We start from the raw sequence: 270,307 nt of genomic DNA, 5'->3' as shown, positions 1-270,307 counted from the left end.
ATCATGTTAATACGAAACCTTTAATAACCATTGTTCAGTACTTACAAGCATGCTTGGTATGCGCAGTTTTACACATAACATTTCGGTAGTTAAAGAAAATGATCAGTTGATGAAACTTGGTTTGGCGATATGGCGGCAACAACTCACAAATGGATGGAATCCTGGTAATACCAACAATCGATACGAAACTTACGATTTTAAATTGGTTCACTACTTGACTGCCTATTGGTCCCAAGCAAATCGACCCATTTTAGTATAAATTCCAGTACTACACTATGTTTGTTTTGATTCGCTATGAAAGTTTGACAGATAAAATGAGGGGTTAGTGGATTTTCCTAAGTTTCGAGGGGTGAATCGATTAGCTTGGGACCGAAGATAGTACCAGAGCTGAGCCAAAAAGTTGAGCTCGTTTCTTCGGGACCTTCTGGTCTTAGAGTTACCTCTATGCCCATACTGCTATGATCCGCAACCGGAGCAACGGAAGATACAGACAACACGACGACGACCGGGTGGATTTAATATGAATCTTTGAAAACCAACGCAGGAGTACAGAAACTGCCACGGAATTGGGATGTTTATGCACTTCTGTATTGACTTCCAGATGTTTCAAGGATTTTGAAGCAAAACATTGCCTGTTGAAGAGCTTACATTTTCTGTTTTATTCGACATTGGACATGCTCATCCTCATCTTCACCATCGACATCATCCAATATCGAAAGGTTGTGCGGCGACGTAGGCAGTCCAGTCTAGCTGGAGCAGATATTTGCATTTACTACACGCAGAGAAAATTGACCTTATTGAACCAAAAAAAATATTATTGAAATATTTTGCAATGTCAAATATAACTTTTTTTGAATTCAATATTTATATTTTGTAGCTTCAAAAATGTTTTTTGTTGTTTTCATTGCAAATTCTGAAAACAAATATATTATAGATTCAATAAAATATATTTTTGTCTTCAAATATTATTTTAACTACTTTTTAAAAATATATTGTAAATTTAAAAGCAACACTTTTCCAAAACATACACAGGCTCATTTTGTCAATGTATGTGTGTGTTTTCAATGCCTGTGCATGCTCGGCTTCCCAGTCTCGTCGGAAGAAGTTCTTTTTGAACAAGTTGCTTTCTTTGTAAGGAATTCAGTATTTGCATTTTAATACGTGTTTTAACGATTTTTTTCCCCAATTCCAGCAAATCAATACACCGTGGAAACGTTGCCCGTTTCGAAACGCAAACTATTAATTTACATACCGTTAATGAGAGGTCATAATTTCGGTATTTTATGTATAATTGATAAACTTATTTAATCACTATTTGTACCGTTTGTTAATAAATAGAAAATGAAACCAAAAACAATTTTTAAATTTATTGAAAATTATTTCTCGAATAGAAAAACTGCTAAAATTAAAAATTAAAATATTTATGCCAAACCAATTTTATTTTTAAATTATTAAAAACAATTTGTTATTTGCAGCAATTTTTTTTTGAATAAAAAAAAGTTATTGTTGGTAGCAACTTTTTTTTTTTTATCAAAAAAAGATTTTGTCTGTTTGAAAATAAATATTGTAAATTCAACAAAATATATTTTTAATTGCGTTTTTGACAGATTTTGAAAACAACAATATTTTATGTCCGAACAATAAAGATTTATTGTTGAATTCAATAAAAAAAGTTATTAGCCGGGGAATGATAATTTTTGTTGTTGTTTTTAATACATAATATCATTGAAATTAAAAAACTTTTTTCTGCGTGTAGCACTTCTACGGATTGATTTCGTACGGTCAGCAGGGGACGATTTTGGGAAAATTTTAATGTGACGAATTGATTTCTTGTGTCATCCATTTCGCCCTCCAGTAGCTCCTGGGTGGTGATCCGATTTTTGGAAATCTTGTCAGCGGATTTCCTCAACGTCCACGAATGGGTTCTCGAAGAACAACAACACGAAAAGTGTCACACAGAGAGCCCACATTTCCAGTTCAGGGCAGGAGTAGCGGTTGCCTAGCAACACTTTCAGACTGCAGTACTCGGTCGTGCCGTAGAAGGTAGAAAAAAAAATTTCCCTTCCTGTACGAACGTCGCCGATCCGAAGTCAATCAGCTTGATATGGAAATAATGATCGATGATGTTCCGGTGCAGAATTTTCAATGAGTGCATTCCCAATGTTCCTCACCAGCGTGTAATGTTTGCTGTACTATAGAGGTAACTCTAAGACCACTGGGTCCCGAAGAAAATCATTATTATTTTTGGCTCACTCAGTACCAGAACAACGGTCCCAAGCAGTCCCAAGCTATTTCACTCACCCCTGCATGTTCTGCATGAATCCACACACCCCTGATGTTATCTGTCAAACTTTCATAGCGAATCAAAACAAACATAGTGTAGTAATAGAATTTCAACTAGAATAGGGTACGTTAATCGTTTGCTTGGGACCAATAGGCTACTAAAGTGGTGAGCCAATTTAAAATCGTTAGTTTCGTATTGATTGTTGGCTGTACTCTCCGTGGATCAAATCTTCATCGCACTTCGACATACGGGAGAAGGAACTGGGCTGCGCAGCAGCAGTATTCTTGATGGGCTGCCCATTCTGTTGATCTGGCGTTGACGTGACCATTCTCTTCGACTGCTCGTACGGTTTGATATACAAACAAAACATTTGAATTGTCAAAATACCGGGCTGCCAAACATAAAATTATTCACACACAAAAAATGAGTCCGATGACATGGCACTCTTGGTATAGCGCGGCACACTTGAGGCACTCTGGCGCAAAATAAGTGTGTAGAGTGACAACCCTTGGGGCAAGACAGCTTTCGAGCATGGGTATAATCAGAGTTAATTTTGAGTAACTCTGAGTAACTCGCATTGCTCAACAACATTTACACATAGCAACCTGGTTGTTGTGTTGAAATCGATGCTGTCAAGCAAAGATAATTCAGTGGCAACATTTCAAAGGGGCGTTATTGCATTTGTAAATTTGTAATACGCATTTCAACATTTTAAGCGGTGCCCTTTCAAACTAAAACTTAACCGAGAAGATATTTAGGCAATGGAAAGGCAACTGCACTTTCGTATAGCACGCTGCGAAACATTAGCAACTACATAATACGGATTCTGATGGACAATCACAAGAAGGATTCAGGACAGTCCCAGAGGGATTCTGGACAATCCCTAGAAGACTTCGGACAATCTCTGGAACGATTCCAGTCAATTGAAAAGGGGATTTATGACAGTCTCCGGAGGGACTCCGAACTAGCCTAGGGGTGATTCAAGACAGTTTTCAGAAAACATTCCATACACTCGCAGTACGGCTTCTGAAGGGAGGGTTCTGAACAATTCTAAGTAGCATGACAAAAAAGAGATCCCTTCGACGATCGCTCATGTAAGTGTTGGAATAGAATCAACTATGAAGTTGGCCAAAACTGATCTTAATATTGTGACCCGGGATGAGCAGCTACATAAAGGCCGTTCGTCAATGTTCCATTTGTGCTAACTGTGGATCATCACAACAACACCAGGCGATGAAAATTTAACCCGTTTCTGATCACAAATTTCAACTGTCTTTTTCTTAGAGCAGGAAGTTTGTTGTGACAATTGACCATTACTCTGACTTTTTCTAGCAAAATATTCTCGGAGATGTATATCGATCTTCCATTACGGAAGCTTGTAAATTTTATTTTGCTGGTCACTGTACACCTCAATTAAAAATAATTTGTAATGTTGAATTTCCTCAAGCCAGAAACTAATTCAACAGAACAAGAAGCCTCTTTCTTCGATTTTGAGAGGTTGAGTATTAATCTTCTCGTAATATTGGTACAAATTCCAACTTCTTTGGTCTTGAAATCACACCACCACATCACGAAAAACTTTGAAGATCATCAATCCCTAGAAAACAAAAGATGCCCCTGGCCTGGACAAAAGCAATGTAACTCGGATCTTTTAATAGACGAAAAGTTAATATTGAAATTTCATGGACATTATGCTTTATTAAAGCTGATAATCTGACGCCAAATGCTAAATTTTATCTTGATTGAAAATATTTAAACAAAACATTCTGTCAGACGGTGGTTGTTTTCAGAACATCTTATGATGAAAAATACAAGGCTACTTTGTTAATTTTTGAGTAAATATGAGCAACTCAAATTTACTCGCAGCAAATATATTTACTCCGAGTACAGCTGTCTTGCCCCTTGGTGACAACCCCTTGAGGTAATCTTAAAATAAAAACGAAGTTGGCTCACTATTTGACTAGCCTATTGGTCCCAAGATCGATTAACGTACCCCAATCTAGGCAAAATTCTAGTACTACACTATGTTTGTTTTGATTCGCTATGAAAGTTTGACAGATAAAATGAGGGGTTCGTGGATTTTCTTATGTTTCGATGGGTGCATCGATTAACTTGGGACCGAAGAGAGTACCAGAGCTGAGCCAAAAAGTTGAGCACGATTCTTCGGGACCTTCTAGTCTTAGAGTTACCTCTATGTTACTACTAAAGATTAAAGGTACCCTCCTCTCGACACATTTCTCCGCTCTAAGAGCGAGCATCTCCTCTCGCACAGCATCAAATCTAGGACATCCGAAGACCACGTGCTCTGGTGATGATTCCACATTCCCACACTCCGGACAGAAGGGGAACGTTGTGTGTCCGAACCTGAAGCAACCATGACCAGACAGAAACTGCGTCAATTGGAAGTTGACTTCTCCATGCTTCCTGTTCACCCAGGTCGAAAGAATCGGTATTAGCCTGTGTGTCCATCTACCTTTTTCCGCTGCATCCCACTCCTGCTTAGCCGTCCACACCGTTCTCACCATTTTTCGTACTCCTCTGGTTCCTCTCCTCGTATAGCACTCGTAGTCCTCCGCCAAGGTGATGCCGATTGGGATAACGCATACTGTATCCGTCGAAATGGTTCTGCTCAATTTCCTTTGGTTCTGCTACGTTTTCAGCGCTTCAATCCAGGTTGGACTCCGTACCTTAGTATTGATGAGGACACACTAGCCAGAAGACGCCTCTTGCTGCTGCTTGGACCAGAATTGTTCGGCATGATTCTGGCTATTGCGTTGATGACCTTCACCGCCTTCTCGCAAGCATATTCGATGTGGCTGTTAAAGTTTAGCCGGTCGTCGATCATCACTCCCAGATACTTCAGCACGCGCTTCGAAACAATGGCGTGCTCTTCAACGGAGATTTCTGCCCGCTGAACTCTTTACAGTTAGTGATCAACATCACTTCTGTTTTGTGGTGGGCTATCTGCATCATCGCTCCTTGCGTCCAGTTACCAATCGTATCTATCGCCTCAGCCGCCAGCATTTCCACTTCTTCCAGAGTCTCACCTGTTACCGTCAAGACGACATCGTCCGCAAAGCCAACGATCTCAACTCAACTCCTTTGGGCAGCTTGAGCGTCAGCATGCCATTCCGTTCCACAGCGTGAGACCTAGAATGGAGCCTTGTCGAACTCCCGCCGTGATCCTAAGCGATTTCTGCCCAGTGTCTGTCTCGTAGACCAGGACCCGGTTCTGGAAGTAACTACTTAGAATCCTGCAGCGGTAGTCTGGAACCCTCATTTTATGGAGCGCCTTGGCGATGGCCTCCCAGCTGACGCTATTGAATGCATTCTTCACATCAATCGTAATCACGGCGCAGTATCGATCTCCTCTCCACCTAGCTCTCCGCTTCTGTTTGGAAGCTTTCTCGGCTCTGTCAATCACTGTCCAAATTGCATCCACCGTCGATCTCCCTTTCCGGAATCCAAACTGCCTCTCCGACAATCCGTGTTCACCAAGAGCTTTCCGACGGTATCCAGCAAGCTTATTAGCCTATACGATTCAGGATCCCCCGGCGGTTTTCCGGTCTTCGGCAGCAGCACAAGCTTTTGTACCTTCCATCTATCAGGGAACTGATCCAGACATTTCTGCAGCACCATCCTGAACATGTCCGGGAACGTCTGGATCGCCGTCTTCAACGTCACGTTGGGAATTCCATCCGGGCCGGGAGCTTTCTTCGCCTTCAACCCTTTCGCTGCTGCTAGGAGTTCCTGGTTGGAGACTTGTTCAACGTTGTCTCCATCTTCCTCGCAATATGGTGTAGGTGGCCAGGTCGTTGGATCATGCTGTGGGAAAAGTCCCTCCACGATGACTTTCAGCTTATTGGGGCACATTTCAACTGGCATTGTTGGACGTCTGATCTTCGCCATCGCGACTCGATATGCGTTGTCCCAAGGGTTGGCATCGGCATCTCGGCACAGCTCCTTGAAACTGTTTGACTTGCTCAGGTTTATCTTACGTTTTAGTACAGCCCTGGCCGTTCGGAACACTACCTTGCGCTCCTCTCTGTCTGCTTCAGTTCTTGCTCTCTGAACGCTCTTGAATCTCTGACTACTTCTATAGTTGAGGCAAGAGCTGCCTCAGTACCAAAATGCGATTATAATAGACGACGATCTTCAGCTCTTGATCCGTTTGAAAAATGTCAGTAGGAGGCAATATCAAAGAACACGCGATCCTGGCATGAAATTTATCTGGCGGGATTTGCAAAAACAAACTAAAAAGAAATTCTCTCCCCTGATGAACAAAACTATCGAAAATAATGTTTCAAAATTAGACCAGAGATCCAAACCCTTTTGGAAGCTATCAAAAATTTTGAAAAAAAAACTTCCAAAGCTCCAGCGCGTAAAGAAGGTGGTAAAATTTTGATCACTTATTCGGAAAAAGCTTAGAAACTTTCTAAGTAGTTTGAGAGTTTCCATAATTTCAGTTTGGGTCTTACTAGTCCTATTGATAACCAGGTTGCTCGGGATTATCCGAATATTTTCTCTCGGGAAAATATGTTAGATAATTCCTGGCGGACTGATTTGGATGAAGTAAGATCTATAACTGAAATGCTTCAAAATATGAAAGCTCCAGGTGATGATGGATTTTTTATATTCTCATAAAAAAACTCCCAGAGAGTACTTTGTCGAAAACCTTAGTAAAACTATTTAACAGATGCTTCCATTAGGCATACTTTCCTGATAAATGGACAGATGCAAAGGTTGTTCCAATTTTGAAGCCGTTTAAAAAAACAGCTGAAGCGTCTAGTCCAATAAGTTTGCTGTCTTCCTTAAGTAAACTTTTTGAAAAGATAACTTTGAATAGAATGATGCTTTACATCAATATGAACTCAATTTTTGCAGATTCAACTACTTATCAACCCTTAAGAGTAACCAATTTAATTCGCTCAAACAAATCTGAAGGCTGCTCAACTGGAGTTGCTAAAATGAAAAAGTTTAATTTTTCTCTATATTTTACGAAATTAGTTCAAAATTATTTAACTGGCAGAACTCTGCAGGTAAATTATCAAAATTTCAAATCTGATCGACTACCTGTTAGAGCAGGAGTTCCTCAGGGTAGCATTCTTGGGCCTATATTGTATAACATTTTCACTTCGGACCTCCCTGATTTGCCTCAGGGTTGCCACAAATCTTTGTTCGACACAGGCTTTTCCACTAAAGGAATAAGTCTTCGTGTTATTTGCAGCAGACTATAGAAAAGTTTATATATTGTCTCTTCTTATTTACAAAAATGGAACGCTTCCAAAACTCAACTTATAATATTTTCACATACCTAAGCCTAAGTAGAGCTTCCTTTTTGAAACCTAGTAGTAGTCACATAGTCTCTATGAACGGAGTTCCAATTTCCTGGTCAAGTCAAGTGAAATATCTTGGATTAGAACTTGACCAAAAATTAACTTTTAAAAATCACATTGAGGGCACTCAAGCCAAATGTAACAAATATATAAAATGTTTGTTTCCTCTTATAAACAGGAAATCCAAACTTTGCCAGACGAATAAACTTCTAATATTTAAACAAGTTTTTAGATCGACCATACTTTACGCTGTGCCAATACGGTCTAGTTGTTACACTACCAGGAAAAAAGCACTTCAAAGGATTCAGAACAAAGTTCTGAAGATGATTTTGAAGTGGCCTCCCTGGTACTACCGAAGTACATAGAATTTCGAATGTTGAGACTTTAGAACAAATGTCCAACAAAATAATTAATAATTTCAGGCACCTAGGTTAAAATGAAATGTAATTTGCTTTGAATTTTGAACAAATAAATAGTTTTAAAAAATAAGGTTTTATCGAACACTGGCAACTCTTCCAATTCCACATACGAACGCTATGAGATAGGTACAATCACGTCATCTACCGCTCAAAGGTAAATGCTTCGACTGATTTTGTCAGTAAAGATTACATCCTCAGAAGAAAGGTTTGCTAAATTTTGTATGCGTTGCTTCCACCTTCGCTCAAGTGCAGCGCTACTGTATCTGTCGTTTGGATTCTGACAAAGTTGTCTGTCTTCTTGATATAATGTTTTCGGTTTTATACAACACTATGCATTCTGGAAAAACTTGCTTGTACGTTGCAGTCAATTGCAACTGACATTACATTTGTTTTATAAAAACTGACATTATGTTTGTTTTATAAAACATATGCAGTGGATGCAATAAATCCAACCTTACATTGGCTGTAAGAGAAATATGTTTGGCGTATACATGTAATACTCACGTCCTCAGATGTGAAAATTTTCAACTGCTGTTGTCCATACATTCCATGCTTTTTGATTTTCGGCAACAACTTATGCCTAGCCATAGCAATAGCATACCTTTAAATAGATAGACCGAACATAAAATCACATAATTAACCGTCATTAAAATGAGCTTACATATTGGCTATCGATCCACCGGGAGTGAAAACACCTTCCCCACCTTCAAATCCACAACGCTTCAAAAAGTATTCCAAAGTAATTGATTCCACCAAAGAAAACACCGGAGCAGCTTCGTACGTATATCTGAGAATTGGGAAACCCAGTAATTATTGTTGAACAGAGAAAACATCTTTTTTTTTCATAAACCAACTGGCACGCATTGAGAGCATCGGTCACCCAAGAAGCGGCGAGTCCCAGCAAGTCCGGTCCAGCGTACATTTCGTTATGATAGTTTGGGTGGGCAGTTTTTATCGAATACTTGACGATTTTTCGTAAAACTTCTTCCCGTGCCGCAGCATTCAGCGTCGATGAGTCGCTGGGTAATTCCAAACTAAGGATGCTCTGAGGGAGGGGTTGAGCGTTAATTGAACGGTAGAATTTTAAACTTAATAAAAACAATACTACCTTCAAATCTTTGGGACGTTCGAATGGGAAAATAACATCCTCGGCGGCTGGGTTGAAAACGTTTTCCGTCTGGAGAATTTGATAAACTTTTGACAACAGATCCAGCTCATCCATCGTGAAATAAAAATTGCAACAGAAAAAAAAACGCTGAGCTGAAGCTTGTCCGCTGAAAATGAGAACTGAAGTGAGCCCCAAATTTACTGCTACTAATTTTAAATTAGCCACATTATCACCCTGAAGAAGAATAACGAATCTTTAATTGATGGCGTTATCACCAAAGTGCAATAAAACAATTTGCTCGCTTCGCGAAAACGATCTGTTTCTATTAGACGGCTCATGGTGGTTCCTAAATGTGTTTATACTGAACTTCATAGTAATTCGACGGATTGCACGCGTAATTGCATGCTTTAATAAACCATTCAATTTAACGTATTATTTTCTCCATTCGATTATATCACATCCCGATAGTGAAAACAAACACGTGTTTCCGAACATGGCCTGCAGATTTCCATGCATTCATTCTGTAACTTGCATGAAAGAAAATCCGAACAACGGTTGTAAATTGGAATGAACAACAGCTTCATTCATATCCGCTTGCGCGATTAGTAAACGCAATTTAATAACAGTACTTCCCGTACTCACCACGGTCACACCCTTGCACTGAGACTGAAAGCTCAGTCTCAGTGAGAGGCGAGCGCGAGAGAGCGCCAAACAGTGGGGAAATCGTGACGCATGGTTGGTAAACAAACCAGCGAAGCATGGCGTGGTCGTCGTTCGTATGATTCAATCGTTCTCTCGCATGCTCTTGCATCGTGACGGTCTATGCTTCAACCATCACTAGCGGAACCCGCCGGAGAAGAATCACTCGATGTGGTTTCTCATTGAATTGTTAAGACTGTGCTTCACAGGATCATTTCTGTAGGCAAGTTTTCACCACAAGTTTTTTCCGAAAGGAAAAGATTTCCACCCACGATGAGGAGACGCAGTGTCCAGCCTGGAGCGTGAAACTTGGTCGAGATTTGGTCTATCTGTTTCAGATAGATCGCTCTTCCTCTGAAGATCGGCTCTTTCGCAAGGTTTGGACGCATTCTGAGTGGTGTTTTTTGATTATATTTTAAACCCATAACAAGAAAGAAACATTCAATCCGCCAATGTCAACGATCAATCGCGGCTACGTCGGGAGATGAAGATGGATTTTAATCCATCTTCGTGAAAGAAATAATTGCGTCTAACAACAACAACGACTTTAAAGATGACATAGTTTTCAGTGATGTAAATTCAGGGAAGAAATTGCACGGCGTGTATTAGGGATTTCTTTAGAAAAAAAACTAAAAAGGAGGACATTTATTTGGGTTCTGGAGAATTTTTATCACCAAAGGAGAGAAATTCAATTTAAAAATAATGTTTTGAAAATTTGTGCGCACATTTTTTTTTTTATTTAAATAGGTAATTAAATCAATGATAGAAGGTATTTTACTAAGCCTGATTTGATGAACAAATATTTAATATCAATTTGTATGTAACGGTTTTAGACAAAACAATCTTAAGTACTCAATGCCTAACATGTATTTTAAAATTGGGATAATTTAGTCAGGGCTGGTAGCGAGTCACTTTTTTCAAGCCAGTCACTAAAAAGTCTCCTTTTTAAGGCCAAGTTACTTTTTATTGTAATCAGTTACTATTTTCAACTTTTTACCTTCAACCTTCATGCACTGCTTTGTTTAGGATCTGATAGTCAAACCGATGCCTACATTTTGATCTAATTTTCGAACAATTCGAAGAAGCTTTAATTGTCTTTCTATATCTACAGGGTGGCTACTAATTTTTTAAATAAAATTACCTGAATGTTCCAGGTTTTTCCAGAACTTTTACGGATAAATTCCAGTCTTATAATAAGAAAGCTATTTTTTAAATGCTTTCAAAATAGGCTTTTTGTGTAGATCAAAAACAACAGCAATTAACCAAAACGTTTTTAAGACATGGTAATCGGTTTTAAAGGATCAGCTTTACAATAAAATCCATAATATTTACATAATTACATACATAATTTCTCTCTTTAATAAAGTTTAAAAAAAAACTTACTCAATTAAGGTAAGTCCAAGATCTAAAAATATTCAATGTTTTGAAGTTTCGTACTCCATGTACAAGTTCAAGATATTAAACATTTCCAAAGTGCCAGAATTAAGGGGAAAATCATAAATTATATTTCAAGTTCATGAGTAATTTTATGAAAAATTAATGATCTTCATTGCAGTCCCATTAACTTCACAACAATTGTAGAAACTTTGGACAAGTTCTGAGGAATGAAAGGAAACGCTGAGAATTTCAGTGAAGCTCCATAAACAAACTGCGGGAACATAAGGAAAGTTAACGCGCTAAAAATATGGGAAACTTACTGGAAGCTTTAAAAACCTCAAAGAATCGCTCTTTCGGCATTCAAAAATTTTCAGGAACTTTTATGAAATTCCTAGAATTTAAGAGAACTTCACAGGTGTCAAGCGAACTTGAGAAGTATAGAAAAGTCGAGGGGTATTGTGCAAGTTCTTAAGAAGTTCTACGCACCTCAGAAAAGCTATGTCTAGAGATCTTTGGGCAATTTCAGATCTTAAGAGCAGTTCCCGAAACTTTAGTCCAGACTTTTGGAGCAGTAAGATCTATAATCGTAAATTTATAAAAAATTCAGGATAGTTCCATGATGTGCTGAAAAAAAAAAATCTAGAAGATGTTCCGAGAATTTTCGGGAAGTACAGAAACCTTCAGAGATTTTATGAAACAGAAGTCCAGAGAATTTCAGGGTAATTTAAAGGTGTTAACGGGAAATCCATTTATTTCCGAGCAGAACCGAGATTGATAGAATTGAAAGCCTTAGGGAAGCTTTGAGAACATCAAGCCAGATCAAACAATCAAAAGGAAGTTCAAAAAATTTCAAGGAAATTGTAGAAAAACCGTAAATAAGTTTCGAGAAACTCAGGGAAATTTCGGAAACTTCCGCAAAGCTCCGAGAGAATTTCGGGAACGCGATAAAAATCCGGGAAACGTGAGAGTATTTAGATACTTTTAGATAGTGTCATGATATTCAATGAAGTTCCGAGTACTTTGACGACGATCGGATAGCTTCAGAATAATTCCGTTCACTTAAGCAAATTTGCAGCGACTTACGAGGAGTTCCGTTGAATTATGGGGTATTTTAAGATTTCTATGGTTGATCCGAAAACTTCGGAAGCGTCAGGGAATTATGAATATATATCAGAAAATTTGACGGATTCTTTAAAAAAAAACTAGAGAACTTCAGGTAAGCGTACAAAAGTTCAGGGAAAATAAGTGAGCGTTTATAATGGTTATAATAGTTAAGGAAAATTGTCGAAATTGGGGTCTTCACATAAGTTCAGAAGTTCACGGAAGCTTAAACATTTTTGGGACAGTTCAACAACAACAAGCTTCATGAGAACTGCAAAAACTTTAGAGAAGTTTTAAGAATTTCAGAAAAGAACAGAGAACCTCAGAGCAGATCCGTTAACATTAGAGAAGTCACATAAATTTTAAAGATGTTTTGCGAACTTCAGCGAACCGTTAAACCTTAAGAGGAGATCCATGATCATTAGAAAAATTGAGGAAACTTTAGGAAGCCCTATAAAGTTCAGGGAAGTTTTGATGAGAAGTATTGTAAGCATCAGGCTAGTAAACTACAAAAGAACTTCAAGGCAGTTTCATTAAGTTCAGGAAAAATTAGGGAATAATCAAGTAGTTCTGAAGACCTCAGAATAGTCCATTCCATATTAAATATATTATCAAAGTTTCGATTAAAATATCTTCCAAATTAAATTTTCTTTTAGTTTTTCTCGGAATTACAGTTGAAGTTCTCCACAATAAGAAACCCTTTGATAAGATTCTCCGAATATCCAGTGAATTCATTTCAGATTTCTTTTTGAATCTCACTCCTTGGAATTCTACTCACATTGAAAGACTCATAAGAATTCATTGGCATTTCTCCTCACAAATTTCTTAGATTTCTACTAATAATTTGTTTGCAAACTCTCCTGAATTTATTTTCCAAATTACTTTGAAGATGTTCTGGAGTTATTCTTAGATTTAATTGTAATCCTCCTTTTAGTATTTTCAAAAAAAAATCCAAGTACTTATACTCCGAATTCGTTTTCTCCCACAAACTTTATGAAATTAGCCTCAGAATGCCCTTTGAATTTTCCTCTGAAGTTCACAAAAGTTGTGCTCCTCATTGGAAGCGAACCATCCCCAGGCTGAAAGCCTCCCTAATAAAGATAAATTAATTAATTAATTGTGCTCCTCATAAATTCTTAAAAGTTTTCATTAAAATTTACTTTTAATTCAATTCAGAGTTTCTTGAAATTCTACTCATTTCTGAAAGATTTTTTCCTAGAACTCCCTTGGAATGAGGTCCTTAAAAATTATAATAAAATTCCACAAGCCGTTAAAACTGTGCATGGATTTTGACTCCAGATTCTTGAAAATTTACAATTTGTAGGAAATATGCATGTTAAAAAAAAAAAACATTTTAAGCCTCTGAATTTTTAAAATTTATTTGCTATTGAAGATTAATCCACTGTCTATAAAGTTCAAGGCTAGGTTCAAGGTATGAATGAACATATCGAGAAAAATGCTTGTATTTTAAAATTCATTATTTTTTTAAAATATCCTTTGCAAGAAATTTATTAAATTCTCTGCGACTTTCAGGTATTTTTAGGAAAAATAAAATTTCCCGAGAATTCCCGGTTTTCCACGTTTTTGCAGTTAGTAGACACCCTGATTAATACCGTACACTCTAAAAAATCTTCACACCGATTTACGTGAAATATCACCTGATCTGTATTTAGAAAATCTCAAATGTTACGTGCCGTTAATAACTTTGACCTGCATTACACGTCATGTCCACTAAAAATGTTGGTGAAATTGACCGTATATTCACGTAAACAGATTTAGTGTATTTGTGTTATGTGTTTGGGACTTCGATATTTCCGTGAAACGAGATTTACGTGATTTTCATGGACGCAAAAAAAAAATCAATATGGCGTCACCGAGCACCGAGAAGAACTCAATTCAAAATTCCTCAGCGCTTGCTGCAAATGTTGGTAATTAGATTCTTTTACATTAATTAATCAGTTTGTCAAGCTTCTGCATTCATGTTCCATCAGATGTCACTGCTGTTATTTGCAGTGACATGTATCGGAAACTGAACACAATCTGTTTTCCGTTAATTGTTCACAGAGGACACTGCAGTGCAAATCATGTCTGGTACCTCTATATATGCATTTAGATCATTAGTTTTAGTTTAAATGATCTTTATTTTAGTTTAACTTGGACGATTACCATATAAATTTTTACTAAGTGATTTAATTGCTTTCTTCATCTTTAGGTATGGGCAAAATTCAAAATTTGTTTTACAGAATTAGTCCTAGACTTAGTACACGGTCGACCACCTTGGTGGGATTGGTTTGTTTTGTTTTTAGAATTTGAAGAGAAACTACTTAATACTACTATTTACAGCTTAAAACTAACCTACTCTACTATATACACTTAACCTACTATGTACAAATTGCTTATTAAAGCATGTTCAGATAGATTGCATTTTTGAATAAATTTAGTTGTCATATCATCAATTTTGGAATCTACTTTGGGAATTTCTGCCTCTTGATGGAGGTCTGCTATTCTTGTGTCGAATGGACGATCTAGGATCATCCTCAACACTCTATTCTGTGCAACCTGGATTTTGTTCCTGTGGGTCTGAGCGCACGATTCCCACACCGGGGCGGCATAGAAGATCGCGGGGGCTATGATCTGTTTGTAAACAGCCAGTTTGTTTTGCCTTGAGAGGGCCACCCTTCTATGTGAAGGGCTTCCCTCCCGGGCTATGGGAGCAGCTGGATTTCTACATTAAGCAGGGCCTTCGCTGCACCATTCAACCAACAATCAATACGAAACTAACGATTTTAAATTGGCTCACCACTTTAGCAGCCTATTGGTCCCAAGCAAACGATTAACGTACCCTATTCTAGTTGAAATTCTATTACTACACTATGTTTGTTTTGATTCGCTATGAAAGTTTGACAGATAACATCAGGGGTGTGTGGATTCATGCAGAACATGCAGGGGTGAGTGAAATAGCTTGGGACTGCTTGGGACCGTTGTTCTGGTACTGAGTGAGCCAAAAATAATAATGATTTTCTTCGGGACCCAGTGGTCTTAGAGTTACCTCTATGATTCAACGGTGCACGGAAGGCTACAAACTGATGGTCCCGGCCGAAAAACACTTCAACGCAGTTCAGGCCCTCTTGGACAGAATGAAGCTGGAGTACTTCTCCCACGACATCGAGGCCACCAAGCCGCTGAAAGTGGTGCTGCGCGGGCTCCACGACATGGACACCACCACCTTAATGGACGAGATTAAGGCGAACGGCCTCAAGCCGGTCGAAGTCCACAAGATGACCCGCAGCAAGGCCATCAAGTATCGTGACCAGCTCTACCTGGTCCATCTGGAGAAGAACACCACAACCGTGAAGGATCTCCAGACGACACGCACACTGTTCCACATCGTAGTGAAGTGGGAGCGGTATAAACCCACCCACCGTGGCGTCACTCAGTGCTCGAACTGCCTATTGTTCGGGCACGGCACCAGGAATTGCCGCATGGCCAGCCGCTGCATCAAATGCGGCAAAAACCACAAGATCGACAACTGCGACAGCATCGAGGAAGCCACTCCCACATGCGCCAACTGCGGTGCCGCCCACAAGGCCACGAGTAAGGCCTGTCCGAAGCGGGCCGAATACGCCGAGATCCGGAAGAAGGCCTCGTCCAACAGCCAGCCCGGTCGCAAGAAGGTTCCAGAAAACAACGCGCAGAACTTTCCTCCGTTATCACCGGTCCAATCACGGCCAATTCCAGTGTTGCCGCCGCTCCCGCTCAACCAACAGTTGGCTGCCGCTGCAGTACCCGGTCAAGCCTCCGGGCCATCGACGGATCCCCCTGCTCCGGGATTGGCCGGTACAACCGGTGAAGCTACAGACGATTCTCCGCTGTCAACGGATGAGATCGTCACACTGTTGGCCCAGGCCATCATCATCAAGCGCACCTGCGCAACAAGAACACAACAGCTCCAAGCTATCATCTCCTTCGTCGCTAATTATGGACCGTGAACCCATAAAGATCGCCAACTGGAACGCTCGCTCCGTAGGGGCGAAAAACATTGAGCTTGCAGACTTCCTCCGCAAGCACGACATCGACGTGGGCCTTCTCACCGAGACTCACCTCAAGACCGGTGACAGCTTCTGGCTGCCCGACCACAGCATTGTCCGGCTTGATCGCACCAGCTCCAGGGGGGGCGGTGTCGCGGTCATCATCAAGAAAGGCATCAAGTACTGCACCCTACCCCACTACCGCACTTCCATCATCGAGGCCGTTGGCGTAGAGGTGGAAACATCGACCGGAAACGTCCGGTTCATCGCCGCCTACTGCCCCCGGCAATGTACCGTTAGCAATGGTACAGCACAGCAGTTCAAGAACGACCTTGCCATCATAACCCACACCAATGCCCGCTTTGTAATCGGAGGGGACCTGAACGCCCGGCACGAGGCCTGGCGGAACTACCAGCAGAACCAGAACGGCCGCCTGCTATTCGACCATTCCCAGCATGGTCTCTATTCCGTCTGGTTTCCGGACGAACCAACCTTCACATCACCGACGGGCAACCCATCGACGCTGGACCTGTTCTTGGCAAACACCAGATTAGCCAAGCCGGTTGCCGTCAACGACCTGAGTTCGGACCACCAACCGGTGCTGACCGAGCTGGGCTACAACGTGGCCCCTGCTCCGTGCCAGCGGAAGGACTACCATCGAGTCAACTGGGTCCAGTTTCGACGCGTGGTCGACCGCCACATCGACGACAACCCACCGCTCGACACAGTGGAGGACATCGACCGGGCCCTGGAGGGTCTCCATCAAGCCATATCCGTGGCTGACGAAGAGTGCGTTCGACGAGTTCCTGTGAGGGGTAAGTTTCAAGCAATTGATTCCCACACCAAACTTTTGATTCGGCTCAGAAATGTTCGTAGACGCCAGTTTCAGCGGACTGGGGATCTGCAGCGTAAATACGAAATGGTCGATCTGAATCGGCAGATCGCTTCCAGAATGGTCTCAATCCGGAACGAGAGTTTCGGGCGGCTCGTTCAGAACCTGGACGACCGTTCCAGACCATTCTGGAAGGTTGCCAAGGTGCTGAAGTCTCACCCCAAGCCCATTCCACCACTTAGAGTCAATGACGAACGGCTTATCACCAACGAAGAGAAGGCCAATGCAATTGGGGAGCACATTGCCCAGTCGCATTTGCTTGGCTCTACAATCCCAAGTCCACTCGAGAACCAGGTTGTGCAGTGCGTCCAGACGTTAGATGCCTCCCCTTGTGCCGTCCCTCCAGAAGAACGGATTACAGAGGAACAAATTTGCTCAGCGCTGAAACACAGTACGAACATGAAGGCTCCCGGGTTTGACGGAATATTCAACCTAGAGTTGAAAAATCTCAGCGCGAGGGTGCACTCGCTGCTGGCTGCCATCCTCAACAGATGCTTGGAGCTGCACTACTTTCCAAGCATCTGGAAGGTGGCAAAAATCATCCCGATCCGCAAACCTGGGAAAGACCCTTCACTACCGTCAAGCTACAGACCGATTAGCCTGCTCTCAGCGCTGAGCAAGCTGTTCGAAAAATTGATCCTCAGCCGACTAAACAAGTTTGTGGAGGAACATGACATTCTTCTTCCGGAACAGTTCGGGTTCCGCAAGGGGCATTCCACCAATCATCAGCTAGTGCGGGTGATGAATAACATCCGAAGTAACAAAGCTGTATCCAAGTCCACAGCCATGGCCTTGTTAGACGTCGAAAAGGCGTTTGACAATGTCTGGCACGACGGACTTATATACAAGCTTTGTAACTCCAACTTTCCAACATACCTTGTGAAAATCACCCGTAACTATCTCCAGCAAAGGTCGTTCAGGGTGTCGTTGAATAGTTCCCTTTCGGGACAATTTCCGATCCCAGCAGGTGTTCCGCAAGGGAGTCTGCTGGGACCACTGCTTTACAGCATCTACACGTCGGACATCCCTCCTCTAGGAGACGGTTGCGTGTTCTTTCTGTTTGCAGATGACACCGCGATAGCCGTCAAGGGTAGGATGCCACGTGAAATTACGAACAAGCTCCAACGATGCCTTGACACCTTTACTGATTATGCCACCACGTGGAAAATCAAAATCAACGCCTCGAAAACCCAAGCAATCATGTTCCTTCACAGACAATCGCCAAAACTTAAACCGTCTCCCTCCTGTACCGTAATAATGGATGGTACAAGGGTCGAGTGGTCCACTGATGTTACTTATCTCGGGATGTTGTTCGATGAGAAGCTCCTGTTCCGCTCGCACATAGAGAAAACCCTAGTTAAGTGCTCCGCCTTGGTTAGGTGTTTGTATCCGCTCATTTGCCGCAGATCCCGCCTCTCAAGGCAAAACAAACTGGCTGTTTACAAACAGATCATAGCCCCCGCGATCTTCTATGCCGCCCCGGTGTGGGAATCGTGCGCTCAGACCCACAGGAACAAAATCCAGGTTGCACAGAATAGAGTGTTGAGGATGATCCTAGATCGTCCATTCGACACAAGAATAGCAGACCTCCATCAAGAGGCAGAAATTCCCAAAGTAGATTCCAAAATTGATGATATGACAACTAAATTTATTCAAAAATGCAATCTTTCTGAACATGCTTTAATAAGCAATTTGTACATAGTAGGTTAAGTGTATATAGTAGAGTAGGTTAGTTTTAAGCTGTAAATAGTAGTATTAAGTAGTTTCTCTTCAAATTCTAAAAACAAAACAAACCAATCCCACCAAGGTGGTCGACCGTGTACTAAGTCTAGGACTAATTCTGTAAAACAAATTTTGAATTTTGCCCATACCTAAAGATAAAGAAAGCAATTAAATCACTTAGTAAAAATTTATATGGTAATCTTCCAAGTTAAACTAAAATAAAGATCATTTAAACTAAAAAAAAAAAAAAAAAAAAAAAAAAAAAAAAAAAAAAAAAGACAGATACTGTATTTTATAATCTGTGAAAGGGAAATCACACATCGAGTATCAACAAAATACATGGCATGTTGAGAGATTGAGGTCGTGAGAGCAAATTCTCACTCTCAAAATTTGAATTTTTTGGCTCTCTGAGATCTGGTAGTAAATCAGGTAAAACCATAGAGGTAACTCTAAGACTGGAAAGTCCCGAAGAAACGTTCTCAACTTTTTGGGCCAGCTCTGGTACTCTCTTCGGTCCCAAGCTATTCGATTCACCCCCCGAAACATAGGAAAATCCACTAACCCCTCATTTTATCTGTCAAACTTTCATAGCGAATCAAAACAATTCAGAATTTCAACTAGAATGGGGTACGTTAATCGTTTGCTTGGGACCAATAGGCTAGTCAAGTAGTGAGCCAATTTAAAATCGTTAGTTTCGTATTGATTGTTGGTAAAACTGTATGGGGAAAAATCATGTTTATTTAATTGTAGCTTGTTTAGCACTAATTTCCGGGAAAAACTGAACGACAAAGTCCCTGATTAATTTCTTTAGGTTGTCGTTCACTTTTTTTCACCTGAATATGCACCGAAAGCGAATTAGTCCCACTTCTCTCAATTTCTATATGGGGATTTTTATCACTTCCTACCAGCGGAACAGCGCCATCTCTGTGGAAAATGGTCGAACAAAATGATTAATTTATTTATGATTATGTGTAGCCTTTTTCTAGTTTTATGATTTCAGACGGTGACATCAGCATTTTGAGTCTGCAAACAGGTGTTAATATTTTGTCAGGAAAAAAACTCATACATGTGTCTACCATATAATAATCAATTAGTCAATATTTTACAATTTAATGAGTAGATATAAGTATTAATTTAAACACGTGAAATTTATATCTTCCCGATAAAATTGCATAATATTGACTGATTCTATATATATACTTCCAATTATTCTCATTAAAAATCCACGTACAAATTACATGAACAGCATTTTAAACAAAACGGAACGTAACGTAAAAGTCACCAGATGTCCAGTAGTTTTCACTCTGATTTCACGTAAGCAGTACGTGGTAATCAGGTCTTATTTACCTGACTAATCACGTAGATAATTGAAACTAAATTTTGATCGGCTACGTGCAATTCCGGTAACAGTTACGCGAAAAATAGGGTGAACGAAAACCACCTATATTTTCACGTCAATGGGACGTGAAGATTTTTCAGAGTGTAGGTTTGGTCATAAACTTTCTGTTGAATCTTTCGCTTTAAAGGTTCATATCATATATAAGTTTTATGAGAATATGTACTAATTGAATAAGTCTAAAACACCAAACATTTTTTTGGTGTGCCATCATAAGGACTACTCTTCTTCTCTTAGGTCACTTTTAGTCACTATTTTTACAACTGTAAGTCACTATTTGCTTACTTATTCCTTCAACGTGGTCACTAAAATCACTACTTTTGACAGCAGTGATGGCTACCAGCCCAGTTTATAGAAAATGTATCAAAAAGATCATTAAGAACGACTGGGGATCTCAGAACAAATTACTAAGATAACATATTTTCTTAAAGGATTAAAGCAGATTTTAATATTACTGCAGTGAATTCTGTATTTGGGGAAATGGATGCAATGTCGGCCTAAATGTCCCTAATTTGGGCCCATGCATAAATTCAGCAACCGACTAAATTTTCACTAGTGACCAAAAATATCCATTAGTACCGTCCCAATGACGCGTTCATCTAGATAACATTAATAAATATAGCAGCAGATTTTTAGCGATGGGCCCAATTTTAGATCCATAGGCCTACATTAGAGCCATTTCCCCTGCTACTTGATAATTCGTTGTCGATACTAGCATGATCTAGTGAGCTGATTTGATTGAAAAGCTACAGTTTGACAACTTAGAAACCAAATGGCATTCGGTTGATGGGATGAGGTTGCGTCCCAGCCAGCGAATAATGACGACATAACGCATGATTATAAAATATTATTGCATCCAACAACTGAATCACTCTAACTCGATCAAAGCAATGTAATAAAAAAGAGAATTTAGATTTACATTAAATAAGTCTAAATAATTAAAAAAAAATAAAACATACATTAAATAATTCTAAATAATTACTTGAACAGGCACTGCAAACACGAAATGAAAACGTTTTTTTTTTTTATTTCAAACAAGAAAATGTGAAAGGATTAGAGCGAAGGCATCATATCAAGAAGACTGGCAACTTTGCCAGAATCCAAGCGACAGATACAGTAGCGCTGCACTTGAGCGAAGGTGGAAGCAACGCATAGAAAAATGAGCAAATACACAAACCTTTCTTCTAAAGATGTATACTTTGCTATCAAAATCGTTCGAAGCATTTACCTTTGAGCGGCAGATGACGCTACTGTACCTGTCTCATAGCGTTTGGTTGAGAAAATGGAAGAGTTGCCAGTCTTCTTGATATGTTGTCTTCGATTAAAGGGAGCTCATTTTGGGGGAAAAGGAGGACATGTCCCAATGACGTTTATATTAGGTCCGGGTCAAAAGGCAGCTTGCTGGTGTTAGAAGCAATATTGTAAACATTGCTGAGCACTCAAGTGCGACTTCACTATAACATAACATTCCATACTGCGAACAGTGAGATTTACGTCACTGCCAACAGCAGTTTCGTGTAAAAGATAAACATTGCAATGAAATCCGAACACCACTAAACATTTGCACATTTCACTATTACCAATAAGCATGTTGGCCCGGACCTTATATAAATGACATTGGACATGTCCCTCGACATGTCCTCCTTAAAGAGCCTGAATTTGTAAAGAGACGACTTGTCAAAATTGGAACAATCGACTATCTGTCAAAGTCATACACTGAGACAACTGGACTATAGAAATTCATTAAAATGCCTTATGTTTTTTAGCCACAAGATATCACTAAGATTTCCATTAGATTGTCTAATGAAACGAGCCAAAATCAATCAACTGAATTCACTATGTCTTTCATACGACAGCTTTATGAAATTTTAAATTTTAAACTTTAAAAAATACATATTCAGCTATATGTATTTCAAAATGACTGATTATAAAATTGAACATTTTTAATGTCGATCTCAATTTTAATAAACTCTATACAAATTTGAATCCCCAAATAATTAGATATCTTATCGCCTGTATTTCTATACAACTTCTATTTTTTAATTCATTATATGCACCCAAATCTTGATTACATTGGTGTATTACATAAACCAAGGTCATTAACGAGGAGGCGATATACAATATCTAATCATCTTTTTTTTCCTTTATTTAACGTCGGTCTCTATTCCGCAATCTAGTGCCAATCACCGACGGACATCGATTACCATCCATTGAAGGCAATCGAATATGCAGGAAGGTAGCTTCCACACCTGCGTAGGATATCGCACCAATTCAGCACACATGGGCCGGGACCAACGGCTTTACTTCCCTTCCGAAGGAAGACGTGACCAGAGATTTTTATGCCTCAGAAAAATCCCACCAAACTCGGCTGGGCTGGAACCCAGACCCATCGGGGTGTTAGAGAGCAGTCACACTTACCACTACATCACCGGCGCCGGCAATATCTAATAATCTAAAACTATAAAAATATATTTATAAATAAACAATATTCGATTGAACTTTTTATCTGTTTGCAATACATTTATTTACATTTTTTTACTTAAAAATATAAAAATCAGAAACCTTTATTATTTCATTTTCATTTTATTTTCATTTTGCAGCGTTTGGTGGGGCAATGGGAGCGCAAGTCAATCCAAAGCCGAGGATAAAGGACGGGAAATGGCTGAATAGTCTATGCGGACCACTTGAACGCCATGGGAAAAGGAAGTGATTGAAGAGGTCGGTTATGGGGGGTTTTGAGGAAATGACACATAGTGATTTGTGACGCTAAATGTAAAGAAACCGAAAATCCATCTCCCACTGATTCATCCTTTCATATATATACCAAATTGATTAATACCAAATTTAAACAGACAATACATGAAAAGGCTAGTTGCCAGTTGCTTTAAAGGCTAGTTGCCTCCCTAAGCGGACCCTCCGCATCCTAAAAGGCTCAAGCGCAATGACAGCGGAAGCGAAACGGCAGCGACAGCGGAAAAGCCCGATCTGAGTAAGCCTACTTGTCGGATTGAAAACTAGTTAGAACCAACAACTGTCAAACTTTCAAGGTTGGCGTTGTGAAGTTGGAAGTATCAAGGTTCGCCATGCGGTCGTCTCGAGATCGATTCTAGGTTCCAGTACAGTGTAAATAATTTTGTGGTGTGCTTATAACTAATTTCGATTAATTTGATTTGCAGTAAAATAAACATGATAAATTCCTCCAACAACAAAAAAAGCGTAAACAATATTTAACCTGGTATCAAGAGAAAGTTGTGTAGTGATTATTGGATAATCGTGGATAACAGCTTTTTATAAGCGTAAGTGGAAGTGCAATAAGAGCTTATTCCAACCGTTCCAACAGCCATAAGTAGCTGACTAAGTTCGCCAGATTGGCTTATATATAGATTGAGTAAAGATTTCTTCATATCGGATAACGTTTGAATACAGCTTGAAGCTGTAGAAATGAAATGAGTAAAGCGTTTACATTGCGAAAATTGTTAGTTGGGTAGTTTCGTATTGATTGTTGGTATTAGACTTGTAGAAAAGATACAAATCGCTTAGAATCAAGATTCCTAGAATTCGAGATCTTTTAAACAGATAAACACACATATTCTTGTCTTCGTTCGAACCGTTCGAACTATACACATTTTTAACGAAAGCAAAAATATGGGTGAAATTCTTTAGAAAGCAAATTTCACTTTTCAAGATTCTAAACTTTGAATGAACTTGAACAGTTTTTTATCAGCCAGATACAGATTTAAAAAAATGTGGCGAAACTGGCTAGCGTTAGTACTGAGGAAATATGGGAAAGGGAAGCGTGTTATCCAGGTAAATTTTCAGCTGAGCTATGCTTCGATACGTACACAGGTGTACGTGGTGTTAACATGGAAGGGGGACATATTCAATGATGGTAATAAGGATAAATGCTTCCTCTGTCAGACGGAAGGGCCTCGGATGGTTTCCTGTCCTAATCGGAAGGCTCGGTAGCAGCCAGAGAAGCAACAACAGGACAAATAACAGGGCGTACGCAGGCGTAATAACTGGAGGTGCGTCATCATCGGACAACAGCGATAACCATCAGGAAAGCGAGGAGATGCTTGAGGAAAATGGACGCTTATTACGGGTGTCACTTCACAGGTAAATCGTCAATTGCTTCTCTGTGCAGTGTACATTCCTCCAGATCGAACCCGTGACTTGGAGCTTATTAACGCACATTGTCGATCCGTCTTGGCCGCTTCAGACAAAGCAGGCCCTTCCGATGAAGTTATTGTTCTTGGTGATTTTAACCTACCGGTCATTGCATGGACTCCAACTCATAGTGGTTTCTTTTGTCCTGATCACGAGCGTTCATCTTTCCACGTAGGAATCATCCAGCTCCTGGACAGTTATAGTACCGCAATTCTGTCACAAATCAATGGCCTGTTGAATGAAAACAACCGCACCCTGGATCTCTGCTTTGTAAGTGCTCGTGATACAGCTCCTTTCCTCTCCACGGCACCCGAACCTTTAGTCAAGGTAGTGCATCCTCACCCTGCTTTAGTTATCGTGATCGAAAATAATATTGTCCATGATTTCACCAGCGCTCCAAACGCTGTGTCATATGACTTCCGTAGAGCTGACCATCGCAGTATCGTCCATGTGCTGTCTAACCTAGATTGGGGGCATATTCTAGATCCTGTAGACGTCAACATTGCTGCACAAACCTTTTCTCACGTCTTGGCATATGTCATTGACAGACACGTTTCCAAAAAGATCATCCATATCGACTCTCGCGTCCCGTGGATGACGAAAGATCTTCGCTCGTTGAAAAGAACTAAGAAGGCTGCTCTCAGAAGATTTACTAAACTCCGCACACTGCCGCTGAAATGCTACTATGTCAGACTCAACCACGAGTATAAGCGGTTAAGTCGTCCCTGTTTTCAACGCTACCGAAGGAAGATTCAACGGCGGCTAAAATCACACCCGCAACGTGAAACACACTGAGCAACGCAGGGAAGTCGGCTTACCCTCTTCCATGATTTTTAATGGTGCAACTGCTGGAAATCAACAAGACATTTGCAACCTGTTCTCAGCCAAATTTGCTAGTGTGTTTGAAGCCGAGGAACTCTCCGCTAATATCATTACTTCCGCGACCAGTAATGTTCCTTTGATCAACCAAACGCTCAGCATGGTCGAAGCCACTACAGATACGATTTCTAGAGCAGCATCTAAACTTAAGACTTCAACTAAGGCTGGACCCGATGGTGTTCCATCGATTATTCTTAAAAAGAACATCACTTGTCTTTTAGATCCACTGCACCGCATATTCCAGCTCTCTCTTTCCAGCGGCATCTTTCCGTCTTGCTGGAAGACTGCGGATATGTTTCCTGTTCATAAAAAGGGAAGCAAACGCGATGTAAACAACTACGGGGAAATCACGTCGCTGAGTGCTGTATCAAAACTTTTTGAATTGGTTGTCATAGAGTCCCTAAATGCGCATTGCAAGCAATATCTAAGTACAGATCAACACGGATTCATAACTGGGCGTTCCACAACTACGAACCTGCTGTGCCTAACGTCTTACATCACAGACAGTTTGATTGCTCGTACCCAAACGGACGTTATCTACACAGATCTTACAGCAGCCTTCGATAAGCTGAACCACGAAATTGCGATCGCTAAGCTTGATAGGCTAGGGATCGGTGGAAATCTTTTGAGATGGTTTCGTTCATACCTCACGGAGCGCCAATTGACAGTAACTTTGGGTACTTGTCGCTCAGCAAGCTTCTGCGCAAAGTCCGGTATACCTCAGGGTAGCCATCTGGGACCATTGGTATTTCTCCTCTACTTCGACGACGTTCACCATGTTATCACAGAGCCACGATTATCGTTTACAGACGATCTGAAAGTTTTTCTGCGCATCCGATCACTCGCCGACTGCCGTTCTCTCCAAAATCAGATTGATATCTTTGCTGACTGGTGTAGTCTAAACCGACTGGTGGTCAACCCAGTTAAGTGTACAGTTATTACTTTCTCACGCAAGAAACAACCGATTATTTTCAACTACTAGGCACGACTATCGAACGGGTGCACTGCGTGAAAGACTTAGGCGTTTTTCTAGACTCAAAGCTGACATACTCACACCATATATCGTATGTCATCGACAAAGCGTCCATAACGCTTGGCTTTGTCTTCAAGATTACTAAGAACTTCACGGACATTTACTGCTTGAAATCGCTCTATTGCTCTCTGGTACGATCTACGTTGGAATACTGCTCTGCTGTCTGGAGCCCGAACTACAATAATGGGGCCGAGCGAATTGAATCTGTGCAACGACGTTTTCTTCGCTTCGCGCTCCGTAAGCTGCCTTGGAGATACCCACTTTGTCTTCCAAGCTACGAGAATCGCAATATCGAGCCCTTACGTATCCGAAGAGATGTTTTCAGAGCCTTAACTGTCGCCGATACTCTGCAAGGAAGAATTGACTGCGAAGCAATTCTGCAACAAGTGAACATTAATGTTCAACCTCGATCACTACGCAACAGTCTTATGCTGAGACTTCCACTTCTTCGAACTAATTATAGCATAGGGAGCGCTATTTACGGCTTGCAGCTAGTGTTCAACCGAGTAGCGTCGATGTTCGATTTCCACTAGACACGGAATATGCTTCGCCGAAGATTCTCTGCCTTTTTTGCTGATCGAAGGCGCTTGATGCCCAACAGCTAAGTGTAAAATTTAAGACTTATAAATTTTTAGTAACTTGACAATGCTTTCCTAGTTATTTTCGTTTGTAACTGTAGTAACTGTAGTATATGTATGTCGTCTGTATAATCTGTACTTTTTTTACAACACATCATTGGGACTATTTCTAGTCTGTTGATGCAACCATAACAAATAAACAAATAAATAAACAAATAAATAAACAAATAAACAGTGAAAACGAAGTGAAGTGATTCCCGGGTAAACCAAATAAGAATCACTTCACCGTAAGTGAAAAGATTCAAGGAAGAGGACAAGGTACAAATTCCCATGACGACCTCGGTGGCTGACACAAATAAAGAGAAAACTAGCCAAAACGAACCCCATAATAAGCAATTCAGTTACCGGGATGGAAAACGTCTACTACAAGATAGATTTGGAAATGCGAAAGAAGCAGGAAGAGGAGGACAAAAAAAAGAGCTGCACGAACGGGAAAAGGCAAAAGCCAGGAAGATAATTTATAAATAAATGTTACCGAGATTTTTGTATTTTCTCTTACAAAACATATGAACTATCGGCTCCGTAAAGCTAACGGGATTGAGCCTTCCAAATAAACGAACTAGATACAAATAAATTACCCTTGAAGAGCCAGTTGCCGATACACGATGGATTTAGTTCATACTTCAGAAATTTCTTTCAACGCAAAACAAAACAAATTGCTTATATTTTTAAGAAAACGTCAATACTTATATTTTTAACAAACACGACACAACCAATTCATAATTCCGTTCGATTTATTCTTTACTCACCTAATGAATAACTCCTGCCACTCGTTCAATCATCAAATTAATCCATAGTTATAATTAAAGATCAAATCATTAACTAATCAGGCTTGCGTAACTAATTTGTACCTTCTAGGTCTACACAAGTAGCTTTTCAGACTTAATCGTAAAAGAATAATCAAAATGCTATCGAATCGAATCCTGCCATTCAGTTTTGGTCGACGATGTGTCTTATTACCAGTCTAGAGTAAGATATTGGCTTTAAAACAAGCTCACTAGTTCATTTTTTCCTACACAATACTATGTACATTATCACCTGGATTAGTTTTACCATTTTCGACCACCTCCACCTCCTCGGTGGTTGTTTTGATTGCCACGATTGTTGTTCAACCACGGAGGCCGATAGTTGCTACCTCGTGGACCACCTCGATCGTGATCACGGTTGTTGTTCCAGTTGCCACCGCCTCCTCGACCACCACCCCCGCGGTTGTTGAAGTTTCCTTGGTGAGGTGGAGGGCCACGGTTGTTTCCCTCTCTACTGTTGCCACCGAACCAGGCAGGTGGCGGTGGAGGACCGTTCCGGAAGGTTTCGTCGTCCCGATCGTTCATGTGCTGCTGCATCGGGTGAGGCCCCCGAACGAAGTTATTCTGAAACATGTTCGGATGGGGTGCTCCCATGTTTGGTGGCATATTATGAGGCATATTGGAGGGCATGTTCATCTGACGCATCATAGGAGGAGCCCCGGGAGGAGGTCCATTGTTTCCACCCATCGGTGGCATTATCGGACCCATTCTACCGGGTGGGAACATTCCTGGCAGTGGACCGTTATTCGCACCGGGCAGTTCCCAGTTGCTGGTATTTCCGAACGGTGGGAAGTCGTTTGCCGATCCGGTGAAGAACGGCGAGTTGAAGCCGGCCGATTCATGCGGTGGAGTAGACTTCGGTTCCGGCCAAGGCATGCTGGTGAAATCGTTGATAGAGTCCGGATTTCCGGTCACGTCATCCATGGGAATATGCATCGGTTCGGAGATGGAGTAAACATCGACGTCCGGTTCGGCAGGCGAGTCCGGAATCATGTGTCGGTTGAAGTACAATGCCTGCAGGATGGTTCGCTCGCGATTCTGCTGGATTCGCCGCTCCTGGCTGTTGACACCTTCGGGGTGAGGCGGAACGTTATCGATGGCAATCAGTGGCAACCAGGCCGTTCGTTCCACCATCATGTCTTCGGCGTCCACCTTGCGAGCAAGCATGTACTTATTTCGTTCGTCCACCCGTTCCAAATGTTTGAGATCTGTGAACGTCCTCGTCACGTTGCATCGTTCGGTAACATCCAGTTCGAAGTATCGCACTTCTTCGAGGTCTTCTTGGGCCTTCCACTTCAATTGCTTCTTCGGTCCCTTGCGTCGATGGATAACTAATACACCCGGTGGACCATCCGGACCGCAGCCGGGACCGGGCAGTTTCTTCTCCGGCACTTCCGCTTCCATCTTCTTGGCTACATCATCGCCAACGGCATCGATCAGATCGTTCCGGTCGTCTGCGTCGTCGTCCTCGATTACCTCGGATTTTAGACGTTTCGGCTTCTTCACCACATCTTCATCTTCGTCGTCCGGTTCGGCCGGAGTATCGGGGATTTCCTCGGGTTTCGTTTCGACAGCGCTTTCGGGCTCGGCTGCCACCGGTGCATCCGCCGGTTCGCTTTTCTCCGGCTGTTCTTTTTTGTCCTCGGCAGTTTCTTCGCTATCGGCAAGCGTATCTCGGTAGAACGACATCGGTGCGGCCACTACATTCGTCGGGGAGGCAGGCCCTGATGAGACCGGGGAGCTAGGACCGACGGCTGCGGTGGTTGAAGTGGCGGGTTCTTTGTCCTCCCGCGTTGGGCTCGTCGGCGGTGAAAGTAGGATGGTCTTTTCCGGTGAGGCTGCCTTGGCAGCGACGAGCGATTTCTCCGGCGTAGGGGTAGTGGGGGTGGTAGGGGTGCTGGGTGCGGTACCAGCTTTATGATCACCCACTTTACCCGGCTCGGAACCGCTCAGTTTTCGCTTGCGCTTTTTCACATCCTTTTTCAGCGTGGCAGACAGTGCGTCCATGAACATGTCCGATTCGATGAGGGATGCTGTAATGGGAGAATCGAAATAATCGGGGGGTAAGTGATTTGTGTAATATGGAGTTTTTTTCCGAATCATGTTAGTTCAATTTTTTGAGCTATGAGTTAATTCAATCGCGGCTGGTCCGGAAGTGTGCATTTTCTGGTAGCGTCGGCAAAGTGGTGAGGGGATGAATAGCTGAAAGTAGATCTGTAGGAGAGAAAATTGATGCTGGTCTGGACGCAAATTATGGTTAGAAATAACAGATTGAGCACGTGACTCTCTCATCAGAAGTTCTTAATCTCGTGCGCGGAAGGAGAGTTACACAGTAATCTACGACTGTGACTTAACATCTAGGTTTCTTTGAGAGGAGCAACGTGGTGGCAGTGACTACATGCTCATCAAGAAATGCTCATCAAGAAATGCAGATTCATTTAAAGCCCTCTCCTTCTTAAAGACGTGAGCCAGCCAGTGGCTGAAAGCCCCTATATTAGTTTATAATAAAGAGAGAAAAATCCCTAGGAAAATGTACTAACGATAAGTGGTTTAATTTCAAATTGAACTTTAAAAAGTACGAATCACAGAAATCGTCCAGGCATAAGGTGAGTTAAAAATTGCATGCTTCTGGGAACGGGAGAACGTTGAAATGGCGTCCGGCTAGCAACTATCATTATCGACTCTTTAATAAGGAATATGAAATCGAGTACTTTAAATGTAGGTCATCCATATCATCAATTGGAGCTGCTTTAATTTTAGATCTTTGTTCGAATCTTCTACACTGAAATACCCTACATTTTCCATATTTATAGTCCTGCAGAAAATCTGTTTCGAAATCGAGACAAGCGTAAAATGCCATTTTATAGATTAATGCAAATTGACTGTTATTGGAGTTCTAAAATCAGACCAATACGGCCTAAAAAATTCAAAAAATAGAACAAACCGAAGCAATGCGACTTCAGCAAACAAGTGAACCCGTGGAATCGATAATAACCGCTTTGTCTAAGGCAGTTCCACCTCACCTAGCTCAAACCGCTTTGAAGCGTCAGGATTCCTACTCTTACCCCACCGCAGCATGTACCTACCTAGTAATGCGTGATCAAAACATGTGACTATGTGCACATATTCCGGGTCATTTTTTATCCTTTTTGGGTCAAACTGCGCCTCTATGATTGGCACAATTCGATCCGGAAGCAAACGTTTCTCGATGGCGTCTGCTTTTGTCGAACATTGTTGAATAACAAATGTATTCAGAGAACGGAAGCTTCGCTGTCCCTTCTCTTTGGTAATTAGCCATTTTGAACAAGAATGTCAGTTTAAAGATTACTGGAGGCAAAACGATCGTCATCCGCCTAGAGGAGAGTCGGAACAATGAACAGCCGTTTATAACCTCTTAAATTAAAAAAAAAATCATCTACCAATATTGGCATATCCTTCACTTGAAAATTCAAAAGCAATTCTCGTTTGGACCTATTTACTATCTTATTGATAACCATGAAAACAAATTCACCGTGTTCCGCTTGTACAGCCCAACACAGTGAATTCATCTGCATAAACGTCAGCTTGATTTTGTACGTAAAATCTGCTTTTTGAAAAATGACCCACGTGCACTGGTGCCTTAATTTAGTGAGATCATCTTACACCACGATCATAAGGCAACCGCGTACTTGAGCAAATCCGCGCCAAATAGCGAACAAATTAAGGTAATTTCAGATTTTACCGCTCAGAAAATTCCATGAAACTTCGCATAATTGTTCGGCTAGGAGCAATGGAGCAAGTTTGAGCTGGAATTCGGCCATTTTGACTATCGTCTAATTTTTCAAAATGGCGTATTTGTCATTTTTCAATAAACCATAGCACGAAAACGGCTCATTAAACGAAATAGCGTCTGAGATCAAGTTGTAGGAAACTGAAATGCCTTTTTCAGAAAAAAAAATCACGTATTTTTGTAAAATTAAAAAAAAATTAAAAAATTCAATAACAAAAAAACCGCATTTTTAATGTTTTTAAAACTTAATTTTGAAAGCTTAACAAAAATGCTAACTTTTCTGATGTTGGACAAAATGGACATTTTAAAATTGATTAAAATCGTAGTACATCAACTTTTAGTAGAATTTTTGAACGTTTTTGGCACGCAAGATTTATGTAATTTGAGCATAGGAAACGATTTTCTGGACAAAAAAAAAATGTTTTCTACAAATTATTTGCGAAAAACAAATTTCCACTAAACCTTGACGTTCTTATATGTTTAGGTCAATTTTTAATTGTCCATTGTTTCCAATATAAGAAAAGTTAGCATTTTTATGAGCTTTTTAAGAAACAGAAGTTTAGAAATCTTTAAAATTTGCTTATGTTTTTATTGAAGTTGTGATTTTTTTCTTCTGAAAGCGCAATCCAGTTTCCTACCATTTTGTTTCAGACATCATTTTGATTAGATGAGCCACTTTGCTGCTATGATGTTTTGAAAAATATAGAATACGCCATTTTGAAAAATTAGGCGATAGTCTAAATAAACGAGTGTCAGCACAAACATGGTTCATTGCCCCTAGTGAACAATTCTGCGAAGTTTCATGGAATTCGGAGAGGGTAAAATCAAATCGATTCGTCAGTTGGCGTGGATTTGCTCACTTTCTGATTTCTGAAGAAACTGTTCATAAATCACGCGAACGATTATGCCAAAAAGTGACCTACTAAATTTTACTACGCTAGGAATTTTTTTTTACTTTTGATTTGCTGACGTGATTTATGGACATATCTTCAATAAGTCTCATCCACTTATCTTTATTAGTAATTTTAATCTATTCAGACAGCCAGGCTTTTCGGACTTGGAGGAAGGAGTTAAATCTGTTCATGTATTTCTGTCAATGTAATCAGTATGTTGGTTCATCAAATTACCACTACCAAATTCTATCGTCTTATTCTTCTTATTACTTTTCGTACAATTACTTAAGTTTTTAGGCTGAAACATGAATGGTTAACAAAATTCCTCTGTATATACTAGCAGAACATTGAGATTCATTATAAGCAATGCGTACATTTTCGATTTAAGAATAAAATATTCATTAAGAAAATGACTTCCAGCAACAAAAATCATAAAATTGAACCAAAGCGGCATGGGATAATGCAATACAATCCTGATTTAACAGAGAAGTCTTGAATAGAATATATAATTACGATTTTCTCGGTACAAGTAACTTTGAAAGCAATAAATGAGCTAGTAATTACGATGATCACAACACTGTCACGTTTTCTCATCCGATGATAGTGACAGAAGTATCTCTGTAAATATAGCGTGAGATCTTTTATTGAAAATGACATTTGCTAGCCCTGACACAACATCAAATTTAGTTTTCAATTAGACTTTGCTCGAGTACCTAGGGGTAAGAGGGGCAGAGTAAACAGGTTAATGGTTTTCACACCTCAAGGCTCAAATCTAGGGGTTGGCCCATGGAAAATTAGAACTTTTATTTTTGTGGGCCAGTCTAATCCCACACTCCAGTTCCAAATCTCTAATTGTTCGAAACATATTAATTGGTAATAGGTTCACCATTGCAATGACTATTGACCAATTAATTTGATTCGAACCATAAGAAATCCAAGGCTAAAGCACAGGAAGCTCACTATGCCCCTAAATATGTACAAAAGTTTGCTTTTGCCAACATTAAAATTAACTAACAACTTGACCTAATATATTTTTATTGAAACGAATGGCTGATTCCTAATGCTTGTAATATGATCAATAATCGATACTTTTAATCAAATAAATGAGCTTCAGTTTCCAAGCCGAATGGTTGAGAGTCACGTAAATAACGATAACCAACCGAATAGCCAACTTTAGTGGCGAATATCCAATCAAATACGCAAAAAAAAAACCAATGAGTCACCATAATCGTGACAGACCAGAAGCTCACTATGCACCTCCTTCCCCTACTCCCGTCCCGGAAAATATATAAACTGTTAAAAAAATCTAAAATTAATCTTTTTTTAATTATTTTTTATTTGAAAGCATATTAAAAATGCTAAAAACTTCTATCAAAATTTGTACTAAAAGTTGATGTTCTAAGAGTTTGGTCAATTTTTAAGTGTCCATTTCGGAAAAGTCATTCCGATTAGATGAACCGTTTTCGTGCTATGATTTAATAAAAATATCGACTTCACCATTTTGAATAATAAGGTGACAGTCAAAATGGCCGAATTCCAGCACAAACCGGGTAAACAATTATGCTATGTTTCGTGGAATTCCGAGAGGTAAAATCTAAAATTTGTTTATTTATTTTGTTTGGCCTGGAGCTGCTCAATTGTAAACACAAGAATTGTAGAAAATTTTGTTCAGTTCAAATTTTTTGTAATATTTGCAATGAAAACAATCATTTAGACTTCGTTTTCAGCAATAAACCAAATTTAGAGCAAAAAGAAAAGCTCAGAAATTTGAGTAAAAGTTTATCTTCTACTATTATTGTCAATTATATGAGTACCATTTTGAAAATAAAAAATATTCGCGAGGAGTCAATGGCTAACGCAATTGTTTACAAACGCAGTTTCGCCCTTATGGCGAATTATCCATAGTTTCATGGAAACCGAAGAACTGAACGATTTGTCAGTTGGTGTGGAAATGCTCAACATCTAAGTTGCAAACGTAAACAATGGCCTTTTTACGCAAATTTCTCGAGAATGACAACACGCCCAAGCAAAGCACCCAAATGATTATGTAGGAGAGGAGTCCTTCTATCCGCTAGCATTGCTGTGGCAGTTCGCAAAACAGTCAGGTTCAATGAGTCATTTTCATATGAATATGAACTGCCATCGGCCGCATCATTCACTGCCTCGTGAGAGTCTGAAGGATTGGGAAGTAAACGAGTCACTGACAGCCGAGCACTCAGTCAGTAGCTCAGTCAGCACGTTTACTCTTCCGTGATGGTACCCAATCCTTGTTTTGAATGACTGAGCGTACATTTTCTATGGAAAAATGCCTCAATTACATATGCTGTGTGAGCGAAGGCAAGCGGTGTGATTCGCCTGTTAGTGAGTGACTGAATGTTTTTGGTGGCTCTTTCATTGCCTCGTCCTTTACCGTACCGGTACAAACGGTCTGGACAAAGCAATGAATTGAATAGTGCATTGCTTTCACACTCAGCCTAAGCAGTCAATAATTTTACGCTTTGATTGCTGGCTTACATGGATAGTGCTTAGAAATACGATAAATTTGCGAATTAGGTTTTTATTCAGCAGAGCATTAGGGTAAAAGACGGCTTCGAGCAAGCAACGCTAATCTCATTGGATGTTCTCTCCTCGTCTTTGGCTTAATTACGTCCCTACTGGAACGTTAGTGTTTTAGATCCACTTCGACAGATGTTAATTGAAAGCTTTTCAAGCCGGTACCAATTTGCATTTCAAGCTAAACATTGCATTAGGTCCTAAGTAACATTGACAGATTATCTTCGTCGACTTTCTCTTTGCATCCCCACAGCCATGTAAACATATTCCGAGGTATTTTCAGCATACATATCGATAAAAGAAGTTTTTATCTAGCATCTAATACGACAAACACATAAAGAAACGGTTCTATGCTCAAGTTATTAACGAAAGAGAAAGTCGACGAAGAGAATCGATCAATGTTACTTAGGACCTAATGCAATGTTCAGCTTGATTTGTATAACTGTGTGGCAAGCAGGCTTGCTGAAACTCCTCAAACTCACTGGAGGTTTTACAACACTCTTGTCCTGCGAGTTTAGCCAGCCCTCACCTCGAGTGAGTAGCGGCAGGAATATGGAAGAAGTAAACAAAAACTCCTCGAGAGAGAGGGAGAATGAACTTCAGCGAGAGGATGATTCGTCGTGAGGTGCGCTTTTCGAGACTCCGGATGACTTTTTGTTCGACGCAAAAGCTCAGAGTTCACTCAGAGTGAGAGTAAGAGCGTGTAATAGAAAACATGAACATAAATTGCAGCAAACCTCACTCTCATTTTATCCCCCTTCGCTCACAAGCTCTGAAGCTCAGTGGAATGATATGGCAGTAGGCATTCTACTCCTCAGAAAAATGCTACGCTCGGCTCATTTCTAACTCGCGAGCGAGCCTCCATCAAGCCTGGTGGCAAGAACAATCATGTCAACACTGAACCAAACCATCCTCCTGTTGTAGAATGAATTCGCATTCAGTTGACTACAGATTCTATGTTTCTAAATTTTAAATGACAAAACCATTTGGATGAGTTTCTGCACAAAAACGTGTGTATTACTTTCAATTGGCGAAGGAATATTAACATATGTTTCGTATGTGAACCATTTACAGTCCATATGCTAGGTGGAATGGAACTAGAAAGAATTTATTTTGCGAATGCACCATGACTAAAATCATTCGATATGTCATATAGTCGCTCGCATTCTAACATTTGGAAGAAACATGGTTAAACACGCAGTACGTGAAATTTTGATGGCAGTCGCAGAGTAAAGTGAAAATTAAATTAAGTGATCAATTGTAGACGTGTCGGTAGGCAAAAATAATAATTTGCTGTGAGAACATTTTACTAAATCATGTGTGTTGTATTTCAGATAAGGATTTCGGGCAGAAAGATCATTAGTTTTGTTCAAGTTGATAATTCCGAAGATAAGCTACTTCCAAAATCAGAAAACATGGTGTGAACATTAACTTTTTTATCTTGCTTTTTAGGATCAGTTGCATGTAATGGAATCATCTCCAGAGAAGCGAAATCAGTGAATTTCAGAGTAGTCAACAACCTCTGGAATAAAAAATAACGACGACCGTCATTCAGCACAAGATTTCACCATGCCACCCCTGCTATAATGTCATCCTGATCAGAAAGTTCATTTGTCTTTTTTTTTAACTAATCTTACTGTCGATTTTCATCTGATTTTCCGAAATACCGTTCGAGATCAATAATCATTCAAGAGAAATATAAAAAGTATTTCACTATAAAATTCTTTTTCGTTTGATTTACGTCTACGTAGGCTTTCAAAAATTTAACTAAAATCAACCAATATTAAGATGACAAGTATCCAAATTGATAGAATGACGATCGTCTCAATATCATCTGATAAGCGAATAATCATTCGAACCAAGGATGGCGTTTAGGTGAATGCCAATCCGAAAAAAATGCTAGCTCGATCCAGGAATCGAACCCATCAGCCGCCTCTCCAGCATGGTCTTGCTTTATAGCTGCGCTTTTACCGACTGACCAAAGAAGGTTTCGAAGGTCTAGGAGGATGCGAATGTCAAAATTTCGCCTATGCATAATGGATTCAACCCGTTTTACTTTGTTTTGATTATTTTTAGGAATTTATTAGGCTTTCAAATAATCAATATATTGTTGTTCAGTCATGTTCAGTACTCATTGCCTTGAATAAATATTGAAGAAAAATAAATCGAAATTTGATCGTTATATCGAGATTCCACAACTAATTAATTGATCTCAATGAGCCCTTTGCCCCATTGCAATAGTGTTGGGGTAAACCAGCATGAAAAGTGCCAAACTCAATGTGAGGTGGATGGATTTATATTTGAACGGACTCACTCAATATGCTTGTCAACTGGGAGCCAATGTGAACTGTCAAACGGGAGCCGCAAATGTAGTTACTGTTCTTATCTATCATCAAGTATTATCATCTCATATAAATGAACATCACTTTTTCGAGACAGCATATTAATTGTAAGCTGGACGGCAGAAACCAACACAGTTTGGATGACGACTCAACTGGGTTAAATTTCCTTTGGTGAAACAACAATGTAAACAATCTTTACTAAACTCATGGAGACTCGAGCACTACTGCCTCAGATTGTTTGGCGGTATTCAACTGAAGAAGCATTTTTAAGTAATTTTCCATTGGCTTGCAAAATGCAGTACCCAGGTTTGTTTATTGAATTTGACAGCCACATAATGACCTTGTTTCCATCTGATTAGATTCTTACGACTGAGCAAACGCACTTTACCAGATATTGGGGCTTATTACGGATGTCACTTCACGGTGAAAACTTGTCACTTGTCGTCACGGTGAAGTGATTCCCATTTGATTTGTACGACAATCACGGCTCTTATTATGAGTATCACTTCCTTATCACCGTGTAGTGACACCCGTGATAAGGCCCATTTTCTTGGAATGAAACATATGCAGTACTAAATGCTGCTGATTTCGGGTTGCCGATAATAGAACAGCTGTTTAACACGCAGTTCAAATGAAAAGGTGGCCGACAATAGTCACACTCCCCCCTAAGAAGTTTGGAGCGTTCAAAACAGGGGTGTCATCTGGGGAAACGAAGCGGTTTTCGTGTGATCGCTTGTATGAAACAGTCGTTTCGTCTTTGTTACGTAATGTGGCCCCAGTTTTGTACAATTCCCATTCGATGGAATGGATAGGGGCATCATGCAGCAAATGAATGTAAACAAACACTACATTATGTGTGCGTTACGCCGAGTACAAGCTCATAGAAGCGCGATCGCTGCTTAGATTGACGAGAATACGTAAATGCCGCTAGGGCGATTCAAATATGATATACACTCAAAAAAATTCACACGTTTGATCGAAGTGTTTAAACACTTGATTTTCTAAATGCACAATCACATTTACTTTGTGTAATATAGTGTATTTCACCTTGGTTCAATGTGTTATACACGTTAATTTATAGTGTTTCAAACTTTGAAATGTTGAAAATCTTTCACTATCTATTCAAGTGTATTGCACATTGAATCACGCTACTGTTCAAAACAGATGGATTTAAAGTGTTTTGCATTTCAATACGATGTGAATTGCTTGCTCAGAAAGGTAAACATCGATAACAAGAGTTGTGACTTTATCCTATCAACCTGCCTCATATATGAGAACAACCGTGGCACAGTGAGATCGAACGAAGACTTCGGCAGCAGCATACCCCAACAATCCATGATCGAATCCCAAATCAGACCCATTAAAAATATATGTGAAAGCTCTGGCCTCTGGCAGTTTTGTTTATATATTTGTCGATTCATTTTTAGAGTCGGTAAAGTAGAATTCGATAAAGTAGAATATTGTAGAATATTGAACTATGGTGTGCAAAGCTATTGATATCACCATATGAGGCACATAGAATCCAAGTGTGTCACAATTCAAATCCATAGTGTTCAGGCATGGTTCATAGCATAAGATTCACACATGAAATGGATGTGTTTCACAATATACGCAAAATTAAGTGTGAGACACATGATGATGACGTGTGGAATTTTTTGAGTGTAGGGTTTTTGATCTGATTTCCGTCCTACTAAGCACAACCCACCCTTTGTCACTCTTTCTTGAACGGGTTTTAACAATAAATGAAATGTTTATATCAAAGATTACTTCTGAAATTATTCCCCTTTCCTAAGTACCGTTGAATTTGATAAAGAGCCACATATTGTTGAGATATTATTAAAAATCTAACACTGGCTTCTTAATTCCAAATTCGTCCTACGAGTTTCAATTCCGTCCAAACGCATTGAAACGCCATTGGATTTTCTTCGTCCTACGGATGAAGGTAGAAAAAGCGAGTTCGCTGGAGCGCTTCTTTTGTTTTGAGAACAATGAGTGTAAATACTCACACAATACGCTCTAATAGCAACAATCAATACGAAACTAACGATTTTAAATTGACTCACTACTTGACTAGCCTATTGGTCCCAAACAAACGATTAACGAATCCCATTCTAGTCAAAATTCTAGTACTACGCAATGTTTGTTTTGATTCGCTATGAAAGTTTGACAGATAAAATGAAGAGTTAGCGAATTTTCCTATGTTTCGAGGGGTGAATCGATTAGCTTGGGACCGAAGAGAGTACCAGAGCTGAGCCAAAAAGTTGAGCATGTTATTTCGGGACCTTCTAGTCTTAGAGTTACCTCTATGATGGTATTGCTATGTAGCTGCGCCCTTACCAACTGAGCTAAGGGAGGCCGCCCACAATTTCTTTAAACTTTTCATGTTTTCCGCATAGTTTCGAAGTTTTGATTCTTTTTTATTTGTATGGCAACGTCTTATTCATCGATCGATGGTCTACGTGATCGAATGAAACGTGATCGTACACTGACAAACAAATCAAAATATGATACGTTTATCGAAATTAAAAAAAAATAACCCAGTTGGGAGGAGGCCTGATAATTTTACAGCCTTAAAGCTCGATCTTCCGAAACAGTTAATCTCGAGCATGAACTCTTTTATCAGAATTCAAGATCGCGAATCTATGTACCACACTTCAATTATGGATGTAATAGGGTAGATGCACCAATTTTGGCTATACGTTCCTGTTATGGTATGTTCTAATTATGGCCTGTGGGATTCCCTTAGGCCATAATAGGAACTGGTACACCAATGTAGTAAGCGTTTAAGGCAGCTGCGACGGAAAGAAACAAGCATTGAGTTGGAAAACAACACGACATCGCGAAAGAGGCATTCGTTCCGCGATGAGCTTCTTATACAGAAATAAAAACATTTGGCGAAAGCCTGTTCTGGTCCCACGGCAAGTGGATAATTTACCAGCAGTGGCGGTTTTTTACATCCATCCTACACTTAATTTTTATTGCCGAGATTTCAACAACCAACCAGTTCTGTAAATGATTGTCGAGACTCTGGTAACAAATTAGAGTTTAGCTGAAATCTCAGCTAAGAAACAATAATTTGGCTGAAATTCCAGCTAAAGTACATGCCGAGCTAATCGGCTCTTGGAGATTTTACCGAGCTAGATTGAGTGTGTATGCGCCACTGCCGTCGGGATAACGTGACTCTCCGTGCAAATTAAATGCGGGAGTTTCGTCGATGCTGTTTTAATTAAAATTAATATTGGGTAGGTACATGAAGCGAGAACACAGAGGCAAGTGCCATTCGTCTCCATGTTTGTATAATACAGTTCCGTACACTTTAACAGTGCTATTAATTTTCATATAATTCGATTGAAGATGAACCAATACAACCATTCAATCAATTCTGTGAAAAAGAATTCTCACATGACCATAATTTGAACAGCCTCATTCTCATTCGAAGCTCATCGTCACTGTCAATTGAGTCACTGACTATCATTTGCTATACGACAGTGGAGTATGGAAGAAACCCAGCAGAATGGTCCCGAACAGACAAGTCGACCCGATGTCAGATCAATGTAAGGCAAATTTAACGTCGATGTCGATCCAATGTCGTGTTGTTGTAGGGTCAACATCGGGGAGGGGGTTGGTGTCGGGTTGGCTCAGGGGGTGCGACACACCTAAATCTCAATTTTAGATGGTCGGAATATCTCACGTTAGCAAATCAATCTACGAAAAATCTTTTTTCATCTCTTGCATCTATATCCATCTACTTGCATCGCCCTCCAACTGTTTGCAGGAAATCTTCAAAATCTTCATCAATCTTCTTTTTATCTACTAAGTGTGCACGCATCTCACAACAGCAAAGCGATTTTTTTCCTGCATCGTAGATAGAGTCGCCCCCCTCGGGTTGGCTTAGCTTTTTCGCCGGAATGTCGACCAGAGCTCCGGTTATGTGTAGGTTACACTCAATTGAATGATATTAAGCGTTTCTCAAATAAGAATGATCCATGCCTTCGTCAAATGACTAAGCGAATGCGACCATGCGAAGGAAATCCCCTTTGATAGCGGATAGCTGTTTTTCTCATTTTCATCAAAAATGTTCAATTGATTTTGAGAATTTACAGCACTGCACTTTAAGCACGTGATAGAGGTAGCAATCTTCACGTTTTGATTTCTTTGTCTACATTGAACAACCGATGGCTTACCGTCTCGTCTTAGGTTGGAGACAGTCGGTAAGGTAGGTTATTCGTTGTTCATTTAACTATTTAATTGATTGTGGATTATTAAGATCTCGCTATGTAACCGATATTCAATTGATAATTGGAATTCAAGCTTATATATTATTGGATTCAATTCTTCAAAGTTCTTCTCAGAGATTCATTGAAAATCTCCTGGAATTTTTTTTTCACAATTCCTCTGGAATTATCTTCAGAATTACCATGTAATTCTATTTATAAATACCTGTAAATCATCCAAAGAATTAACCTAACCTGTCCTAATTTCTCTTCAGAATAACTTTCTAGTTTCCTTGGAATTCATCAAGAATAATTTCTAGAATTCCATTGAATTTGAAATTTGAATGATATTTGTATCTTGTAGGTTCATCCAAGTTCAACGCATATCCCAAGTTTTTTTTTTCAAGCTCAGATCTTAACTTTATTTGCAAGCAAATGATTTCCAGAAGAATTTTTTACTGCAATATTTTACTTTCCTAAATTCGACCTTGCTACCCCCCATTCAGCTCAATTACTCTTGAAAATCTTTGAGATCTCGGATTTCAAAATATGTACGAACTTAATTTTAAAGCTCAGAAAATTTTATGCAGTTTGTAAAAATATGTTTCATGCTTCAAGAACTAAAAAATTGTTTCAAGAAATTCTTTGAATTCGACCATTTAGCTTGTCACCCTTGCCCTCCCCCTCTCTACGACACTGAGTGTGGTCCGCACTTTACGCAGAAACTAACTATATGGCCTGCCATATGCCTCTGGCTGATCAATTCTGCTCTAGAACTAACTTTTTTTTATTCTTTATTAAAGTGATTTTACTAGAATCTACTGGTCCAGCTGATCAAATGTTTACAGCAAGCAGAAACTATTTCACATTAGAATTGTTTACCAACTAATTGTTTGTTCTGTAACGTAATTGAACTATCAATTGCTTTTAATTCAAAATTTATAGCTTGAGGTAGGGCCAACTAATAGAGCAAAACGATATTCAATTAAGGACAAGCTTCAGTGAAGCTTCATCTGCTCAAATACTTCACGTTTTCAGGGGTACAAATCACATAGTCTACTAATTATAGCGTGCATAGTGTCATGGAAAGGGGGCCGAATTTGCTCGAGATTACTCTTGGACTAATAGAAGTCGTGTGTCTGCGCAAGCTGTGTAGAGCTGAACATTTAACTCGATACTATTGCGAAGCATTTGTCACTTGCTGGTATGAAGTAGATCGTGAGTTGTATATGCCCGAGAAAACGAAAAGTGGGGAAACAACTGTAGTGAAAATCTGGGTACAGGGGAGCCAAAATCTGGGTCAACTGGGAGCCAAACATTTAGAAGCCACAAATGTAGTTACTGTTCTTATCTATCATCAAGTACCTATTATCATCTCATAGAAATGAACATTACTTTTTCGAGACAGATTACTAATTGTAAGCTGAACGGCAGAAGCCGGCTATCTCAGTGAAGCAAGCTTAAAACCTAGGCACAGTTTGGAAACAGTAAACAAACTTTATTGAAGTCATGGAGGCTCGAGCCCTACTGGCTCGAAGTTTTTGGCGGGATTGAACTGAAGAAGCGCATTTTGAAGCAATTTTCCATTGGCATGCAAAATAAAATCAATTGAGGCCGTTGTACCCAGGTGAAAAAAGGCGTCCGTGACCCGTGTTCTTAAATACACAAATCCTCCGAAGAGCGCGCTATTTCACAGCTGTTTTACAATCGAGAAAAAGCGGTGGGTGGACGGAACCACCCACTGTGGTCTCCGAGGGATTCCTGTGTTGTTATATTCCATATCAGCGAATGCTGGTATGATGTGGATGTCTATATGATAAAGCTAGACGTAAGAGGGGCATAGTGAACAGGTGGGGCATAATGAACATCACGCACTCCAGTCCTAAACTTCTAACCGAATCAAATTAACTGGTAAGTTCAATATCACCATTGCAAAAATTATTGACCAATTGATTTGTTTCGAACCATACGAAACCCAAGGCTAAAGCACAGGAAGCTCACTATGCCCCTCCTTTCCCTAAATATGTACAAAAGTTTGCTTTTACCCACATTAAAATTAACTAACAACTTGACCTAGTTTATTTTTATTGAAACGAATGTCTGATTCCTAATGCTTGTAATCTGATCAAAAATCGATACTTTTAAGCAAATAAATGAGCTTCAGTTTCCAAGCTGAATGGTTGAGAGTCTCGTAAATAACGATAACCAATCGACCAGCCAACTTTAGTGTCGCCTATCCTATCAACATGCCCTACCCAAAAAAAACCCAATGAGTCACCATAATCGTGTAGACAAAGAAAGCTAAACCTCGCGTCGCACAGTAAAGCCAACACAACAAGGGAGCCGCATGGCATTTTGTTCAATGTCACACACCATAAAGATGCCTTCTTCAGGCATGAGGGTGCATGAGCGAGGCGGAGCGGGATCTACATATGAGAGAGATAACTAGTGCTTTTGTCTCTCTCATACCCGCGATTCCCCCCACTGATTTCTGAATTCACCTTTAAAACGGCATGCGTCAATCGTGGTTATATTTTCTTAGTGGTAGGTACTGGGGCCCTCCCTTAGCTCGGTAAAGGCGCAGCTACAATGCAAGACCATACTGGAGGTGGCTGGGTTCGATTCCCGGTCCGCTAGAGAAATTTGTTCGGGTTGAAAAATGTCTCGACTTCTCCGGAGTATGATTGTACTTGCCACACAATTAAACTAATTCAAAAATGGTACAGACCCCTCAATTAATAACTTACTGTGAAAGTGCATCTGGTTGAGAGCACGCAATAAGCAAATATGCTATAAATAATAAGCTTGAAAAGCAAAGAAGAAGAAGAAGAAAGAAGGTACTGGAAAATCAAAGCTCTGCTAGCTTACGAGGCCAGTGCACGGTCGAACAGACCAACTCAAAATCAGGTCAAATCGACTCAATTTCGTCAAAAGTAAGATGAATTTTCCAGGAAAAACATCTCGCATATGAGGAAAATCGATAGAGGTTTCACTCACTCTATTAGAATACTCCTAGACTGAGTAAAATTTCCATGGATTTTCCTTATATTCGAGAAGTTTTTCCTGATTTTTCACGGCTTTTGCCCAGAATATTCAACTCACACGAAATTGAGTCGGTCTGATTGACCGTGTCGGGCCGATAATGAAAAATAAATTAATAGCGAAGCACCTATCAGGTGAAACGCGTTGCTTATCAATCGTTAACCTTCGGGCAAATTGTGACATGCCTGACGACCATGGCATATTGAATACTAAATGATTAATTTTATGATGGCTTTCAGATTGAACCCTAAGTACATGTCCTAAAAGTGCCCTATCGTCATATCTGCCAAAGCTTTCCACATTCATCTATTCGGACAGAGCAGAGAAAAAAATGCATTATTCATGGGCGCTTTTTCGATCGTTCCAATTCCCTACTATTTTCCGTCATGAATCATAAATGCCTTCAAACGCGGCCGCACACACTCATACACAAACACGCAACCACCACAGACAAACTACACTTTGAGAGGCGTCGTCGTATTTCACCATCATTTTGTCATCCTTGGCCCCCGACGTCGTCGCTTGGGAATCCGGGACTCACACGAGACAAGCACCCGGCAACGAATCGGATACATCGGTCTGTGCGCAGATGAGCGTGGGCGTGCGAGTGTGTGTGTGTGGGTTTAAATCTATGTACAACCCATGGAGGAGGACTCGATGTAGGGAGCTAGTTGCAATCAGGAAATGAAAAGTGCCTCATCGAAAGCCGAACCAGCAGTAGAGGGTGCGCGCGCGTGCCTGCGCCGTGGACCAAAGAAGACCGGACTGAAGGTTGATTTAGTTGTACGATGCGCAGCGGGAGTTGGGAATGATTATTTAATAGTTGCGTAACCGCAGTGCGGGCATAGTTCAGCAGGTTACCCCAATAAGCGGGTACCATATATGAACGATATCAGACATTGTTGTAACCAATCATCATATCCATATAAGAGGTTGGTAAGCACTTCTCATGGTTGTTTTCGAAGCAACTTACTGAAGCTTGAAGAAACTAGGTACTGCCCTCATTCCCGTTTTCGAACGAATCGGGTTTTGCTTACAAACCAACGTTTTGTTCTAAAACGGAAATAACGACGATTTTTAGCAACTTTAAAGCATTCAATTTGAATTGTGGCGTAAGCCTTAATGCTTATAATTAGACTGGCATTAAACCAATCGTATATTTCGATGGAATCAAATGTAATTTTAGTAAAAGGTACTAAGAGATCCTTTGGAAATTTTGTACTGGCAGACCACCTTATATCTATTTCAACGCTGGGGCGTAGTGGTTAGCTTTCATACCTTTCACGTCCCAGTCACGAGTTCGAATCTCATCCCCCGAATAAGTCTTGAATACAACCCAGGGTGTTAAAGTGACTTTAATAAAAAAAAAGACTGCTTTCCTAAACCCGTACAAATCTACTTGTATAATTTTAGGGAAGCATGAATGTTCAGATAGATCTCGATGAATATTTCAAAAGGTCTAAATTACAATAATCGATTCTTTTCATCTACTACCTATGTTAATTCAAGAATAATTTTTTTTGTTAAATAGACACCTTGATGGATGTTTCAGTACCCGATTTACTGTAAGGCCGGTACGCGGATCATAATTTACCAGAGAAGACTTGAGAGTTTTGAGTAGAGCTTGGTGAATTTAGTTTTAACTAGTTTTAAGTCATTTGGGGCCTTAGCTCAGTCGGTAATGAAGCAAGACCAGGCTGGAGGCAGTTGGGTTCGATTCCCGGTCCGGTCTAGGATTTTATCGGGTTGAAATTTGTTTCCACTTTCCAGGGCATAGAGTACATAATAATACTTGCCACACAATTCCTGATAGAGTTGGAATTAGGACGTTACAGCTTTTGTTAATAATGTTAGGCCTATTCTGTGCGTCGTGTGAGGTGAGGTGACAAGCTGTCACTTGTGAGGGACAATTATTGTCACCTCTGGTGAGGTGTCTCTCCATATAGCAGGAAAAGGAGAGTCACCTCTCCCGAGGTGACAATTGTCACTTCACCATCATTTCACTTTCACCTCACCCTACACGCCCTCGCAGAATAGGCCTAAATGACTTCTCTCGATGATTGCTAGAAGTCAAGACTCACCCACGCAAATTAACATCATCGTCGGGTAGGGGCGAAGACTTCCCTTACCCGATAGTTATGTAGGTTTGTGGGGGCGTGACTTGAATTCCTAGAAATCATCGAGAGAAGTCTCGATTACTTTTTCGAAGGGACGTATCAACATTTGTAAACAATGCATTTGATCGTCGATTTGGCGTAACTGGTAGCTCGCCCACGCATACTAACACGACTATCAGGTAGGGGAACATTTCCCCTATCTGATAGTGGTGTTAGTATGTGTGGGCGAGCTACCAGTTAAGCTTAATCGACGATCGAATGCATTGTTTACAAAAGCTGATACGTCCCTTCGAAAAACTAATCGAGAAGTCATTGTTCAAAAAGCTGTGTTGCCCTAAAAAGAATAGCGAACAAGTGGGGCATAATGAGCATCCCGCATTCCCGCCCCAAACCTCTAGTTGTTCGAAATAAATTAATCGGCAGTAAGTTCAATATCACTATTGCAATGATTATTAACCAATTAATTGCTTTCGAACCAAAAGAAATCGAAGGCTAAAGCACAGGAAGCTCACTATGCCCCTCCTTCCCCTACTAATGCAAACATTGTACAGGCTTAGTAAGCCCTAAATTAACAACTCGCGCTCAAATAACACTAAGTTGAGGGCCTCATAGTCTAGTCAGTAAAGGCACGGTATTACCAAGCCGGCGGCGGCGGGTTCGATTCCCGGTCCGGTCGAGGGAATCTTTCTGGTTGGACATTTTCTCGACTTCCCTGGGCATTGAGTATCATTGGGCTTTGCCACCCAATATACAAATTCATGCATTGGTATTTGGCATCGAAAGCTCTCAATTAATAACTGTGGAAGTGCATTTGGAACACTAAGTTTGAGAGCACGCAATATGCGAAAAATAAGAAGAAAATAAGAGCCGGCGTACAGTCTCAGTAGGGACGAACGTACTAAAGTCAAAGAAGAAGACGTGTTATCTATTATCGTCAGTGGGTCAATGAAACCTCGTACCGGCTGATGAGAGTAAATTGGGTACCTAAACATCGAGTTGGTCATAATTTTAGGCACTATTCAACGTATGGTTCTGTATGTAAAAGGCCATGTTGAATTTCTAAATCACGTATTTATTTGCGTTTTCCACCAAACTGGACTTGAGTAAGTGTGCCAATTATGGCACTAGTGCTCCAACTTTCAAATTTGAAATTAATTTTCTAGGTTTTATTTGCTTAGATATATGGCAAAATCTAAGCCCTAACCATGCATCGACATAAATTTGGTAAAGAATTAATACAATTTAAAATTAAGATAGGGCCAATTAGAGGACCACAAGGGTCAAAAAATGGCCCACTACTGCGCTTAAAATAATTCCATAGATTTTTTTCACAGAGGCCAGAATAACGAAAAATGCATTGATTGAATTGATCTCCGTTATTCCTATCTAGCAATACCTGTACTACACAAGCTTCCATCATTTTTAAGTAGGATATTTTACTTAAAGAATTTAACGTGTAAATTTTGGCTGCAAAAGCCATTATTCACCCTATGTCGATTTATCGCTTTACTGGCCTGTACGAAGAATTTATTGTCGCCTTTGATTTCTGAGATACGTCCTCAGATCATTTTAAAATGCTCAAATCGAGAGTGAATTTTCAAACAGCCGTTTCTGCTTTTGTAAGCAAAGGTTCAAACGTCAATTTATTTATCGAAATCCCAAACTTCCCCAGCATAACGGTGTTGTTAGTTAGCGTGGGCGAGCTAAGAATTTCGACAAATTGACGTTTGAATCTTTGTGTTTACAAAAGCAGATACGGTTATTTGAAAATTCACTCTTGAAAAAGAACTTGTATTTTTCGAATCAACTACATCTAGATGAACATTTCAAAAGTTCCTGTCTTCTTTGATCGATTCTTTTCATCGACTTTCTCCTTTGATAACCACGCCTACTCAAACACATTTCGTGCTATTATACACAGTTTGATGGCGGAAATTATTATCTTGCGCTTCGAACGTTGAACACAGCAGGGGATGCTTTTGAAGTTGAGACAAGAGAAAGTCGATGAATAGAATCGAGCAAGACGGATAGCACCTTCTGAAATGTTTATCAGAACTCAGCTGCAAATGCGTTCCCTGCTATGTTTAATGTTTTGTGCACTAGATAAGCACTTCATTTACCAAACCATTAGGCGAAACTACATCTAGAAATGTGTTTACATAGCCGCGATTACCAAAAGAAAATGTAGATTAATAGAACCGATCAAAAGAGATAGGACCTTTGAAATTTTCATCTGGAACTATCTGCAGAATGCAATCATTTTCATGGCTTACTTTGAAGGATTCGATCTTGAATGGTGATACTCTATGGAAGCCTTATTTTCGATAGTTCTCGATTACTTTTTCGAAAGGAACGTATCAGCTTTTGTAAACAATGCATTTGATCGTCGATTTGACGTAACTGGTAGGTCGGCGACGCATTCCAACACTACCCACAGATAGGGGATTTTTTCTCCTACCTGATAGTGATGTTAGTATGCGTGGACGAGCTACCAGTTACGTCAAATCAACGATCAAATACATTGTTTACAAAAGCTGATACGTCCCCTTCGAAAAAGTGAACGAGAGTTCTTATACTTTCAGCGCAGTAAACATTGGGTAGTAATTTCGTACACGAAGTCCCTGTAGTTTCCGAGACTTGTGCCAATTCATTTCAACCCTTATAACGCCCAACTGTGGTTTCTGTCGCGTATTACATTAATCACCATATTTTAGAGCTTCTCTAGCATAACCGGCATTATTTTTCATAAAATATAAGCCCTGACCTCTCCTAATCTATTGAGTGCTATTTTCGGTATGTTTAATATTGAATTATCCAGATCTTTATTTTTTGACTAGACGCAATTTAAGCGCGAGGGGTCAGCAATTTAAGAATGCCAAGCAGCAGTTCGTGCAATTAGTCGGATGCAATACATTGAAACGGTCAACTGGGACCATCCTTTTAGCAACCGATATAAGTCAAACGAGCAGTCGTCAGTCAATTTTTGATAGTTTAATTTAAATCCAATGATCGAGTTGTCAACTGTTGGATACTTTTTGTATTGTCCACGAACCTAACGACTCAAAAGAATCGTTATGGTTAAACGTTCTCTTGCCCATCTTGTACCATCAGACCTCTGACCCAACCCTAGAGGCCTTTGTTGCTATTACCATTCTACTAACAGTTTCTTAGCATTCTAAAAATCCGTCACGTGTTCATTGTTCAGAGAAAAACGAGACCCTCCCTCCGTCGTCTTCTAAGTAGCAGGACATCAAGAAAATCAAAACAACCATCCCTCAGCTGCGCATCGTATTCTATTTGTTCTTCTTTCCGATCTCAGACACTACTCGCAGACGCAGCAGCACGCAGAGAAGGAAATGAGGCACCCTTTTGCTAGTTCGGCCTTGGACTCGTAGGACTCCGCAGGTTACGGTTTGGTTTATTTGTAGTTGTTTTTTTTTATTTGGTTAGGACTCTTTTCTCATTTGACAGTTACAACCTCTTAGTGTTTATTTACCGGAGGAACTCATTTGCTCGCCTTGTGGCTTTCGATGGAGGCAGTGCGATTTTTCTCGTTCCTGGAATAAACGTCGTGGAAAAATTGCTCGCCCCACCGGAAGTTACAATCGGATACAAGTGCGAGAAATGGCCTGTTGCATTTCTGTAACCTGAAAGGAAAATGTTAACATCTGGGCACAACAGATCGGATCCTCAGGGGGGACAACTTATGTGACAACTCTTAAATCTAATGGCACATAAAAAAAGAGAAACTCGCTCCATTGTCCATCGTGGTCCCAAACTCCGGCGCGGGTTGATTGCGTATTTGCTTAAGATGCGCACTTTGACGCGCACTGGCAGAGCGTTCTTTGGTTCATTTGTGGTATTTGGTTTGTGGTAATTAATAGAACTATCATTAAAGAATCTTACTCATCGTCGCCCGTTGGCGTTGTTGTCCGTCCAGCGGAGGAGTCCCACGACGTCGTCCCGTTGCGCTACGTCCTAGCGGCAAACTGCTCCTTCATTATTGACATAAATCTACTAACTGCATTGTTTTCACAACATCAGTAAACATGTTTTGAAACATTTCTTCCTCGTCTTGCTGACAGACATCCAGTATGAAAGCAAAACATGGGGATAGACTTCAGAACCGCATACTGATCCAACGTTCCAAAAGTTACAACTATCAATGACAAGTTGATATCTACATGTCGCACAACAACTAACACAAATCATAATCACGATGCGGTCACACCCCTCCCCCTTCATTTCGCACCACCTTTCGCTATGCCGCCGACGATGCTACCATCGAAATTGCACACTTCCAACCGCCGTGATCTGAAACGATACTCAAAAAACTCCCATCAATAGCTAGGTGGTTCCCCAGATACTTACGCTGCCTTTTCGGTGGAATCAGCTTAATTGCACCCGGTCGCTCGGCGGGATCTTCGCGGGCTTTCTTCTCCGGGGGTCCTTCTTTGGATGAAGGCGGCGGTGATGGCCGTTTGGTGTGGACGGTTCCGGTAGCAGTTGATCCCACAACCCCCAACGTTGTCGTCGTCAATGGCTTCTTCAGACCCTTACGCGATGGCGGCGGAGGCGCTTCCTCAATCAAACCGTGCGAGCGGAATTGAGAGTTGAACGTCTTGACCGTTTTCGGACGATGCTCGGAGTTGCGCACTTCAATCGAAATCGACGCTTTCTTGTTACTATTCGCTGGTGACGGTCTGCTGTTGTCCGCCGATGAATCTGACTTCTCATCGGCTCCATCTCTAGATTTTTTAGGATTTTTGTCCAACTTACTACTACTGGCCGGGGAGGATATCTTCGGATGACCTTCTTTGTCCTTGCTTGAATGGCTAGACTTTTCCTTGTCTTTGTGCTCGCGGTGCTTGTCATTTGAACTACTGCTGCTGCTGCTCCTGCTAGATGTTTTCGACGAGGATGAGTGTTTGTGATGTTGCTTGCTGCTACTACTGTTACGATCTTTCTCCTTATCCTTGTCTTTGGAGCTAGAACTAGAACTCTTGCCAGTCGAACTCGAGCTGGTGGATTTGCTTTTGCTGCTGTTGCTACTCGTGCTGCTGTTATGCTTCGACGACGACGAAGATGACTTGGATGAGGAGGATCTATGACCGCTGCTGCTAGATTTCTTATCCCGATGCTTATCTTTATCCTTAGAAGAGATTTTTTCTTTGGACTCTTTGCTTCGATCCTTTTCAACACTTTTCCTTCGATCTTTGTCTTTTTCCTTTTCCACTTCACTTTTATCTTTTTTCTCGTCCTTATCTCCATTGTCAGACACACTTTTATTCAACTTTTCCTTCGAGTCAGTTTCTTCAACCTCCGGATCGCCCTCCTCAGTCAATGTTTGATCTTGGTCTTCCTCTTTCACTTCATCTTTAATGCCGTCTTCTTCTACATTCGGTTTCTCCTCTTCGTCATCCCCCAAAGAAGCGTCACCTTTCTTTGTCGGTGATTCGACCTTTGCCAACACTTGTTTACCATTTTTCATCGTAATTTTAAACAACAACGGAGACTTCTTGCTATTGCCATCCGCCACTGCAGCGTTGAAAGCTTTCTTTGCCTCTTCGACATCTTCTTCTCCTTCGTCGTTCTTTCCCTCTGCCGTCTCATCCATGACACCATCTTCCGTAGGTTCCGCATCGGCGGCCTCTATTGCTACGGCATCCAGAGCGTCGTCTCCGTTTTCGATCACCGTCGTCTCGTCCAGAACCTCCTCCTCCTCCTCATGCGATGACTCATCGACATCTTTATTTTCTTCCGACATGGTGTCCTCCGGGTTACGCGATTTGTCATCCGAACTGCTGCTACCGGACTGCTGGGCTGGGCTGGACTGTTGAGACGATTGTTGCGATTGCTGTTGATTGCCGGAGCGAATGTCGTTACGTGCTATCTTGAGCCACTGTTCGACGAGTTTTGTCGCAAGCAGGCGAACTCCTGGAGAAGAGACGAAATTGGAAGCTATGTTTAGAGTTGGTTGGATAATTTGGAATATGTATATAGGGAATAATTCCATTCAGGGTGTTAAGATCGGTCAAGCAAGCTGATGATGAGTATGATTCAAAATAAATCATGTAGCACTTCAATTAATCACATTGTTGAGCAGTTTTGGAATGACCTTACCAGCGATTTTAAGAATATTGAGTAATAAATTTAAGATTGTTCAAGACCATATTTTCTCATGGTTCTAGAAGAAAAAAATAATATAATGTCGGTTATATTTAGCACCCAGGACAACTCCGAGAACTATGAGTATTCGGAAAGTCGATTATTGTTGGTTGGATTCCGTGCCTAGGATAAGGCATGGTCTCTAAATATTGTCGGAAACTTGAATCACCCTTACATAGAAATGATGCAACCTCCAACAATCTAGATCTATCCTGACAACGCTGTTGCAGCTGGTGGGGATAGAAAGATTTGGTAGTTGGACAGCAAAGTACGTAAAAATACGTTTAGGTATTGACAAAGTTAAATTTGTTTTCAATTCATACTCGCTGAGTTGACACTCTAAAAAGTGATATTTGCAGATGAAAAAAAAAAGAACCCAATGACATCATTGCACACAAAATTTTCACATTGAATCTGTGAAAATCTCACTTTTCGAACGCCGTTTTGATACTCACTCTCCTTTCCCTACGCAGACAATCATCCACATAAATCGTTGAAAATTTGTATGGACTGTTAACACTCGATTATTCCAAGGCTCATTTATGCCAAATGGCAATTATACCAAACGACTCAGTATTTAATTTTGATAATTTTCGGAGATTATGCCAAATGAGTTTTAGTCAACTGACATTTGGCCAAACGACTTTATGCTAAATGGTCAAAGTATTTCATTGTGATGTTTTTCGGAGATTATGCCAAATGAGTTTACACACTAAGAAGTGATTACCGGACACTCGATACTTGTAATTTTTACCGAACTTTCAACAGCTGAACTGTTCAATAAAGAGCAGGAATTTAAATTTATTAGTTTAAAGACTTCAAAACAAGGAATACTTCACCACAATGGCCAGGCTCGATTGTTTAAACAACGCTGACAGTGTTTCGAAATTAAAATTTAATGAAACAGCTTTTGAAATGAGGGTTAAAGTTTAACCGAACGTTCAGCTGCTGAAAGTTTGGTACACATTTATAAGTGTGTATTCCAATTAAAATTATGCCGAACGTCTTTATGCTAAATGGGCTTCCCTCACAAGTCAACCCTGTTTGGCCACGCCATTATAAATTTTAAGTTTGGTATTGCCCAATTTTACCTCTATTTAACACTAGCCTTCCTTTTTTGTCTGACGTAGGCTTGTTCAGAGACGATGCTATATAAGAGACGCGCGGAGAGAATAAAAGTAAATCTGGTTGCACGGCCAACTAATTTCTTTTTCTGCAAGATTTAGCAAGCCGCAGTTTTGTGTTTACTTCAAGTGACTTTTGATTTGAGCGACTGTCGTCTGCTTCAACATAGACCTGTGCACGGGGGTGAACTTTAGTTCATCTAAAAATAAACACTTGAAAATGCTCGCGTAACATTTTAAAAGGCCCTATCTACAAAGGCCCTATGACATTGACATTATGGCACGGAACTTTGAGATGATAGCGGAAACGTACATCAGACTGAAGGCTGAAGCTAGACGGATTGGACTTGCCATCAACGCATCAAAGACAAAATACATGAAAGCAAGAGGTTCTAGGGAAGACAATGTTAGCCTCCCACCCCGAGTTCAGATTGACGGTGACGAAATCGAGGTGGTCGATGAGTTCGTGTATTTGGGCTCACTGGTGACCGCCGAAAATGATACCAGCAGAGAAATTCAAAGACGCATTATGGCAGGGAATCGTGCCAACTTTGGACTCCGGAGGACGCTCCGGTCGAATAAAATTCGCCGCCGCACGAAGTTGACTGTCTACAAGACGCTGATTAGACCGGTGGTCCTTTACGGCCACGAGACCTGGACTATGCTCGTGGAGGACCAACTACGGTGGAGTGCAGATGGATGACGGAACGTGGAGGAGGCGAATGAACCACGAATTGCACCAGCTGCTGGGAGAACCATCCATCGTCCACATTGCAAAAATTAAGCGACTACGGTGGGCTGGGCACGTCGTAAGAATGCCGCACGACGACCCAGTGAAAATGGTTCTAGAAAGCGACCCAACAGGAACAAGAAGAAGAGGCGCGCAGCGGGCAAGGTGGATCGACCAAGTAGAAGGTGACCTGCGGACCCTTCGCAGACTACGAGGCTGGCGAACTGTGGCCATGGATCGAGTAGAGTGGAGACGACTTCTTCGGACAGCAGAGGACAACAAGGCCTTAGCCTGATTGGTAAGGTAAGGTCATTTTTAGTAAACTGAGTGAGTGAACTCAAATCCATCCGTGCACTCGTCTATTACGGTCGAGATTACGGTAAAATGAAAAATTTTTACCGTATCGGTAGTATTGCAATTCAATGGAAGTATTTGAAGACTCAATTTTTGACAACTCTGAGTGAAACCAAATATACCACACATTGGGGGGTATATTCTACAGAGCGTTGCACAAAATTATTTGATCTGCAATTGTTGCTTCTTATCATGTATGAGTGACATCTCTCTTTTGAAGTCATTCACAAATTTTACTATCTTGAAAAATTACACCGATCTTTGTAACAGAGCCTATGTAGATGTATCTCGTTGTGCTGGAGCAAATATTTGGTGAGAATAAAACGAGAATACAGCTGATGAATAACAATAATATTGCCTGTCCAATTTCACTTTTCATATGCAAACTTAATTATAATTATTTAAATCTCAACAGTTAACCAGCGTCTGGCTGAAAATCTCCTTAATAAAAACAACCAACCTCAACAATTAAATTCATCACCAATCTCAATACTTCCCACGCTTTTCTTCGTGAAGCGCTCGTGTTTATTTACATTGCTCGATTGGAACCGCGTCTAAGATTTTGTGACAAGCAATGCATTAGGTACAGGAAAAACGTCACGATAGGGGGGGTAAATTTCTCCTCGATTTAGCGTGACATAATTAATGCATGGGCCCTAAAAGGAAGAAAGCTGCAACAACAATCGGAGATATTCGTCTCATCTATGATATTCCACGAAGCGCCTGAGAAGCTAGATAACGATCCCACAACCAACAAGTGTCTCGCCCCGTAACTTAGTGCCTAAAAGTTTCAATTTACTTTGACGCATTTAAAAAAAAAAACAAATGCAGTTTTTTTCGACGCATTATTTCAGATTGCAAAAAGCTCGCGTAATTCTATTTTTTTTTTCACAAACTAGGAATTTTTCGAAAATGCAATTGAACCTTGTTAAGGTCAACAACTTACTTGAAACCAGTGGCGTCGCGTAACCTCACTTTTTACCTGTTCAACAACTTTGGAAACGTTATTAGGGTAATGTTTACCTTCAAATCAGTTTCAAAAGGTGCAAGATCGTCTAGTTTCACTGATTTGTATCTATTGGAAGCAATATGTTTTTATTTGTTTACGTGCTGAGAGAGTTGTTGAACAGGTCTTGGCATACACAGTTGTACACACCAACTGCTCATTTGTTAATAACTTTTTACTCAGTTGTTGAAATTTGTTTTTCTTTGAAGTAATTGATAGATAAGGATCATAGCTTACTATAGATAGGCAAAAAGTAGATAAATCTTAACATTCAAATCAACACCAATGAATGTTTACTATTAAAGTCCGAGATGTGCAGCGAGAATTTCTCACTTCATTTTTACAACGCAAAAACAAATACAGTTTATTACTAGAATTAAAATCTACTTTAATTTATGTATCTATAACAAGCTTAAACTCTATTCTATCTACAGCTTCAAAAAGAACAATTTTTCGTCAACTATGGGTAAAGTTATTAACAAATGAGCAGTTGGTGTGTACAACTGTGTATGCCAAGCATGCAGGTAGATTGAGGTTAGGGCGACGCCACTGCATGAAACCATGCAACTTTGAACTGTTTGATTGTTTATGATCTGTTTACATAAGGGGCTGTTCAAAAACCACGTAGACACTTGAGGAGGTTGTGGGTTGGCGAGTGTCTACGGTACATACAAATTTTCAAAAAAATCCATGGACGATCGTCTACGCGGAGAAGGGAGCCTCGGTCTACGTAGTTTATGAACAGCCCCTAAGAAGCAACGATACGAAACAAATTTAAACGCGTTTTTCTCGCCGCTTGCTGATTTCTTGCGTCACCAAAGGTCTCCTTCACTGCCGCTGATGGCAAGTCAGTCTCATAGCAGAAATCTCCCGTCACCTTTCATCAAATAGACCAATCTACAATGATTGATTCTTTTCATCGACGTTCTCTTTCGTTAATAACTCGGCTCCAAAAACATGTTCAGTTGTTCTTATCGTCCAATACGCTTAATAATACTTTCTTTTAACAGACTATGTAGACAAATTAGCCCGAAATATGAATACAGCAAAATTATTAACGAAAGAGAGAGTCGATGAAGAGAATCGATCAGTGAAGGAGTCCTTATTCGCGAGAAATCAACGTTTATAGTCATTGTTTGCATTTGGCCCATAAGCCCTTTTCACATGTTGCTCTAGAATTGTACAAAATTTATCGGTATGGTTTTGAGCCATTTGGCATTTTAGTGGAACGCATCTTATTGGAGTGTTCGCTTTAAAACTTCTGTTTCGTGAAGTAAAATGAACCAAATTCGTTGAAATTTATAGTCAAAACAAACCTTAGCTCAGTCAGAAAAGACGCAGTTATAAAACAACACCATGCTGGAGGCGCCTGGGGTCAATTCACAGCTCTCAATTAACAACTGAGGAAGTGCTCAAAGAACTCCTAGATGAGAGCCGGCGTAAGGTCTCAGTAGGGACATAATAAAGCCAAAGAAGAAGAAGAATAGCCAAAACATTGATTGAACGGCTTAAATATTAGTCAAATTCGTTCATGACAAAAAAGCTACATAAGTTTGATTTGTTTCACCATCTACGAAAATGTAAGATAGAAGGTGTACAATACCATTTTGGAATGGAAGAAGATGGCTACTGGAAGTTTTAAAAATTTCTTCAAATACTGTATTTTTTAACAGATATCCAGAAATGACAAAACTACTGGCCGCAAAGTAAGGAACCAATATTGCCAAATTCAAAAATCGACAATTTTCTTAGATGATGAAAACAACTCAAACTGGTTTAACTAATTTTATTAATGTTTGATGCGTTTAAAAAATCAATGTTTCGACTATAAACGAGATTTTTTTGACTAATTTGGATCTTCAAAAAGGGCACTGAAATTAAATGTGTTTTACTAAAATTGCTCCAACATCATACGTAAGAAGAACGCTGTACCTAGAAACATACCGACCACATGCATAATATCAGCAGTCAGCACAGTACATATCTTAATTTCAACCACATAATCAGCAATAGCTAGAGCAATGACGTCAATGATAACCACTGAGCAGCAACGAATTGTTATCCAATTCAACAGCTCAGAGTGGCCACTGAATTTTACAAATTGAAATCCTGGTTTTTCCCGGTTTTCCCCTGGTTCCTATTATATTTATGCCAGTTTTATATAAAACATCTGTGTATTGTAAAAAAGGAATACCCACTGTTAGATTGATTTTAATATATTAAGCTGAACATTACATTAGGTCCTAAGTAACATTGATCGATTCTCTTCATCGACTTTCTCTTACGTTTATAACTTGAGCACATAACCGTTTCTTGATCTGGTTGACGTATTAGATGCTAGATAAAAGCTTTTTTTTTATCGATCTGTGTGCTGAAAATACCTGGGAATGTCTTTCCATGGCCGTGGCGATACAAAGAGAAAGTCGACGAGGAGAATCTGTCAATGTTACTTAGGACGTAATGCAATGTTCAGCTTGATAAATAATGATAAATTAATGATAAAGCAAGTTAAATTATAAAAAAATAATTTAGTCAATTCAAAAATTGAACATTTTTCAAGATTTTGTACAAAGAAATTCAAAATTCTGGTTGAGTTGTTCAAGATTATGGGCATGGAATTTCTGAAAAATGTGATAAAATGAGATACCGTGGAGGCACCATATTCGAAGTGGTTCCTCAATGGACGCACTCAATAATGTTCGACTATTTTCAATCTTTATTTTTGAAGTTAGGTACTTCCGCAAATATTAGTTCCAGTGCTCTAGGGATAGTGATGGCGTACCAATGTTTTTTAAACATATCTTGACGAAATCGAGATGCAATCAAATATAGACTAGTGCGTCATCATTAAGGAACGCGTCATATATGGTACTGGCACGGTAGAGCGACCGATCGTCTAAAAAGTGTAACAGTGTTCAATAAAATCAATCTAAAAAAAATGAGAAATTTTCTAGAGTCTGTGGCATGAAAATTTTCAAGACTCCAAAATTAACAAAAATATCCAAAATGACAACATCGAACATCCCATACCGGAGAGAGTTTTTTAATTTGCTAAGCTAACGAAAAAATACGCATCTTCGGCTTGGAGATTGTTTAGCATTCTCACTTGAATAATTTTGGAAAAATATTACGATCTTGAACTTGACCAATTATCGAAACTTTGGGACATAGCTAAATTTTCGAGATCACAGACTTAATGTTTGGTATCCCGTACTAAGAAAAAGTTATGAAGACCGAGTTTGAAATATTCAAGATGCTAAGAGAAATCTAGATAGAGCTGAAATTAGGCCGAATGTCGCAAAGTGTAAACAAACTGAGGTTAATACATCACGTTGTACTACTATTAAAATGCTACAAAACGATATTAAAAAATCTTGGACAAATAATGTAGGGGAGAACAGTACATAACGCACCCGCGGGGTAAGACGCACTTTTTCGTTTTATTTTGAGTTTTTCTTGGAATTTTTAATCCAATTCTAGGATTTATTGTGCAGCATTTTGAGTTCAGATGCTATACTAGTGCTGCTTGATAATACAACAAAAAAGTTACGTTAAAGCCATGAAAAACACAAATGAAAGTCAGCTGGTGCGTTCTGCCCAGGGGGTGCGTTCTATACCATTCTCCCCTACATTCTTTAAAAAACGCAAAAATCATAAGGGCGAAACCAACTTTTTTTTTATTACAAATAGAGTTGGCTCTTACGGCTGCTTCCTCCCATATACATAGATGGGGCGAAACAGACATATTTTCTCAATACAAGGCGAAAGATATAATTTGAATCTTTTCACTACTCCTTGCAATTACATTGAAAACATTGTTAATCTGATCGAAATAAGCGAAAACACCCCAACACATTAATTTATCTGGAATCCAACAAACTGCAAAAGGTCGATAGTAATAATATGATAATATTTTTATTTATCTCACCATAATGCCAACCAATAACGTAATAATTAGAAACAGTTCAGTTTTAGAAATGGGTTTATATTTTAAATTATATTTAATTATTTTTGTTCGAAACTTCAGATTCATTTTTCTCAGTTCAAGCCCATTGCGACATTGGCTCTTGTTCCAGATCTATCTAGAAATATTCAATTCGAGATATTGGACTTTTTGATTTCTGATTTTTTTGATTTTGCGAGACAGATGGAAATTCAATTCAAGATTAATTTTTGGAAATTCAAAAGCAGTTTTTTCGTTTAAAACCGAAATTCTGTAAACGAAAATGTGTTTACTGTGTAGGGTAGGCAATAAGAATGCAATGAACACATTTTCATGAACGTAATTTTGGCTTTTAACGAAAAAACGATTTTGAATTTAAAAAAATAAAAATAATGATGTTCCGGAGACGAACCAGCGTTCGGCTGAAAGTCTCCTTAAAAAGATAACTAACTAACTAACTAAAAATAATGACGACCCCTTTCATCTTACTATAGGTGTACATTTTTTAAATAAAATTGCCGGTTTTATCCTGGATTTCCATTCCCGCTTCTTCCGGATCAGTGGCCACCCTGAACAGCGCATACCCAGATGCAACACCAGCAACGTAGGCATTTTAGTAACATTCCATTCAGCCCTGTAACGTGGTTGGATCACCTTTTCGTAATACGTTGCAGAATGTAAGATCTACCACCGATTCCCAGTTTTGACTACTTCAAACTTTGGGGACACGATTTTTCAGTAATCAAAGGAACATGGACAAGACTCGGCTTTGTCCATCGAGGATGATCTTGAAGCAAGGAAAAAATGAGTTAGTCTTCATCTATGTGATTCCTAATCTTCTATTCGTTATTCCCTACACTGTTCGAAAAAGTAATGTAAATTTCTGTTCAATATGATGCACATAAATGGAGCGTCACATATCATATACGTTTACATTATATATCATGTAAAGTTCTGACACATTTCATGCAATGTAGCAAATATTGTATACAAAAGCCCATCTTTGTAAACAACATTGTTTGCAAGTTGCTCCGTTGCGTGAAATGAAATACAAGTTTACATCACAATGTTTACATCACAATTAAAATTCAGAATTTTTATCTGTGTAGTTTGAAGTGGTTAAGACTAGGATTCTGATGCATGGTCATTATCGGTGTCATTCCTTCCTTAATTTTTGTTAAGGAATCAAATTTTGACTGACAAAGGGGTGCGCCTTTGGAGGGTGTTTCAACACTCCGAAGGGTATAAATAGCGGGACCTTTCAATTTGAGTCGGATCCATGCGATAAATGCAAGAATGACAAATGTACACTAATAGAATTCCACACATTTTTTATTGATGAATTTCCATGTAAAATTCCACATGATTTTCATGTGACCACACATAAACAGAATCCACCCAGAAGCACACATGAAATTTATGAGTTAAATGAATAGTACACATGACTTATATGTGTACACATATTAAGTATGTGTCCGACACATAGATATCATTTGTTGATCACATTGCTAAAAATCATATGTGGGACACATAAAAACAATCTTTGAAATGTTATCAGTGTAAACAAATCGATTACTTTATCATTTCTCAATAGTGATGGAGTAATACCAACAATCAATACGAAACTAACGATTTTAAATTGGCTCACCACTTTAGTAGCCTATTGGTCCCAAGCAAACGATTAACGTACCCTATTCTAGTTGAAATTCTATTACTACACTATGTTTGTTTTGATTCGCTATTAAAGTTTGACAGATAACATCAGGGGTGTGTGGATTCATGCAGAACATGCAGGGGTGAGTGAAATAGCTTGGGACTGCTTGGGACCGTTGTTCTGGTACTGAGTGAGCCAAAAATAATAATGATTTTCTTCGGGACCCAGTGGTCTTAGAGTTACCTCTATGGTAATACCACATGCACTAAACTAAGGACACTACAATAGATCAAATTACTGGTCGCAGTGGTGTTAGGACCCGAACAGAGGAAAAAAAAACATTACATTCAAATTGTATGTCTTGCCAAATTGTACTTCTGTTCCGATAAGTGGCATTAATAAAATTAATTCTATTTAATTTTGACAGTGGAGGCGGTAACACAAGATAGAGTTCTTTAAAAAAAAATATTAGATAACCATGGGTTCTTAAGGACAAGGTTGATAGAATCCACAAATGACAGTTGTCATGGTTGATTTGCCTTGTAAAATCAGTCATAATAGCGGCCATTTGTGGCTTCTATCAATCTTCTCCTTAACTTACATAGTTAATTAGCCAAAACATACCGATAAAGCTTGAATTCAAGTTGGTCAACCAACAGCCAAGATTTCAAAAAACTTTGATGCACTTCCTGAAAATTTACAGCTTATTGGGCATTTTTGGAGAAAACAAATCACGATCTATATTGGCGTTGACGGTACCGTCGAAAGATTATCTCTTCTTGAAAGGATTAACAGTTTCTTATGGGATGTTTCGGTGGAGTGAAGCGTACGAAATCCGCCATGTTTCACGCACAGTCTGACGTTTGCTTATGGATTTTACCATACACCGAAAATAGTTTTCATGTAGCTTCCATTGAAAACGCAAATGATTTTCATCCATAAACAAAATTAATGGAATTCATCTGAATTTCACACATTTATGCGATCACATTAATTTTTAATGATTTTTCATATGAATTTCATCGGCCTCATAATATTCATGTGGTTTTGTGGTGGGATTTTTGGCTATCTGATTACATGAAAGCTATGTGAAATTCACATGGTTTTCATCCATTAGATATGTGATAAATTATTTGAGTGTAGGAGAGCTACAGAGTAGCTGTCAAGGCCAAAACCTACTTTTGTTGGAAGTACCCCATTTGGCATAAACGTGAAAAAATGCATTGTATTGCCTTTTTCGAACATGGCTTCATTTTCAAAATAACGGCAAATACCCATTAAATGGTTATTTCCTGCCATGAAAAAAGAAGGCTTGAAGAATTATTTATCGGTATGAGTAGCGTTTTTCCGCATGTATGCCTAACGACGTTATTCCAAAAGGCATTATTCTAAATAGAATACTCCCCTTTTGTTCGATACTTTATGATGTATCAGGAGTACGGATTTTTGTCCCGTATATGATACAATCGATACAAACACTTCTGGAAGATGCTAACCAATGCATGAAGATTGTACACTATGTAGTCAATCAAATCAAACTATTTCACAAATGGTATGGATAATACCCCGAACACGTCGTTAAGCAAAATAACCAGACTTTTTTTTTAGGGTAGGCTATATGAGCCCCCTTAACGATGTAAAAATAAATACTAATGATCATGCTTGGCATCCACAGTTGTACACACCAACTGCTCATTTGTTAATAACTTTTCAGTCAGTTTTCGAAATTTGTTTTTCTTTAAAATAAATGATAGATTAGGATCATAGTTTACAATAGATATGCAAAGAGTAGGTAAATCTTAACATTTGAACCAACACCAATGAATGTTTACACTTAAAGTCCGAGATGTGCAGCGAGCATTTCTCACTTCACATTACAACGCAAAAACAAATACAATTTATTACTAGAATTGAAATCTACTTTTTTACGTATCTATAACAAGCTTAAACTCTATTCTATCTACTGCTTCAAAAATAACTATGTTTCGTCAACTGTGTGCAGAGTTATTAGCCAATGAGCAGTTCGTGACCAAAACTGTGCATGCCAAGCATGCTAATGATTATATATTAGAACAAATCTACTAATTATGTTCATGTCATTAGGGGATTGTGGGGCAAGATGACATTTCGTGTGTTCCTGAGGTGTTTTTTGATGGTCTTGCCCCATATGACCATCTTTTCCCATTTTTCCTTACATTTTCTGATGTAGTGTATGTAAATCATGGCTTCAAAATGACCAGTTCCCCATTCAGTTTTGTATGATGTCCTATTTTGTGAGGAACAAAAATAAAATTTCAATTATTTCTCCTACACGGTATGAAAAACGTACCCAAAAGTAAGTTCTTTTCACTCAACTCGGCACTATAGTGCAGGAACCCAAAAGTAGGTAAAGCGGGTCAAAGTAGTTTTCATTTACTTGCGTGCAATTCGTATGGAATTTTCCACTAGCTTTCTACCCAAAAGTAAGTTAGTTGTTCCCAAAATTAGGTAAATATGATTATACTCAACGTTGGGTTCCAACATTTACTACCCCTGTTGGGTGGTTTTGCTCTGTGGTTCTTGACAACAATAGAAGGAGAAAAGGAGACAAACTAGTCAAAAGTAGGTAAAAGTGAACTGGCCGTTGGGTACTTTTTTCCTACCGTGTATGCCTCCCCTTTGTGGCCCATATTCGCTACACGCTATTTCAAAACTACCCAAATTTGGGTAGAATCTACCCAGATCGGTCAAAACTGAACCTACTCAAAAATGGGTAAACGCTACTGGTTTTGTTTGCGGTTTCACGGTGTGATAAAAAGAATGAACAAACAAATTGCTTTTTAGCACACTTTCTAGAGTTGGTAAGGAGCGATCCATTAAATACGTGCTGCTCAAAGGGGGAAAGGGGATTCAACAATCTGTGATAAGCAATAGGTCTATTCCCGTGCTTGCATTTCTGTAAAATTCTGTACAGCAAAAAGCAAAAGTATATTCCCCTACCATCTATATTATTTTCATACAACAGAAACAGACCACAACTTACAGAAAGCTGCAGCAACCTTCAGCAAAAGCAAAAAAAAAGCAAGTACGGGAACAGACGTAATGAAATTCGGTAAAGTAAATAATGGGCGATTTTGAATCGAAACTCGGAAGATCAATCCTTTTGGGTCGATTCAGGCTTGCTTCCACTTACTTGCTATAAAAAAATGTTTTTCGGAATTATGAAATCATTTGATGTTATAATTGGCGAACCAGCCAATGGCTGAAAGCCTTGTAAATAAAGGAAAAAAAAAAAAAAAAAAAAAAATATAATAGTTACTTGTACTAGAAGAGGTCGTGAAATATGTGTTTGACACATAAAATCTGTAAATATTGCTTTCAGTGCGTCACAATCAGCGATTTCACGAGTGAACGCTCACGAATCGTAAGATCGCTGATTGTGACGCTCTGAAACCGAAATTGACAGGTTTTATGAATCAAATACATACTTTACACCCACTTCTTGTTACTTACTAGTACAACATATCATTATAACATCTAATGATTGCATAATTCCGAAAAATATTTTTTATGGCAAGTGAGTGGAAGCAACCCCGGTTTGATTAATCGATTTTTTGAATCGATCTCAGACACACCAACAATTTACTGGATCGATCATTATCTAATGATAATAATAATCTTATAATGCAATATATTTCTAAAGTTTAGAATCAAAAGGGCCTTTCTGCATAAATCGCTTCTGTTAACCAATGTTCTCTTTTGTTGGTCACATGGCTGGATAAACGTTTCTTGGTAAGTTTGCTGCTGTATTGGAAAAATTCCAAGAAATTGGTTCACCTAATTCTGGAGCCTTTTTGAATAGGTCCACTTGTGGATCAACAAATCGATTAACTTGCAAAATTGATGCATACTAGATAAACATTTCAAGAGGTCCTATCTGCATTGATCGATTCTCTTCATCGATTTTCTCTTTCGTTAATAATTCAGCTGCAAAACCATTCTCTGTTGCATTTGACGTTTTGGGGACGCTAGATAAGAAGCTCCTTTATCAAACTATGTGGTAAAATTAGCGCAAAATCTGTTTGCATAGCAGTGGTTATCAAAAGAGAAAGTCGATGAAGAGAATCGATCAAAGCAGATAGGACCATTTGAAATGTTCATCGAGCATACAATCTAAAGTGTAAAAATTAAATTAAAGGTTGTATTTCTCGCGCAACACGAGAAAAGGGCCTCTATTCATGGATTTTCTCTTTTGCGAATAACCCGACTGCAATTGCATTTTCCATCGAGTGTGTTGTTTCAGGCTACCAAGCTAACATCGTCTTCTGTCGAACCAAGCGGCGAGCATAGCGAAAAATTCGTTTATGTTAAGGTTAGGGACGTTAGGGTTGTTAGTTTGCGTGGGAGTGTTTTGATTCTTGAGAATTTTGTGTTTAATACCATTGTTTACGTTTGGTTGTTCCGCCTATTTCAATTGTTGGTCTAGAATTGATCATGGATATCATGAATCATGGATGGATAACGATGATACAGAGTGGTACCGCTGTTTGCGGATGAAGTTTAAGCCAGTATTATTTTTCTGGATTCCTTTATTCCTGGTAATTTGGTAATGAAGATACCATTTGCGGTCAGTATTCTTGCTATCAAAGACCAGTCATCCATCCGCAAAACGATACCGCTCTGTATGTATAGTTTGGCGTCACCAGTGGGCACCTTGCCAAACGCCCTATCTGCATTGATCGATACTCTTCATCGACTTTCTCTTTCGATAACCACGTTTATGCAAATGGATTTCGTGCTATTTTTGCCCACGGGACTGACATCAAATGTTTCCACTATGGGATTTCACAAATTTGACAGTACCCTCTTTACTGGTCTATTAATGTATGGCCTATAACAAACTAGAACATTTTAGAACAACTTTGCGGCTGTATTGCACATTTTACAACTGTAGCTTACACCGCATGTGTTTGTATTGCGTTGGTTGTAAGTGTGTGGGTGAAAAATAGCACACAACATAAAAATGCTGACTTACCAGCCCCTATTTTTTCCCAAATAGTTTGAAATGGAAATGTTTATCTAGCGTTCAAAATGACGAACACAATGAGGCTGGCTGATATTCCGCCATGTTATTCAAACCACGTCACATATCAAGTGTGAACTGGATTTTGTCATTTTTATCAAATGAAATTATGGTTGACTTCGTGGTAGAAAATCCGACAAAAAATGCTTCATGAATTCTACATTTATGTTTCAGCGAAAATATTGAGGATATCTAAAATACTAGTCACGCCTTTTGTTTTGAATCTCCCATTTGTTTACAAATTATGAGCTTTCAGTGGGACCAACAGTTCAGGGGCCCGCAGCTGTGTTGGCTCTTGTCGAGGCTAGGCAAACAAGATGGGGTTGCCAACTAGCTGTTATTTAGCACCACGGATGAGGTGAAGTGACTCGCTGTCACCAGTGAGGTGCCAGCCAAGAACAAAAGTCACCTCATGTGAGGAGACTTTCCATTTGATTTGCACAGAGAATCACCTCGCATGAAGTGACTATTTTCACCTTACCTCATTCGCGGCGCAGAATAGACCTCAATGGATAATCTCCCTATTCTGCGAGTCACGTTACCTCACCGGTGATAAAGAGTCACGTGATTGGCAGAATAAAGGGAAATGTTTTTTTCAGCTGAGTTATTCCCCCTTATTCTGCGAGTCACGTGACTCTCTCTCACCGGTGAGGTGACAATTGTCACCTCGTGTGAGGTGACTCTCCATGCAAATCAAATGGAGAGTTGTCACCTATTGTCACCTCACCGGTGAGAGAGAGTCACGTGACTCGCAGAATAAGGGGGATTAATTAAAGAGAGAGTCGATTATGAGAATCGATCAATGCATATATAGGAATTATTTAATTTTTATTTATATTTATCTAGAATTTCCAAGGGGTCTCTATCCTATAGTCGCTTTATTTAGTCTGCCGGATAGAATATAGATCTATCAAAAATCGGAACCAATTCAATATTTTGTAGACCAACAATTGAAAAGGTACTAAAAATTGATAGTTTTTTTTTCTCGCCAACCGAAAGCAAATTAACAGCATAACCGATAAGGGGAAACTTTTCCCAACTCGATGATGGTGATGGTTTGCGTAGGCAAGCCTTGAGTCACGTGAAAAGGGTTTCCGAAGTTTTCTGATGTTGGTCGTGATATGTTCGATTGGCTCCGCTATTTTACAACACAATTGGTTCCCGAGATTTTATCCGCCTATAAATATAGCTACTATACCTCTATCCCTGTCAAACACATATAGATGCACCATAACTCAAGTGATTTTGACATTTTTGGGCAATCTGACAAACAAATTCTGGACAAACTGACAGAGGTATGACAGAACAAAACTACTTACTCTTTCACACTTGCATCGCAGTGCGGAATACTAGAAAGAGTATTCTATTGCAGTCATCCTCACCCACTATATTCATAAATTTCGTGATTGTTGCCCCCGTGAGAATTTTTTCAACAGAAATCTAAACGCTTCGCCAAAATATTTCGCAACACTGGCGACAAAAACTAGTTTTCAGTAGCGGGTTCCTACTTGCATACAATGAATATTCATCCGTAAATTCAGTGAACGTCGAAAAGTTCATCAAATCCACGAAAGAACTTTTTGATACCGATTTGTTGTGTGCAATGTTGTGTGCAATGTTGCATGCAATAGTGGTGAATTGTAAATGGAAAGCTTTTACAGCTGAGCGTTCTGCTATTTCAAGCTGAAATTGCATTAGGTCCTAAGTAACATTGATAGATTCTCTTCCGTTAATAACTTGAGCAGATAACCATTTCTTGTTGTGTTTATCGTAGTGGATGCTAGTTGAAGATTTTTTTTTATCGATCTGTGAGCTGAAAATACCTGGGAATGTTTTTATATGGCTGTGGTGATGCAAAGAGAAAGTCGACGAAGAGAATCTGTCAATGTCACTTAGAACCTAATGCAATGTTCAGCTTGCAAATTTTGCTTTCTTGAAAACGATTAAAAGGCCAATCTTTCAAACAATGTGAAAACAGCAGGCTTATCATATTTAACATACCAACAGTCGAACAAAAGTACAGTAAAAATTTTCAACTTACCCTCATGGCTGCTATCCTTGGACAGGGTTTTGACCAGCTTCGGAGCGGTGTTGCTCTTGAGCCGCTCCACGTCCACCGGGCAGCACAGCAGCAATTCCAACAGTTCCTGGATCAATGGCCAATTCTTGGTGGTGATCCCATCGGCCAGCCACATGTGCACCAACGACCAGCCACCGGCAGCCATAAATTGACCCAGGAGTTCCGTTTCGGTGCACTTCAGTATTTGTATATAGATACACTTGGATACAAGTTTCTTGGAGAACTTTGCCATCAAGCTGTAAGAATAGAGAAAAACAATTGTAAGGTTCTGAACTGACAGCATCGTATTTAGTGAAAGCAATACTCACTTGGCAAGTCGTTTAACTTCGTTAGCACTGCGAATCCCTCCATTTGGGGCCAGAAGAACGCTCAGGCACACCAAAAGCTTCAGAGGGTCAATCCGTGGCTGTTGAGGTAAAAGAAACAAATTATTATTATTAGAAAAAAAAGTACTGCCACACAAAACTACTCACCATTTTGTCTTACAGCAAAGTCCGGGAAACCCTACAAAACTTGCTTAGTTTTACTTGATCGACTTGAATGCAATCTTGAACGTCATTCGATTGACGTACGCCAACTATCTGTCACTGTGGAGCTTTTCTCTCTACTGCTTCCTGTTCACGATTTCTAACTTCTCTCGATGACTTCCTTCTTCTTTACAACTTATTGATCTTCATGCATAAAACCATTTTGCGTCTTACTTTTCGCAATTCACAACTAAATAAAATTAAACAAAATCCTGTTTTAGTGCATCTTATCACTGACTCGACACTTCACTTCGACTGTTTTCTAAAAGCAGCTTCATTCCGAAGGTTTCAAGGGTCCCGATTATTTATGCTTAACTTTCACTATATTTTCAAAACATGGTGTATTTATTAATTCAACACATTAACGGTTCTTACCAAGGTGATAAATCAACCTTCATAGTCAAATCAATAAATGAAAGATTACCCGATCAGTGGTCGCATTTTTCGTAAAAATATGAATACCAGACAACCAAAGAGTAAAATATAAAAACAGCAATACTTTCTGCCCACTTCGTATGATACTTCGATGTTAGCTGAGGCAAAACCGGACCGGAAACTGAAAGTCGAAGCTTTCGTTAGGAGCTTTCAAATTGTACTGACGTCTGTCAAAATGGGTTTGCCACAGGGATGTCAAATTAAGTGAAGGTAGGGAGTTGTGTATTACTACCTAGTGCTACGCCCTGGGGTATGTTTTCAAGGTCATTCGATCAGATCATCAGATTCTGATATTCCCCTAAATTTGGTACCTAGATATCCTTAAAACCTTCGAAACCAGCTTACAAACTAACGCTCACTGTATTATGCTTAAATACTATAGAAAATTGTAACTCACTTGTAATGGTTTGAATTCTTCTCTGTAGTCTACTTAATTAGCAGACGTTTTCAAACTACTGATAACAGTCCATACATAATAGTCCTTTTTGCCGAAAATCTAGGCATAACGCAGCTACTTTCAGCTATTAAATTCCAACTTAGCTGCCACGTAATCAGGCTTTATTTCTCGAACGTCTTTTCTTGTAAGCGTTTTCAAAGATGGCGGCGTCGGCGACGATGACTAATGGGCAGATATTTTTACTATTTCCACAAGAGCCACCACAAACGGTCTCTTCTACGTGAAAACGTAGCCAATCTGCGAGAAAACGACGAAATAAACGCGAATTAACTACGATTGGTGGTCGAAACACTCGAAAAATAGCCAAAAACGGGTAAATGTGGGCGAAGCAAGATGGAGGAAAATTGCCTGAAATCCAATTGCTACAGCCTTGTGAAAAATCTACTTCTCGAAGAGCACAATCCAATACACGTCATAACTCACCAAGCGCTAAAGTCTTTCTGAACTCGCCGAACAAAACGATCGTCAAGGACCGATGCGGGCAAGCGAGAAAAGCTCTCCAGACTACAGCTGGGCGATATTGTGTACCTGCCTGGATGGCTAACATTTTCTAGTATGCCCACTGGGGAGGCGGGCTTTATGTGTGTAAACACTGTAAAATACGATTCCGCATTTTAATCTTTTAAGGCTCAAGACAACGTCACTCATTTTGGAGATTTCTTGTTTTTGAAATTGTTTACTGTTGTTTTACATCAACAGGCTGGATGAAGTCCCAATGATGTTAACCTTATCAACTATGGTAAAAAAAATACATTCAAGCATGGGCATAACATAAAAAACATATATCTTACATAGTCAGTTACTCCTGCCGGCGAAAAACAGAAGAAAACTTTCGACGAAGCGCATCACGGGAGAGATGAAAGTCGAAAACAGATGCAACTCTGTTGAATGTTCTCTGCAGTCCGCAAATCGCACCGTACGCTCCATAATTTGTGCGACGTAGAGGCAGTCTTAGGATAAGGTTATTACGAAGCGGTCGGGGTTGAACATTCAAGTCAATTTGCCTCAGGATAGCCTCGCAATCTGTCCTTCCCTGCAGGATATCGGCCACGGTTAGGGCTCTGCTTGTGTCTCTTCTAGTCCGGAGAAGTTCTAGGTCGATAAGTTGACAACGGCTTTCGTAACTGGGTAATCGAAACGGATCATTCCAAGGCAATCTACGCAACGCGAAACGAAGAAAGCGACGCTGAACAGATTCAATTCTCTCGGCACCGTTGTTGTAGTTTGGGTTCCAAACCGCTGAACAATACTCAAGCGTCGATCGAACAAGCGAACAATAAAGAGATTTTAGACAGTAGATATCAGTGAAGTTTTTAGCTATCCTAAAAATGAACCCTGAAGTTCTTGACGCCTTATCAACAACATATGCAATGTGTTACTTGAATGAAAGCTGCGAATCCAAGATCACACCCAAGTCTTTCACCTGATTCACGCGTTTGATTGTCGAGCCAAGCAGGTCATAGCTAAATATTATCGGTTGTTGTTTTCGTGAGAACGTAATAGCGGAGCATTTGGCTACTACCATTCTGTTTAACCTGCACCAACTAGTGAATACATTTAGTTGACGTTGAAGAAAGTGACATTCAGCAATGGAGCATATTCGTAGGAAGATTTTGAGGTCATCTGCATATGATAACCGAGGAGCTTCGATGACCAGATGCACGTCGTTGAAGTACAATAAAAAAAAATTAAGGGTCCCATGTGGCTTCCCTGAGGTATACCTGATGTGGCGAAGAAGCTAGCTGATCTGCAATCTCCTATGGCAACCTTTAGTTGCCAACCGGTAAGATATGATCGGTTGAATTGCCGGCTGATTGCTCGAATTGGCTCGTGTTGTGTATAATTCCGGCTCCGGGGTTCCAAAAACAGAAAGTCTCGTTGACGAAGAGACCTCTCAGGGGCATACATATTTAGCTGTGACAGCAGTGTTGGACAGTCAATGTCACCCGTAAGCAGCTTTCCAGCGAACATAGCTTAGGTGACCGTCCATCTCATCTCTAATGGCTCGATTCCCATGAGACTTCAACGCTCCTCGTACGGTGGCAAGTTCGTTGGGTCACGCCAGTTGAGGAAACGAAGAGCATATCTCACAAACTTGCATTGAACGGATTCAATTCTAGTGATCCAGCTAGCATAGAAAGAGCACAAAACAACTGAACTTGACTCCAATAAGGATCGCACAAGCGAGCAGTAAAGTGACCTGAGGCATAGCGGGTCACGAAACTCATCGGCAATTTTGAAAATAAAGCCCAATTGTCGGTTAGCTCTGGCGATGATGTCATTGTAGTGGATTCTGAAAGCGAGTCTGCAGTCCAAGGTAACTCCGAGATCCTTTATGTGCTCTACACGAGCAAGACAGCGTCCGTAGAGAACATAGTCAAACATGATTGGTTCGATTTTTCGGTGATAGGAAATAATGTTACATTTTTCTATGCTTAGACTCATCAAATTTCTTGAGCACCAGTCAGCAAAAATACCTAACATATTCTGGAGATCCCAGCAGTCCAAGAGGCTTTTAATAATTTTGTAGATTTTCGTATCGTCTGCATAGAAAACGCGGTATTTTTTTTTTTTTTTTTAACTCTTTATTTGTTCCAAATTCAAAATAAATTACATTTCATTTTTAACCTAGGTGCTCCAGTTACTACAGTAACTTACCAGCCTTAATTGTTATGATATATATCTAAGTGTTTTTACATTGTTCCTGTCTTGGCAATTCAGTATTTTAAACAGGTTTTTTAAACCTGCATGTCAGTATAACAATTGATAGCTTAAAACTAAATAACTAAAACTAAATCTTATCTAAGTATAAAGGGAATTAATCGTTGCAATTGAGGATTGTAACGATTTTTGCCGGAAATTATTAATTATTTTGTTGGACATTTGTGCTAAAGTCTCAACATTCGAAATTCTATGTACTTCGGTAGTACTGTACCAGGGAGGCAACTTCAAAATCATCTTCAGAATTTTGTTCTGAATCCTTTGAAGTGCTTTTTTCCTGGTAGTGCAACAACTAGACCATATTGGCACAGCGTAAAGCATGGCCGGTCTAAAAACTTGTTTAAATATTAGAAGTTTATTCGTCAGGCAAAGTTTGGATTTCCTGTTTATAAGAGGATACAAACATTTTATATATTTGTTACATTTGGCTTGAATGCCCTCAATGTGATCTTTAAAAGTTAATTTATGGTCAAGTATTAATCCAAGATATTTCACTTGGTTTGACCAGGAAATTGGAACTCCGTTCATAGTGACTATGTGACTACTACTAGGTTTCAAAAAGGAAGCCCTGGGCTTATGTGGAAATATTATAAGTTGAGTTTTGGAAGCGTTGGGAGAAATCTTCCATTTTTGTAAATAAGAAGAGAAAATATCTAAACTTTTCTGAAGTCTGCTGCAAATAACATGAAGACTTCTTCCTTTAGCGGAAATGCCTGTGTCATCAGCGAACAAAGATTTGTGGCAACCCTGAGGCAAATCAGGGAGGTCCGAAGTGAAAATGTTATACAATATAGGCCCAAGAATGCTACCCTGAGGAACTCCTGCTCTAACAGGTAGTCGATTAGATTTGGAATTTTGATAATTTACCTGCAGAGTTCTGTCAGTTAAATAATTTTGAACTAATTTCATAATGTAAAGTGGAAAATTAAACTTTTTCAATTTAGCAATCAAACCTTCATGCCAAACACTGTCGAATGCTTTTTCTATGTCTAGAAGAGCAACTCCAGTTGAGTGGCCTTCAGATTTGTTTGAACGAATTAAATTGTTAACTCTTAAGAGTTGATGAGTAGTTGAATGCCCATGGCGAAATCCAAACTGCTCATCTGCAAAAATTGAGTTCGTATTGATGTGAAGCATCATTCTATTCAAAATTATTTTTTCAAAAAGTTTACTTATTGAAGAAAGCAAACTTATTGGACGGTAGCTAGAAGCTTCAGCTGGATTTTTATCCGGCTTCAAAATTGGAACAACTTTTGCATTTTTCCATTTATCAGGAAAGTATGCCAAATGGAAACATCTGTTAAATAATTTTACCAGGAAAGACAAGGTACTCTCTGGGAGTTTTTTGATGAGGATATAGAAAATTCCATCATCACCTGGAGCTTTCATATTTTGAAACTTTTTAGTTATAGACCTTACTTCGTCCAAATCAGTCCCCCAGGAATCATCAAAAATATTTTCCCGAGAGAAAATATTCCGAAAATCCCGAGCAACCTGATTCTCAATAGGACTAGTAAGACCCAAACTGAAATTATGGGAACTCTCGAATTGCTTAGCAAGTTTCTGAGCTTTTTCCAAATTTGTGATCAAAATTTTACCACCTTCTTTAAGCGCTGGAATTGGCTTTTGAGGTTTTTTCAAAATTTTTGTGAGTTTCCAAAAGGGTTTGGAACTCGGGTCTAATTTAGAAACATTATTTTCAAAAGTTTTGTTCCTCAGGGCAGAGAATCGCTTTTTAATTTGTTTTTGCAAATCCCGCCAGATAACTTTCATGGCAGGATCTCGTGTTCTTTGAAATTGTCTCCTACGGACATTTTTAAGACGGATCAAGAGCTGAAGATCATCGTCTATTATAATTGAATCGAATTTAACCTCGCATTTTGGTACTGAGGCAGCTCTTGCTTCAACTATAGAAGTAGTAAGAGATTCAAGAGCATAATTAATTTCATCTTTGGTTTGCAAAGGAATGTTTGGATCGAAGTTATATTCCATAAATGTTCGATATTGCTCCCAATCAGCCCTATGGTAATTGAAAGTAAAGCTGTTGGGATTAGAAATTATTTCTTGGGATATTTCAAAAGTTACTGGAAGGTGATCAGAACCGAAGTCAGCATGGGTAACCAATTGGCTACAAAGATGACATGAATCAGTTAAGACCAAATCAATAGTTGAGGGATTTCTTGCAGAAGAAAAGCATGTTGGGCTGTTTGGATATTGAATAGTGTAATAACCTGCAGAACAATCATCAAACAGAATATTACCATTGGAATTGCTTTGAGCATTATTCCATGAGCGGTGTTTTGCATTAAAATCACCAATAATGAAGAATTTAGACCTATGACGGGTAAGTTTCTGGAGGTCACCCTTGAGAAAATTCTTTTGCTGGCCTACGCATTGGAATGGCAAATAGGCAGCTATAAACGTAAGTTGTCCAAATTTTGTTTCAACAGAAACTCCCAAAGTTTCAAAAACTTTGGTTTCAAATGAAGAAAGAATTTTATGCTTGATTCGTCTATGAATAATGATGGCAACGCCACCACAGGGTCCATCAAGACGATCATTTCTATAAATCAAGTAATTTGCGTCCTTCTTAACCTTATGGTCAGGTTTAAGGAAAGTTTCAGTTATAACGGCAATATGCACGTTATGAACTCTCAAAAAATTAAATAGCTCGTCTTCATTATCTTTAAGAGATCGAGCATTCCAATTTAAAATGTTTAATGCTTTAAAATCCATTACTGAATTTTAAAGTCATGACAATATTATTAGCAAATTTTACTCCAGTTTGAATAGCATCAAACATGGAGTTAGATTTAAGCATATCAGAAATCATGTCAATTAATGAATTCTGTAAAAATTCCATTTTAGGAGCAGTAATGCTTCCTAAGTCAAAATTGTCAAAATTTCCGTTAGAACGTTGGTTAGTATTTTGATTTCTACCCGCTGCAATAGCAGCATAGGTAGCTCCATTAACTCGCTGAACATTGTTAGCAGCGAGGGGAGTAGGTACAGATGAAACATTTGAAGCAGGGGTGATATTTGTACCTACGGGTACGAATGTAGAATTTGTTCCTCGCTGACCGTTGTTAACAGCAGAGGAATTTATACCTGGTCGGAAACGTGGAGCGTTTCCTACCTGTCGGTTAGAACGAGATTGTAGGATCGCTTTGCGAGTCTTACATTCCCAAAAATTGGATTTGTGGTTTTCACCACAATTTGAACATTTAAATTTCTTAGGATCTTCCTTCACAGGACAGTCGTTCTTTGCGTGAGAGGAATCACCACAATTCATGCATTTAGCTGGCATGTAGCAATTTTTAGTTCCGTGACCCCATCCCTGGCACTTACGGCACTGAGTGAGGTTTTGAAAATTTCCTCCAGTCTTCCTGAAGTGTTCCCACTTCACTCGGACATGGAGCATAAGGCTAGCTTTTTCTAAGGCCTTAAGGTTGTTTAGTTCACTAGACTTGAAGTGAACTAAATAAAAATCATTAGAAATCCCGTTGCGCGAATCGCCAGGACGGGATTTCATTTTCATTTTGATTACTTGGAGTGGCACAACTCCAAGTAATTTTGCCAGTTCATCTTTGATCTGATCCAGGGATTCACCACTGGGCAGTCCTTTCATGACAACCTTGAACACACGTTCAGTTTTGGTGTCGTAAGTAAAAAATTTGTGCTTCTTCTCAGTAAGATACTTGAGAAGACATTTAAATCCGTCCAAGGTTTCAGCCAATACACGGCATTCACCCCGACGTCCAATTTGTAGTGAAAACTTAACTTTCACGAAATTCAAAAGTTCCATGCGAAGAGCATGGAAATCGGTAGTGGTTATCACAATAGGGGGAATCTTTTCCTTCTTGGCATTAAGCCGGGAAAGTTTACTAGAATTTTTCTTGGATGATGGATCATTCTCATCATCCGTGAGCAAATCAAATTGATTACTCAAATTAATTTCTTCAGAAGGGGGGTCAAGAGTTTGCCCCTTTCTTTTGCGTTTAGGCGCCATGGCGGCAGTAAATTTTTTATCCAAATCGACTTCCAAGCAGATTACTATAAGAATCTGAAGGATCGAAGAGGAATTTTCCAAATCGATATCCAAGAAGGATTACCTCGGGTAGGGTCCAAACAAGGATCGAAGAGGAATAAGAGGAGTTGAACAAGGTAGAAAAATTTTACAGCTTGAGCACTGAAAAGTGCTGTTTAAATTTGTTGTAGCTTTAGGTAGTAGTAACACTTCCTTAAGCAAAAAGCAAATAGATCCGCACGGCAAGAGAGCACGATGCGGACTGGAGAAAACGCGGTATCCTGATGGTATCAGCAAGGCGACATCGTTTAAAAAGATCGAAAATAGTAGCGGTCCTAGGTTACTGCCTTGCGGGACTCCCGAGTTGTTTGAAAAACATCCGATTCCGACGCGCCAATCTTGACATGTACATAGCGATTCACCAAGTAAGATCTGAACCAATCCACAGCAGTTGACGAGATGCCAAGTATCTCCAGCTTGGCCAGCAAGATATTATGGTCCACCGTGTCAAATGCAGCTTTTAGATCCATATACGTAGCATCGACATGCCATCCTGAATCCATGCATCGCAGACAGTTAGAAATGAACTGCACCAGGTTCGTGGACACGGAGCGCTTCGGGTAGAAACCGTGTTGTTCTGTATGGATATAAATTGTGCAGTGTGCGAACAGAGCACCATTTATGATAATCTCGAACAGATTTGAGCAGGCACACAGGGAGGTGATTCCACGATAATTTATGACATTCCGTTTATCTCCTTTTTTGTACACTGGGAACAGATAAGAAAGTTTCCAGCGGCAGGGGAACTCACATTGCTGTGCCGAGATATTGAATAGCCTCGCAAGTGGAAGGCAGAGATTGGCTACACAACATTTTAGAACAGATGACGGAATGTTTGTTTTGATTCGCTATGAAAGTTTGACAGATAAAATGAGGGGTTAGTGGATTTTCCTATGTTTCGAGGGGTGAATCGATTAGCTTGGGACCGAAGAGAGTACCAGAACTGAGCCAAAAAGTTGAGCACGTTTCTTCGGGACCTTCTAGTCTTAGAGTTACCTCTATGATGGTATTACACATACATTCACACACAAGCCATCCGAAAATTTAAAGCAAGTATTTCATGATTTTACATAGTAAATGTTCTGGGTAAAACACTTTCACTACAAACGAAGTGACAGACGACTAACTGGCGAAGAAATCCATTTAAATAATGTGGTTCACTGTAATAGAATTTTCTTGGAAGCTTGTGCCATCATCCACCAGATGGGTTAGTTTTTTTGTTTTGATTTGAACAAAGTTGATTTTGTGTACAATGATTCTTTGACAGTGTGCAAAGAGTGCGTATCATTTTGTCATTTTTTTATGCATTTCAGTTTTGAGTAGAGTGAAAGAGATAGAACCAAAACATTCTAGTACATTTGGTGAACATGCTAGTTCAATCAACAATCAATACGAAACTAACGATTTTAAATTGGCTCACCACTTTAGTAGCCTATTGGTCCCAAGCAAACGATTAACGTACCCTATTCTAGTTGAAATTCTATTACTACACTATGTTTGTTTTGATTCGCTATGAAAGTTTGACAGATAACATCAGGGGTGTGTGGATTCATGCAGAACATGCAGGGGTGAGTGAAATAGCTTGGGACTGCTTGGGACCGTTGTTCTGGTACTGAGTGAGCCAAAAATAATAATGATTTTCTTCGGGACCCAGTGGTCTTAGAGTTACCTCTATGGTTCAATCTAGTAGTAGTGTTGCCATGTGGTACAATCCAGTAGTAGTGGTGTTGCCATTTGGTACACTGAAAAATTGCAATAGCAGGTTAGTCACCAAATTTTTCGAGCCGCTCCGTCTGTCACTTCGTTTGTGCTTTCACTGCATTTACTTACTTGTGTTCTTCGTAGCATACCACAATTTCACGTAATCGAATACACAAAATTAATATAAACTGCGAGATAAATTGCTGGTAAAATCTCTTGGTGAACGCAATAAAACACCAATAAAATCACTTGGACTTCACAGTTTTGCTAGCGAACGTAAAAGAATCATTGGGCCGTATGAATAAAAATAGTTTACTTTACTTTCCCGTGCTTTTCTTACGGGAAAAGTAAAGTAAACGCTTTTATTCATACGATCTATCGAACAAGTTTTGCCAGATGTAATGCCTCTAGTACACTGATAAAACAGCAAAGGTTTTATTTATATGATTTCACACATAACTTTTATAAAACAACCCACACATAAATTTTAAAAACGACACATGAACGTCATATGTCTTACTTATGCCAACTCCCGACCAACCATTTCGTTAAATTTCTTTAATTTTCGATTTATCGATCTTCAAAGACATTCAAATGAAAAATCGATAGCGATCATCACCATTTAATGAATAAATGTAAAGATACTAAAAGCCTGATCGTGAATCATTTATAAACATCTTTATCAAAATGTTGCTACTAATCGTTACAGGTTACGCTCTAATCTCGAACTTCTTCGGATTTGTCATATTTTATAATACGTTTATTCTTGTGGAGAGTAAAACCATAGAGGTAACTCTAAGACCACTGGGTCCCGAAGAAAATCATTATTATTTTTGGCTCACTCAGTACCAGAACAACGGTCCCAAGCAGTCCCAAGCTATTTCACTCACCCCTGCATGTTCTGCATGAATCCACACACCCCTGATGTTATCTGTCAAACTTTCATAGCGAATCAAAACAAACATAGTGTAGTAATAGAATTTCAACTAGAATAGGGTACGTTAATCGTTTGCTTGGGACCAATAGGCTACTAAAGTGGTGAGCCAATTTAAAATCGTTAGTTTCGTATTGATTGTTGGTAAAACGCTGTCCAGACTGGAGAGTTATAACATGTTATAACGGTTGTCAAAAAAATGCAACACAAAAACCACCATCAAGATAGCGCTATAACATGTTATAACTCTGTAGTCTGAACGTACTATAATAAATATATTTAAAGTTATTTTTATTATCAATTGAATTAACGCCCAAGCGCAATGACGGCGGAAGCGGAAAAGCGCGATCTGAGCAAGCCTACTTGTCGGATTTAAAACTAGTTAGATCCAAATCGACTTCGGTTAGTCATCTTGATGTCATTAGTGACAACTGTCAAACTTTCCGTTTCCGTTCCGCTTCCGCCCACATTGCGTTTGGGCCTTTAATATTTAAAATAATAGTAAGGAGAAAACAACTATTTTGAATGGTAATGGTTCTTAACAACCCATTATTTGTAAGGTTCACTTCCAAAGAACCATAATACATAAGGTTAAAACCTCGGTCGAGCCAACCGGTGAACACTCGTGTTTATTGCAGTTACCGTGGGGACGTAATTTGTGATTAGTCCCGGTCCCTTTCAAATTGTATCATTATTTATGTACGGTCCTTATATTTGAAATGACGTTTCACATTCATCTAGTGATGGCCGATTTTCATTCGAATGATCGAATAATCGATTAACGAACCGAAAAGTAAAATATTTGTAATCGGTTATATCATGCCGATATAAGCATTAACTTCTCCAGAGGATCATCACAGATCGTTTCAAACATGTGCTGCACTCTCATTGGTGGAAAAATGACATCACAGCGAACAAAAAATAATCGATTAGTTGTTAATCGAATAATCAAAAAAATGGGACATCTCTGATTTTGGTGTGATTGTTTTGATAAAAAAGCGCGCAAAATTTCATCTGTACCGAGGGGGCAGCAAAACCACAAAATTACCTTGCATACTGGGGGTATTCATTGGATGAAAGGGACCGTGAAAGAGGACACTAAAATTAAAAGTTTTTCTTCCGACAGTTTCATCTTAGTATTTATCTTTGGTCGAGCCCTCGGTTAAAACTTTATCACACAAACGTTCATGTAAAGCTCCATAACAATTTCAGTTAAAGTTTGGCAGGGATTATAAACAATTTTTAACCATTTTTAGTAAGGTCATGTTATGGTTCGCGTAAATGCGGGTGGCACTGCCAGTGTGTCGTGTCGAGTGACTTACCCCTTGTATTACACGGTAGGATCTAAGAGGAAGAGGACACAACTGGAATCTTACTCTTTTATATCTATCTCAATCTCTATCAATATCTATCTCTATCTTACGTAATTCAAATATCTCGAGCTGGTTCGCGTATGACAGAAAAGTGGTTCGTTTTCGCCTCCGTATTGTCTCCTCTTCTCTTAGGGCTGCAAATCCCACCACAAAATCACACGAATATTATAGGGCAGATGAAATTCATATGAAAAATCACATTAAATTAATGTGATCGCATAAATGTTATGTGAAATTTAGATTTTGGATGAAAATCATGTGTGTTTCCAATGGAAGCTACCTGAATCCTATTTTCGGTGTAAAACCCTTGGGCTTTTAACTTTATACCGATAATATAATGCGGGCATGTCATTTTAGGCAGTGAACCATTTGCTGAGTTAAACCTGGAGTTAAATTTAACTCGTGGTTAAAAGCTAGGTTAAAAGTGACATTTCTAAAGTTATTTTCTATGTTCGAAAATCCCCGTGATGTGGATCGACCGGTTTTCGAGCCAAGGTTGTCAAAATTTAACTTCTTGTCAAATTTTAACCAAAACTTAAAAAAAAATCGCCAAATGGTTCAGAGCCTTAAGTTCAGTGCTCGGTTCAGTGTGGAAAGCTGTAGGATTGATTTCGTCTGCACGGCCAACTCAAATAACTCAGCGACTGTATTCAATTGACTCAGAGCATCTTCTTTCCAAACGAAATTTACTCATATTTGAAAGTTTTCTTTCAAAATGTGAGTAATTTTCGTATGGAAAGAGTAAATTTCGTATGATCCAATTGAATTCAGTCGTTGAGTTATTGGAGGTTGGCAGTGCGTCCTTCGTTTGTTACAATGCCATAAGCGTGCACGGGATTTTGTTTCCGTGTAGGCGGGATATTTCCACGTTCAAATCTGCACAGCCCTATATTTTGGTTAGAAATTGATTCGAAAGTTCGAAACATGTCATTTTTTCGGTTTTCTGAAAAAGCTCAAAAAGGTTTGTTTTCCCCGAGTTTTCCTTTCCCTCTTTCCTTCTCCTTGATATAGCACCATACAAAAATTTGTGGATGTTTTTTTCGACCCCCAAACGCAGTGACGGACAGCCAGAGCACTAGAACAATCGTCGGGTAGTAGTTATCTTTCCGTAAACCATCTTGTTGTTGTGTCGCGGACGGCAGGTCCCAAGGAAGGATTCCATCTCCATTTACGGAAATAATATTTGCACCTGAACCGTCATTGTTGGCATTCGGTTTGTTAGGAGCCCGTGAGAACTAAACTACGAAAACATGTCGGCCGAACAAGTGATCGATTTGGTGGGTGACGAAAATGACGACGTGATTGTGATTGATGACAGTCCCAAGACCAGCATATCCGAGGATTGTCCAATGCAGGATGCCGATCGAGCCGATGAGCCGGAACAGAAGCCCTTCGAGTCTCAGGTACCCATCCCAGTGGATATGGACATGGAGGACGAAGTAATCCCAATCAACAACCAAACGTGAGTACTGCAGATATGGCTTTTTTTTTCTTGAGAAAATTGTTATCACCCTGATATGACGCAATATTCGGTAAACAGACCTACGGAGAATTTTGCTAAAATCTATAGCAACAGGGATTTCACAATCTAGTTGTCCCGATAATGGTTTATGAAAAATGTGCAATTCTCACACCTACGCATTTACAGTTAACCTAGAAATATTGAACGATCAGCGTACTTCTCCATAGGGGGGCTATAGAGTTTTATGCGTTTTATGTCTCTATGTGTACTTGTATGTACGTCATGATCAGCACATAGGTACTTATCTCCCACCGTTCGATACCTTTGCCCTCGAATGGTGTTTTTGTTCGATGATATTCTAATTCTTCTGCATGGCTAACTATATAAGTAGACGAATAATTGAGTTTTTCCATGCTACAGATGATTTTGACACACCCATCTAGATCTTTTGTTATACCTACCAGTAAATAAGCATGATCTCGCATGTGCTGCCTTTGCATTGTAGCGTGCTAGTAGGTAATGCATGACCAGATGTTTTAGATGGAAGCAGCTGATTGCTGGTTTTCCATCTTCGGAGTAGCATGTGTGTATTTTTTGTTTAACCTTCCATTTTTGGCCTGGAAATACTGTGTAAATTTTTTCAAATGCATAAAGCAAGAGTAATCTATATTATCATTCAACAAAATTACAGTCAAACAAGAATTGAAACAAAAAGGGAATTAGTTTTTATAGGCATGCTCAAATTAGGTCTCCTTCAGCTCTCTATGATACAGAAAGATCTCCAATCACCGAACAAGAAACAAGAATTTGCTTAATTTCTCTCAAAGCTCTTTAAAATTCCATTTAAATGTCACGGAATTATCTTAGTATAGTCCTTAGAATTTAGAAACCTTGGAATTCTCTAAAATAAGGTTCCTGGGAAATTCATCTTAGAATTGTCTTAATGTTCTTATCAGAATGGTCTAGGAATTCAAGATTTTCCTGAAAATTCCGTTGGAACAAACCTCATCTCTAAAGTATTCTCTCCAAATTCCATGAGAAGGACTGCTACTCAGAAGTTCTTTTGTATTCTCCTGAGAATTTCTTTGGAACCCTGAAATTCTCAACCATTCTCCTAGGATCTCTCTTGAAACTATCTTTAACATTAAAATTCGTTTCTCTTGGAATTATTATCGACATTCCCTTGAAAGTCAGTCCACATAGTTTGCGTTGATGGATTGATTGATTGATTAATTAACATTTGAGAGATTCTTCGTTTTTGCAAAAGAGTAAGAAGGTATCGAAAGAGGCCTCGTTGGCTGAATATTGCGTAGCTACAGTGTTATAGTGTTGTTTACTTAGAAAATCTATATATTTATTTAATTTGATCACTATGGGCAGTCTATGTTTTTTTTTGCCAATTAAGCTTGTGGTACGGTCAATTCCCTTTGAATTCTCACAATTCCCTTAGTATACTCGCTGCAATCTCTTAAACGTTGCCTTAGAATTCTCTATTTTAACTTGATTGATTGATTGATTGATTGATTAATCTTTATTTAGGAGGCTTTCAGCCTAAGGCTGGTTCGCCTCCAAGTGTATTTTTTTTTAACTTTGCCAGCCCACGGCTGATAGTCTCGATAATAAAGAAAACTAAACAAACTCTATTTAAACTTTAACTTTCGACAAAGCGCATCACGGGTGAGATGAAAGTTGAAGACAGATGCAACTATGTTGAACACGCTCTGCAGCCCTCAAATCGCACCGTATACTCCATAATTTGTGCGACGTAGAGGCAGTCTTAGCATGAGGCTATTCCGAAGCGGTCGGGATTGAGCATTCAGGTCAATTTGTCTCAGGATAGGCTCGCAATCTTTCCTTCCCTGCAAGATTCTTGAATTTTGGAATTCTGAAAGAGCTTCGTTTCGCATAGCGATGTTTTTCTCGAGCCCATACACTTTTATATCGATTTTTAATCCTGATGAATGTGGGCGTCTCAGTGGAATACCTGTAGAGAGAAAGAGAAGGATTAGTAATATCAATTTAATTTCACTACCTTATTTGATTATCCTTGACAGATACGCGTATTTCGTCTACAATGTGCAGTTCAGTTTTCAAACACTTGAGTCATTTAAGCTCTGAAGCATTTGGCGATTTTTTTTTTTAACTTTTGGTTAAAATTTGACAGATGGAAAGTTATCGATTAACCCTGCTATCCGAGCATGGTTATTTCTGACAGACAATAAGTTAAATTTTGACGACCGTGGCTCGATTACCGGTCGATCGACAGCACGGGGATTTTCGAACATACACGCTATTTCAAAACTACCCAAATTTGGGTTGAATCCACCCAGATCTGTCAAAACTGAACCTACCCAAAAATAGGTAAACTGTGTTGGGATTGACAAGTTGACAAATGAACAACATTGATATGAATCCGATCGACGTTGTTCATTTGTCAACTTGTCACTCCCAACACAGTTTACCCATTTTTGGGTAGGTTCAGTTTTAACGGATCTGGGAGGATTCTACCCAAATTTGGGTAGTTTTGAAATAGCGTGTAAGAAATAACTTTCGAAATGTCACTTTTAACCACGAGTTAAATTTAACTCGGCAAATGGTTCGCAGCCTTAATATCTGGACGCACTGTTTATTATACTGCAGTGCTCCTAGCGGTCGGATCTGAAATGTTGTGAACAGCATTTTGTTTCGAAATGTTTCCTCTTTCAGTGCTGAAATGTTCGTCACGATTCATACTTGTTAGTTGAAGTTATACTTGATGGAAACCAAGAAACCGGAAATTAGTTTTGGACACCCACTTGGAAAATTTGACGCGGATTACCCGCATAAACGCGAACCATAAATTGACCTTACCTATTTTAGGTTAAAAATTGTTTATAATCCCTGCTGAACTTCAACTGAAATGGTTATGGAACTTTACATGAACGTTTAATGATAAAGTTTCAACCTTATGTATTATGGTTTTTTGGAACTGGATCTTACAAATAATGGGTTGTTAAGAACCATTACCGTTCCAAATTCTTGTTTTCTCCATACATTTTCGGAAAGAGAACTATATTACAAGAGCAAATTTTCATTACGTCGAATGTAACAAAGGTAAACAAAGTCGAGCTATCAGTGTCAATCGATTCTCCTGCTATTACTAAAGCCCTACAGTAAAAGTATGGACGACTGTCACCACAAAACTGAAAAAAACTGTTCCAATCGAGCAAAGCGGTGCATTTTGACGGTTCGATTGGAACAACTTTTGACAGACGTCCATACTTTTACTGTAGGGCTTTAGCTATTACACTATATACTGTCCGAATATAGGATCAAATCCCATTTTTAAATTTATTTGCCAGCCAAATTGCTTTTTGACGTAATCACCTTCCGATCAAAATAGTTTTCGATGTTACTTAAGTCACCCAATTTCTATGGAGATGCCGTTTGACTTAAGTAACAGCGCTGAGAAACCCGTGAAAAGTGTACGTTCGTCGTTTCGCTTTCTCATTATTAAAGTGAATAAATCGAACTGTTTGTTGCTAAGATGATTTCGGTGGTCCTAAAATGATGAATGGGCTGCACGTAAGGAGACGTAATTGATAATTCTCCCGAATATCCTGGTAAATACACTTTGACTTAAGTAACAATAGGGGCCACCAAACGACGTATAATAGCTTTTGACTCAAAAACCAGTATTTTTTAGCATGAAAGCTAGCGATTTGCATTTGTATGATTAAAACCCTGCTAAATATGTTAAACATTGCTATCACTATGAGATTATATGTGTTTACTTGGAAATAGGAATAACTTTTCGGTCATCAAAACAAAACTTTATTTTTCTCGGATTGGTGCGAATGTTACTTACGACATAATGAAAATTTGCTCTTGATTAGAACCTTTTAACTTATGGTTTGAGAACTTTAATGGTAATGGTTATGGTAGTCAGTAAGGTCCACGAATGGTTTTGTAACATCGATCAACTTTATGTGGAATATATCGCGAATTGGTTGCCTGTAATTTACTGATTACCAATTCACGATATATTCCACGTAAAGTTGAGCGATAATACAAAACCATTAATGGACCTTACTGACTACCATAACCATTACCATTAATGTTCTCAAATCATAAGTAAAAACGTTCTTATATAGTTCTCTTTCTGAAAATGTATGGAGAAAACAAGAATTTGGAATGGTAATGGTTCTTAACAACCCATTATTTGTAAGGTCCATTTCCAAAAAACCATAATACATAAGGTTGAAACTTTATCATTAAACGTTCATGTAAAGTTCCATAACCATTTCAGTTAAAGTTTAGCAGGGATTATAAACAATTTTTAACCATTTTAGGTAAGGTCAATTTATGGTTCGCGTTTATGCGGGTATGGTATCGCCAAGAAATTCAATGCCAACCAAAGCACCGTCAGAAGGATTTCGATCTTTTCGGGACAGTAAGCAACCAAACAGGACACTGAAGCAGCATCTAGTGGGCAAAAGATGTGCCCGGAAGTTTTACAATGAGGTTCTTACAAAGTATGAAGGATGCATCCTCATGGACGACGAAACGTACGTGAAGACTAGCGTGAAGATGAATTTTGGGTAGCCTCCCGGACAAAAGTTCTATAAAGCAACTGGTCGAGGTGATGTCACTAGAAAGTTCAAATTCGTTTTTGCCGATAAATTTGCAAGAAAGCTTATGATCTGGCAAGGTATTTGTAGCTGCGGACAATTAACCCAGGTTTCTCGTGACAAACAAGACTATGCGGTTTCCAAAATGTACAAGTAGGAGTGCCTGAAAAAATCGTATTCTTCCGTACATTAAGGCCCACAATGTTTTGGCCTGATTTGGTGAGCTGTCACTACAGCGGGGAAGTTCTAAAGTGGTATCGAGACAACGGGGTAGATTTCTTCCCAAAGGACATCAATCCACCCAGCTGCCCTCAATTCCGCCCAATTGAGACATATTGGGCGATTATCAAACAGAAGTTGAAGAACAGTGGAAAGGTGACTTGGGATGCGACAGAGATGAGGTGGTGGAATAAAACGGGACACCAATGCTACCGACGCCAGAGAGACACCTGAACGCTACCTTTCGACCCATCAACTCATGAATCAGAGACCAACGGCTTTACTTCTCTTCCGAAGGATATTTAATGACTCAAGCTTTAGTTGGCTAAAATCAACAGAGCATTTTATGAGACGTTTCTGATCAGCTGATTTTTCAATTTAAGAATGAACTTTGACAGGAGGCAGTAATTTAACGACTGTGAGAAACAACAATAATACTAAATTATGTCAGGCTGGCTCCTGTTATTTCGTAAAATGGACTATGTTATGTGTTATCAACGTTCTCCCGCTGTTTAAACGGTTGACGGAGCTAAACCAGCCGGTGGAAACTAACGATATTAAATTGGCTCGCTACTTGACTAGCCTATTGGTCCCAAGCAAATCGATTAACGTACCCCATTCTAGTCAAATTTCTAGAACTACACTGTTTGTTTTGATTCGCTATGAAAGTTTGACAGATAAAATGAGGGATTCGTGGATTTTCCCAGAGAGAATAGGTAGAGAGGCGAAGAGTGAAAAACCGCGGAAACGGCAGCACTCTTTTTATTATGATTCCATCCTACAAGTTCTGGCAACTGTTTCCGAAGGGCACACTTCAAGTGACTTTTTCTCATCCTAAAAAGTTTTCTTCCAAATATATTCGCAGCGATTACAATACTTGCCTTCACCAAATTGGGGAACATCAACTTTTGTTTATTTTGTTCGATAGGATACCAGTTTGACGGTTCAATAAGGTTTTTTTTGCTTCACACTCTTCGCCTCTCTACCTATTCTCTCTGGATTTTCCTATGTTTCGAGGGGTGCATCGATTAGCTTGGGACCAAAGATAGTACCAGAGCTGAGCCAAAAAGTTAAGCACGTTTCTTCGGGACCTTCTGATCTTATAGAGTTACCTCTATGGTTAAACTCCGTCATACATTTAAACAGCAGGCGACCAAAGAGCCGACAAATTCATATCGACTCACTGGCGACTTCAATGCGAAGATCGGCTCCGACAACACGGAATATGAGCGTGTCATGGGACGCCATGGTCTCGGCTAAATGAGCGAGAACGGTGAGCTGTTTGCATAATTTTGTGGCAATAACGACATGGTGATCGGGGGCTCGCTCTTCCCCATCGGCCAGTGCACAAAGCTACGTGAGTTTCCCGTGATGGACATACCGAAAATCAGATCGACCACATCTGCATCAGCCGAAAATGGAGACGGGGCCTTCTTGATGTCCGGAATAAACGCAGCGCCGACATCGCGTCTGACCATCACCTTCTAATCGGCGAAATCCGCCTACGCATGGCGCGGATCCAGCGACGGGAGGAGAGACTCGGGCGGCGGTTCAACACACGACGACTTGAAGATCCAGCAGAAAAAAGGTCTTTTGTTTGAAGAACTTGAGACTCGAGCTGCGGACGTTCCAGAAGGTGGCAGCGTAGAAGAACAATGGACGGCCATCAAGAATGCCTTTATAGAAACAAGCGAGAACAACTAGGGTGAGCTGCGCACCCAGAGGAAAGAGTGGATCACAGATGAAACCTGGCGGAAGATTGAGGAGCGTAGAGAAGCAAAAGCCGCGATAGAGCGGGCGAGAACCAGAGGTGCCAAGAACGAAGCCCGTCAACGGTACTCGGCTCTAGAGAAGGAAGTCAAGCGCTCTTGCGGACGGGACAAGCGAGCGTGGGTGAACTCCCTGGCCGACGAAGGGGAGAAAGCCGCAAACACTGGCGATATACGCCTCCTCTACGATATCTCACGACGCCTGAGTGGAGCAAGGATGAACCCGAGGATGCCAGTGAAGGTCACGCCTGGACAATTGCTTACCGACCCACTGACCAGCTGAAACGCTGGTTTGAGCACTTCGAACAACTTCTTCAAGTTTCGACGGCCAACCAGCCATCAACATCTCGGCATGATCCGCCTAGGGTGCGGCGCATCACTCGCGTCAATTCCGAGGCCCCATCACTGCAGGAAATTGAAGCAGCTATCCGAAGCATGAAATCCAACAAGGCTCCAGGGGTCGATCGCATATCAGCAGAGATGCTCAAAGCTGACCCTATGCTATCCGCACAAATGTTGCATCAACTATTCTGTAATATCTGGGACACCGCGACTTTTCCGGCCGACTGGATGCAGGGCATTTTAGTGAAGGTCCCAAAGAAGGGGGATCTGACTGTGTGCGACAATTGGCGAGGCATCATGTTACTGTGTATTGTTCTCAAAGTTCTGTGCAAAGTTATCCTGAATCGGATACAGGAGAAGATCGACGTGACTCTCCTACGGCAGCAAGCAGGATTCCGTGCCGGAAGATCTTGTGTGGACCATATTGTCACGCTCCGCATAATCCTGGAGCAGGTCAATGAATTCCAAGAGTCCCTTTATTTGGTATTCATTGACTACGAAAAAGCTTTCGACCGTCTCAATCACGAGAATCTGTGGGGCGCCCTGAGACGCAAGGGAGTCCCGGATAAAATCGTCAACCTCATCGAAGCGCAGTATGAGGCTTTCACGTGCAGAGTTCTGCATAACGGAGCCTTGTCCGACCCTATCTGGGTAGTCGCTGGTGTGAGACAAGGATGTATACTATCACCGCTACTGTTTCTCATCGTAATCGACGAGATCATGGTAGGTGAAATTGACCGTGTACCGAACCGTGGGCTGCTTTGGCAGCCTATCACCATGGAGCATCTCAACGACTCGATTTGGCTGATGATGTAGCTCTACTAGCACAACGGCGCTCTGATATGCAGAGTAAGCTCAATGACCTAGCCGAACGCTCCTCTGCGTCAACAAGACCAAATCGTTGGATATCAACACGGGCAACCCTTCCAACTTTACGGTAGTGGAGCAGCAGTGGAGAAGGTCGAAAATTTCCAATATCTTGGCAGCCAAAAAGCGTCGGACGGCGGGACCAAGAGCGACATAGGTGCACGAATCAAGAAGGCTAGGGCTGCCTTTGCGAGTTTACGAAACGTATGGAGATCCAACCAGATAAGTCAACGCACCAAAATCCGAATTTTCAACTCGAACGTGAAATCTGTGTTGTTATACGCCAGCGAGACGTGGTGTGTATCAGTGGAGAACACTCAAAAGCTGCAGGTCTTCATCAACCGATGCCTGCGGTATATAATTCGTGCCTGGTGGCCTCACAACTGGATCTCGAATGCCGAGCTCCATCGTCGATGTCATCAGAAGCCGATAGCAACAGAAATTCGAGAGCGAAAGTGGAGGTGACGGAGCGGAAACGAAATCTGCAAGCAAGCGCTGGATTGGAATCCGGCAGGACATCGCAGCAGAGGCAGACCCAGGGGCTCATGGCGGCGGAGCCTCAATAAGGAAATTAAGCAAGTCGATAGGAATCTGACCTGGGCCCAGGTCAAGGCAAAAGCGAGTAGCCGCCCAGGATGGAAGTCTTTCACGTTGGCCCTTTGCACCGCTGGTGGTGCACAGGACACTTAAGTAAGTAAGTAAAGTCACCTGCTTACAGTGCTTACATCACATTGGGCTCAAACGCTCAGATGCTGCACTCCTGCACGAACTCCAGCAACACACTACACGCTATATAAAAACTACCCAAATTTGGGTAGAATCCTCCCAGATCGGTCAAAACAGAACCTACCGAGAACTGGGTAAACTATGTTTGAAGCGACAAGTTGACAAATGGATAACATCGAAACTAACTTCAAAGTGAAGCACTGGGACGAACTAAGATCTGTCTCCGTGTTCGCAGAAAACGTTTAGCTCAGCCACGAAAACGAGTGCACAATGTATGAGTTGGTTCGTATCTGATCTATTCTGGACAATTTATTTTTATCTAGATGAAAAGTTTCTATGGTTGTGACAGATGGTATCGCTGCTCCAGGATTCTTTCAAGTACTGGCTGTGTATGTGTAGACTAGACTAGACTAGACTATGGTTGTGACAGATGGTATCGCTGCACATTTGAATCGGCCGTTATAGATTTTCGAGCGAAAGTTAAATTTAAGTTTCATGTCGGTTTGTCGGTGCGGGGGTCCGCTTGGGGAGGCAACTAGCCTTTAAAGGTGTAGAATTAATCTTCCTATATAGCTCAATAAGAAAACGCAAGCAGATCAATAGCATTAAGCAGATTAACAAGGAGAAGAATAGTTTAGGAAATAAGTAGAATTAGAGGCATGTGACAATGAATAACTTTTAAGTTTTTGTAGGTATTGTTTTTCCCTGAGTTTATTGGCCTTTTTAATGCACCACCAACGTAGAGGGCACCACACGAGTTCGAGAGGAAACGTCAACTAAACTGCTTGTTTACATCAGAAGAAGGATTTTTCACAACGCAAATTAAAGCATTTTTCATTGAACATCTTGCCAGTTTCCATCAGTAGTTGTCTTATTTTACGATTTTCCACACATCTGAACTGATTTGCACCTAAACTATTCACGCACAAGAAATCTGGAAGATCATAACCACTAGGGCATTATTGGAATTTTGCATTTTTTTCGGCAAAAATATTCCCGAACACGAGCAGAATCCTTGCAAATATGATTCATCTTCTGTAATTTCATAGAAGAGGGCGTTAGAGGCCCCCCTGGGCAAAGACTTCAAATCAAGAAGACTGGCACCTTTGCCAGAATCCAAACGAGAGATACAGTAGCGCTGCGCTTGAGTGAAGGTGTAAGCAACGCATAGAAAAATGAGCAAATACACAAACCTTTCTTCTGAGGATTGTAATCTTTGCTATCAAATTCATTCGAAGCATTTACCTTTGAGCGGCAGATGACGCGATTGTACCTGTCTCATAGCGTTCGTATGAGAAAATGGAAGAGTTGCCAGTCTTCTTGATATGTTGTCTTCGGTAATAGTTACGATATTACAGTAACTAGAGATTTGGGTTTTTACGTTGTTTCTGTCGGAAAGCCGGGTCGTTGCCATGTTGAGTATCGTTGTTCGTCTCCAGATCATGTCCGTTGTTGGAAGCAGGATCTTCATCGTATGTGGGAGTTGTAGCATTGATTTGTGGCAGTTTTTGCGAGGCCGTATGGTGTGCTGTCCTTCCTTAGATTTTTTCGGGATCATATGTATTTGAGATCGTATAATTGAGTGTGTTTTAGGAAACAGATAAGAGCCGATGTGGTGGATTTGTCATTTTTTTAAAGGCGTTCCTAATGCTGCTGGGGATACCGTGGAGCTCCCGATGGGACTGATATGCCGGGCATTCGATGATGGCGTGTTCAACGGAAAGTCGCGTTTGGCAAGTCTCACACAGTGTTCTGAAGTTCCTACTGTCCCCCATGTTGTGTGAGAAACGCGCATGGCCAGTTACTTGTTTAGAATATGGGAAGGTCCTCCCATTTATGCGTATCACCTTTGATTTTTCATATAAAAGGATATCTAAGGCTGTTCCACTCGGCCACCCAGGCTGCCCGAACCGTACTTCAATAGAATCTCATAATATAAGGGTGTTTTATTATGTTCACTAAAATACTTAGAATTTATACTACCAAGAACATAAATTACTGAAAATTATATTTTTTTTTCTCAAGGGTACAAACGATACTCCCCTAGCTCAGTCGATAAAGGCGCAGCTACGAAGAAGTCCAGGCTGGAGGCGGCTGGTTTCAATTTCCGTCTGGTCTATTAATTGTTCGGGTTGGAAAATTTCTCATCTTCCTTGGGCATAGGTTGGTCCAGCCATAGAAAGCTCTCAATTAAAATGTGGAAGTGTTTCAAAGGATACTAAGGCAAAAAGCTAATATGCTTTAAGCAATATGCTTGAAATGCCATGTAGTAGTAATGCAAATGGTTTTTTTAAGCAATGAAAGTAGTTTTTAATTTGCCGCGGATTAGTATTTGAAGTCGCGGATTTATTTTGAAAAAATCGCGGATTTCACGGATCAAATGTTTAAAATCTTGTAACAGCCTTGGATTTTCTATCTATAGTACATGGGACTGTTATGCTAATAGCGGCAGTAAAGTTCTTGACCTAAGTTTCAAACTGATATGTAGTTTGTGTCTCCACTTACCCCATTCTCCTCGCATGACGTTAATTAAAAATAAATCAAAAATATGCTTTAACTTTTCAATGCATAGATAGCGACTGACAGTGGTGTTTTTAAATATTCAATCATATTCTTGTTTACATTTAAACTGTATTCTTCATACAAGTTTAACGCATAAACATCAGTGCTCAGTGAAATCGATGTACCTACCTACCTATACTTACTGATAAGATATGTTAATCATACATTTTGGAAACTGCACCTTCTGGTCGCATAAAAGAGCGAGGTTCGAATATTTTGTCAAAACACACCCATGTCTAATTTCACGATTTTATTTCAATTGTAATTTCAAAATTAACATCTTCAACCATTTTTCAATCAACGTTGTAACTTTATTTTTTTACAATCACTTTCCAAACTTAAGGGTACATTTATCCTGAACAACGTTCGGGAAAGTGAAACAAATGATTGGTTATCTTGTCCTGAAATTCGGCGATTTGTTTTTATCAGATGTGAACCGGTACATGCAGCAAGAGCTGAGAGCGTTCGTTGAATACGGCCGAACACATTTCGCACTGAAATATGTGTACTGGAGCAGGAGGTGCCGGTGGTTCCTCAGCCTGAGCATCCGACATCGGTTCCTGTTTCGGGTTGATCAAAGCCATGGAAGCCGAAGAGGAAGAAGAACTTTGAATGTCGTTCAGCAGCATGGCGGAAAGCTTATCCGGGCTCCCTTTTTCCTGCTTGATCCGCATAGCTGAGTTCGTCGGGTCCGGGGTGTAGGCTTCCCGTAGGAAATTGACTTCCCGTTCCAGCTGGCGTCGGGTTAGCCGCTGACTGCGGAGGGCTGATGTGAGCGATTGCTGTGCGGATTCTTTGCTGATTTTCTTCAGCTGCTGTTTGCGGGAGGCTTTCCGTGGTTTTTCCTCCGGTTCGTCGGCGGTGAACGTAGAATCATCCTCGTCGTACTGTTCGTCTTGGCTGTTGTTGTTGCTGTAGTGACTAGCTTTCGGTGTGGCCATGATGACCGCTGGTGGCACATTGTTGTTGGAGTTTTTGATGGGGGAACGAAGGATTTCCTCCAGGTCGTTCACGATGTCGCTGTTGTATTTGTCGATGTATTTATCCTTGCGGGAGATTTCCATCAGGAGGTTCTGGTTCAGGAGATCTTCGTAGTTGGGCACTTCTTGCTTGTGGCGTTGGCTGTTGCAACTGGATAACGCTTCCAGAGCGTCTTGGTTGGAGTCGGATTGATCGTCCCCGTCGCCGTCGTCTTCCCGACCGTCGTCCAGCAGGGGGAAACTTTCCGAGGATATTTTGTCTGACGGGATTTCCCGGTACGTCGGAACGGTGCGGTTTTTGGAGCGTTTGAATTCCAAGGTGGAGTACGGAGTGGACGCACCTTCCGGGTGGCTCTTGATGTCTTTGGTGATGACGGTTTTCGTTTTACGCTTTCCGTCGTTGACTGCTACTCGTGTTTTTTGGGTGTGGATCATTCGGGGGCGCGATCCGGATGTGGATGACCCAGGAGGATGATTACCGGATGTTCCAGCCGGTGGCGTTGTTTGTTTCCCTCCGCGTCCTTTGGGAGATTCCGTTTTTATAAATTTGAATGTTCTATCGGTGCTGGTGCCAGGGTTGGTGACCACTACGATGTTGCTAAGCAAATTGATGCCATTATCGTCTACGGTCGATGGTTTGTTATGTTCTGCGGATGTTGAAGCCAGTAGATCGTACGAGTTGATGTATTTGGGGGATGCAATCAGCTTTTTGTTCGAGGTGCCAGCACCGTACTCCAGTAGTATTTCAGCCGGATTTTTCAGCAAATCTTCATCATCCATAGCTCCCTGTTCGGTTTCTTCGTAGGTTACATTGGTTTCCTTCTTCTTGCCTTTGCTGCCGTATTTCACCTGCTCCGTGTCATCGGTTTTGAGCTTCCTTCTTCGTTTGTATTTCCTCGGGAAGGTTGGCGGTTGCCGCTTCATCGCCGTATTCATATCACTGTGCTGGATCAAATGCTGTATCAGTTCCATCGACGTTTCGAACAGTTGCGTGCAAACGGAACAGAAATACGGCTGCGTAGCGGTGCCCCGTTTAGCATCCGATGCAGAGTGGTGCGATCGAATGTGCTCTCTCAGCACCACTCGCTGGTTGAAGGCACGGGGACACACGGAACAACCGTAGGGTTTTTCTCCGGTGTGAACACGTTCGTGTTTGCGCAGGGTTCCTCCATCGGCGAAGGCCTTCCAGCAGAAGCTACAGGAGGAAAAAATATGCGTTATGGTCGAACATTTAAATTCATTTTCAGTATCAACTTACCGGCATCCGTAGGGCCGTTCTCCGGAGTGAATCCTCAGGTGAATTTGCTGTGAAGATCGCGAACCGAAAGTTTTTCCACACTCGTGGCAAGGAAATTGCCGGGTTTTGGTGTGCGAATGCCGGTGGTTCATCAGGCTGCGTCCATCGGGGAATTCTTCCTGGCAAATTTCGCAACGGACCGATTTGTTTCGATGGGAAACCATGTGCCGTTTGAGGCGGGCCTTGTTGTGGAACGTTTTGCCACATTTCGAACAACAATGTGACCCAAACAGCTTGGTCCGCTCGCGCGAATGCTCCCAGGCATGTTTCAGCAGAGCTGCATGGTTCTTGCAAAGTTTTCCACAAACCACGCACGAAGTATCGGTCAGTTCCTGGCTGTGCTGTTTTTGGACGTGTTCCTTGATAGCATTTTCGTCCAGAAAAGTTTCCCGGCAAAGTTGACACTTGTACGGTTCGAACCGTGCGTGGACTTCCGCATGAGCCAGCAGATCCAGTGCTTCCACAAATGTATCTCCACACACGTTGCAAGACAGCGGCTGTTGCGATTCAGTTTCTTCTTCGTACTGGTTTTCCGTATCTTCTTCTTCTTCGTTGTCATCCTCTTCCAATCTCTGCTTTTGATGCTGCTGTCGTTGGCGGACAATCTGACTAATCGGTTCATACTTTTGCTCCCGAACGGCATGAACTTGCTTGATGTGCCGTTTCAGTAGTTCCCGTCGCTGAAACATTGTCCCGCAGCTGTCGCAGTAGTATTGGCCTTCGACTTCTTCCTCATTGGAACTCCCCTGATCAGCTTCATCCCGAGTGATGGTCATTACACTAGGGATACCGGCTTCCTCCAATGGGGCAGCGACCAAATTGGCTGCATGTCGTTGCCTTATATGTTCCTGCAGCATCACTCGGTCCCAGAATCGATGGCCGCACGTTTCGCAGTCAAACGGAGAATCTCCTCCATGGATGCGGGCGTGCGAGGCAAGTGCTTTCTCCCGGGCGAACGAGACGCCGCACTTTTGACAAACGAACGGCTTTCGATCGTCGATCACCGGAAAGCGAGGCGGCAGGTTGACGAAAGGTTCCACCGAAGGATTGAATTTGGTTTCCTGATGTCGCTGGGCCTGGGACTGCCGAGATCGACTCGTTGAGGTGGATGATTTTTTGCCGGATCTTGCAGAACTTCCACTGGGTTTTGCCCGCGGCTTCTTCGGAACTCGCGGTAGCGGTGCTGGTGGAGGAGCCATGAATTGCGTCGGAACCGGAATCAAAAGGTCATCTTCGTCTTCGGAGAACGATCGTCGTTTCAGGTCGGGTGAAGGAGATCCCGACAAGTCGTATTCATCTGAAATTAATAAATGTACGTTCTAATAGCTGAACAATTCTGGGATCCATTGAATACACTTACATTCATCCGGATCATTTCTCAGTGATTCCTCGTGGTCATCCGGCACGTAGGCGTGCAGTTTCAAATGATTCAGCAGGTCGCTTCGCCTCGTATACTGTGCTCCACACAGGTTGCACACGTGTGGCCTATCGTTCGAATGTGCTATTATGTGGTTCATTAAATTGGCTTTCTTCCTAAACCTGCGCCGGCAGAAGTCACACGGATACGGGCGGGATGTCGTATATTCATCCTGATCCGTCGGAAGTGGTACCGCCAGGTCATCCTCCGCTGACCCTACCACGGCTGTAGCTCCCAGCTGATCGACGGTGACCTGTACACACTCCTGACCGTCTGTCTGCACCCAGTCATCGGTGATGACTTCCTCCGTCACTTCACATTCCATGTATTCTTGATCCTGCTGTATCACTTCCTGATGGATATCATCCGACTGAACGTGTACCACTTCGCCTTGAATAAGAGAACCATCGTCGGCGGCCATGTAGATCAGATTTTCCGGCGGAATCTGATCTATCCGACCGATCTCATTTTCATCCACCAGGAATTCTTGCCCGTCGTGGGTTTGCAGTATAATTTGCTCCGCTTGGCCGGATGTAGACGCTCCGCCAATGTTGGAAACTGTTTCGATTAACTGTGCCGGGCCCTGCCCGGGTATGTTAATAATCTTCATCTTGGCATTCGGCTGGGATGGGTCCCAGATCGTGAATGCTGCTGAATCCATGTCAAATTCTGAAACCAAAAACAAAAATCATTTTCCGTCATTCATTCATAATATCGATCATTGATCAAAGTGGCGATTGTTTACAACAAGTACTATTTCGCCATTGATTAAAATACGATGCGCATGTGTTAGTCCTTCCACTTGAAGTAGTAGTAGTGGCTTTACACGTCTATCCAAAGTTTGCGAGTGTGGGTTTCAACTGCGCTCATGATGAACGAGAGACCGAAAAAAAAGCTATCATGGAGGAATGTCTGCCTTCAATGAAATGAAACTGCAATTTCTAACCTGAAACCTACGGAACATAAATTTTTCTGAGGTTATGGACCAAGAATGAGGTTAGCTCTAGTTGCATTCCCAATCAAAACAAACACCCATAACCACGATCAGCTGATGGTAAACAACAACAATGGACAAAATTGTACCAACTTACCCGAAAAATTGCAAAATCACCACGTCGAGTTTACTGCGCCATAGAAGCAATCGAACGGCAATGGCTTCTAGAAGGGGGAAAAAATTCCACCAGCAGCGGCAGCGAACGATATTCCTAAGGTGCCCGAGAGAAACCACCTCGAACGTACCTCTGTGTAATATCAAGTGAAGGAAATTTTTGATCTCCGAAACTTCTTTTTCTTTGCACTCTCCAAGAACGTATCACGGGCAGCACACACTACGTTACATCACCACGTTTTTGGCCGAATCGCCGATGCGCCCAAAATGGTCCACTTTCGCTTTTCTACGCCCGTAAAAATTATCACTTCGGATGCAGGCTCTAATCAACTTTATGCTGCACGGGAAGTCGGGTCGAAATTTCCTCTATTTAGATGAACATAACCACGAAAAAAATTCTGCTTGCACGAAACTGACAACCAACACTACACCGAACCGTACGCGGCGAGAGAAAAGTGGACGATCATGATACTTTTGCGGAGTGGTGTGGAGATTGTGTTTCTTTCCTCCAACATGGCTCGCGAGCTCCGGTAGCTGACAGCATAAACTTGGCTGTATGCGTGTGGGAAAGGAAATCGGCATGATTGTGTACGTTGCTTACTTGACAGTGACGAAGAAACACGTGTGCGAGATACAGTAGACGGTCCGTTTGTCGGCGTCCAATCGATCACCACTTAAGTAATCTTGTATTTCGACAGTGAGCATGCATAAGGGCGTATACGCGATGATCGATTCTCTTCATCGTTTTTCTCTTTGCATTGCTCCAGCTAAGCGAAACAATTTTATAGAATTTGTTCAATGCAGAGTTGTAAGAGGTTGTACTGGCTATCAAAAGCAACAGCAAACGTACCGATAAACGTTAAATCTAGCGAGTTAATAACAAAAGAGAAAATCGATGAAGAGAATCGATCATCGCTTATACGCCCTTATGAATGCTCACTGTCGATTTTATCCGGGTTGGAACAAGTGCGAAACCGATTTTTTTGTCAGTGTGCACCTCGACCTGAGGTATATAGGTTTTAAGGACTAAGGCTGTGAACCATTTGCCGAGTTAAATTTAACTCGTGGTTAAAAGTGACATTTCGAAAGTTATTTTCTATGTTCGAAAATCCCCGTGCTGTCGATCGACCGGTTTTCGAGCCACGGTTGTCAAAATTTAACTTCTTGTCTGTCAGAAATAACCATGCTCGGATAGCAGGGTTAATCGATAACTTTTCATCTGTCAAATTTTAACCAAAAGTTAAAATAATCCACCAAATGGTTCAGAGCCTAAGTTGATAGAATCCCTAATGCTGGGTTTAGACTAGGCAAGTCAAATGATCATTTCAGTTGAATTCAATTGACCACTTTGTCAAGCAGTTTTGGCGTGACTTTCTACCAGCGATTTCACAAAACTGGACTAACTAATTTCTATTTTTTTATGAAACGCACAAATGTTGGCGACTTTTCTCGTGGTTCTAGAAGAAAACATCTCAAAATAATGTTTTATTTCAAAGTTCGAGTGGTAGTAGACGTCATTTTATCTGCTTGGCTTGAAAAGTTGAGCCTGGTTCAACTTTTTTCAATTCAAGTGAGTTGATCAAGTCAGTTGAATGGCATGGTTTACACGTTCAATTCGCGTTCAAGTCAGTTGAATTCAACTGAGTTGATCAATTGACTTGCCCTGTTTAAACCCAGCTTAAATCCGGAGAACTTTGAGATTTGGGCGTAGTTGCGTGGGGCACGCCGTTCCAGATATAAGGATATACAGACCAAATTTAAATCGCTGAAAATCAAAATTTTGCTTATTTTAGACTTGATGAAAGACCAGCAAAATAATGCTGCTGTATCTTCCAGCAATTCCAATTTCTGTCAAAATGACAACATTTTACTGAAAATCAGTAAAGATTTCAGAATTCATTTTTACTGATTTTTTCAGCAATCCCAAATTCTGTCATTTAGCAGAATTTTGCTGAATAGACTCAGTAAATCGATTTTTTTTACTAGGAGCATGCAGCGTCTGAAGAAGCTTGTGGATACAAATACACAAATAATATAGAATCACTAACAAGATCACCAGGCTCTTTGCCATATATATTTTATTAAATATAACCAGTGTATTTACCAACATAATTTTAATTATTTGTTATTATTATTGCTATAATCAAATTATTTTCAAAACAACCGTAAATCTCCATCAAGTCTCGCCATGGATTCTCAAAATCGTTACACCCGTGACGGAAGTGGCATCCACATTTCCTCCCAGACGAAGAACAGCTGACAGCTGACGAGGTTTCCGGCCATGGCTACACGAACTAGCGATGCAGCTCCCACGGCTGCGGCTGCTTCCAATGCTCGATGGTCGATGGTTGCAATTCATGATGGCGTTCACCGCCAGGGCTACGCTCGGGAACTCGACCAATCCGGAGGAGGAACTTTCCGATTTTAGCGGGAACATTCGCACTTGTCATTGGTGGTGAATGCAGTCAGCAGCAGATCCTTGGACGGCATACGGGTGGGGTATTGAAGAAGTGGAGAATGCGATTTTTGCTGGCCTGGTAGACGATTGTTCTTGGAGGCGCTGTAGACTTTGAAGCTGATCGAATTGTCCGGCAGGGTGGACTCTGACAAGTAGTTCTGCTTGGAAAATGCAATTTGAATTTTGCTACCATCATTTCCATTGATTCAATGTTGTTCAAGTGTTGGATGCTGCGTTCGACTGGTTCGACTGCGATGGCGTCCCCCATCTGGACCATGGCGGTACTCTCTTTGGTCTTCAGGAATTTTATCCTGACAACATTTCCATACAGGCAGAACAGATTTTGGAACAGATTGAACAGCTTATCGGTGTTGGCTGTGTTGTTATTGAGTCCGTAGACCATCATCACTGCGTCCTGTTGCTGTGCCGGTTGAATCAACAATCAATACGAAACTAACGATTTTAAATTGGCTCACTACTTGACTAGCCTATTGGTCCCAAGCAAATCGATTAACGTTCCCCATTCTAGACGAAACTTTAGTACTACACTATGTTTGTTTTGATTCACTATGAAAGTTTGACAGATAAAATGAGAGGCCCGTGGATTTTTCTATGTTTCGAGGGGTGCATCGATTATCTTGGGACCGAAGAGAGTACCAGAGCTGAGCCACATTTCTTCAGGACCTTCTGGTCTTAGAGTTACCTCTATGGTTGAATGAAGTTGGCTGGTCCGTTTCGGGTCAGCGGTGCGTCCTTCATCAGTCCGTCGTGTGTTCCAGCCGGTGTTGGTTTTCAGTTTTCCGCCGGATGATACTCGGGCGGTGAAAAATTCGGTGCAAATCCGTTTCCTCCGTCGGCTCCCAGAAGGGCTGGTTGACTAATGATTGACGTTCGTTCTGCGGGGTCGGCCTTCCGCCGAAGAGGATCTTATAGCACTGGAGCTCGTCCGTTGCGGGCATCCTTGGAGATGGATGCATCAAGTGTGTAGTCTCAACTGGAGTCCGTGTCGTTTTTGAAAACATTTTTGACGTAGAACTACGTCTGTGATTTCTATATGGGGGTACACTTTGTGAAAACCAAAAATGGAACATGTAACAAAATTATGAAAGATTTTGAACGTTAATAACTCAGCTGCCCCTGTACCAATTTCAATAATTTTATCACCAATCGATCAGAAATATTTCTACGCATGTATTAAATTTAAAACATTATCATTTTTCAACATGTCACTATTGAAAATTGCACGAATGTGCAACTGTTGCTATGATAATTAAAATTATCACCGATTGCCTGCGAAAAGCGATTTCCCTAACACAGATTTCAAAGTTGAATTCCATCCGGTCTCACGAAACGGTGTTTATTTTATCACGGCGTGGTGAGTGGTGGTGTTCTCCAGTACACAACGAAAAGGCTCCCCGCAAGCAGCTTTCTATCAAGGCTGCCCACAACCGCTGATCGGATTCAGTTCCAACCACCGTGTGTGGTGGTGTCCGGTCGTCGGCATCAGCAGAAGCAGCAGCAGCAGTGCTTTCGGGTGTGGCGTGGCGTTGATCATTGTTATCCAGTACACAACGAAAGGCTGACTGCAAGCAACAAGCTGCGTTCACATGAGCATCCATAAAAGGAAGAAGAAGCCACACCGCTATTGATCGGAATCAGTATGTCATGTCTGGGTTCAATTCCAGTCGGCACCGCCGGGATGTTCTAAGGCATAACATCTCTGAAGGGAAGTAAAGCCATAGAGGTAACTCTAAGACTAGTAGGTCCCGAAGAAACGAGCTCTACTTTTTGGCTCAGCTCTGGTACTATCTTCGGTCCCAAGCTAATCGGTTCACCCCTCGAAACATAGGAAATTCCACTAACCCCCTAGGGGAAGGACTGCTCCAAGTATGAGTATCAATACCGATGGTGGAAATATTAAATATTTTAATATGTGTGATATTTGCGAATATTACACTTAGTCTGACAGTTGTTTTTTTTTGTGTTTGACTATATTTGGTTTAAAGTGTACATTTGACATTCGTTTAATCAAAAATGGATTTTACACGAGAGGCAAGTCAATCCTTGATGATCTTGCTGGCCAGGGCCACCAAAATTCGCTCCGTGTTCTCATAAATTTGGCATTCTTTGGTAGCTGATCTCAGTGCACATAATCTGGCGCACTTCCGTTCCCAGGAACTAGTCATTAATTTCCACGAATTCTTCATCGTCTGCAATCCAATGTTCTGTCCTCCGATGGAACGGGAATCGACTGACTACGGTGCCCCTGTAAACGGAGTCCCATAGTGATGGTTCCGTGGTCGTAATACATTCGCCATGAGCCTGCAATTTGGAGAGATTTGCTGCCTGGTCCAGTGCCGTTTTTATCATCAAAAAGTTGGAGGGTGGTGTACATGACACAACCGCATTGTTGACGTAGAACTACGAAATTTTTGTTCGATTTGCTAGTTTGTTGCTTCGGATATTGTTTTGGAATTAAGAGAATTTCATAACTCAACTCTTTTGTAGAAAGTTGTGGTGGCCCTGAAAAGGGCCGATTGTTTTTGGGTGGTTTTGTATAACCAGTTGATGGTTGATGAAGTGCCTTCCGAGATTGATGTTGTCCTCGGAGTGTTAGACCTTGGGCAATATGGAGGCCCTGCAATACGGTCGAGAACATGACACGATGTTGGATTGATGATTCACCTTAGGCATGGTGGATGGCATCGATGATACAGCTGTGGATCGAATGAGAAGTGCGTATATACAAGAATTTTAGTGAAATGGTTCGTTTGTCATACCGAGTTGGATATAAAACTTACCACAATTTTAGATTTCCAGTATCGACAAAATTGGCCTGTGATACGAGAAGTACGAACAGTACCGCATACATTCTGCCCGAATATTTCTGAAGAACGTTAGGTCAATACATGAACCACCAAGGGTAGTCGCTTGGGAGGGGTTAGATGCCAAATTCAACCGAAGATATTTCGACATAAAATCGATAAACTCAACATTCTCCTGCTTCGAAACATCGATGTTGAAGTCTCCAGTGACGATGCAGGGCATAGTAGCATAGGTGTACATCATCAGGTGACGTGTCAAGAAGAACTTCTTCTGCTTGATTGTGGTACCTAGAGATAATGAGAATGTTTGATTAAGAATACGAGATTTTCTGATTTTAATTACCTGGTGAAATATACACGCAAAACAGCAACGCTCTGGTGTTACTGACGGTAATTTCAGCAACACAAATGTCACCATGTTCGTCGGCAACCCTCAGTAGCTCATCGTGGTGTTCGCTAAGCTTTTCGATAGTATGCGAACTAGCCTTAGTGGAGTAATTGTTCTTTTGGTAGATTGCAACTCCTCCAGCTCTCGTACCAGCACGCTTTGACTGCACTACGCAGTTGAATCCGGCTATTTCAACTGATGCATTGTCATCCATCCACGTCTCACTCAGAGCCAGCAAGTCCACACCAGTCAGTACGTGATCGGAAGCGATATCTGATGAGTGTGCATTGAGACTTTGTACATTGATACTCATCACTTTGCACGCAAAGTTACGGGTCTCTAGCACTTCAACGATTTCCTGCCCAATGGTTCGAAGCCGGTGATTAGACAAGCGCTGAAGCTCTGTTCGCAGTTCTTGTATCCTGGGTGAGGAAGTTCCCTTCGCGTGATGAAACTTGAACACATTTCTGGCATTCGTCAAGTACAATCCTTCGATGGATGTGACTCTGGAAAGCCCAACGTACACCAGCTGTTGTTCTTGCCCTTTATCGTACTCGTACACAATCTCCGAAAACGTACCACCTTGAGACTTGTGCACGGTAAGGGCACTCGCGCTCACCACAGGAAACTGGATCCGCTTGCATTTGATGATGCTGCTCAATTTTATGTTCGCAGAACGCTTACTAATTGGTGTCCAGTCAGGGTGAAGAATACCGGGTTTTGAGTAAACTGCTGGTCTTGATTTTACACGAAGTGCCTTCCCGATTGATTCACTTTCGAATTTGATCCAAAGCTTGATGATAGGCTGATAGGGATCATCTTCGATGTGCTCCACATACTTTAACTCGCCAATCGCGCCGTTTACGATGCCATCTTCAACGTCAACATTGGTGGTGATCATAAATGGTGCTCCAACTGCGAGACACAGCATGTACGGCAGACCACCGGTCTCAACAACGCTCATCTTGTTGACCTTGGAGCGTGCACTGACCAGCTGTGTGGTGTCTCTGTATCCGGAGTAGATGTCATCAGCCGTGCAGTCCACTGTCTCTCGGTCTGCCAACGACTCCAAGTTGTATCGTTCTACATCGATGTTCCGATGGTACAGTCGTATGGCACCGGGAACATTTTCTTTGCACCACTCAACTGTACGGAACCTGCCTTCAATCAAGGCGGTTTCTTCCGGGGTAAGTGGATCGCCATTGCCGATCTTAGTAAGCATAGATGAGAACTGCTCATTCGTTTGGCGCATCACTCTAACTAGTGGAAAGAAACTGAGTGATTGCCACAACACAGCACCGTGCATTGAGCTGGCAGTAGGCTTGTAGACTGGCCGCGCGTTGACTGGAGGTAGCTGCCTAAGATCCCCACAGAACACGATCTGCATGCCACCAAACGGATCGTCGTAGTTACCGGAGATTTCCTGGAGACGAGCGTGAATGGTATTTAGCACATCAGCGCCGATCATGCTGACCTCATCAATGATGATGGCTCGTATGTTGGCGAAAGCGTTACGATAAAGTTGCAATGCTTCAAAGCTTAGCTTCGATGATTTCCTCCGGGACATTGTGATCCGGAACGCTGAGTGAACTGTGGTTCCACCAATCGCAACGGCAGCTTTACCAGTTGAAGCACATGCAACATATGCATTGTTTTGACTGTTGTGTGTCTGGCTGAAGCGGTTTATAGTCTCCATCAGGATGCGAAGCGTAAATGTTTTGCCACATCCTGCAGGTCCAGTGAAAAAGATCTGCAAGGGCTTTCTATCCCCATCGAAGCTATGCAAGCTATCGATGAGTTGCAGGATCAGATCTCTCTGCTCTGGGTTAGTGACACGCACCATTGCACAATAATCCTGCTTTGACATCACATTCGTTCGTTGCTTGATGATGGCCGCCATGGGTCCGGTTGGCAGATGCTGGATGTCATCATCATTCGGCTCCATTGTAATAGTTTTAACATACTCATCGTGCTTCTTGGATGCAACATTTTGTTGTTCATCATCCTCAGCGCATATTCGAAGGTACTCTTCAACGGTCTGCTCAAGATCCAGCTCGGAATCGAATTCCTTCAGCTTCCTGAGGATGGCATCTTCGTACTGCTCGTATAACTGAAGAAACTTGTTGCCGTCGAGCACATCGCATACTTCATTTCTAAATGGCCAGAAGAGAAGCACCATCTCTCGCTTGTACTCGACAATCTCCGACATGCTATAGCCACACCAGCGTAACACTCGGGGCAAGCTTCGAAGTTTGTATGAGTTTCCAGCACCTTTTTCCTTCGTGTAATACGCTGCAAAATCCGCCAAACACACATCATCCAGCCCTCCCCGAGCCTCGTATTTCTGGACGATGTTAAGTGTCCAAATATCGGTGGATTCATCATCAACACCTTCATCGTCCATTTGTTTCGTGTGCTTCCTGGATTTAATTCGCCCATGGGGCCACATCGTTGGGATAAATTCAACCTGTAAGAATGTCCAACGTGACAAAGTTTATAAACAAAAGATAATAACTGAATGTTACCTGCCGACTAGCTTCCGACATCGGTTGTCGAAGCAAGTACCACGCAGCTTCCTGCGTAGTCAATTCCACAGAATTCAACATTTTAATGCTGACTTTCTTGAGCAGTCCTGTATAATCCTCATCAGGATACTCAGACTGTAGCTGTATGAGGTCCCGATGCAAGCTACTTATACCTCTCTTCGATTTGTTGACATATTCAACGACATAAGCAGCGCAGGAGAACTCTTCAAGGATGAATTGGAGATCCATATTCGAACACAGTGTCCTGGCAATCCACGGGTTGAATGGGTTCGTCCACAGTTGAGTCATAGAACGCTTTAGCATGATGGTCGGTCGGCGAATTGAAGAGCGAATCACATCGACGTAATACTCGTGTGTGCACTTGCTATCGGCAAGAAACTCCTCAAGGGTATCAAACGCCTTGGTTTCTAATGTTTCTCGGAGCGTGGAAGCACGTCGTCTAAGCTGAACGTGGCGACCGTCATCGGACGAGATTGGAATCAAAACTCTTGTTTGATCCATCGGCCAATACGGTATATTAAACCTGCACTGCTTCTCATTCCGCTTATAGCAAGTGAAAGTGTGCTTATGAACCTAAAAGCAACATAAATGTTCAATATTAATATCAATATCAAAATACATCGAATTTACCTGATTGCCATAAGACTCTGGAAGATCTTCTGCACTAACGGAACAGAGCCGATCGATCAACTGGACAGTCATAGGCATTTCCTCAGAAATCTGTTCACGGGGGTCGTTAGCCAGCCAAAGAAGGATGTGGGCGTGAGGACTGCCGCGATGCTGGAACTCAATCCGTTTGAAATGATCTACGACGTGATACTTTCCGAATGGACTGTATCTGGTTGATGACAGGAGTTGCATGATCACATTGACCAACTTGTTAAAGTAGGCGCAGCATGTTACCGGATCCTCACTGACAAGCGTTGCTCGCTGCAGGGCTGTCAATTGCTGCATCACGTCTTGTACATCCGCACCATCATACGCACTGGAAAGCTTGAGGAGAATCTTCAATAAGGGTGGCCAACGTATTTCGCTCGCGCTCAACGTAAGGAACATCGTTGGTTTTCCTAGCTGTCGGATCATCGCAAACACATCGCGTTTCCGTTGCATCCAATACTGGATGGAATTTGGAATGGATTGGAGAAACGACAGATTACGCTCGATGCACGTCTCCAGGAATTCCTTATCACTAAGCTGTGCACGCGTAATGTTGGCTGTACCCATACACTTAAAGGTATTCCTCAAGCCTTCCGAAACACGCAAGCGCATGATCTTCATGCCCATGTAGAGAACGTGCTCAGGTTTTGCTCCTCGTCGATCACGGCGTCTGACCTCGCTGGTAGCCATCATGAAGGCTGTCACGTGAACCTCTGGTTTGAAGATACGTGGATGGCCCAGATAAATATCCGGGAACGATAGCTCTTCAGCATGTTCATCATAAATGATGGACAGCGGTGTTCGATTTTGGGCCGGAGCGATTTCTAGGCATTTGTCCTCGTTCCATAGGAGCGTGTGTTGTTGACCAATGAGGAGTTCTGTGTCGTTCGAGGCATCGACGACCTCGAAATCCACCGTATTATCCACATTCCGGGATGTACAAGGTTGGTCAGGTGCTGGTCCGATTGCTGCCAGGTGATTTTCATTAACCACAATTCCATACTGGCGGTAGAGAGGAGTGGGCTGAAGATATTTTAACCAGGCTTTGACAGTGGCCTTCTTCACAAATCCGGTCAGATAACTTGATTTGTGGATCATGTGTTTCTTGATGTGGACATTGAAGGCAAATTCGTCATCCAGTTGCCGGGGGAGCTCGCTCACCATTTGAACAACATCGACCGGCACATTAATGATCTGACCGATGATTGTTAGGCTGCCTATGACATAGATTTGCTTGATTGTAATATAATAACACTATAACATTGTACAAACCTGCTGCTCGGCGTAACCGACGAAGTTGCATGAAGTTGATCCGTGGCGATATCAGTCTCGTGGTCAATGGATCCAGTGGCGGTAAATTTGACGGATAATTGGGATATGTAAAACCATTCGATTTTGACAAGGTTGGAATCGAACCACGTTTCAGGCTGCTTCGACAAGTTTGGCATGCTGAGAATACTTCAACGGAATCGAAACAGTTGGTCGCCAACAATAAGGTCGCAGCAGCATTACTTATAGGCTTCAGATCGTTCTTAAACCATATTCTATCGCACACATCACAAGGATGACCGAATTCGTTTTCAAGAAAACGTTTCCTGAATTCTCGAGTAGCACGTTCAAAATTAGGTTCTTCTTGAGTAGGTAGGAACGAGGGGGCTTCTAAAAAACCGTAATTCACATAGCAATGACAGTTTGATAGTTTCATTAATCAAATTTTGTAAATGACATAGCAATGATAGTTTTGACAGTTATATTAATCGTATTTCGAGATTTGATTGTTTGTTTTTTGGCAGATTAAAACATTATGTAAAATAAAAACAGACAAACTAATATACTTGTCCTATAAACCACGCTATCTTCCTGTGAATATCCAAATGACAACCAAAAGAACCGCCCAGCATACGTAACATACGGCCTACACTACACGACTGGTTTACTACGAATGAAAGCGCAGAGCGTCTTGTTTCAAGCTGTTATTTGTGTTCATTCCACATCGCTCAACGCTCGGTCGCAAAATGCATTAGTAGAGGTGACACACAAGACCGAAGTTTTAGTTTGTTTACTAAAATGAACTGTGATGGTTTATTCATGGCAAGCTTTGCAATAATTTGGTAGGCCTCATAGCCTAGTCAGTAAAGGCACGGTATTACCAAGCCGGAGGCGGCGGGTTCGATTCCCGGTCCGGCCGAGGGAATCTTTCGGGTTGGAAATTGTCTCGATTTCCCTGGGCATAGAGTATCATTGTGCTTGCCACACAATATACAAATTCATGCATTGGTATTGGCATCGAAAGCTCTCAATTAATAACTGTGGAAGTGCATTTAGAACACTAAGTTGAGAGCACGCAATAAGCTAATATGCGCTAAGCAATAAGCTTGAAATGCGAACAAGAAGAAGAAGAAGTTTGCAATAATCACTGGACCTCGTATTTATTTGCGTTTATACACATCACTTGCGCAGGAAATCAGTTTGGCACGGCATTTGTGACCAGCATACCTTCCGGTGGCATGAAACAGGTCAAAACTTGCCTAAATCTGCCAATAAATTTGTTTGTCTTGCATTTGCAAAATTGTGAACTTTTCGGGAACATTCACGCCAAAGAACTCACTAACACACTTTTTGTTACATGCCTTATGCATGTGATTTGGTGTACAGCGCACTTCTTCCGATTTTTTGATCACCTTATAGAAAAGGCGACAACAGTTGAATATCGGGAATTGGAATTTAAATTATTCTTAAAAATATATTTATATATTTGTTTACTGGTTCAAATTACAACTGGGAAGATAAAACTTTCATTTTGCAAATTGAAGTTGCTGCAATGTTTTATCGAATAATTTACCACTTCAATGAGAACTGCAATTGTCATCTGTTTTACTTAATTTTAATTTCCTACCTCGAGTTGAAGGACCTTCTCCAGCGTCCTAATCAGTTGATGGTGCCGCATTACCTATGACTGCTTCCATGTTGGTTTTACAACACCGAACACTCTCTGCAGCGGTCTTGGGTCGTTTCGGAGAACCATGTGCCTGACGATCCTTCGCACGCTTCCGGGAATTTCGCATGTATTTTGCAGCCATATGTTTCGACATGGCTATGAATTGCACTGTCAATTTCTCAATATTCGCTGAGAAGTATTAGTAGAACGCGGGTTCGGTTTAACACAAGCACTTCTGAGTTATATTGCGTTAATTGAAATCAGTAGAGAAAGTTTCTCTATCTATGATGCAGGATATATGCATTTAGGTTAACATTCGACGTCCCCCCTTTTTTACATATTTTGCAGAAAAAATAAATCCGAAGTCCCTCCTTTTTTACATATTCTGCTCAAAACATACTTCTAAACCCCACAACTGACAGGATTTCCCGCCATTTTATTATGAATGGGGCGGAGCAGAAAGTTTCTTTTGTGCAGAATATGTAAAATAGGATGTACTTTGGATGTTAATATAATTGCATATATAGAGGCACCAGATATGTTTTACCGTCAGTTGTGTGTAATTCACCAACTGAATGTCATCAAACATGTCTTCAAAGCAATTTTTGTTCAAATTTGGTAAAACTTGGTTTTACTAATCATTGTGGTTTGTTTAAAATTTATTTCCCGGAAAAAAGGGATCGTCAAAGTCTGTCTCGTTTTCGGGTTATTGTTGAGGGGGTTTTTAGGAGGTATTTGAGGGGGGGGGGGTTTAAGAGAGGTATTTGAGGGGGGGGGGGGTTAGGAGAGGTACATTAGTTGTGGGGGGGGGGGTTGGGGTGGGAGAGGTTGATGGTGGGGGGGGGGGTAGGAGAGGTTTGATGGTGGAGGGGGGTAGGAGAGGTTGTTGAGGGGGGGGGGGGCGAGAGATTGTTGTGAAGGGCGGAGGGGGTTTACATTATTGCTTTTCCTCACGCCGTGATCCACCTTAAGCCGCTGATTTGGTCCAGCTTATTGCAGGACCAAGCGCCACGCCGTTTCAAGCGACAATGAGCAAAAGCATTTTGCCATTTGCCATTTAAATGATCTTTATTTCTTGTAATTGTGTGGTTTACATGTATGAATTTGTTAAGTGACACAGATGCGTCTTTTCAACTTTGGTACATTTGAGATTTTAATTATTATTTACAGTTCCTAGTCCTATCAGGCCTATTTTAAAGTATGACCACCTTGGTGGGATTGGTTTGATTTGAATTGGAAAAAGGAGACTACTTATAACTACTATTTACAACTACAACTAACCTACAACTACTATGTACACCTAACCTACTATATACAAATTGCTTATCAAAGCATGTTCTGATAAATTACATTTTTGTGTAAATTTAGTCTTAATTTCGTTAATTTTGGAATCTATTTTGGCAATGCCTGCCTCTTCATGTAAATTTGTTATTCTAGTGTCGAAAGGACGATCAAGAACCATCCTCAGCACTCTATTCTGAGCGACCTGAATTTTGTTCCTGTGAGTCTGTGCACATGATTCCCACACCGGAGCTGCGTAGAGGATCGCAGGTGCTATGATTTGTTTGTAGACGGCCAGTTTGTTCACCCTTGAGAGGCGGGATCTGCGGCAAATCAGCGGATACAGACTCCTAACCAAGGCGGAACACTTGACTACGGTTTTCTCCACATGCGAGCGGAATAGGAGCTTTTCGTCAAACAACATCCCGAGATAGGTTACTTCGGCGGACCACTCAACCCTTGTGCCATCCATGATTACAGTACAAGAGGGAGCCGGTTTTAGTTTGGGTGATTGCCGATGGAGGAACATGATTGTTTGTGTTTTGGAAGCATTGATTTTGATTTTCCACGTGGTGGCATAATCAGCAAAGGCGTTAAGGCATCGTTGAAGTTTGTTCGTTATTTCGCGAGGCATCCTTCCTTTGACGGCTATTGCGGTATCATCTGCGAACAGGAAAAACACGCAACCGTCTCCAAGGGGAGGAATGTCGGAAGTGTAAATGCTGTAAAGCAAGGGTCCCAGCAGACTGCCTTGCGGGACTCCTGCTGGGATGGAAAACGTGTCGGAAAGACAACCATTCAACGATACCTTAAACGACCTTTGCTGGAGGTAGCTACGGGTGATTTTAACCAGATGTAATGGAAAGTTGAAGTTACAAAGCTTGTATACAAGCCCATTGTGCCAGACATTATCAAACGCTTTCTCAACGTCTAACAAGGCCATGGCTGTGGACTTGGATACAGCTTTGTTACTTCGGATGTTATTCATCACCCGCACTAGCTGGTGATTGGTGGAGTGCCCCTTTCTGAACCCAAACTGTTCCGGAAGGAGAATGTTATTTTCCTCGACAAACTTGAGCAAACAATTGAGAATGAGTTTCTCGAACAATTTGCTCAGCGCTGAAAGGAGGCTGATTGGTCTGTAGCTTGAAGCTAGCGTTGGGTCCTTCCCGGGTTTGCGGATAGGTATGATTTTCGCTGTCTTCCAGATACTTGGAAAGTAGTGCAGTTCCAAGCATCTGTTGAAGACAGCAGCCAGCAGAGAGTGAACCTTCATGCTGAGATTTTTCAACACTAGGTTGAATATTCCGTCAAACCCGGGGGCCTTCATGTTTTTGGTGCATTTCAGCGCTGAGCAAATCTGTTCCACTGTGATTCTATCCTCCGGAGGGATGGCACAAGGGGAGGAATCAAGGTTGAGTACGCATTGCTCAACCTGAACTTCGAGCGGACTTTGGATGTTGGAGCCAAGCAAGTGCGATTTGGCAATATGCTCACCAATCGCATTTGCTTTCTCCTGAGGGGTGATTATGAGCCGATCGTCATCATTTTCATCTTTTAGTGGCGGAATGGGTTTAGGGTGCGTCTTTAAGACCTTGGCAACTTTCCAGAATGGTCTGGAGCGGTCGTCCAGATTCTGGACAAGCCGCCCGAAACTTTCGTTCCGGAGTGAGACCATTCTGGAAGCAATCTCCTTGTTCAGATTGGCCATTTCACGTTTCCTCGCTAGATCTCCAGTCCTCTGAAACTGGCGTCTACGAACATTTCTCAGGCGAATTAAGAGTTGGGTGTGGGAATCAATGGCAATAAACTTACCCCTCACAGGAACTCGTCGGACGCACGCCTCGTCAGCCACGGTTATGGCTTGGTGGAGTACTTCCAACGCTCGGTCGATGTCCTCCACGGAGTCAAGCGGCGGGTTGTCGATGATGTGCCTGTCTACCACGCGTCCAAACTGGGCCCAGTTTACGCGATGGTAGTCCTTGCGCAGGCTTGGAGCAGCAGCTACGTTGTATCCCAGTTCAGCCACCACCGGTTGATGGTCAGAGCTGAGTTCGTTTAAGGCTACCGGCTTGGACAAGCCGGTATTTGAAAGAAACAGGTCTAGCGTCGATGGGTTGCCTGCCGGTGAGATGAATGTTGGCTCGTCCGAGAACCAAACGGAGTACAGCCCATGCTGCGAATGGTCGAACAGCAGACGACCGTTCTGGTTCTGCTGGTAGTTCCGCCATGCCTCATGACGAGCATTCAGATCTCCTCCAACAACGAAGCGGGAACCGGTACGGGTGATGGTGGACAGGTCCTTCTTAAATTTAGCCGCTAGTCCACTGCTGGCGGCACACTGTCGAGGGCAGTAGACGGCGATGAACTGGACGTATCCAGTCGACGACTCCACCTCCACACCAAGGGCCTCGATGATAGAGGTGCGGATATGGGACAGAGTGTGGTATTTTATTCCTTTCTTGACGACGACCGCAACACCACCCCCCCTGGAGCTGGTGCGATCAAGCCGGATAATGTTGTGGTCAGGCAACCAGAAGCTGTCGCCGGACTTTAGATGGGTCTCGGTTAGAAGGCCCACGTCGATGCTGTGCTTGCGGAGGAAGTCGGCAAGCTCAATCTCTTTTGCTCTTACAGAGCAAGCATTCCAGGTGACGATAGTTAGCGGTTTAGACGCCATACTGGATGATGAACTTACCGAGCACCTGGATCTGTTCGGGCTTATTGCGGCACTTACGAAGAGCACCGGACATGTTGACGAAAATTTCCATCAGTTCATCCGCTGAGAACAGATCGGGGTTGTTGTTTTGTGTTGTTGGTTGTCTCCAGAATCCAGGGGGGGATGGAGAGCTTTGGCCAGCAAAATCACCGGAAGCTTCTTGAGGAGGGGCGGGTTGCACCCGCGAATTCGCTTGCCTTTGCTGGGGAGCACGAAGAGGCGGAAAATCCTCCGTCCTGAATGCTGGGGTTTTGTCCTTCTTGCGTCCTGGTTGATTGTTGCTTGACGCCTGCTTTCGGATGCGTTTGAAGTCCTCGCGTTTGGAGCACTGTCTGTCGGAACCTTGATGTGCACCACCACAGTTAGCGCATTTTATCGCCACGGCTCCATCCGCTGGGCAGTTGGAAGTGGCGTGTTCTTGAGCGCAGTTGCTGCAGCGTGGCTTGATGTTGCAGTTGCGGGTACCGTGTCCAAAATTGAGGCACCTCATACACTGCGTTACGTCACGATGGCCGCCACGGTATGGCTCCCACCGTACGATGATGGAGCAAATTGATCGGATGGCTTGTAGCGCATTGAGCGTCACCGTCCCTTTCTGGAAGTGCACCAGGAAAAGACAATCCGGGTACGTCTTCACGTTTTCGTCTCTCCTTGTCATTCGGAAGACAGCGATTGGGGCAAGCTTGTACCGGTTGATTTCAGCTTCGACCATCTTGGGGTCGAAGTTTGGTAGACCCCTGATGACTACCTTGAAGGGCTTCTCACCGGGGATGTCGTGCGTGAAGAATTCCGCCTTGGTATCCTTCAGATATTTCACGGCCACTTCGTACTCCGCTTTTGTTCGGAGCATCACCTTGGTGCCGATCCTGCCGAGCTTAAACTCAGCTGCAACGCCCAGCGATGAAAGATCGCCAATCAGCGTGTTGAGTGGGACTTGCTTCACCACCAGTGGAGGAAGCTTCATTTTTGCTGCACTCGGGGTGGCAGCAGTTTCGTTGTCGACGGCGTCGCCGAAATCACCAATGACGCTGGCGTTCGTCGTGGTGGCATCGTCCCGTCCACTCGCACCATCGGACTGGCCTTGATTTTTCTTCCTCTTCTTTGACCGCTTCACCGTGGCTGAGGTGGTATTCCCTACATCGGTGGGAAGAGTAGCGTACCTATTCGAAATAGGTACACTCAAGCTACCCTCACCGCTGTTCTTCTTCTCCGTTTTCTCTCGGAGCCTGCTCCGGGAGCGCTGTCTTCCCATCACACGAAGCGACCGACACTACTGACGACGCGATTAAACTGCGAATGTTTGGAACAAACTAGAAACTTTAGAACAACTCGACAGAGCGAGCAAAGACCGAACTGTACTGCTTGACGTACAAGCAGAGAATGATGAGCAAAAGCATGACAGCAGCGCTGTTTTATATCTTTTCCGGTTCAGAACCTGATAGGATTTCCCGTAGTTTTTTATGAATGGGGCGGAGCAGAAAGTTTCTTTTGTGCAGAATATGTAAAATAGGATGGACTTTGGATGTTAATATAATTGCATACATAGAGGCACCAGATATGTTTTACCGACAGTTGTGTGTAATTCACCAACTGAATGTCATCAAACATGGCTTCAATGCAATTTTTTGTTCAAATTTGGTAAAACTTGGTTTTACTAATGATTGTGGTTTGTTTAAAATTTATTTCCCGGAAAAAAGGGATCGTCAAAGTCTGTCTCGTTTTCGGGTTATTGTTGGGGGGGGGGGCTTTAGGAGAGGTATTTGAGGGGGAGGGGGGTAGGAGGGGTTTGATGGTGGGGAGAGGGGTAGGAGGGGTTTGATGGTGGGGAGAGGGGTAGGAGAGGTTTGATGGTGGGGGGGGTAGGAAAGGTTGTTGAGGGGGGGGCGAGAGATTGTTGAGGGGGGGGCGAGAGATTGTTGTGAAGGGCGTGTGTGCTTTTCCTCATTGTGGTCACGCCGTGATCCACCTTAAGCCGCTGATTTGGTCCTGCAGTAAGCAGGACCAAATCAGCAGCTTAAGGTGGATCACGGCGTGACCACAATGAGGAAAAGCACACACGCCCTTCACAACAATCTCTCGGCCCCCCCCTCAACAACCTCTCCTACCCTCCCCCACCATCAAACCTCTCCTACCCCCCCCCCCCCACCATGAAACCTCTCCTACCCCTCTCCCCACCATCAAACCCCTCCTACCCCCCCTCAAATACCTCTCCTAAACCCCCCCCCCCTCAAATACCTCTCCTAACCCCCCCCCCCTCAAATACCTCTCCTAAACCCCCCCCCCCCCCCTCAAATACCTCTCCTACCCACCCCCCCCTCAAATACCACTTCTAAAACCCCCCTCATCAATAACCCGAAAACGAGACAGACTTTAATGATCCCTTTTTTCCGGGAAATAAATTTTAAACATACCACAATCATTAGTAAAACCAAGTTTTACCAAATTTGAACAAAAAATTGCATTGAAGACATGTTTGATGACATTCAGTTGGTGAATTACACACAACTGACGGTAAAACATATCTGGTGCCTCTATATATGCAATTATATTAACATCCAAAGTCCATCCTATTTTACATATTCTGCACAAAAGAAACTTTCTGCTCCGCCCCATTCATAAAAAACTGCGGGAAATCCTATCAGATTCTGAACCTGAAAAGATATAAAACAGCGCTGCTGTCATGCTTTTGCTCATTGTCGCTTCGGACGGCGTGGCGCTTGGTCCTGCAGTAAGCAGGACCAAATCAGCGACTTAAGGTGGATCACGGCGTGACCACAATAATGATGAAACCCCCTCCCCCTTTCACAACAACCTCTCCCCCTCCCCCTTCACAACAATCTCTCCCTCTCCCCCCTTCACAACAATCTCTTCCCCTCCCCCCTTCACAACAATCTCTCCCCTCCCTCAACGACCTCTCCTAACCCCCCACCACCACTCATCAACAACCTTTCCTAACCAACCCCCTCCCCACCCCTCAACAACCTTTCCTAACCCCCCCCCCCCCCCACCCATCAAATACCGCTCCTAACAAAATAATATCTATGTGTCAGCCACATAGGGGAAATGACGCCTTCGGCTTGCAAGACTATTTTCGGCAACCCAAATTGAAATACTATTTTCACTGGATTTTCTTACGAAAACACTTCGCTGAATGCATGCAAACGATTCTTTATGCTTTCAGCTTCAATTTGACTATATTTTTACCACTGGGAAAAAGCAATCTAGCAAGGTTTTCTTGAAATGAAACACACACACTACAAATTGTAGCTGATTTCGAGTTGCCGATAATAGAACAGCAGATTTACATGCAGTTCAAATGGAACGGTTGCCGACAATACTCGCTCTCACTAGAGAAGATTGGAGCTTTTTAAAAGCGTTTCAAAACAGTTTTTGACAATTCTTTCGACTGAAATTGTTAGAGCAGCTGGCAGCAAAAGATTGTAAACAAACCAATACTGCATATGTGTGCGTTCCTCAGAGAAAAAGGCTATAGAAAGAAGGTCGCTGCTTAGGTTGCCGAGAATACGTAAATTCCCCTACTTAAAATATGTACATTTAAAAACCATGCGTGACCACTAGACTGATGCAAAATTTGAAATTTTCGCTCCACAGTGCTCAAATGGTTCCAAATTGGGCCCTGATAAGCCTCCCAAAATTTGAACTCATTTAGTGAGAAACTGACTTGGCACAAACCATAATTTCAGTTTATATCTATCTCAAAATTCACCAGTTCACTCTACTTTAGAAAATGATAGCTGAACTTGTTGAAAACCACTTTTCGATCAAACGTAAGGAACAAAAATTATTAATGATTCAAGTCCCTGATGTCTTATGATTATGCTCAATCAACTGTTCAGCAGGCAACATTGGTGTTTATGGCGCGTAGAATAGAGGACAAAAATCATGGCTACTATGTCACACTGCAGAATACAGTGTTGCCCACAATACAGTTGCTTAATCTTGCCATAAGATTATCAATCTCTTAAAAAATTAATAACTATTTAATTTGACGTTTGGATGAAAAATGATCTTCTGCAAAGTTGTAGCTGATAAAAATTCCCATAAGAATAGCAATAGAATGTGTTAACAGTACAATGTGTAAAAAGGCAAGAAGACAATGAACAAAAAGTTTTGTTTTCCCATAGTAATTTCCATGTAAACTTCAAATGGTTTGTGCCAAGTCAGTTTCTTATAAAATGAGTTTTCTCTTTTGGAGGCTAATCAGGACCCGATTTGGCACCGTTTGAGCACTGTGGAGCGAAAATTTCAAATTTTGCATCAGTCTAGTGACCACACATACTATTCATTTGCGTGTAAATTTCATGTGTACTTCTGAGTGGATTCTGTTTATGTGTGGTCAAATGAAAATCATGTGGAATTTCACATGGATATTTGTAAAGAAAATGTGTAAATTGTTTTGAATCAACCATAACCGAAACATTGAAATACTTGAAAATTTTAAGATAAAGTATAATAGTCAAAAATGCATGAAAAACAACAATTTTGTGTGGTTCTACGTCATACTGCGGTCGTGTCTAGGACACAACCCTTTACTTTTTTACTTTGTAGCTTTCCACTTGACAGTTAATATCATTAATATTTATAGTAAAAACTATAATAGCTACCAATATGAGCAATTTTTACACCAAATATTACTTCATATCAAGTTGTACTTCCCCTAGCTAACCCCTCATTTTATTTGTCAAACTTTCATAGCGAATCAAAACAAACATTGGGTAGTACTAGAATTTTGACTAGAATGGGGCACGTTAATCGATTTGCTTGGGACCAATAGGCTACCCTAATAAACGTGTACCATATACTGACTATATCTTAGATGGTGCGACCATACCACATAAAATTGGGATGATATCCCGAATTGGTGGTTAGGCGCATCTTATGGTTATTGTTTATGCGGGTAGTCAAGTAGTGAGCCAATTTTTAAATCGATAGTTTCGTATTGATTGTTGGTAAAGCCGTTGGTCCCCGGTTCATGAGTTGATGGGTCGATAGGTAGGGTCCAGGTATGGGAGCTGCCTACCTGGCGTCGGTAGCATTGGTGCTCAGCACGGAAAACAAGATCGACGGAAAACAAATCAAGGAAAAAAAAATCAAGTCTATATGGGAATTACTATGGGAAAACTTATGTTTTTGTTCATATCTATCTAACAATTCACCAACAATTCACTATGCTTTTCAAAATGATAGCAGTAATTGTAGCAAATTTTCTCAGCTACAACTTTGTTGAAAACCATGTTTCAATCACATTTAAGGAACAAAAGTTATTATGATTCAAGTGTCACTCGAGGTGGGTTACACATCTAAATCTCAAGTTTAGATGCTCAACAAATCTCACACTAGCGAATCAATCTTCGAAAAATCTTCTTTCATTTATCGCATCTACTTGCATCGTGCATCATCTTTTTGCAGGAAATCTTCAGAATCGTCATCAATCTTCTTTCTATCTACTCAGCGTGCGCGCAGCTAGCCACAGCAAAACGCAAACTTTTCTGCATCGTAGATAGAGTCGTCCCCCTCGGGGTCACTGATGTCTTATGATTAAGCTCATTCAACTGTTCAGCAGGCAACATTGGTTTTTCTGGTGCAAACAATAGAGCACAGATATGATGGCTACTATGTCACACTGCAGAATACAGTGTTGCCCACGGAACAGCTGCTTGATCATTCCATAAGATTATCAATCTCTTAAACGTTCACCATGTTATCACAGAGCCACGATTATCGTTTGCAGACGATCTGAAAGTTTTTCTGCGCATCCGCTCACTCGCCGACTGCCGTTCTCTCCAAAATCAGATTGACATCTTTGCTGACTGGTGTAGTATAAACCGACTGGTGGTCAACTCAGCTAAGTGTACAGTTATTACTTTCTCACGCAAGAAACAACCGATTATTTTCAACTACAAACTACTAGGCACGACTATCGAACGGGTGCACTGCGTGAAAGACTTAGGCGTTTTTCTAGACTCAAAGCTGACATACTCACACCATATATCGTATGTCGTCGACAAAGCGTCCAGAACGCTTGGCTTTGTCTTCAAGATTACTAAGAACTTCACGGACATTTACTGCTTGAAATCGCTCTATTGCTCTCTCGTACGATCTACGTTGGAATACTGCTCTGCTGTCTGGAGCCCGAACTACAATAATGGGGCCGAGCGAATTGAATCTGTGCAACGACGTTTTCTTCGCTTCGCGCTCCGTAAGCTGCCTTGGAGATACCCACTTCGTCTTCCAAGCTACGAGAATCGCTGCCAATTGATCAATATCGAGCCCTTACGTATCCGAAGAGATGTTTTCAGAGCCTTAACCGTCGCCGATACTCTGCAAGGAAGAATTGACTGCGAAGCAATTCTGCAACAAGTGAACATTAATGTTCAACCTCGATCACTACGCAACAGTCTTATGCTGAGACTTCCACTTCTTCGAACTAATTATAGCATAGGGAGCGTTATTTACGGCTTGCAGCTAGTGTTCATCCGAGTAGCGTCGATTCTCTGCCTTTTTTGCTGACCGAAGGCGCTTGATACCCAACAGCTAAGTGTAAAATTTAAGACTTATAAATTTTTAGTAACTTGACAATGCTTTCCAAGTTATTTTCGTTTGTAACTGTAGTAACTGTAGTATATGTATGTCGTCTGTATAATCTGTACTTTTTTACAACACATCATTGGGACTATTTCTAGTCTGTTGATGCAACCATAACAAATAAACAAATAAATAAAATAAACAAACAATTTAATTTGACATTTGGCTACAAAACAATATTCCACAAAGCTGTAGCTTATAAAATTTCCCGTAAGAATAGTAATTGAAATTTTCGAAAAAGCAATATGGAAAATGGGTAGAAGACAAAGAACAAAAAGTTTGGTTTTCCCATAGTAATTTCCATACAAACTTCGAATAGTTTGTGCCAATACAGTTTCTTACCAAATGAGTTTAAATTTTAAGAGGCTAATCACCGTTTGAGCACTGTGGAGCGAAAATTTCAAACCACCCCTCACCATTCCTCTCCAAAAGGGGAGTTTGGTAAAGAGAGATGATAAAACCGATTTGTACCTTCCTAAAAGTTGTCTTAGCTCGCTGTCTACTCCTCCTCTATTAGCATCTTTAACTAAATAAAAACACTTTTTCGAGCATCACGCTCGATGGTTTACTTTATCCGCCTACTAAGGTTGAATGTTTCGACAGTTTCATAATTATAATTCTTAATTTGTTTTCAGTAGGTGGCAACACCTTTACTTGTGGTTCAAACTATGTGACTTCTGACCCTAATAAAAAATACCATAAACAAACGATAACCAAAACGATTGAACTACTTCACAAATGGTTTGGATGATACCCCAAACACGTCGTTAAGCAAATTAACCATACAATTTTTATTAGGGGAGCTCTTTTGAATGTTTGGCTCCCGTTTGACAGTTTGACTCGGCGCCCAGATGACAAGCATTTTGAGTTAGTTCGCAGTACTCAGGTTTCCATGACATTTTGTCTGATGTTTACTTTTGACTCCTTTGTTCCAAACCAGCTGAATCCTCTTCTTTTGCCCCCTTTTTTGACGAGCTCACAGCTGGTCCTGTTTACATAACAAATCCAGCTGGTGAACCTGTTTTCGCGCGAAAATACGATGGAAAAGGTTAAATGGTAAGAGTTTTAAGAGCCATAGAAGATGTTGGGAGCTTCCACTTCGGCTTCCACATTTCGTTGAGAAAATCTAAATGTTCATAGAATCCCCAATAATTTGATTAAATTTTAATCGTTTGGTGGGTGGCAGTACTTGCCTTTACGGTAGTGTTATTGAAAACACCACCACGTTTTCAGTTCAATGGATTGATGTTGACAGCAGCATATTCACCACATTTAATTCCTCCTCATTCACGTTGCCTTCGAGAGGGAGCTGTGCCTGTGCGACGAATCAGCGAGCGAGCACGAGCAGCGCAGTTCTTGAGGTGAAGAGCGAGTGTGTGGTTTGTCTTCCTGGGCGTGCTCGTGTTGTTGCCTAGGATTTGGGCTAGTGTGTAGTTTTCTTCATTGTGAAATTGCTGTTCGTGGTTTAATCATTTTCCGGGTGTGAAATTGTTAATCTTCCAGCTTTATAGGCATCTTTGAAGGTTTTTCAAGACACAATGGAGATCGAGAGCATTAGGTAATTCGATTAAAAGAGTATATTAGGTATTCTGCATGCATAATCGGGGTCACCTGGGAAAGTGTATACGGCGGAGGCATAAAGCACTGGTGTTGGTTGACGACGGCCGACATATTTATTATTGAACGTGAATTTCATCAACCCGTTTCGCTAGCTACATATCACCACGGTTGTGCATAATTGGAAAAGATAACTGTTTTGTGGTTTTATCATGATTGTGATTTTCTTATGTATTTCTCTTTTTTTTTTCTTGCCTCGTTTCAGCTTGGCCGAGGAGAAGAAGAATGCTGGCAATGAGCTGTACAAGATCAAACAGTATAATGGAGCACTACAGCTATATTCGGAGGCCATCAACCTATGTCCGGACACTCCGGCATACTATGGGAACCGGGCCGCTACCTACATGATGATTGGCGACTACAAATCCGCTCTCAGGGACGCAAAGCATTCGGTCCAAATCGATGCCAATTTCGAGAAAGGCTATATGCGTATCGCCAAATGCTCCTTGCTAATGGGTAAGATTAGGGTTCTTTATCTATATTATAGATTTACTTTCTTATGTGTTAGGTTTTTGTGTTCGCGGAAAGACGAACCCGTCAAATAATAAAGTAAATGTTAGGTTGACTGAAAATATGCGCATATGGCTGTTTATAAGTAGACTATTTTGATTTTTTCGAGCCAAAAATAAACACTCTCATAGCAAGTGCAGTCGTCTGCTTGCTGCTAGTACGGTAGAAAAATTTAATGTTACCTGCTTTTGAGTGGTTGTGCGACTATACACAGTAAGCCTGCGCCGATTTCTGTAATGTTTTCACGTGTGCCCACATACCTACTTGCCTTGTATATTTTTCTGTGTGAAGGCGGTAGTCAAATGAAAGATGCTTGACCTAGTTGAAAGTAATCAGGTTGTTCAGTGGTGTTGGTTTCGATCGAAACGTTGACACCGATATGTTAATCATGTTTTCTCACGTTTTTTTTTTACAGGTGATTTGATTGGTACCGAGCAGGCCATCAAGAAATTCCTGGAGTTGGATCCATCCAACCAAGCACTGAGGCCAGAGTTGATCAGTCTGAAGCAGCTGCGCGATCTCAATGAGAAAGTTGTCAATTGCTACGACAAAAAGGACTACCGGACATGCTTGTATCACTGTGATAATGCCATCAAGATTGCCCCTGCCAGCACACAGTACAGATTGCTGAAAGCAGAATGCTTGGCGCTTTTGGAGCGTTTCGAAGAAGCTGGAGACATTGCCATCAGCATTATGCAGTCCAATTCGACCAACGCGGATGCGATCTATGTGCGTGGATTGACGCTCTACTACAGCGATAATTTGGAGAAAGGTCTGTTGCACTTCGAGCGGGCCTTGCAGTTCGATCCGGATCACAAAAAGGCGAAAGCGATGCGTATCAAGGCCAAACAGCTGAAAGAACGCAAAGAGAAGGGTAACGAGCTGTTCAAGAGTGCGAAGTTCAAAGATGCGCAACTTGTCTATACGGAAGCACTGGCGCTGGATCCACTTAACAAGGAGATTAACAGCAAACTTTTTTACAACCGTGCGTTGGTAAATTCCAAACTCGGAAACATCAGAGACGCCATCAACGATTGCACCTGCGCTCTGGGTGTGAACGAAAGATACATGAAAGCACTGCTACACAGGGCAAAGCTACAATACAATTTGGAGAACTTTGATGAATGCGTTAAGGATTACGAAAAAGCTCTGAAATTCGAGAAGACTATGGAAATAAAGAACCTGCTCAAAGATGCTAAATTACAACTGAAGAAATCGAAGCGCAAGGATTACTACAAGATCTTGGGAATTACTAAACAGGCCACCGAAGAAGAGATTAAGAAAGCATACCGCAAACGAGCTCTAGTACATCACCCTGACCGTCACGCCAATGCCACGGAAGAGGAAAAGAAAGATCAGGAAAAGAAATTCAAAGAAGTTGGCGAAGCGTACACGATCCTCTCTGATGCGGTTAAAAAGTCCCGGTACGACAATGGTTATGATATTGAAGATCTGGATCAGTCAGGTATGACATAGATGAACCTTCACATTCGACCAAATATCTAAACATTTTTCTTTCTTTTTTCGCATTACCAGACGTTGACCCACAGCAAATGTTCCGACAGTTCTTCCAGTTCCCGGGTGGTGATTCGAACTTTGGAGGCTACGGAGGCGGCAACAATAATTTCACATTCCGTTTCGGTTAAGCACGGTCCGTCCGATCGGAATTAGCTGCGGATGTTTTAGCATGAACACAAACTAGAACTATCGTCCTAAAGCCGACCATCCTATCCGTTTGTAGTCGATAGTGTAAAGTTGTATTTTTTAAGCTAATGTATTGACGTTTAAGAAAAGGTAATCGTTTGAACCAATCCGAATGTATCGCAAATTTTAAACAGACAGAAATGGGAAGATTGAGGGGCGTTCTGGTATCGCCGTCTCTCTTCTCTGGGTGTGTCTGTCGGACTGTTTTCGCAGCAGAGCAGTGTTCTATTTTGATTTCGTTATTCCATTTGATGCAATCCGTTCTCGACTACTACTACTGGGTACACGGAAATTGCAAGTCTGTTGGAGAAACAAAAGCTAGATAAACTACATAACATCCTCTAAGTAGTAGGTAAGCAGAAAATGTAGTCGTGCAGTAGTAAGTTTTCCTGCAAATCAGAAGAAAGAAAAAGTGGCGTGTACTCTCAGTTTACTTAACATTACTCAAGTGCAAAATAGAAGCATGTTGATTGATCACAACAATAAAACAAACAGTGTTCATAATGTATGCGAAAGAAAATAACCATTGGAGACGGGTAAATGCTTTTGTATTTAAAATACGGTTCAAACGTACAGTATGGGTGATAATAAGATATTTAGGCATATTCTGCGCGGCGTGTGAGGTGAGGTGACTCGCTGTCACTAGTGAGGTGACAATTGGGTTCTTTAATTTTGAAAAATATATCGGTTTTTATATATCATCTGAAAGAGCTTCGTTTTCTGAGCACAGCGATTTTTTTTTCAAACCCACACACTTTCATCTCGATTTTTAAATCAAGATTTAAAGCAAAATAATAACTTCACTGTTTGACACTAAACTGACAAACTGACAGCTCGCTCCCATACAAAGTGACACCGAGGGGCGCTAATAAGGTGATTTTTGCAAATGTAATCGTACTTGTTTAAAAGAGTTCAAATGTACCAAAATTGATGAAATTTTGGGTTTGGGTGCCATTATTAATGCAGATTACGAATATGCATTAACCTCAATACCCTTAAAGAACCCAATTGTCACCTTGGGTGAGGTGACTATCCATTTGATTTGCACGGAGACTCTCCTCACCTCACCCGAGGTGACAATTGTCACTTTACTGTCAGCTCACACACCGCGCAGAATGGGCCTAAAATGATAGCAACTATTTGTAACCTATACAAGAGGTTGTGAAGTAATGGCGGTAAGCTCGAACTCGGATTAACTTTTAATACCGTCCCTGTTTGGATGATCTGCAAAGTGTTTGCTTAGAGGTTAATTAACTCTGATGTCGACATCAAAGCGGCCTGACATTCTTGATCGTGATTTAATCCGAGGATAATACCGATTGGAGCTTAGCACCATAAGTGTTTGACACTTAACACTTTACTTCTCAGAAGACTTTTGGTTGTTTTGAGATTCAAACATATATTTTTGAAAACATTGCTGGAAAACAAGATTTTTATTTTCTTTATTTAGGAGATTTTCAGCCGTAGACTGGTTCATCTCCGAAAGCCCCTGAAGGGGACTCCCCTAGTAACGTAGTTTATACCCCGTTCACATTACAGCCTATATCACGTAATGATTCTGTGACACTACCCCGAATGTCACTACCCCGAACGCCATAACCCCGAACGCCGTTACCCCGAATAGTACACTACCCCGAATGGCCATTACCCCGAATGGCGATTACCCCGAAATTAAGACAAATAGAAGAACAGCAAGGGATAAATTTTTGAGAAGGAAATTTTCTTTTCTAATTAACCACTTCATTCGAGCACTTAAAATGACGTTTACTACCACTCGAACTTTGAAATAAAACATTATTTTGAGATTTTTTCTTCTAGAACCTCGAGAAAAGTAGCCAACATTTGTGCGTTTTATAATTAAAAATAGAAATTAGTTGGTCCAGTTTTGTGAAATCGCTGGTAGAAAGTCACGCCAAAACTGCTTGACAAAGTGGTCAATTTATCCTGAATACAAATGATAGGATTCTATAACATTCCCCAGAAAACCATTCCCCCGAAAACCATTCCCCAGAATGCACCATTCCCCAGAAAAGCATTTCCCAGAATGAACCATTCCCCAGAATGTACCATTCCCCATAAAAGTATGCCATGTATTAGATTGACTATTTTTGTTTATTATAGGCATTCCTGGAATATTCTTTCGCGTATATAAAAAGAAAAGAAAAACTTATTAGGATATGTTTATAAATTACATAGACAGTTTAGGGAAGGGGGGGTTGGCAATTGTGCACGGTCCATACAAATTTTAAAAATTTTGTATGGAAAATTGTCTACGCAGGGGAAGGGGGGGAGGGGTCAATAATCCCAAAAAAACTGTCTACGTAGTTAATGAACAGCCCCTTAATGGCTCAAGGGGGTTTCCCATCTTTGAAAATATAATAATAGGAAATAATTAATTCTTTCGATATACGATAAAGAAGGGAATATTCCCTTCTTTTAATATATAAAAGAGAAAATAATCAATTCGTTAAATATATGATAAAGAAGGGATTATTCCCTTCTTTGAAAATATAACAAAAGGAAATAATTAATTATTGGATGAACGATAAAGAAGGGAATATTCCTTTCTTTGAATATATAAAAAGAAAATAATTTATTCTTTGGATGTATGATAAAGAAGGGAAGGGAATATTCCCTTCTTTTAATATATAAGGAAAATATGTAATCAATAGCTTTTGGCAAGGGATTCGGGATAATGACCATTTGGGATAATAACGTGTGGAATAATGTTATAAATTTGTAATCGATAGTTCAACGTTCCATGCACCGATTTTTCAATCCATAACGAGAAATTCTTCAACTCAGGTCTAGACTCAGGTCGAACAATTCTTTGGTAAGGTTTAACAGTTTCCGACTGGTATTGCATATTGAATTGGATTGCATATTAGACCCTTTGACTTTTTAAATGGTGAACGAAGTGCTCGAAAACTTGAAGGTTGTCATTTTCTAAAAAGCTTTAAAAAGGTTTGGAATTGATAAATACATAGTTCCATAAAAGTAAACGTAGTGTATCATCAATTTAGTAAAGTAAAACTAATCAGAGAGTTTAATCACAGACAACAGACATAACACTTTGAAAAAGTTTTTCTTGAAAACATAGTATCTCAAAACATAGGACCTCAGTAACGACATCTCTCGGGCTTCTCGCGTAAAACAAGCTTGCTCGCTTGCAAGCTTCAAAATTCCAATAAAAAATTATCATTTTATAATATAAATATATATATAAATTCCAAAACGAAATTTCCTTCTAAAAATGTACCCTTCTTTTGACCCCTTGCTGTTCTTTCATTTGTCTTAATTTCGGGGTAATGGCCATTCGGGGTAGTAGGACATTCGGGGTAGTGGCATTCGGGGTAATGGCGTTCGGGGTTATGGCGTTCGGGGTAGTGACATTCGGGGTAGTGTCACAGAATCCACGTAATATAGGCTGTCTTGCAATGAACACTAATACATAGGATTTCCAGTGAAAACTAGATGTATGTGTGCTCATTGTAAGACAGCGTATATCACGTGATATACGCTGTAATGTGAACGGGGTATTAGATTTTTTCGGTGAACCCTGAGGGGTTTCTCCTGGGTATAGGTGTGCTTAGGGTGTTCCCTTGGTACATAGTGGTTTTTACAGAGTTTGTTAAAGTTTGTGTTTCGTGGTTGTTTGACTTTAAATGATCTTTATTTCTTGTATTTGTTTGGTTTAGATGTATGAATTTTCAAGTGACACAGATGCGTCTTTACAACTTAAGTTATATTGAAATTTTTAAATATTATTTACTGTTCCTAGTTCTATCAGGCCTGTTAAAGTATGACCACCTTGGTGTTTTTTTTTAAATTGGAAAACGAGACTACTTACAACTACTATTTACAACTACAACTAATCTACAACTACTATGTATGTGTATGTAAGTAGCCACCATCCTAGTTTGGGTCTTGCCCTGCATGCGGCTCTACTCAACAGCAAGATCAAATTCCGTCATCATTCTGAATTCAACATACTGCTGTATGAAGGGCCAAAAAGGGTTGGACGGGCCCGTAAGCAGAGGCACTTACGCGAAACCCGCGGGAATAAGAGAATCTCCTTCCAACAATATGATCCAACAAAATGAATAACGAAATTAGCAATGCATGTTAAGCTTTCCACGGGATGATTTGTTTAGGAAGAGCGCGTCAAATTCATTGCAACTGTTGGAGTGAAATGTAACTATCTAAAATGACAGTACACATTCCCTCCTAGACTCCGGTTGGCACTCCACTCCATTGTCCAGTTACAACTTCAATGATGCCCTGATGCTCCCTCCCGTCCCAGTATTTATTGTAATTTACATTATGAATTTATATATAATCATGTAATATATAATGTATATAAAATATGTAATAAAATAAAAAAATATAATAAAAAATAAAGATGTTTTACAAAATACAAATAACCTAAATTATTGGGTCCTATACACACACTTTTTGTTTTATGAGCCATGAAATGACATAATGCATCATTGTATGTTTTGAAAATATAAAACTAAAGTATTGAATCAATAGACCGAAAATCGAGGTTATTTGGACATTAGACATTATATTTAAAAGGATACTACCAAACCGACCATCAAATGCACTGCCCACAAAAGCAGACACGTCCCCTCGAAAATGCAATTGAGAAATGTACAAGAACAATCCTTAACTGGAACGTACTCACCAAATCAATATATCCGGGAACGCATTCCCGATGTCGTCGAACGGCAAAAAAAAGGGAACTCGGTGAGCAAATTTGTGATACGGAATTTTCACTGAAAACAACCGCGAATTTCACCACACCCAACTGCGAAACACGTTCAGAAGCACTTTTGGTACACTTTCCATATCAATTCATTCGAAAAAACTTACTTACTCAACACCGATCGTGTCAAGCTCTTTCGCGCACCTTGCAGCGCATAAACTGAAATTAAAATTTTCACTCACGATGCCACAAATTTCTGGTCCGAGAGAAACAATCAAACCACGCAGCGCCAAACCTTCTGATGCTTGCAATTTTGCAAACATGATGAATCATGTTTTCTTTCCCGATTCTAAAACTTCTCTGAAAGCGAGAAAACCTCCACTCAAGTGAACCCTACACGATTGCTTTTATTGACAATAATCGTATTGTCAATACATGCTATATTGACGTCAATATATCGAGATTGACAATATTTCTGAACTCACATCATCAATATTATTGTCAATAGTTCCCCTTCGCGTCAATATATTGATGTGTGTGAGGTTTGCTTCACACACGTACCGTCCGGGAGGCAGAGTGCCAGCGCTAATCCGGCAAATGCAGCCGAAAACTATGAAAGCGAACGCACGCACAAAACAGAGAACAAACACAACCGTATCCAAAGGGGTTCCGTGCGCGACTGACAACTAATCTACAACTACTATATACACCTAACCTATTATATACAAATTGCTTATCAAAGCATGTTCTGATGTATTGCATTTCTGCACAAATTTGTTCCTAGTTTTGTTAATTTGAAAATCTACTTTCGGGATGTTAGCTTCTTGATGGAGGTCGGAAATGCGGGTATCGAAAGGACGATCTAGGATCATCTTTAATACCCTGTTCTGGGCTACCTGTATTTTGTTCCTGTGAGTTTGTGCACATGATTCCCACACCGGAGCTGCGTAGAAGATCGCAGGCGCAATGATTTGTTTGTAGACAGCCAGTTTGTTCACTCTAGAGAGACGAGATCTGCGGCAAATTAGCGGATACAAGCACCTAACTAGATTGGAACACTTAACTACTGCCCTATCTATGTGCGAGCGGAAAAGGAGCTTCTCGTCAAATAACATACCAAGATATGTTACTTCGGTGGACCACTCAACCCTTGTGCCATCCATTATTACAGTACAAGAGGGAGCCGGTTTTAGTTTGGGAGATTGTCGATGGAGGAACATTATTGATTGGGTTTTAATCATCGACCTTTATTCATCTGTGTTTCATCTCAAAATTGTTGATTGATTGGGTTTTGGAAGCATTGATTTTGATTTTCCACGTGTTGGCATAATCAGCAAAGGCGTCAAGGCATCGTTGAAGCTTGTTTGTTATTTCACGAGGCCTCCTTCCCTTGACGGTTATGGCGGTATCATCTGCGAACAGGAAGAACACGCAACCGTTGCTCAAGGGAGGAATGTTGGAAGTGTAGATGCTGTATAGCAAAGGGCCCAGCAGACTTCCTTGCGGAACACCTGCTGGGATGGAAAAGGTGTTTGAATTGTAACCATTCAACGATACCTTGAACGACCTTTGCTGCAAGTAGTTTCGGGTGATTTTTACAAGATGTGGTGGAAAGTTGAAGTTACAAAGCTTGTACACAAGTCCGTCATGCCAAACATTGTCAAACGCTTTTTAAGCGAACCCCACACGGTAAGAAATATTGTCAATACTTACAAGTATTGACAATAATATTGATGATGTGAATACAGAAATATTGTCAATACCGATGTATTGGCGTCAATATAAAATGTATTGACAATACGATTATTGTCAATACAAACTGTCGTGTAGGGTTCACTTTAAACGTCTAGCAATGCCATGGCTGTGGACTTGGATACAACTTTTTTACTTCGAATGTTATTCATCACCCGAACTAACTGGTGATTTGTGGAATGCCCTTTCCTAAACCCAAACTGTTCAGGTTGTTGTTCTCCTCGACAAACTTAAGCAAACGGCTGAGAATGATAGCGAATTCGTTTATTATTCAGTTCCAACCTGGATCGGGTATCAAGATTGGGTCTGCTTGTTTTCTGACAAACGTCAGTTTGCTCGTTTGTTTTTAAAACCTAGCTCAGGTTGAGGTTCGCACTGACAAAAAGTTCGGTTTCGAGCTATGAGTTTCTCGAACAATTTGCTCAGCGCTGAAAGGAGGCTGATTGGTCTGTAGCTGGAAGGTATTGATGGATCCTTACCGGGTTTGCGGATTGGTATGATTTTTTATACCTTCCAGATACTTGGAAAGTAGTGCAGTTCAAAGCGTCTATTGAAGATAGCAGTCAAAAGCGAGTACACTTTCGTGCTTAGCTTCTTCAATACCAAGTTGAATATACCGTCAAACCCGGGAGCCTTCATGTTCTTGGTGTTTTTCAGCGCTGAGCAAATCTGCTCCACTGTAATATTTTCTGCCGGAGGGACGACACAAGGGGAGGCATGCATGGAGGTTTTGTACACATTGTGAAACCTGATTTTCAAGCGGACTTTGGATGATGGAGCCAAGCAGATGAGACGAAGAAATGTGGTTGCCAATCGCATTTGCTTTCTCCTGCGGTGTGATTTTGAGCCGATCGACATCATTTTCGGCTCTAAGAGGTGGAACGGGTTTGGGATGAGTTTTCAGCACTTTGGCTACCTTCCAGAATGGACGGGAGCGGTCACACGCACGAAATTTTCGTGGTTGTTCAGCGTGATTGGCGGTTTATAAAAGGGATGGTAGTGGTCGTTGTAAAGGGCAAGCATGCGAAAAATCGGTTCAGTTTTGTTTCAGTTAAAATCTTCCACGGATTTGTTTCATTCTAACTCATTTTGCATCGCTATATATGAGATGTGCAATTAGGTTTTGCACCGTCGGGGTTATCCTCAATCTGATTACAGTTTAGTGGTACTGTTTACGTGGACTTAGTCGATTTTTTCTTGGGTGGATTTTCTCGATAATTTTTCAGACTGCAGTGAGATGTAAACCACATTTCTGCAATGTTCACGAGCAAAATTCTTGCAACGCGCTGTTCCTCGACAATTTTCAAGTTAAAATTCGGAAATTTTAGAATTTTTTTTTCGAAAAAACGACTAAGTGCTTGTAAACAGTACCACTGAACTGTCAAAAAGGTTCAGCCGATTAACACTGAGTTCATTCGTGACGTCACGCTGCAGTACATAATTCACGATGGTAAACACCATATCACAGACAAACAGACATAACACTAGCAAGTTGTTCATCGAACAAGCATTTAACGGTCAATTTAAAAGTATCGTAGTTGGTAGTACCGCCACCTGTGGCGCGCATAGTCAATTCCCTTGCGTTTGACGTTTACACACTACCGCCATCTGTTCAGTGTACTACCCACCGCAGTATACTCAACAGATGGCGGTAATGTTTTAGCGACGATGTTTTACAATGAGAAAAATTCAATGTGTTATGTCTGTTTGTCTGTGACCATATGTCAGAAATGAATTTAGCCTTCGTTAGTTCATCTCGAAATATTTCACTCAAGTTCATAACACATCCCAATCATTCATTCGTATATCGTAATGACGTTTGGTAGTGAATGAATCTGATTCGAAAACATCAACAAAAGTAAATGAACGAGCTTCTGATTCTTATTTGGCGATCTTTTGCATCTTTTGTGAACCGATTACAATCAGCATTTTCAATCATTCTCGTTCATTTTAAGCAATCATTGAAGGTATGTAGTGATAAACATTTCCAACTTTCTTTAAGTTATAATGAAAACTCTTTTTAGGATGAAGCGGACAAAATCTTGGTGCAAGCCAACCCAGAAGGCACTGCTAAGACAGATTTTGCGGTAGCAGGACGGTAAGCTGCACTGCATTGCTACAAGCAACTGTAATTGCGAGCAGTCTACATACAATCCGGGGAACTTTAAGCGGCATGTGCATGCTCAGCATCCGGCTGTTTACGAAAGGTTGGGGTTCAGCACTTCAGTAGCAGACGGTGTAGATTCAGTGGAACCAAAGAAAAAATCAAAAAAGCTGCTCGTGGGATCGGACAGACATTCTATTATTCTGGGTACCCTTCAGCTACTAACGACAAGCAACATGCCGTATAGTTATTTCGAGATGCCAGCTTTTAGAACGTTGCTTGGGCCGCTTTACAATGCCGCTGGTATTACAGTGAACCGGAAGAACATCGGTGAAATTATTGAGAAATCATCGGAGTTGGCACGGCGACAAATAAAAGAAAAAGTGGCAAAAGGCCTAGTAAGCCTTAAAATTGACAGCGCCTCACGAGGTAACCGACACATCTTTGCCATCAACTTACAACACTACTGCGACGGCAAGGTTGTGATTAGAAATCTCGGTAAGTGGGAATATGTGGGAGTTATCCTTAAAACAGCAAGCTGAGAAAAACTCTTTTGAAGATTCTTTTCTCCTTGGGCTCTTGTAGATCGAACAACATAGTTTTGTTATTTTTAGCAACATTTTCTGAACAAAGTAGGAAACTTTTTGTGTACATTGTAAAGTGATGGTTCTTCAAAATCAAGCCCAATGTACAACTCATTTTCCCAAAATGCTAATGGAACTGTAATACAGCATAGGGCATGATAGGTCTTCTATTTTCTCATCATCCTGACCTTTTGTTGGAATATCCCAAGGACCTCTAGTCCACTTGCAGCAATATCTGAAAGACTTTATTTTAGTTTCTGATCAGGTGTAGGTCTTCAGCGAGGGGCACGCAATGCAAAGAACCGGTGCGTTGAAGTTATAATGCAATCAAAAGTACTTAAACACTCCGAATACGGTGGGTAAAAAACTTTACGCCGACTACGAAGCCTCAGAAAAACGTGTAACGGCAAGTTTGCAATAACACAACTTAGCCATTTCTTAATGAATTTCAAAAATTGTGGTACCATTAGAATTCCTAGGGTTTGTAGATGAATTTGATTGTAAAAAGATTGAAAATAGAGTCGTCTACTTTTTTAAAAAGCGAAAAGAGTTGTTACTCGATTTTTTGAAAGGTGTGTTTGTAGGGTTTTGCAAGTGGCGCAAGATCTGTAATTTAGATTAATGGGCACAAATGTTCACAATTAGCCAGAATACAGTCATGGTTCCTATATATGGATCCTGGAGACAACGGAATGGTCCTCGAAAAATCCGGAGCATCCGTAAAAGTGGTCAATCCATGAATCTGATCCGAGAGATCTGCGGATTTTTTGAAAAAGTTTGTTGCGCCAAGAACTTATAGTACTAACATTAAAGCACTAAATTACCAGCAAATTATACATACAACATGAATTATAAATTAAATTAAAAATACCCACCACCCAGAACACCGCTTCTACACTTCTACATCTATATACATCCCAAATGGATTACCCTCCACCTCACACTGAACACGACAAATAAATCAGTTACCTAAGAACTACAAAGCAACGCAGACCAGGTTCTGCACTCTCGTCCGAAAACTATCGCTATTCGCGCCAGTCCGCCCAGTAATTGAAGCCACAATTTCGCCGTTGTTCACAAGTTCGCCTTTGTCGTCGTGCCGGCCAGATTCCGGCATTCAAGCAAGAACAACATTAGGAACTGTGATATAAAAAAATATTTGAGGTCGTGACATAAACATGTACCTGGATGGCCATGGGATCGTCCTCCGGAAGATCCGGAACATCCGTAAGAGTGAACAATCCATGAACCTGATCCTAGAGCTCCGCGTTTATTTTTTAGCATTAGGATCTGTGATATAAGAATGAACTAGGAACTGTGATGATAGAAAGAATTTGGGGTTGTGACATAAACATGAATCTGGATGTCCATAGGACCGTCCTTCGGAAGATCCGGAACATCCGTAAAAGTGATCAATCCATGAAACTGATCCTAGAACTACGCGTTTTTTTTAACATTAAGATCTGTGATGTAAAAATGAATTTGGGTCATGGACCTCGATGGCCATCGGACCGTCCTCCGGAAGATCCGGAACATTTGTGAAAGTGGTAAATCCACGATCCTGATCCTAGAGCTCTGCGTTTTTTTTAATAAATATTAGGAACTGTGATGATAGAAAGAATTTGGGGTTGTGACATAAACATAAACCTAGATGTCCATGGGACCGTCCTTCAGAAGATCCGGAACATCCGTAAGTCAATCCATGAAACTGATCCTAGAGCTCCGCAGTTTTTTAAAAACACTAAGAACTGAGATGATAGAATAAATTTGTGGTCGTGCCATAAACATGGATCTTGATGGCCATGAGACCGTCCTCCGGAAGTTCCGGAACTTCCGTGAAAGCGGAAAATTCATGAAACTGATCCTAGAGCTCCACGGTTTTTTTCGAAAACACTTGGAACTGTCATATATAAATTAATTTTCGGTCGAGACATAAACATGTACCTAGAAGGCCATGGGACCGTCCTCTGCAAGATCTAGAACATCTTTTAAAATGGTAAATCCTCGAAACTGATACTAGAGTTATTCTACGGTGCCTTCCACTTAAAACCTTCCATTAAATTTTGCACAGTGGTCTCATCGACCTTATTCGCCGCCGAACGCCATCTAGATTTAAACTGCTGCTCGTTTTCAATGGATTTATTAGTTTTTTTAGATTCCGTTTGATCAAGACCCAATACCGTTCGATAGGGTGGAGTTCTGGGCTGTTGGGAGGGTTGCGGTCTTTGGTGGTACCCCATGTTGTTCGCATCATACCACTCGATTGCCTTTTTCCCATAGTGGCAGCTCGCCAAGTCCAACCAGAACAGCACAGGTCTATTATGTTACTTTAGCAATGGTAGCAGCCGCTTTTCCAGGCACTCCTGGACGTAGATACGATTGCCGCCGCTTCCAGGCTTCCTGGCGGTCGACAGACGCGCTCCGAACACTTTGAAAACGTTTGTCACGGTCGATTTGGCCAGATCCAGTAATTTTTCCAACTTGGCGTGTGAGAACGTCGGATTCTCTTGCTGCGTGAGCGCGAGCAAATTTTTGACATGCTGCTCCTCTTGCTTGGACGTCATTTTGAAAACTGGAAAGCAAACGGTGAAAACTCATCATAGCAACCATTGTATATACACTCAACTTCCAAATGCAGCATTTCAGGTTTTTTATGCATTTTTAACAGTAATACCAACAATCAATACGAAACTAACGATTTTAAATTGGCTCACCACTTTAGTAGCCTATTGGTCCCAAGCAAACGATTAACGCACCCCATTCTAGTCGAAATTCTAGTACAACGCAATGTTTGTTTTGATTCGCTATGAAAGTTTGACAGATAAAATGAGGGGTTATTGGTTTTTCCTATGTTTCGAGGGGTGAATCGATTAGCTTGGGACCGAAGAAAGTACCAGAGCTGAGCCAAAAAGTTGAGCACGTTATTTCGGGACCTTCTAGTCTTAGAGTTACCTCTATGGTAATACACCAATATGAAGTTGACCAATTTTTGCGCGTTCCAGACTTTACTGTATATGAACTTACCGCATATATGGTTAAAAACAATATTTTCGATACTAACAGTAGAATTAACTACAATTTCGTTTAAAAGAATTGTAATTTATAATGTTGTTTGTTTAATCCCTTTTGTATTTGTTTTTACGCAGCATGGTAAAATCAATAACAGCAGTATTTATTTTAAATACATTATTCGTTCTACCGAAATTTAGTACTATTTTGTTTTAATTTTTAACCTACGAAATAGTATGCACGGATAGAAATCTCCTTATACCTTTTGGCAAATTTTCAATGCTGATTATTCATAAAATGTAGGGTATACGTCCCTAACCTCGGTCTAATATGCAGCCATAGATTACGTTTTTAATCATAACTCATCAATTAATTTACCTGCAAACGATATTCTACTGCTAAATGGTATGCTTAGATATGCTTATCATGTCGTTTGCTATCAGGAACCGCAAAAAGTTGAAAAACTTACTTTTTTTAAGACAAAAACTCACCAGGGAAATGTATGTAATATCGGTCTATTGTCCCCAAATTGGGTCTATTTATGGATGCAACTTCGTCCTATCCTGTTTGATTCTCAAAAAAAAAACGCTCTTGGTAACGTTTTCTTATGTATTTTTTTTTATCACTATCACTGTTAACTTAATACTCTTCATTCCTCAAAACATTTCTTAGAGAAAATTTTACGAAAACTACATTAAATCACTCAAGTTAAAAATTAAAAATTAAAAATTTCGCTTATCGTCTTTCGACCGCAGAATATCTAAATCAAAACATTGTGATGTTCATTATACAGATTTGGCAGAAAAAATCTCCCTTCCTGTTCGTTCCTTATCATCCAAATGCAAACCACATTGTTGACGTTACTCTTATTGCTATATGCTGTCAAATGAATTTCATGGGCCAAAGTTAGGAACATAGAAAAGAAATGTGTCCCTAAAGTTGGGTCCATGATTTACTTGTGAAAACGTTGTTAAACAATTAAAATAAACATAAAATATTCAAACAGTAACTGTGAGTTTTACGTCTAGTGTGTATTATCAGGTAATTCCATTCAATAAATGCCATAATCAGGCCATTTGATGATCGTCAGTGCAACCTTCCCATCTTAACCTTAGAAGTCATGGCGGCTAAAAACTCCGAACAGAGTGATATTCTCAACCAGTTTTATTACTTACGAGAGCTGAAAATGTATTGAAATGTTGTGATATAAATTGATTTGTGTGTGGTACACATTTATCAATCATCAGTGATCAATATTTTCCTTATTTTTTTGTGTAATATTCCTTAATTAATTATTTATTTGCGTGATAGGCCGAATGAAAGGACTAGACCCACATTACATACCGTAACCCTATAAGTCAACTAATAAGCAGACGCCTTGCAAAAAGTTAATGAAGATCATGTGTCAAATGAAATATATTAATGATCACACATACCGTTTATGCGTTCTTATAGGACGAATGTGGTTTGTCTTATGGAATGTATGAGCACAAACGAAGTGACAGACGGAGCGGCTCGAAAACTTTGGTGACTAACCTGCTATTTCAATTTTTCAGTGTACCACATGGCAACACCACTACTACTGGATTGTATCACATGGCAACACTACTACTGGATTGTATACTAGCATTTTTACCAAATGTATTAGAATGTTTTGGTTCTATCTCTTTCACTCTACTCAAAACTGAAATGCATAAAAAAAATGACAAAATGATACACTCTTTGCACACTGCCAAAGAATCATTGTACACAAAATCAACTTTGTTCAAATCAAAACAAAAAAACTAACCCATCTGGTGGATGATGGCACAAGCTTCCAAGAAAATTCTATTACAGTGAACCACATTATTTAAATGGATTTCTTCGCCAGTTAGTCGTCTGTCACTTCGTTTGTGGTATAAGGTTGATGTTTTGACAAAAATGTATAAGTGAAACACATGAATAGAATAATTAATTTTCGTTTCGTGTGGGTTACCATGGGTCTGTTTTCAGTGAAAGACTGCACATTGTAGTCGAAATACGTATCTGTCATGGATACCAAAATTAATTAAGTGGAATTAAGTGGAAGCTAAGGGATCGTCCATTAATTATGTCACACTTTTAAGGGGTAGGGGGGGGGGTTTTGGAAACTGTGACGAGCCATACAAAAAAAAATTAAGATCCATACAAAAAATGTGACAGAGGGGGGGGGGGTCTTTGAAAATGGGCCAAATTTGCGTGACATAATTAATGGACCATCCCTAACATTTTTTGCTGTTTTATTTTAGCTTTCCGTTAACAAACCCAATTTCATTACTTCTTCATAAAAAAATAATTAAAATTGGCTGGACTTTTTGCATTCGTGGGGTTGGTGGTTACTTGGGATATATGTGTGAAGTTTGGTCAGCCACATACTATGAAGGGCGGAAACGAAATTGGCAAGGAAGAGCAGGATTGAAATCCGACTGAACATCGCAGTAGAGGCATAGAGGTAACTCTAAGACCAGAAGGTCCCGAAGAAACGAGCTCAACTTTTTGGCTCAGCTCTGGTACTATTTTCGGTCCCAAGCTAATCGATTCACCCCTCGAAACATAGGAAAAACCAATAACCCCTCATTTTATCTGTCAAACTTTCATAGCGAATCAAAACAAACATTGCGTAGTACTAGAATTTCGACTAGAATAGGGTACGTTAATCGTTTGCTTGGGACCAATAGGCTACTAAAGTGGTGAGCCAATTTAAAATCGTTAGTTTCGTATTGATTGTTGGTAGAGGCATAGTCAGGGGCTCATGGTGGTGTCTCGAGATACATGATTGCGTGGTGTTAAATTCATAGTGTTAATAAAGAAACTCCGTCTGACGGTATGAAGTCAGGGCTGCCATTTTTGATATTAATATTCAACTTTTATTTGCTCAAACACTTCATATTAGTACTCTAATCGTGGTTGGTAACATCTTTTCGTCAGCTTCTTGCTGCAATATTTTTTCGCCATAATCTGTCCACGTTCTCTCGATGTGAAATATGCATTTAGGATAGGTCGAATTGGAAAGATGCTATCTGATTTGGGTTTATAAGAACTAGTAGAAAATAGTTTACAACAAGTTGCAAAATCCAAAATAAGATTCACGATAAATTTTCCAACAAAGTTTATTTTATCTGTGACGTCTCGTTTGCTATTTGTCTCTATTTGTGTTACAGTTTTTTTTCTCCCTAAAATAGAACTCTATTTAGAACATTTTCCTTTGCTTTATTTGCTGATATTTTCTAATTGCGCCTAGTTCGTGCTATACTTTGCCATCATCATTCGTGTATTATCTCATTTTTTAGCTATCATATCATTTTCAGAGTTTTGTTCCATTATGGTTGCATTTTCGTATAAATACGGGTTCGAATGTTAAGAAAGTTTAAAATGTAACTATCGCCTTAACTATGGATTCCGTTATTACTCGTTTGTTTTTTTGGCAATAATACTCTTTTAATTATTTGTAGAATTACATTTGGTTTCGTTTTCATAAAATTTACCTACACACGCATAATTGATCACTACTGATTGCATCTTGCAATTAATTATGTTGTTGTTGTTTTTTTCTCCGGTATGTGTACTGAAAGGTTCTTGGTAGCGAACGCACTTCGTCCTTGCTAGTGTGGTATCATCAGCTATAACCATTCGTAGCTGAAAAAAAAGGTGTAGAAGCATAGTACTAAATTATTCGGCAAGGAATGGTTATTTACATCTGCCATATTATGCATACCTTGCACGCTGAAATGAATGACAGCGAAAACAAATTAATATTATTTTATTTGCGACCAAGGATTTCGAACTTACTTTACGATGACTGCATTGATTGTAGCGATTATGGGATTTCTTCACAGCCTCAATTATTGCTTCACGTACCATGTTGGCGTCCAGGTGGTCGTTCCAAGCAGCTATTGAAAAATAAAAATGTCGTCTTCAGCAAATTTTCTATATGTTTATACCTTATTACGTTGTTTTTCATTTTAATTGTACTACTATTGTATCACTTTCACTTTTACTAATTCATTATATCTAGAGTAACATTTGAAATGGGCCTATATCCAAAACGTAAACAAACCAGAAAATGAATTTTAAATTTTTCCGCCACTATTCAATTCATATTTAAGAAAATTGAAGAATTTTAGGCATTTATATAGTTCACAATAACAATAGTAACTGTATATCAGTATACAACATCTAAAATATGCGAAAAGCATTCAAAAATATATGAAAATCGATAACAATTTAATTTCATAAATTAATAAGCCTTTTTGTTAATCTTTCAATGGATAGGCCCTTTTTGGGGGGATGTAGCTCATCGATTCTTCCGGTTCGCCTCCTAGCATCGTGCTATAAGGTACCAGGCGATAACCAGGGTAGTTGATCGATAGCTCGATGACGTCATTTCGTTGGCGTCAGCAATGGTACGCCCTTTGCTAAGCCTTTTCGCAACGTCAAATAAATTCAAAACAAATCATCGGCCCTGCCTCAACCAGTAGGGCCTAGCTTTGGTTTGAAAATTTTCAATCATCGGCCCTTCTACGTCTATCTACGACTCTATCTACGTTGCAGGAAATATTGTGTTTTGCTGTGGCTAGCTGCATGCACGCTGAATAGATAGAAAGAAGATTAATGACGATTCTGAAGATTTCCTGCAAAAAGATACAAGTAAAGGGTGATACGGTCAAAATGTGGTCAATATCAACTTGACGTATTTCTTTCAATTTTGCATTTAAAAAACCTGAACACCCCTCATTTTGAAGGTGTGTGTGTGTAGAATGTTGCTCCTATTTTGATTTTGGAATTCACTCTTCAGTTGTCAAAATGCCGTCCAAGCAAGAAGAGCAGCGTATCAAAATTTTGCTCGCGCATCGCGAAAATCCGAGCTACTCGCACGCAAAGTTGGCAAAATCGCTAAAAGTTGCCAAATCAACCGTTACAAATGTAATTAAAGTGTTTGGGGAACGTTTGTCGACAGCCAGGAAGTCTGGATCGGGGGAAATCGAAAACCGGAAGCCGCTGAGACGACAAAGAGAGTTGCCGGTAGTTTCAAGCGAAACCCTAACCTCTCTCTCCGAGATGCCGCAAATAAGCTGGGTGTATCGTCTACAACCGTGCATCGAGCCAAAAAACGAGCCGGACTATCGACTTACAAGAAGGTAGTGACTCCAAATCGCGATGATAAACAAAATACGACGGCCAAAGCGCGATCCCGGAGGCTGTACACGACGATGCTGACGAAGTTTGACTGCGTGGTAATGGACGACGAAACCTATGTCAAAGCCGACTACAAGCAGCTTCCGGGACAGGAGTTTTATACGGCAAAAGGAAGGGGAAAGGTAGCAGATGTTTTCAAGCACATGAAACTGTCAAAGTTCGCAAAGAAATATCTGGTTTGGCAAGCCATCTGTACCTGTGGCTTGAAAAGCAGCATTTTCATAGCTTCCGGGACTGTCAACCAAGAAATTTACGTGAAAGAGTGTTTGAATAAACGTCTGCTGCCTTTCCTGAAGAAACACCGTTGTTCCGTACTGTTTTGGCCGGATTTGGCATCTTGCCATTACGGTAAAAAGGCCATGGAGTGGTACGCCGCCAACAACGTGCAGGTGGTTCCCAAGGACAAGAACCCTCCCAACACGCCAGAGCTCCACCCAATTGAGAAATACTGGGCTATTGTCAAGCGGAACCTAAAGAAGACCAAAAAAACTGCTAAGGGCGAGCAGCAGTTCAAGGCAAACTGGCTTTCTGCGGCGAAGAAGGTGGACAAGGTGGCTGTACAAAATCTGATGGCAGGGGTCAAGCGTAAGGCCCGGCAATTCGGATTTGGAAAAGCGGAAGCCTAACTGAATATTTTTCCTGAATTTTATACTAATTGAACTTGAAAAAGAAATTTAATTTGATTTTTTAAATAAACGATTTCACCGATTTACACGCGTTTTCCCTTGACCAAATTTTGACCGTATCACCCTTTAGATGCAAGTAGATGCGAAAACTGAAAGAAGAGTTTTCGAAGATTGATTCGCTAGTGTGAAATTGTTTGAGCATCTAGTATTGAGATTTAGATGTGTCGCCCCCTCGGTTTAGACAGGGCAAGTCAATTGAATAAGTCAGTTGAATTCAACTGACTTGAACGCGCATTGAACGTGTAAACCATGCCATTCAACTGACTTGATCAACTGACTTGAATTGAAAAAAGTTGAACCAGGCTCAACTTTTCAAGTCAATTGAATTCAACTGAGTTGATCATTTGACTTGCCTAGTCTAAACCCAGCTTAATAGTCACATGTTTGCTTGATTTCTCATTCGCAGTGATGGCCTGATCATAAGCAAATTAATATTTTTCCGCTCTCATACGCTCTCAATATCACGCGTGATATTGGAGCAAAATTTAACGCTTGATATTGATTTTACAAGCTCCTTTGATATTGCGAGACTATTCACAACGTGTTGAAGTTGTAGCCTCAATTGAAGAGTTGAAGTTGAAGAGTTGAATCGACGCAAAAATGATTCCGTTGCACCTCGTTTTCTTAGAAAGAGAAGGTATAATAATGCTATCTCTTTTTTATCTTCACCGAAGGCAGACACGAGCGACTGCTGCTAGCCGTTATGGAAGTTTCGGTTGCGTTCGGGTGTAAAGCAAAACTCATGAAATTTAATATCACCACAGTTTGGTTAGATTTGCAGCTGGTGAGTTTTGTTAACTTGATATTGCGAGCTGCAATATCACAGTTTGCAATATCAACCGCAGTTGTGTGCTTGTTGATTTTTGTCTACGAAAATCAAGTGTGATCTGGGGCTGATGAGTTTGATTTTTTGATATTTTTCCAACACTGCTCATTTGAAAGGAGCTGTTATGCCTTAATAGGAAGTATACTTTTAACTAGACCAGGGCTGGCAAATATCAATTTCAATGAAAGATCTCACGCGATATTTACAGAAATAATTCTGTCACTATCATAAGAAATAAATATAAATAAGAAAACCATGATAGGGATTTTCTTCGAAATCTCATCGAATTTTTTCCATGATAGAACGTGACAGTGTTGTGATCATCGTAATTACTAACTCATTTATTGCTATTAAAGTTACTAGTACCGAGGGAATCTTAATAATATATTTAGTGTACCGATTACATACGGTTGTTTGCTTACATTCATCTAAATCAGTTAGAAATATTGATGTCAAAACCGCATAATAATAATTCTCATGAGTGCTTGATCATTGAAAAATTGCAAGAAAGCTTATGATAGGTAGTATCCTCTCGAGATAGTGAGAGGACCTGTTTTCTCATCGTCACATGATGGTCGTGATATTTACCAGCTCTGAACTCGACTCTCTCTACTTTTTGCCATTGTGTCTTGAACAACATTGCTGAGGGCTGCCTTCTATCTGATCAGAATATAGATCTAATCTATAACGCTAAACCGAACTTTTCTATGCACACCTAGCACAATCTAGTGCGCCAATTTCGAACTAAAGTGCTTATTGTCATCATGCAGGCTGCAGTTGCGGTTAACTCTTAACCTATGAATCTGAGCGTTAATGAATACACTCACCCGGCATGCACTCGGTGAAAATGGAAAGACTTTTGAGCGGCCGCTTGTTATACTTGGGCGAGATGCCATCGTAATTGTAATGAATCATAAGCGCATCCGTGAACAGACGTTGATATGTATCGCTCAGTGAGGTATCATGCGTTTTCAGCGACTTCAGCAAAGTTATCTGAAAATGTTCCAAAATTCTAACGATTATTTACACTCATTCAACACTAGAGCAGGATGTTGCTATTACAAATTTCTCTTTGGTAACGGAGCACGTCCGGATGCGACGTTCCAGGCAGTCCAATTCCTCAACCGTTTCCAAAGGAAAGCGCATACCTTCGATTGCGTTCGTTATAAACTTGGGCCTGGGTGTAATCTTCACTGGCAACAAAGGTTCACTCATGGTCGTTGCTAAAACTGAAGCGAGGTGAAAAGGTGTAACCAAAGCAAATGCAATCGAAATCGGTACCTTCTCCATCGTCTATAACTGAAAAATCCGTTGATTTCCGTCCATCCAATTCACTGGTCTCCGGATCATTTCCATTGCATTCGAGTGGGTTCTCGTCTCCTACGTCATCCTTCGTGGGAATGCAAACAATCCCTGGCAGTTCACTGTTGCTAATCACGGTAACATTCGCTCCGTCACTGCTACTGCTAGTGGCTATCACATCCTTGTCAGTTTGGTCCTCCTTGGGTTCTACTAATCGCTTATGGTCGTCCGGTGGTTCTCGGTCTTTTTTCCCATCCTGCGCCTCCATTGGAATATTGCCGTTGATCTGCTGCGACTTCAGTGCACCACTTACAAGCCTTGATTTGTGCATCTTGTTGAATCTATAAATTTCGTTACTTCGCAAACATTTCGCCCTAAATACCAAAAACTCGTCCAACTTGAGCGCACAGTCCTCGCAAATCGGAGACGGAAAGTCAAAGTCCTTGGAAAGCTGTGGAAAGAGGTGCAAACAGAACAGGACTAATTAGGTGGTAAAGGCTAATTAGCATATTTTGAGGGTCGGTACCATAATTGCAGTACACTCGAAGATTTTATCCACGAGGGTATCGGTCGTTTCCTTGCTTTCGCATTCGAAGATGGACTGGACGATCGCCTTGTCCGAGAGGCAGAGTCGACATTTGCTCTCCAGGTTCGGTATGAGATGCTTTCTGTGAAATGTTAGTAAAAAACTGTATTTTGATGCTTTTCACGCTGCACTAAGCGAAGGAGAATACTTGAACACATTTCTGATCTTGGCCATTGGTCATTGGTTGATTTGGGAGCGTGCAATTTGGTTGCCGCCACTGGTGATGAAAATCAGCCAAATTTAATTCTACTTAGGTTCTATTTTTTTCACAGCAATTAGTTTAGAGAAGATGTTATCTATGGTAATCAGATTCGATTGCGTCCTATTTTTTTTCTTCCTTAATACAAATGACAGTACCGCTGACAGATTGACGTGATTGCAAGGATATCATGTGTTTGTAGCAACAACTGCTCCTCTTGGGTCGCGCATGTCCTTTCGAGGGGTGTCGGCCCGAACACCGTTGTACTTTTACCGATATCAGGAAAGGAATAAAGAACACTCAAGAATGAAAAAAATGTATGTGATAGTTCAAATTTTATTCAGCAACACGGAGGAACTGGAATCATACTGTTGCAACAAACATCAGGTTGCATGGAACGTCCTGGGGATGAACTTGTTCTACGGTGGTCCACCTTGGCGGGAACACAACGAAATTGTTGCATAACGAATTGTGTTTTCTGTGGGCCTTGCTTGGCACATCTCACTCCGCAGTAGGTTCCCCGAATCGGTTTTTTACGGTATGGCGAAAATTTCTTCTTCGGTGGCTCAGTCATGGCGGATTTCCACGCTTGAAATTTGGAATGCTCCTGCTTCCAGATGCGGAAGTAATCGTACCGGAGCAAACAGGGTAGGTATGGCGCGCCATGCTGTGGATGGGAATGACATGAATGAAAGATGTAGGATTTCTATGACTGAAAATCGAACTATACCGCTTCATACGATGGCCGGAACGGACGTTTTATCAAGGCATCCGGATGCGATACGATATTGTCGACAGGACGCAGCAAATATGCCTTTGTCCATTTGTACTTATGAGGTGGAAGACAGACTAAAGCCATTTTTATGCGATTTTATGGTGTTTTTTTACCACACCTGCTGACAGTTAAACAATGAAAGGGCTACTATGATTTTGAGGAATCAGTGGAACCGGACAGTGCACAATGCCACACTGACTGGGGATAAAGACGTACACAGTGTGAAGAGTAAACACGTGAAGGGTACATTTCTTCCATTAGCGGTGCTTATTCCTGCTAATTGCTGAATACTTATGAAGTTTTTTCGATGAACCTACATAACGTTAACTGCTTTCAATTCGACAGAATCTTTTCTGGCAGGGTCACACCATGAAACTCACTCTGGTCGGGGGACTTTCCTTTAAAATTCATAATTTTGGAGCAGGAAAATAATCAATTTCATTGCTGAATCAATCCCTTTTATACTAAACTTAACAGCATTTGATAATTAATTTTACAAAACTCTGTTCAGTATTTTTCGCTCTCTTTTGTTTCATTCAATTCTGAATCTACTTTTAACATTATATTTTGGGTTCTGATACCCCTTTTCTGATTCTTATGCCTCCGATACACTTGCACGACAAACTATGCTCAACTATGAATATGAGCATTATTTGTATAATAAATTATGAGCACATCCATGGTCACACTTGTTTAGTTTGTGTATAGTTTTTGTTTAGTGCTCATAATTGTTATACAAATAATGCTCATGCTGATAGTTTGTCATACAAGTGAATCCACGGTATTATTGTACGTTCAGACTATATGATTTTTGGAATATTTTCGGATCCACCTAGCATCATGAGATAATATCCGGGAGATGTGATTTGAATTGATTTACAGTTTGAGATCTTCAGTACAATACTACTTGCTCAACCTGAAGTCTTGAAAAAATATCCAGACGACTTTATGGTGTGGTGGATGCGTAAACAAATTGAAAAACAGTTTGATTAAGACGCAATCATTTCCGTTAATAGCGTAGATGTGCAGCATAAAAGAAAAACAAATTTGTGAATCAAAATGACAGAAATGCATTCTAAAGGTTCGTTTAGACTATCTGATTTGTTGGTCTGATTCGAGGGGACTGCTCGATAATTTTTGTCAGATACAATTTTCGGATGCGTTCACACTTCTTCGACATGTGTTCGAGCAGATTCCGTCTGATAACATTAATCCACCATGCACACAGTTTTCTCCAGGCGAAGTTCAGAAAGCCCTCGAAGATCTCGATTCAATGAAAGGACCCGAAACGAACAGGCTAGCTGCTGTGTTGCTGAAAAACTGTACCGCTATGCGTCACCCATTGCTGCTATTTTCAACCGCTCGTTCCAAGACAGAACGTTCCCAAATGCATGTAAAACGGCATCCATAAGTCTGAAAATAAAAATATGTGTCACCAACTATCGTGGTATATCCAAACTTTGCACTATCAGTAAGATGTTGGAGAAACTGATTCACACAGCTCTGTGCAGAGTTGCTGTCCCGATCATCAGCAACAACCAGCACGGTTTTATGAATCACCGCTCAACGACATCAAGCCTAATGTCGTGTTATGTGTCAGTGTTATCACGTGATATAGCATCAAAACAGCAGGAAACTCCAGGACCTTTGATACTCTATCTGGCGTACCACAAGTCAGTGCTCTCGGTCCTTTTATTTTTATCATCTATGTGAATGACTTGTGTAAGCTGCTCTAATCGTCCAAACTGTCTTATGCTTTTTTTTTTGTTAATTACTTTATTTGTACAGGCTCAATCGAATAAACTTTACAGAGCCAAGTTATCATTTTCTTTATACATTATAAATGTCTTAAATCTAAAATTAAAGGATTTGACCGATTACTCGCGGTCTTCTCGAGGTTAGTGGATGACAATTGTTTGGATCGGGAGAGGGAAAAGGAGATTTGGATTATGATGTATGATTCAAAAAATTCACTTTTTCTAAAACATATACTTAATCCTATCGACGTTATAGGGTTACGGTATGTAATGTGGGTCTAGTCCTTTCATTCGGCCTATCACGCAAATAAATAATTAATTAAGGAATATTACACAAAAAATAAGGAAAATATTGATCACTGATGATTGATAAATGTGTACCACACACAAATCAATTTATATCACAACATTTCAATACATTTTCAGCTCTCGTAAGTAATAAAACTGGTTGAGAATATCACTCTGTTCGGAGTTTTTAGCCGCCATGACTTCTAAGGTTAAGATGGGAAGGTTGCACTGACGATCATCAAATGGCCTGATTATGGCATTTATTGAATGGAATTACCTGATAATACACACTAGACGTAAAACTCACAGTTACTGTTTGAATATTTTATGTTTATTTTAATTGTTTAACAACGTTTTCACAAGTAAATCATGGACCCAACTTTAGGGACACATTTCTTTTCTATGTTCCTAACTTTGGCCCATGAAATTCATTTGACAGCATATAGCAATAAGAGTAACGTCAACAATGTGGTTTGCATTTGGATGATAAGGAACGAACAGGAAGGGAGATTTTTTCTGCCAAATCTGTATAATGAACATCACAATGTTTTGATTTAGATATTCTGCGGTCGAAAGACGATAAGCGAAATTTTTAATTTTTAATTTTTAACTTGAGTGATTTAATGTAGTTTTCGTAAAATTTTCTCTAAGAAATGTTTTGAGGAATGAAGAGTATTAAGTTAACAGTGATAGTGATAAAAAAAAATACATAAGAAAACGTTACCAAGAGCGTTTTTTTTGAGAATCAAACAGGATAGGACGAAGTTGCATCCATAAATAGACCCAATTTGGGGACAATAGACCGATATTACATACATTTCCCTGGTGAGTTTTTGTCTTAAAAAAAGTAAGTTTTTCAACTTTTTGCGGTTCCTGATAGCAAACGACATGATAAGGGCCTGTTCATAAACTACGTAGACAGTTTTTTGGGATTCTTGACCCCCCCCCCCTCCCCCTGCGTAGACAATTGTCCATACAAAAAATTTAAAATTTGTATGGGCCGTGGATAATTGTCAACCCCCCCCCCTCTAAACTGTCTACGTAGTTTATGGACAGCCCCTAAGCATATCTAAGCATACCATTTAGCAGTAGAATATCGTTTGCAGGTAAATTAATTGATGAGTTATGATTAAAAACGTAATCTATGGCTGCATATTAGACCGAGGTTAGGGACGTATACCCTATCAACTCTGTAATTATACAATTATTACAGAAACACATATACAAAAAAAAAACACACACACACACAAAATACAAACTGAACACAAGGTTAATCAAACTTACAATCTATGGTTAATATTCTTAAAGAAAACATATATGAGTTGCATAAACTCCAGATCGCGTCTAGCCAAAATATCCCGAACTGGAACATTAGGTTGTCTACCTCGAGCCCGAAGGGAATCGTACAACTCGGATCTGACTCCACGGTGCTCAGCACATGATCAAATAATGTGATCTGCGTCCTGGTAACCTTGTCCACATTCACAGAGATTACTGTCCCCCAGCCCAACACGGAACAAGTGAGCGCTTAGCGAATAGTGATTGGACATGAGGCGAGACATCACACGAATGAAGTCTCGACCCACCTCCAAACCTTTGAACCAAGGACACTTCGACACCTTAGGGATGATTGAATATAACCATCGTCCCAAACTCCCTTCACTCCATTTATTTTGCCAGCTGGCGAGTGACTGTTGACGATAAATGAAGAAAAATTCGTCGTAGGCGATTTGTCGATTGTAAATATCGCCTCCCAGAAGGAAAAATGTTAGCGTTAGACCAACGTTAGACGTGACCATGCTGATCGATCTGCATGACTCGGGTCGAATTATGCTCGGGCTACATGACTCGAGTCGGCTTTAGCTCGACACGAGTGTTTTTGCAGCTATCATTTTCGTTGACGATGACTCAGTAACACTTTACTAGAAACGCATCTGGGGATTTATACTCTTTACTCCTATGGTAAATTCCCATAAAGCAAACGTGTTCAAAATGTTCGATGTTACTTAAGTCAGGAAGGAGATGGCGTTTGTCTTAAGTAACATTATTTTTTAATTCTTTATTATAGTCTTAAGTAACAGCGCAGAGCAACCCGTGAAAAGTGTACGTTTCGTTTTGCTTTCTCATTATTAAAGTGAATAAATTGAACTGTTTGTTGCTAAGGTGATTTCGGTGGTCCTAAAATGATGGATGGGCTGCACGTAAGGAGACGTGTGTGATAATTCTCCCGAATATTCTGGTAAATACACTTTGACTTAAGTAGCATTAGGGGGCCAGCAAACGACGCATAATAACTTTTGACACAAAAACCAGTATTTTTAGCATGAAAGCTAGCGATCTGCTTTTCGGGGAATGTGCATCAGTTGCTTCCTCGGTTGATTTTACCGTCGTAGCACTAACATTTTGGTTTAGGCTGGGATTGGTATGAAAGTGGATGTAGTAGCGAAGTCTTGTTTTTTCTTTAATGTTGCTAATGTAATGATTGTGAACTGGACGAAACATGTAAATCTCATTACGTTCCTTATACGATTGGTCTATCTAGGGGACGTAATGAAATTTGCATCTTTGTTCCGGTTGGATGTTGAATCCACTTTCATGCCAATCCCAGCCTAATCAAAATTTTACTGCTACCGTGGTAAAGGAAAAGCAACCGAGGAAACAACCCATGAGCTGTCAGACCACTTAGTAGAACAGGAGTTTTCCCTAATCAAAAGAACACATCTTAGTCCGTAACAAGTTTTACACTATGTTGTTAGTCACAAGACTCTGGTTGCCCACCGAGGATGATATTGAAAAAAAAAAGAAAATATGGGTAGGTCTTATATGTGGTTTCTAATCTTCTATTCGTTGTTCTCAAGTTTGAAGTAGTTAAGATTAGGATTCTGATGCATGGTCAATAAAGGTGTCACTGCTTGATTTTGTCCCCAAGGATTCTGATTTTAGTTTCCTAATAAAATGTGTATTGTTATTGTGATTAATGACGTGTTCGTGGTATCATCCAAACAATTTGTGGAATAGCTATACCATTTGGGTTATTATCAATTTATGGTACTGTTAATTAGGGTTAGCAAAAGGCAGACCTTTGAGGGGACTTCCATAATTCGAAGTACATATATAAATGGCAGGACATAACAATTGAATTGATTCCTTTGAGATAAAAGCAAGAATGACAACTGTATCAAAACCAAATCAGGTAACTATTTCGTCTAATTGTAGGCATGAGAGAAATATATAAATAATTACATATAAACATAAATACAAATAATAATAAAAAATATAAATATATAAATAATATAAATAATATAAATACAAGTCGTACTACAGGGTAATATGCCGAGGGTGGGTATATCACAAAAACCACGCAGGAACGAAAATCGATGGAGCTGGGGAATAATGGGGTAAATTCTACACAGTATTTTAAAGGAGCCAACTCGAATCAGGTAATAATAGCAATTAATAATCAAACAACCATAAAAAGGTAAAAATGAATTAATTTATTTTAAATACAGTAATGACCCGATTTTGTCAGCCCCTCCGCGCTTCAGACATTTTTCTTTCAATAATTTCACATAACCATAATTCTAAATTTTTCTCATTCATCGTTAAGAGTGATATTTAAAGTATACTTTGGTGCACCTATTAATAAGATTACTGAAAAAGGGCATGGGTTTTGTAGAACAATGGAAAACCTTTTCAAAAAAGGAGGCAAGACTAGAAGGCCCCGAAAAAAACGTGCTCAACTTTTTGGCTCAGCTCTGGTACTATCTTCGGTCCCAAGCTAATCGATGCACCCCTCGAAACATAGGAAAATCCACGAACCCCTCATTTTATCTGTCAAACTTTCATAGCGAATCAAAACAAACATAGTGTACTACTAGAATTTCTACTAGAATGGGGTGCGCTTGTAGATGTACTTGGAACCAATAGGCTAGTCAAGTAGTGAGCTAATTTAAAATCGTTAGTTTCCGGTTCCTTCAGTGGCTTGATTTTCAACGCTTGTTGTATAGAGACTTGTGCGTCTGATTGCAAAACTGTAAATTGAAAAGTTTAAGGAAATTAATTGGGCTTTTCGTTAAAAATATTTTCAAGATTGGACACTCACGAATAACATCTCAAAATGGTGAAAATTGCTCAAATTATGCGATAAGTGAATTTTAACCTACGATCACAGACAAACAGACATAACACATTGAATATTTCTCACTGTAAAACATCGTCGCTAAAACATTACCGCAATCTATTGAGTACACTGTGGTGGGTAGTACACTGAACAGATGGCAGTAGTGTGTAAACGTCAAACGCAAGGGAAATGACTATGCGCGCCACAGGTGGTGGTACTACCAACTACGATACTTTTAAATTGACCGTTAACTGCTTGTTCGATGAACAACTTGCGAGTGTTATGTCTGTTTGTCTGTGCTATGAGTATCCCGAAAATAACAACTTTGGGCAATTTAAGCACTAAGAGCTTTTTTGTTGTAAAATTAATGTGTTTTAATAATAACACCATTTCAAAGATATTCGATAACTGTAGGTAGTATTTTGAAAAATAGTACTTTTTTCAATAATTCATAACTTTTTTGTTTATGAATTGCCCGGCAAATTCACATTGTCGGTAGGTATCTCTTAATCTTAACTACAATATAAGTATAAAAAAATAACATATACAAATATACAGTTTGAATATTTTTTTATAGTTTTGATTTTTTAACGGCGCCGGTGGTGTAGTGGTAAGCGTGATTACCTCTCATCCCAGCAGGCCTGGGTTCAATCCCAGTCGGCGCCGCCGGGATGTTCTGAGGCATAACATCTCTGATCACGCCTTCCTTCGGAAGGGAAGTAAAGCAGTTGGTATCCGGTTCATGAGTTGATGGGTCGATAGGTAGGGCCCAGGTGTGGGAGCTGCCTTCCTGGCACGTCGGTAGCATTGGTGCTCAACACGGGAAACAAGATCGACGGAAAAAAAAACAAACCAAAGGAAAAAATAGTTTTGATTTTTTTTGTAAAGAATAAAATAATATTTTACAGTAAATATTTTTTCTTTAAAGGCACAATATTGTCCGCAACCTTGCCGAAGACACCATCTCGATCAAAAAAAACGTTCGCGAGATATATGTTTTTCTATCCAGCATTTTACGAGCGCTATGGCCGCCACAATCTGGCTGAGTTTTTGGTAGGGAACATATGATTTGACGTTTGGGTTGTGTCGTTTGACGTGTAAACGTTAAAATTTGAACGTTTACACGTCAAACGACACAAGCCAAACTTCAAATCTTATGTTCCCTACCAAAAACTCAGCCAGATTGTGGCGGCCATAAGCGATCGTAAAATACTGGATTGATCCGTATCATTTTTGCATAATCCCTTGTCAAATGCTAGTCGTGTACAAAACTAGGGAACCAAATATGTAAAATGACATGTTGGACAATAATAAACAACTGTGCAAAATAACAAGTAATTCTAAAAACATCGATCCGAAACGATTTGCGAATCTGTGTGGAACTACTGTCCTAGCGAACTCGCTTTTGCCACTTTCATTCGAAGGACGAAGAAAATCCAATGGCGTTTCAATGCGTTTGGACGGAATTGAAACTCGTAGCTCGTAGGACGAATTTGGAATCAAGAAGCAGGGTTAGATTTTTAACAATATCTCAACAATGTGTGGCTCTTTATCATATTCAACGGTACTAATCGAAAGGGTAATAAATTTAAAAGTCATCTTTGATAGAAACATTTAATTTATTGTTTTTTTTATATAATGCGTTTATTTTTCCAGGCTCATTTGCTATAGCTTTGCGGAGCCAATATTCATTGATTAGATTACAAAATTACTTAAATTAATTTATTGTTATACCATATACATATTGTTAACACTATCATTGCAACTAATTTAATTTGGCATATTCAATTGACTCGCATTGGGTTATTATTTTGCATGCAATGATATCGGAAAAGGCGGGACTCACAATTCAGCATGGTGAATTTATTGGAGCCGTTCTAGGGGTTGTTGGGGCATGTGGTTAATTTTAGACATTATAGTTTGACGTGATAACCAAATTCCACTCACGTTGTCGAATGTGGCCTTGAGACTTGAGATCTGGCGTTCATAAGACCCCCTTCTGTCTCGCAAAATCAAAAAAAAAATCAAAAATCAAAATAATTATAATGATAAAAATGATACATGTCATACACAAAAATGTAATATCGATCAACGTAATTCAAGCTGATGTATGAAATAATGATGTAATAGCAAAAATCAGATACAATTTTACATCAATGGATGTAATTTTGTTCGCAAAATCTATGTACAACGTAGTATTACCAGTACTGCGTGTTGTCAACAATGTCAATTGACGTAAGATATTGATCTAGCACTGAATTTCACTTCCGACTCTGATATTCGTAGTAGGCATTATATCAGGCGGTACGGCTTTGATATTACTATCCATATGAATATGACTAGGGACAAGTTGAAAATCTTACTTTTATCTTAATAAATCAACTTTTTTGTATAACCGTTGCATTGTTTTAATATTACTGGTGAGTTTTCTAAAGATCGGTACTTGATTAGCTGACGTATATAAGAAGCAGAACTTTGACTATCATTGGTCCCTTTACGATGTCAATGTCATTTGTGCACTGACATTGAGGCGAATAATATTGATATTCTAACTATGTGAACTGATACCGACATCAGGTGGCTAGGGAAATTCAGCATTTTGTAGGTATTTTGATATAGATATTTTACAGCACTGCATATTACACAACCGGCGGAATGATCTCTGTGCAGCTGTTTGGATGTAATATTCAACAACTTTTTTTCTGTGCAGTTAATAATATAATAATTATTTATACTAAAATCATCATTAAATTGAAATATATAAGAATAATCAAATTGCATACATAAAAAGTCACAATCAAGCTGCAGCTTCAAATCCGAAATGATGACTACTTGAAAAATGGAAATTTATATGTCGAATTAAGCTTATTAATAAAAATTAAGTTCCAATTAAAACCAGAATCCAGTTGCTACAAAAAAAAATTCAGCCATAAACATTATTGGAAATTGTAAATGGAGCTTCAATATATTCATATGCTTGTAAAATAGAAAAATTAATTCCTAATATAGCAATAAAAAATAAACTTTGAGTGTAATTATTTTCTTTTAAACTGTGATGAGCTCAAGTAGCTGTTACTGTTGCTAATAAAATAGCTGCATTTAATAGAAGAATTTGAAAAAGATTAAAAGCAATAATTCTTACTGTTGATTAAATTTAACCTAATTCAATTGTTGGAAATAATCTTTTGTGGAAAAAGCTAAAAAAAAATAAAAAATACCATTAGATCCTAATGAAGTTTTAAATTTTTTATGAAAAGTAAATAAAATATTATTTCAAATAATTTTAAATCGATTATGTATAAATCAATATGTCGAAGGAATAATTTAAAGTCCTATGAAAGTACTCAATCAATTTAAAGAAAAAATTAGAACAGTAGTTGAAGGCTCAAATACAGAGAATGGACATGTTATAACTTTCAGTTTATCTCTTGTTGTTAAATATTTAAATTTTGGGAAGATTAATTCGAATAATATAAGAACATCCAATATAATTTTAAGTATTAAAAGTAATTAAATAAACAAGAAATAAAGTTAATCATCTAATAGGGGCTATTTGAGGAATTGAAAAATATTAGATTAATACAGTTTCTTAGTTTGACATACTAAGGTTTTTTTATAAAACTATTGTTTGTGGTTTAACCATTAGAAGTAAGTGTTAATTTACTATAATTTGATTTAAGAGATCATTACTTGCTTTCAGTCATCGAATGAATTTATTTGAGAAGAAATTCATTACATGAAATAATTTATAAGAATTCTTTGAATTACAATTGGTATACAACTATGATTTGCACCTCAACTTTTTGAACATTGAACATAAAATAATTCTGGTTGATTGATTAAAAAAAATTAGAATTAATCAAATAGGAGTTGCATAAATTTTGACTCCAAGAGAAGGAATAATTCATGAATAAAGGACATCAGTTGCAGTTATTAAAATTTCAATTTGTTTATTTATACGTAAAATATTTTGGTTATCAACATCTAATAATCGAAATTCATTTATATCAAATGCATTTGCAGGAATTAAATATGAATCAAATACTAAGTTTAAAAAATTAGCATTATCATAACTTCATTATAATTGAAGGCCAATAGCCTTTAAAATAATTGAAGGAAAATTAATTTCATCTATTAAATATAATAGACGTTATGAGGGAAAGGTAATAAATATTCAGATTACTGCTGGTAGAATTGTTTAAATAATTTCAATTGTTTGTCCATGAAGTAAATATATATTGATAAATTTATTTGAAAATAATATAAATATAATATAAGTAACTAATACAGTAATTGAAATTAAAAGAGTATGAACTATCATGAAATCCTAAAGTTGCAACAACATAATAATAATGACTGCAACTGATGTATCATGCAATACAATATCAATGAAGAATTAGCAAGAACTACTCCTGTTCATATTCCAATTACGGTGTAGGTACCTGCGCGAATCGATTTATTCACTACCGCTGCTGCCCCAAATAAATCGCGCCAGTGTGGGTGAGCCTTGAAGCTCGCCTTTGGAACCCTTATCGTTATGGTGTATAATTTAAATATTGCTAATTGCATCTGAAACTGGACTGCACCAAAAATTCAAAAAAATGCGATAAAAATGCACGTTTCCGTCAAATCGTTTTAGTGTCTTCGGCTTACTTATTGCTTGCATAATATGGAGTAAGTGCACTGAACACACCAAGACGATTAGACGGAAACTCGCAATTTTATCACACTTTTTAATAGTTTCCAGTTTGGTGTGAAATGCGAACTATGCTAGCTTGGAATGTTTTTAACCTCTCTGTGCTAATCTAATAGTCCTTAACTAACTATTATCGGTACAGCTCAAAACCGGAATAACCCCGTAGCGACAATCGAATTTACTCTCGTTCTATTCATTATACATAGTATCGGAAGTTGTAGCACATCATTATTCGATTACAGTGTATTACTTCCGACACTTTGTGTAAGGTACAAAACTAGTGTAAAATCGATGGTCGCTAGTGGGTTATTCCGGTTTTTAGCTGTACCGATAATATTGTATATTTTCTTCACCGTCGTCTGTTACCCAGCAAAACAAGCACGCCGGTTCTAAATCATCAATAATATTAATACCGCATAACCGACAGATTCCCACTCCCAGGATCCACAAAATAAATACGCTAATCAGCAGTATCGCCACCACGCTGCACAAGTATTGGTAATATGTATTATCTGTCAGCGCAATCCGCCCTGGATAGCTACTGCCCTGGGAGGCCAACTCGATGAAAGAGGCTGTCATTTCCTCTTAATACTTACCTTTCCCAACTCCGGTTACTGTACCATACAATCCTCCGGTCCACTTCACGATTCTCATGTGGATGTGGATGTGTTTTGATTCTCGAAGAATTTGCGTTTAAAGCCATTGTTTAAGTTTGGTTGTTCCGCCTATTTCAATTGTTGGTCTAGAAATGCTCGTTTGTATACACTCTGCGATCGGAGCACGAAGTTTGACACTTGATGCTCTAGCAGAGTGTAAGCGAACAAGCATACAATTTTTATGCTTGTTCGCTTACTCTGCTAGAACCCGAGCGCCAAGCGTCAAACTTCGTACTCGGATGGCAGAGTGTAAATAAACGAGCAAAAATTCCACCACAGAGATGGTCTAACGACGTCTAACCAGCCATACAAAAAAACGTCTAACGTTAGTCTCACGTTAGACTAACATGTTAGACCGAAAAGAGCTGTAACGTCTAACAGAATGTGTCATATCAGTCTAATATTAGACGAACATTAGACTAACGTTAGACCAAATGTTAGTCTAATGGTCTAACGTGTTAGACTAACGTTAGACTCATGTTAGACTAACCTTCCGTGCTGGGCTTCCATAGCACCCACCTTTGCAAGCGAGTCCGGCTTCTCTTTGCCCGGAATCGAGCAATGAGATGGGACCCATGCAAAGGTGATGACAAAAGGTCTTAAAGATAAAGCACTTAGAAGCTCTCGTATTTTCATGAGAAAATACGAGGAGTGCTTTACCGGCCTCATGGAGCGAATAGCCTCAACAGAACTGAGACTATCCGTTAAAATAAAATAATGATCTGGTGCAAGTGAGGCGATCGTTTCTAGCGTATAATGTATTGCCGCCAGTTCAGCAACATATACGGAACAAGGAGCATGAAGCATTCGAGAGGCGCTATGAAATTCGTTATAAATACCAAAACCAGTGGACGCCTCTATTAGTGATCCATCTGTGAAGAACGATCTTGCGGAATCAACTTGGCCAAACTTTGCAGCGAAAGTTGAAGGAGCAATCATAGAACGATGATGCTCTGGGATTCCGCGAATCTCTTGCGTCATGGATAAATCAAAATGAACAGAATTGCCGAAGTCGGAGAAGCAAACACGATAGGGATTATGCTGGGAAGGGCTGACATCCTGTGTTATGCAATCACCAGTGGGTTCATAATTTCACAACGGGTGAGGAGCCTGAGGGATAATTCCGAAAACCGATCAGAGAGTGGCAAAATGCCCGCTAACACTTCGGGACTTATCGTATGAGTCGAGTGCATGCATCCTAACGCGATACGAAAACAGCGATACTGGATCCGTTCCAGTTTGATGATGTGCGTTTTAGCCGCCGACTGGAAGCAGAAACTACCGTACTCTAAAACCGATAAAATCGTTGTCCGGTACAACGTTAGAAGATCTTGCGGATGAGCTCCTCACCACGTTCCGGTAATTGTTCGGAGAAAATTGATCCTTTGTTGGCATTTTCGTCTCAGATACTCAATGTGGGATCTCCAGGTGCATTTTGAAACGAACCAGACCCCAAGATATTTGAAGGACATAGAATGAGTGATCGGTTTACCCAAAAGTTGAAGCTTTGGTTGTGCTGGGCTATGCTTCCTAGAAAAAACGACCAACTCAGTTTTCTCCGTGGAGAATTCGATACCTAGCTGGATAGTTCAAGTAGACAAATTGTCTAAGGTATCCTGTAAGGGTCCTTGCAGGTCGGCCTCTCTGGGCCCTGTCATAGACACTACTCCGTCATCTGCAAGTTGTCTCAACGTGCAGCTGTCACTTAGACAATTGTCAATTTCTCTGACGTAGAAATTATATAAAAGGGGGCTTAAACATGAGCCGTGGGGGAGACCCATGTAGCTAAATCGTGAAGCTGTAGAGTTTCCATGAGAAAAGCTCATATGTTTCTCTGACAACAAATTGTACAAAAAGTACGTATTGTGATCTGACGCGGGTTTTCCAGGTTTTTTAATGGCTTTAACTCTCACCCGCCTCCAATCATCCGGAACAATATTAAGCTCCAGGAACTGACCAAACAAGTTCAACATGTGCCTCTTAGCGACGTCTGGGAGGTTCTACAACAAGTTGAACTTGATTCTATCAGCCCCCGGAGCTGAATTGCCACACGAAAGGAGCGCGAGTGAGAGCTCCAGAATTGAAAAAGGCTGGCTGATCTCGTCTACTTAATTCGTCGTTTCGCGAGGAATCAGCTGATGGCACAGAATCAGGACATACTTTTCGCGCGAACTTGAGAATCCAACTATCCGAGTACTCCTCGCTCTCGTTGTTTGAAGACCGGGTACGCATCCTTCGTGCCGCATTCCAAAGCGTTATACTGTCTTATGCTGATGACCTATTTTTTTTTTCGTGTGGTTGTGTCTCCTGCCGACTGTGTTGCAGTCAGTCTTGTAAGTGGTCACCGTAGTCGACATATTTTCTGTAATAATCGACTGCCTTTGCTTCCGACAGCTGCAAAACAAGCTATCAAATTACAGTACCAAACTAAAATGTCATAAGACAGGCTCTGTTGTTACGAACTGACACTTCAAATACTCCCAAGAAGAAAGTTCAAGAGCAGTGCAAGATTTTTGAACGGTGATCAATGATCTCTGAGTCAGATATTTTTTTATTGCTTGCACTTTTCTCCCATGCCTATCAACATTCAACACTGCTGGGATGTCTAGGTATGTGTTCAATCCTTCAGGTTGGTTAGTATTTTTTCTGAAGATTTTTCACTGTCCCTCAATTCAAATCACTTCTTGAAATTAAACATTCTCACATGTAACCAGAATTCTCATGAAAAGTTTGGTAATCAATGATCTTCATAATGGATTTTTTTATATTTAAGATTTCTGGGTTTTATTCTGATGATCTTAAATTGTCCAACAAGTCAAAATCAGTAATCGAACATCTTCATAAAATCCTCTGGATATAAAGTGAACTCACCTTTACTTCATGAAAATCCAAGCTACTTGAACTATGGTTGCTTCAATATCGAATTAGGAAGAATTGACTGTATAATCATTTGAATAAGATTTCCATTAGGTTCTCTAGGCTCTACCTGTTTCACCAGGTATTTTCATGAAGATCACTATCTGTTCAGGGATTCAAATAGCATCTGCCAGGATTTTTTTTTCAAAATACCCAGTAATAATAAATCATTGCAAACTAATAAGGTCTTCCACTTTTGCTTTATTATATAGACTTCTTTCAGTCCTTAGGTGGTTCGCCTCTTGAACTAAAAAGGTATTTTTCTGAAGATACTCAATAGATCATCAATTTAAATAACATTTCTTAGATATTCACTCATAATGCGATGTTGACCAGTAATTTCTGAAAGATCTTCAGGTGATCAAAGATCTCCGTGAAGTCCGCTGGTTGTTTGTTCAAGACTTCAGGTTCATCAGGTACTATTATGAAGATCTCCATTTGTCCAGAAACTCTAATCTCATCTGGCATATATTCTCTCATAATATCATGTTACTTAGAAATTATTTGAAAAATGCTCAACAGGTGCTCAAAAATCTCTATAAAATCCTCTGGATGTTTTTTTTTCCAGATTTAAGGATCATGAGCATTTAACAGTTAGCCGTTGTCAGCAATTTTTCCCATAATGTCAACAAGTTCAGCATACACTTTTGATAAATACTATCTTGCTCACGCCCCTCTATTGGTTTGCTTGCCATCCCTCATGAAAAAGCCTCATACCCTCGCTCATACCTCATGTGCTCTTCTGATGCTTTGAAGCCAACTATAATTTTGAGTGCATCCATAAACACTTCGGGGTCATCGTTCACCATCGTTCACGGTCAAAAGACTGGTGATCATTAGAGACTACGGTCACATAGCGAAAGTCAGAGCAAAACATTAATAGTTTGAATGTGAAAACTAAAGCTAAAGTGAAGTGAGCTAAGTTGAGGGTATAAAGGAGTTGTAGAGGAAGTTGCCACGTACAATTGGACAGCCAGGTAATTAGCATCACCAAAAGAAACCCCGAACCAGATCCAACCGTTGTCTAGTGAGATCATGTCAATCGATAACCGCTATTTCGAATCCTCCATCGCACCCACAGGACCTCGCGGTTTTACCAACAATTAATACGAAACTAATGATTTTAAATTGGCTCACTACTTGACTAGCCTATTGGTCCCAAGCAAATCGATTAACGTACCCCATTCTAGTTGAAACTCTAGTACTACACTATGTTTGTTTTGATTTGCTATGAAAGTTTGACAGATAAAATAAGGGGTTCGTGGATTTTTCTACGTTTCGAGGGGTGCATCGATTAGCTTGGGACCGAAGATAGTACCAGAGCTGATCCAAAAAGTTGAGCTGGTTTCTTTGGGACCTTCTGGTCTTAGAGTTACCGTAACGTTTGCGTATTTAACGTATTTTTCGGAGTCGACCACGCTAATCGCCGGTAGTGTGTCCGAATCGTAGTTTGTGAACCAATGCAGGCACGCCAACTTACCCTTGTGGTTCGTCGAAGCCGCGAGTCCGTCACCATACTCGAGGGGCGTACGGGACAGGTATAGGCGTCCACCCCTGGCCCAAGAAGGTGACGCAGTTAGTTCCAGAGGAAGCAGAGGAACGACGAAGACGACCCGAAGACAAAACGAAGAGTCTACAAAAAATATAAACTTTTTTTTATTACCTATGACATATAAAATAATCAAAACTCGTGGAATATAAAGTTTATGTGAGCTTTATAATCAATAAAAGTTTCTCAGTGTGTGTCAATTGATCACTTATTGTCAAATAAAAACCACACAATTGAAAAGTATGTGTCAAATTCAATAGTTAAAATCCATAGCATTCCACACATAAATCTGTTAAGTATGGTAAATGAATAAAGAAATTCGAATCATAGCGGAAGCATAACGCTGTAATATCGATTTTTGAAGGTAATATTCTGCAATTAATTTGAAATCAAGTAAATACTAGTAACTTTTCTATTTAGAGCTAGGTTTTGATATGCTAGCTTTAATTCGCGTATCGAAAGACGAATTAACAAATGCGTTATTGACGAGCGAAAATATCTCTTGGACGCAGTGCGATGTCGATGAAGTATTTGGACGTTTGGTTCGTTGGCGACAACAAAACGTAAGCTGAATTAAGATAGAATGGAATAGCTTTCAAGAGATTAATTCTTATAATTTCCTATAATTTACAGGGCGACGAGATAATAGATTTAACCAAAGTGGAAATAGAAGAGTTCTGGATCGAAGAAGCAGGAGAAGAATACACCAAAACCTCCCGTGCCTGTCGCTGTTACTGCTTCAAATCCTCAAGAAATGTTCAGATTCCGTCGAAAGTTCTGCAACCGAAACCCATGAATGTCATCTCGATGATGTTCAAGTAAAATTAGGAATAGCCAACGGAAAGAAAACTGCCTCCGAGTTTTCGGTGATGGAATGCTCAAATCACCATTTCACACCATCGATTCTATCACGACTGCTGGATTCCACGATCTCCGGAAAACAAATCATAGAGAGAGGCTATCTGGGTCCATTGTCGACAGAAAGTCAGCGGGAACTGGTTTCAATCATCGCTGATTACCACTACCAGAAGGGATTACAGGCATCCGAAAGAATTCTAGACGAATACGCTACATCAATCACAGCACTCTTTAAAAGTAAATCGAAGGTAAATTTATTTATGTTATGATATTGTTGTGATGACATCCAGTTACGTCTCAGTGCGAAACCGAACTTTTTGTCAGTGCGAACCTCAACCTGAGCTGGGTTTTAAAAACAAACGATCAAACTGACGTTTGTCAGAAAACAAGCAGACCCAATCTTGATACCCGATCCAGGTTGGAACTGAATAATAAACGAATTCGCTATAAGCGGAAGTTGAAGGAGCAGCAACATTTGAGTGGCTCGAAAAAGAAAACAGACCCGATCTGTGCTCTGGATCCAGCTGCAACTGACGCGGTTTTATGGCTGGGACAAAACACAAAACCATGGGGAACAACCCTGGAAAAATGGATAGTATCGTTCCCTGCACGCAAACCGCAGCTCATGAAGCGAGAAACTTTTCAAGGATTTTCATCATTATGGAGATGAGTTTGGATACCAGTTGGTAAGTTGGTAAACTATAGGTGTACTATTGTCCGCCTTTGAAAATCGGAATGAAAAATGATCACTACTTGTGTTGTTTTGATTACCTTTTGACACGGTCAATGAATGCAACTAAAAATTTAGTATTTATGATTTATTTTTTTGTTAAAACTCAATTTACTCAAAGTAGATTTAAAATTGAGTTTAAAATTATACAACTTTGAGATGATGGCGGAAACGTACATCAGACTGAAGGCTGAAGCTAGACGGATTGGACTTGCCATCAACGCATCAAAGACAAAATATATGAAAGCAAGAGGTTCTAGGGAAGACAATGTTAGCCTCCCACCCCGAGTTCAGATTGACGGTGACGAAATCGAGGTGGTCGATGAGTTCGTGTATTTGGGCTCACTGGTGACCGCCGAAAATGATACCAGCAGAGAAATTCAAAGACGCATTATGGCAGGGAATCGTGCCTACTTTGGACTCCGGAGGACGCTCCGGTCGAATAAAATTCGCCGCTGCACGAAGTTGACTGTCTACAAGACGCTGATTAGACCGGTGGGCCTTTACGGCCACGAGACCTGGACTATGCTCGTGGAGGACCAACGCGCCCTTGGTGTTTTCGAACGGAAGGTGTTGCGTACCATTTACGGTGAGGTGCAGATGGATGACGGAACGTGGAGGAGGCGAATGAACCACGAATTGCACCAGCTGCTGGGAGAACCATCCATCGTCCACATTGCAAAAATTGGGCGACTACGGTGGGCTGGGCACGTCGTAAGAATGCCGCACGACGACCCAGTGAAAATGGTTCTAGAAAGCGACCCAACAGGAACAAAAAGAAGAGGCGCGCAGCGGGCAAGGTGGATCGACCAAGTAGAAGGTGACCTGCGGACCCTTCGCAGACTACGAGGCTGGCGAACTGTGGTCATGGATCGAGTAGAGTGGAGACGACTTCTTCGGACAGCAGAGGACAACAAGGCCTTAGCCTGATTAGTAAGGTAAGTAATGTCTAAACATGAATAAAGTGAGTAAATGATAATAACAACCAGGAAACTAGTGCTGAAAATTGAGTATATGTTATTTTATTTATGCTGGTTGTCAAGTAATCTAATTTAATCATCTAGGTTAATTAATTCATTTCATTCAACGTTTATTTTCAGATTGACGAAGATTTTCGGTTGCTGGATGTAGAAAATGGTCAAGGTTTGAAGAATTGGGAATCTGTTCTTGCAAAGATCATTCAGTACGTCCATTTTAGAATTTCTAAAATTACCAAACCTGAACCAATGTTAGATGCATATTTATTATAAAAATGAATTTAAAGTTGACTCATTTTGTTTTAGGTGAATGAATTAGTGCCATCTTTCTGCTTTTAAACAACTTCCTGAGACCAACAAAGGTAACAAAACCCTTCAAGCCATCGATCTTGTCAGCACAAGAGGATATCATCTTGTTTGCAGACACTGATGAGCAGGCTTTGGAAAAAATGATGAACTGAAGTCGACTTACACCCAATTTGGATTTTCACCCATTGCACGTCTCTTATTCCGAGGTCAAAACATAAGGTCCTTGACTGGAGTATTCGAGGTGTACTACAAAGGGGTTACGTACAAGCTTGATACAGCGGCAAGAACAATTGACGTACTCGTTAAGCTAAATACCATTTTTGGACTGGAATACTCACGAATTTCCAGACTCGTATGGAATTTTATCTACATATCTACAGCTCTGTTCAAGAGCAGTACGAATCTATCAATAAGCTGAGAAGATACTTGTCACCTGACTTAATATGATCACGTGTATGCTGCCGGTAATCGCAAGTCAGTCCCATCTGCATTTTTATCAATTTTGAGTTAGCATCATTATTCAGTTTATCGTTCTATGTTTTTTGAGATTGGAAAAAGGTGGTTTGTTCAAGAAAAATGAAAAACAATACCAAGTCAAATTGTCCCACAGCGAATAGTAATCGCAAGTCAGTCCCACATCGCATCGTGAGATTTGTCTCAATTTTGTCAGATTTTGTCCAGTTCCCCTAGGATATCTGGAACATGTCCGGATGTGGCCAATATAGTTCTTACGATACTCAGTTTGACCGCCAATGGATATGGCTTTGAATTCTCATGTGATTTGATGTATCGCTTAAAGGCCTTTGATGATTTGATTTAAAAAGGATTTAACACTTCCCCAGGGATACCCGGAATATGTCCGGGTATGGCCAACATGGTGCTTATTTTTGAATTCTCATGTGAATTGAGCTATCGCATGGTGGGTTCGGCACGTTTATGAAAAGCTCTGGTCTGTTGAAGACCCATACTCACCGGAATATGTTCCGGCCATTGCTCTGGAACCAGCGGAACAAATCCATAAACGTTCAATAACGTTCTATGGGACCATGGTATCTTTCTACTGTTCAATACTGTGCTAAACTAATGCAGCATCGTCATTGAATTGTGACTGACTTGCGGTTATTTTTCTCATTGACTTTAAATGTAATCGCAAGTCAGTCCCACTTGTACGTTTATTTTTAAATTTATTCAGCAAAATAAGTGTCAAATCAGAAACTTGTAAAAATTTTGAACGCCGTTTTCTCATTTCCAGTTTTTTACAGATGGGACTGACTTGCGATTATGAGCAGTATGATTCCTGAATGCCCTGCTAGCGTACCTTTATTTCGATCATCTATTTGACATACATAGAGTTCATAGAGTATACAAATATATTTGTACGTACGAAGGCTGTTATCAAAAGCTAGCCAATTGGTATGTTTTCAAACGTCATATTTTAAGACATGAAGATTCACCTCAGTATCCTCAACCTTCTGATCTAATTGACCAAATACAAATAGCGACTGCTGTAGTAGCCAATAATCAAAATTCACTTGAATCTACTGAAGTACTAACAAGACAACAATTTTATCCATCCTCCAAAAATTATAACTGTCGAAAATAATAGAACTGTTATTCATACTCAGATAGGCGCAATAGTTGAAGAAGAAAACAGTTATCTTGCTATTATGGATATTGCATTTCAGTTGAAATCATTTTTAAATTGTCCAAATATTTTGATCGCAATCTTGGAACAGATCACTAAGCACCAGCAATCCGATTCAATAAATAGCATTGTTACTGGAAGTAGATGGAAAGCGATTCAACAGAAATATCCTGATGTAATGCTTAAACCAATTTCATTATACGCGGACGAATTCGAAATTAATGACAGTCTCAGCTCCCACTACAAGAAACATATTGTTTGTGGAGTATATTATTTCATTCCTACAATTCCCGATGAATATAGGTCAAAACTATGCAACATTTTTTGTTGCCGCAATGATAAAAAAGTAGATTTAAATGACGTAGGGTTCAATACATTATTCGAGCATGTTGTGAAAGCATTTAAGGACATTGAACAACAACAGCTTACATTTGAAGTCAATGGGGTTAGTAAAGAAATTAAACTTGTAACAACGTTGCTTCAGGGTGATAATCTCGGTATGCACCAATTGTTACAGTTTCTATCATTTAACGCAAATTTCTATTGTTGCTTCGGGCTAACTGCTATTCCTAATTATTGCATATTAAAAAAAATATTTGCTTCTCTCAAAGCATTCAATGTGGCCAAAAGTGTTTTTAGTAAAATAGCTCCTGTTTGAAACTCTTGTAAAGTTCTAGTAAAACTTACCAAAAAAAAATATTAAATCAAACGTTTTCTTTGAGTGATATTGATGAGATAAGCGAGCTGTACAAAGTACATCACACATTATATCAGGACCTATTCGATGAACACCTTAAGCCAAAACATCATTTCGTATGCCATTACGGTTCTGTAATTAAGGCTAGTGGAAATGTAGTCAACATGATGAATTTCAGAAATGAAGCTAAACATAAAGGTTTCAAAGAATATGCACATATCATTACCTCACGAAAAAAAATATGCTTCACATTATGCATGAAGGCAGCATTACAATTTTCTAACGATCTTCATAACAAACAGTTATTCAACTGCCCTTAAAAAAAAGCTGGTGCATTTGGACCGAGATGGGAGATGACAGGTGGGCAGGAACTCACGGTCTCCCAGTGTTGGTGAGTTCTTTGCCGTTAATGTTCACGAAAAGTTCACTATTTTGCTATACAGAAAATCAAAACAAAAATTTTTATCTGCGGATTTGGACAGTTTTTGACCTGTTTCATACGACCGGAAGGTGTATGCTGGTCACAAATGCCGTGCCAAACTGATTTCCTACGCAATTAATCAATCTTTGATGTGAATTTCGCTAAGAAACACGAGGAGCATTTCTTATAGCAAAACTTGCCATAACAAAATGGACATAGTTCATTTTAGTAAACAAACTAATACTTTTTCCTCGTGTGTCACCTTTCATTCAGCTCCTAGCTCCTAGACCGTGTAGAACCCTTGATTTTTGCAGCGAGATCAATCACCAAATTTAGACAATAGCCGATGGTTGGCTCCGTGAATAGTTAACGATTCATGGTGGAGGTCTCTATAATTAGCCAAGCGACTCCGCGATATGAACCTGATCGTTTCCATATTTTCATTTGATGACTTCCTGTTATTTTCGAATCATCCCGATCCCATGTGCACACACGATCGATTATGTTTATTGCAAGTATGCTAAGCTACATATGTGAACAATCATTTCATTCATTGCGTCGTCTGCGCTCTTTGTTTATCCGGTGGAAATGCTTAGAATGCATTTCTGTCATTTTGAGTTACAAGTTTGTTTTTCATTTATGTTGCGCATCGACGCTTTTAACGGAAATTATTGCGTCTTAATCAAACTGTTTTTCAATTCGTTTGCGCATCCACCACAGCCCACTTCTCTTCTGTTGGCTTTAGATTGTATGACGGTTTAGCTTACCAAAATGGAGGCGCTTCATGATCTATTTGAAAATAGTTAGCCAAGCGCCTCCATGATTTCGACATGAGCAGTTTGTTGTTTTTGTCCGTTGCTCTTGTATTGGATTTATACTGTCATTTTACCAAAATGGAGGCTCTCTATATTTAGGCCATTCACAATGATGAGTTTATTTTTGCATATTACTATTTTCGAAACATTGTGAGAATATTGTTAAAAAAATCATAAGGAAAGTTAAGGTTTGATAATGAAACAAGCCGCAAAATGGTTAACTAAACAGCTCCTACTTTACTCACCAACCCCATTCGCCACTGTGTTCATAGTCTTTTCCAAACATTCGAAGCGTATGCAGCCATCATCGCCGTGGTGGTTTGAAGTTTCTCACGTTCCCTTATACCCACTTCACATGCTATAGAAGACTTCATTCTGTCAGTGGCCACTGCTGAGTTCGGTTTTGTGTTGTGTGTACATCCAAGCGCCCTAAAAAGAGCCAAGATCATTGTGTTGGAGAGACCCTCGGTCGTATAATTAACAATTTGATTAATTTAATTATCATTTAACTGGAAATCAATAGTTTTCCTCGATGTAAGCGAGTTGGTGGAATCGAGTCAAATGTTCCAGAAGGTAGGTTGCTGCAAAACTTTTCGATTTTGAGTAGCAAGTTTGATTGGAACCTTGGTGCTATGTGCTGTGTTGTATTCGAATCATCATTTATTATAATCGGTTGGATAATTAATCACTTTATTCATGTTATTCATGCCAAAGAAGGGAAGGGAAACTTCCATTAATAATGACTGGGCTGGTTTTGCTGGTATTCATTTTTTTTTCTTTTCTTGTCTGCTCTTTTCATGCTTTTCCACAGTTGGCGTCGAATATAATAATAATAAATTATAATTAATTGAAATTTTGATACAAAATGGAGGCGCGCTGCAGACTGTGTTTCGAAGAATGCTTGGAGATGGAACGCATATTCCCGGATAACGACGACGAAGACGATGTCGATTGTGAATCTCAGGTGGCAATAAAAATCTACAAATGTACCTCGCTTCAGGTAATAAATATCCAGATGGATGCGACTTGTAGCAGGGAAGAATTTTAAAAGGTGTAACCCATTTATTTGTTTCTCACTTTTTCAGTTGCCAGTTGATGATGATGATTTGACCTCGCAAATTTGCAAAAAATGCACGACAAAGCTGGATGAGTTCTTCCAATTTCGGGTGACATGTAGAAAAAATAACATACAGTATTGCAAGCGGAAACAGACGGAACCGTACGAGACAGTTGATAAAGTCGAAATCGAGGAAAGTAAGCTGGAAGAGCACGATAATGAGGATATCAATTTGGAAAAGTTGGATGAGACCTTGCTTCGGGCGTTGGAGGGCAAAGATGTATCAATGGATCCGTCTGCTTTCGATCACACATTTGGCAGTGAGGTGAAGCCGGAAGATTTGCTAAAGATAAGCTTGGGATTTGATGAGGAACAATCGATGTCAACGGAAGAGCCGGTCAGCTCGAGCTCAGCACGATGTAATGAATGTGGAGGGGATTTTTCCTCACCTTTCGAACTCAACCAGCATGCACAGTTTTGTCCTGCGCATCAAAAATCCGAAGAGTACAACTTGCAAATTTCACATGTTGTCGGAAGATCCGTACTAAGCTGTTACATATGCAACAAAACCTTTCCAAGCGTACAAGAACTCAAATACCACGAATCAATGCACTCCAATACCAACTCGTTGAAGTGTAACTTTTGTCTTCAAACCTTTACCTGCTCTCGTACACTCAAGTTCCACATGGATCAGCACAAAATGAAAAATACCCTACCGGACGGTCGCTTCAAATGTGACCTCTGTGATGCCACCTTCAAGCTGTACGGAAACCTGATCATCCACAGACGAAGCCACACGGGAGAACGTCCCTACGCGTGCAACATTTGCGGCCGAGCATTTTCCACGTCCAGCAATATGAAAACACACATGAACGTTGTACATTCGCAGGATCGACCGTACAAGTGTAACCATTGCCACAAAAGTTTCAACTCCGAAGTCCGGCTTCGCTCGCACGTGGAAACCCATTCATTCCCGATGGGTGGCAGCTCGAGTGAATCGGCGGGAGGCAGCGAACTGTCCAGCACGTGTAAGATTTGCAACAAAACATTCAGTCATCCATCGTATCTGACGATCCACTATCGGGTGCACACCGGCGAACGACCATACCAGTGCAAATTCTGTTCCAGTGCATTTGCCACAAGCGGAAACCTGAAGGTTCATATGAGAATCCATGCCGCACAGAAGGTGCGACCCTATAAATGCAATATGTGTACCAAGTCGTTCCTACACGCTAGCAATCTGTCGGTTCATAAGAAAACTCAGCACTATTAGATGTTGGGGATTTTATTAGATTCTAGGGGGTTTCGACAGAGTAAGAAAACTCTTTGCTTTAAGCTATTGATGTTAGCGGTCTTCGATAGATTCATTTAAGTCAAATCCTATCAGTGAAGCTATTGCTTTAATTTATTAATTTATTACTTACACTCTTTTTTTTTCCTTTACAAATATACTTTTCAATACCTTATTGTTTAAAAACTTTTATTTATATATTGTTAAAAAAAAGCAGATATTTCAAATTATATATATATCCAACACCCTAGACTAGATTAAAGAGAAACTTATTTATGTGTTTAATTGAGATAGCTGAAGTCTCCATTTCTTTACTTCCTTGTTGGTGAATGGTAGTGGATATTATGCTCAGTGTTTTCTTCCGGCCGCCACTGCAAATACCAATTAGTCGATTTTAGCATTGTAGGTGGCCCGTAATTTTATTGTAAACAAAATTGTATTACAATCAATCCAACATAAATCAAAAATAAAGCTCTTAAATACAGTATTATTCTAAAGACTTATACTTTATAGCCAGAAACCATAAAAAGTACAGGTGGTGAGCACATTTAGTATCTGAGCTGCGATGATGAATCATGATTTAAAACCAGTCCGGTGATGTTTGAACTTCGATGATTAATGGCTTTTGCCGAGGCCAGTCAAAACCTGTGGCTCATGATTGATTACACTCGCATCTTTGGGCAACAACATTTTTTCGATTATTTTTCTAACTATGATACACTACGCCAGCAAATTGTTTTTTTTTTTTAATTTAAACATTAATTATTGAATAATGAAAAATATCACACATTTTGTGTTTTATTTATTAATTAATAAGCATTCGTAATGACGATACATGTTTTAAATTACCGCTCTTTTCTCTTAACCTAAATCGACTTCATTCTGGGCGATTGTTTGCTATCGCTTTGATGTGATGATATACGCAAGTGGAAACGACATTTTCATACTAGCGTTCATACAAAAATCGTTTCGTTTCGACATCTATAATCAGGCCCAAGGCCATATTTAATTCGATTGTTTATATTTCTTTGTTTTTTATTGTTTTCATCACTGCGACCATTTTTCTGATCTATTGTGATATAGGGAAATGGCTCTAATGTTGGCCTATGGATCAAAGATTGGGCCTGTTGGCCTGCATGGCCAGCGCGCACACCTTCAACACTGTGCACCTTGTGACCAACCGACAGCATCGCGCGCGGCGCACCCCTGCGGCAATTCCGAATACTGCGGAGTGACAGGTTTGGTAATCTGTCACGGTCCGGTGAGTACAAAGAAAAACGCCAGAAACCGAGCACAAAACACAAAAACAAACGTGGAAACCTTTTCTCCCTACTTACATTACGGCTAATTACAGTTAATTTATTCTATTATACAGTGAATTTAAAGCAATCTTAGTCTAGTAAGGTCTCTATACATATTTACAATCACTGGTAACCTAGATTTATTGTTGCCGCCGCCATACACTACACATTAATCTTGTATGTTATCGGACTTATCACTAAAGAACTACACGCTAGGCTTAAACTAGATCCTGAACGCTAGAAAAGGGAAACTAAACGAAAATTATATTCTCCAAATTGGTAAAATCACCCGGATTGTGTGTTATTATTCGCGCCAGAGAATTATAATTTTGGAAATTCCCTTTCAAGTTGAACTAAATTCAACATTATATAATTTTCGTTTATCACGAATACCGATCAGTTCGCGAGCATGTCAAGTCGCGGTTCGAAGTCCGAGGGTAGCAAGAGTGCACAGCCCAAACCGGTAGAGAGTGGTGTGGTTAGTGACAGTGATATGGAGAATGGTGGTGATGGTAGTGATGATGTGGTAGTGGTGGATGAGACGGAGAAGACCGTCGATGGTCAAACCTGTAGGAGCTGTGGAGGACCTGATACCGACGAAATGGTACAATGCGATCAGTGCGATGGATGGCATCATTACGATTGTGTTGGAGTAACCGACGAAGTTGTCAACCAGAGCTGGAGTTGTACCAACTGCAAGACCGCAAAATGGATCCAGCGAACTACGACAACTTCAGGCAAACAATCAACACCGAAGGATACCAGAAAGGAGCACAAATCGAAACGTACGTCGTCCGTTAAGGAAACTACAGCGACTACGCCTATTCGTTCATCTAGTGGTAAATTTAAATCCACTCACTCCGAGCCTGCGGTACTATTCATGGGTAATCCACCAGTTCCAGAACCAAGTGGATCAAAAAAGCGGTCAGGGCCAGCGCCGTTGGTGGAACCAGATTCTGTTTCTCAACCGAATATTGGAATGGGCAAACAGAAGGAGAAGCTTTTTGTGCCGTCAGTGGAAGGACTGCCCGAAATTGAGTTGGAGAAGAAGTTTTCAGAAGTTTCGTGTTCCTCGTCGCAGAGATCCGCTCGGAATCGTGCCAAGTTGCAGCTACTGAGGCTGCAGGAAGAAAAGGAGTTCGAAGAACGGCAATCAGAGCGACGCAAAAAGCAAGAAAAGGAGGTGGCAGAACGTCGGCGGTTAGCTGAAGAAAAAGAAGCGGAACGTCGGCGGGTAGCTGAACACGAAGAAGCAGAAAAGCACAGAGAATTCCTAACCAAGAAGTATAAGATTCTGGAGGACTTGGCAAGTGAAAAGGGGTCAAGACGGAGTTCTAGTTCTATCATTTCGCGAAGTCGGGTGGAAGAATGGGTGAAAACTGCGAGTCGTACTCAGTTGAAGACAGCCGAGCCTGCACCTGATTCTAACGCTCAGGAACAGCTTCGTCAACAACAACGACAACAGCAGTTACAGCAGGAGCGGCTGCGGCAGCAAGATCAACAACAGTTGCAGAGAGAAGACAAATTCCGACAGTACCAACAGCAACAACGTCAACAACAGCTGCAACAGGAGAAACTTCTGCGGGAGCAACAGCAACAGTTGCAAAAGGAGGAAGACCGCGTCAACCAATTGTGGGAAGAGCAGTTGAAGCAGGAAAGACGTCTGCTCGACCAACAACTAGCAAATCGTAACCAATTTAGAAATCCGGTGCCTTCGAGACAGTTTCCAACACTGCAACCTACGACTGCACTGGCAAATCGTGCATCGGGTAATCCCTATCGAGATTCGATGCGCGGTCAATCAGGACACTTCAGTCCAGGAACTCTACCGCAGTCAACGCAAGTTCAACCCGAAGCAAATCATCCGAGCAGCTCAACTGTGGATCGATCAGCTTGCAATCCAGCGCGTGCTACACGACCTCTGAGATCCTCGAGGAACTCCACGGTTATGGAAGATGACTACGACCAGTTTCAACTTTCACGCTCCCAAATTGCAGCACGGCAAGCAGTTTCGAAAGATTTGCCTACATTTTCTGGCAATCCGGAAGAATGGCCGATCTTTTTGTCCATGTTCAACAGCACGACAGCTATGTGTGGATTCACGGAAGAGGAAAACTTGGTCCGACTGCAACGAAGCTTAAAGGGGAAAGCCTACGAGGCCGTCAAGTGCCGGCTAATGCATCCAGGAAACATACAAGGAGTTATGGATACGCTGAGAATGCTGTACGGTCAACCGGAAGTAATTGTGCATTCCTTGATTGCAAAGATAAGCTCGCTACCAGCGATTCGCGAAGATCGACTGGAAACATTGGTAGATTTCGCAGTGAGCGTTCAGAACTTTTGTGCTACAGTTGAGTTATGCGGTTTGGAGGACTACATGTATAACGTCACCCTGTTACACCAGCTCGTCAGCAAACTACCACCGAATATCAAGCTAAGTTGGGCTCAACACCGGAAAACGCACCTAACGGTCAACCTGGTGACCTTCAGCGAATGGGTCTACACTCTAGCGGAAGCAGCAAGTTCATTAACGTTTCCTACAATACCGCTGGAAACAAAGCCTGGGCGGAACGATATTCGTCGGAGCAAAAAGGGAGACACCTATCTTAATGCGCATTCCGAGACAACAGTTCACCACGACAAGAAATCAAATACGTTTCCAAAGGCGGAAGTAGATCCTGCACCAACACCAGCCAAGGAGGTGTGCCCAGTATGCAAAGAGAACTGCAAATCTGTGGACAAGTGCAAACGTTTTCGAGAATTCTCCAGGGAATCCAGATGGGCTGTAGTGAGGGAGTGTGGACTTTGCCGCACATGCCTTCGACAACACAAGGGAAACTGCAAGGCCAAACCATGCGGCAAGGACGGATGCGCATACAGACATCATGAACTGCTACACAATGACAACAAAGAAAAGAACACAACTCCGAGCGGAAATCAACAGTCGTCCCAACCTGAAGCTGGTAGTTCCGGACATGGTTGCAACATACATCAGACAACATCAAGCTCTGTGTTGTTTCGCTATCTCCCGGTAGTGCTTTCAGGACCTGGAAAGGAGGTACATACGTATGCCTTTTTGGACGAAGGCTCTGCACTGACGCTACTGGACCAAGAATTAGCTGACGAGCTGAAGTTAGATGGAACCTCGAGTCCACTCTGCCTTCGTTGGACCGGAGGAACTCAACGCTACGAGAAGAATTCCCGTATTGTCAAGCTTCACGTTTCTACAAGACATCACGAAGCCAAGAAGTTCCATCTGGAGGATGTGCGAACAGTGAACGAACTAAAGCTGCCACACCAAACTCTAGATTTCGATGAGCTAGTGCGTTTGTATCCGCATCTTAAAGGACTGCCTATCGAGTCATACCACGACGCTCGTCCGCGCATCCTGATAGGAATGAAGCATGCTCAGCTGGGACTGACGCTGAAGAGCCGTGAAGGAGAGTTAGGTCAACCGATTGCGATGAAGACCCGGCTGGGATGGACTGTTTGTGGAGGACTGTGTACCGGAGAGACGCCGAATATGTTCCATTACACGTTCCACGTACGCTCGTGCAACGAAGAATCCGACGAAAACCTACATCTAGCCATGAAGGAGTACTTTTCCCTTGATAGTCTCGGGGTTATAAAGCCAGCGAAGGTGCTTCTAGCGTCCGAAGATGAGCGAGCCCAGTCACTTCTACAGTCCCGTACACGTTTCAACGGCGAGCGTTACGAAACAGGCTTACTTTGGCAATACGACGACATCCGTCTGCCCGATAGTCGAGAAATGGCACTACGTCGACATCAGTCCTTGGAAAAACGAATGGCGAAGGATCAGCAGCTGGCGAAAGTACTGCAGCAAAAGATCGCCGACTACACAACGAAAGGATACGTTCGCAAGCTTTCCGACGATGAAGTTCAGCAGCAATCTACGCACACATGGTTTCTGCCCATATTCCCAGTCACAAATCCAAACAAACCTGGAAAAGTGAGGATAGTGTGGGACGTTGCAGCAAAAGCTCACGGAAAGTCCCTGAATTCTGCTCTATTCAAAGGACCGGATCTACTCTCGTCTCTTCTCGCGATTCTGCTTCGATTTCGCCTGCATCCTGTTGCAGTAACTGGAGACATCCGTGAAATGTTTCATCAGGTGCTGATTCGCGAAGAAGATCAACAATACCAGTGCTTCTTTTGGACGGATGAAGAAGGCAATCTCGTTGTGTACGCAATGAAAGTCATGACGTTTGGGGCGTGCTGTTCTCCGAGTAGCGCGCAGTACGTGAAGAACATTAACGCGGAGCGCTTCAAAAGTAACTACCCAGCTGCATACGAAGCCATCACGAAGTCACACTATGTCGATGACATGTTGATCAGCGTTGCATCCGAGAAAGAAGCGATTCAGACTGCGAAGGACGTCAGACACGTTCACGCACAAGGCGGGTTCGAGATCCGGAACTGGATCAGCAATTCCAGACGGGTAACATTGGCGCTGCAAGAAGAAAACACGAAGGAGAAAAGTCTTGATCTTTCATCAGAGTTATCTACGGAGAAGGTCTTGGGCATGTGGTGGAATACAACAACCGACAGCTTCACATACAAGGTTGGTTGGAATCGCTACGACGGAGCTTTGCTGAAAGGTGGAAGACGACCCACTAAGCGAGAAGTTCTACGAGTCCTCATGACTATATTTGATCCGCTTGGACTGATAGCGCACTTCCTAGCTTACCTGAAGGTCCTGTTACAAGACATCTGGCGATCCGGTATTAGTTGGGACGAGGAAATAGACAGCGACGCGTTCGCGAGTTGGCTAACCTGGCTGAAAGTCTTGCCAAAAGTCGAGAACGTACAGATCGCTCGCTGCTACTGTTCCAGTTACCCATTCACCGAAGCCGATGAGGTACAGCTACACACCTTCGTTGATGCCGGAAAGAATGCTATGGCAGCCGTTTCGTTTCTTCGCTTCGTCAGGGACGGGAAAATCCACTGCTCCCTCGTAACCTCGAAGGCCAGAGTTGCACCGTTGAAGCTCACTTCGATTCCTCGACTAGAGTTGCAAGCAGCTGTAATAGACACACGGCTCGCTCGTACGGTCATCGAAACGCTTTCCATGCGGATTACGGAAAAATTCTACTGGTCGGATTCACAGGACGTTCTGTGCTGGATCAACTCTGACCATCGACGATACAGTCAGTTTGTCGGATTCAGAGTCACCGAGATTCTGGAAGTTACAGAAGCGCATGAATGGCGATACGTACCAAGCAGACTAAACGTAGCGGATGATGCTACAAAGTGGAACGTGCATCCTGATCTATCTATCGCCAGCAGGTGGTTTAACGGACCTGACTTTCTCTGGTCAACCGAAGACAAGTGGCCGCAATCTGCAATCCGGAACGAATCAACAGATGCCGAGCTCATAGCAAGTCTTTCAACCCACTACACTCTTCCAGAACCGATCGTCTGCGCTGCGGACTACTCCAGCTGGGAACGAATGAGAAGCATAGTCGCACAGGTACAACGGTTCACAGCAAACTGCCGTCTCAAACAACAGAAGCTGCCAACTAAAACGGGATCGCTCGCCGCAAGTGAATTGGGCACAGCTGAAACGTATCTGATCCGCATGGCACAGCAAGACGGCTATCCTGAGGAACTTTCTATCCTACGGAATACGCCGCAAATCGAGGGAGATCTGCCAGTGCCGCTTCCGAAATCCAGTTCGCTCTACAAGCTGACACCGTGGCTAGACGAACGTGGTATATTACGAATGAGAACACGTATCGCAGCATGCCAGTACGCCACTGAAGACGCGAAGAAACCCATCATCCTACCTCGAAAGCACCACATCACTACCTTAATAATATCCCACTACCACAATAGATACCACCACCAAAATCACGAAACAGTGATAAACGAACTGCGGCAGAAATATCAAATCGGCCGCTTACGCTCGTGCTTCAAACAAGTACGCAGAGATTGCCAGAGATGTAAGAACGATGGTGCTGCACCGAATCCTCCATTCATGGCCGACCTACCTCCTGGTCGCCTAGCAGCATTCTCTCGTCCGTTCACGCACACCGGAGTCGATTACTTTGGACCAATTGAGGTCGTCGTCGGCAGAAGGGTCGAGAAACGCTGGGGAATGCTGGCCACCTGTTTGACCGTCCGGGCGATACACATTGAAGTAGTCCACTCACTGACCACTAGCTCATGCATCATGGCAATCCGGAATTTCATCGCTCGGCGTGGCCGACCTCGTAAGTTCTACAGCGACCGAGGAACCAACTTTGTCGGAGCGGAGCGTGAAATGAAGAAGCTTGAAGAAGTGATCGACCACGATGAGATCATGAAGGAGTTCACCAGTACCGAGATTGAGTGGGTGTTCAATCCTCCGCTGGCACCACACATGGGCGGAAGTTGGGAGCGGCTAATACGAACCGTGAAAAGTAACCTTATGGCCGTCTGCACAACAAGAAAACCGTCCGACGAAGTGCTTCGAAACACTCTCACCGAAATCGAGAGCGTGGTAAACTCCAGACCACTAACACACGTGCCGGAAGATGACGATTCTGCCCCAGCTCTCACCCCGAACCACTTCCTGCTCGGTTCATCCAACGGAACGAAACCATTAGTCACGAGTAACGACTGTCGTTTCGCCTTGAAGCAGAACTGGTGCACCTCTCAGATTCTGGCCAATTTGTTCTGGAAGCGGTGGGTCACCGACTATCTCCCAGAAATCACCCGCCGGTCGAAATGGTTCCAGTCTACGAAGCCTATCGCTACTGGGGATGTAGTGATCATCGTCGACCCTAAGATGCCCCGGAGTTGTTGGCCAAAAGGGAGGGTCATCAACACAACCGCCAGTCGAGATGGCCAGGTCCGGTCCGTGACCGTAAAGACAGCCTCCGGAGTCTACGAACGCCCAGCAGCTAAAATAGCAGTGTTAGATGTTAAGCGCGTCGAGCCGTAAGCCAACCGGAAGTTGGCGTACCCTGGAGGGAGTGTTGGCCTGCATGGCCAGCGCGCACACCTTCAACACTGTGCACCTTGTGACCAACCGACAGCATCGCGCGCGGCGCACCCCTGCGGCAATTCCGAATACTGCGGAGTGACAGGTTTGGTAATCTGTCACGGTCCGGTGAGTACAAAGAAAAACGCCAGAAACCGAGCACAAAACACAAAAACAAACGTGGAAACCTTTTCTCCCTACTTACATTACGGCTAATTACAGTTAATTTATTCTATTATACAGTGAATTTAAAGCAATCTTAGTCTAGTAAGGTCTCTATACATATTTACAATCACTGGTAACCTAAATTTATTGTTGCCGCCGCCATACACTACACATTAATCTTGTATGTTATCGGACTTATCACTAAAGAACTACACGCTAGGCTTAAACTAGATCCTGAACGCTAGAAAAGGGAAACTAAACGAAAATTATATTCTCCAAATTGGTAAAATCACCCGGATTGTGTGTTATTATTCGCGCCAGAGAATTATAATTTTGGAAATTCCCTTTCAAGTTGAACTAAATTCAACAGGGCCCATTGCTATTCTGCTAATTATCAATTTTATCAAGATGAACACGTCATTGGGACGGTACTAATGGATATTTTTGGACGCTATTGAAAATTTAGTCGATTGCTCACCTAAGGCTGAAAGTCTCGTTAATAAAGGAAAAAAAAGTCGATTGCTGAATTTATTTATGGGCCCAAATTAGGGGCATTTGGGCCGTCATTACATCCATTTCCCCTATACCCCATTTTTTTTTCCAGATGCCGTATCACTATTATTATGAATGATCGCCATTGCTTGAATGATTGCATTATCCCAGCAAGGCATTACACTTCGAATAAAGTGCACTGCCGTGCTGAGAGTTGTTCTCCAAAGCTAGATAAACATTTCAAAAGGTCCTATCTGATTTGATCGATTCTCGTCGTCGACTTTCTCTTTTGATAACCATGGGTATGCAAACTGAAGGTTCTAATTGAGCATCCAATACGTCAAACACAAGAGGGAATGTTTTTGCAGCTGAGTTATTAACAAAAGAGAATGTCGATGAAGAGAATCGAGCAATGCAGATAGGACCTCTTGAAATGTTCATCTAGAAATGTCAAAGTGTTCTCTCAGGCCCTTCTCGAAGAACTTACGCCTATAATTGAAAATTTCCGGACAGTGGCATAGCCAATGTTCCGAGTCTTTCTTTTCTATGCCACAGAAACGACATAGGTACATCATCTTGAAGTTTTCCAATCAGCTTCAAGTGATAACAGCTCGGAAAATATGCTAAGATCTTTCTTAGAAAGTTCCAGGATTGTGTGGGTCACATAAATGTTTAGATTAATGAATCGCTTCGACTGCCTAGCAATGGAAGTGTTCCTCCAGTTTTCCTCCACTTATGAAGACTCCCACGCTTTTAGCTCCATTCTAAGAGATGCAGCCAATAAGCCACTTATGAACTTATGAGAAGATCCGAGTCTTGCTAGTGCATCAGCTCTTTCATTTCCGTCAATCCAGGAACCCAATGATTATGACAAGACAATTTTGAAGTGATTGAACACACTCCCAGATAAGTTTTGATGTACATGTCACCGATTTTAAAGCATTTAGAGCAGCTTGACTGTCGAACATTATGCATATATTTAAACTCTTATAGTTTCTACGCAAACATATAATAGAACACTCTAAAATTGCTTGGATTTCAGCTTGGAACACAGTTTATTTGTTTATTTGTTATGGTTGCATCAACAGACTAGAAATAGTCCGAATGATGTGTTGTAAAAAAAGTACAGATTATACAGATGACATACATATACTACAGTTACTACAGTTACAAACGAAAATAACTAGGAAAGCATTGTCAAGTTACTAAAAATTTACAAGTCTTAAATTTTACACTTAGCTGTTGGGCATCAAGCGCCTTCGGTCAGCAAAAAAGGCAGAGAATCTTCGGCGAAGCATATTCCGTGTCAAGTGGAAATCGAACATCGACGCTACTCGGTTGAACACTAGCTGCAAGCCGTAAATAGCGCTCCCTATGCTATAATTAGTTCGAAGAAGTGGAAGTCTCAGCATAAGACTGTTGTGTAGTGATCGAGGTTGAACATTAATGTTCACTTGTTGCAGAATTGCTTCGCAGTCGATTCTTCCTTGCAGAGTATCGGCGACGGTTAGGGCTCTGAAAACATCTCTTCGGATACGTAAGGGCTTGACATTGATCAATTGGCAGCGATTATCGTAGCTTGGAAGAGGAAGTGGGTATCTCCAAGGCAGCTTACGGAGCGCGAAGCGAAGAAAACTTCGTTGAACAGATTCAATTCGCTCGGTCCCATTATTGTAGTTTGGGCTCCAGACAGCAGAGCAGTATTCCAACGTAGATCGTACGAGAGAGCAATAGAGCGATTTCAAGCAGTAAATGTTCGTGAAGTTCTTAGTAATCTTGAAGACAAAGCCAAGCGTTCTGGACGCTTTGTCGACGACATACGATATATGGTGTGAGTATGTCAGCTTTGAGTCTAGAAAAACGCCTAAGTCTTTCACGCAGTGCACCCGTTCGATAGTTGTGCCTAGTAGTTTGTAGTTGAAAATAATAGGTTGTTTCTTGCATGAGAAACTAATAACTGTACACTTAGCTGGGTTGACCACCAGTCGGTTTAGACTACACCAGTCAGCAAAGATGTCAATCTGATTTTGGAGAGAACGGCAGTCGGCGAGTGAGCGGATGCGCAGAAAAACTTTCAGATCGTCTGTAAACGATAATCGTGGCTCTGTGATAACATGGTGAACGTCGTCGAAGTAGAGGAGAAATACCAATGGTCCCAGATGGCTACCCTGAGGTATACCGGACTTTGCGCAGAAGCTTGCTGAGCGACAAGTACCCAAAGTTGTTACTGTCAATTGGCGCTCCGTGAGGTATGAACGAAACCATCTCAAAAGATTTCCACCGAACCCTAGCCTATCAAGCTTAGCGATCGCAATTTCGTGGTTCAGCTTATCGAAGGCTGCCGTAAGATCTGTGTAGATAACGTCCGTTTGGGTCCGAGCAATCAAACTGTCTATGATATAAGACGTTAGGCACAGCAGGTTCGTAGTTGTGGAACGCCCAGTTATGAATCCGTGTTGATCTGTACTTGCTTGCAATGCGCATTTAGGGACTCTATGACAACCAATTCAAAAAGTTTTGATACAGCACTCAGCAACGCGATTCCCCGGTAGTTGTTTACGTCGCATTTGCTTCCCTTTTTATGATCAGGAAACATATCCGCAGTCTTCCAGCAAGACGGAAAGATGCCGCTGGAAAGAGAGAGCTGGAATATGCGGCGCAGTGGATCTAAAAGACAAGTGATGTTCTTTTTAAGAATAATCGACGGAACACCATCGGGTTCAGCCTTAGTCGAAGTCTTAAGTTTAGATGCTGCTCTAGAAATCGTATCTGTAGTGGCTTCGACCATGCTGAGCGTTTGGTTGATCAAAGGAACATTACTGGCCGCAGAAGTAATGATATTAGCGGAGAGTTGCTCGTCTTCAAACACACTAGCAAATTTGGCTGAGAACAGGTTGCAAATGTCTTGTTGATTTCCAGCAGTTTCACCATTAAAAATCATGGAAGAGGGTAAGCCGACTTCCCTGCGTTGCTCATTTACGAAGTTCCAGAAGGATTACGGGTGTGATTTTAGCCACCGTTGAATCCTCCTTTGATTGCGTTGAAAACAGAGACGACTTAACCGCTTATACTCGTGGTTGAGTCTGACATATTAGCATTTCAGCGGCAGTGTGCGGAGTTTAGTAAATCTTCTGAGAGCAGCCTTCTTAGTTCTTTTCAACGAGCGAAGATCTTTCGTCATCCACGGGACTGCGAGCGTCGATATGGATGATCTTTTTGGAAACGTGTCTGTCAATGACATATGCCAAGACGTGAGAAAAGGTTTGTGCAGCAATGTTGACGTCTACAGGATCTAGAATATGCTGGCCATTAGACTAATGCAAAATTTGAAATTTTCGCTCCACAATGCTCAAACGGTTCCAAATTGGGTCTCGATTAGCCTCCCAAAATTTGAACTCGTTTAGTAAGAACTTGGCACAAACTATTTGAAGTTTATATGGAAATTACTATGGGGAAACCATCCCGAGCAGCACACTTTCATCGAAATAAGTTGCTGCAACTTGATTGTGCCTGGAATAAGTTGCACACAAGTAACCACAATTGTTCAGAGTCAAGTGTGCTGCTAGGGATAATTCCGGTTCATATCTATCGCAAAATTCACCAGTACTTACTTTAGAAAATAATAACTGCGCTTGTTGAAAATTTTCTCAGCTAGAAGTTTGTTGAAGACAAAAATTATTTATGATTCAAGTTACTGATGCTTTATGATTATGCTCAATCAACTGTTCAGCAGGCAACATTGGTGTTTATGGCGCGTAGAATAGAGGACAAAAATCATGGCTACTATGTCACACTGCAGAATACAGTGTTGCCCACAATACAGTTGCTTAATCTTGCCATAATATTATCAACCTCCTATACAATTATAAACCGTTTAATGTGACGTTTGGCTGAGAAACGATTTTCCGCAAAGTTATAGCTGATAAAAATTCCCATAATAATAGCAATAGAATTTGTTAACAGTGCAATATGTAAAAGGATAGAAGACAATGAACAAAAAAGTTTTGTTTTCCCATAGTAATTTCCATATAAACTTCAAATGGTTTGTGCCAAGTCAGTTTCTTATCAAATAAGTTTGAACTTTTGGAGGCTAATAAGGACCCGATTTGAAACCATTTGAACACTGTGGAGCGAAAATTTCAAATTTTACATCAGTCTATGGGCCATCTGCCCATAGGAACCGATATGAGCAGAGAACTTCAAGATTTTCGCCCAGCGTCAGATACTTGAAAAGCCGATTAAAATTGTACCTTTCCTCCATCCAGTTTTCGTTGTTCCTTACTAGAGAGTTGATACTAACAGTTTTTTTTTTTTTTTTTATATATTAATTTATTTGTACAGGCTCAATCGAATAAACTTTACAGAGCCGAGTTATCATTTGTATTATACATGAATAATGTCTTAAATCTAGAGTTAAAGGAATTGAACCGATTACTCGCGGTCGTCTCGAGGTTAGTGGAGATTTACAATTTTTTGGATGGGGAAAGGGAGAAGGAGGTTTGAAATATGATTTATTATACAAATATTTAATTAATCCTAAAACATGAACTTATTTCTATTCATCTTGAAAACAAACATAAAAAAAAAACTACACGCACAATACACAAACTAAACACAAGGTTAATCAAACTTACAATCTAAGGTTAGTATTCTTAAAGTAAACATATATGAGTTTCATAAACTCCAGATCACGTCTAGCCAAAATATCCCGAACTGGAACATTAGGTTGTCTACCTCGAGCCCGAAGGGAATCGCATAGCTCAGATCTGACTCCACGATGCTCAGCACAAGACCAAAGGATGTGATCGGCGTCTTGGTAACCTTGTCCACATTCACAGAGATTGCTGTCTCCCAGCCCAACACGAAACAAGTGAGCGTTTAACGAATAGTGATTGGACATGAGGCGAGACATCAGACGAATGAAGTCTCGACCCACATCCAACCCCTTGAACCAAGGATTCTTCGACACCTTAGGGATGATCGAGAATAGCCATCGTCCCAAACTCCCTTCACTCCATTTATTTTGCCAGCTGGCGAGCGACTGTTGACGATAAATGAAGAAAAATTCATTGTAGGCGATTTGTCGATCGTAAATATCGCCTTGCATAGCGCCCACCTTAGCAAGTGAGTCCGCCTTCTCATTGCCCGGAATCGAGCAATGAGATGGGACCCATGCAAAGGTGATGACAAAAGATCTTAAAGATAAAGCACTCAGAAGCTCTCGTATTTTCATGAGAAAATACGAGGAGTGCTTTACCGGCCTCATGGATCGAATAGCCTCGACAGAACTGAGACTATCCGTAAAAATAAAATAGTGATCTGGTGCAAGTGAGGCGATCGTTTCTAGCGTATAGTATATTGCCGCCAGTTCAGCAACATATACGGAACAAGGAGCTTGAAGCATTCGAGAGGCGCTATGAAATTCGTTAAAAATACCAAAACCAGCGGACGACTCTATTAGTGATCCATCTGTGAAGAACGATCTTGCGGAATCAACTTGGCCAAACTTTGCAGCGTAAATTGACGGAACAATCATGGAACGATGATGTTCTGGGATTCCACGAATCTCCCGCGTCATAGATAAATCAAAACTAACTGAATTGCCGAAGTCGGAGAAGCATACACGATGGGGATTATGCTGTGAAGGGCTGACATCCTGAGTTATGTACACGTAGTACAATGACATAAAACGAGTTTGAGGGTTTAGCTCAAGAAGCTTCTCAAAGTTTTCGATTACCAGTGGGTTCATAACTTCACAACGGGTGAGGAGCCTGAGGGACAATTCCGAAAACCGATCCGATAGTGGCAACATGCCCGCCAACACTTCGAGACTCATCGTATGAGTCGAGTGCATGCATCCTAACGCGATACGAAGACAACGATACTGGATACGTTCCAGTTTGATGATGTGAGTTTTAGCCGCCGACTGGAAGCAAAAACTACCGTACTCCAAAACCGATAAAATCGTTGTCCGGTACAACGTTAGAAGATCTTGCGGATGAGCTCCCCACCACGTTCCGGTAATTGTTCGGAGAAAATTGATCCTTTGTTGGCATTTTCGTCTCAGATACTCAATGTGGGATCTCCAGGTGCATTTGGAATCGAACCAGACCCCAAGATATTTGAAAGACATGGAATGAGTGATCGGCTTACCCAAAAGTTGAAGCTTCGGTTGTGCTGGGCTATGCTTCCTAGAAAAAACGACCAACTCAGTTTTCTCCGTGGAGAATTCGATACCTAGCTGGATAGCCCAAGTAGACAAATTGTCTAAGGTATCCTGTAAGGGTCCTTGCAGGTTGACCCCTGTGGGCCCTGTCATAGAAACTACGCCATCATCTGCAAGTTGTCTCAACGTGCAGTTGTCACTTAGACAATTGTCAATTTCTCTGACATAGAAATTGTACAAAAGGGGGCTTAAACATGAGCCCTGGGGGAGACCCATGTAACTAAATCGAGAAGCTGTAGAGTTTCCATGAGAAAAGCTCATATGTTTCTCTGACAGCAAATTGTACAAAAAGTTATTAATTAATGGGGAAAGGCCACAAGCGTGGAGTTTGTCTGAAAGGACTTCAACCGATACTGAATCAAAAGCCCCCTTGATATCCAAGAACACAGAAGCCATTTGCTCTTTTTTAGCAAAAGCCAACTGGATTTCTGTGGAAAGCAACGCGAGACAGTCGTTCGTTCCCTTACCCCTACGGAAACCAAATTGAGTATCTGAGAGTAGGTGGTTCGTCTCAACCCATTTGTCGAGGCGAAAAAGGATCATTTTCTCCAACAATTTTCGAATGCACGATAACATCGCGATGGGACGATACGAGTTATGATCTGACGCGGGTTTTCCAGGCTTTTTAATGGCTATAACTCTCACTCGCCTCCAATCATCTGGAACAATATTGAACTCCAGGAACTGACAAAACAAGTTCAACATGCGCCTCTTAGCGACGTCTGGGAGGTTCTTCAACAAGTCGAACTTGATCCTATCAGCCCCCGGAGCCGAATTGCGACACGAAAGGAGCGCGAGTGAGAGCTCCAGCATTGAAAAAGGCTGGCTGATCTCGTCTACCGAATTCGTCGTTTCGCGAGGAATCATCTGTGCCGGCACGGAATCAGGACATACTTTTCGCGCGAACTTGAGAATCCACCGATCCGAGTACTCCTCGCTCTCGTTGTTTGAAGACCGGTTACGCATCCTTCGCGCCGTGTTCCAAAGCGTATTCATCGACGTTTCGCGCGATAAACCGTCCACGAATTGCCGCCAGTATCCGCGTTTCTTGGCTTTGATGAGGCTCTTGAGTTCGTGTTCAAGAGTTGAGTACGCTTCGAAATACTCGGGTGTTCCGCGTTTCCGGAAAAGCTTAAACGCGTCGGATTTTTTACGATAAACCTCAGTGCATTGCTGGTCCCACCAAGGGGTAGGAGGTTTCCTACGAAAAGACGTTCCTGGAACCGGCCGAGTTTGAGCTCGAAGCGCGCTGTCCAAGATCAGATTGGAGAGGAAGTTATATTCCTCCAACGGTGGAAGCTCTTCTACCGACGACACGGCTTCATCTATCGCGGTCTTGAACGTTGTCCAATCGATATTACGGGTGAGGTCGTACGCGACGTTAACGGATTCCGACGAATTGAACCCACTGGTAATCGAAATTTTGATCGGCAAGTGATCACTACCGTGGGGATCCTGGATCACATTCCACGTGCAATCCAACGATAATGAATTAGAGCAAAGTGTGAGGTCTAATCTACTTCCATTTGAGGATGGACCAGCCAGACGTGTTACTTCTCCATTGTTAAGAATTGTCATATTGAAGTTATCACAGAGGTCATATATCAAAGTAGAACGGTTGTCATCATACAGTTCCCCCCAGCCTGTACCGTGGGAATTAAAATCTCCCATAATCAACCGTGGAGTAGGAAGAACTGAACAGATATCTGAAAGTTGTTTTTGACTAATCGAAACTCGGGGAGGAATATACACAGAAGCAATACAAAGGCTCTTACCTTTAACAAAAGCCTGACATGCGACAACTTCAATACCTGGAAATTGTGGAAGATTCACTCTATAGAAGGAATGGCACTTTTTGATCCCCAAAAGTACTCCTCCTCCACGCGAATCCTCACGATCCAGTCGAATAATGTTAAAATCATGAAAAGGAAGATCGATATCTGAAGAGAGCCAAGTTTCACACAGAGCAAATGCATCACAATCGTTATTGTGAACCAAAAACTTAAACGATTCTATCTTAGGAATAAGACTTCGACAATTCCACTGTAGAACAGTGATCAAATCCCCGACCTCGTTTGGAAAATTATCCATCGAAGGAGATGATTGCTGCAAGGAGGGGCCACTTTAATGTCAACTGCTTCAAGAGGGTTTTCACAGTAGGAAGCATTGCCAGAACAATGCTTTTCAGAGGATCAGAAATATCGAGGTAATTGAGGATACTGTCCACAATGTTATCAAATGAGAACAACCCAGATGAAGAAGGGGCTTGTGTTCTGAAAATTGGGGCATCGGGGGTTTTGGATGTCCCCGGGAGAGGTGGAAAATCCTGGGTATAATCAGTTCTGCGGAATCCAGGAGGAGTAGAAGTCTCCTTTTTTCCACCACTCCTTGATTTGGGCAAGCTGATTTGGGGTTCTTGATCTGCAACTTTCCGCGAACGGATGCGTTTTCGTTTCCGGGCAGAACCTTCCGGAAAACTGAAAGAAACTCCCTCCTCAGCCAAGTCAGAGCCAGACTCGTCATCTGACAAAAGAGCGAAGGGATTTGTTTCGTTGGTCGATGGCTTGGCTGTCTTAAGCATTTCTGCAAAAGACCGCCTGGAACGTTCTTTAAGAGAGCGCTCTAGTTTTTCCCCGCGTTGTTTGTACACCGGACACGACGAGAGACCATGAGGAGGAGATCCTTTGCAGTACACGCATTTTGGTGCCGTGACTGTGCAGGCGCCATCCTCGTGCTTCTCCCCGCATTTGGAACAGCGTGCCTTGCTGCCACAGTGGGACGCCGTATGTCCCAACTGCTTACAGTTTTGGCAGTTCATGACCCGGGGAACGAACAAGCGCACAGGTAGTCGAAGTTTTCCCAGCTCGATATACTGAGGAAGGGCTGAACCAGAAAAGGTCACGCGAAACGAGTCTGTGGGGGTAAAACTCTTTTTGCCCTCGCTGACAGATACTGAGCCCAGTTTTTGGACATCCAGTATCTTCACCGGGGGGAGCAAGGGGTTCTTGAAACGGCCAACCGCCTGCTTCTCCAAGATCTCGGGGGTCAGACTCGCTTCGGTGACCACACCTTCGATCTCCACATCACGAGCTGGGATGTAAACTCTGTACTCGAGCGTGAAGAGCTGGGAGGCAGCAATCTCGTTAGCCTGCTTCAGATTAGAGACGGAGACACGAAGTTTATTGTGCCTAACCTTCGTGATTTCAGTCACGGCCGAGTATCGCTTCGTCAGATCAGTGGAAATTTGCATCAAGTTCAAAGGTTTGTTTTTGGGCTGAAAGTAGACAACCCATGGCCCAGTCGAGTCATCTGGATAGGCTCGCGATCGGGGGCTTTTCTGAGACGAACCATGAATGACAGGACGTTTTCGTCTTTTCTTGCCATCGAGTGGCAAACTGGTGTCATCTTCCGACAAAATGTCCATATCGTCTTCTGACGAGACGTCCATTTTGCCGTACTAGTGGGAGCGGTAAACGCTCTACCACTGAAACGATGCTTAAAACCACACAGACACAATAAACAGAAAAAAACTACAGACACAGAAACACAAAATTAAATTTAACTGATGGGCGAGAGAAAGAAACAGGAAAAAAAAAACTTATCTGCTATACTACTACCACCGAGTGATTACACAGCAGCAGCGGAGCGACGCGCAGCGTGGGTGACCTTCGATGCGCGTGTGCGGGCGATCTTTGTAGTCGTGTGCTTGTATTAGGCTCGGCACTCAGCTGGACACACGATGATGGATGACCGGTATAAATGCGGAGGCAGATGCTGACACTCGATGACGATGATCTGTGTGCAGGTATGCGTGATCACGCACCGATGAAGCGCAAAATGGTTGGCGAATTGGCAATCGCAAAAACAATTTTCTTTCCGATGATGCCGAAAACACACTTTCTTCTCAGAAAAAAACTCACTTTCAGATAATTGTTGAGCCGGGTACTATGCCAGTAATCACTAAGCGAGAAAAAACTGATAATTTAAACCAACCGAATACCGAGAAAACTTCCGAAATACCGGAGCGCGAAACAAGTCGACTGTACTTCTTGCTAGGTCGCAGTAGGGTGACTAACAGTTTTTAGAATCCTAAGATGTCATCTAAGGTCTCCTTCATGATCGTGTCATGATCTGTCCCGCTCCTGATTCGTCCATTGCTTCTAGCGCTTTACCAACCATCAACCATGCATCGCCCGCCTGTCACCTGAACACTCTGGGACGCATTGAAGTTAGCACTACGGTAGCCCGTTCTTCTCCCGCCACAGTCGAGTTAATCCAGTCATCGTCCTGCAGTCGTCCTGGACCTGTGTGTGGGCTTGGAGAAGGGGTCTTCCAACCCGCAACTCAAGGCAAGTATGATCGTGTCATGATCTGTCCCGCTCCTAATTCGTCCATTGGTTCTAGCGCCTCACCGCCTCAAGAGCAACAACCGGCTGGTTCGACTGAAAATCGGATCTGGGTGTACTACCAAAATGTACGAGGTATTCGGACAAAAATTGATGATCTATTCCTGGCTGCTGCTGATTGCGAGTATGACGTTATCATCTTGATTGAAACCGAACTATCGTCAAGTTCGCATCAGTTCGACTCAGATTTTTGGACCTGGCTACAACGTGTTTCGCTGTGATCGCAACTTACGCAACAGTGCTAAAACATGCTATGGTGGCGTGCTGACAGCTGTAATGCAACGTTAAGTCAGTTCATTTGCGAATGTCAGACACGGTACTAAAGGGTGATACGGTCAAAATTTGGTCAAGGGAAAACGCGTGTAAATCGGTGAAATCGTTTATTTAAAAAATCAAATTAAATTTCTTTTTCAAGTTCAATTAGTATAAAATTCAGGAAAAATATTCAGTTAGGCTTCCGCTTTTCCAAATCCGAATTGCCGGGCCTTACGTTTGACCCTTGCCATCAGATTTTGTACAGCCACCTTGTCCACCTTCTTCGCCGCAGAAAGCCAGTTTGCCTTGAACTGCTGCTCGCCCTTAGCAGTTTTTTTGGTCTTCTTTAGGTTCCGCTTGACAATAGCCCAGTATTTCTCAATTGGGCGGAGCTCTGGCGTGTTGGAAGGGTTCTTGTCCTTGGGAACCACCTGCACGTTGTTGGCGGCGTACCACTCCATGGCCTTTTTACCGTAATGGCAAGATGCCAAATCCGGCCAAAACAGTACGGAACAACCGTGTTTCTTCAGGAAAGGCAGCAGACGTTTATTCAAACACTCTTTCACGTAAATTTCTTGGTTGACAGTCCCGGAAGCTATGAAAATGCTGCTTTTCAAGCCACAGGTACAGATGGCTTGCCAAACCAGATATTTCTTTGCGAACTTTGACAGTTTCATGTGCTTGAAAACATCTGCTACCTTTCCCCTTCCTTTTGCCGTATAAAACTCCTGTCCCGGAAGCTGCTTGTAGTCGGCTTTGACGTAGGTTTCGTCGTCCATTACCACGCAGTCAAACTTCGTCAGCATCGTCGTGTACAGCCTCCGGGATCGCGCTTTGGCCGTCGTATTTTGTTTATCATCGCGATTTGGAGTCACTACCTTCTTGTAAGTCGATAGTCCGGCTCGTTTTTTGGCTCGATGCACGGTTGTAGACGATATACCCAGCTTATTTGCGGCATCTCGGAGAGAGAGGTTAGGGTTTCGCTTGAAACTACCGGCAACTCTCTTTGTCGTCTCAGTGGCTTCCGGTTTTTGATTTCCCCCCGATCCAGACTTCCTGGCTGTCGACAAACGTTCCCCAAACACTTTAATTACATTTGTAACGGTTGATTTGGCAACTTTTAGCGATTTTGCCAACTTTGCGTGCGAGTAGCTCGGATTTTCGCGATGCGCGAGCAAAATTTTGATACGCTGCTCTTCTTGCTTGGACGGCATTTTGACAACTGAAGAGTGAATTCCAAAATCAAAATAGGAGCAACATTCTACACACACACACCTTCAAAATGAGGGGTGTTCAGGTTTTTTAAATGCAAAATTGAAAGAAATACGTCAAGTTGATATTGACCAAATTTTGACCGTATCACCCTTTAGACTGGAACAAGTCTGTGTATCACTGGACTTACATGGCTATAGACTATATTTATGCGCTGTGTACATCCCACCCGACCGAAGTAGCGACGTCGAAGTTATGGAAGCGCATATTGCCTCAGTCAAAGAGTTGTGCGACAAGGCATCGTGTGATGATAAGATTCTTGTTTGTCGCGATTATAATCAGCCTCGTCTTCAGTGGGGAATCGATGACAACAGAGTCTACCTCACCGAAGCATCTTCACTGACCGCTGCAAGTATTGCTCTCTCGTTGATGGAATGGATTTCGTTAATCTCAGTCAACACAATACAGTCCAAAATGAACTTGGCCGCACGCTGGATTTGGTATTTTGCAACGGTGAAAATAATATCGATATCGACGAATCCGCTGTGCCGCTTTCACCTATTGATACTCACCATCCTTCCTTAATGCTGTCGCTACCTGTTCCACTTGACTGGCCATCTCACCCAGCTTGCAACGTGGATGATAGAGCAGGGATTCTAGACTTCAAGAAAATTGATTATGTCTCATTACTGCAGTGAGCGTAACGCAGTCCAGAGAAAACTACGTCGTCGCAGAACAGCTGACACGAAGCGTGACTTCAAGCGTGCCAGTATCGCTGACATTAAACTTAACAGTGCCTTGTACAAATCACACATCCTGGAGATGAACTAGTGAATGGCTAAAAATCTCCCTAATAAAGATCAAAACAAAAAAAATCACACGTCCTCAGAGTCCAGTGAAATTTGCGGCGTAATTCCCGAATTTTTTGGAGCTTTGTCAATAGCAAAAGGAAAGATGCGAGTATACCGTTCAACACCCAAGTAGCAATGCAAGTTTTATCAAGGTTTTAAAGCATTCTACAAGTTCAAATCATGATCTATAGAACCTTCATAAAATCCACATTGTTACTTGGGACATGCTACTCGATGGGAAAGAGTCCACTTCTCTTAGCGGAGCGTGTGAGATGTTTGCTAAGCACTTTGCATTTGTCTTCGATAAAAAATATGACAAGTGGCGTTGAAGCTGAATCTACGCCTAAGTAGTGACTTAGTGGAACTGAGCACATTCGAAGTAACTCGGGATATGGTACTTTCAGCAACAAGGAGACTGAAAACCTCACTCTCTCCTGGTCCAGATGGAATTCCGGCAGTGATGTTCTGCCGTTGCTCAGCTGCCTTAGCAGAACCTTTAGCAGCCATATTTAATGCATCCTTTGAGCAAGGAAAATTCCCAACATTGTGGAAGCAGTCGTATATGTTTCCTGTTTTCAAAGCTGGCAATAAACGGGATATTAAGAACTAGGTATCACCAAACTGTTTGAGATCATCTTGAGTGAATTTGTCCTGAATTGCTCGAAGAACTACATTTCAACTGACCAGCATGGATTTATTCCCGGTAGATCTAACTAACCTTTTGGATTTCACCAGTACATGCATCACCGCTATGGAGGATAAGGCACAAGTCAACGTCATATATACTGATCTGAAAGCCGCATTCGACAAAATCGACCAGAAGGTTTTCTTATGCCAGCTTTCCCGACTAGGAGCGCCTGAGCAGCTTAGGTCGTGGTTACATTCCTACTTGACTGGACGAACTCTTCGAGTACGACTAGGATCTTGTGTCTCTTCTACGTTTACCAGCACCTCTGGAGTACCTCAGGGAAGTAACCTGGGTCCACTTTTGTTAACGTTATGCTTCAACGATGTAGCAGCTTTGTTGGGAGTTAAATGCAAGCTCGTTTATGCAGATGATCTTAAGCTATACGTCATATTGTCATATTAGATTGTCATCGTCTTCAAGCTCTGCTAGATTTGTTAGTGGATTGGTGCCGTCGCAATAAGCACATCATCATCGTTCCAATGTGTGCAGTGATGACCTTTCACCGCTCTATTGACAATGTAACGCTTCGCAGAGTAAAACGTATGACTTGGTGTTCTTTTGGACCCAAAGTTGACCTTCAATCTTCACTATTCCTAGATCATCTCTAAGGCGAATCGTCAACTCTCGAATCGAAGATTGCACGATTTCAAAGACCCCATACTTGAGAATGCATCTGTGATCTGGTCTCCATATGAGCTAGTGTGGAATCCCCGAATAGAATGTGTTTAGAAAAGATTTTTGAGGTTGGCCAAAGGATGTTGCGGCAGTCATCCTTACTACAACCAAGATTCCATCGGACTGCATATGGATACCATGAGCCAATGTCTGCGATGATTCGGGGATTCTCCGCTGTGGAAGAAGCATTTGAATTCGGAGAAACATCGAACCAATTTTGAAACCGATTGAGAAGATTGTGATTATTTTTGTAATCTGTTTATCTGTTGCTTTTTTGGGTATTATCTATGTTTTATTAATTAAGACTACTGTCAGATGAATAACAATAAATGAATGAATAAATAAAATTTGAATGTTCTTTTGCACATCAATCGAGCATTAGTAGCTTTGTTTAGTGCCTGCTCTAGATGCATGTTCCAATTAAGTTTACTATCAAGGATTACTCCAAGATATTTGACAGCATTAGAAAGTTATAAAAGTGTGAAAAAAGATTGAAAAAAATGAAAATTTCTTCCTTCGCGTAAATGGCACAATAGTAGTTTTAGAAGGATTTATGTTCAATCCTTGGACGAACTGGCGCTTTTGAATAAAAATTTATATGGGGATATTGGTTGAAATGTATGGAGAAATAACATTCCTACACTCATTCGTACATAGAACTGGTTCAGCAAACTCGATTAAGCTCAGAATTTCAGCACACGTAGCTTAAACTATACGGAACAACTTTGCTCAAGACAGCATCACGATTCATTATTGGTATTATGGAGATATTTATTTTTGAATTTACAAACAAAATACAGGCAGCTTATGCAACGTATCAACTAGATTACCATTAAAAGAATAAAAGTTCATATTTTCCACAGGCCAACATCCAGACTCGTGTCAGTAGGTGAGATAACCACTTTCAGAATGCTTCAGCTGTTTTTGACGTAGCACGGACTGGTGCTTTTGGTTTAATGTTTGTATAGGGGATTTGGTTGAAATTTTCGTATACAAAATTCTCATATACATTAAAAAGCGAATATCTCAATGAAACAAACCGGATTCATAATGCAGTCTTAAGCAAAGTTGTTACTCGTTGTTTGAAGTACAAGTTTTGAAAATCTGAATCAAATCAAGATTAAGGAAACTTTTTCATGATCGATAGAGAATTGGAGTGTCATTTCTTCTTGTGTTTTATCCAAAATCCCCATACAAAGCTTAAACTTTCAGGGAATGGTTTTCTCACCTAAAGGCACAAACCTAGAGGTTGGCTCGTGGAAAATTAGAATTTTTATTTTTGTGGGCCAGTCTAATGTACACCAGACTGATGCAAAATAAGAAATCCACAATGCTTAAACGGTTACAAATCGTGACCTGATTGGGCTCCCAAAATTTAAACTCATTTGGTAAGAAACTGACTTGGCACAAACCATTGGAAATGTATATGGAAATTCCTATGGGAAAATCATACTTTTTGTTCATTGTCCTATTGCCTTTGACCATATTGCTCTGATGATAAATTATATAGCTGGGAAATTTTCTCAGCTACAACTTGTCAAAAGATTGTTTTTAAGCCAAACATCAATTTAAATAGTTATTAATTGTTTAAGAGACTGATCAAGAGGCATGATCAAGGAACAGTTTTGTGGGCAACACTGTATTCTGCAGTGTGACGTAGGAGCCATGATTTGTATGCTCTATTCTACGCGCCAGAAACACCAATGTTGCCTGCTGAGCAGTTGATTGAGCATAATCATAAGACATTAGTGACTTGAATGATCAGAAACTTTTGTTCCTTACATTTTATCGAAAAGTAGTCTTGAACAAAGTTGTAGCTAAGAAATTATCCTACAATCACAGCTATATTTTTTTCACAGTTCAGCAATATGGTGAATTATGGGTTTCCCATAGTAATTTTATATAAACTAAAAATGGTTTGTGTCAAGTCAGTTTTTTGCTAAATGTTGAGAGGCTAATCAGGACCCAAATTTGAAAAGTTTGAACAAGTTTCAAATTTTGTATCAGTCTATTGTACATAGTTCGAAAAAGTATTTTAAATTTCTGTCACAATAATGCACATAAATGGAGCGAGCCAATTTAAAATCGTTAGTTTCCACCGGTTGGTTGTGCCCTTCCGAAAGTGAAGATTCTGGATTGCATCCAAATGCAATCAGTGTCTCTCATTGGCACGAAAAAAAAAGTATTATCTGTCAGACTCGTTCCGTGTGACATTTTCAGGATCGGCGCTACCTGACTACCTGTATGCTTGTTTTTACCGCGGGTAATGAACTGCTCGAAATGCAAACAACTTGGTTACACCGCTGACTTTTGCTTCAACAAACCGAGATGCGATCAATGCGACGAGCTGCATGCAGATGGTCCTTGCCGGGCTACCCAAAATGTGTTTACTGCATGAATACTCTGCATGCTTTGGTTGATTGCCCGAAGTACAAACAGCAGGGAGAAAAACTCAAGCGGTCTTTGGAAGCTCGCTCCAAGAGGTCACTTGCAGAACTCTTAAAAAATACCGATTCATCTTCCCATACTCCATACTCCATTTTGCCAGATTATGATCAGGGTTCTGACTCAGAGGTCGGTGAAGGTAGTCCCTTTGTCTTTAAAAATAACACGAGAAAGCGATTTAAAAAAAACGTCACTCAAAATCCTCGTAAGACCTCTCGTATGGACTCTCATCCTACCTTGACAAATTTAAGAGGCAGCGGAAATGTAGCAAAACCCAACCACCGGGATTTAAATCTTGTAATTTTAACAAGGACTTTCCACCACTTCCGGGATCATCTAAAACCCCAGATATCCAATTTGTTTTCAGCCAGAAAAACAGCTGAAAAATCAGCAAGACCATGCTGCCATGTTCACGTTTTCTGGAATTATGGAGAGCATCTTCAATTTATTCAACGTCTCTGACTCAACGAGGAACATTATTAATTTAGTGCTTCCAATTGTGAAAACTCTTTTGAATTTTGACTAGAATGGGGTAGATTAATCGATTTGCTTGGGACCAATAGGTTAGTCAAGTAGTGATCCAATTTAAAATCGTTAGTTTCGTATTGTTGGTTCTTCCTTGCATCGATCATATCTTTTGATGGATAATTTTCCGAATGAGGTCGGGGATATGATCTCTGTTCTTCAGTGGAACTGTAGAAGTCTTATACCGAAACTTGACGCATTCAAATTTTTAGTTCACAACTCACTTTGTGATGCATTTGCTCTTTGTGAATTATGGCTTTCTACGATTTTAACATTATTCGCCTTGATCGAGCAGATTCGTATGGAGGAGTGCTTCTAGGGGTTAATAAGCTCCATTCCTTTTATATAATCGATCTGCCTTCCGTGACAGGCATTGAAGATGTCGCATGTCAGGTAAATATTCGAGGTAAAAGCCTCAGTATTGACTCAGTATATCTTCCTCCAAGAACTGTGATCTGCGGTTGATCTCAGGAGATTTTAACTCCCATGGTACAGGCTGGGGGGAACTGTACGATGACAACCGCTCAACCTTGATATACGACCTTTGAGATAACTTCAATATGACAATTCTAAACACTGGGGAAGTAACACGAGTGGCCAAACCTCCAGCAAGAGAAAGTAGATTAGACCTCTCCCTCTGTTCGAGTTCACTATCGTTGGATTGCTCGTGGAAAGTAATTCAAGATCCCTACGGTAGTGACCGCTTGCCAATTAAAATTTCTATTACCAATGCTTCATCTTCCACTCGCTCGGTTGACATCGCGTACGACCTCACGAAAAACATCGACTGGCAAAAATTTGAGGCCACGGTTCTCGGTGGTACTGATTCGGTTGAGATACTCCCTCCGCTGGATGAGTACTCCTTTTTATCGCGACTTATCGTTGCTAGCGCGCTTCAAGCACAGACAAAACACGTTCCAGGTGTTTCCGTTCGCAAGCGACCTCCCACTCCGTGGTGGGATATGGATTGCACCGACGCGAACAGCGAGAAGTCCGCCGCGTTTAAATGCTTCCGCAAACACGCACAGATAAAAATTCTGAATTTTAATTGTGATGTAAACATTCATTCACGTAGACTTGTATTTCATATCACGCAACCAAGCAACTTGCAAACAATGTTGTTTACAATGATGTGATTTTGTATACAATATTTGCTACATTGCATGAAATGTGTCCGAACTTTACATGATATATAATGTAAACGTATATGATATGTGACGCTCCATTTATGTGCATCATATTGAACAGAAATTTACACTTCTTTTTCGAACCGTGCGGTAAGGTCGAGGATTTCGAGCGGTACACCGACCTTGAGAAAACTTTAAAGGACTTAATTAAAGCAAAAAAATGCGGTTACTGGCGTCGGTTCGTCAATGGTTTGTCGCGAGAGTCTTCCATGAGAACACTCTGGAATGTCGGCAGGAGAATGCGAAATGCGTCATCACAAACGTTAACGAAGACAAGGAGTACTCAGACGGTTGGATATTCAGCTTCACGCGGAAAGTTTGCCCGGATTCGGTGTCGGTTCAAACCAACGCTCCGCTCATGTAACAACTCAGCTCCAGGAATGGATAGAATCAAGTTCAACTTGCTTAAAAATCTCCCAGATGTCGCGAAGAGACGCTTGTTGAACTTATTCAATCAATTTCTGGAGCACAACATTGTTCCGGATGACTGGAGACAAGTAAGAGTTATCGCCATTCGAAAACCCGGTAAACCCGCGTCGGATTATAACTCGTACCGTCCCATCGCGATGCTGTCCTGTATACGGAAATTGTTGGAGAAAATGATTCTTTTTCGTCTAGACAAATGGGTCGAGTCGAATGGTTTACTTTCAGATACGCAATTTGGATTTCGGCGAGGCAAAGGAACGAGCGACTGTCTTGCGTTGCTTTCAACTGAATTTCAACTGGCCTATGCGCAAAAACAGCAAATGGGTTCAGTTTTCTTGGACATTAAGGGGGCTTTTGATTCTGTTTGTATCGATGTCCTTTCGGATAAACTCCACGATAGTGGGCTTTCACCAATTATGAACAAATATTTGATCAACTTGTTGTCTGAGAAATATATTTTTATGTAAAAGACATTGATGGTTGTCTTGATGAAAATTGCTCGCTAAGGCAGCTTGCAGATGACGGCGTTGTGTCCGTTATAGGGCCAAGTGCACCGGACCTACTTGGGCTATGAAGCTAGGTATCGAATTCTCTCCGGAGAAAACTGAGTTGGTTGTGTTTTTCTAGGAAGCATCATCCTGCACAGTTACAGCTTCAACTAAAGGGTAGAACAATCACTCAAAGTATATCTTTCAAGTATTTAGGTGCCTGGCTCGATTCCAAAAGCACGTGGGGAAAACATATTGCGTATGTGAAACAAAAATGTCAACAAAGAACCAATTTTCTTCGTACAATTACTGGAACTTGGTGGGGAGCACACCCGGAAGATCTGATCAGGTTGTATCGAACAACCATCTTGTCGGTTCTAGAGTACGGTAGCTTCTGTTTTCAATCCGCGGCGAAAACACATATCCTGAAGCTGCAACGGGTTCAATACCGTTGCCTCCGAATCACGCTTGGCTGTATGCACTCGACGCATACGATGAGCCTCGAAGTACTCGCGGGTGTTCTCCCACTGACAGATCGTTTCGCTGAGCTGTCCTTCCGGTTTCTCATCCGTTGTGAAGTAATGAATCCTTTGGTAATAGAACACTTTGAGAAGCTGCTCGACCGAAATCCTTAAACAAGATTCATGAGTTTGTACTATCTGTACATGACGCTGCTTTCAAGCCTTCTATAGTTCCTCTGTAAATTTTGATCTGACCATGATGCAATAAATCCATGGAATAACAGATCACCATCGGTCGATGGTTGTTCCCTCAATTTTTGCAATCAAGTACCAACGATAAAAGTTTTTCACAGATGCTTCCACTGGATTTGGTGTATTTAATCAATTTCATAGCGCCTTCTATAAACTGCAAAAACCATGCTCCGTATACGTTGCGGAACTCGCAGCTATAGTTTACGCAGTAGAGCGAATTGCCTCACTATCTTCTGATTATTATTTCATTTTTACGGATAGTCTTAGCTCATTGGAGGCTCTTCGTTTAATGAGGCCAATGATTTTTTTTTGTATTATAGTCACTTTAACGCTCTTGGGTCATTTGTGACTTGTCCGGGGTGAGAGTTGAACTCGTGACTTTGGCATGACAGGTATGGATCTAAACCACTACACCGGGGTCGCCCCCACAAGGCCAATGAAGCACTCCTCGTATTTCCGGCCTTAGGTGATATTTTTGAGCGACAAATTGCCTTGAACGATTTTTTCTCCATTGCTCGTCAGCAAGTCCTCATCAGTTGGCAACAAAAATGAAATGATTGTGATTTGGGAAGATGGCTACATTCTATTCTCCCATAGGTGTCGTACAAACCATGGTTCAAAGGGTTGGACATGAGCCGCGACTTTATACGCGTTATATCAAGGCTTATGTCCAATCACTGCTCGTTAGACTCGCACTTCCATCGAATTGGGCTCTCAGACAGCAATTTATGTGTGACAGTGGATATCGAGCATGTTGTTTGGTCATGTACCCTACACCGCGTTGCTAGATCTGAGTTTTCCACATCCTTGAAAGCCCGAGGAAAACAACCCGCGATACCCGTTAAATATGTCTTGGCTAGCCGAGATTTGGACTATTTGAACTTAATTTATGTGTTTTTAAAACGGATAGATCTGAGGATTTAGTAGTTAGTGTCATCTTGTGTTCCCCTAAGTTGTTAGCTGCCCGTCGGTGTACCCCCATGTTTGTCTTTTTCATCAGAGTGTCGCTTAGTTCGAGATCAAGAGCACATTGCTCTCCAAACCTTGTGTTCTCAATCCCTACCCTGTCATCCATTTGTTACAACCTTGAGATAGTCGTGAGTCATCGGCCCCCGCTTTACTAACGTTAGTTGTAAGTAATTTTGTGATCTAAACAATGCATATCGGCTCCACAAAGCTACGGCAAATGACCCTGGAAAAATAAACGCTTTATAAAAAAAAACAAATATTCCTACCCATTCCATAATTGACCTGCATTTGGATGCGGCCGGCGCTGGTATTGCCTTTTAAAAGTATGGGGTAACCAGTTTTTACACATTGCGGATGATTCTCTGTATAATTAAAGCTGATCTGACAGTAACGGAGTAGCGGACGCGGGCGGTCAATCATGCTCAAGCTCATATTTTATGCTGCTTCTGCCAAAGCCCTGACAGGTTCGTGTTTATGTCAAGCAGACCGTCTACAATATTAATTATCACGTAAGGAGTCTACGGGGAGGCCTGTTGCTGTTGGTGCAGCTCCACTTGGTTATTTGGGTGAGATCATTCCTTTTTATTTATTTATACAGTAACCTCTTCATATCGTTAGGACATAAATTCAGCTTATCGTTTACCAAAACGAACCCTGCTGCAAACCCAACCCTCTTACCCAACATCCCAGTGATTCCTCGTGGAAGTGCAGAGGACTTCTCGGCTTCCATCAAAACGAATGTCACTTCAACATATTCCTACCCATTCCTTTCTTGACCTGCGTTCGGGCGCGACCGGCGCTGGTATTGCCTGGTTTGAGATCACCAGTTTTTACACTTTGAGGATGATTGCTAGTCCCAAGCATCGTCTATTGGTTCTATGTGTTATTACAGCTGATCTGACAATAACAGAGTAGCAATCGTGGGCGGTCATTAATGCTCATGCTCATTTAATGTAATGGTTATGGAGGCCAAGGAAAACCTTGAAGTGAATGTAAGTAATGCCCAGAAGCAGGAACCATGACAAGTAACCGATCAGGAAATCATCATCCGAAGAATGCATCACAGCACGCATGATTGTAGAGTTGACTTTGAAGACTTTCGGCTCCGTAAAGTGTTATTAACACAGTTAAGCCTTGCAAAATAAACGAAATAAAAAACCCCATATTTATCATGATTCTCATTTCTCATAACTTCTGTTGGCTTCTACTACGTTCACAACAATTAAGTCAAAAACGATTCGACATATTCAAGCTGGCACCTTCCATTGGTCTTCGTATGCTGCCTCAACCAGTATGGTCACAGTGCTTATTAATATAGTTTTCTTATGATATCTATTTACTAACAGCTCATCCTAACTATATTATCATCTTGCCATCCCACCAGCACCACAGAGTCAAAGCCATATATCGTGTTGGTTGCTGGCTCTGCGACTGACTCTTGCTGGGCGGTGGTTAGTGTAGGTACGGCACATGATACGAACTACACACCCATCCACATTTATTCGCTTCGTCATCTTCGAGCGTGGCTTTCCTCGTTGTAGAAGTCGTGACATTGGTCGCATTAATTAGAATTTTCTTGCTGGTGACGGAGGCCGAAGCGAAGAAGGCACAAAACACTCATCTTTTTCTCCGTCGCACAGTGGGGCCGTTCTGAAAATAGACGGTCAAAAGTCTTTTCTCATCTTCATTGACGTTTTCGAGGGTAGGTTTTTTTTTGGTAAAGTTGTTTGGAATGGTGATCGGCTTCTTTTGAAATATACACTGATTTTTTTTATTAAGAGGGTAAAAAACTTAGAAAATCTAACTTTTTATGTAAATGAGATAGACGTATTACGTCTTGGGAAAAATTGTAGAACTGAATATTTTAAGAAACTTTGTTGAAGACACGAAATTTCTATGTCTGTAAGCTAATGAGGTATATCGGATCTTCGCTCCGGACTACCTTAAAACAGGTTTTTCGAGATATTTAATATTTTATTCATATTTTATCTATACGGTATGTTGAAGAAAAATTTAGATATTATCAAAATCCATAAATTTTCTGAAGGCACCAACAACTTTTATCGACTTCATTTTAATGTACAGTGATTTCAAAGAAAAAATATACAAATTTTCTAAAATAATTATTACAAAAATGTGCATGTTTGTGCAAAAACAACTTCATACAATTGGTCATGATTTCAAGTGTAAGTATTAAAAAATAGCATCGGGAACTGTCGGGTACATAATTATTGTAGCTACTTTATACAGCACCATTTGCGCAATATTCTATATTATTATCATGTAGTTTTTAGTATCACTTTTACATTTATATAAAATGTGTGCTTTGGTCTAAGCGGAGGCTGAGCTGATAGACGAGAATCGTACTCCAGGTGTCCGTTGGTTCCCCAAGCTTTTTGAGGATTGCGATGTTCCGATCGAAGCGGTCGACAAGGTTCAGCAGTCCCTCTGCCAATTCTTGCATCATCGGAAGAGTGTCGAAGAGCCAGCACCAGTATCCGCTTGTTGTTGTACCGGTTGACTAAACGGATCCAGGCTTCAGTGTAATTCTCGTCACTGATGGGAATTTCCGCAATTAGATCCCCTGACCTTGTAGAATACTCTTGAGGTACTGGAATTTCTCCGAAGAATTCAATTCGCCAGACGAATGAACAGTAGCGTTGTACAAATCGTGAAGTGAACGCCATCCGAGAGGATTTCTTGAAAATTCTGGAAGCTTCAATTCGGGGTACTTGATGTGGTTGGTCAGGGGAGTATTTCTCCGAGACTTCGACGGAACATTAAGCGGCTTCCGTTCCAACAAACGAGCCAACTGCGCCTTCAGCTCGTAGTACTGGGCTTCAAACCTGAACAGTTGCGTCTCGTACTCGACTACTGGTACCTGGAGCTGAATGATCACTTAAACGTACTGATTGTAGAAGCACTCCAATTTCTCCAATCTGACCTGTACCTGACCCGCATGCAAATCGGCATTGTACGACTCGAGAAAAGTTTTGATCGCAGCCACCGAAGAGATGGGGTTGTTTCCAAGGACATCGTACTCCAATCTCTTGGCCTCCATAGCCTCCTTCGACATGACCATACCTCAAGTGACCACCAATCGACACCGAAACTCCACAAAATATCAACGGAATACAAAAGGAACGAACCCACCTGATTTTTGAGAACGATGAAAATACTATCAAAATGCCGACGGCACTACTCGGGGCTTCCTTGTGACGATGTGCAGAATTTTCGCCGGTTTCCACCAACCGATGAATCTGCTATCGCTGGCTCGAACGACAATTATTATCTTCGGCTCGTTAGCCCTTTTCACCGCACTTAGGCCTTAAGCCAATAGTTGGCCACGTGATCAATCACCAGGAGCAAATATTCTTCGCCACGCGGTGGTAATTAATCACGGCACTTATTGCACATAGCAAGACAAATCGCTCTCCAGATGGTTCGGAAAATTTTCACAATGCAACAATCGAGACTTTCAATTTTCCGCGATTGTTCACAATCAGTACACAATCGCCCAAGGCGAACAAATTCACTAGCGCGTTCTTGGCGCTTTCCCAACCGTTTACCAGCGTTCTGGACCACAAAGCCCGTTTGGCTTCTTTGTTTGCTCACTATTGTTCCATTTACTGGTCACAGGCCAGCCGCAAAATGACTTTTCTCAGCGTCACTTTGGCACTAGCACTTTGGTCCAGAATCCGGCTCTAAGGACCATGTTCGACACGAGAACTGAAGAAACTCGCGGAGACTCGGAAAATGGCGGCTCTGCCGACACGGTAATCTTGTGGGCACCAAGAGAAGGCAAACAGACCAAGTTTTTCTTCCACGGAATAAACGTCTTCAACACTTAGTTTTTAGAACTATATTGTACGACCGATAGCAACGTGTGTACGTCCAGATCGGTGACCTTGTGTAGATCAACTGTCTTCTCTATGTATCTCGATCTCGACTACAACCGTCTTTTTTTTATGCAGGGGGGAATCTGCTCTCAGACACCTGAGAAGATAACTCACCCTGTGCTCTTGGCCTTTCCCTCCCCGGAACCGCCCGAAAGCATTGCATCATGGGAGGGGGCCGATTGCGCTATGGCGCATCACACTTGTGGTGTGTCACAGACGTGACACTCGCTGCTGCACAGTGAGCAGCTGTGCAGGGCCTTCCTCTTATTGTTCGCTGTTAATTGTTCGCGGAGTTCCAGAGCAGACGTGATAGCCAGCCAACTGTCCACGGCAGCACAGGACAGATGTGACCGCTTACCAGCTGCGTGTGCTTTAGCACTCTAAGAACCCGGTGTCACTCCTGCCTTTGCACAACGAGGGTTTGTGCAGGGCTTATCGACCTCCTGGGACGAGCTGGATGGGGCTCCAGCGTCCTTACTCTGCTGTGGTTCGTTTAGCCGCAATATCTCTCCCTTGGGTTCGATAATTAACGTTTTCAGGGCACACCACGACGAGGCGAACTACTTCACACTCACGATGACTACCTACTATCCAGAGAACCAGAGAAGCTGGTGTTGGTCTGCCATCACAGGCAATTATGATGATCCCGGGTCAGTGAGAGTATATGAGGCACATGTCAAAGGCCGACATCGATTTACAGGTAATAGGGTGGTGCGAAAAGGATTATATATAATTGACTTTAGGATTTGGATTTTAATATAAATACTTTTTAGTGCATGTATCTAGTGGTAAGTTTACTTTTAAGCAATGGTATTTAAACAAATTTAGAATTAAAAATTTAACCTAAAAGAACTTGCTAACACCAGCTATAAGCAACCATTCTCAAGTGATAATTCCGATGATAGTGATATTTTCATAACTCATATGGTCCCTCTTCGATTGCGAGTTCGTAGTAATACTGGTAAAATCGTTTGGATGAATCAAAGACCATCTTCTACAAGATTATGTCGTCCAATCCGTTTGCAGTTCATCAAGGAAACTGCAGCGCTTTCAGTGCAACAAAAGGTATATTTTGATGACCAGATTCAACGTTTGATGCCTACTGACATACAGGGAGTTAAAGTTTACCATATCATAGACGACAGAAAAGTGTTTAGCTCTGTCATTGGCATCTCAACACAGAAATGCTTTGTGTGCCATGCATCCCCGAAGCAGTTCAACGATCTTGATGCGATGGAATCAAAATCTGTCAAAGAGTTCACTTTTCAATGCGGCCTTTCTCCATTACATGCTCGCATAAGGTTTGTAGTTCTGTAAGTTTTCTTTACCATATTTTAATCTAATATCTTAATCGATACAGGTTTATGGAGTGCTTGAATATTTCAGGCTCTAGCAATGATGGGAATAATGCTCGCCAATTTTTTGAGGATCCATCCTTGACTGCCAAAATCACTGGATTGAAGAAGGAACTTAAAGAGAAATTTGCTGTGATTCTAAGTGGTCTTTCATGTGGCCACCCAATCAATAGAGGTGTGTTTAAAGACTTCTGTCACGAGACTGCCAGGTGCTAAGTGCAATAGTACGGATGGTACTATATGCCGTCATCTGTCCACCGATTCCGGATTCACGGGCAGATATAATAGCAGCAGCAATTGTTCCAATCGGGTGCCAGTCTGAAGAGCCACAGGAATGTAGAAACTAGGACCTAAAACGGTTTCGTGAAAATCGTTCGAGAAAGTGTTCATTAGTTTGAACTTACAATACTGAGTACTAATGTAATTTCTACATGCAGAGAGGCCACCAATCGTGACGTCTTTATAAGGCTTTTGATAAATTCAGATCCATTCATAGCAAGTTTGCGACATCAGCGGAAGAAAAAAAGTCAGGCGTTGACACCAACTGCTATCCGATTATTAAATCATCAGCCAGACGAAAGTTCTGATAATGAGTCAGAATCAGAAACAAAAAAAAATTTTTTTGCAGCTTTTAATACATTAAGCATACCTCTTCAATAAACATTCTGTACATACTGTAGGCATGCACACCAAAAGAAAATTAATAACTTATTTTACATAAATGTACCAGTGATACTAAATACTACATGATAATCATGTAGAATATTGCGCAAATGGTGCTGTATAAAGTAGTTTCAAAAATTGTGTACCCGACAGTTCCTTTCCTTTTCGATTTGTTTTCCGTGTTGAGTACCAATGCTACCGACGCCAGGGAGGCAGCACCCTGGACCCTACCTATGGACCCATCAACTCAGCACGAGTTGAACCAACGGCTTTACTTCCCATCCGAAGGAAGGCGTGATCAGAGATGTTATGCTTCAGAACATCCCGGCGGCACCGACTGGGATTGAACTCAGGCCTGCTGGGGTGAGAGGTAATCACGAACCACTAAACCATCGACGCCGCTATGTATCCGACATTTCCCGATGCTATTTTTTAATACTTATACTTGAAATCATGACAAATTTTATGACGTTGAGTGTTTTTGCACAAACATGCACATTTTAGTAATAGGGGAAATGACGGCTTCGGCATGCCAGACTATTTTCGGCAACACAAATTGAAACACTATTTTCACTGGATTTTCTTACGAAAACACTTCGCTGAATGCATGCAAACGATTCTTTATGCTTTCAGCTTCAATTTGACTATATTTTTCCCACTGAGAAAAAGCAATCTAGCAAGGTTTTCTTGAAATGCAACACACGCACTACAAATTGTAGCTGATATCGAGTTGCCGATAATAGAACAGCAGATTTACATGCAGTTCAAATGGAACGGTTGCCGAAGAAAAAATGGTTGCCGACAATACTCGCTCTCACTAGAGAAGATTGGAGCTTTGTAAAAGCGTTTCAAAACAGTTTTTGACAATTCTTTCGACTGAAATTGTTAGAGCAGCTGGCAGCAAAAGATTGTAAACAAACCAATACTGCATATGTGTGCGTTTCTTAGAGAAAAAGGCTATAGAAAGAAGGTCGCTGCTTAGGTTGCCAAGAATACGTTAATTCCCCTATTTATTTTAGAAAAATTGTGTATTTTTCCTTTGAAATCACTGTACATTAAAATGAAATCGATAAAAGTTGTTGGTTTCTCCAGAAAAGTTATGGATTTTGATAATACAGTACTTGTTCGCTAACTGGGCTAAAAGCACAGTCCAGTTAGCGAATTCCACTCGCTAACTGGGCTGGCTTGTCAAACGTCAAAAACAATGGGAGAAACTTAAGTGGTTTGGTCGACGTTAAAAAAATTTCACGTTCATTAAATTGAAACAGTGTAAAGTTTGTTATTGCTATTTTCACAGCATTCATACTCGCGAATTTAAAAAGACCGATTGCGTTTTTTTGACTTCAGTTGTAAAAGCATTGACAACGGACTTGAATGTGGACAATTTCTTCGGGTTTGGACCGGCCACCTTGATGCTAGTCGCTTGAGAGCGATGCTGTAGATCGCTTGATACAGACTTCAGCATTCGAACTTGCAGCCTCAGGAACCGCTTATTGTCATAGCGCTTCATCAATGCGTCCCACGTAGATGCATAATTGTCCGCCTGAATGTTCACGCTTTCAAAAGGCTTCTTTGCTTCTCCCTCCTGCAATCGTTGGACACTTTTGGACACTAGATTAACAAATTGAAAACTTGCTCTCTTACAAATAAGAATATATCTTGATTTCTTATAGATTTGAATAATTTAGGAATGCAAGATCATAATGCCACTTTACGATTATTTTTAACGTCTGATACGATTCCTTCCAAATTAACCGAAGAATACTGGAATTCAGAGATGGTTGAACAGCCAAAACAACGATTTCATAAACTCCTTCGATACTGATTTTAAAATACGCCACTCATCTTGATATCTCAAAATCAATCATTCTATTGATATCTCTTGCAACAAACCATCACTTTATGTATAATATTTATCAAAATTCTTTCGCAACAATTCTAGTATGTCTTTCTCAATCTATCACTGTTCCACCTCGCAAGCACTACACTTTACAAAAACTATCAATATTTTACAGAATCATTCGTTTTTCCGCATTCAAATGGATCATCGCTTGCCGCAATCAAGCTTGACTCCTTGTTATTAATTACCATATCAAAATATCTTGTTGAGATCTCACATTCTATTTTTAATTCTAATTTCACTACATACCTACTCTTTTCTGAGTAGAGATCTCACGACAATCCACCCTTTCACTATCAAATTAATGTCGTTTTCGTTTTTGCGGTGTAGCTACACCGGTGCTACACTGCCGTACACCGAAATATTTTAGGGTGTAGATATAGGATGCACCTTTGTTTACAAACAAATGATGTTGAGTTGTCAAAGACTCGCGCTTATTCCTGCTTACACTACACCAGTGCTACACCGCAAAAACGAAAACGACATAAGATTCCCTAATACCAACCTAATACTTTTTTTCCTTCTCCAGCTAAGAGACGTACTCGCTCTATAGCTGTTTTTTTTTTTAGGCTAGGAGACCTGCTCGCTCCATCAGCCATTTTTTTTATCAGGCCTGGAGACCTACTCGCTCCAGACATTCTCTATTTATTCATCTGCATCGGGGACCTGCTCGCCCCAGCTATTTTTGTTGGCCTGGAGACCTACTCGCTCCAGCCATTTCGTATTCATTCATCTGGCTTGGGGACCTACTCGCCCCAGCCATTCTTTTTTTTCTGGCCTGGAGACCTACTCGCTCCAGTCTTTTTTCATGCTTGGGGACCTGCTCGCCCCAGGCATTATTTTCTCTTTTTTTTCAACAGGCCACTCCGTATCTTTTGGTTCACTAACTTACCTACTGCGCCATGTCGTGACCAGGTCGAGGTTTCAAGCATCGACCATTTGTCACTATGATGAATCCTGCCAAATTGTCCCGCGTTGTTCGTAACGTCCGTCTTCTTTAAAATTTGTCAACAGAACCACAAACGAGCCATCAATGAGCGTCATGAATCAGATAGTACATCTCATTCCGCACTCTTCTATCCCATAGCGTCATGTTAAGCATAAAGGTGTATTCAGATCTAAGCGTACATTAGCGGAGCGGAGCAAAATTTGCGTTGGAATGAGAGAGACAACTAGTACTTTTCTCCCTCTCGTACCTTCGCAAAATCTCTCTCCGCGCGTGAAATATCGCTCAGATCTGAATACACCTTAAGTCCTATCTCCCTCACTTCGAGTCCTGTTTTGTGATCGTTTCGTAGCCAAACTTCGATTTTCATAACACGAATCGCATTCATATATTCGGAGCTTTCCGAAGTTCATGTGTTATCCAAGGTGAGCTTATCTGTTCTTTTTTCTATTTTATGAATGTCGACTTCCAGTGCTGCCAAATGCACTTTGCCGACTTAAAACTAAATAAAGGTGAATTTATTATTAATTGATCACTACTTCATCACATATACTACAATCATGTATATTTTATTGGAGTTGCTTTTAACGGTTTTCGACGTTTGTGGATATGTCGCGTGTAAACAGACATGTAGAAACTATTGGACTGTCATTAAACTTTGCAGTATATGAAAACATGTATACCTCATATCTCATTGGAACAGCTTCCTTTGATTTTTGAGGTTTCAAGATTGTAAACAGATGTATCCCAATCATTATATAGTCATATAGATTTGCCTTTTAAGAAATCCAACAGCAAACGTTTGTTTTGGCATGGTTTTCCGGGATAATTATCGCTCCCAATAAAAACATCTTACATGATTGTTCTTTATAAATTATTGAAACAATTTTCAACGATGTTATCGTACACTCAATGATTAGTCGAACTAAATATTGCTAGCAACTATTATACTGTAATGAATAATCTTTGTTTGTTATCGTTCCATAAGATAAGGGGTTCCGAAAAAGAATGTGAAAATGATTCTACTGCAATATTTACTTTGCTAAGATTCTAATTGTAAGCCTATTCAAATTCCAGCACTAGTACTCGAACTTCATGAACCAGTTCCATCAACTCATATAATGTAGTCGTTGTTTTATTGCACACAGGAGCAATAAGAAGGATTTTAATACACGACACCACCGAAACGGAGCATAAATTTGTCAGTGCTATTTTTCTTCACTCTAGCAAAACGAGCATAACGTTGCACTACATTCCATGTCGGGAGAGCTGTTCTTACGTCATGCTAATTGAACGATATTGACGTCAGCCGTGGCCCAGTGGAATCGAGCGCAGACACCGAAAGCAACACACCTCAACAGTTCTTGATCGAATCCCAAATCAGCTACAATAAAAAAAGACACAACTGTGAAAGCTCCCACTGCCTGATGTTTATTTTTTGATTTATTTTTAGAAATTGATTAAATATTTGTTTCAAAAGAAGAAGTAAATTTCATAAGATTTTCACATAAACTTTACTTCGATTGATTTATGACACATATATTATATTGTGGTGAAAAATAAAGCTTATGCTTATTAATCCATTTCAGTTAATTCTAGATAGAGCTGGAATGAGGGCCTAACAGCTTTTGTAAACAATGAATTCTCTTGATGATTTCTAGAAATTTAAGGCTCGCCCACGCAAACCAACATCCTCATCGGATAGGGAAAGACTTCCGCTATCCGATGGTTAGGTTGGTCTGCGTGGACGTGCCTTAAATTCCTAGAAATCATCGATAGAAGTCATGTTTACAAAAGCTGTTACGCCCTAATTCCTGCTCTATCTAGAATTATTATAATTTGACCGATTTTCATTTATCATATGACGATCATATAAAAGTTTTCAAATTATCAGCATTGTAAATGTATCAGATATTCATGTAGAATTTACCTGACACATTTTCAATCATATCTTTTTCAATTTATTTTCTTATAGCGCAAATTTATTAGACTTCCACATAACAGGAATATGTCATATTGGTTCAGTGTATGCGCTTCGATCGTTTCGGTCGGTCATGCAATATTGCCATGCGAAATTCTATTATGCCGCCACTCCTTGCCTCCATATATCGGCGCGATATATTGGCATCGGCCGTGCAAGAAAAGGCCCAAATTTCTCCACAGAGAATGAATAGAGTGAATGGCTTACCTTTGTGTGGTCACTACCTTTGACCACTTACCGCGATGGCGCTATTTTGCCTACGACGCTGATTCCTGGCTTGGGTATTAGACTGCCAATGAATGTATGGGAAAAATTTGACCATCAAATTTCGCTAACAAACCATATACAAAATGTTTATTGCCCCGAAAAATGACCCTATGCAAAATTTGAGCTCAATCGGACATGATTCAGGGGTGGCGCAAACGCGTCAAAGTTTGACTTTTTTCACTCTCAAAAATCTCCAAAGGGGAGGGGGGGGGGGGGGGGTGATGGTACATGACATTTTGGAAATCAAAATTTTTTTTTGATGCCAAATGTCTTAAAAATGCATGAATCGTCGAGATTTGGTGTTATCTCGAGATTTTTTTTTTTTCAAAAATCGACTTTCTGGGACTAATGAAGAATAATTGGACCACCTTAGTGAATTATTTTGTATTAGATCCTAAATGGTGGTTTAATTCGATATATAAGCAGGTTGGAGACAATTGTGAACAGTTTTAGAAACCGACTCATCAATCTTCTATATTCCATATAGAACTCATGAAAAAAATTCCAAGTCCCAGAAAGCCGATTTTTGAAAAAAAAAAAAATTTAGAGGTAACACCAAATCTCGACGTTCCATGCATTTTTAAGACATTTGGCATCAAAAAAAATTGTTGATTTCCGAAATTTCATGTACCCACCCCCACTTGGGAGATTTTCGAGACTGAAAAAAGTCAAACTTTGACGCGTTTGCGTCACCCCTAAATCATGTCCGGTTGAGCTCAAATTTTGCATAGGGTCATTTTTCGAGGCAACAATCATTTTGTATATGGTTTGTTAGCGAAATTAAAAATAACCATTTCCGCTGGCAGTCTATTGGGTATGTCCTCCGATCCGGCTCGAAGGACCAATGTTAATATTGCGCAAGGCTATAAACGCTTTCAAGTCTAGATTTCTGTGTGAAATAAAAAAAAATTTCAAATTTATTCATATTAACACTTAAATTTCCATTCGAATGCCCCTCACCAATTATGACAATGAAATGTCAAACTAAATGTGACGCCTATTATTGCGTATAACGCCCAGTTAAAAAGCAGCCCAGTTAAAGAACGCCCAGTTAGCGAACAAGTACTGTATCCAAATTTTTCTTCAAAAAAAAATAAAATGAATAAAATATTAAATATCTCGAAAAACCTGTGTTAAGGTAGTCCGGAGCGAAGATCCAATATATCTCATTATTTTAAAGACATAGAAACTTCGTGTCTTGAACAAAGTTTCTCAACATATTTACTTCTACAATTTTTTCCAGGACGTAATACATCTATCTGATTTACGTAAAAAGCTAGATTATCTAAGTGTAATACCCCCTTAATAAAAAAAAAAATCGGTGTATATTTCAAAAGAAGCGAATCACCATTCCAAACAACTTCACCCAAGAAACCTACCCTCGAAAATGTCAATGAAGATGAGCAAAGACTTTTGACCGTCTTTTTTTCCAGAACGGGCCCACTGTGCGTCGTCGGTTTATGCCTTGCCCTATAGGCCGCTGCGGGCTGGCTGCGCTGTTTGCATAGATACAGAAGAAGTTATTGGCTCCTGCTGCGGTTTGGTGGTTTTCACTATTTATGTGGAGTTCCATCATATCCTACTGGTCCAGGAGCAGGAGAAGGTTTGAATTGAAACGCCTGTTGGTTTTGCTCCCGGTGAACTTTTTGCCTTATTTCACCAAACAAACTGCTACACACTTTGAAAAATATGCCATCTCAGGGACTTGATAGCAATCTATTTTTTTTTATCCGCGGTTAGATTATTATGTGGTTAGAGTGCGCCATTCGGACGTAACCAGTTTGAGTGGGTGATAATTGAAATTTATGTTTCGGATTAATTTTGTTTGCGTTGACTCGGCGTATCTGTGGTGGTGGTCAAGCGTGTAATCAAAATGATAAGCATTCTTAGAGTGAATGAATGATGAAACGTATTATCTGATAACTGATTCAGAGCTTCGTTTTTCTTTGCATCATAATTAAGATATTTTTAGAAACACAATATAGCGTGACTGAGATAAATTTGTCAGAGTGAACACAAATCAAAATATTTTGATCGAAACTGAAAGCCTCTGCTGTCACAGCACTGACATCACTGCAACAAGACTTGAGTGGATTTGCGTTCCTGTTTAGTAGCTAAACGAATAAATTGGAGAGCATCATAGCCAAACCCATTACTGTTCCAAAATTGCAGACCAGTCACAGGCAGCCGTACTGCAATGAATTTGCGGGAGGATGCTTATATTTATGCCAATTTATTTTCCCATGACAGACACACTCATTGCAAAAACCTGATCATATATAATGGAGATGGAGAACTAGAGAGTGCACCATGCACATTCCGCCACATGCTGTGGCGGACGTAGAGACTGTTCCGTGATTCATTTTTCAAATAGTTTAATCGCACATAACCCCTACGGGACAATTGCTACTCACATGAGGCACCTGTTGAGCGTCATAGACAATTGAACCTACAAGGACAGCTGGCACCGGCTGGCAGAGCATTTCTACTTTCAGCTTGTTTCAATATCGACAATCGAAATAAAGAGTCCTCTTGAAGTTAAGCTTGCTAGCTTACATGGCTGTGGGTTGGGATACGATGAGAAACTATTTGATATCATATGCTGCAGCTTCGTCTAGGGCGTAATTCTGTGGTCACGTTCTGTGACTATTGCTATACATCTATTTAGTTAGTTGGTGTGAGAACGAAGCTTTGAAATAGCGACCTACTATAAGCGAGATGATAATAAGAGAGATTCTAAATTGAAATTTCACACCAGCATCATCCTAGCATATATTTGAGCCCGTGAGTGTCAATATAGAGCGATGTGGTGTGGCTTCTAGCCACATACTGAACACCACTGATAGGGTTGCCAGCTATGTATAGGTATAATGTACAAATGCAGGAATAATGGACAATCAAATTATTGTTTTTAAATATGCCTTGGGATGAAATTTTCTTACACCAAATATTAATTAGTTTGAAAACTTCACAATTCTATTATGCGATTTTGACGTAGGATTACATATTTGGGGTGCAGTTTCAAAAAAACCAAAATCGACCGCGTTACGAAAAGTGGCCAGGTTTTGACCACTTGTAACTCTGTCAATAGTGGATGGATATTAATTCTAAACAAGCCAATCGATTGGAATGTCATCTACGAATCTGCTAAAATGAACACTTTATCAATTTTCAAAAGGTCAGTATTGAAAATTGTACGAATGTGAAACTGTTGCTATAATAATGAAAATTATCACCGATTGACTGCGAAAAGCGCTTTCCCTAACACAGATTTAAACATCGAATTCACTCCGGTCTCACCTTAATCACCGCGTGTGGTGAGTGGTGAAGAAAGGCTGCCCTCAAGCGCGAGCTGCAGTCCACTGATCGGTCCATTCGCCGAAGAAGGAGGAAGAAGTTGCACCGCTACTGATCGATTTTAAATGGCTCGTCGTGACCCGCTGTGGGCCATCTATGCCAACGCGTCACCGTGCTAAACAACATACAGCTCGCCAGCCTCATCCGTGTGAAGCACCTTAATAGCACAGCATTACTCAACCATCACGACAAAACGGTTCTTCCAGGACCATCATAAATTTGTTAAAGATTATTTTCTAGACACTTCTCGCGTTACCTTTCAAATAGACCAATCTACATTGATCGATTCCCTTATTCGACTCTCTCTTTCGTTAATAACTTGGCTCTAAAAACATGTTCAGCTGTTATTATCTTCTAATACGCTTAATAATAGTTCCTGTTAATAGACTATGTAGAAAACATATCCCGAAATAAGAATGCAGCCGATATGTTTTCTACGCATCATAAAGAGAGAGTCGATAAAGAGAATCGATCAATGTAAATTGGTCTATTTGAAAAGTGACGCGAAACTTGTCAAAGTCATCAATCGGATGCCAGTTCCCTTAAGTATGTATTCTTAATGCAACATTGGGGGTGCAATTTCAAAAACTAAAGTCGGTCGCGGCATGAAAGTGGTCTGATTTTGATCCAGAGATGATGGATTTTAACTCTTAATACGCCAATCGATAGGAAATTTTACTACAAATCTGTTAAAATTAAGATTATCAGTTTTCAAAAGGTCACTATTGAAAATTGCACGAATGTGCAACTGTTGCTATGATAATTAAAATTATCATCGATTGCCTTTTTGATGCAATAAAATTCTTCCCGAATATTCTTGAAATTTGTCAAATCAAAAAGCATAAACGTAGGTACCGGCCGGTATGCTCAGATTCTGTGATTGATGTGTTTTCCCTAACACGGATTTAATTTCCGAATACCAAAATTAATGGGCAGTTCAACCTCTTCAAATTTGTACAATTGTAGTGCGAAGTAAGGGATATTTGAGAAATTGTTTGCGAGTTTATCGATATAGCCATGTTGCAGCATTTGACTATACAATACAAGCGCGGATTACGTAAGTGCGCAAAGGAACTGCAAAGAAGAAGCAACCGAAACTGGATGCTGAAAGAAATCGATGTTACCGAGACAGGATCAGGACGGCTAGAGACAACATTGCTTTATCTACTGCTAAGATGCTGGAGAAGGGTCTTCAAGACAAGGTAGATCATTTGACTATATCCCTTTGAAACAGAGATGTACATTGTATTAACTCGCAAATAAAATCAATTGAGGACTACTATGCAATCGCCCTTCACCAAAATGTTCACCAATCTATCCAGGTGCAACGTATGAGCACCGCTATCACCTCCAAGAACAAACTGGCTTCGTAAACTGGCTTCCATCTTTCAACCCATCGATCCTTTTCAGGATCACAAATAAAAGAGTTAAGTAAAGAGTTCAAGTAAGAGCTTGTATCCAAGACATATCGTCCAGGATTGGCTACATGGACACCGACAGAGCACCTCAAAAACAGAACTCTCAAATTGCTTCCGAATTTCAACCTATCGAACTTTTAAAGTTATAACGATTTAAGAAATCAATTTAATATTTTTTATACCTTTGCTGTGACATCCAAACTACCTTTCGTAATCCTACGTCAAATCTACGGTCGTGTCTTGGATACAACCTCTTACTTTTTTTTGATTGATTTCATTTTATTGCTTCTGCTGTATGATGCTTGTTTATTATTTTTGCAACTACCGTGAAGATCAAAAATCGGTTATCATAGTAGAACATCATAAAATATGAACGGCGCCGGTGGTGTAGCGGTAAGCGTGATTACCTCTCACCCCAGCAGGCCTGGGTTCAATTCTGAGGCATAACATCTCTGATCACGCCTTCCTTCGGATGGGAAGTAAAGCCGTTGGTCCCCGGTTCATGAGTTTGATGGGTCGATAGGTAGGGTCCAGGTGTGGGAGCTGCCTTCCTGGCACGTCGGTAGCATTGGTGCTCAGCACGGAAAACAAGATCGACGGAAAAAACAAACCAAAGGAAAAAAAAAAAATCATAAAATATGTTCTTGAATAGAACCCAACAAACAATCGCCTATCGAAGAAACGACTACTTGACGATTTTATTCAAATGCATGCTTAATAATACTTGTGATATTTTTAATAATAACTTCTGTTCAGACTTTATTCACACACATCTGGAGAATTTATTCATCGACAATATTAAACAAGGTATTTCTAGAAGCTTTTATTCGCCTTACATGAGTTGTAACAGTGCTTATTCGATAATTTTTTTGATTATTCAGCTTCCTTAAACAGCGAATACGCTTGGATTCTCATGTGAAGTAACGTTTAATTAGACACTATTATAGATTTATTAAAGTCAAACTGCGGGAAAATTAACCGAAATTTAAGAACGGGAGACAGGGTTGGTTGTTTCTTCAGTAATTAGTTTCATTTCTCTGACAAGGCACGCGCCACACAGATATAACAAAATTTATTTCATACATGCTTCTGGTGTTGTCAACATACATGCCTCTGGTGCTTCATAAGGCTTTTAATAAGTTAATTACTTACATAATGAAGTTTCTTTTTTTTGTTTTGACGTGTAACGAAATAATGAAAGATTTTGAACGTTAATAACTCAGCTGCCCCTGGACCAATTTCAATAATTTTATCAGTAATCGATCAGAAATGTTTCTACGCATCTGCTAAAATCAGGACTTTATCATTTTTCAAAATGTCACTATTGAAAATTGCACGAATGTGCGAAAAGCGATTTCCCTAACACAGATTTCAAAGTTGAATTCCATACGGTCTCACCAAACGGTGTTTATTCAATCACCGCGTGGTGAGTGGTGATGTTCTCCAGTACACAACGAAAGGCTCCCCGCAAGCAGCTAGCCAGCAAGGATGCCCTCAACCGCTGAACGGATTCAGTTCCAATCACCGTGTGTGGTGGTGTCCGGTCGTCGGCATCAGCAGTAGCAGCAGCAGCAGTTCTTTCGGCGCTTCATGAGTCAATGTGGGCCATCTATGCCAAGCGTGTCACCCTCATTCCAAACAACATACAGCTCACCAGCCTCATCTGTGTTGAACACCCGAGCAAAGTAAAATAACAACCTGATATCAACTTGTTTTCAGTTGTTATCGCATAACTAATTTAGTCATCTACGTCGACTTATTTTGTTATCAGCTGATATTATGAAAGAATATGAAATGATGCAAGGTTAGTTCAAAACTTCAAATATTACTCACATCTTGAGAAAAAAAAAAACACTGCCAATCATATTTCAGTTATCAGCGTTAGGTTTTAATACCAAATCGATACAATAATTAGAAATTTTGTTGAAAAAATTGGCATGGATCACAAGATTTGTTATCAAGATGTTTTGAATGATAACTAAATCAGTTATTTTTTGATATCCCATAAGTACTCTTATGTTATATTTTTTTGTATTGTTGGTTGTTTATTCAACCACCAAGATAACATGTTCAGTTATCAAATCTTGATAACCGGGTATCAGCACTTGTTATCAATTTGGTATAATCCTTTGCTCGGACATCATAATAGCTCAGCATTACTCAACCATTACGACAAAACGGTCCTTTTTAGAACCACCATAAATTTGCTAAAGAGTATTTTTTGGACATTTGTCAAGGTCATCAATCGAATGTTAGTTCCCATATCAAGATAGAGGCGTAACAGCTTTTGAACTTTCTTTCGATGATGTCTTGAAAGTCAAGGCTCGTCCACACAAATCAACATCATCATCAGGTAGGGTGCACACTTAATCTAGCTCGGTAAAATCTCCAACAACCGATTACTTCGGCATTCACTTTTGCTAATATCTCTGCAAAATATCTGTTTGTTAGCTGATATCTCAGCAAAATGTTATTTGTTAGCTGAGACTCAGCAATTGTTTGACTGAATCTCAGCAAAATAAATTGCAGAATTACTCGGCTGTTGGAATCTCGGCGAAAACATTTAAGTGTGTAAGACTTCCCCTACCCGAAGGTAGTGTTGGTTTGCGTGGGCGTGCCTTGAATTCCTAGAAATCATCGAGAGAAGGCATTGTTTACAAAAACAAGCAATAATTTCTCGATACATCATTTATCTACCGATTGAGCAAAACAATCTAAAAACTATGCTGTATTTTTAAAGATTTCATGCGCGCACATCAATCATTTTGCATAAAAAAACGGTTCGTTTCTGTGGTGGAAAAAAGTGATTTCCCTATCACAGATTACAGATTTCAGTACTTAGCACTGAAAAAACCGAACGGTTCCTCTACTTATGCTTCTAGATTAGGATTGTAAGCCCCTCCTACATGAAAAAATATGCTATGGAACGGCTAGCTATACCCCGCATCCATCAGCCAAAAATCCGGGAAATTAGAATTGAGGCGAGGCATAGTAGGACTACGTCGGTGATTTCTATATGGGGGTACACTTTGTGAAAACCGAAAATGGAACATGTTACGAAATTATGAAAGATTTTTAACCTGCCCCAGGACCAATATCAATAATTTTATCACCAATCGATCAGAAATATTTCCACAATCCTTCCGAATGTTGATTTTCAACAAGAAACTATTGAAAAGTGGTAAATGTGTTGTCCAAAAGCATCTTAATAACTAGCAAATCCACCAATTACGTACATGCATATTCTGCTTCCCCAACACAGTCATCAGAGAATCGTTTCTAGACGAAAAAAGTCGAAGTGGCATTCGCCTCCGATCTTCGGGCGTGAGCGAATAGGGACCCAACAAACATTGGAAGCACAATAAGAGCATATTCAGCTTATTTCCATCCATTAACGGCAATCGAATGTGCAAGGAAGGCAGCTTCCACACCTGCGTAGCATATCGCACCCATTCACAACACACATGGGCCGGGACCAACGGCTTTACTTCCCTTCCGAAGGAAGACGTGACCAGACATTTTTATGCCTCAGAAAAATCCCACCGACCTCGGCTGGTATTGACCCCAGACCCATTGAGGTGAGAAAGCAGTCACGCTTACCACTACACCACCGGCGCCGGCACATCATGAAGTTGACTATATACAAAACGCTAATTAGACCGGTAGTCCTCGACGGCTACGAGACATGGACTCTCGTGGAGGACAGCGCGTTGGTGTTTTCGAACGGAAGGTATTGCGTACCATCCGCAAAAATCGAACGACTAAATACGGTGGGTTAGGCATGTCAAACGACGCAGACTGCGAGGCTGGCGACGTACGTAATGGAGACGGCTTCTGTGTACACCATAGGACTCCCAGTCCTTAGCCTGACTGGTAAGCTAACATATACGCGGACTTCTTCAATAATTTTCACAAAATAAGTCTGCATATTGCACGAGATATTGCAGAAGGAATATGCGTACCGTAGCTCGGGGTGACATTGGACTAACAAATAAATAAAAAATCGTTCCCAACCCTACAACATTCTCATTTTAGCAAGGAAAACATTGTTAAGCCTCTGAATGTATTCACCAATGATATAATTACGACTGTCATGCAAATAGCTGATTTCGATTTTACTAAAATAAAATAAAAAAATAGACCAATGTAAAACGTTATGCGGGGTGATATTGGGCCAAAACCAGAATGTGGTTAAAATATCTTAAAATATGTAAATGTAATTTAGCTATTACTAGTACCCTAGTAATTTAGCTATTACTAGTACCTGCGGAAATTTAAAAAAGAACGTGACTTTTCTACACAGAAAAAAATTAATTTTGATATCACATCAAAGTGGATGCACTTCAATCGTGTCGAAAATATGGTGTAATATTACTTGCCAAAAAGGACAAAACTATCAGTAATGACAGTCTATGAACTGACATTACGCTGCTTTTACTACATTTGTTTATTTTTGTGGCCATAAAAATTACATGAGATTTTCGACATGATTGAAGTGCTTTGATGAGATATCAAAATTAATTTTTTGCTGTGTACTATTTATGACACTTAACTTTACAGCACTATTTAAATAGAACAACTGGTTAATGTTATATATACACGTTACTCCAGGAGTCATCATTTTCTGTGTATTCAAGATATTTGAATCAATAAAGATTTTTCAATTTTGGCTCAATGTCACCCCCTAGGCTCAATTGAAGGTAGCGAAAATAAATGGAAATTATTTACCCTTCTCTACGGGCTGTGGAGTCGAAGTAGGATGCATATTTGAGCATGAGGATAAAAAAGTACCCACTCCGACTTTAATGAAAAATAATTTTAAACTAGATCGTCCAAAAAAATTGGTTCATGAGAAATTTTTTTTTGGGTCATTATCAATTTGATTGAATTTAAATGCATATCATGAAAATTTATTTGAACCTTCAAAACCCAAATTTTCAGTTGACTTCGATATAACTAATCAAAACATTTAAATTTTAGAACATCTTTACTCAAACGTATTCCCACGATTTTTCATTTACGTAGCATGATTCGCTGTTTAAAAATTCAATTTTGTATTTAATTAATTTCCATACAGTTAGTATTTGAATCCCTATATGGGGCCTCTCTTAGCTCAGTCGTTAAAGGCGCAGCTACTAAGCAAGACCATGCTAGAGGTGGCTGGGTTCAATTCCCGGTCCGGTCTAGGAATTTTTTGGGTTGAAAAATTTCTCGACTTCCCTGAGCATAGAAGTATGATTGGACTTACCACACAATTTTACCAATCCAAAATTAATAACTGTGAAAGTGCATCTAGAACACTAAGTTGAGAGCACGCAATAAGCTAATATGCGATATGCAATAAGCTTGAAATGCGAAGAAGAAGAAGAAGAAGTATTTGAATCAGTGAACAATCTTTGAAAAATATCCGAATAATGTTCAACAAATCAATCCATCAATTTCCTAGACATTACCCGTGGAATTTGTTTGCATTCATTTACAATATTTTCTTAAATACTTATTGTAATTGTAATTGTAATTGTAATTGTTCAGTGCATAGGCTGTGCCAACCGCTAAGTTGGCTTATGTAGGATCAAAACCCCTAGTCTATACACCTACTGTCCTTTCCGTTGCACTCGTCAGCTCGTGCGATACTCTAGGTGGTGGTCGTGGGGTCCTTTCCTGGGTAGGCTCGTGTCCGTCCAGGTTCTGGTACATTAACTTATCTCTATACATGGTGATTATACTTTACGACTCAACTTTTGATTATAATGTCGATAATGCTGAAACTATATGAAGGTTAGTGATCAATATTAGGTGTATGCTGCGATGTAGTAGTAATTGAAGAAAATGAGGTTCTGATGTGGATTAAAGGTAATTCTAAAATAGGTAAATCATGCAAGCACACACCTTTCACAATTTTTATCCTACTTACCAGTTCCGTCCAGTATAAATTGGCTGTCTCCAACCAACGTGATCCTTTCTGACTGCTTACTCTTGCCGATGCATGTCTTATTTAATTCTTCTTTTCTTGCTCACGTTTTCTTGCTATTTTTCCTCCTATTGAACATCTGGCCGTGTTCCCATTTGTTCTCAGACAGTTAATATTGGTACATGAGAGGAAGAAAGAAATAGAACAAGTTAAGTGTGAGCCGCATGCTGTAGCATGATCACTTTTATGTAAATATAATTTAACTAATTTAAGGATTGCCACTTATTTATTTGAATTTATATTCTGTTTTCCATCTATTTTTGAATTCCATTAATAATTATCGTTCACGTTAGTTATTTATTATTTATATTTTTTACATAATAACTACATGTTCACTTAAATTAAATTGAAATCACCATTACAAATGAAACGATTTGTAAATCCGCATAAAAACGAAACGCTTGCATACAAGCTGCCTTCCAAAATTCATTTGATCCGCCACTGGAAACGTTCACTGGTTTACGAGACTCGTCGTAAAGTCCGAGGTTCAAATCCGAACATTCTCTCTCGTAAAAAAATCAATCGAACCAGAAATAGATTGAAGCGAGGCAGTTTAATCAAACGGTACGAGCGAGAAGTTCGATAGAGTGTTCAATCGGCTTGAGATAGTAGTTGATGAGATTTGTCGTTTGAAAAGGTCGTTAATTACTTCGGTAATTGACGTACTTCCTGCTACGAAGACTATGATCACGATTTGATCTGAGGGTTTTCGGAACGTCCATTCGTGCATTTTGACCTGGACCGTGGAAGAGGCAAGAGTGCGTGAAATAGTTTTCTTGTGTCGCGGTGTGTTTTAATTGCCTAAAGTTCAGCAGTTAGGTCAAAGTTGACGTGCGGTCAATTTGTGGGTGTGCGTACGTAGAAAAAAGCCGTTCGACTGCTTTTTATGTAGGATTCGCTTCTAGCGATATACGGCCGAAGCTCGGCACACCGCATCTCGAGATAAAGCGCGACTCTCGACCTCACGATTCTGCGTCAAAAGTCCCGGTTTGAGGGGAAAGCCGGAAGGAAACAAACCGTTTCGACAGAGCGGCCATTTTGCCATTTTCGCCACGTGTAAAACATCGACGCCCCAACGTCGTCTACAGGGCCAATCCATTTCGGCGCGAGTTCAGTACCAGCTTCGAGACCATCCATCGACTGGGAATTTCCGCAGCATCATCGCCAATCGCCGCATTTCGGGCGATAGCCACAATACCACCGCAAACCAGCCGGTATCTGCTTTGCCGACCAATTCATCAGGCAGCTATTTCGGTACCGTGAGTAAACCCAACAATTAATCTAACCATGCGCATGCGTTAACGACACCACACACACACCACGAAGAAGAGCTCGATGAGAAAAACTAGCTAGCGATCACTAGATCAAAATCTGCACACAGTAGGGAAACTAGAGAGGAAGAAACACGAATAATGTAAACCTAGGTTATGCAATTAAATAAACTTAGTTAAATGTTTTATAGTAGTTTACCCCAATAAATGTTTTTCCGTTAAATGTTAAAGTTTCCCAAGTAACTTTTTTTTTGGTTTCGTGAATTCTCCCATTTGGCGTCGTTCTACTTTTTTGTGTTAATGTTCTTGTACGCCAGGTTAGACTGCCTGGGAAATCAGTCTCTCCACTCACGTGTCTCGATCGGCGGGGATTTTTGAATAAGTGAGTTCCTCCGGTGATGATACTGGTGAGTGTTGTTTTCGTGAGTAGGTAGAACGACCGGTAGCATCAACTATTCTCTCGTCGCGATTGTGGCGACCTCTTTGTGTGTAGAATCTCGATCCATCGTGCTGTTTGAGTCTTCTGTTTCGTTTTGAAATTAAATTTTTGGTTCTGATTGAACAAACCCGCCCTGAGGTCGGGTTTCTAGCCGGGCAAACAAGACTCGACGGACGGTCCTCCTTGGAGGTGGCGCTTAAGCCGTCCGTTTATCGAGCCAGGGAACGATCCAGAAGACGGAAAACCGTTAGCCGCATTTTGCGCGCTACAATGCGTTGGTTAGCCGTTTGGGTCATGGTGTTGTGTTCCCTATTTTATTTGCCTCTATTTCGTTCTTAGATCGCAACGTTTCACTCCCCCTCCCCCCAAACTATTATGGATGAAAAAGAGAACCCATATTTGGTAACCTTTCGCCAGCGCAATTCAAAAGATATTAATAACAAACTAATCTAGAACTGGGCAAAAACATACAAAATTCTCTAAGACTAATCATGATTAATATTGTATGAATAATGAAAATCGTATGAAGAAAGGACGATCTCAAAAGAAAGTTCCCTAGCAATAAAACTATTACTCTGTGCTAATCTGAGTTATTTCAAAATGGGAATCCACAAACAACAAATTCAGAAACTATAACCGATCTCAACAAACTTTACCGAAATCAGATCTACTCGGTAAGATTTTAGCATTTCTATTTAATTGTTATAAGCTACTTTATATCGATAAATTTAATAATTGCAACATGTGAATAATGCAGAACATGTTTAACATGGTTCTAGAGCCAAACTGGTTTTGAAAGGTTCACGGTTCGAAAAAGTAGTGTAAAATTCTATTCAATATGATGCACATCAATGGAGCGTCACATATCATATAAGTTTACATTCTTAATCGTGTAAAGTTCTGAGACATTTTATAAAAGGTTGCAAATATTGTATACAAATGCCAATCTTTGCAAACAACATTGCTTACAAGTTGTTCCTTTGCGTGAAATGAATTACAAGTTTACGTGAAGGAATGTTTATATCACAATTGAGTGTTGATTAATCACAATACAAATTGTGACCGAGCGCGGACTTGAGGTTACTAGCACAGATAAACAGACATAACGCATTGAATATTTCTCACTGTAAAGCATCGTCGCTAAAACATCACTGCCATCTGTTGAGTACACTGTGGTGGGCAGTACGATGAACAGATGGCGGTAGTGTGTAAACGTCAAACGCAAGGGAATTGACTATGCGTGCCACAGGTGGCGGTACTACGAACTACGATACTTTTAAATTATCCGTTAAATGCTTGTTCGATGAACAACTTTCGAGTGTTATGTCTGTTTGTCTGTGTTACTAGACTATTAAATAATCTAGGTCCTTTTTAGGATTATATATAAAAACTCCAATTTTGGCCAATGTCCACCGAAAATAAATAAAACTACTTTATGACTTACAGTGCAATTAATGAGCGTTAGTTTCGGGATCATTTTAGTGTTAGAGTTATGTTAGTTTTGATCCGTAATCAGCCCTGTCATTAGTTGCAGGCAGTGGTTGTTAGATCATGCGACACTGTAACTACTACTATGTTAGATGTATGATTCGTCAAGTTTATACAACTCTAGCCTATCTGAACTATTTAATAAATGGAAACCATAACATGGGTTACGCTCCCCCTAAGCGGGTCATCCGCATCCTATCTCTGTCTTATCTCTAATACCAAATGCCAATGGTTTGAATGTATCAATATACAAATTGGAAATGACGTTCAATCAAATAATCTCATACCCCACTCAATTGGCCAGGCTTCAGAATCGTCCAGTGGGCAGTGCGCTCTACACTACGAGTTCCCTTCCTTTCAAATTCACCCCAAAATTGATATTTTACCCCTTTAAGTGTTGATAAATCACAAGGAAACATCATGACAAAGCACGGACTTGAGGTTACTAGAGTATTTAATAATCTAGGTCCTATTTAGGATTATATCTGAAAAATCCAATTCTGGCCAACGCCCACCAATCTTGTCTTAAATACTTATTGAACCGAAATTCGTCGAAGTACATTTTTACTATAATTTGTTCGAATCAGAGTCGGAGTAGTTGTTTTTATCTAGTTCGTTTATTTGGAAGGTTCAAGCGGTGCCAGTGGTGTAGTGGTAAGCGTGATTGCCTCTTACCCCAAAGGGCCTGGGTTCAATCTCAGTCGGTGCCGTTGGGATATTCTGATGCATAAAATCTTTGATCACTCCGTTGGAAGGGAAGTAAAGCCGTTGGTCCCCGGGTTTTAATGGGTATTTTGGGATTTGAAATCGTGGATCTTATTAAATAAAGCCTAAATCTTAAATCACGTTGTTCTAGCCACACCCACACGCTCAAAAAAAAAAAACCGTTTCGGTATTTACGCAAAACAAAAAAAAAACCGTTCAGGTATAACCGTTCCGGTACATACAAAATCACGATAAGCTGAACTACTATTTCATTTGAATTTATGCATTAGTTCCCGTAAACAAAATCGAGTAAATCGAATTTTCATGCAATTAATCTCAAATCCATAAACTTAGTTCACGCCTGTTCACCGCGACAAGCGATTTCATAACGCTACAGAAAATCAAAATAAAATCTTGATTTCGTGATTCCATGATACGTATCGTATAACCCATAAGTGTGATTTTAATCGTAATGATCACGATTCCATGATTTTTATTCATGGTGTATTTTCGTAAATGAAATATTCACTTGATTCGAAATTCGTCACTTGATGTTGCTGCTCTTTATATTCAAATTGTGGTAGAGCTCGGTACCGATCGTGCGATCTGACACGCGTTTATCCCCGTAAATCAGGCCTAAATCGTGTTTGAAGGGGTGTTTTTGGGGTGCATAAATAACATTTAAATCATGAATCTACTTCTTGCTTTGTGGTTAAGAGAGAATGTTTATCGTCGTTCTGCCGTGACGTGCTTTTGTTTGCTGGCCTCGGCTGATTAGTTTTTTGGTTGTTTTTGTGATTGAACTAAGTTAGTTCCATGGCCGCGGAACACCTAATTGTTCACAAAGGGGGTCGCTGAGCTGAAAAGGTCTCATTCAAAATACACCTACAGATTACACAGTACGAACGAAACGTGTAATTTTCTGTCTGATTTGATGTAACAAAAAGACCACATGATAAATAATTTACATGTCTTTTCTATAAAATTTAATCTGCATGTAATTTTGCTCTTATTATGAAGTTTAGAGGTTAGAAATAAAATCATTTTGAGATTTTGCATTTTCGAATTATTTTGAATTAATACAAGGTGTAGGGCACTATTCATTGTTTAAATTTATTCACTAACTTTGTTTCCAATAAGATTCATAATAACACTCCTAGGTAAGCTCTCGTCGAATAAATTCTTGTAAATAACAGTGCCCTGTTTGGCACGGATGGGGATGACACACAAATTAGTGGAATCGATCAAACCTGACCAATAATCCTCATCGACTTGTGCATCACGGTCGAGATTTTGAGGAGCAGATCTGGGTTTGGAGACTTGAACAATATCACGTTCCAAACGCAGGAACAGCTAATGGATCAGCAACACAGTCGATTTCGGATGGAGACGGAGAACAGTTGTTTCTGGACTCATTTCTGGATGGTTGCGATGAGGCTTTGTCATTTTCCCGTCATTCGGAACACTCACGAGTTAGCTGATAACAACTTAGCTAGATTCCATAAAAAATAGACCATAATCTAACTATTTCGAATCAAGAGCAGAACTGTTTTTTAATGCGTGCAACTTTCTAACTGGCCGCCATGATACTTTGCTGACAAACGTCAAACGCCGCAAGCCAAATACATGATGCGTTTCCCAGTAGTTTTCACTCCAATTTCACGTAAATCAGGTTTCATTTACCTGACTAGTCACGTAGATAATCGAAGCTGAACTTTGCTCGGCTTCGTGCAATTCCGTTAAAATTTTCCTGGAAAAATAGAGTGGACGAAAACCACCTATGTGTTCATGTAAATCGAATGTGAAGATTTTTCAAAGTGTAGAACTCACTCCAAAGAGTTCCGTGAATTCACTAGTGGTCTATCATAGCATAATTTAACTTTTCCATCTTTCATACATTCATTCTGAACTTCGGCGTTCTTGAACCAGCTCAGCTCCACGACGGGTGATCTCAAATCATGGAGCCGCATGGCATTTGATTGCAATTTAACAATTTCAATTTTATGCCCATTCAATTACATTATCCGTTGCTGCTGCTCCTTATTATTCCACCGTCCACCGTAGTCGAGCAGCCAGCCCTATTTGGCCTATATACTAATCGTACCTACAGAGAACTACATACTATGTATCGCTTTCCGCCAGAAGATAGCAGAGAGGATGAACCTCCTCGCTAAAACAGACCGCAGCAGTCAGTGGGTGGCTAGCGGTGGCAGCAGCGCGGAAGGAGAGTTATGTTTCTGCACAAGGCGATCTTAGCTGACGACGCGCGCGCTAAATATGCCTAGTGGCACATTTCTCGACACTGGGGTGTCAGTTGCTGTTTTCCTCTCCATCGGATCGCTTGCATTTTCCAGACGAAGTTGACTCTCCAGAGTGGGGAAAAGCGCGCGCGAACATTGTGTTACTCATTGTGTCCCGTGCAGTATTGTGGTACAGCTCAACAAGTGGTTGCCAAGGGATCTGAACGGATAATTGGTTTGATTTTCGGGCAAAATGTCTCAACCACCGGCCGTTAGGAATCTGAAGGAGTTTCTCGAACCCGTACTGGAACCGGGCGTGAAGGTGTTGGGTTACAAATCGACATTCTTGACCGCACCCGGTGACAACTATGGCAGCACGATGTTGGCCTTGACCGTTGATGTAACCAGTGCACGCGAGGATGAGGTATGATTTCCTTATGTGAATATTTCGATTTAGAGGCGGCACATGTCGGGAGGAGGTCTACTGTCTTCGGGTGATATTAAAAATATGCTAGATGGATTGCGTGTTTGTGAAATAAAAATAAATGGCAGCATGGCTCCGCTCAGAACGGTGCAATTGGAGCTACATGGAGGTGGAGTCGACAAACGGATCGTATTGCGTGCATGTGAATTGAATAGTTGGTGATGTTTACACGGTGGTTTATTGAGCCGGTGACCAGCTGGCCGAGATGTTTGCGTTTGTTTGTACTGGGGCCGAATACATCCGCCTGGGTAACTGATTGTCTGCACTGATTTTCAGTGATGCAAAAGACGAAAAAAATCTAAATAATGAACGTTGAGCAGACTGTGTTTTGGAAAGAATTCGTGGAAGATTCCGCATTGAGCATTGGCTTGTAGTCATTTTTATAAGTTTATCACTCTCTTCGATTTAAATGAATGTTTGCACATATGTTGTTTGCTACCCAAGGTGGAATTTTCCATTAAAAATAGCCTATTTTTCCGGACTAACTTTTTATAATAACGGATGTGAAAATAGGTTTTAGTTTTTACAAAAAAAAATGTAGGGGAAATGGCTCTAATTTTGGCCTATGGATCTAAGATTGGGCTCATCGCTAAAAATCTACTTTTTATCCATTTTATCTAGATGAACGCGTCGTTGACCAAATTGGTCACTCTTTAAAATTTAGTCGATTGCTGAATTTATGTATGGGCCCAAATTAGGGGCATTTAGGCTGACATTACAACCATTTTCCCTACACAGAATACAGTATAATTGATAAAAACGACGTCTGAGAAGAAGTTTTAGCGTTGTAAGCAGTGTTGTGAAAATATCAAAAAATCAAATCTCACCAACACCCAAGATCACGCTTGATTTTCGTAGACAAAAATCAACAAGCAAACTACTGCGGTTGATTTTGCAAGCTGTGATATCGCAGCTCGGAACATCAAACTAACAAAACTCACCAACTGCAAATTTTACCAAACTGTGGTGAGATTGAGTTTAATGATATTTGCTTTACATCCGAATGCAACCGAAACTTCCATAACGGCTTGCAGCAGTCCCTTCGCGTCTGCCATCGGTGAAGATTAAAAAGAGCTAGCAAACTATGCTTTCTCTTTCTAAAAAAAAAACGATGTGTAGTGGAATCATTTGTGTGTCGAGTCAACTCTCAGCTTGATTTTTGCACGTTGTGAATAGTCTCGCAATATCAAAGGAGCTTGTAAAATCAATATCAAGCATGATATTTTGTTCCAATATAACGCGTGATATTGCAAGCGCATGAGAGCGGAAAAATATCAATTGATTTCTGATTTTGCCAACACTGGTTGTAAGTAAACAAATGATCATCTAGAAAAAAAAAAAAATACATACAGTGAGATACAAATCACTTTCCTGTTTAAAAATTATATTGATAATTTTCTCAAAAGCCGATCGATTTTTTTAAATTTTTTATGAAGAAAGCTGAAGTTATGTCCCTAAATCCAGTGCAGAGTGTTGAATGGAAAAATTCCTAAAGGTTTAGTTTAAATGATCGTTTGTTTTTATCAATTTTTAAAACATAACAAATCTCCGCATTTTTAAGTAAAGCAAAACTGGATTTCTAATTAAAATTCATTATGAATTGACTCATACAAAATTGATTCCTAAGTTTACCCGTTCTCAAGCTATTACGAATTTTAATTGTAGGAAATTATTCATAACCATTACATTAGTGTACTTTAGACCTTTTCGAATGTTAGTTATGCTGTCCAGCTACACAATGTATTTTCATGATTGCATATTATATAACAAAAAAAAGTCATCCTTAAACGCTGTACAGACTGGAGAGTTATAACATGTTATAACGGTTGTCAAATAATTGCAACACAGAAACCACCATCAAGATAGCGCTATAACATGTTATAACTCTGTAGTCTGAACGTACTATTAAACAAGGAGACTTTAAGAGTGATCCGTTCGGTTTCAGACGCAGCCAAAGAGAAAGAAGTTGATATTGTCCAATATACCCAGTGCACAGTGGTCCAGGAATGAAAATTAAAGGGAAATATGTACATGTTTTGACTCATAAATTGCAACTTTACCAGCAGAGAGTCTGGTGTGAAATTATTGCAATTATTATAATAAGGCCTTTAGTTTGATGATAGTTGCAAACCGAGGGGTGCGACACATCTAAATCTCGATTTTAAACTGTCGAAAAATCTCACACTAGCGAATCAATCTACGATTTTTTTTTTTTCATCTCTTGCATTTAAACCCATCTACTCACATCGCTCTCCACATTTTTGCAGGAAATCTTAAAAATCATAATCAATTCCAGAACAACATGTGAAAAGGACATACAAGCTTTTTGTAAACAAACCTTTGTAGGCCCTTTTCTCACCAACCGAGGGTCGCCCACGCAAACCAGCAATATCATCGGGAAGGGGAAAGTGTCCCCTACCCGGTGATGTTAAAGGTTTGCGTTGGTGTCATATGGGTGGCGAGAAAAGGGCATAAGAAGGTTTGTTTACAAAAAGCTTGTATGCCCTTTTCACATGTTGTTCTGGAATTGTGTTTCGCGAGTGCATCTCACAACAGCAAAGCAAAAAAAATCGTGCATCTTAGATAGAGTCGCCCCCCTCGTTGCAAACAAGGTTGCAAATACTCATTTCAGCTAAAATAATGTGATCGCGCACGGTAGGACCCGATTTTCTACGTTGTGTGATTATTAATTGAAACAGACCGATGTAATGGTCGTCCTGCCATGGCGGAGGCATTAAACTTTATAGATTTATTGTTTGTTTTTACATACAAGAACAGCACATTACAGTAGATACATAATAACAGTGACAATTATAGACGGACAAGTGGTGACATCTATGGACTGGTTTAATAACTATGTTATGCTTAGGGTAAAGGCGGTAATCGTCGTTGCACGAACATAATGTTTTTCGGAATAATAAAACCAAAAGATCGTATGATGGCATGTTTTACTTGTAACTTACAAGAAGAGGTTACAAAGTATGTGTTGGAAACATAAAACCTGTAAATTTTGCTTTCTATGAGTCACAATCAGCGATTTGCTGATCGCTGAGTGAGTGAGTGAGTGAGTGAGTGAGTGTGTAAAAAATCGCTGATTGTGACTCTCATGAAGTGAAATAAACAGGTTTAATATGTCAAACACATTCTTTGCAACCTCTTCTTGTATCCTACCAATTCAAAATATGATCATGGCATCTAATAATTTCATAATAAAAAAAACATTGTTTTAGCTGAAATGAGAATTTGCAACCATGGTTGCAAATAGGGTAGTTCTTAAAATGACAAAAATAATTATTTCATTTCCAATGGTTAAACCTTGTACAAAGTTACAAATTACGCCATAGAAACTATAGTAATAGAGCTAATGATTATGTTTCTATTGCAGTTTTTATGATTTGAGGTGTCCGTACTTTTTTTTATATAATAACTCTTTCATTTAAAATTTTATGTGAAAGTAGAACATGTTTTTTCTGCTCATAGAGTTGCACATTTTTGCTGAAAGAAAGTATCTCGTTTAATCATTTAATTTTTATTATAACGTTGCGACAAATTTTCTAAAAAACTAAAGCAATTTTCACTGATCCTTGACCACTCGACCAGCGGTTGGCAGTTCACTCTCAAATTCCAAATGACACTTATTGGATGTAAAAACTTTGACATCTTTGCATTCTAGCTTAAAAAAAAACATCTTAGGACTTCTTTTTCAATAGGTGTAATTTTAACGATTTTGTTGACATCTACGAAACAAGAATAGCATCACCATGATTTTTTCATGTTATTAAATATTGTTGGTTATCATCAGGTCAATCACTTTATATTTTATTTTAGACATAAGTTGTGGATCAAATCAGGGCAAACTTATGACGATTTATTGAACCATTAACAATATAGCTTTCGAGAACAAGAAGAAGGGGTCGAAATTAGAATAAGACCACCCTAACTTATAGTCTACACGGCGAATGAGAACGACTCAAATTTGAGTTTAGTTCACTCATAATCGCCAAAAGTGCAGGAACTCAGCGATGAGTAAAATTTGTCTCATGGTTTCCTGTGGAAAACCTAAAAAAATCTGCCGGAAAATGAGGAAATTGACGAAAATTTTATTCAGTTTCGGAGCTGTACCAATAGACTGAGTGAATCCAATCTTTACTTTTCTCAAATTCGGGAATTTTTCCCTGGAAAATCTTGGAAAAACCTGGGAAAACATGAGGCAAATTAACTCATCGCTGAGTTCCTGCACTTTTGGCGATTATGAGTGAACTAAACTCAAATTTGAGTCGCTCTCATTCGCCGTGTACTCAGTAAAGACACGGTATTACCAACCGGTGGAAAGTAACGATTTTAAATTGGCTCACACTAGACTAGCCTATCAGTCCCAAGTACATCGATGAACGTATCCCATTCTAGTCGAAATTCTAGTACTACACTATGTTTGTTTTATTCGCTATGAAAGTTTGACAGATAAAATGAGGGGTTCGTGGATTTTCCTATGTTTCGAGGGGTGCATCGATTAGCTTGGGACCGAAGAGAGTACCACACTGAAATTTTTTATTCGTAAACTCTCTTCTACTCATTTTGTAAAAACGGGTTTCGTAGATAAAACAATTATTTCGTTTGATCTGCGAAACATTCCTATTGCATATCATCAGGTAAAATGTCAACATTACATTTAATTCTTAGAATACACGAACTGAATTTCGTACGGATATTAAAACTACCTTTTGATCGTCAGTGCAAATCAGTTTATAGCTTAGAATTTAGTTCCTTGACAGCTAGAGGAACTCGGTCATCATCATTAGACAGCTATATATAAAAAACGGTAAGTACATTGAATCAATGTCATTGATGTGTTGTGATGTGATGTGTTGATGATACTATTTCGGGTAATAATCCAATTGATAATTTGCAGAATGTGGTTCCCGTATGGCATCCGGTTTGGAGCTAATCCAGTTGAATTTCTTTTAAATTCCTTCATCGCAGGATCAAACTGTGTGCATCGATGTTTGTGCAGCCCACGGTGGATGGATGCAAGTGACGAAACTAAATTACCCAATGGATTTGTTCCCAATTAATCAGCGTTAGCGGAAATCCAGTGACAAAACAACCTACGGAAATAAAGACGTGCTGAGTGATGGTGCCCCGAATATGAATGAAAAATACTTGTACGATGCGTATCAGCGGGTTTGTTCAACGCTGAGTGATAGTGCGACGAATAAAGAAGTTAAATTTTAATGATTGTGGTTTGATTTTTTGTATTTTTGATGATGATCGTTTGTTCCACCAGTATTCTGCTGTTGTCCTCCCAGGTGTCCATATTCATATTATTGCTGTTTCTGCTGGCACTGATTGTTGGGCAGATGTACTAACTTTTTCGTAATACAACAATGGCTAGAAATTCACTCTTACTTGTCAACGAATCTTTCGTAAGTATGTATTGTTTATCGTACAATGTATCAATGCTGTTTTATGGGTCTACGAATGATTCGTACTCTTTTTCGTCATTAGCATTTTTACATACGAATAATTCGTAGCGATTCGTAAAATGCAAGAATGCTACGAAATCAATCAGGTTGGTACATTAAACGAATCTCACTTCATACATAGTACGAATATATTTCGTTGCAGATAACAACGAATGAATTCGTGGCACAAACTAACGTTTTCGTAGAATAAACGATATTATATTTTCAGTGCAGAGCTGAGCCAAAAAGTTGAGCACGTTTCTTCGGGCCCTTCCGGTCTTAGAGTTACTTCTATGGTATTACCAAGCCGGAGGCTTCGGGTTCGATTTCCGGTCCGGTCGAGGGAATCTTTCGGGTTGGAAATTTTCTTGAATTCCCTGGGCTTTGAGTATCATTATGCTTGCCACACAATATTCGAATTCATGCATTGGTATTGGCATCAAAAGATCTCACTTAAAAACTGTGGAAGTGCATTTAAAACACTAAGTTGAGAGCACGCAATAAGCTTATATGCACTAAGCAATTAGCATGAAATGTGAATGAGAAGAAGAAGAACTTTCAATCAAATTAAAATTTTATTTCGTCAAATGCAACTTGAAATACATGTTGAAAGAGAGCTTGGTAGTGAATGTTTCGAATTACTTGATTTCATGGACATAATAAGTTTGTCCAAGTTATCCTGCATGATCTGCTCCCAGCATTCTCAAATTTAACATTTCAGCATGTTTACATTGTCGAATTGTTTGCCATTTTCGTAAACGCGACGAGCAAGAATTGACCACATGTTTTCGATAGGGTTTCGATTCGGACAACAAGCTGGCCACTCGAGAATCATTATGTTTTTGTCAGAAAATCAGGCCTTAGTCAACTTTGAATTATGGATCGCAGCGTTATCTTGCTGGAAGATGAAGTCTGGACCCATCAGTGACTCACCGTGCTCAATCAAACTTATCTTGAACATTTCGATGTAATCCTCCGACTTCATTCTCGTTGAGATCCACGCCAAGGGAAGCTCAGCGGAAATAAAATGCTCTCCAAAGCATCAGCGTTGCACCACCAAAGTTCTGGCTCATTTTGACATCCGGTTCTTTGCGCAAATCGCCAGTCATCAATGTTGAACTTCCTTTCGTCCAAAAACGGTACATTTTTCCATTCATCCGTCCAACAAATGTATTTTTCAGCTATTCAATTTATGCCACTCTGCACAGCTGCAAATCTGAACGTATTTGTGATGCTGTTCTTTTATTGTTCATTGCTTCTCTACAATTTCTTCGCTTATCCTTCGCCGTAAGCTTACTTTTCTTCCCACGTTGGTCGATACAGTCAACATTGTCGCCATTTTCCGGAAACTTCCGACAAGGGCATGTGATTAGAAGAGTTTCCGACCGATTTCTCTAGAAGAGAGGCTTGCATCATGGTAGGCTTTGATTTTCACCTTTTCCTCGAACATCAAATGCTTTACTCGCCCCATTGCTGCTGGATTATTGAAAAATATTCTGTTTTCATCGCAAGTTGAATAAAACTTAACCTTCTGCTTGAATCTATTGCAACCAGCGCTGTCAGATTGTTTTAAAAAATATCGGTATCAAAGGTTTAAAAAAAATCGGTATTTATCGGTATTTACAATAGAGCTAACTATAGAGGAAGAATAGCGCTGCCGTCGCTGTCGAAACATCTTTTCCTTACATATAATAGGGACACAACTGTCAAAGCGTGAACAAACTATGCAGTTTGACAGTTCTGTACCCGGTATGCCGGCGCCGGTGGTGTAGTGGTAAGCGTGACCGATTTCTAACACCCCGATGGGTCTGGGTTCAATCCCAGCCGAGGTCGGTGGGATTTTCTGAGGCATAAAAATCTCTGGTCACGTCTTCCTTCGGAAGGGAAGTAAAGCCGTTGGTCCCGGCCCATGTGTGTTGAATGGGTGCGATATCCTACGCAGGTGTGGAGCCTTCAATGGATGGCAATCGATGTCCGTCGGTGATTGGCACTAGATTGCGGAACAGAGACCGACGTTAAATAAAGGAAAGAAGAAGAAGAAGAAGTACCCGGTATTATTCAACGTCAGACAAAGGGAACACCAGCGCTATTCTTCCTCTCTGAGTGGTGCGAAGTGAAATTTTCTTCATGTTGGTAGTGTTGAAATAAACGTTTCATCACCGTTGGTTGGTAGAGAGAAGTGTCAAACGGCTTTTTGTGCAGAGCCGATTCGTGACTTTGTGATTGTTTGTTAACATTGTTCATAGCTGGAGTTTTTACGGAGTGGAATAAAATTCAGAATGAAGTGTTTTGCTCACTTTTGCAATTATAAAGATGGACACAAGGAAAACGAAGCCTATTCAGGTTTCCCAAGGATTCAGCAGTACGAAAAGAGTGGCTCAGTTTCTGTGAGGTGGATCTCAATTTTCAAATCAAACCCAGTGACCGGTTGTGCAGTATTCATTTTGATAAAAATTGTGTAAAACATCTGAATTCAGTTGCTTATCGTGATAAAAATGCAATCCCTACACTGCGAACATATGATGATGGTTCATTTATCAGTGAAACAATTGACGAAAGTGATAAAGTTGTTAACGATGAAGATGGGCGATCGCCGGAACTGGAAAATATTGCAAAGCAAAGGTGACACATTTTTTAAATTGAATTTGAAATCAACAAACAAAATAGGGTAGAGAGCCTCTGCGGCCTAATCCCCCATTGTTGGTCTATCGTGCAGGAAGAATTAAAAATAGTGTCGATGAAATCTACGACTTCGGCATTAACGAGTCAATTATACGTTTGGTACGATGCCTTCAAGAGGACAACGTATGAATATTTACACCTTTTGTTCGCGAAAACAAAAGAAGCACTCCAAGCGACTCCTTTTTTCATTCCTTTTTTGCCTTCATTGTGTGCTGAAGTGGGATGCAAAGGCTTATCAAGGTGTTTGTGCTGAATAGGGACTGGTATATAATAGGGACTCGTATTTGATGGCAAGAAACTGTTTTGTATTCTTAACCAATATAAGTGTAAACAATTTGTGATTCATTATCAAGCTCAAAGTCATCTATTTCCATTTTCTTATGTAAACATGCACTCGAAAAAGACGTATAAGTTGCAATCAAACATAGTAATTTTTATTTGTATAAATTGTTGCAAATCAGATGCAAATTTAATGTGGCCGACGATATCTATGGAAGTGCTGTCGAAATTCCCTGGGACCTCCAATGGCAACGATTTGACTTCCCTCCAAATCGTGTGAAACTCGAACATGAAAACTCTATAGAACCCCCGTAGAACCTCGCTGGCAGCAACTAAAATATCCACTGAAACCTCTTCTGTCGCGGGAAAAATCTGTTGAAATTTCCTGGAACTTTTGTACTATCATCACAAATCTCCTTTGAACGTTCTCCGAAGTCGTTCCTGAGCGAAAAAAAATCGGAGGGGTTTTTTTCAGCGCAGGAGTCTACTTTGGTCCAAAATACGCAATAATACTGTTATTTTTAATTGTTTGAGTCGTTTCAAATCACGTTTTTAAAAAGATCAAAAACATTACTGAAAAATATTTATTTTTTTATTTTTTTTTTTTTTTTATTAATTACTTTATTTGTACAGGCTCAATCGAATAAACTTTACAGAGCCGAGTTATCATTTTCGTTATACATTATTGATGTCTTATATTATATATAAGTTAAAGGAGCTGGACCGGATACTCGCGGTTGTCTCGAGGTTAGTGGAGATTTACAATTTTTTTGGATGGGAAAAGGGAGAGGGAGGTTTGAAATGTGGTTTTCGATACAAATATTTAATTAATCCTAAAACATGAACTAATTTCTATTCATCTTGAAAACAAACATTAAAAAAAAAAAACTACACGCACAATACACAAACTAAACACAAGGTTAATAAAACTTACAATCTAAGGTTAGTATTCTTAAAGTAAACATATATGAGTTTCATAAACTCCAGATCACGTCTAGCCAAAATATCCCGAACTGGAACATTAGGTTGTCTACCTCGAGCCCGAAGGGAATCGCACAGCTCAGATCTGACTCCACGATGCTCAGCACAAGACCAAAGGATGTGATCGGCGTCTTGGTAACCTTGTCCACATTCACAGAGATTGCTGTCTCCCAGCCCAACACGGAACAAGTGAGCGTTTAACGAATAGTGATTGGACATGAGGCGAGACATCATACGAATGAAGTCTCGACCCACATCCAACCCCTTGAACCAAGGACTCTTCGACACCTTACACGCTAACTTGAAAGTACCCATTAAATGAGTATCTTCTACTCACTTTTTGAATTTAGTCTGAACTGTCAAAAAATGAGTATTTACAAAAATACTAAATCGGGTACTTTTTCCTCATTTTTGAAAATATCTTCGGCAATTTAAAATGGTTCAAAATATTCATTAATAATTCAATGCAAAACGTGACGCCATGTTTGAGCTGCATCGAAGTCTCGATCGAAGTAAACAGTGCTAATTTCGGATAACTAAAGTATGGAACAAATCTTTTCGGTGTGGTATTGTGAAAATAGATGATCCAAGTTACTTCGAAAGGATTCGAAAAACTGGAAGGTAAGAATTTTTCCCGTTCAACGAAAGACTTCATGCAGCTTATTTCATTTACCGTTTGAACGCACACATCTTATAATTTATTACCCCCAGAAACCTGTCCTGGATAATGCCCCTTTACCAGCTGTCGCATCGATCGACGTAAAGCGGGTGTAGGAGGTGGATACCGAGGTGGATACGGCTGAGGAATTGAAAATTCCTTTATTGGAGCATGTTGACAAAAGAAGACCTCATGCAAACTTGAATCAGCTGTCTCGAAGTTGTGATGTGATTTGGCTATGATCGGTTTTTATTTAATTGCTGAATAAACAAAACTTGGTGTTTTAGGATTTTATTTAAAAAACTCCAATCAATGATTTTAAAAATAAACTTAGAAATATCTTTGATGACAAGGAGCCCCCTGAAACTAAATTTTCGATAAAATGGGTACTTTTTACTCATGTACAGAAAAAATGAAGGGGTAAAAATACCCATTTTTTGAAGTATTCGGCGAATACTCATTAATGAGTAAAGTCAGTTTTACTCATTTCATGAGTTAAGCCACTTTTCTTCAAAATGGGTAAAATTTTACTCATTAATGGGTACTTTCAAGTTAGCGTGTAGGGATGATCGAATATAGCCATCGTCCCAAACTCCCTTCACTCCACTTATTCTGCCAGCTGACGAGTGACTGTTGACGATAAATGAAGAAAAATTCGTTGTAGGCGATTTGTCGATCGTAAATATCGCCTTCCATAGCGCCCACCTTAGCAAGTGAGTCCGCCATCTCATTGCCCGGAATCGAGCAATGAGATGGGACCCATGCAAAGGTGATGACAAAAGATCTTAAAGATAAAGCACTTAAAAGCTCTCGTATTTTCATGAGAAAATACGAGGAGTGCTTTACCGGCCTCATGGATCGAATAGCCTCGACAGAACTGAGACTATCCGTAAAAATAAAATAGTGATCTGGTGCAAGTGAGGCGATCGTTTCTAGCGTATAGTGTATTGCCGCCAGTTCAGCAACATATACGGAACAAGGAGCTTGAAGCATTCGAGAGGCGCTATGAAATTCGTTAAAAATACCAAAACCAGCGGACGACTCTATTAGTGATCCATCTGTGAAGAACGATCTTGCGGAATCAACTTGGCCAAACTTTGCAGCGTAAATTGACGGAACAATCATGGAACGATGATGTTCTGGGATCCCACGAATCTCCCGCGTCATAGATAAATCAAAACTAACTGAATTGTCAGAGAAGCATACACGATGAGGATTATGCTGTGAAGGGCTGACATCCTGTGTTATGTACACGTAGTACAATGTCATAAAACGAGTTTGGGGGTTTAGCTCAAGAAGCTTCTCAAAGTTTGCAATCACCAGTGGGTTCATAATTTCACAACGGGTGAGGAGCCTGAGGGATAATTCCGAAAACCGATCAGATAGTGGCAACATGCCCGCTAACACTTCGAGACTCATCGTATGAGTCGAGTGCATGCATCCTAACGCGATACGAAGACAGCGATACTGGATCCGTTCCAGTTTGATGATGTGCGTTTTAGCCGCCGACTGGAAGCAAAAACTACCGTACTCTAAAACCGATAAAATCGTTGTCCGGTACAACGTCAGAAGATCTTGTGGATGGGCTCCCCACCACGTTCCGGTAATTGTTCGAAGAAAATTGATCCTTTGTTGGCATTTTCGTCTCAGATACTCAATGTGGGATCTCCAGGTGCATTTGGAATCGAACCAGACCCCAAGATATTTGAAAGACATGGAATGAGTGATCGGCCTACCCAAAAGTTGAAGCTTCGGTTGTGCTGGGCTATGCTTCCTAGAAAAAACGACCAACTCAGTTTTCTCCGTGGAGAATTCGATACCTAGCTGAATAGCCCAAGTAGACAAATTGTCTAAGGTATCCTGTAAGGGTCCTTGCAGGTCGGCCTCTCTGGGCCCTGTCATAGACACAACTCCGTCATCTGCAAGTTGTCTCAGCGTGCAGTTGTCACTTAGACAATTGTCAATTTCTCTGACGTAGAAATTATACAAAAGGGGGCTTAAACATGAGCCCTGGGGGAGGCCCATGTAACTAAATCGAGAAGCTGTAGAGTTTCCATGAGAAAAGCTCATATGTTTCTCTGACAGCAAATTGTACAAAAAGTTATTAATTAATGGAGAAAGGCCACATGCGTGGAGTTTGTCTGAAAGGACCTCAACCGATACTGAATCAAAAGCCCCCTTAATATCCAAGAACACAGAAGCCATTTGCTCTTTTTTAGCAAAAGCCAACTGAATTTCGGTGGAAAGCAACGCGAGACAGTCGTTCGTTCCCTTGCCCCTACGGAAACCAAATTGAGTATCTGAGAGTAGGTGGTTCGTCTCAACCCATTTGTCCAAGCGAAAAAGGATCATTTTCTCCAACAATTTTCGAATGCACGATAACATCGCGATGGGACGATACGAGTTATGATCTGAAGCCGGTTTTCCAGGCTTTTTAATGGCTATAACTCTCACCGGAACAATATTGAGCTCTAGGAACTGACAAAACAAGTTCAACATGCGCCTCTTAGCGACGTCTGGGAGGTTCTTCAACAAGTTGAACTTGATTCTATCAGCCCCCGGAGCCGAATTGCCACACGAAAGGAGCGCGAGTGAGAGCTCCAGCATTGAAAAGGGCTGGCTGATCTCGTCTACCGAATTCGTCGTTTCGCGAGGAATCATCCGTGCCGGCACGGAATCAGGACATACTTTTCGTGCGAACTTAAGAATCCAACGATCTGAGTACTCCTCGCTCTCGTTGTCTGAAGACCGGTTACGCATCCTTCGCGCCGCATTCCACAGCGTATTCATCGACGTTTCGCGCGATAATCCGTCCACGAATTGCCGCCAGTATCCGCGTTTCTTGGCTTTGATGAGGCTTTTGAGTTCGCGTTCAAGAGTCGAGTACGCTTCGAAATACACGGGTGTTCCACGTTTCCGGAAAAGCTTAAACGCGTCGGACTTTTTACGATAAACCTCTGTGCATTGAAGGTCCCACCAAGGGGAAGGAGGTTTCCTACGCAAACACGTTCCAGGAACCGACCGAGTTTGAGCTCGAAGCGCGCTGTCCAAGATCAGATTGGAGAGGAAGTTATATTCCTCCAACGGTGGAAGCCCTTCTACCGACGACACGGCTTCCTCTATCGCGGTCTTGAACGTTGTCCAATCGATATTACGGGTGAGGTCGTACGCGACGTTAACGGATTCCGACGGATTGAACCCACTGGCAATCGAAATTTTGATCGGCAAGTGATCACTACCGTGGGGATCTTGGATCACATTCCACGTGCAATCCAACGATAATGAGTTAGAGCAAAGTGTGAGGTCTAATTTACTTCCATTCGAGGATGGTCCAGCCAAACGTGTTACTTCTCCATTGTTAAGTATTGTCATATTGAAGTTATCACAGAGGTCATATATAAAAGTAGAACGGTTGTCATCATACAGTTCCCCCCAGCCTGTACCGTGGGAATTGAAATCTCCCATGATCAACCGTGGAGCAGGAAGTACCGAACATATATCTGAAAGTTGTTTGCGATTAACAACGGCTCTAGGAGGAATATAAACAGAAGCAATACAAAGGCTCTTACCTTTAATAATAGCCTGACATGCGACAACTTCCATACCTGGAAATTGTGGAAGATTCACTCTATAGAAGGAATGGCACTTTTTGATCCCCAAAAGTACCCCTCCTCCACGCGAATCCTCACGATCCAGTCGAATAATGTTAAAATCATAAAAAGGAAGATCAATATCTGAAGAGAGCCAAGTTTCACAAAGAGCAAATGCATCACAATCATTATTGTGAACTAAAAACTTAAAAGAGTCTAATTTAGGAATAAGACTTCGACAATTCCACTGTAGAATAGTGATCAAATCCCCGACCTCGTTTGGAAAATTATCCATCGAAGGAAATGATTGCTGCAAGGAGGGGCCATTTCAACGTCAATTGCTTTAAGAGGGTCTTCACAGTAGGAAGCATTGCCAGAACAATGCTTTTCAGAGGATCAGAAATATTCAGGTACTTGAGGATATCGTCCACAATTTTATCAAATGAGAACAACCCAGATGAAGAAGGGGCTTCTGTTCTTAAAAATGGTACATCAGGGGTTTTGGATGTCCCCGGGAGAGGTGGAAAATCCTGGGTATAGTCAGTTCTTCTGAATCCACACTGAAAATATTGTTTCGTTAATTCTCTTACGCTTATTTCGTAAACATGTGATTCGTAGATAAAACAATTGTTTCGTTAATTGTACGAAACATCCGTATTGTATGCCGTTCGGTGCATCGCCAATATTACGCATAATTTGTACAATAAATTAAATGAGTTTCGTATTGACATGAAAGCTACATACATATACAATACGAAAATCTTTCGTCCATACGTGCTATCGTCGCTGTGTTATTCGTAAACTCTATGAAATTATTCGTTTGAAGTTCGAATTACATTTCGTTGCCTGTCATTAAATTCAAAACAACTGGATTTTCGTTTGTTGTTTGTTTTCGTGAAAGTGTTCGGTCGCAGTAATTTCCGTTGAAGCACAATTTATGGCGATATTTTATCAGTCAAACTATAGTAAGTTATTTGCAGTAATTTATGATTCTAACGATGTCTAAAAGTTATGCTCCTTCAAGGTTCCTTGCCGTGGCTTAAAATAACCCAGATTCTAGATTGCCATTAATCTGTGAAACCGAAGCACATCATGAAAAGTTACAGGCAGGATTTTCTATTCAGATGGCAGGCAATGAACAGGGAAACCAGAATACGGAAGTGAATCGCTGACGAACTGAGCATACAATTTGTACCATGTTTTTCGAGACTGAGTGATCTGTGCGAAGAGTCAACCCCGGATTACATTCGGAAGTAGAAACACCAAAGCCCCCGTCATACAGCTGCCCCGCGGTACAAGTCAACAAGTGGAGAGATCTTCAGCCCGGTCCGGGTTAGCATCGGAGCTGACATCACCAGACATCCAAGCCGTTTATGTTTTGTAAAACCCCGTAATATTAAAAGCATAATGACGTATTATTAAAGCATAACGACAAAAATTGTACAAATTGAATTCGTTTATGGTATGGAATAAAAGAATATGGCTGTACGAAATGCTTTCGTACTTTCAACGATATACAAAACAACAATTTTATGTGTTTACGAAATGTTCGTGTCATTGTCCTGATTTTTGTACATTGAATGAATGATGTTTTATGGATATACGAATGATTCGTACTTTTTTCAATGCTTGGATTTTCTCAAACGAATAATTCGTATATATATTTCAGAAACGCTTCGTAAAATAAAAACTGTTAGGATGCAATTGATTTTAGGAAACGAAACGAAAACCGCTTCGTATAAAGTACGAAACAATTTCGTTGCAGAAAACAACGAATGGATTTGTAGTGCAAACGAGCGATTTCGTTGTATAAACGAAATTTTATTTCCAGTGCAGGAGGAGTAGAAACTTCCTTTTTTCCACCACTCCTTGATTTGGGCAAGCTGATTTGAGGTTCTTCATTCTCAACTTTCCGCGAACGGATGCGTTTTCGTTTCCGTGCTGAAAAAAGGAAAGAAGTTCCCTCCTCAGCCAAGTCAGAGTCAGTCTCGTCATCTGACAAAAGAGAAAAGGGATTTTTGTCGTTGGTCGATGGCGTGGCCGTCTTAAGCATTTCTGCAAAAGACTGCCGGGAACGTTCCTTAAGTGAGCGTTGTAATTTCTCCCCGCGTTGTTTGTACACCGGGCATGACGAGATACCATGAGGAGTTCCCTTACAGTACACGCATTTTGGTGCAGTGACTGTGCAGGCGCCATCCTCGTGCTTCTCCCCGCATTTGGAACAGCGTGCCTTGCTGCCACAGTGGGACGCCGTATGTCCCAACTGCTTACAGTTTTGGCAGTTCATGACCCGGGGAACGAACAAGCGCACAGGTAGTCGAAGTTTTCCCAGCTCGATGTAGTGAGGAAGGGCTGAACCAGAAAAGGTCACACGGAACGAGTCTGTGGGGGTAAAACTCTTTTTACCCTCGCTGACAGATACTGAGCCCAGTTTTTGGACATCCAGTATCTGCACCGGGGGAAGCAAACGGTTCTTGAAACGGCCAACCGCCTGCTTCTCCAAGATCTCGGGGGTCAGACTCGCTTCGGTGACCACACCTTCGATCTCCACATCACGAGCTGGGATGTAAACTCTATACTCGAGCGTGAAGAGCTGGGAGGCAGCAATCTCGTTAGCCTGCTTCAGGTTAGAGACGGAGACACGAAGTTTATTGTGCCTAACCTTCGTGATTTCAGTCACGGCTGAGTATCGCTTCGTCAGATCATTCGTAATTTGCATTACATTCAAAGGTTTGTTTCTGGGCTGAAAGTAGACAACCCATGGGCCAGTCGAGTCATCTGGATAGGCTCGCGATCGGGGGTTTATCTGAGCCTGTCCTTTGCCAGACTGAGACGATGAACCAGGGATGACATCATCTTTCTTCTGAGATGACGTACGTTTTCGACCCTTCTTGCCATCGCGTGGCAAAGTGGTGTCATCTTCCGACAAAACGTCCATTTCGTCTTGCGACAAAATGTCCATTTTGCCGTACTAGTGGGAGCGAAAAACGCTCTACCACTGAAACGATAATCACTCGGACACAATACACAAAAAAAAAACTACAAACACAGAACACAAACTTAAAATTTAACAGATGGGCGAAAGAGAGAAACAAGAACAAAAACTTATCTGATAATCCTATACTACTACCACCGAGCGTTTAAACAGCAGCAGCGGAGCGACGCGCAGCGTGGATGATCTTCGATCAGCGTGTGCGGGCGGTCTTCGTTGGTGTGTGCTTGTATGAAGCTCGGCACTCAGCTGAACACACGATGATAGATGAGCGGTGTAAATGCGGAGGCAGATGCTGACACTCGATGACGATGATCCGTGTGCAGGTATGCGTTACCACGCACCGAAATGGTTGGCGAATTGGCAATCGCCAAAACAATTTTCCTTCCGATGATGCCGAAAACACACTTTCTTCTCAGAAAAAAACTCACTTTTAGTTAATTGTTTAACTGGGAACTATGTCAGGAAACACTAAGCGAGAAAAACTGATAATTTAAATCAAGTGAATATCGAGAAAACTTCCAAAATAGCGGAGCGCGAACTAAGTCGACCGTACTTCTTGCTAGGACGCAGTGGAGTGATTTTTTTATTTTGGACGATAACAATACTTCTTTCTATTTCAACGAACCACAATGATAAAAAAGTGGTTCGATTTGACAGCTCGAAAGTGGTTCGATTTTGAGGTCCGTCTTCGCACCACTCAGCTTCCTCTATAGTATATTAGCTCTATTGTATTTACTATTTATTTAATTTTATATTTTTGCCGTTTTTGAAAGCGAACATTTTAACGATGGTGACGACTGAGATTTGGGGGATTGCTTTGCGGCTTTATCAGTCTTAAAATACTCTTTAATTTTTTTAATTTGATTTTTTAAACTATCGCTGTCCTCAAGTGGTGATCAAAATTGTGACCAATTAGTGTTTTTTTTTCAATTAAATATCATTAAATGAAACCAAAATATAGAAAATCAGCCACAACAACGACTAAACTATTGACAATAAGACAAATCCAGAACAACATGTGAAAAGGGCATACAAGCTTTTTGTAAACAAACCTTCTTATGCCCTTTTCTCGCCACCCATATGATACCAACGCAAACCTTTAACATCACCGGGTAGGGGACACTTTCCCCTTCCCGATGATATTGCTTTTTTGCGTGGGCGACCCTCGGTTGGTGAGAAAAGGGCCTACAAAGGTTTGTTTACAAAAAGCTTGTATGCCCTTTTCACATGTTGTTCTGGAAATAATATTTTCCCTTGAAAAAAGCCACAATCTATGGCCGAAATGTCGGGCAGATTACATCGAACTCGTTGCATCGTTTTAACACTGAGAAAGCCTTTAATCAAAGCAAAATTTTAGCTTTTGAACTATGATCGGAAAATTCCGGAAGAAAACTTCGGGGAATGTTTGAATTAGCTTCTGAATGGAGCTGAAAAAACATCCAGAGAAAGACGAAAGAAGCTCTTGTGGATGAAGTTAGAGAAAAGCTGGAAAAACCTCCGGGAAACTTCCAAGACACGAACTTGTGGCGAAAATGTAAATAAACTATCGAGAAAAAATCGGATGTCACACAGGCATGGAAAATCATTTGCATTCATTTCATACATTCATTTACATTCATTTGCCTCTAACTTTTTTCATCAACAGCATTCCGCAAAATGATGTATAGAGCTTTTGAAGGTTTTGTTATTAACTACAAGTTTTGGTCATAACTCAAATCTGTATCTCTTATGCATCACGAACTAGAGCGAGCAGAACTTGTTACTGTTTTTCAGTGAATGTAAAATACATTCACTGAAAAACAGTAGTGGCTTCTGTTTGCTCTGCTTCGTCATGCATAAGAGATCCGGATTTGACTTGTAAACAAAAGTAGTAGCTAATAACAAAACCTACAAAAGCTCTATACACTATTTTGCGGAATGCTGTTGATGAAAAAAGTTAGAGGCAAATGAATGTAAATGAATGTATGAAATGAATGCAAATGATTTTCCATGCCTGATGTCACATCCAAAGGAAGCCAGAAAAGTTTCGGAAACCGAAAGTAAATTTCCATAAATAGCCATGTCCAGGGAAAGCCAGAAGAAGCTCAAAAAAACCTTCCAATAGAAGTCGAAAAAAAAACCTTTGGCTTATGGTCAAACTTTCAGAATAAGATGAAAGAAATTTCTGGGAGAATTAATTTAACTTCCTTGAAAAGACGAAATAAACTTCCTGGAGACGCTGGCAGAAACTTCATAAGGTAGATTGGAAGAAACATCTAAAGAAAGTCGGAAGCCAGAGCCCTTACGGAACAGTCGAAAGAAACAAGGACATAATTCCGGAAGAAAAAGATTCCTGGGGGATGTTCCAATGATCCAGAAAATTTTCCTGGTATTCAAAAAACATCCCTGAAGACTCCGAAATTTCCCTGAAGTTTTCGGATCATTCCTGAAATGCACTTAGGAATATTCCATAATTCTTCGAAATTCCTTAAAAGTTCTTGTAATTTTCATGAAATTTCACGGAATATCTCTAATGATCTTAGAAGGTATCTTTCTTGAAGATTACGAAATCTCTTAAGTGCTCTCACAATTTTCTTGAATTTGTCGTAACATCAGCATTAAAGTGCTTTGATCTTTGCGATTTTTTTTTTATTTTTTAAAATTTATCCACACTGCCATTAAAAAGCATAGAACTTCCCAAAAAATGTTCTCACGAGGATCTAATGTTCATGCAACTTCCCTTACGTTTCCTAAATTTGCATGGACTTTGCTGAAGTTTTCGAAAGTTGCCTGAGTTTCTCAGAACTCCTTTATAATTTCAGCAATTTCACTGAAATTAATTGATCTGTCCTGATGTTCTCAGAGCTTCACTAAATTTCGTGAAAACCATTAAATTTCCCTGAAGTTCTTTGGACTTGTGAAGTTTCCAAAATATTTATGATGTTTCTTCGTCCACTTCGTTACAGAGGTAACTCTAAGACCAGAAGGTCCCGAAGAAACGTGCTCAACTTTTTGACTCAGCTCTGGTACTATCTTCGGTCCCAAGCTAATCGATGCACTCCTCGAAACATGGGAAAATCCACGAACCCCTCATTTTATCTGTCAAACTTTCATACCGAATCAAAACAAACATTGTGTAGTACTAGAATTTTTACTAGAATGGGGTATGTTAATCGATTTGCTTGGGACCAATAGGCTAGTCAAGTAGTGAGCCAATTTAAAACCGTTAGTTTCGTATTGATTCTTGGTAGTAGTGTTGCCATGTGTTACACTGAAAAATTGCAATAGCAGGTTCGGCAACAAAGTTTTCCAGTCTGTCACTTCGTTTGTAGATGTATTTGGGACCAATAGGCTAGTCAAGTAGTGAAGCAATTTAAAATCGTTAGTTTCCACCCGTTGGTATAACTAAAGAGACTGAATTGGGTAAAGAGGCGACATCTTATCCATTTAACAGGTCTTTTGCTCGATTGGAATAGCTTTTCCTATGACTTTGGCAGATAATCGATTGTTCCAATTTTGGCATATCGTCTCTTTATAAATTCAGGGATTACTTACTTGAAAACCTACCATATTATTTCGATGGAATGCTCTTGAGCAGTTTATAGATGAATCTGGACGGTTGTAAGTACCCGTCCGTACAACAACCAGCTGCTTCTTCCCCGCCATCTCCCCATGCATTACAGGGAAGTTGCTCGCATTTGGTTGTGTTTGGAATCCTCTTGGTCGTCCTAATTTGTGTAAATACCTATAATGAAATTCCAATGAAATGCCAATCACACTTTGAATGTGGTAATCCCTTGCATCAACCTCTTTTTCCATCTTGATCAACTGTAGGGTATCCTCGTCCTTCACGAAGCTCATCTCTTGCTGCAAGTTCTGATTATCCATACAGCATTGTCATCCGATTGATGTCCTGTTTGTTGAGTTGCGATGAGGTAACGATGTTTTGCAACAACATGAGTTTGTTGTATCCGGTCACTTTTCGGATTTTTAATCACCGGTTGGGTCACTCCAGTCACACACTGCTGAAGATACGGCGGTGACAGATCGAATCGGGATGACATTAGCACAATGAGAAGAACAGCTGGCACCAAGCAAAGCGAGGTTTTTGGTGAAGGAAGGTCAATCTGGGACAAACTCGAATCTTGGAACGACAGTTGGCAATCGTAGAATGAATCTGTGAACAAGACTCCACCTGCTGTTCCGAATTTGTAAATTAGTAAACTTGGCTACGATGGATGACAGCATCAATATTTATGGTAGGAAGCCAAAGGATCTGTGTGGTCGCTTCCATTACGTCACTGCCCGGCCAGTCTTGCAGTCAATTGAATTGCGGCCTTTACGGAGCGAAGGTCATGTGCTAAGCTGTGGACTGCTTTGAAATGGGAGATGGGATTCCACCATCCACAGATTGATGTTGCCAGTAAAGGACATCAGCTCACTGAACAGCAGCTTCACCGAGGCAGCCGTTTTAGGTTTATTTCCTAAAGCAGATTCGAGTGAATGAAAACTGGCTGTGTTGGTGTTAGATTAGATTAGATTAGATTAGAAGCAGATTCGAGTGAATGAAATATTGAACGCGACTAATTAAAAAGATAAATTCACGTAGAGGTTGATCAATTCATCGTATTAATCGTATCCAACGCCAGATACCTTGACGCCGATGCTTTCCAGCATAACGTCGGGGACAACCGCAGCTGCTCTTTATCGGAGTTCATCAGTTATTTAATCCTTCCACAGCAAAAAATAAATTTTAATGTTACATCCAAGAGGATGCACTTCAATCATGTCGAAAATCTCATGTAATTTTTATGGCCACACAAATGAACAATTGCAGTAAAAGCAACGTAATGTCAGCTCATGCACTGTATTAATGATAATTTTGCCCTTTTTGGCAAGTAATATTACATCATATTTTCGACACAATTGAAGTGCATCCACTTTGATGTGATATTAAAATTAATTTTTTGCTGTGTCGTGTAAACCGGTTTGAACACTTGTAATTTTGGTTTTGCAACTCCAACTGTTGTGTTTTCTACTCTTATTGTGTATAACAATATTGGTATACACTGAACGAATTTTGCTCCATTATTCGAACTTGGTATACTTTTGCGGTGAAACTTAATCAGATCAATGTATAAATGTTTGTAACTGTAAATTGATAACATTTCAATCTATCCATGTATAGTAAAATTTCGTCGATTTTTTTTTCATTTTACAATCATAATGAAATGATCATCATCTATGATTGCCGGATAGCGAATTTTACCTATTAAAGTTGTAACCGTTTAGTTATAATGTCCTAGGTTTTAATTTGCGCATTTTGTTTTAGGAAACTGTAGTGTTTTTTTTAGTGTCAGTGTTGGGTTAGTAGGATTAGTAGGATTGTTGGTAAAATTGCTGTAATTGAAAAATGTATAAATTTGCGTTTGTAGGCAGTTTGAAATTGATATTTGTTTATAAACTTAATTGGGTGTGACAGGATCGAAAGGGTGTTATGATCAACTGTGGTAGAAAAACTCAATAGTCGAAGGAGATGACATGGATGGTTGGTGATAAGCTACAAGGAATGAAAATGGAGGAAATAAGGAACGAATGAATCATATCATTCGAGCAGTTGAAAATGACGTTTCCTACCACTCGAACTTTAACATGGAACAATATTTTGATATTTTTTCTTCTAAAAGCTCGAGAAAATAGGATCTTATTTGTAATATGCTTGAAAAATCTGGAATTTATTGTTTCATTTCCGTAAAATCGCTGGTAGAAGGTCGTCTCAAAGCTGCTCGACAATATGATTAATTGAAAACTGGATGCGAAAAGGAGGGCTTTTGATAGCTGGGATGGTCAACCATTGCCCAGAAGTAAACCGGCGTTTGACAAAAATCAAATGACAAATGGCACCTAGAAGACGTGAGTGGAGTACAAAAGTGAACCGAAGGCAGTGAACGACCTTTTTATGTTCCTGGTGTTCATTCAGGTAACTGAATTTGACCAAATATGATTTTGGCTTGGTTTTAAACAACCAGTTGTCCTTCAGGATCTCTTTGATTTATTCCACGGATATCCTCACGATCGGCACTTTTCGACCAAGTCAGTCTCAACTGTCTTGGTCTAAATGTCAAGGATCTTCCACTCTCCGGCTTAATAATTGCCAGAAAGGAGAGCATCCTCGGACTCGGAAGTCATAATTGTTAAGAAGGAAGACCCTTCTCGGCTCGACCATGGTGACCTTGTCACGGTCAGCTGATAATCGCCAACGAAGGGAGACGCCGTTGACATCGAAAAGGTTACTTCGGTAGCTGCACAGGGATTGCTACATTCCCTGGTTGCGAACCGCCAAGGCAACGCGCGACCAGTTGAAGACAACGATCCGCCATTGTCGACGGAGTGATCAAGCCACGGACCGCCATCGCGGTCAAACAACAGCTGCTCAATACAATCACCACCAGCGAGCGCTCGCCATCGTCCAGCAAACACCACCGGTACGTACCAGAGAAGCAGAAACCCATAGAACACCATAATAGCCCAATAAGACCATCCGCACCATAATTCCATTTGAATAAATTTCTAGACTTTTTCCACCCACACTTTAGCTTTCAATTAATTTCACCATCATTTAAGAAATCCCACAGTTTCTGCACAGTTTGTTCCGCGTACCCCTCCGAATTACCCAGTAGTATGCCGGCTAGACTGATGCAAAATTTGACTTTTTCGCTCCACAGTGCTCAAACGGTTCCAAATCGGGTCCTGATTAGCCTCCCAAAGTTACAACTCATTTGGTTAGAAACAGACTGCGCACAAGCCATTTGAAGTTTGCATGTAAAATACTATGGGAAATCTCCCCTTTTTGTTCATAGCCTTCTAGTCTTTTTCTATATTGAGCTGCGAAACAGTTCGATAGCCATTCTTATAGAAAATTTTCTCAGCTGAAGATCGTTTCTATGTAAAACGAGACAGGAAAAATTTATTAATTATTTAAGAGATTGGTAAACTTATGACATGATCAAGCAGCAGCTCTGTAGGCAACACTGTATTTTGCAGTGTGACATAGTAGCCATGATTTTTGTGTCCTATTCAACGCCCCAGAAACACCAATGTTGCCTGCTGAGCAGTTGATTGAGCATGATCATAAGACATCAGCGCATTGGACCATTGATAACTTTCGATACTTGCATTTAATCAAAAAGGGGTCTTTTGAAGCAGACCGATATGGTGAACTATTAGATAGACATGCATAAAAATCTTGGTTTTATCATAATAATTCCCATACAAACTTCAAATGGTTTGTGCCAGCTCAGTTTCTCGCCAAATGGGTTCAAATTGTGAGAGGTTAGTCAGGATCCGATTTGAAATCGTTTAAGTATTGTGGAGCGAAAATTTCAAATTCATCACTCTAATGCCGGCCCTGTGACGCAGTTCAGGGGTCTCATGCTACAGAGCTAGTTATCCGGGAGTCTTGATTGAGCCACTAGGTTGAGTCTCATCTAGTCTCAAAGTGGTGCCAGCCAGCTGGATGTATTTTAAAGGCATTATACCGTGGACACCAGTTAATCTGAACAACACTTCATGTATGCTAACGGAGTTCATTTTTAATTTGAACTTCTATTAACTCTTCGACCACAAGAAAAGCGAGTCGCTTGTTGCCTTATATGCTGTTTTGTTTTGATTCTGCGTTCCGTTTTTTCATTATATATGCTAAATGACGTTTGAGCAACTTTTAGTTTGCACGCAGATTAGCGGGGTTCAAATTAAAGTACAGATTAAAAAGGGGTAGATTACCGGGAGTTCACAGTAATGTACTTGGAGTCACTCGAAATGGTTACCACAAAAAAATCCAACAGGTGCTGTTAAACAAATTCCAACCATCAAGACTAACACCAAGGTTTACGTCCGTTAAACAGATTCGCTCGAAAGATACATTTTTAGGATCAACATTTAACAATTTATTATTAAATTAAATTCTAAAGTCATAACACAAGTGTAGCTGTCCACATTTATTCGTGCCAATGAAAAAATACGATTAATTCATCGCAATAATCACTAATGACTGTAAACATCCTCAACAAAGAAAACTTAATTATCAAAATAAACGGGTCTGAGGGGAAGCAGCAGAAGCATATTTCTACCATTTGACTTGCTATTGTTCAGTTTTGTACTTGATAACCATTTTAACGCTTTTTCCGAACTTTACTAAATATCGACTCATTCAAACAATTGTAATCAAATAATGAGAAAGTCGGAACGAGTTCTCATTTTTGCTCTGGAAAAAAAGGCGCCAATTTGTGAGTGGTGTTGAGAGCATATAAACAAAGGCACAGATACTCCAAGTTGGGATACTTGTACTGGTTAATCAAAACATCAATCGCTTCCCACTTACATGCATTAGGGACCGAGAGGGCTCGAGATGTAAGCTCATTTCTCAAATCTGATACTCAAGAAGTGCTCTTAACAATCCATGAGTGACGCTGTTTCCGTCCAATTTCCGAATGGAGCAAAGTTTCTGCGAATTCGGCAGCATACAACAGGAACGAAAATGAACAGATGGAGATTAATGTTTGTGTGGTAGACTACACCCAACCGGGAAATGTAAGATTCTCTTACAATTTTGTCTTAAAATATGAAGAATTTGTGATAAATGAAAGCATATGAACAAAACTGTACGTAGTCGTTGGAAGGGTTTCCCAAGTATATTATAGAATCAATGCTATTTTATGAATAAAGTTTACATCCATCAATGCATTCAACCTATCCTAATTACCTTTAGATGCTTTTGAACGAACATATTGATTAAGGTAAGATATTACTTGTTCCCAACAGTCTGTTGTAAAAACTACCACAAAATTTCTCACAGGAAAATGCATTTGCATTTTGTTTTGCGTGTACAACTCATTGAAATTACGCTTTAGCTTTAAACATTAAAGCTACCAACGAGGGTTGGGAAACAAGGAGTATTGATTTGTTGTCTGAACAAATCAATCCTACGCGGGAAACTAGATGAGCGGGGTCCATTGGTTGAACAACTAATTCTATGAGTCATATAATAAATCCTCCTTTGCTTAATGTTCAACCGGTGATGGAAGGAAAGTTTTTGTGGCCTTGTAGGCATTTCCAGCAGTCTGCTCATTGCCAAATAAAATTGAGGATAATTTCTCAACTATAAACGCATGTTTTAATTCGAATTTCATACACGATTTATCCCCCACGAACTGGACGTTTTGTATGAATTGCACTCCAAATCAATTGCAAGGTCAACGACATTACCCTGATTGGAACAGCGATGCCTTGTTGCTTCACTTTATTTTGTAATATTACCAGTAGCACCGGGAAACATGCATCAACTATCTTAGACCGTGGTGTGTACATTCAAACACGACAGCGCCTCCCGTTATTGCCGCAAAGCCTCTAGTGTCGCATTACATTTAATTAATTAGTCCCAATTCAATTTGTCTTATCTATCATAACAACGTATGGCGAAGCCCGAGCAGCTCCAGCTGGTTGCCAAAATGCGCCCCACAAGTGAAGAGTTCCTGGAGATATTCCAAATTGACGTCACGTTCGTCAAGGAAGCGGCCCTATACTCGCAGATAGTTCCAGCCATGATCAAGTTACAACGGGAGATGGAATTTCCGGAAGACGAAACCGTTGACCTGTTTTGTCGGTGCTACAATACGAGGGTTTCGTTGGATCCGAGCTGCAGCAAGGTGGATGCCGATGGGGTGATGTTGCTGGAGAATCTCAAACTGGCCGGGTATATCACCGAAGACAGGAGGATGGGATTCAACCGAGAGTTGGCCGAGTTCATACTTAGGGTTTGTTTTTGCCAGATATGGAAATTCACACCAGCAGCGAACGATGTTTGCTCAATACTAACATTTATGTTATTTCAGAAACTTGCCCTGTTCCATGCCATTCCGATAGCTTTGCGTTTCCTGAAACCGGAGGTGTTTGAGTCGAGCATACAGAAGTACCTAGTGAAAATAGACATAGATGCGAGCCTGAACGAGCAAACCATCCGACGCATGATAAACGTCTTTGGCGCTGATTTGGTTAAGGCTGGTGTGAGAGAGCCTTTGATAAAGCGGATACTGGAACTGATTGACGATTGTCGCACCCGCCAGGCGAATCTGATATCGGACGAAACCACCCAGTACTGTTCGATGCTGCACAATGATTTGTGGGTTAACAATATGATGATAAAATATGGTAAAGCATGAATCACTCCACCGCCACACGGGCTTTTTCACTAAAGAATACTATTTATTACAGATGATGTCAAAGGGAAACCAATGGGGCTAAAATTTGTGGATTTCCAACTTATTCAGTTGGACTCACTCGTGCGGGATATTTTGTTTTTCCTCCTCACCAGCGTTTCGGATCCGGATCTGGACAGCAACATGGACGATTACTTTAAGGTTTACTTCGAAGGCTTACGGATAGATTTGGCCAGACTCAAATGTCCCAATTTAAGTCAATTCACTTATCAAAGGTAATTGGTCCTGATGGAGTTGCAGGGCAGCATATTTCATTGACTTTTCCACAGTTTTTCGGAGGAAATCAATCGAATCGCACCGCGGGAGCTGTACCACATCGTATTTATGCTGCGGGTGGTGCTGGCCAAAAAGGAATCCATTCCCGAGCACAGCGAACTGGTCGCGGAGCTATTTTGCAATGATAATCTCGTCGAGGAGGACTACTTTCGTAAGCTGTTGTCAGTGGTGCAGATTTACGACAAGAAAGGATGGGTTTAATCTAGTCACAGTTGGTGCTATCCGAGATAGACAAACTATAAAAAAAAATACCAAATGGATGGATGTACAAATACAGTGATATAAACCAAAGATATCGAATGGAAGAGATGGTGGTCAGTGTGAAATGAAATAAAGTTTTAAATGTGAAGACGCCGTGGAATGCGATAATAAAAATACTTTATGGTGTGATTGAAATTCCCCGAGAGATATGACATTCTTCAAAGGGGTGATTTTGCTTTGTTTTATTTATGATTTGGGATTTTCTTCCGGCTGACATCTGGTGCCACTGCACAACTCAGTCGATAATTTGACGTGACGAATTGATTTGAACAAGTTACAGCCTAGTGCTGGTCGGTTGAAGCGCGGTGTAGTAAAACCGGAGGCGGTGGGTTCGATTCCAAATTGTTTTTATGATGGACGATTAGGCCAAAACGCCATTAGGTCTAACGCTATAATGCCGGTCGAAATAAGACTGAAGTCAATTGACAGTGTTCGGCAAAACATTCTCAAATCTCATTAATTGCACAGTTGAATTTAGCAAGGCAAAACTCAAACGCGAATAAACTCGCATTAGATTTGAGTTTTTGAGTTTTTCTGAACACTAGGTCTATTAGGTCAAATGAGTAATTTTACCGCAATTGAATCTTCTGACAAACTGTATAAATATCTTTCAAGTTTTCCGGATTATTAAAATTTTCCCGGGTGAGCTAAATTCATTTTAATCAAGCATAAAACCAAATGCCATGAAGCCGAAAGGATCGGTAGGTTAGATGAGTCATTACCAAGCTAGTAAAATTTGTCTATGTAGTAACTACCTTGAAAACTCGTTTACTTATTCACAGACATTTAAAAAAATATTTTTATGAATTATCTTAAAAAATCAGTACCCTTCACAAAGTTCTTTTCAAAACTAATTTGAGCACCGTTCGGAGATTCACTTTGTAATTTTCTTTATAACAGTTGTTCCGAAAGAATCTACGCTCTGGAAAATAATAAAATTTAAATTAAGTATAAAATACAACCACACTATACAATTATACCCACCTGATATTTCTCTACCTTGAATTGTAACCACACATTCATACGCACTCACTCTTATGTACACTCGTTATCATACATTCTCATCCCTGCACAATGTATACGAGAGATCGAAATATACTTTAGTTACTATCAGACCAGCAAAGCCATCGTACGTTTTCTACGCTAGTCCGAAAAAATATCACCGTCGCAAATTTTAATATCGGTGTGACCTGCCGGTGGGCAAGTAGTTTCCCGAACAACATTATTGGTACCGAAACCCGGGAGTTGTGGTCCCGGATCGTCGTGTCGGTGGCGCATAGGACCGTGTCCGCGAGTGTACCACGCTTATCATCGCGTTTTCGTGTCGTCCACGACCACGATGGAAAATGAACAGGTGGGCAGGAACTCACAGTCTCCCAGTGTTGGTGAGTTCTTTGCCGTTAATGTTCACGAAAAGTTCACTATTTTGCTATACAGAAATTCAAAACAAAAATTTTATCTGCGGATTTGAACAGTTTTTGACCTGTTTCATACTACCGGAAGGTGTATGCTGGTCACAAATGCCGTGCCAAACTGATTTCCTACTCAATTAATCAATCTTTGATGTGAAATTCGCTAATAAACACGAGGCGCATTTCGTATAGCAAACATGCCATAACAAAATGGGCATGGTTCATTTAAGTAAACAAACTAACACTTCTTCCGACTGTTACACCTATGTATTAGCCGTCTCGGTCCACGACGGCAAGGTGTATTCTATTCAGCACCTATTGTTTGGCCCAAAAGCAACCACGTTGTTAATTGTGTGTCGCCAATCGAGAACGATCGAGAAGAAACCATTGTGACCATACAATAGTGAGGCAACAACCACGTTGCTTAGTGATTTTGACTTCCCACGGACGGAGTGCTAATTGTCGTACGAAGAGGATCATTCACTGCCAGGGTGGTGAAAATAAAGTTCCGCTTCTGGTTGAAAATTCACGTCCCGCTGGGTGGATCTGGACTTTTCTGCGGTGGCTGTAATTACGTGGAACTGGTGGTGCACGTCCGAATACGGACGCCATCGGTGTTTCCAACCTACAACTGCTGTCGATCGCACTGGTGTATGCTCATTGCTTACCGGTGGATATCGTCGTTATCGTCGCCATCATCATCTTTGCCCACGGCACGTAAAAAACCGTCATAAGGTAACAATTTTCCATTTTTTGTTGGGGAATCATGGCGCCGACCAAGAAATTTAGTAAGGCGGCTAAGTTAAAGACGCTTTACCGCCGTCGTTCGAACATTGTAAATTCGGCGGAGGTTATCCAGGCCTTTGACGATGAGTATGTCCCGGATCAAGCTAACCAACTGCCAATAAGAATTCAGCATTTGGATGAAATGTGGCGGGATTTCCAAGCGATTCAAGACCACATCGAAGACTTAGATGAGCCGGATGAGGAATTTAGTGAAGATAGGCGAGAATTCCAGAATCTTTACTACGCTTTGAAGGCGTCCCTAGTAAGCAAGGTTCCTCCATCTCCTCACCCGTTACTACCACCGGCAGTTAGAAACCCCCAACCCCCACAGTCGGTGTCAAATCTCCGTCTCCCTGAAGTAAAGCTTAAGGAGTTTTCTGGAAATTTCGACGAGTGGGCATCTTTTAGCGATCTTTTTACCTCGCTGATCGATTCAAACCCGCAGCTGACCATGGTACAGAAGCTGTACTATCTGCGAGCTTCAGTTACTGGCGAAGCTGCCCGCATGATTTCCTCCCTCGATATTATCGCTAACAATTATCCGGTTGCATGGAACTTGTTGAAAAACCGGTTTGACAATAAGCACATGCTGACAAAAAGGCATATGGCTAGCTTGCTTTCTATTTCCCCCCTAAAGAAGGAAACAGCGACCGGCCTGGTGGATTTGGTAGATAAGTTCAACCGCCATGTCCAGCTTTTGGATAAACTCGAGGACGTCGAAGAGCACTGGAATTCGTTCTTGGTCGAACGGTTGAGTAGCTGTCTCGATCCCACATCACTCCGTGAATGGGAGACTCAATCGGCGGGGGACGATAGGCAGACATACAAACAAATCCTCGAATTCATCCAAAAGAGATCACGCATCTTGCAAACCCTACAGCTCTCCCAACTAAGCAGCAGTTTTCAAATCGAAAGCAAGCCTAAGCCTCGTGTGTCTTCGGCTCACGTGAGCACTTCGAGCAGTGCAAGGTGCATCTGTTGCCAGCAACCACACTTACTTTTCCTGTGTGACAAGTTCCAAAAGCTCACACCACACGAACGGTTCGATCTAGCCAAGAAGCATAGCCTCTGCATCAATTGCCTGAAAGGGGTTCATTTGGCGAAAGACTGCTCCAGCGGTGCATGTAAAACATGCGCGAAAAAACACCACACGCTTTTGCATCTGCCACCGCTAACAACGTCTACAGGCGGATCTGGCGGCCGTCAGTCGCTGCCGGTACAACAAAGCTCTTTCGCGGAATCGAACCGTTTACAAAATAGTCCACTGTCACGACTCGGTTCGGTACATAGCTCTCGGTCGGTTGAGCTTTCGAATGCCTCTCCACTCGTGTCGTCGTTTAGCGAATTGTCGTCCTCTCTCGTTTACGAACCTCCCTCGTCGTCGGTAGTATCGTCCGCCTCAAATTTGCCTCCTACTGCCTGTCAAAGTGCTGAGTCAATCCAGCGGCGAAATCCCAACACCGTGCTACTTTCTACCGCTGTGATTAAGGTCCTGGATGCGGACAATAAATACCAGTACGCTCGTGCACTCTTGGATAGTGGATCCCAGCCCAGCTTCATCTCGGAAGCACTGTGCCAGAGACTCAACTTGAAGCGGACGAAGCTCAACTCTCCGGTCATTGGTATCGGACAGTCTTTGGTCAACGTACACTACGGCGTAACTATGTCGATTGCCTCTCGTTTTGGCATCTTCATATCGAGTCTCGAATGTTTGGTCTTACCAAAACTTACGGTTGCTCTTCCTAGTTGCAACATCGATGTTACACGCTGGCGGATTCCACGGCATCTTCAACTTGCGGATCCGCAGTTCAACGTCAGCCAAGGGGTGGATGTAATCATCGGCGCTGAGCTTTTCTATTCTCTTCTGGAAAATCAGCAGATTAGTCTCGGTACGGATTATCCAATCCTTCAAAAAACCGTTTTTGGTTTCGTCATCTGCGGCAAGGTCACGGAACAATCCGCCACTGGAGTCGTCGTGCAGTCCAGCCATCTCTGCACCGACGAGTCGCTTGATTCTCAGTTGGAAAGGTTCTGGGAGATTGAGAATCTTGACAAGGAAAAATCATTCACTCCGGACGAGCAGTTCTGTGAGCAACATTTCCAGAAAACTGTCTCAAGGGACAAGGATGGTCGTTACATAGTTCGTCTGCCGTTGCGGGAAGAGCTGGTGCCCCTTATGGGTGATTCATACACTCCTGCACTTCGTCGATTACTGTCGATGGAGAAGAAGTTTGCTGTTGACAAGAGCTTTCATCTCGAATACGGCAAATTAATGGAGGAGTACCAACAGCTGGGCCACATGGAGGTAAATTCGCACGCGTTGTCCGGCCCACAGTTTTTCCTTCCCCACCATGCTATTCACCGCCCAGAAAGTACAACAACGAAGACTCGAGTAGTATTCGATGGATCCAGCCATGATGCCAATGGCTTGTCAATCAACGAAGTCTTGGTCATCGGACCCACGGTGCAACCACCGCTGCAAGCCACTGTCATCAACTTTCGGGTGCCACGCTTTGTCTTCACCGCTGATGCACAGAAGATGTTTCAGCAGATCTGGATGCATTCGGATGACCGCAGATTTCAGCAAACTCTGTGGCGAAATGATCGATCGGAGCCGATTCGGGTTTACCATACCCTCTTGCAGTGCCAGTCATTCGAAAGGGAATCTACGTCGACGATGTACTGACTGGGCACGATGATCTACACACCCTCCAGGAATCGTGTGTACAGCTCTTATCCTTGCTTGGAGGTGCAAGGTTTGTGTTGCGGAAATGGGCAGCTAACGACAGCGCAGTTGTAAGGAACATTCCTTCCGAGCGATGGGAAACCTCCAGCAAGCTAGAAATCGATCGTTCAACTGCTGTCAAGACGCTAGGCCTTCTGTGGTTTCCTGAATCCGACAAGTTCATGTTCAAGATACCTGCTCAAGGAAGCAGGTCGTTATTACTAAGAGGGTAGTTGTGTCTGAGATGTCTCGGTTGTTTGATCCCATCGGCCTTCTCGGGCCTGTAGTACTGAATGCTAAAATGTTCGTACAAACTCTCTGGGCTGAACATTTGCCATGGGATACGGAGCTATCTAATGACTTGCAAGATTGGTGGATGACCTATCGAACTGACATCCAGCAATTATCCACTCTAGAAATTCCGCGAAGGGTTCTGGCTAACACTTCTCGTCAGTACACTCTCCACTGCTTCTGTGACGCTTCCATGAAGGGTTAAGAGATGAACTAGCCTCAGGCTAAAAATCTCTAAAATAAAGATTTAAAAAAAAAAAAAAAAGCTTCCATGAAGGGTTACGGGTGTTGCGTCTACATCGTGTCACCAGACGAAACAGGAGAGCTCCACAGTTACCTTCTGACCTCAAAATCTCGCGTCGCACCGTTGCGTGGTCAATCCATTCCACGCCTGGAACTTTGCGCTGAGCTACTTAGTAGTCAGCTCATCGATACGCTGCGCAAAACTACCGAATTCACTGAGCCAGTAACAATGTGGACCGATAGTACAATTGTGCTTCACTGGCTACAGTCAAGATCTAAGAGCTGGAAAGTCTTCGTTTCAAACCGTGTGGCGGAGGTTCAACGACTAACGAAAGGATTCGAGTGGAGACACGTTTCGACGAACTTCAACCCTGCTGACCGGATTTCACGAGGTACCTTGGCATGTCAAATCGTTAATGACGATCTTTGGTGGTATGGCCCCAGATTCTTGCGATACCCGAGGGAGCAATGGCCAGCATCCGTTTTTCTTGCGCCAAATGAGCAATTAGTCAACGAGGAGGCTCGCCGTGTCGTCACATTATATGTCAGCGAAGCTGATCAAGGACTATTTGACCGATATTCAGAACTCGCCAAACTCCTGAAAAGTGTCGCCTACTGCTACAGGTTCTACCACAACTGCAAGCTACCAAGAGCGCAGCGCTCGATCAACAGTTCTGATCATCTTTGCAGGACACTCCTAAGAAAATGAAATTCATCTGAAGATTAACATCGAATTTTTAATTATTCTTTAAAAAAACGAATTTATTATAGAATTATAAAAGAAAATACACTCAATTCTGTTTTTACGTGATTTTCAATTTTTCTATTTTGCCCTCAAAAAAATATTATGGAAAAATGAAAACTCCTACAAAAATGTGTTGTATGGATGACTTTTAGAAAATTGTCCAAGTTTAAAAAAAAAATGCTGAAAAAAAATCCTTTTGAAACTACACTGAAAAAAATTGATTTTTAAAATTTAAATTCGATTTATAAAAATGGCCATGTTTGATCTGGATGAAAATTTGTATCAAGATAGGTAAATATGCTTACTACCAACCGTCCATACATCACGAGATGGGCACAATGCATGTTTTATCCTGGGCACAAGCCTAAAAGTCATTCATACAACACATTTTTGTAGGAGTTGTCATTTTTCCATAATATTTTTTTGAAAAAAATCGACAGAAAAAGTTTGGCCCTTCTCAAAGGTTATTCTAGATAAATTTTGGATAAAAAACTAAGCATATGCAAAGTGGCTTATTTAGTCAAGGTCCACACATCCAGAAAGTTTCATTGAAATCTGAGAGGGTGCTGCCAGCTCCGGATACGATTTGGCACGAAATTGCGTCAGTATTTTTAACATTCCCAAAAATTGCATTTGTGACTTCCTCCACAATTTGAACATTTAAATGTCTTAGGATCTTCCTTCAGAGAAAACTCATCCTTTGCGTGAGAGGAATCTCCACAATTCATGGATTTAGCTGGCATGTAGCATTTTTTAAGGTTGTTCAGTTCACTAGAATTGAAGTGATCTAAATAAAAATCATTAGAAATCCCGTTGCGCGAATCGCCAGCACGGGATTTCATTTTCGTTTTGATTACTTGGACTGACTCAACTCCAAGTAATTTAGTGATTTCTTCTTTGATCTGATCCAGAGATTCACCACTGGATAGACCTTTCAAGACATCCTTGAACAGACGTTCAGTGTTGGCGTCGTAAGTGAAAAAAATGGTATTGCTTCTCAGTACGATATTTGAGAAGACGTTTGAATCCGTCCAAGGTTTCAGCCAATACACGACATTCCGATGGCCAATTTAAAGTGAAAACTTGAATTTAACGATGTTCAAAAGTTCCGTGCGAAGAGCATGGAAATCGGAAGTGGTTATCACAATAGGGGGGACCTTTTCTTTCTTGGCATTAAGCCGGGAAAGTTTAGTGGAATGTTGCCTGAATGAAGGATCATTCTCTAATTCGTGAGCATATCCAACTGATTGCTGACATAAATTTCATCAGAAGGGGGATCTAGTTATTGCCATTTTCTTTTGTGTTTAGGTACCATGGCGGCAGAACCAAGCTGCTCCAAATCGACTTCCAAGCAGATTAATTTAAGAATCCATTCGATCGAAGAGGAATTTCCAAAACAGGATAACCTCGGGTAGGGTCCAAACAAGGATCGAAGAGGAATAAGAATCGTACAAGGCAGAACCTTTGCGCACATAACTGAAGGGAAAGTGCAAACAAATCGATGAATCAAAAAGTGATTCGTTTTTCTGATCAACAAGTAATGTGTTGTGGTAGCGTTCCACACGGGATTTCTATGTGCACTCACACTATCATAGCATACTGCCTATCTTAACTTCAGGCAGAAGATGCCTTCTACCGCTAGGTGCGCTATAGTGTTCGCAAATGACAAGTGGAGCCACTTTCTGATTCGAAGTTCCACTCGTGTGATTTGCGGGTATTATTTATCACTGAAAAGTGCTGTTTAAATTTGTTGTAGCTTTAGGTAGTAGTAACAAGGCAAGAGAGTAGGATGCGGACTGTGAGGTGCGTGATCTGTACGGGAAGAGCTGAACTGACTAGAAATGTAGTGATGGTTTCAATATTGGATGTATAACAGATAATCGTTCAAAGGTTCAAAGTAAGATACAATGGTGGACGATTTTCATACAAACTGATCAACTTTGCCATTTTGCAACTATGTTTTGTTATGATCAATTGAGCTGAAATTTTGACACAGAAATTCAAATATGCTGAATTTTATTTGTTCGTAATATCAAATTATTGGAAGTGCTTGCCGGAAATGACGGGCTGGTTGAAAATGAATTGTAAATGTGCTATTTTATTGGCCATTTTCAAGCTGCCCGTCAATTTCCGACAAGCGCTTCTAATATTTTGATATTACGTACACGAAAAATTCAGCATATTTGTAGTTCTTTGTTAAAATTTCAGCTCAATTGATCATAAATGTTTTGCAAATGCAAAATGCCAAAGTTGGCTATAGTTTGTATGAAAATTGGCCTAATGTGCTATTTTAATGGCCACCACTGTATAGATAGAAAAAAATCTAAGTGGACCCTTTCTGCAATAGATAAGCGGTTTCCAGTTTTAATATTAGTCTTATATCAGCATTATATTGCACTTTTTGCATTAGCGAACTTGGCAGTGCGTGATGTACACTCACACCACTAAAGCATCATTGATAATATATTCACTCACACATAGAAAAAAAAGAAGAAAAAAGCAGCAAAAAATAGGCTGACGTATCGTAACATCTTAATTGAGTAATATTTTCCACCATCACGACCCGCCAGTGGTGGATAAACCAGTTTTTTGATATGGAGATTTTCGAAAAATCATCGATTTCTGTTCAAACCTTGCTTCTAGTGGTGAGAAAATATCTTCATTTTGTTCTTTTTAGTAATAGTGACATGATGTAGAAATAATTTATGGAACAAATTACACCATTATTGATATTATTAATTAAAAGTGAATTTCGCCATGCTTTCTCTAATAAAAATTGTATGGTTAATTTGCTTAACGACGTGTTCTGAGTATCATCCAAACCATTTGTTGAATAGTTCGATGATTTGGGTTATCGTTCGTTTATGGTTATTTTTTATTAGGGTTGTTAAGCAGAGGTGGTGGTGAGTGCTGTCAGAAGCAACATGCATCACATAGTTAACTAACACAACCCCAAGGATGCAAAGAGCGGGGCGATGCTCTGACACAGCACGCCTACCTCGTTGCCGAGAAGTATGCTTGTTCACAGCATCACCACGCACTTTTGACCCTTTCTGCCAGCCAATACTGAGGCTGTGTCCCATTTGCCGGGTTAAATTTAAATCGTAGTTCTTTGAAAATGACAGATAGAAAGTTATCGAATAACCCTGATATCCGAGCGTGGTTATTTTTGACAGCCAAACGGTTAGATTTTGACAACTGATCCATGGGGATGTTCTGGAGCTTGCCGTATTGTGGGTACTTGGTAGTTTCAAAGAAAACGGAGCCGTCCGAAGACTTGTACACAAAGCCACTGGATAGCAGCCTTTGTATGAATGCAGTGATGGCGGGAATGTGATCCGTAACTCGTAGTTTTACATCCGGAGATCGAACGTTCAGTCGTTTCAGATCGCTCCAGAATTCCTGTTCGTAATGGCGTGCAATATCCATCCAGGGTTGACCGGATTCGTTGGCTCGCTTGATGATTTTATCATCGATGTCGGTAATGTTCATGGCGGTCACAAGGTTCATCCGAAAGTGGTCTTTTAAAATGCGTTGAACGATGTCCAGCCGGACGTAGCAGCTGGCGTGACCGATGTGAGCCGAATCGTACACCGTTGGACCGCAGGTGTAGAAGGATGTGACCCAGCAGGCAGATGGCAGTTGCAGGGGGACCTTTTCCCGAGTTCGACAGGAGTAGATTCGGATGCCCGGGTCCAGGGAGGAAGATTTGCTGCAGAAGCGCCTCACGTGGCGCAGGTGGGTGATCATGGCCTGGAATGGGTAGAGAAATTGCAGTGAGCTCAGCTGAATCAGGTGAGTGGTTTTGAAGGTTGATTGTAGTCGGTTTCTCCCAAAAACCGTTTCCTTGAAGGGAAAAATATATAATTTTGATTTTCACAGCAGTTGTTTCTGCCTTCTATAGAGCGCTATAGTAGCGAGAACGGCCTTACCAAGAAGCTGTTGGTATATAATTTACATTCATTATCCTTTATAGTTTTTGGCAGCACTGCACATTACAATGTTACCAGTGCACCTATTTGCACGCGAAGAGTGAAACGCTTCCAGGAAAACAAAGTAAATTCGGAAGCCGTTACAGCGAAGGTTCTTTGGAGCTTGTTATAAGAATCTGTACCAACTTAATGGCCGTGAATGGTTCCTGGGGAAAGCACTAGATGCGACCCTCCTCCCAGATGGCCATGGCAATACAGGAAGTATTACAACAAAGGTAATTGATATTAGATATTTTGCAAACAGTGACAGATAGCGGACATGAAGAACCATTGGAGGTGCCGGGCAAAGGTGTTTATCCTTGACAAATGGTAAGTTACAAATTCGCTGTTGTCCTTGTCGTAGGCGCCGTCGTAGTCGCTGTAGTAACCGCCGTCGTAGTCGTAGGCAGTACCGTTAGTATATTTAAAATTAACCATCAGCCGCTGAAAATATGAATTATCACGTATTTCTGTTGTTCATTACATGCCAAGTGAAATTCGAGAACGTAATTTCATTTGAATAGCTTGTTTAACCAGGTCTTAAGCAATCGTCACGTCGGTCATAGCTTGTTATGATTGCCTGAACCATGCGTAAAGAGAAAATCGAAACATTGAACGTCGCGTGAAAGTGGATCTTAATGAAGGCCTAAGTACTGTTTCGTAGCTTTTAGTTTTAGGATTTCAAAGATCGTTGGTTGCAGTGGCTTGCTTACTGAGCAAAAAAACGCGGTCCCAGGTCCTTTCATATTAAAAATTTATGGTAAGATCACTTGTTTATCGTGTATTTTGTAATACTTTTCGTTGTCGTCGGTGCCGGGTTTGAATAGTTATAAAAACTTGAGTAACGCTATAATGTGATATGAGGGGCTCGGTGGCCTTAGAGCAACCGTTTTTGCTTACTGAGCAGAACATCATGAGTCTAATCTCAAGCTTATCCACATTCAAGATTCGTCAATCGTTTTATTTGTTAACATGACTACATGGAAACAACTCGATGATTAAAAAGGAGCTCGTCTGCCTAGTGGCAAACGTTTTTGCTTACTGAGCAGAAGACCGTGGGTTCAATCCCAAGCTCCTTCGCGTTATATGATTGTTAGGACATCAATTCATCTTATCGTTTACTTAAACAAACCCTGCTGCAAACCCAACTCAACCCTTTTACCCAACATCCCAGTGATTCCTCGTGGAAGTGCAGAGGTGTTCTCGGCTTCCATCAAAGCGAGTGTCACGTCAACACATTCCTACCCCTTCCTTTCTTGACCTGTGTTTGGGCGCGGCCGGCGCTGGTATTGCCTAGTTTGAGATCACCAGTTTTTACACATTGAGGATGATTGCTAGTCCCAAGCATCGTCTATTGGTTCTCTGTGTAATTACAGCTGGTCTGGCAATAACAGAGTAGCAACCGTGGGCGGTCAATCATGCTCATGCTCATGCTATACTGTTTCCACATAATGTCATTATGACTAAAAAGAACAAAATTTAGAAATTTTTTCGCCGCTAGAAGCAAGATTTGAAGAGAAATCGACGATTTTTCGATAATCTGCATACCGCAAAACTGGTTTATCCACCACTGGTGGGGCGACATCTGTCGGGTTTGATGGTGGAAACTATTACTCAAGCAGCACATTACAATAATATTGAAATAGACAGTTCTCATAATCATCTTGAAACGTCAATAAAGTTGTAAAAACAACAAACATTACCCAAGTAAGTTAAAATGGCATAAAATTTCCAAACTGGAAATATTTATAGGGTGTCCCACCGCTGAAAAATCGCTGTAGAAAATGACCTAGTTGACGGATCCTTTTCAAACTTTCAGACAATAACATATAACCCATTAGTAAACTTTTGGCCTATTTATTTCATTCAACTTCAATACGCTCGCACCTTACGCTTAACTCCACTCATTAGGTTCTGTACAACATCTGGCTTCAGCTTCTTCTGTACGGAAACCCACTTTTTCTGCATGTCTTCCTCAGATTTGACCTTTTTGGGATGCTTCCGTAGTGCCTGCTTCATAATAGCCAAGTATTTTTCGATGGGCCTTAGTTCCGGTGCGTTGGGGGGGTTCATGTCCTTGGATACGAAAGTTGACTTCGTACCACTCCAGGACAACATTTCAATAGTGGCACGAAGCTAGATCCGACAAGCAGATCGTAGGGCCATCGTGTTGCTTCAACAGAGGAAGCAGACGCTTTTGTAGACACTTCTTGGGGTAGATCTCTCCGTTTACAGTCCCGGTAGTCACGAAGGGTGCACTCCGTTTGCCACATGAGCAGATCGCTTGCCAAATCATGTATTTATTGGTAAACTTTGAAAGTTTCTGATTCCTTACTTCCTCTGGAACATCAAACTTGTTCTGGGCGGTGAAGAACAGTAGCCCCGGAAGCTGGCGGAAGTCCTCTTTGACGTAAGTCTCATCATCCATGATGAGACAATGAGGCTTCGTCAGAATCTGGGTGTATAGTTTCCGGGCCCGTGACTTTTCCACCGTATTTTGCCGTTCGTTACGCTTTGGATCCTTCTGCACTTTGTACATATGCAGTCCCTTCCGGTCCTTGGCTCTCTGAACGAAAGACTTGGACAGATTCAACTTTTTGGCCACATCCCTGACAGAAGCATTGCGGGATTCCGCTTAAACGCTTTCACGACACGCTTGTGATTCTGATCTCTAATAGAATATCCATTCTGACCGCATTTCTCCTTCCATTTGATGCAGAGAGTTTCGTAGTAACGTTTAATCACACGGCTCACCGTTGACTGCACGATTCCGCGTTGTTTTCCGATGTCCCGATGAGAGAATTGAGGATTTTTCAGGTGCTTGCGCAAAATCAAATCGCGACGTTGTACAGTGGGAAAAATTCGGTAATTGTTACCCTTAATTGATATTCTCAAAACGCAAACGGTCCCAACCAATAGAAGAGCACTTTTCTTTTGTAAAAATGTCCAGGGAATCGATTGCGCTAGATAGCGTAGACGGCAGAGCACGAACAATTCC

General features: G+C 40.7%; 9 protein-coding genes, 1 non-coding gene and 1 pseudogene across 11 annotated transcripts in view; 7 read left to right on the top strand and 4 right to left on the bottom strand.

Moving 5' to 3' along the window:
- LOC135699014 (acidic amino acid decarboxylase GADL1-like) overlaps window positions 1-9,299 on the bottom strand; it is an 11,594-nt gene extending 2,295 nt beyond the window's left edge. Inside the window, exons 1-4 of the mRNA XM_065219193.1 lie at window positions 9,148-9,299; window positions 8,894-9,084; window positions 8,701-8,826; window positions 8,544-8,640 (exon numbers count right to left, since the gene is read on the bottom strand). Of these exons, the coding sequence (XP_065075265.1) occupies window positions 8,544-8,640; window positions 8,701-8,826; window positions 8,894-9,084; window positions 9,148-9,261 (528 nt within the window). The 5' untranslated portion in view covers window positions 9,262-9,299. The remainder of the gene's footprint in view (window positions 1-8,543; window positions 8,641-8,700; window positions 8,827-8,893; window positions 9,085-9,147) is intronic.
- Window positions 9,300-10,038: 739 nt separating this feature from the next.
- LOC135699032 (small nucleolar RNA U3) lies at window positions 10,039-10,245 on the top strand. The gene has a single exon (XR_010517510.1). It is a non-coding gene; the product is annotated as a small nucleolar RNA U3 (small nucleolar RNA).
- Window positions 10,246-27,880: 17,635 nt separating this feature from the next.
- Window positions 27,881-70,789, bottom strand: LOC135699009 (muscle M-line assembly protein unc-89-like). The gene is made up of 6 exons (XM_065219184.1): window positions 70,296-70,789; window positions 69,410-69,653; window positions 69,245-69,342; window positions 68,898-69,172; window positions 51,187-52,752; window positions 27,881-29,918 (listed from the first exon to the last, which is right to left on the bottom strand). Exons 2-6 carry the CDS (start codon window positions 69,410-69,412, stop codon window positions 28,129-28,131), a joined length of 3,732 nt encoding a protein of 1,243 aa, XP_065075256.1. The 5' UTR covers window positions 69,413-69,653; window positions 70,296-70,789; the 3' UTR covers window positions 27,881-28,128.
- An 11,472-nt stretch (window positions 70,790-82,261) lies between these two features.
- Window positions 82,262-125,271, top strand: LOC135699012 (dnaJ homolog subfamily C member 7-like). 2 transcript variants are annotated; one of them, XM_065219191.1, is made up of 4 exons: window positions 82,262-82,633; window positions 122,771-123,021; window positions 123,491-124,540; window positions 124,612-125,271. In XM_065219191.1, the coding sequence occupies exons 1-4, from the start codon at window positions 82,422-82,424 to the stop codon at window positions 124,719-124,721; spliced, it is 1,623 nt and encodes a 540-aa protein (XP_065075263.1). In that variant the 5' UTR covers window positions 82,262-82,421; the 3' UTR covers window positions 124,722-125,271. The 2 variants fall into 2 exon arrangements, with proteins under 2 accessions (XP_065075263.1, XP_065075264.1); XM_065219192.1 differs by lacking the exon at window positions 82,262-82,633 and adding an exon at window positions 122,292-122,506.
- LOC135699006 (zinc finger protein 836-like) lies at window positions 93,991-99,017 on the bottom strand. The gene is made up of 4 exons (XM_065219182.1): window positions 98,514-99,017; window positions 97,366-98,091; window positions 95,967-97,302; window positions 93,991-95,903 (listed from the first exon to the last, which is right to left on the bottom strand). The coding sequence occupies exons 2-4, from the start codon at window positions 98,081-98,083 to the stop codon at window positions 94,154-94,156; spliced, it is 3,804 nt and encodes a 1,267-aa protein (XP_065075254.1). The 5' UTR covers window positions 98,084-98,091; window positions 98,514-99,017; the 3' UTR covers window positions 93,991-94,153.
- A 15,303-nt stretch (window positions 125,272-140,574) lies between the features above and the next one.
- Window positions 140,575-145,867, bottom strand: LOC135699030 (uncharacterized). Its single transcript, XM_065219212.1, has 8 exons — window positions 145,699-145,867; window positions 145,491-145,632; window positions 144,944-145,415; window positions 144,725-144,891; window positions 144,490-144,655; window positions 140,744-140,844; window positions 140,670-140,677; window positions 140,575-140,590 (listed from the first exon to the last, which is right to left on the bottom strand). The coding sequence occupies exons 1-8, from the start codon at window positions 145,722-145,724 to the stop codon at window positions 140,575-140,577; spliced, it is 1,098 nt and encodes a 365-aa protein (XP_065075284.1). The 5' UTR covers window positions 145,725-145,867.
- A 17,508-nt stretch (window positions 145,868-163,375) lies between these two features.
- LOC135699028 (uncharacterized) lies at window positions 163,376-165,827 on the top strand (annotated as a pseudogene).
- Window positions 165,828-169,355: 3,528 nt separating this feature from the next.
- On the top strand, window positions 169,356-171,793 carry LOC135698997 (zinc finger protein 558-like). Its single transcript, XM_065219167.1, has 3 exons — window positions 169,356-169,531; window positions 169,770-169,958; window positions 170,044-171,793. Exons 2-3 carry the CDS (start codon window positions 169,824-169,826, stop codon window positions 171,286-171,288), a joined length of 1,380 nt encoding a protein of 459 aa, XP_065075239.1. The 5' UTR covers window positions 169,356-169,531; window positions 169,770-169,823; the 3' UTR covers window positions 171,289-171,793.
- A 1,223-nt stretch (window positions 171,794-173,016) lies between these two features.
- On the top strand, window positions 173,017-179,553 carry LOC135699027 (uncharacterized). Its single transcript, XM_065219211.1, has one exon. The coding sequence runs from the start codon at window positions 173,017-173,019 to the stop codon at window positions 179,551-179,553; it is 6,537 nt and encodes a 2,178-aa protein (XP_065075283.1).
- Window positions 179,554-229,314: 49,761 nt separating this feature from the next.
- On the top strand, window positions 229,315-257,283 carry LOC135699016 (uncharacterized). The gene is made up of 5 exons (XM_065219198.1): window positions 229,315-229,639; window positions 255,805-256,137; window positions 256,216-256,531; window positions 256,595-256,814; window positions 256,869-257,283. The coding sequence occupies exons 1-5, from the start codon at window positions 229,469-229,471 to the stop codon at window positions 257,074-257,076; spliced, it is 1,248 nt and encodes a 415-aa protein (XP_065075270.1). The 5' UTR covers window positions 229,315-229,468; the 3' UTR covers window positions 257,077-257,283.
- Window positions 257,284-259,314: 2,031 nt separating this feature from the next.
- Window positions 259,315-262,020, top strand: LOC135699026 (uncharacterized). Its single transcript, XM_065219210.1, has one exon. The coding sequence runs from the start codon at window positions 259,315-259,317 to the stop codon at window positions 262,018-262,020; it is 2,706 nt and encodes a 901-aa protein (XP_065075282.1).
- Window positions 262,021-270,307: the final 8,287 nt, after the last annotated feature.

The sequence above is a fragment of the Ochlerotatus camptorhynchus genome, unplaced genomic scaffold (genome assembly GCF_037179485.1).
Source record: "Ochlerotatus camptorhynchus isolate MF236.1 unplaced genomic scaffold, CSIRO-AGI_Acam_v1.1 ptg000101l, whole genome shotgun sequence".
Taxonomy (NCBI): domain Eukaryota; kingdom Metazoa; phylum Arthropoda; class Insecta; order Diptera; family Culicidae; genus Ochlerotatus; species Ochlerotatus camptorhynchus.
The sequence above is the reverse complement of the archived record's forward strand: the minus strand, read 5'-3'. Positions and strand labels throughout refer to the sequence as shown.

Excerpts from the sequence above, each read along its gene's own strand:
- LOC135699016 (XM_065219198.1), top strand. The coding sequence starts at position 229,469 with ATGTCTCAACCACCGGCCGTTAGGAATCTGAAGGAGTTTCTCGAACCC. Across the intron at positions 229,640-255,804 it reads CCAGTGCACGCGAGGATGAG|CCCGAGCAGCTCCAGCTGGT; the intron begins GTATGATTTCCT and ends CGTATGGCGAAG. Across the intron at positions 256,532-256,594 it reads CAATATGATGATAAAATATG|ATGATGTCAAAGGGAAACCA; the intron begins GTAAAGCATGAA and ends TATTTATTACAG.
- LOC135699009 (XM_065219184.1), bottom strand. Across the intron at positions 69,173-69,244 it reads GAAGTTAAACGACTTGCCAA|CTTGATGGCAAAGTTCTCCA; the intron begins GTGAGTATTGCT and ends CTATTCTTACAG. Across the intron at positions 52,753-68,897 it reads CAAGGATAGCAGCCATGAGG|GAGTTCGCCTGCTTGCGACA; the intron begins GTAAGTTGAAAA and ends TCTCTTCTCCAG.
- LOC135699030 (XM_065219212.1), bottom strand. The coding sequence starts at position 145,724 with ATGGCCAAGATCAGAAATGTGTTCAA. Across the intron at positions 144,892-144,943 it reads AGTTATAGACGATGGAGAAG|TTTTAGCAACGACCATGAGT; the intron begins GTACCGATTTCG and ends ACCTCGCTTCAG. Across the intron at positions 144,656-144,724 it reads CCGTTACCAAAGAGAAATTT|ATAACTTTGCTGAAGTCGCT; the intron begins GTAATAGCAACA and ends GAACATTTTCAG.
- LOC135698997 (XM_065219167.1), top strand. The coding sequence starts at position 169,824 with ATGGAGGCGCGCTGCAGACTGTGTTTCGAAGAATGCTTGGAGATGGAA. Across the intron at positions 169,959-170,043 it reads ACAAATGTACCTCGCTTCAG|TTGCCAGTTGATGATGATGA; the intron begins GTAATAAATATC and ends TCACTTTTTCAG.
- LOC135699006 (XM_065219182.1), bottom strand. The coding sequence starts at position 98,083 with ATGGATTCAGCAGCATTCACGATCTGGGACCCATCCCAGCCGAATGCC. Across the intron at positions 97,303-97,365 it reads GAGAAATGATCCGGATGAAT|ATGAATACGACTTGTCGGGA; the intron begins GTAAGTGTATTC and ends TATTAATTTCAG. Across the intron at positions 95,904-95,966 it reads GAACGGCCCTACGGATGCCG|CTTCTGCTGGAAGGCCTTCG; the intron begins GTAAGTTGATAC and ends TTCCTCCTGTAG.
- LOC135699012 (XM_065219191.1), top strand. The coding sequence starts at position 82,422 with ATGTCGGCCGAACAAGTGATCGATTTGGTGGGTGACGAAAATGACGAC. Across the intron at positions 82,634-122,770 it reads ATCCCAATCAACAACCAAAC|CTTGGCCGAGGAGAAGAAGA; the intron begins GTGAGTACTGCA and ends GCCTCGTTTCAG. Across the intron at positions 124,541-124,611 it reads TGAAGATCTGGATCAGTCAG|ACGTTGACCCACAGCAAATG; the intron begins GTATGACATAGA and ends TCGCATTACCAG.
- LOC135699027 (XM_065219211.1), top strand. The coding sequence starts at position 173,017 with ATGTCAAGTCGCGGTTCGAAGTCCGAGGGTAGCAAGAGTGCACAGCCC.
- LOC135699026 (XM_065219210.1), top strand. The coding sequence starts at position 259,315 with ATGGCGCCGACCAAGAAATTTAGTAAGGCGGCTAAGTTAAAGACGCTT.